General features: G+C 44.6%; 19 protein-coding genes across 19 annotated transcripts; 11 read left to right on the forward strand and 8 right to left on the reverse strand.

The window, feature by feature from the left end:
• Window positions 1–12,004: 12,004 nt before the first annotated feature.
• Window positions 12,005–34,242, reverse strand: LOC128719136 (transcription factor IIIB 90 kDa subunit). Its single transcript, XM_053812759.1, has 4 exons — window positions 33,804–34,242; window positions 33,625–33,729; window positions 12,248–13,582; window positions 12,005–12,138 (listed from the first exon to the last, which is right to left on the reverse strand). The coding sequence occupies exons 1-4, from the start codon at window positions 34,240–34,242 to the stop codon at window positions 12,005–12,007; spliced, it is 2,013 nt and encodes a 670-aa protein (XP_053668734.1).
• Window positions 23,408–31,295, forward strand: LOC128719134 (BTB/POZ domain-containing protein 6-B). The gene is made up of 5 exons (XM_053812756.1): window positions 23,408–23,846; window positions 26,573–26,947; window positions 27,100–27,247; window positions 27,324–27,540; window positions 30,069–31,295. Exons 1-5 carry the CDS (start codon window positions 23,408–23,410, stop codon window positions 31,293–31,295), a joined length of 2,406 nt encoding a protein of 801 aa, XP_053668731.1.
• A 710-nt stretch (window positions 34,243–34,952) lies between the features above and the next one.
• Window positions 34,953–37,131, reverse strand: LOC128719137 (probable elongation factor 1-delta). Its single transcript, XM_053812760.1, has 4 exons — window positions 37,039–37,131; window positions 36,307–36,858; window positions 35,690–35,770; window positions 34,953–35,603 (listed from the first exon to the last, which is right to left on the reverse strand). The coding sequence occupies exons 1-4, from the start codon at window positions 37,129–37,131 to the stop codon at window positions 34,962–34,964; spliced, it is 1,368 nt and encodes a 455-aa protein (XP_053668735.1). The 3' UTR covers window positions 34,953–34,961.
• Window positions 37,132–38,533: 1,402 nt separating this feature from the next.
• On the forward strand, window positions 38,534–39,619 carry LOC128719138 (beta-lactamase-like protein 2 homolog). The gene is made up of 4 exons (XM_053812761.1): window positions 38,534–38,652; window positions 38,719–38,885; window positions 38,948–39,264; window positions 39,347–39,619. Exons 1-4 carry the CDS (start codon window positions 38,534–38,536, stop codon window positions 39,617–39,619), a joined length of 876 nt encoding a protein of 291 aa, XP_053668736.1.
• A 466-nt stretch (window positions 39,620–40,085) lies between these two features.
• LOC128719135 (girdin) lies at window positions 40,086–43,815 on the reverse strand. Its single transcript, XM_053812758.1, has 2 exons — window positions 42,010–43,815; window positions 40,086–40,289 (listed from the first exon to the last, which is right to left on the reverse strand). Exons 1-2 carry the CDS (start codon window positions 43,813–43,815, stop codon window positions 40,086–40,088), a joined length of 2,010 nt encoding a protein of 669 aa, XP_053668733.1.
• A 3,660-nt stretch (window positions 43,816–47,475) lies between these two features.
• LOC128719779 (T-complex protein 1 subunit alpha) lies at window positions 47,476–49,645 on the reverse strand. The gene is made up of 2 exons (XM_053813409.1): window positions 49,573–49,645; window positions 47,476–49,076 (listed from the first exon to the last, which is right to left on the reverse strand). The coding sequence occupies exons 1-2, from the start codon at window positions 49,643–49,645 to the stop codon at window positions 47,476–47,478; spliced, it is 1,674 nt and encodes a 557-aa protein (XP_053669384.1).
• A 1,340-nt stretch (window positions 49,646–50,985) lies between these two features.
• Window positions 50,986–53,443, forward strand: LOC128719425 (serine/threonine-protein kinase polo). Its single transcript, XM_053813050.1, has 6 exons — window positions 50,986–51,090; window positions 51,278–51,502; window positions 51,618–52,251; window positions 52,544–52,871; window positions 52,936–53,182; window positions 53,252–53,443. Exons 1-6 carry the CDS (start codon window positions 50,986–50,988, stop codon window positions 53,441–53,443), a joined length of 1,731 nt encoding a protein of 576 aa, XP_053669025.1.
• Window positions 53,444–54,722: 1,279 nt separating this feature from the next.
• LOC128707557 (cyclin-C) lies at window positions 54,723–55,624 on the reverse strand. Its single transcript, XM_053802514.1, has 2 exons — window positions 55,037–55,624; window positions 54,723–54,935 (listed from the first exon to the last, which is right to left on the reverse strand). Exons 1-2 carry the CDS (start codon window positions 55,622–55,624, stop codon window positions 54,723–54,725), a joined length of 801 nt encoding a protein of 266 aa, XP_053658489.1.
• Window positions 55,625–56,492: 868 nt separating this feature from the next.
• LOC128708696 (GPALPP motifs-containing protein 1) lies at window positions 56,493–57,883 on the reverse strand. Its single transcript, XM_053803675.1, has 2 exons — window positions 56,720–57,883; window positions 56,493–56,651 (listed from the first exon to the last, which is right to left on the reverse strand). Exons 1-2 carry the CDS (start codon window positions 57,881–57,883, stop codon window positions 56,493–56,495), a joined length of 1,323 nt encoding a protein of 440 aa, XP_053659650.1.
• A 195-nt stretch (window positions 57,884–58,078) lies between these two features.
• LOC128707855 (phosphatidate cytidylyltransferase, mitochondrial) lies at window positions 58,079–59,086 on the reverse strand. Its single transcript, XM_053802814.1, has one exon. It carries the CDS (start codon window positions 59,084–59,086, stop codon window positions 58,079–58,081), a length of 1,008 nt encoding a protein of 335 aa, XP_053658789.1.
• An 842-nt stretch (window positions 59,087–59,928) lies between these two features.
• LOC128708630 (uncharacterized) lies at window positions 59,929–62,147 on the forward strand. The gene is made up of 4 exons (XM_053803609.1): window positions 59,929–60,092; window positions 60,156–61,476; window positions 61,555–61,927; window positions 62,002–62,147. Exons 1-4 carry the CDS (start codon window positions 59,929–59,931, stop codon window positions 62,145–62,147), a joined length of 2,004 nt encoding a protein of 667 aa, XP_053659584.1.
• Window positions 62,148–77,078: 14,931 nt separating this feature from the next.
• Window positions 77,079–184,163, forward strand: LOC128709022 (protein TANC2). Its single transcript, XM_053804005.1, has 10 exons — window positions 77,079–78,210; window positions 158,275–158,514; window positions 165,848–166,002; window positions 177,340–177,664; window positions 178,143–178,496; window positions 180,039–180,371; window positions 180,443–182,926; window positions 182,997–183,348; window positions 183,430–183,724; window positions 183,804–184,163. The coding sequence occupies exons 1-10, from the start codon at window positions 77,079–77,081 to the stop codon at window positions 184,161–184,163; spliced, it is 6,030 nt and encodes a 2,009-aa protein (XP_053659980.1).
• A 1,528-nt stretch (window positions 184,164–185,691) lies between these two features.
• LOC128708387 (ubiquitin-like protein 7) lies at window positions 185,692–187,105 on the forward strand. The gene is made up of 2 exons (XM_053803364.1): window positions 185,692–185,839; window positions 185,931–187,105. Exons 1-2 carry the CDS (start codon window positions 185,692–185,694, stop codon window positions 187,103–187,105), a joined length of 1,323 nt encoding a protein of 440 aa, XP_053659339.1.
• Window positions 187,106–198,768: 11,663 nt separating this feature from the next.
• On the reverse strand, window positions 198,769–234,454 carry LOC128708464 (tyrosine-protein phosphatase 10D). Its single transcript, XM_053803443.1, has 13 exons — window positions 234,242–234,454; window positions 208,495–209,020; window positions 207,184–207,228; window positions 205,513–206,613; window positions 204,991–205,422; window positions 203,484–204,914; window positions 203,338–203,355; window positions 202,608–202,842; window positions 202,360–202,546; window positions 202,021–202,278; window positions 201,684–201,942; window positions 201,487–201,606; window positions 198,769–199,644 (listed from the first exon to the last, which is right to left on the reverse strand). Exons 1-13 carry the CDS (start codon window positions 234,452–234,454, stop codon window positions 198,890–198,892), a joined length of 5,580 nt encoding a protein of 1,859 aa, XP_053659418.1. The 3' UTR covers window positions 198,769–198,889.
• A 25,233-nt stretch (window positions 234,455–259,687) lies between these two features.
• Window positions 259,688–263,611, forward strand: LOC128716228 (basic-leucine zipper transcription factor A-like). Its single transcript, XM_053811152.1, has 4 exons — window positions 259,688–259,736; window positions 260,128–260,432; window positions 261,884–262,181; window positions 262,254–263,611. The coding sequence occupies exons 1-4, from the start codon at window positions 259,688–259,690 to the stop codon at window positions 263,609–263,611; spliced, it is 2,010 nt and encodes a 669-aa protein (XP_053667127.1).
• Window positions 263,612–265,502: 1,891 nt separating this feature from the next.
• On the forward strand, window positions 265,503–266,489 carry LOC128719289 (uncharacterized). Its single transcript, XM_053812914.1, has 3 exons — window positions 265,503–265,693; window positions 265,796–265,917; window positions 266,293–266,489. Exons 1-3 carry the CDS (start codon window positions 265,507–265,509, stop codon window positions 266,485–266,487), a joined length of 504 nt encoding a protein of 167 aa, XP_053668889.1. The 5' UTR covers window positions 265,503–265,506; the 3' UTR covers window positions 266,488–266,489.
• Window positions 266,490–267,958: 1,469 nt separating this feature from the next.
• LOC128707985 (glutathione peroxidase-like) lies at window positions 267,959–269,371 on the forward strand. Its single transcript, XM_053802941.1, has 3 exons — window positions 267,959–268,157; window positions 268,339–268,460; window positions 269,183–269,371. Exons 1-3 carry the CDS (start codon window positions 267,959–267,961, stop codon window positions 269,369–269,371), a joined length of 510 nt encoding a protein of 169 aa, XP_053658916.1.
• Window positions 269,372–272,120: 2,749 nt separating this feature from the next.
• Window positions 272,121–274,583, forward strand: LOC128709061 (mucin-5AC-like). Its single transcript, XM_053804047.1, has one exon. It carries the CDS (start codon window positions 272,121–272,123, stop codon window positions 274,581–274,583), a length of 2,463 nt encoding a protein of 820 aa, XP_053660022.1.
• A 7,023-nt stretch (window positions 274,584–281,606) lies between these two features.
• Window positions 281,607–282,101, forward strand: LOC128707783 (uncharacterized). The gene is made up of 2 exons (XM_053802740.1): window positions 281,607–281,717; window positions 281,874–282,101. The coding sequence occupies exons 1-2, from the start codon at window positions 281,607–281,609 to the stop codon at window positions 282,099–282,101; spliced, it is 339 nt and encodes a 112-aa protein (XP_053658715.1).
• Window positions 282,102–288,358: the final 6,257 nt, after the last annotated feature.

Raw genomic sequence — 288,358 nt, forward strand, 5'->3', positions numbered from 1 at the left:
CGGAAATATTCACAGAGGGATAGCACCTATCACAAGAAAGAGTCCTACAATTTCTAAAATTCTCGCTGTCCATCCACTAGTTTAAGAGTAATGTCGACTTTTCTCCTTAGTTCCTTACATCTTGTTACAATATTTTTAGCGAACATGTAGGTTAAATGTGTAATTCCATCATATCTAACTCACTAACGGTCCCGCCGCTCCTCTCGCACACGGATCGATACGTTCAGCAGCCCAATTCAACTGTCAAAAGGCCAACCTCAAGCTGTTGGACACCTCTGACGTTCCGTATAACAACACGGCGATACCATCGATCGATAATGATTGTGTTTTGGCTGCCCGATGGCCCGTACCCGGGGACAGCTAGACCTCAGCAGAATTGTCGGACCATCGATTGAACTTGACAAAAGTGAGGCATCAGCACCACCACTACACACACACACACACACGGTTGGCCTCATTTTTCACTGACCACACAGCGCACACAAGGGAACACACGCGCGTGTAGATTCGTTGGCAACAGTGCCCCAGCAGCTGCCCGGTTCAGCTGACGAAGCCATCATCAGAGGCAAGGTTTTGCTATATTTATTGGTGGCTCGTCGATAAAAGGGTCAGGCGCAGGGGGTTTTTTTTTTGCGAACGAAAGCAATTTTTTCTTATATCGCAAAAAGCTGCAAGACGCAACGCAACGTTGACGCTTGAAATTTCATTTCCAACTCCTTGGCGGAGTTTCCGTTTTGCCGGTGGAGTTCGCTTTAAACATGCGGCTCGGTCGCCCAGCAAAAGTAAATGAAATGCACTGCCAGCCATCGTCACCGGGCCAGATGACGATATTTATGCTACGCTTCAGAGCGCACACCCGGATCGAACCCCCGGTAAGCTGTTGGTAATGCAGCCCAGCCGTCGGGTTGCAGCAGAACCCCACAGCTGGCAGCTGGCATTTCTTGCGGTTTGTCTCTCACCCGGCCACTAACCAGCCGCATTGCAAATTAAGCATTTGAGCGGCCTCCTAAAATAACAGAAAAAAAACCCGAATCGGTACGGTACCCCAGCGCCTTCCGGAGCTGGAGAGTGCGGTGGTGTGGCCAACACGAAGGGAGTGGTGGTACTGATGTAAAAAATGATCGTTGGATAAGAGGAAGAAAATAAAAGTTCGTCATCTGCTGTGCAAAAATGAGGAGAATGCGCCACACTTGGCTTGGCATTTTGTTTTGTCGATGCTGTCCATGGGAAATGAAACCCGCAAAGACACAACAACAGCTGACAGCACTTGCGCACGCATGGTGCATGGGAAAGGTTGGCAACAAATGGCTGCCGGTGCGGCAAAGCAGCTGGTAAATGTCTCCCGGTTGCTGAACGGAGCAGGTGTTGAGCTGTAAAATCGCCAAACCGATAATTAGTCGCATATATTGACTGATGATCGCAATTAAGCTTTACAACGCAAAGCAACAAAAAAAAACATTTCCACTCAAAATAAAGGAAAAATGATCCAATTGATTCCTTTTTTTGTGTGTGTGTGAATGAACTAAAAAAAAACTAGTAAAACAATTGGACAATGTTCGGTTCTGTGAAGTCATTCGCACACCAGGTAGACATTTTGTTGCGGCGAATTATTGGTCAATAATTAAAACTAATTTTAGATACCGATCATCATCATCATCCTCTTCCACCGCCGAGCGAACGTTTATTGCCGAACGGAGTTCAATCTTTCAAACGTCGATAAATTAATTGCTTGTTTATAAAGAGAAGCAGTAAAATTTAACACACCGTCGAACAAAGGAGCGACCGCTGTGTGTGTGTGTGTTACTTAGTGCCTTACCTATATTATTCTCCCCAGACGTGCTGGTGCTGGTTGTATATGGGAGATGATTGACATGATGTCATTGATGGTAAAATAAATCACGATTGATGCAATACTTTAGCTCAAGGTTCCTCAAATTTCTTAGCACATTCCAAGCCTGCCAAAGACCGCTAATTGCAACCCTGCGCGACAACTGTTGTCTTGTGGTCGTAGTGTAATGTTCTTCCGCGAACAATTTATTAGCAAATGTTAGGGATTTCCCGTTCGGGTGTACCATTTACCAACGGTCCAAGCAAGTTTTTTGTTCCGCACCGTTATCATCTGTGCTTTAACCCTGCAATGATGCAATCGTTATGCAGGCCCCGCCGCCGTGTGTGGCGCGCTAGAAAAATGGCTTGGGCCCGGTACAGTGTGCACCCGTTTCAGAAATGTTTCAGAAAAATCGTGTCAAACTCGTGCACCATCAGAGGTCAGGTGATGCATTTCTTCCTCACTTTCGACCTCGGTTGCGTGTTTGGGTACACTTTTACAGTTCGGTTTTTTTATTTCCAACCCGACCTATACGGCCTGAGTCATTCTCGCCGCGTACCGAAGCCATAATACGTCATCTTCCGTGCCGTTGGGGGCTGGGTTCGTCAGGCGAGCGAAATCTGAACCCCTCGCTGCATGAAATCGCTGCTGCCAATCTGTGTAATTCCCGTCGGGAACCGTAAACCAAAAAAAAATACTACTAAATGTTCGTCTTACATTCCTTCTGCCAATATTCTGTTATAGTAGTTAAATTTAACGAACGCGAGCTGCTCGGCATAAGTACTCGTGGTCGTTATTGGCTCCCACCAGGCATCATCGACTGTCCTTGAGAAACCAATTGCGAGAGTGTGTGCGATGCACGAGCCATGCTTTGGAGTCATAACCTCCACGACCGTTGCGTTCTAATGCCATAAGGAAGTGTTCTGCATCAAAACCGAACGCTTCCACACCGAGCTCACGCAGTGGCCAAGGTTTGTCTTGGAAAACATTCCGTGCAAGCTTGCCTTTCAATCACAAACAATCGACCAATCGATGGGTTTCCGGTGGATGCAAAATAATGGGCACGTCATAAATACATTACGAAGGTCCATGCGTTGACCAACAACGCATGCACGGGCAGATAAGCGCAGCCACGTACTACCCCCCCATGGAGAGCTTCAGTTTCAGGCTATCGAGCGGATTTACACGGTTGAAAACTGGGCCATTTTTGTCGATAAGAGAATCATTACGTTGTGCGGGTTTTCCAAGATCCATTTCGGCCACAAAGGCCACTGTCTTTATCAACGTTCAGAATGCTCCACAAGAATTCCATCTTATCGATTCTAACCCCCTTTTCCTATCGCATACGTTTCATTTATGGATGGGGAACCAACCGACGAGGACGAATCCATTTGCTTTCCACCGATGGGTTTCTTGCAGACTTTCACCGCATCTTTCCTGGTCGATTGATTCATCATGAATGCTATAATCATCATCATGTGTGTCTCTACCCACACACGTCCTGGACGAGCATATTTCACCTTTTTGGACCATGGAAGAAAACCTTCCCATTGCCGGAACGCATGAGTAAAAATCCATCCTGCGCATTGTTGTTACATCTCCAAATGTGGATGTGCGCCTTTTATTGCACGAAAGGCATTCCCCTCCCCCCTTTTTTCCGATTGTATCAGAACCGATATTGCTTTCGTTATTAATTACAGCTGCTGGTTTGCCATTTATCCCGTCCCGAATTGCTGTGCACACGCATAGTCTGGGCTGGGTGATAAATTGAGTCAATTATAAGACTGCCATAATCACGTACCAACGTATCCTTTCTCTAGGTTTATAGTGGAGCTAAAGCATCTACCAAGATTGATACGACTAAAATCGCGAATTTCCTCCATATTTTATCTAAGCTTCTTAGTAAAACCTTAAGACTTAAGATAAAACTTAAAAATTAGTCTAACTAAATGTCCTGAATATTCAACAAAAACTAATACTCTTTCTTACCATTCCGATGTTTGGCAGTTAGAAATATTAGAAAAAAGACCCACTAGGTATTTTTACAACAGTTGTATTAGGAATACTAATGTGTTTCATGAAGTTTTCATATCAAGTGCCGCCACAAGTAACCATTCAGAATATTGATGACTAAAAGAGATCAAGCTGTGTGTATTTGGTAGGACTAGTTAAGGGAGAGCCGCTACTATTATGTCACAGGGAAGTATCTTGGGAACCTGTAGTAGCAGTAACAGATCGATATTCGGAACAGGATTCTCGATCGATTAGAAACGCCATAGCGTTATTTAAACTCTGAATTGATCAATTGATGTATGAACTTATTTTAACGTAGATTTGTAGGGAAAACAAATGTACCCATAAATGTTCAATTATTTTAAAACAAACTGTTGGCATAAAATGATATGTTAAACATTAATTCCAGCTGTAACTAGACTTCAAAATTCAATCCAATAGTTACCAACACTGGTCAAACAGTAGATGCTCGCGAACGTCTCCCCTTGGTACGTTCTTATCCAAACTTCCACAAACAAATTACGCCCCCAGTAGACACCCATACATGGTCTATTCTTTCACATATTACGCCCTCCCCCGACATGGCGGCATATCCGTTCGGGCTTGAGATTGTTTGCACGTGGGCCACATTGCCATTTCCCTGGAACTCCCGCTTTCTATTAAATTGATTCCAGCTTGAAACATCATCGAAACCATTAGCATCGGTCGTCGGTTCGTCGATGTTGTGGAGGACGGGCAAGACATGCAAATCTCTAGTGAGATTATGCAAACGGGGACCTAAAAAAATGCCGGGGGGGGGGGGGGGGGGGGGTGAAAGACCGCAACCCAGCACCAGTATCAATTGGAAGGGATGCAGAACAAAATCGCAGCACAATGTGCGGTAGGGTTGGTGGACCGTTTGCCGATTGGCAAAATAAACGACCATCAATTGATTTGTAATTTGCTGTAACGTTGCTCGCACTGGCTGTTCTTGGTTTTGTAGCACACCTGCAAATCTAGTGCGCTAGTGTCTGATGCACTGTTTCCTGTGTCAAATCTTCGGTGCTGATCGTGCCAGCAAGGGAACAAACTCGCTTAGAATGAATACGCCCAGAATAATTATATTCAATGAAACCAAAATCAAATCAAATCAAGTAGTGAATTGAAACTACAACACAATCTGTTATCAAAACCTGGTGAGAAATTCAAATTCCTAATTACGACACTTTGTGCCTTTTCCGTCTTTAACATAAGCCGCAGTTCATAGGCATTACAACGAGTTCAGCCTTCACGAAACTATCGAATAGTTGTTTTCTTATCAAAACACTTGTGAGTTATATACCTAACCCTTAGGTACTGTTCAACATCAACATCAAATCTTCCTATTGGCGACACATGTCCAATGAAGAAACAACGGAAGGAATGGAAAATTGCGTACGAATCTAATCTGCCCCGCAAGCATTAACCCATCCAACTATTCATCAATTTACCAAACGATTTGATAATGCTCCATCGAGCAGAAGTTTGCCTGAAATAGTTGTTACCATGAAGACACCGACAGAAACGTGAAATGCGTGGCGTCTATGTCCTACTTTTAGCAAGATGTAGCAGTTCAATCTCATCTGACGCTGTTCTAGAAGTGTTCACCTCAAATCACCTACCAATCGATCGGCAATCGCTTAGCAAAAGTTCACTGCTTAAACATCCGTAACGTATTACTTTCACACACAATCTTCCCCCATCAACAGGGGGCGGAGCAGTTGCATTGGGAGCTTCAAGGATTGCGCTCTTGACGCAGACACAAAAAAGGGTTGTTGCCATTGCTGCTACCCCTTTGTCGGTCACTGGCCAACTGCGCTATCAAGGAGAGCGCGAGATCCAATGTTTCGCTAATGAACGCATCATTATCGCACCGCTCGTATTTCCTGGCGCGACGAAACGGCGCACCATTGACATCATCTGCCGCATTAAGTATTTATGGTGCACGCTTTACATAAGACACCCGGGGGCCCGGACAGTAGCGAAAGGAAGTGGGGTTTCAAAGGACGGAACAGTTGTCGCTGCACTACGTGGAGCAGTAGCAGTAGGAAGAAATGGAGAAAAAGAGCGCCTCAATTCTAATGGCAAGCGCACAGCTGTTTGCCACAATCGTTGGCAATTAGCTTGCCTTTTGAAGAATGTTCATTCAAAACACGCTAGAATAAAGGGAAGAATATTACATATGTTCAAATACGAGTGCTAAAGGCTCTTTAGTTACGTTTTAAAATATAAGATCACAAAACAGGTAACACCAACGATCCTGGCCTGATAAGCATGATTTCTTTTCTATTCTAAACTAAATCACTTGAGATCCCTCGGGATCGCTAGAGATGGAATCATTTGTCCTATCGAACGTAATACTGCTTCGAACGAACAAACATTTCGACTTGTATGTCACCCACCGTACACACACGCCGCATAGATTATAATTAACGAACAAAAGGTAAATTATTCACATGCAAAACAGCTTCAACCTTGACCACACGCGACACCGGGACACGGCACCTAGCGTCATTTTCCCGCTCCGACACAATCAATAATCAATGCAATCGTTAACCCTTCTTCCCGGGGGCACTTAAAGGGCTAACTATTTAGAACTTGCCGTCTATAAAACATCGCCATTAAATGGAAATGCGTTTCTGTGTCGGAAACGCTTCGAGTGAACAGCGGCTGTGACGATTATGACATACGCCATAGCCTTAATTGCAGCCCCAATGCTGTAACAGGACTATAACATAGTTTAATTTAACTATCAATAATAGCTCTGCGCTACTACCACAAATCGCGTGTGGTTGGGTGGTGAAAGACTAATTGGGGTCGACACTGAAAGATGCACTTGGTATTGTTATTGAGTTGGTTTTTGTTTATCATAAAAAAACACAAACAATTGTTACATAAAATGGTAAACGAAGGTGGTAAACAGAATTAACTTTATTACGAATTAAAGAAGTAGTGCACTCTGTTAGTGATTAAAGGCTCCATGTGAGTGTCTCCTCTATCGTGAACTTTATCCAAAACTCCAGAAAGTAGTGCCGCTGCGCTCACAGCCCATAAGGTTCGTTTATTGTTATGGCTTTCCGCATCCGAAAAATCAGATTTTCCTTGTTTAATATGTTGTCAACTTAATTATAAAAAAAAAACGTCCATTTTTTACTAACCACATAATGCCTACCCCTATCATCAAGTTACTGTCAGTTGCAATACTTAATGTGACCGGCGAAAAAAATGCTGAATTGACAGCACAATAAACATCTGTATTCCTTTTTTTATCAACCATGTATTCGGTTATCATTATGGCAAATTCTGAAAATTGCCTCTTTGCCATATCACCATAGTGTACTACCCCCATAACGGTCGGAAACCTCATTGATACGTAGGATTTAATCTACTAAAAACAAAGAATTATATCCAAATGTGCCATATTGTTTTAATTCCGAATGGTTTCGAAAGGAATACGATTTTAATGCTACCTGTTCACCGTTTTTTTTTCCTTCCCTCCTCAATAACTTCCAAATCCAAACTCCCTTCTCCAAGAACCTTCTTCTAATGATCGAACGTACCCCGGGCTTCGTGGGCAGGTATTTTCAATCCCAATTCCAACCCAAAAAGGCTCATTTTCCGGTGTCATGCCTCTCTTTCTCTCTTTCGCTGAAGGACCTTCTCGTTCTCTGCGGGTCACAGCAAAGGAACGATAGAGAAAAAGGCTTCGATTACAGTGAAGGCTCCTCCAAACAAAAGCGTATCGGAGTGGTTTGTCCCGAGTTCTGTCCCGTGTTATTTCTGCCTTCTGTGATGCCTATTTGGTCCGTACTTTCACACTCAATACATCTTTTCCGTTTCGAAAGTGGAACACCATGGAAGAGAATAAAAAATAAATTAAGGTTTCACAGGAGGCGGTACCCGGACCGGACAAGGCACAACACAATCCAGGGCCGTGTATCGGATTTCTTCCATTCCTTTTTTTTCGCTTTTGCGACAACTGTTTGATGTGATGTGATGGCTTTAATGGTAAAGCAGAAGCACCGACGAAAACACACAGAGGAAAAGAATGAATTCCTGTTTCTTTTTCACATTAAAAAAAGACCAGGTAATAGAATCCAGTGTGTGGCCGGGAGAGAATTATACATCTAATAAATTCCAACAATCCTTACCGTTTCACCATGCTTTCGACGACGTTTGTTCCGTTGGTCTCCGTAATGCCGACGACGATGCTTTCTTCCTCGACCGAGCCTATTGTGTACGGGATGCAGTTCGTTCCGCACTCACCGGGAATGGTGGCGCGCGCGGAATCGCACTTAGTAATGACCAAAAAAACAAAAGAAAAACACAGGAAAACCCCCCGGTATGAATAAACGATCGAACGGCTGGGCCGGGGTTGGTAAACGCGCGCGCGTGTATGTGTGTGTTCGGTAGCAATAAACAAATGAACGCAAACCGAATGGAAAACCAAATTCCGGGAATGAAATGATCACTTTCGGTGTTTAGAGATGCGAATACTGGCGGAACTGCTTTTTCCACTTTTGCACGAACTTATGTCGAATCAATTCAACCAAACGAAAGATTTGCTGATAATGAACACGATCACCTTTAATATGTTTTGCTCACAAAATATAACTTTGCATCGTTCACTTGTTTTCATTTAGCCGAAAAGAAAGAGAGAGAAACAAACTGCACCAGCCGCATAACGCATTCACACAGGACACAGCAGTGAAGCACACTCACACCACTACAAATTGGACGAGCATCGATACTGCGCACACTGGACCGTACACCATCCACACATACACAACAGCTGCTCACAAAATTTCCTTTCTCGCGAAGCCACTACACACCAAAACCAAAACAAAGCAGGCAGGAAAACTGCTCACAATACACCCCAGAGTAGGCTTTTCCTTTCGCTGCGAAACTTGGGTTATGTGTTTTGCTTTGTTGATAAGAAACGAATCCTTTAATGCACAACGCACAACTACACACGCAATACAAATTGCTCAACGCACACGCACACTTGTAGCACACAAAGCCCCACAGAAAGGATTGCTTTCGTGTGCAGTTGGAAATGCAATGAGGATATTCCTTTTTACTTTTCCTTTTTTTATACACCCCTACGTTTCGAACACTTTTGCAGGATATGTGCCGTCGCCACCAATGGCTTTACAGTGAGATACCAAAACAAACACAACACAGAACGGTGCGGCAACAAACACGCACACACACTCTCGCACACTTAGCACAGCATACTGGGATTACAAACGGAAAACGGAATGGAGAAAAAACACTTGCTGGTTTAAGCACTGCTGTTGCTACTGTTGTTGCTGCTGCTGCTGCTGTTGCTTGCCTGTTTGCCTTCCTTTTTTTCTCGCTACTATTCACTTACTTTCTATCTCCTTCGCTCAACGGCACAGGAAACACCGATGCGAGATGGATTGCGACCGATGCAAAACCTCCGTAACGAAATGCACTCTTTCGCAGCACTATAAATAGCATGCCCACTTTTGCTACCGCTGAAGCACACTTGGAACTGCTGCTGCTTGTGGTGACTGCGACGATGCCGGGGGACGAAACCGACGAAAAAAGAGAAATGGAAGGGATTATGAGCCTGGCTGAATTGTACGAAAAATGGAGCGTGTCCACAAACGCGGAAATACTGGCAAAACAATGGTGTCGCAGATGGATCGTAAATGACATATATATATTTTTTATAATGAATTTACTGCAAAATTGCAGACAATTTTCTCACCCCGAAAGTGTCGCGTTGGGTGTCTGTGTATGTTAAGCTGAAAAATTAAATAGAAAGAAAAATCTCTTTCCTACGCCATTCACAGTGCAGTGGTATTGGTAGGGTAATGGCACTGGGCAGAACTAAATTTCTTATTACTGTTATGGGTTTTCATTGCAATTGGAAAATTCTTCATTCTCCTCCTAGCATGGAGAAAATCGATGATCCGGATACCAAAACAATAATCTTCTGTACAACGCATCACAGTACATCTTGTTTCGCAAAACACGCACACAAGTGCACTTGTTACATTCGCTTTTCATTGAAAAATTATATTACATTCCGTCTAAAACCACATGCATGTAGAGAAAATATTTTATTCTACAATATTTACGACGGCATATTGAAAAGAAAGGAATAGGTAGGACGGAAGCATCAGAACTAACACCAATTTCCACAGGGCTCTCGGAGCATGCAGTGATGTGTATGTGTGTTTGTGTGGTGTTTATATTATCTTCACCGTTTATGCTACGATGAAAAGAGGCTGGAATTATGCTTCGGTCTCTGACGCATCAACATTTAACACTGGCAATATGATTGCGAAAAACGTGCATCTGCACTATTACGAATCTCACATTTACACTTTTTCATACAACCACTGCACCACGCTTGGGAAAATGCACCCCAATTGCCTTTTTGAAAACTCCTACACAACTTATTTCGAAAGTACTTACCTCGCTGGAGAGGAAAGCGACCGTACTGAACAAAAGGTTCTTACCTTTTCTTCACAGAAACGCACACAAATTGCTTTTGTTTGCTTCGATCCGTTTCATTGACAAACCACAGTCCCGAAGAATTAAACACGCGCATAAACGCAACTGTGCCCGACCGTTGCCGAAGTTTGACAGTGTTTTTCGAACAAGCACATTCGAAACGTCGTTTTTGAATGCATTTTCGAAATTTACCGATGACGGTTAAACGATTCAAGCGTTTTTTTTTGTGGTACATCTGTAGCTGTATTAGATTCATACATACCAAAATCCAAAAATCTCTCTGATCATCTTTTTTTTAAATGGGTTAAGAGGATCTCGAGGCTAAGGAGGTGCTAAGAGGTCTCCTCAGACTTTAGAATGAGCGGTTGACGGCCCTAGAGGCCATATCTCGGCAACAACCTTATTGTCGGGAAAAAAACTTTACCCAAAATAAGTAAAATTTTGCACAACTTCGAAAACGCGATTCGCTATCTACCAGGATAAGAAAAACTTTATAAACGATGGACTCCGAAATTTTCATCTTCTAGGTGCGGATGACCCTATCTAGTACTTGGTTTAAGAGATGACAAACTATCCCATCTCCTTTGCGTAGACCCTCGGTAGCAGCAATAGGCGCTGAGAGTTTTCCATTTATCATCACCTGCCATGTGACATTGGTCATTGCCAATGGTACTAGTCTGGTTTGTCGTCCCTGTGGTCCCACACGACAGGACAAGAAGACCCTTCCGAAACGTTCCCTGTATCGGCTACGGAATAAAATAAGTCTAGTTAACTCTAATTGGCATGACCCAGTAGATCATAACGCCAAGAAGAAGATTAAGACTAGTAAGTCTTAACTAATCTTAATGGTAAGTCTTAAATTAACGATTAAGTTAAGTATCTTCCAGATAAGAACGAGTGTCGTTAAGTTTTACTCTGACCATCCTGTGCGTATGCGGCCTAGAAGTCAATGAACAGATGGAAGTGGAGCTGTTAATTCGTATTTTAGATCTAAGATCTGCCGTTTGGTTTAGATCGAATTTCAATGCTAACAACAATGTATTGCAAAAACATAAATGTAGAACAAGTTGTGAACATAACATAACAAACATAACAAAACAGCTCACAGTTTGCAACTCATACCTTGTGAATAGTTTAATCGTTTCTTTACGATTTCTTCGTATTGTAAATTTTCGTGATGCAAAATACAGAAAATCAAATAAATTTTATTCATCAGCTATTGTGCCGCGTGGGTAGCTACTTCATGTGTCGACTTATGCTATTTTTAGTTCTTTACTAGCGTTGTTTGCTGATGCTAGTATTATAAAACGGAATTATTATACAGATTTATATTATAGCCCTAAAGTTGCTTAACGAATGCTTACAATTACTGATTTCTACGTGAGAAATGGTAATGTATCAATCTAAACCCCTAGATTGTTCGAATGACCCCGTTGTGCTGAGAAGGGGATTTATTTTCAATTATGAAGCCTGGATGATCTAATTATAAACATACTGAAAACGATCGTAGATTCAACTTTTTTTTTTCATATCATGCACTACTTTTATACATACACCTGAATGCTTATACCACTAATATAACCTGTCATGAAGTAAAAAAAAAACTATAAACAAAATGTACATCACTGGGCCCTTATTATTCCATATGATCTCGCTTTAGTAATCGTCGTCGTAACCGTAATAATCATCATCCTCCCCAGTGTTAAGCATATCCGCAAGCGATTTGTGCTCCGGTTCCGGTTCTGGTTCCGGTTCGCCATCGGCCTCATCATCATAATCATCGATGTTGTCTGTAAATGAGAAAACAGCTAGCGTTAAAACCAAATCTCCTAAACGCTCGTCAAACCAAAGCGCATCTGCATGTAACCAATGTCAATGCTAGCGATATCACACGTTTACCTTGAGCCGCTTTAGTCGTTCCATCTTCCGCGTCTTTCGTCGGTTCGTCGTCCACGCCCGCCGGCACAACGGGCAGTGTTGCCTGTGCCGTATGCTTCCTTCTCGAGGAGGCACCAAAGTTGGGAGTTGGCTTCAAACTGCCACGATTGGCAGCGACCCCATCAGCGGTAGATGTGGCTGGCACCATTTTTTCTTGCTTTCCTCGCACGGGTGATTGTGCGCTGGCAATCTCTGAATCTCCCTTTATCTCAATGCTAGTCTCCAGACTGTGTACGGGTGCGGCCATCGTTGCAATGGCACCGGGACCACCTTCACCATCCGTTAGCGTCTTCAGTATGTCGTAGTTGATTTTGCTCGATATTTTCTTCTCCTGCAGTATCATTTCGATGGCCTCGCGAGCCGATGACGATGGCCCAAGCATTTTTTTCTTTACCGTGCGACGCTTCTTCTTCTCGGGCTTGCCCTCCTCGCGCTCCTTGGCCAGCCGTTCCTCTTTCAGCTTCTGCTCCTTCAGATACTCTTCGTTCAACTTTTCCCACTGTACGTTTTTGGTGCGTGCTTCCTCCTCCGTCATAATATACCCATTAATCTCATCGTCATCCAAATCTTCGGTAAGAAGTTCCCCATTCCCAGGATCATCTTCCTGTGTCACGGCGTCTTCCGCACCGTGCCGCTCGGCGTCATTATTCGAACAGATCGCTCGCAGATCCGGTCGCATACCTTCCGGAATGATGGGTTTGCTTTTATCCGCGACCACACTAACTGTCGTTTCCTCGATCAGACACTCCTGTATCACATCCATCGTGGACTCCTCGATGAATTGACCCGTTTCCTGCTGTTCGTCAAAGTCCGTTTTCTTCAGTTTGCGCTTCTTCCCGGCACGCGCGATCATTTCGCGATCGAGCGCAGCATCGATTTCTGCCTGCAGCTGATTGAATTCGGTCGTCTGTTCTTCCAGCTTCTGCAGGCGCTCTTTGTCCCTTTTGCGAGCCGCTTTAAACGCCGGCGGATCCTGTTCGGCTTCCAGATCGACCGCCATAAACTCGTCCACCGTTAGGGCGCTGCTGGGTGTTTCACCGAACTCGAACAACCTTTTGCGCAGGGTAGATTCGTGTATCTTTACGATGCGTACGATATCGTTGGGTGTACGGCTGAAATCATGCATGCGGGCGGCTAGCAGCAATGCGGCACCACACAATCCCGAAGGGCGTCTGCCGGAGTGTATGGAATCCTTTTTCATCCTCTGCACTAACCGTTGCGCCGTCATCGAGACTTCGTGCGTTTTCTCCTTAAACTCGAGCTTGTTTGCGTACCGCATGATGTAGATGCAGGGATCTAAGGGTAAGAAACAATTTAAAGGAAACGGCTAATTAATTGTAGGAACAATCAAACGACAAGGTTAAGATATACCATACGAACAAGCCTATGTTAAAGGAAACGATTTACATCACCAGAAAAGAAGAAACATCAAAATTCCACCATCATAAATCACCTCAAAATTGCAGCTCGTACATTATTATTACCACCCTCTTTTACAGCGCTATTGAAGGAAGTTGTTCGATATTTTATATAGCACTAGCACTAGTACCGATTAAACTGGTCAATAAAAGTCATAAACCATGTGATCAAGAAATATCTTTTGTACAATGGATGTACCGTGTACAATTTGTCCGGTTCACACTTCCATAACCCTGACAAATTAGAAGTTTGTATAATAGTGGACATTTGCAGGTATTTCAGTTCGAGAGCTCGACAAGACGCTCGACATTGTGAACAAAAGTGTCGTAGCAGATCTATATCTATCGATTCGTCGCCGTTACGACCAATGAGGATCTTTACCGCACCATGCTTACTAATTTTTATTGGCTTAATAATATTTACGATATTGACCCCGGTCCGAGGAGATGTTTCAAAAACATCAACCTTTGGCGATAAGCTGATTTCGAAAGACGGACGAGCCCGTTCGGTCTCCAAGATCGTGCGATATCAGGCGAAGATCGCGAAGCGGTTGTAGCGCCGGATAAGTAAGTAAGTAGAATTATTCGATGTTCGGTAATACTAAAGGATTTGTTTGAATAAGCTCGGTACCCTTGATCAGCTGTTATGCTTAATTCTTAATTTGAAGTAGTTTTTTGAAGAAAATTAATTAAAAATAAATGCAATTTTTCTTTTTTGGTTTTACTAATAATATCATAATTTTTATTAAATCATTTCTGCATTTCTGAGAACATTAGAGCCAAACCAACAAGAAGAATACTTTTTTTTAGACATTTGTATAACATCTGATCAATTTTTTTTTTATTGAGAAAACAATGTTACCTTAAATTGCTAGGATAACTTTTCCGGCCAATTTGTACGTAAAAATAACAGCTGAAAAGCGTTTTAATGTCAAAACGCATATAGAATAAAACTAAATAAAGCTACGATCGAATCCAGTGCTGAAAAATATTGAATGAGCAAGACGCACTTCGCCAAGAACAGTCTGCAACAATATAACCGAACATGTACATGAATGTAATGTCGTGAATTGAATAAAAAATATGCGCTGATAACAGTCGTGAATTATTCGCACTATACTTTACACTTTCAAGTTCTTTAGGGAAACCCTTTAAAAACACAGCAGACGGAAACGATACCTTTTGCGCTAACCAAGGCAAGAACAGTGAGAAAGAAAGAGAAACCCTGGCTTCTTCAAACACTAAACCTCACCTGAAACGGGTTGCACGAGAAAAGTAAAAGTGCAAGTGTGTGGCTGGCAAAGAAAATCCGCACACGAAACATTATAACATTCCCATGGAACCACGGCGGTGGTGCACAACTAGTTCTCATGCAATGATGCAGTGGATGCCGGGCTCAGGTAGTTCCTGCTTTCGGTTCCGGTCCCTGGTGTAGTTGAAACAGGAAATTAATGTTGCATAATAAAGAAGCTTTTATGCTAAATTGCAAGCTTAGTTAGCTTTTACTTTTACACACATACACCCATTGGCAATTGAGAGTTGAGCAACGTTTGTTTTTCTTTTTGGTGGTGGGTGATCGATCAACCATAAAGCGTCACACATTTTTAAACAGTTTGCCAAACGTATTCTCTGCTCGCCTCGATCGTCCAGAGATTGTCAGTGACAGTTTGTTGAAAATAACAAATGGAAAAAGCTAAAGACTATAATTATAAATGTTGCGAAAACTATCCTTCGATACTCCACCGCCGACACCGGGGGGACCGTCGATAGCGAACCGAGATGTTTACACTCGCTCTAAGGTCAGGCTAAATTTATTTCAAATTAAATCAACCATCTATCCGCTCAACCAAATTCAGCCACCGGAGATGGGGCAAAACAAAAAAGGAGAAATACGAAAGGAAATGATGAGTGTCGCGCGGTCCGGCACCGGACGAAGCGACGCACGAATGAAAGCGCCCGGGCGTGACAAACATCCGTGCACGATCGCGAGAGCGCTTTTCATGATCGTGAACTGTGGGGTGTAGTTCTGAGAAGAAAAAAAAACACACATGCAACCTTCGGGTAGCACACACACACACACACATTATGCAGAGAGCGAGAGAAATCCTATGCAATTGCATGCAATCATGTTGCAACAGTGTTTGCAAATGCATCGCCATCCCTCAACCTGCCAAATCGAGATGATCGGCCAACCGTACCGTAATATCGAGGCGGAAAATCACGAACTTCTTGGCCGAGACGATCGGGCCACATATCGCCCTCAAACATCTTCAAAAACATAACGACGCGTTCTCTCTCGGCGGGAGCGAAGCGTGGCCGCGCGGTTTTTCACAGCCACCAACACCACAGGCTTGTGTGAGCGTGCTGTGTTGCGCCGTTTGTTTTGGGGTAGGGGATGCAAAAAATACCCACGGACACTGCGCGCCGGCAATGGCTGTTGCTGTGTTGCTAATCATTGGCCACAGCAGCAGCAGCAGCAACAACATCGCAACCGCATACTCAGTGTCGTTTCAGTGTCGAAGAGGAACGAACGTACGGGATGGTGATGTGCTACAGTGCTGAGAAGTGAGTAAAGATCATGGGTTTTGCAAACAAACTAGATCGAGCAGAGCGAGTGAGAGTTTTACGGAAATGTGGGGATCACTATTTGCGGAAAATTTGGCGCATTTAGCGTTAATAAGCTGGAGGAGAGAAGCAAAACAAAAAAAGGAAGCTGTGTTTGCGAATGATCCCCTAGCCACACCCGGGGGGGAGGGTGTGAAGTGAGTCAAGTTCAATCCGCAACCAGTGTATCCACCCCTATTAGCGCCTGGTTGTGAAATGATCATGAGACATACGCAACGAGCTACAGAACTTTCGATGCGAACTTTGCTTTGAGTACGCTTCAATTAAAACGGAAGAAGTCATACGGCCATACGGCAAGCGTCACGAACACCAGACCAAACCAACCTTGCCGGAGTCGGTGTGTGGGTATCCGAAAGACCTTCAAAACAATGCGACGCAACCGTGCGGTGTGCGCTGGCAAATGGTGGGCCAGCAAGATCTAAAGCCACAGCCTACGAAAAACACAACCAGCTGACCGTGAAATGCGACGACATTGCCAAAACAACCGCAAGCTTTCTTGCCCGCAAACGGCCGAGCAAGCAAAAAAAAAAACGCGCCCGAAACCGGCAACGACAACAAAGAAAAACGGTTCAGAATTCGAGTTTGATCAACATATGGTAATCGTGTGGTAGCGTGTGAAGCAACCGGTTCTTTTTTTCTTAATGTGCAAGCAAACTACCACCAATTTGAAGGTGGAGTATGTGTTTAGCTAAAACAATTTTATTAAGGGATTTTTTTTTCTAAAAAAAAAAGGTGCAGGTGTCTGTTTGGTGAACGGTAATACAAAGGTGATAAACAGTCGCACACCAAACACGGATTCTTCTACGAGAAGCCACTAGACACTGCAGACCAAAGTTTGGTCTGCAACAGAGCGTTTGTGGTGTTCGCTACGCCACGATGCTCAACGTTGGCTGGTGTCACCATTTAACCGCGAATTGCGTTCTGAAACGCTTGCCAAAGCGGGGTGGCAATTATGCCGGCCAAAACGAGGACATTCTTCGAGATGATTCTATCCGGGGGGGGCAAGGCGCGGAACCGGGGTCTATTAAAACAAGTTCTATAGCACACCACCCCAGCATCACCCCGCGGACAAGCACGTTGACCCCGTGCTTGTTTGCTAGGTCGAATCGAAAGGAATCGTTACTGGGACACGCACGCTGATTAATCCACGATTGGAACGGTGGCTTTACCATTCCTTCGATATACGGCGCAAAAGCAGGCAGTCCCCGCACACGCTCGTGATCGTGTACAGTTCACCCCCACACGTTAGCAGAACCCTGTTTTTAATTGTGTGTCACAGTTTAGCTTTACCAAGTGCAACCCCGAGCGGAAAAACACATCAGCCACACACGCTCTCGTGTATGGCTCTCGTCTGCAATCGCCTGCAAACAAAGAACTTCAACAAGCGACGAACCCCCCCGTTTTAAGCGCGCACAAGCACAACTGTCACGGCGCCAAAACTGGTGCACGAAACAGTGGCACAACGGCAGTGTTTGCTCCGTGCTGGGTCAGAATTTAATGCCATTCTTTAATTCGTCAACACGACGCGTGGCGTGGCTTGGCAACGAGGTGTGTTAAGGGCGTGTTAAGCGATACACATCCAAAAAGTGCTTCGCATGGCATCATCTGCCCTAGTCTGGGCTATGTGTGCTCTGATGCAGGTATGACGTTTTACCTCCTTCGGTCTAGCGCCAGACATTCAGTCGAACGCAGTCAAAAAAAACCCGACGCAAGATCGTGTCCTTCAGACGGCAGCAAGCAATTTTGTAAATGTCTCTCTCTCTCTCTATCTCTCTCTTTCGTCTCTCTTTCATCCTACCGATTTTTCTTTCGTTGGTTCGTTAAACTTTTTTTCTGTTAAATAAGATAATTTTCAGCTCGAATGCTGCCGGTGGTGTGTATCGGTGTGTCTGTGGACGGCCTTGGAAGATCGGAATGTTGGAGCTGATCGTGTTTGGTTGGCCCGACCAACCTAACCTTGCCACGAGCCAGTAGCCATGTCAAAGTCAAACGGCAGGGTAAAGATAAAGGTCAGCACCGGTAGCACTGCAAAACGGGACCATTCACATCTACGAAAAACCCCTTTTGGCCGGCCCCAAAAGTGTACAGCCATACAGCAATCACTCGCAGCTGATCGGTAATAGACGCCCGCCCGGTGAGGTTGTTGACTGGACAGATACTTATCCCGTGTGTCAGTAGAAGAGGAAAAAAAAGCCCCCCAAAAATCAGAAAAAAAACACGGCGCACGATTGATTGATGGTAAGCGATTCGGCATTGGCTGAAGTGGGTCTGCATTCGTGACAGGCCGCACCAAAGCACGTGTGCTGGGAATGTTTATTTCACCAGCAAGAGAAGGTGAAAAGAAACAGAAAAAACGCCATTACAACATAGTTAAATTTGGCCAGCAAGGTGCTTGCGGTACAGAAGAGGACTTCAGACGGTGGATGTTTCCTCACAAGCTCTTATTTGACGCCATTTCCTAACGTCGTATCGTACGGGTAGAATGCAACATGCAGCCTGCTCAAACGCAACCAGCAACTAAATCCCCGCATTCGTCACAATCGAATGCCGGCAAAAAGTAAAATTCCTCCCAAATTCTACCAGCAAAACAAACCGAGGCTGTCTTCGCATTGACGCATCGGCCCGGCCACTACATAAAAGCAAAGCCCAACCCATTGCGATTGCACCCTTACGCAATCGATTTCCGCGCCAGTGCAAGTCAATTACAACCACACGCAGGTTGCACGCAGCCGAGTGCACGCTCACGATCCCGATCGGTGCGGTACGTGCGGTGTAGCCCATATGCGTGCCACCTTCCCGCATTACACATTGCAGATGCGTACGCAAAGCACATATTTTCATAACGTTTTTTTTTTTTTTAACCCGATGCGGTACGTGCTCCGGTGGCAACATTGCGTGACGCGACCAGGCGACATCAACTCGTGATCGTGATCGGTCGGGGTTCTTCTGCCTGGCAAAGCAAACACCTCGGCCGTGTTGCATACTGGGGCGCGATCGCACGTGTGGGAATGGGACACTTTTCCGAGCGCAGCATCAATGGCGGAGGTCAATTTGTTTCGAAGCACATCCCAAACTGTCCCAAAACACTCTCACGTATCACGCACATCGCGCTCTTGCGGCATCTGTGGTTAGTGAGTCTTTTGTGGGGACACCGCAAAAAAAAAGGGTTTATCGCATCATAAAACCCGATTTCGTTGCTCATTCAAACCATACGTACATTAGGCACAGGAACATTAGAAACCATTGCGCAATGCGCTTGCACATTAACGGGTAGGAGGAGGAGGGTTACAATTGTCGCCCGTCTGGAAAGCGGGTTGCATAATGGCGGGCAGGCTGGTTGCAGGTTTTGTAGGGAGTGAGCATGTAAACGAATGTCTTTTTCGTTGCGGTGCCGTTACTATCGAACCACCGTCGCCTTAGTACGGCACACTATCGCTTTAAATCGATCGACGTAAACGAACCGCCATTAATCTCTTGCCACACACACACACACACACTGTGGCCGGGTCTGGTTGCAATGCATTGGTTTTTACTACCGCAATATACGAGAGGACCGGTTTACCATTTGCAGCGGTGTACGGTTTGCAGTACCTTCTGGAAGGTACCACTGCCGTCTGGCTGTTGTTGCGTTTCCGGAAGCAGGAAGGCAATCGTACAATGTGTGCTGCCATTCTGACGCTATATGTACTTAGCTGCACGCCTGAACGTCCGTGAACTGGTGTGAAGATGGCCGCTACACAAATACTGTATCTCGCATCTATTGCATCTTTGGATTGTGGAGGAGCTGGTGTTTGTACGATTGTGACATACGGAAACTTGTCGTCTGTGAGTTACAAGCTTTTTATTGAGTATGGGCAACTTGTTCAAACCTGGTACACAAAAGACATCGTAATGAATGCCCTTTGAACTTGACGTCGTGGTGACATGACCAGGTCGCCAATCCGCTTCCAATAAACTTTTTTTTCCATCCTTGGATTGGCAGCATTTTTCCATCCTTGGCTGGACCTGATCCAGTTATTGAACTCGCAGTGTTCCTCTAGGTAGGGCATGCGTCCGGTATCCACAGCACGTGCCCCATCTATTGTATCCTTCCAGCTTTGACTGCCGTCAGGATATACACTCCGCCTAACAGTTCAACGAGCTCGTGGTTCCTTCTCCTTCTCCACACTCAAGGTAGTCCTTAACTTAGCGTCTTCCGTCAGCATAGTCCAAGACTCGTACCCGTAGAGAACTACGGGTCGTATCAGTGTGCGATAATTCGTGTGCTGCTGGAGTCTTCTGGATCGCAGGAGTTTGTGGAGCTCTTAGTTTCGATTTCCCAAAACAAATCTTAACAATTCGGCACCACCACGCCTCGTAATTCCACGTAGAGAACTTAAAAAACACTTTACGGCATGTATTGTCCGGTGTCATTCTAATAACATGACTACAGGAAATAAGCAAGTATTAATCGTTTATAGACGATAATACATTCATAGAGCATTTGCCACTCCAAAGCTAAGTTGACTGACGAAAACCTCAGTTTTGGACAAAGTGCTTGTCTCAGAGACGTGTGTTAGTACTGGAACTATATAGATTCCGTACGGTTCTAGTTTCAGTGGTTGCCTCCCCCTAAGTCTCCTCAGACTTTAGAATAATCGATTGGACGGCCCTAGTGGTCGTATCTCGCCATATCTCGGTGAGGCCCTTTCGCAGAACATAGGTGACATCTTAGACGACTTTGAATGTGAAATTACCTGTCTGTACATCGGAAGTTGCTGGCTGATGGTACCACCATCCTTTTGATTATTGTCACAATAATATCTCACCCAAGGATTTTAAGGGGCCACTTGATCGTTTGATAATAATCCGCTACGTAGGAGAACCGTAAACCTCAGGTTTGTCTATATCACCAGAGCATGCCAAGATCTGCATCGGTATATGGAAGAACGTTCCAAAAGGTTCTTCCCAAGCCTCGGGTGGACTTCTCTCGCATTACGTTGAAGAGTGGAAAGTAGAGTAGAACATCTGGAATAATGTCGATGATTAAACGTTAAACTAAACAAATACGTGATGATGGTAATGGTACAAGCAGCACAATCACTCCCCCAGTTGCTTATAAAATGTAGCCCGGTTAACGATAAGCGATAAGATTGGTGTTCAGATTTGCGTTGCTGCAATCTCTCTGGGAAGAATGGTCAACACCGCTAGCACTACGAAGCAGCCAGTAAGTGCGCCTCGACAAACCATATCTGCTTATCTCCTGCGCCTCAAACATAATAGCCGACTGTCGTCCGTTTTCGCGTCGGAATAATGCGCACCCATATCAATCGGACAGAGGTCAACTTATCAAGGGTGGCTCCCCCTCCCCCACTCGAGCCGGTGGGAAGGCAAACAAGCTAACGGGCGGTTCGGTATGCATCCCTACTCCCCTTAAGCCCCACCGCTGCGTTGGCCCCCCCTATCTCGTTTGCAAGACATTCGTAGCGGTTTCTACTAATGGCCGTGTTCCACAGTGCTAAAGTTACGCGCCTTTTAACGACACTAAACTACCGAGAGCCGTGGATTGAATTATCGTGAACGTCCGTCGGCCTCGTGCTAGCTCGCGCGTATGTGTGTTTCAGTTTGTGTGACGGAACTCCTTTTACCAACCACAACAAAAAAAAGCAAAACAAAAAAATGCCACAAATACCTCACCATAATCAGCCGGGGTCTTGAACACCAATTGATTATAGGCAATCGTTTAGCGGTGACTTTTCCCTACAACTTCAGTCCAACCGCCAGGCAAACGGCAAACCAACAGGGCAGGACACCACGGTACGCACCCTTTTTTTTGCCGGCCGCCGACAACAAATAACCAGGTCAAATTGAGCTCCATTAGCCCGCGCCAGCTACACAATTGTTCGCCCAGCTGTGTGTTTGAGCGCGCGCGCGCGCGTGTGTGTGTGCGCCCCACCGGCCATTACTTATTCATTGTCAGCTTGCAAATTTAGCTTTGGTTCTGATGATTCTGGAAGTGGCAAGTGGCTTGGATGGGCGAAATGGGAACACTCACACACACACACACAGACCCGGGTCGAGAACGATTTGGACGCAACGAGTAGTGCAGTGGCAAGCAGTAGTCGTCGGGCCGGAACGACACGTAGAGCACACACTGCTGGTAGCTGGCCAGAGGACGCGAAGGATAAACAGAGAAAGCGACGTCCAAACCTTCATATTTCAAACAGCATTTTGTTATTGTTTTGCTGGTTTGATTAAGTTAAGTGCCGTCTGTGACTGGGAGAGGGAGCAGGTTGTTTTGGCCCACCTGTTGGTTACCGTTGTGAAGGACCAGTGGACACACACACACACATCGCAATAAGTGAGCGTTAGTGTGATCGTGCGCAATACGATCATGCCGGATATCGAAACCAGATAACAATGTCCAATAACTGATAATTTCTGACAATAACTCCAATAATTGACAAACTTCAATCGTTTGTTTTACATTTCAGTTTGCCCAACAACGTTGACTGACACTTTCTGTAAAGGAATGCCTTCGTGGTAACCGGGATCAGCTCACCTCAAAAGGGACCTCCTGTCAGGGGCATACACATTGGAGCGGATCGGTCCACATGAGACAGGCGTGACGAGTGCATCGCAAGATTCGCAAGGCGATTATTCTAACGCATGTTCGTGTGCCTTGACGGCGTGAAGGTGATAAGCGCATTCATCCAGCTGAACCGTGCCCTACCACTGCGGGAGTGTTTTGATTGGTGAGGACACACTGCCGCACAGTACGCTGCATACACTGTGTACGGCTTTGGAGTGAATGAAGCGGTGAAGTGAACTCAGCTAAACGTCCCGGTGCAGTGTTTTCAGTCCTTCGGGGTTTTGTAAAACTTTCAATTATCTATTCTACAAACGTACCACGAGAGCACGAGACGCAGGCCTGCATGCGGAATCGCGTGTAATGCACACAGCCAGGCGAGATTTGCCGGCTCAACTCAACTGCCCGGTTCGCGCCACTGTAGATGTGTGTTGTGTGTAGCAGTCGCGAGTAGCCCGCGCGGGGGTTTTGTTGTGTTGTGTTGTAGCGGACGTACGGGTGGACACAGCCATGGTGGACGTGGTAGGGATGGTAGTGCCGCAGGACGAATCACTAGTCGATCACTTCGGTCGGCAGGTGCTGCATTGGATCGTCGGCTACTCGACCGCCTGGTACGCAACGCTCAGCCATTGCGATTTGGTCGATAACTTCAAGAAGGTGGACACCGGTGCGAAGATATTGCTGCAGGGTCTCGGCGTTAAGACGGGCCACCACGGCGAAGACGACGACGACGACGAGGACGACGAGGAGTGCGAGGAAGGGGAAGAACCGACCCGGGAAGGGAACGGACAACCGGACCGGGCGGGTGTACGGCAACGGCGCCGTTTACGGCGGGCAGCTGCCCGCGGATTCGTCAATCGATATCATCCGCTGGTCGAGTACGGTGAGCGGAACTTTGAGAACCTAATGCTGGCCGACCTGATGGAAAACTGCGAACGTGGAATACCAAGTAAGTGTACCGTGGGGGAGGGCGGGGTGATTCCGGGACGTTTGGTTTGTCCCTGTTGTGAGCCGTCTGTATGTGCACGTGTGTATTGAGTGAAATGTTGTCTAATGATGCGCGGGGTGGTGGAGATAATTTACCGCATCGATCGCGTTATAGGTCATCGTCATTGGTCCCGTAATTTCGCCAGCAGTGGCATCATTTTTCTAACATGCATCATTAGCAGTGTCAGGATTTTCAAAGTTATGAGCGTCATAGTTCCGATGGTAAATCGAGCAGCACAATACTTCGACGTTGTCCACGCCTGTTTTCAATAGCAGTTCCATTATTTTCTTAAAGTTCTTGTTTTACTCTAATTGTCAATCCATTCGAGCTGAGCGTTAATAGCAATTTCAAAATTTTGTAAGCGCTTCTTCTTCAAGAAAATTCCACCGAGTTTGAAGTAATATTTCCCTTCTTGTAACATTCCGGTTAGTTCTCGCGTAGGAAGTGGTTCTGCAATGTTTATGTTGTTTACACAATCAAATGCAATACAACAAACTGCTTTGTTTTAAATGCATTGATTAATACATTGTTTTAAGCCGATCCTGATCACCAGAAGCACGTGTGTGGACCAGTTCACCCGGTGCATATTTTATCGCCACGCGACATTGAACGGACCCGGGCACCCATACATTATTCAACCGTGTGCGAACTGGTGCCGCCTCGCGTACCAAAGACACAACAAAAGGTCAAGGTTGTGTTCCAGTTTTTAGTTTCGTTTTTTCTCAAAACTATTTTATCACAACGTGCTATCGTAAAGTCACTGAGCAAGTTTTGATTTGATAGTGCCCGCCGGGCATAACACACGTTTGGCGGTCAAACACAACACAATGTTGGGCGCATTTTAAATGCATTAGACATAAAACGAGCCAATTTCAGCCAAGCAAGATGGAAAGTGAAAGATTAACCATCGAAAAAAAAGGTCGTGTTCCTTTCCCTTGATAATGTTTGAAAATTTAGGGGGGAAAATTAACAAAAACAAGTTGAAAACAGGTCCGGGGCACGAAAAAGAAACCCAAAAATCACATCACGCAAAACCAAACGCACTTTACACCGATACGAAAGATAATCAAAACAAAACACAAAAACACCCAACATTCCACATACACACACGCCCATCTGTCCGCTTTGATGACTTTTTTCTCTTTCTGGACGTGTGACATGGCGATAAGCATGTGTTGGTGCCATAGCTTGTTGCGAGCGACGCAGAGAGTTTCAACGTGCACCAACACTACTGCAATTAACGTTCTGTTTACACGGTTGGCTTTTTACCCGAGTATCGAAGATGCTTTTGTAAGCCAAAGTAGTGGACAAAAAAGTGACATACTTTCGCTACACTAGTTGCAAATTGTTGTAATTAAAGCATGGCGTTTAACACACTAACGTGCACCGGTAAAACATTACAAAACATGGACAATTGTAAACAATTCTTTCCGAGACACAAAAAACTCACGCACACTATCTCTCATGCCAATGAGCGTTTGTTTCGTTCGCTCTTAATTTTGCGCGTGCTCTCTCTTTCTCTCTCTTCATCGTAACCGTTGACGCGCAGCAGTCTTCTCGGTTGCTGGGTGAGTGTGTTGACTGCTTCATATCGCCCAGAGCAAACGGAAAAACTAAGATGGCTGTCTGTGCTGTGCTGAAGTGCGTTTCTTGGCCCCAGTGAGAAAATGGAGCTGTGTGTTTGATAGCAATTTAGCAAACCCAATTCCTATCCCATCGAACCGATTCTGCCCTACCGAACAGTGTGGAAGAACGACAGTTATACCCGGTAGTCGAAAGGGTGTGGTGTTCGACACAACACACACGGGGAATCGCAGTTAATTGTGTGGTTTAATCTGCCAAAACAAGAATTCTAGCTGCGTACGTAAGCAGCATTTTCGAAACGGAAGCGCGGAACGCAACGGAAGGACAGAAATACAATTCCTTCCCACAAACGGACGAAACGGCTTCACTAGATTACGGATTTCCTGTGTACTATGTCCAATCTGTACGCCAAAATATCGCAACGCCCAATGAAGAGAAATGAGGAGCAAATTTTTTCCGTCTTTCCGTACCACAACAGTAAGCAAGCTTTTTCTTTACTTTTTCCTTGATACTTGATGTGTTTGCGTGTTGTCTAAAGTTTATGGAATGGGGCGAAGATTGAAAAATCAATTTTTGTGTTTCCGAGTTTGAGATCCACAAAACGCTATTCCACGGGGGAAGATTTACAAGAGGCTTGAGTGGGACGGGTACATCGAATAATGTCTTTTGCTCCATTCCTTTCCAACCCATTTGACAGCTACGTTTGTATAATGTGTGTATATATGTGTATCTGTTCTATTTGCCGAAGTGTGTATTTTCCATTCTACTGGGGAGTTTTTTTTTTGCTAATCGCAGCAAGCGTTGCATTGTGACGTCATCGTCATCGCCTGCCCATAGCATGATAATGTACTAGAATGCGCAAAAAATGGCCAATGCATGGAATCGTGCTAGTCATTCTTCACCCCTTGCCGAGAGACGACACAGACAAAACACCCTGTGCCCTCTCCAGTGCATCGTTCGCCTTCCTCCTCCCACCCCGTACCGGTGCATTGGTGCCCTTTTCCATTCTTCGTACTTCGCGCAAGCAGCAAAAAAAAAACTTTGTGTTGTGGATGGGTTTGGTACTAAATGATGTGGTTGCTTCACGTTTCGCCTCGTTGCAGTTGAGATGTTCAATGTGTTGGCCCCGTTCCATCAGAACAGTGCTGCCGCTGGTGCCGGTGTTGCTGCCACCAGTGCGGGTGGCCAAAACGTGCGGCTAGAGAACATGCAGGTGACGCAACCCTGCAGTGGACCGTCCTCGCCAACCATCGCATCACCCGGTGCCCTCAGCTCCACCTCGTTCTGTCTGACCGGTGGTGGTGGGATTGGGACCGGAGTTCACGGCACCATCGGATGCAGCGTCATCTCGAGCACAACAGCTGCCGATACGGCCGACCCAAACTGGCAGGCGAACAAATCGACCGTACGCGAACGGAATGCCGCCATGTTCAACAATGATCTGATGGCTGACATCCGGTTCATCGTCGGTTCTGACGGTAAGTTCTTTTTTTTTCGTTTTGGCCACAGGATCTGCGTTTAGATTGCATAATCAATATCCGCGCCACCTTGCCCATCTGTGCGTCTATGTGTGTTGACATTTTATACATCACTTATCAAATTTATGTTCGTTCTCTTCACCCCATCCCAGAACAAGTGCAAACGATTCCAGCCCACAAGTATGTACTAGCGACGGGAAGTTCCGTTTTCTACGCCATGTTCTATGGTGGGTTGGCCGAAAATAAGCAGGAGATCAAGGTACCGGATGTGGAACCGGGGGCGTTCCTAACGATGCTGAAGTAAGTAGTGCTGAGTCACACACCGATTTGACCCAATCTGCTCACGTTCCGTCATCATTCGTTTGACCCGTGTTAGGTATCTGTACTGTGATGAGATTCAGCTTGAAGCGGACAACGTGCTGGCGACGCTGTACGTCGCAAAGAAGTACATCGTACCGCATCTGGCACGGGCGTGCGTCAACTATCTGGAAACTAGTCTTACGGCGAAAAACGCTTGCCTGCTGTTGAGTCAGTCGCGCTTGTTCGAAGAGCCGGAGCTGATGCAGCGCTGCTGGGAGGTGATCGATGCGCAGGTATGTTGTGATACTACTATCACCACCAACAACACCACCACCACTATCGCCATCAGTAGCAATAGAACCCGTAGCAATAGTACTAGCAGTAGTAGCTTATTGCGTCCTGTAGATAGGAGCAGTGTGGCAACGCTGAAAGTTATCCTCGGTAACTATAGTAGCATTAGTATGCCCTCGTCGCCTACTACTAACAACCATGAGGTGGATGGATATCCACGCCCGCCGGTCGTGGTAACGCCGGAGGAAGATGAAAGTTCGGGTTGTTCGTCTGCCTCGACGGCCATGTCTAGTGCTAGCATTAATAGTGCCGCTGGTTGTGAACCAATTGAGTCCGGAAACTCGCTACCAGCACTGTGCGGAGAATCTGTATTGTAAAACAACAGCGAAAATAGCTGGTGCTGCAACCGTTGCATGTCCAAAAAATATCAAGCAGCCATCGCGTCTCTTAGATAGCCGAAGCTCCTATAAAAACTATCCATTTTCTCCATGGCAACATGGGTGCTAACTGTACTACTACTACTACTACCAGCACCTTTCAATCCCTCGAAGGGGGTAGGTGTATTGTAGCGTTCTGAATGCTCATGTCTACTTTAATCCTTTGCTGTTTTGATGTGTAGTTGTGTAACCTATTCTTTATTATTCTCGCCAGAGAGTTGCTACAAACGATTCTTAATCTGTTAACTAGTGTTGTGCGCTTAATGAATCTTTTAAGAAGATTCAATCGTATAAATCTAAACTGAAAAATCATTCAGATCAAGAGTCAGCTCGCAAAAGATTCAGGAATCCTCATAGATTCATTAAATCTATTAGATTAACGAATCTCATCTGAGGATTCGTGTATCTTCAGAAGAAAGCTGCAAACTCATTTAAACAAATTCAAAGCGTCACGAATCTGAAAAAGATTCTCCCAATGCTAGTTGTAACTGCTCGCGATATTAACGCTTCCTTTCGTTCTTCTTTGTCTTTCTACTTTTATTAAGTTTCTTGTGATGAAACTGCTCATGCCCTTCAAAGGCAATTCGAAACCAATCTGACTAATACGGTATTTTCACCGATAGTTCTAAGTGCTAAGCTTCTTGAACCAGCCATGTCTAGCAAGCGTAATTACGAACGGAAAATCAAGTACAACTTTATACCGTTTTTTAGTAAAAGAAAAACCATTGAAAGTTTCATAAAATGAAGCTCAATTTTTTACGGAACGTACAACTGTAGCAAATAACGAAAGTAGCTTTAATTGTATACCTCGAGACGAAATTCTTAACGAATTCGCTTAATTTGCTCAACCCCTCCCCAAGTAATACTCCGGATTGCCCATATCCTTTAGATGTTATTAAACACCCAATACCCATGCATGCTTCAGGTGCTTTTAATTAGAACGAGCTCATTAGCAACACATGGGAAATGAAAACTGCAATATTTTTAGTTGTTAGATTTAGCTATTACACTTTCGTTTCTCGTCTGCAATGTAGCAAAAGAATAGTTAGACAGGACAGGGCTTAATCTCTCGGTCCTTTTTTTTTACTCTCGGACAGAGTTAATATTACGCTTTTGATGGAAATCGCGGATGTATTTGGCGGAATATGGGACCTTACGTTTAGTTTTCTTTTGTTTATTCTATATCTCAATGTGTCTATGGTTGTGAACCTTTTTTTGGTTTGTTTTCTTTTTTACTGTGGTCTGTATGTGTGTATGTGGTGTGTGTGAAACAGTATCTCAGTGTACGTATATGCGCGTAACGAACATTAACGTTTATCGAACAAACAAAAAAAACTCCATCTGTGTAACATATCAAATTAAAACTAAGAACCAATAGCAAACTAGGCCGATCAGGAGTGGGTTAGGATTTTTTTTAGCAGACGAACAGACTAGATAGCAGAAATAGGCATAAGATGATATTAGGATCAGGGGTGGATCGTAGTACGATCACACTAGCCAACACACAATAATCGAATTCGAATTTATCAATGTGTACTAACCCCTCATGTTGTTTCCCTAGCCTACTAGATATTTGTGAAAAAAGTCAATCGAAATACTCAGTGACAAAACGCACAGGTTCATCAGGGCAGAACGTTTGTGTAATCAGATTTTATCTTAGGTTTTCTTTATTTGATAACGGAAGAATGAAATGAAACGATTGTGAAAAAAACAACCAAAAATATTGCAGTTTCAATTACCCTATGTTTAGTCGTTCGGTGGGCGAGTATCTTTAGTTCCGTAGCTTGTTGGAAGCAATCCGACAGAAGTCGATCGTAGTAGTGATCGTTGCACAATGGTTTTGTGTGGTACAATTTGCTTTTCAATCTCTACCGGTCTCTTCAACGATCACTAGCAAAAAATGGACGTAAAGCACTTTACTTTTATAAACCGTACTGTCTATGTACCGGTCACCATTATCAAAATATTTGTACAAAAACCATAAATGCTTTCTCTTCATCACCTTCAAGTATTCCTCCAAGCCAGACCTTTGGTTCCATCACATCACACACACTTTCCCTCCATCTTTTATTCTCCATTCTCTCACTCCGTAGGCGGAAATGGCCATCAAATCAGACGGTTTTGTCGACATCGATCTGAAAACGTTCGAAACGATCCTAGCGCGGGAAACGCTCAACTGCAAGGAGATACATCTGTTCGAGGCGGCACTCAGCTGGGCACACGCGGCCTGTACCAAAATGGACATCGAACCGACCTCGTCCAACAAGCGGCAACTGCTCGGCCAAGCCCTGTACCTGATACGCATCCCGACGATGACGCTCGAAGAGTTTGCCAACCGGGTGGCGCAGCTTGGCATACTCACCAACCAGGAGACAATCGACATTTTTCTTAACTTTACCGCCAAGAACAAGCCGAAGCTTACGTTCCCGGTGAAGGCACGGGCCGGCTTAAAGACGCAGGTGTGCCATCGGTTCGCGTCCTGTGCGTACCGTAGCAACCAGTGGCGCTATCGGGGCCGGTGCGATTCGATACAGTTTTCCGTCGATAAGCGCATATTTATAGTGGGCTTCGGACTGTACGGTTCGTCAACCGGGGCAGCTGATTACGATGTAAAGATCGAACTGAAGCGGCTCGGTCGCGTGTTGGCGGAGAACAGTACGAAATTCTTTTCGGACGGTTCGAGCAATACGTTCCAGGTGTTTTTCGAAACGCCGATACAGATCGAACCGGAGTGTTTCTACACTGCCTCGGTCGTGCTGGACGGGACGGAGCTTAGCTTCTTCGGTCAGGAGGGTATGAGCGAGGTGAGCGTCGGTACGGTTACGTTCCAGTTTCAATGCTCGTCCGAGAGTACAAATGGAACTGGCGTCCAGGGTGGCCAGATACCGGAGCTGATCTTTTACGGACCGATGGGTGTTAGTCAGCAGCACAGCATCTTATCTGCCAGTGCCAGTAACAACACGATCAACAATAATCACACGAGTTCGAGTGGCCATTCGCCCGGTAAGGATAGTTTGATCGGCAAGCAGGCTAGTAACAATGCCGGAGGTGGCAATAGCGTTCCATCGACAACGACATCGTCCTCTTCCACTTCTGCCCATGGTGGAGGAAGCGGACTACTGTTGATGGGTGCAGGTAGTAGCAGCTCACCACCAGCCAATGCGAATGGTGACCGATCAAACGTCACTCCGTATGGGAATGGGGGCGATAATGATGGTGCGACAGCAGCCAATCATGGTGTAGTCTTGCCAAACTGGCTGCAACCATCGGTTGGTGCGGTGCAACAGTTACTGGCCAACAATGGTGAATCAGCTGAATGAATTCTGAGCGTACAGCTTTCGCTTACGGGATGTGGGAGAGACATTTTGCTTTGCCACAATCGAGGCAGAATGTTAGAAAACACACATAAACACAAACGATGGAACTAAATCGCCATTGATGTTGAATCCTCACAAAAGCACCGAGCACCAAAACACAAGCATTTACAATTCATTTCTTCATGTATATGCTTTTGCTCTTTGGGTGAGACGATATTGGACAACTAATCATTACAATTCATTCGACAGTAGAACGAAAAACTCTATTATCCTTTTTTGCTCTGTGTTGTGTGGTATTGATTAGTCAAGCATGGATTTTTACAGGAAATGGAAATGGTGCAGCGCACAATCCTGCATCGGTTCTGCTAGAGCTTTTTTTCTTAGGTCTTCCGAATTTATTATCGTTTTTAACGTTATCTTTGGCATGTTTCTAAACTTTTCTAAATATTCTGCTTTGTAGATGAAATTTATTAGCATTAATATAGAAGTTGTAAGAAGGGATTAGAGCCCTCACAGCCTCTTTCAATATTGCGCGTGAGACGCTTTCTTTATTTATGACTGAGTTTCTGTTAAGTTAGTGAGCATCTGTCAGCTATTCTGGACGAAATTTTATCCCTGCTTTCCTTTACACATTATTCTGAGGCGATGAGTAGAGTCCAGATAATTAGGATAAGGATAATAGTATAGTCTGAACACAAGTATCGGTAGCACTTACTTTCCGGAATAGCGGATTTACAACACAAAGATGTAGTGTAGGTTCATAAGCGGAACGGCTTGTGGCAGATCAGTAGGGAAGGGTGGATAGAGACGAAAGGACACATGGCGTGTGAACAAAGAAAACGGTTTCCTTTTTAGCATGTAAGTGATACAACAACGCAGCGATAGGACTAAGGTATGACAGAGAAAAGTACACACAGGAAAGAGCATTATACAGTACCGTCTCAACAAACAGAGCACACATAATCTCGTGCAAAGTGCACTTCATTTGATATGTGTTAAAAGCGGTTAAAGATTGTCCGGGGAATCAGATGAAAAAACGATATTTTCGTAACGTGATCACGTACACCGCGCACACATTGCAAGCTCCTAAAGCGAACACAAACTTTACTATACATATAAGCGTAGAAAACTCCTCGTAGACGGACATACAGTATAGTTTCCATTTTATGTGAAGTTATCAGTTTGTTTTTCGTTCTGCACAAGGCAAAGCCGCAAGATACGAACAAACATTAAGGCATACATATTAGATAAATTGGTTAGATTTGCCCGCTGTGTTCGATCGTTCCGTTTTTTGTGTTATCAGAATCAAAATTATATTAGAACAGCATTTTGTTTGAATGGTTATAAAATTTAAAATCAAACCATCCTTTCAGCGAGAAATCAGCAGATGTGCGTAAGTGGATCGCAGTCCATGTTACTACGTGTATGCCTAGTGTCCTTAACTGACGGAGTGTAGTACAGTGGAAGAGGGAAAGAAACAACTACGAACATATACCATTATGGTACTGTCGCAGACGATATTACTGAAATGCGCGATATATATACCTATATTTAAAATTTGAACCCGAAAGACGAATAAATTATAGTAGATGCATACTGAAAAAAGATTCTTTGTGTATTGGTGAGTTACAATATTTGTATAGTGGTGGAACTGGCCAATACTCCAACGATTGCAATTCATTCGTAGTAGAACGCATTTGTGCATTACAAAAATTAACTGATTTTAGCGTTTTTTCCTTGTCACTTCATGGAGATCGCAGCATTGCATCCTCCTTTGTAGCTATTCTACTGTGTACATTTTAATGGCCACTATAAAAACAATGAGGCAAGTACTTTTGAAGTTTTCTTTGCACGGCATGTGTTATATCGAAGCAAAGAAGTTTAACATGGTACTGCACTTCACATCCGTCAGATATAGCGAATCTAGCAGTTATAATAAGTTTTCCATTCTGGTCTTTCCCGATATAGAAAGACTATATCGTCAAACAGGTGTACTCTGCTGGTCATCCGACAACAGACGTCACCGTAATGTGGAACAGAATCTAAAAAGTGATCATTACGTTCTTCCTACACATTGATCCCGTCGGCCAGACAGTGAAGAAGTATCTGGACAAAACGGACTTTGTTATGAGAAAGTGTCGGTGAGACCATTCCCTAAAAATAGCAATAAACGGACTGGTGATATGCCCCTTTTTGAAGGGCTTAGGGAAACGTTTTACTTAAGATAACCAACCCTCCCAATGGACAATGCGAAGAACAAGAAAGGAGCAATTAAACCTTTCTCCACGTACTTATGATAATCAAATATAAAGAGTAAGTTTCCACTACTCACCGATTGATGGAATATTGAGACAAAGCGACTGTGAAAGCTTCAGGTAAGTTCTTCCAAGTTCATAGCAACAAATCTGCAGCACATCACTGATGTCGATTAGTAAATCTAAGAATACAGACAAATAACAATCATGCTAAGCATTGTTTTAAACAAACCCGACCCTTAAATCCATCACTTACGAGACGTTCCCTCTGTGCGGCACGTGATGTAAACGCAGGCCGCATAAATGTGTGAATTTCGCCGACCACGGGTCAGGTTGCGCATTAGGGCCATCTTGAAGAAGTTGCAGGCCGTTTCAATGCAATGGTTGTTCAACCGCAGCTGACTACACAGCAGGGTAATGCCTTGGCGAGCTTTCCGTAGCGTAACCTCGCGAGATTCCGTTCCAGTACCGACGTGAAACTTTCCGTACGCCGTAGCTCCACCACGCGAATCGGACGCAACGAACTGACCGACGGCGCTGGCCGCTCCATGTGCATTCTCCTCGAACTGGATCTCCGATACGATGATGTTGTCTTCCAGCACCGATCCACAGTTCGTACACACGGCATCGCCCCGTGCATTGTCGACCTCGATATCGGCACTTCCACAGTTGTTGCACTTACGTCCGGAAGACATTTTATCGGCGCTTCTCAAGCGACCGTAAAGTCTGCCTTCACTATGCCGATGGTATTGCTGTTCACTTAAGATTCGTTGTACTTTGCAAGCAGAGGGCCTCCTTTTCGGGTTTTCCAGCGATTACCGTGAAAATGCTACCATACTGCTGTCATTTGTTAGCAAACGACAGAGCGAGACAGCAGGATTGTAAACACAGTGATCTCGTAAACAAACCGCTGTCAGTGGGATAATTTTGAATTAACCGTTATTTGCAGTTCCTGACTTACATCATGTGTTATACTACTGCAGTTTATTTTGTTTGAACGGTATGTTATCGATACTCCTTTTCGTACCGTATCTACATCGGTCAACGAAACTGTATTCCAAGGAATTTGCTTATTTTAATTGAACTATTCTTATTTCGCATGTACTCATTCATTAATCACTCAGATGCAACCGGTTAGATGTGGAAAATGTTGTCTTTACTTGATCAACCCGGATGTACACAGATGTAATAAGATATAATATTCCATTTAATGTGCTTTCAATTTGAAAGAAGCAACCGTCACTAGGATAGAAAGATGGCGACCAGCGTTCTTCGTTTCACGGCCTTTCTTCTTCCCCTCCCCATCTACTGTCGTGGTGGCGCGTGTCTTGAGTTATTTATGTAGTAAAATCGATTAAAAATATTTTACGGGATGATCTCCAAATGTTGCTGCTGTCAGGTCGAAAGTACCACATTAAATCTTATTGAATGCAGCGATATCCACGCTCTGCACGTAATCCTCAATCTTCTCGATCTCTTCCTGCAGCCAGTCGACGGAAATCTTATCATCCTCAATCACGCACGACATCTGCAGCTTATGTATGCCGTACGCCAACGGTACCAGCTTGGCCGCACCGAGCAACAGTCCATCGGCATTGATTTTTCGCACCTCCTGCTCCATCACCTTCATGTCGGTCTCATCATCCCACGGCTTGATGTCGAGGATCACGTTCGATTTCGCAATCAGGGCCGGTTTCTTCGACTTTTTCGCCGCATACTCGGCCAGACGCTTTTCGCGCAGCTCGGCCGCTGCCTTATCCTCATCTTCGTCCTCCGAACCGAACAGATCGACATCATCATCATCGTCTTCGGCTTCGACCTTCTTGGCAGGAGCGGCGGCAGGCTTGGGCGCAGCAGTGACAGCTGATTTGGCACCAGCAGCAGCCGGTTTGCCGCTGCCTGATTCAAGCGTTCGAACACGCTCGTGCAAATCAATGACAAGGTTGTTCAGTCCGTCAATAATCGAGCGAAGCTTCTCGTTTTCCTTCTCCACCGAGGACAAACGATCCAGCAACTCAGCTCCGGGGCTAGCTGCCAACGCAGCAATACCATCCATCTGAAGAAAAGAAAAAGGAATCATTTCATTACCGAATTAATGACTAAATGCAGCACACAACGGTACACTCGTAAAGCAAAACTTACCCGCTCGAGGGAATTTTTGATGTGTTGCCTGGCTTTCGATATTTCCGAAGCCAAAGTGCACTGAGATGGAACGGAGTTGATCTGCAAAGCAATAAGATAATCGCAATGAGTACGAAGAAGCGTCAGGTGAGTACTGGCAAAAAGAACCAAGCGTGAAAATAAAACAATCGGTGCTGAAAAACAAACCATTTTAGTGCTAGCTATATACTAAAAAAAAAACAAACTTTCCACAACGATTGATCGACAAACGGGGTGAACTAAGGCGAAAATGGTTTTAATTATCCGATTTTACTAAGTCTGTGTATTTCTGTATTAAGTAATACAGACACACACCCGCAAGACCGGAATATTAAAAGCTATCCGTAGCCTATCTCCGACACGAAGGATTATGTATCACGCCAAGAAAAGTAATATTTACATAGAAAAAAAGCTGAAATTCTACTACAGGACCAAAGTAAGATAACAGAAAGACCGGAATGGAAACAAGCATAATAGAACCAAAGCTCAACTGGTCAGCCAAACCAAAAAAAAAACGCAACCAGCACAAAACTCGGCAAGACTCAGAATGACCGATAGAAGAAAAAACAAAATCAATAACGTCCACACGCCAGAACCACCTTGCTCAGTTCCTCCGTTATGTTATCGCACAGCTTGTGTGCCAAATTTTCCTTCTCCTTCAGATTTTTGGCATTCTGCTGCTGCACATTCTCTTGATACTTATTATCGTTATCCTGCTGCACGATCGATGCATCATCCTGTCCCTTGGATTTCTTTGATTTTTTCGACTTTTTCTTGGCTGGTTCCTTCTGTACCTCGACATGTTCAACGACCGTGGGCTGTGGTTTGGGCTCCGGTGCATCATCTACCAAGGTCGTCGCCATGTTACCACTATTAATCGATTTTTCGGAAGACTCAGTATCAGTCGGGGTACTATCTTTCTTGCCTTTGTTCCGCTTCTTCTTGTCTTTCTTCGATTTCGGCCCTTCCACCACCGGGGGTGGTGAAGATTCGATTGATGCGGCATCCACTTTTCTTGACTGGCCTTGCTGGTGCTGCTGCTGTTGAGACGCTGAATGCTGAGAAGTGACAGCGTTTCCTTTTTTTGGCTGTTCTATTTTCGGTCCGGTCGCCACTCCATCGTGCGACTCCATCTTCCCCGCAACGGAAAGCTTGCATACAATTTGGGGGTGGTGGGTTAGTGTAAAATATTAAACAAGAAACGTATAAGGTCGCGCCTCGTAACGGCCACGACGTTTGTAACCGAGCGCAATCGGGTACGAAATCTTCAACACTTAGCACGTTATCACAACAGCAGAAATGGTACACTCTATCGTTGCGGGTTTACCTACCTTGGCCATGTACTCGTAGTACGTCTTTTCAGCCGCGTTCATCGTGGATTTGTCCGACCACGGTTTCTCGTGTGCCATTGCTGCAGCAGCCATTTTGCGCTTTTATTAATAGTCTCTGTAGATGGAAAAGCCACAATTTACAATGGTTACTACGCTGGGTGCATCAGAAGCAGCTGGTCTGCGTAGAAACAGTTTCTCATCCCTTCCCTCATTTCCTCGGTGGCCTTTCTGACCTCTAGCTGGCCACCGTGGTAACAACGTGTGCGATGATTTGTGCAGCAATTCCTTGCGGTTTGCCGCTTTCTAACCACACATTCGCCCCCACACACGCAATATTGCAGAACGCAATGCCGCACAGTGTCGTTCACTTACCTGTGTACGGAGCGACGAAGAAAATCTTATTCACAATCGAACAAGAATCGCTGCAACGACTAGAGTGCGAAGCGCAAAATAGGGAAAAATCAATAAGTTCCACACCGAAGGCGAGTGCTGGACCTCGACTTTTTTTCTGAATTTCGACACGCGTTATTTTTCGCTGACAGAACCGCGGGACATCTGTCACGGTGACATTGGTTCGATGCAGGGAAGATTTTCGATTATCCGTGCCATTCTGTTCTGTTGTTTATTTGCTTTTGGTGCTATTGGTCCAAAAAAGCGAATTTCTCTGCTGTAAACAAGTTCAATTCATTTCCAAATTACATTTATGAACCTGTAATCGTTGTGTGGAAAAGAAGTAAGAAATTTCCTCAGAAAAAGTGCAGTAAAATTAATTTCAACACTACAATCGCTACATTCCTGGCAACACTGCACGTGGCTCACGTTGTCAAACTCAAATCCAAACAGCTGGTTTGTTTTCTTCCAAAAAGCGACCGATAAAAAGATCGGAAAGACGCGGCCAAAACCATCATGTTCAACGCATTGAAAGACCAAGCGCTGCAAATTGATACGAAGATCAAAACATTGCGCAAACAGTGCACCACGTTCGCGATCGGTTACGTCGAAAAGGACGAATCGAAGCAGTATCCGGTGCGGGAAGCGATAACAACCGCCAAAAACGAGTTGCGCGATTGTGCGGCCGACTGTGACAGTTTGGTAACACAAACAGAGACACTGTTCTCGCTGTTGACAGTGGCCGATAAAGCGGCCGACGAAATATACGACGCTGTTATCAAGCTGTACCACGAGCGAGGTGTAAAGGTGCCCCCGATCGAGCTCGAGACTATCCCGGTAGGGTTTCCCGTCCATTTGCTGCCTGTACCAGAACCAGAAACCGCAAGCGAAACGCCAGAAGCGAAAGAGACCACGCAAGAGCACGAAGCCAATGAAAGCGATTGTGATTCCGAAGGGTTCGTTTCGGAAATCTTCATCACCAGACCACCCGGCGAGGAGGGGCTAGAACCGGAGACGCCGATGATAAAGAGTAGAAAAAGGTTATTTTAATTGTCACGCAACAGCTGAGAGGTATAGTAGGCGATCAGATTATCGTGCTTTTATCATGGCGACCATACCGGCAGTGACTAGAATATCTTCGCGCCTGATTCGAATTCTGGGATGTAATCCCAGCCCGATGACGCTGCAAGGCACGAACACGTATCTCATCGGTAGTGGAAAAAGGTAATTGCGCTGTATACGTTGTATGCTGCATGCAACATTCTTATCTTAGCAAATTGGTCTTTGCAGGCGAATACTTTTAGACACGGGAGACGCGAACGTTAAAGAGTACATTGGACATTTGCGAAAGGTGTTGATCGATGAAAGGGTGCTCATCAACGATATTATTATTTCCCATTGGCATCATGATCACGTCGGAGGAGTAGATGATATACTGGAAGTAATCGACAACAAAGGTACTGAAGGTGGCTTACCGCATGAAGATTTCTTTCTAAAATGGTACACTTAACTGTTGTAGATACATGTAATGTGTGGAAATTTCCTCGCACTGATGCCCCAGAGCCGGAAGTACGCAACGCAACACTGAAGGAACTAAAGGATGGACAAATATTTACCACCGAAGGTGCCACGCTGAAGGTGATCCATACGCCGGGACACACGACGGATCATGTGGTGCTGGTGCTGCAGGAAGATAATTCACTGTTCAGTGCCGACTGCATTCTTGGCGAGGGTACAACCGTGTTCGAAGATCTGTACCGGTACATGAAAAGTTTGGAAACAATTTTGAATGCTAAACCTACGATTATCTATCCCGGACATGGTAATATCATCGATGTAAGTAATCAGTATCTTGACTCAGAATTTGCAGAAGTTCCGGTGTGATATACGTTAACATTTTTTCACCCCATTTTTTTAGGACCCTACTGAACGAGTAACGGAATACATAAATCATAGAAATCATCGCGAGAAACAAATCTTTGCCGTGTTCGAGGAGAACCCGGACAAGCAGTACAACGAGATGGACGTCGTGCGCACGGTGTACAAGGAAACACCGGAGCAACTTTGGGCAGCCGCAGCATATAATGTGAACCATCACCTGAAAAAGCTAACGGTTGAAGGCAAACTGCTCGAATGCGTTGATAGTGAGGGAGGCAACAGCTGGAAGTATGTGCAACCGGCTTCACTGTAACCTGGTTTCTATCGTTTGCCATTAGGCGATTGTTGTGTGGGAAATAAACTAGTTGCTGGTAGCGAATTTCTGTTGGCATCAGTTAAAACTTACACTATTTACGCATCGGTTCAATGCATACGTGTGAAAGGTATAAAAGTTATTTCTCTTTATTTCCTTTATTTCCATAATATAGTAAGTTAACTTAACTCTTGCCTAACGTTGGGGGATATCGTGCAAAGTACAGCTCTGCAGTAAATACAGCATATCAGTAGCAGGTGGAGAAAACAGGATGAAATCTGGAGCAAGAAGCTCAGCACACAACGCTCAGCAAGAAGTGGAGTGGACCGGTGGGGGTATGTTTTTTTTTTGTTGATGAACGGTTATTGCTGCAGCAATTGCAAACGACTTCACAGTAATAGAGCCGCGGTTCTTTTCGAAAACACAGCGAACCCCGATTGGAAACCAAACGGGGTAGACGGGGTTGTTATTGCACAGTGCAGCAGCAGGATCGCCCTTCCAGCTCACTCCGTAGATGATCTTCCACCGTGACGGTCGGCAACTGTTGATCCTGCCGGTAAGATGGTTCAATTTTTGGCACCATTCCGGACGGATTCGATTTCCTCCTTGATGAGTTCGATCTTTTCGGCGTAGGTTTTTTGGATTTCCTGCAATTTGACGAAGAAGAATCCTTTGAATGAAAGTTTGTTCAGAAGATGGACATTAGAAAACCGTGTGATCGATGAAAAATGGAAAGGATAATGGAAGGCACGTAAAGCAACACATAAATACATTACACACACACACACGCACATACGGGAACGCATGGATACATTTTTACAACGAGGACAATTGTGTACAGTACTGTGGTGTGTTTTAAAATCGGGTTCGTGATCTTTACAACGGTTTCGAACACACGTGGCATTCGTGAAGGATGATCGTGTGGTTGGTGTTTGCATACGGAACGCAACAGCACATTGAGAAGGATATTAATGATAGGAGACGATGGGTATTGTGGTGAACCGGATGCAGAACTGGTGAAGGCGCATTTGAACAGCACATTACCTCACTCTTCATTTTTTTTTGTTTCGTATGTGGAGTGTTGTTGTTATATCGTAAGATGTAAAAGAACGTGACACTAAGAACTTAAGCGAATAGTGGTGCATAAGAATGATTTAGTAGCGCACAGTAGTAGTAATAGTAGTAGTGGTGGTGAGACAGAGTGGATAGCGAGTCAGACTCCGTTGACACCGTATGGGTCAGATTTTTTTTGGTTGTAAATCATTTCTTTGTATGTGCAGTTTTTTTCAAGCATGGAAAATCAATCCCAGCTCGATCCGCCGTTTTCTGAAAGTGTGAGAAAAGATAGAAAAGATATTACATTGAGAGCACGCAAAAAAACCGGAAACTTAACCACCCCGCGCGAACGATGATCTAGAAGAAGCGGTTTTTCTGATTCTGTGTTTTGTAATAGTGTCACTGGATCTGGTATTTTCGTAGTTTCTCCGGGGGAAAAGAAACTTCAACTGGCAGATGGAGGTGCTACAGGTAAAATTGTTGTGTAAGCAATTTATATTTTTGAACAAAAAGTAGGACAAATGTTTGCTTCTCTACCACATGGTTCGGTGAGAGACCACATGTTAGCGCTATTTGTCATGTTTGCAGGAACAGTTTTTGATCCTATTAGTGGAAATTAATATACTGCTTGGACAGGCGCTTTACGGCAATGGAACACAATGATGAATGTTAATAACTTTTCGAAAAACAAACATCTTTTTTTGGAAATAATGTAAAAGGAAGGGTAAAACTACGCAGGAATGAGCTGAATCCTTTTGGAAAAGTTTAGGTTATTTGAACAAATATTTTTACACATACTTCTTATAACGGCTGTACAATTAATTTTACCGATGATTTTTTTTTGTTCGAATCCGAACGGTGAAAATGGTTCGTTAGTTAAAAATGAAGGCTGACGCAGTTTTCCGGCAAGGTGCCAGAATATTGACCCCGAATATTCTACCGCAATATGGTGAGATACACACTAGAAACGCATTTCACATCTGCAGTGCATTAAAACGGAATTTCCTCATATACAACAACGCAAGGCGCACGCGTAGGTACATGAAACGGTTGCTGTGCAGTCAGTTGGTCAGAAATGGTAGTGCAGGCAGTAGTAGTAGTAGTAGTAGTAGTAGTAGTAGTAGTAGTAGTAGTAATGGTAATTGAGTAATAGTGCATTGCGTGGCGTGAAGGGAAGAAAGGTAAACCTGCCAGAAGAAGAAAAACAAAACGGCAGGCCTGCAGCGTTACAATTATGATTCAGCCGCTCCCTCCCCAAAAGAAAAGCACCTACTGTGTGTGCGCAACTACAGCGACGGTAGAAAGATCACCTCCTATCGGCAAGCCGAACTAACCTTGAACAGCTCGAGCTGCGTCGTGTACTCATCCCGCAGATCGTTGTACATCTTTTGCGAGACGACCAGCTTCTTCTCGAGCAGCGTCTGCCGCTCCCGTTCCGCCTTCATCTTGCTGTCGATGTTTTCGAACCGCGTCTGCAACTGTTCGTGCTCCATGTTCCGGATGTTCAGCATGTCCTTCGTTACCGCCACGACCTCCTTGATGTTTTCGATCTGGTTCTGCAGTGCCTTTATCTGCATGTCCTGCGTCTTCACCGTCTTCGTCCGCTCGAACAGCAGCTCCTTCGCCTTGCCCATCACCTCCTCGTGCTTTTCCTTCAGCTTCTTGATCTCGTTCGGGTCCGCCTTGCTGGTGCCCGTGTGCGCAATCAGTTCACCCTCGAGCTGGCTCACCTTCGACTTCAGGATGTCGTTCTCGAGCATCTTCTTCTTCAGCTCACTTTCCAGATCCTCTATCCGCTCGTTCGAGTTCTTGGTCGGGGACAGCTCACACTCCAGCTGGATCGCCTTCGCGCGCAGTATATCGCTCTCGATCGTACGCTTCTTTAGCTCATTTTCCAGCTCGCTGATGCGGTCGGTCGATTCCTGCGTTGTCGCCGGTTCGTCCTCGGCCTGGTTTAGCTTCGATTTGAGAATATCATTCTGGATCTTCAGATTGCGGATCTCCTTCTGCAGCTCCTCGATCTTGTCATTCGCAGGACTATCGGCCAACGGTACACGCTCCAGCTGTTCCACCTTCGATCGCAGAATATCGTTCTCGATGTTCTTTTTCTTCAGCTCCTGCTCGAGTGTTTCGATCTTGTAGCTGCTAGCGCCACTGTGCACCTGTTTGCTCTCCAGCTCGGTCAGCTTCGATCGCAGTATTTGGCTCTCGGTGGTGCTTTTCTTCAACCCCTTGCGTAGCTCCTCGATCTGCTCGCTGTTCGAGTCCTGCGTTGCGGTCGATTCCTTCTCAAACATTTGCATCTTCGCCCGCAACATGTTACCCTCGGTGGTGCTTTTCTTCAGGCCCTTCTCCAACTCCTCGATGCGTTCGGTCGATTCTTCGTCTACGCGCGTCGCTGCATCACTCTCCAGCTGGCTCACCTTCGCGCGCAGAATGTCCGCCTCGATCTGGTACTTCCGGACCTGCTTCTCCAGATCACGCATCCGCTCGTTCGCCTCCTGTGCGTTCGAGGGCGTGTTTTCGAACTGCTTCAACTTCGACCGCAGTATATCACTCTCGATGTTCTTCTTCTTGAGCTCGCGCTCCAGCTCACCGTTCCGTTCGGACGCTTCCGAATCACCCTCCAGCTCCTTAACCTTCTCCCGCAGCACCACACTCTCGGTGCGCTGAAGGCCCCGCACCAACTCGTCGATCTTTTCCTGCGCCTCCGGTGTCTGTGGTTCACTTTCAACCTCGGTCAGCTTACCCCGCAGTATACCGTTCTCAATGATGCGCTTCTTCAACTCCTTCTCAAGCTGCTTTACACGCTCAGTTAGATCCTGGGAGGCTTGCGGATTCGTTTCGGCCTGCGAAAGCTTCGAGCGCAGTATGTCCAGCTCCATCGTCTTGCGCTTCAGCTCCTTTTCCAGGTTTTCGATCTTTTCATTGGAGGCCGCATTGTTCGACGGTACCTGTTCGAGTTTTCCGACCTTCGCCCGCAGTATGTCACACTCGATCGTTTTCTTCTTAAGATCCTTGTCGAGATTGCTTTTCTTGTCCTTCAAATCCTCCACCTCCGTCTCGAGCCGGTTGATTTTGCTCAGAAAGTCCTTCTCCAGCCACGCATCAAAGTTGCTCATATCGTCCAGGTCGGACATTTTGTCTGCCTTCGGTTCGGAACCGCAACTGCGCTGGGGACACACGGTTCAACCGGCGTTTCGGCTGTCGGCGATCGCTTCAAAACGCCTACACACTTGTTGTTCGCGGCGTACGCGCCACTCGTGTACCGCCGGCCGGAACCCGATGCGACACGAAAGCACTAGAATTAACGCAGCGCTCAAGAATTTCGAACCGCTACGATTAATTATACCACGCTCGAAAACCGTTCCGTCAACCCGGTCCACCAGCTTTGCCGAGGGAGCAGCGGCGTGGCGTAGCGAAATTCCTTTGCAACCACTCACCACACACTCACACACAGGCGCACACACACACTGCCAACGCAATCAGATCGACGAGAATCCTCCGAGATCGAGAAATTCCTTCCTGATGTGTACGGCTCTCACACTTCGGTTACGATCGAGACATGCAAGAGGTCTGAGGATCTTGATTTTCCTCGTTATGGATGATATTCTGCTTTCTTTTGTGTACTTTTGGTAAACTAGCACGATTGCCCTGGTAGGATCTTTTGCAACTTCAACCAAACACCAAAGAGATATGCTTTTTCACCTTTAACCTCAATTCACAGAACCCACGACAGACGCTACGTTGCCTCGGAACGTCCAACTAAACCGACAAACATCCGCCAACTGATTCGTACTCCGAGAATCTCACCAAACTCATCCCAGCACTACAAACCAAACGGTCGGATGCGCCTGCGTATCTGCCACCTGCGTACCCCATAGCGATCATTTCGCACCGGCCTGATCGCGTGTAGATCGGGGACCGTCTGGCCCACCAAAGTTTTACAGCGGGTGGTGGTTACGCTTTCCAAACGGTGCAGAATGCGGGTGTAGTCCAACGAAGGGAAGCAAAAACACCACCGAGAGCCCCCACACCCCCTCAGAACTAACCAACCGATTGAGAAACGTACGCTGAGAATGCTCAATAAATGTGCTCCCCGAAATGAAAATCTATTTTTGCCGACCGGCCGACATCATGCCGTTGACTTGGTGGCAGTTCGACAATTTGCCGGTGAGTTCACGGCACACCTTTCCGGGACAGCATCCATCTGCCCGGCTTCGGTAGTAGCAGATCTTACAACCGATACGGATTGCGTTTTCTCACCGTACGCACACATCCGGTGCAGAGATCGTGAGGATCACCCGATTATTGCCATAATGGTATGCTTCCTTGTTTCAGAGATTTCAACGATTCTGACGTTCGAGCTGTTAGCGGTTAAATCGTTCGAACTGCACTCAACCCGTTTCCAGCAGTACGTGCTGAAACAAACCTTTCAACGCGCTGCATTTAGCTGCATCCCCCTGGCAATGAATTGCTTATTTTAGTACACTCCTCCATTCTTCGGGATACTCGTGGAACCTGGTCGGGTCTCGGGAGCACCTGTGGATGCGGAGCGATCGCCCAAGCGGTAGGTGGGTTTCTTGGGTGCATGAAAACGAATTGCACCACCAAAGCATTGATGCGTTTTCTAACCCGAATCTCAGCAATCCAATGTTCCGATTCGGGAGTTTTGTGGCTTTACCGCGACAATACCATGCACGCGTTTCGGCGCAGTTTCCCCGCTACTGGGTATTGTACTGCAAAACCTCACCGCTTTGAGTACCGCTGGCGCACGGTTATTTATAGGAAACGCACCATCCACCTTCTGCGGGGTTTTTTGGATGAATCGCTCCTGTTGGACGTGGTCGTGTCGTAAGCGAAACAAACATGAAATCCGGAGCAACCGTGTCCGCGTGCACCAGGATTTCTACCAACCATTCACCAACCGCAACCAACCACGAGCTTCTCGCGTACGGGAGGGGTCGCTTTCGTCGCGTTCGAGTAGCTGCACAGCGTGCCTTTTCATTTCATTAACAGGAAAAGAACGGAAAAGGTTTTAAAAGCATATGCGAGAGTGTGTCCTTCACCGTGTTGCGTTTATGAACGTGTTGGCGCACCCGCTATCACGTGTTTTTAGCTGTAATGACGGCAATGGTTAATTTCAGCATTTCTGCATTCCCTTCGAGGGCTTGTTTCGAAGGGGCACATAATATTGGATATTAAACAGGATCGTTAAATCGGTACAGCAGGGCAACGCTTATATGATGAACTAATCCTAATCCGCGCATACTGGAATGCGGCATCTTCATTAGCCATCCATCATGAAGAAGATGCCGCACTAATCCAGCGGCAAACGCTTGTAAACAATCGATCATCGAAGCTCAGTTTCTAACGATCGCGTGCACTGGTTGTAACGTACGGCCGCTATATCCTACGCTCATCGTCGTTGCTTAACCCCTATTGATCACGGAGTTGTGTCGTTTCCGGGTCAAGAATCTTGTGCATGAGCAAACAAATCCTACACGAGAGCGCTCATCCTGCACTGTACACGGGCGAGACAGTTTTAGTGGTCGTTCAAAGGGCATGTCTCCGTTACGACGCACGGATATATGTTAAATAGGGCAGTGGTGCAGTAGGTAAAAATAACATCGATTGTAGGTGGACCGGTGCCGATCATCAGTACGGCTATAAACAACTTCAACAGCGTGCAGACTGCATTTTTTGAGGGAACATTTTTTTTCCAAAACATACGAGAGTTTGGTGGTTTAAGTCACTTACGTTTCGGCTTCCTCCAGCGTTGGTGCAGAGAATGGTTATGGCAGTTAATATTGTCCCGTTCATCCTGTTGTAATGAGAACATATGAAGGAATGTATTATGTTAGCTCTGCATGTCGGCACCGTTTCGAGTTCGATTACTAAAACACACGCTAGCGTCGAGGTTAACTTAAGCGTAAACGAAGAGCAAATGCTTAAGGTTAATCATCACTTCTGGTAGAAACAACCAGCTTTACGTAAAAAAAAAGCCATTAATAAACAACATATTAGGAGCAGGTGTTTGTGGCGCGAAAGGTATTACTTTTTCTGATCTCTTAATATCGCAAAAGCAGCAGAATGAGTAGTTTCACTTCATGTCATTGCTACAATTAGTTATAAGATTACGAACATAGTTTGTTTTACATCCTCAAAGTAATTTTGTGACTTCAAAATTACGTCGATTTAGATGGAAAAATGCATATAAATCTTCACCCAAACTAGATTCATGAAGCACGTAGTTCTTTGCAATTGAAAGCTAGCATTGCTTGTGATATTTCATTTGTAAAAATAGTTCGATTACAGAAGCTTAAAAAACGCGAAAAATCTTAATTAATTACAGATTCATGGTACTGCACAAAGTTTCATGAATCTTCTGAATGACTAGCATGATAAAAAAAAAACATTTTGTATCTGCTAAACGCGAGATAGAGCACCTCCTCAGTATTGATCAACATGAAACAAATTGGTTTTAAGTTACTGTTTTATTTCGGTACTGTTTCACAAGGAAAGAAAAATGCGCACATGTGAAACTCATTAAAGGTATGTAAGTGTAAAATGAGTCCGTTCGATGCCGGTGTGGTGCGATCAGTGTGAATAATGATGTAAACGAGAGGTGTTAGCGAAATAATCGAACAAACAAAAAAGGTGTAATAATATTGCTTCGCTCGCGATGAAACGGCAGATGATAGAATAAAAAGCTTAAAGTACGTAGCAAATGCTGCTGAAGGCGAGACGCACGTTGATCGATCGGCAAAATCGGCATGCCTTCCGTTTGCTCAACTCCTCTAACCATCCAGCTCTCCAGCCGCACAAGCATCACCGTAGTTCTTGCCTCCCTTTTCTTCCGGATTCAGCGTAATCATATCGTCAATTCGGAGGATCGTGATTGCCGCTTCCGTCGCGAATTTGAGTGATTTGATTTTCGACATGGCCGGTTCGAGCACACCTGCCTTCTTGTTGTCCTTCACCACACCCTCGATCAGATCGAGCCCATACCACTTCAGCTGTGCATGATCGACGACGGTCTGGCTGGAGTTGTGATACGCGCGCAGCTTCGCCACCAAATCCGTCGCATCCTTGGCCGCATTTACGGCCAGCGTTTTCGGTATGACCAGCAGCGATTTGGCGAACTCGGCGATTGCCAGCTGCTCGCGGGAACTCAGCGAGGTGGCAAAGTTTTCCAGATAGATCGATAGGGCCGCTTCCACGCAACCACCACCTGCAACGACCTTTTTGCCCTCCATGACTCGTTTCGCTACGCACAGTGCATCGTGAATGGAACGTTCCATCTCATCGCAGTAGAAATCGTTGGGACCGCGCAGAATGATCGACGCAGCGGTACGAGCCTTCGGCCCACGGATCAGAATCAGCTCATCGTCACAGATGAACTCTTGTACGATTTCTGCCGCTTCGCCCACATAACTGGCCTCAAAGCTTTCCTCTCCCTCCATGTTCGTGAGCGACGTAAGATAGGCAGCACCGGTTGCTTTGGCGATACGCTTCAAATCCGCTTTCTTCACACGCCTCACAGCCATTGCACCGGCCTCGACGAAATACTTCAAGCAGAGATCGTCAATACCACCACTGCACAGCACCACATTCACGCCCGTCGCCAAAATCTTTTCGATCTTCTCCTTCGTGATGTCCAGCTCGCGGGCACGGATGCCTTCCAGCTTTTCCGGGTCCGTGATTAGCACCTGTACACCCAGCTTCATCTTTGTTTTCTGCAGCGAAAAGTCCAAGCATGCAATCTTCGCATTCACGATCTTTTTAGGCATCTGCTGCGAAGCGATCGTACAGTTTAGCGCGTAACCCTGAACCAAAATACTTTCGCGAGCCGATTTACCATGCGCCTTCAGCACATTGACTGCCTTGATCGGGTATGCCGGGTTGCCCTTTGGATCGAGAATCTTCACCGCTTGTGCTGCATCAACCACCATTGAAGCGAAAAAGTCCGCATCGGCACCGATGATCTTTGAGCTCATCGATGTTTTCGCCACATTGACCAACGTTTCACGTCCCAGATCGTCGACCGGTGCGGTCAAATGCTCGGAAATGTATTTGCAAGCTTCCTTACACGCCAAACGGTACCCGGCGATGATGGAAGTTGGATGGATCTTCTGTTTCACCAGCTCGTCCGCATTTTTGAGCAGCTCAGCCGCAATAATGACGACCGAGGTGGTACCATCGCCCACCTCTTCGTCCTGCAACTGTGCCAGCTCGCACAACACCTTGGCAGCTGGATGTTCAACTTCAAGCAGTTTCAAAATCGTTGCTCCATCGTTGGTGACCGTCACATCGCCGATGTCGTCCACCAGCATCTTGTCCAGCCCGACGGGTCCGAGCGATGATTTCACTATGTTTGCGATTGAGCTTGCGGCCATCACTGCAATAAAGGACAAAAAATAGCAAACATCTTAATAAAAAGCACCGAGAAAAGAACTGTTGTCGTACGACATAACCTCACAAAAAGGAATGACTCATGCTATGCGACATAGGAACCCCAATAAAAATACAAATCGATAAATAAGTTTACCAAAAATGTAGTGCAGAGACTTTCTTGTGTTTTTTCGTGAAAACCCAATTGTAACAGGAGCAAATAGTTGCTTTACTTTTGCTTGCTACATATTTACAAGCAGACACATAAAAAAAACTTCTAGCCGGCATTAAGAATGGAAGAAAATGTAATAAAAAAACAAAATTGGATATATCTTTTGCAATAATGCAGTTTATCGCATACTTGCAACAGTGGCACATAATTCCATTAGATTTCCATTCATATTTCCATTGAATTATCCAAAAATGTAGCATGTGATGCGGAACACCCACGGTCTTCAAAGGGGCCCCAATGAGCCTCTTGCAAGAACCAAGATTTTACATACCATTTTGTGTGCGAACGGGAGCTCCGGACGACCGGTTACCGGCCAAAGACAGTGCGCTTGCTACCGTGGACATTGTTGGTCAATCTGTAAATAAGGCGTAATATTCCGAATTCCGATGGAAATTGTTTCCGTTACTTTCACGAAAAACACACACGGCTTATTCGGAAAAGCGTTTTCTGCAGCACACTTTTTTTGGGGCACAACTTGACGGCTGCCCATCAAATCGGTTGACAATTGTGACATTTCGAGAAGTTGTCTTTTCGTCGAACAGCTTCGAGCAATGGAGATGCGGACTGTAGACGCAGAAATAATGTTGCTGAATAAAAATCAGACTGATCGTCGAAGGATGTACAGGAATGATAGTGGAATCTGCTACATAGAATAATACAAGAAATTTACAGAAATGTACACAACAAACCATATACAACAAATAAAACATCCCAAACATCTATCGCAATACTGGCTTTCTCACTTGCCCAGTTTAAACACTGCTAAATCTGTTCTCACATCTCACTTTTGTCGATTTGTGCTCCTAAAATTTCTTCTCACTCGAGTCGATCTTTCTCACTTGCGAGCACCGCTGGGAATTCCAACAAATATGTCAAAATTTTTTGACCATATTTTTTAGGTGTGTCTGTGCATCGGGATTTAAATTCGATCGTCATAACTGTTTTAAACTGTTCCGTGGAAAGAAGTGTGGATTGCAAAAAGGATTAAACAAAACTTTCTTCCAGCCAAACGTCTGCCAACATCGTATTGTGTTATTAGTGGCAATTGATTGGATTCTAGTTGAGAAGAACCAACTGTCGATCGGAAAGCGTTTGGCATGTTCCTATCCACGCCATTCGAAAAGTAACGGCTGTGTGTCAACGTCTCGACCGGGCGCGAAACTTGTTGTCGGTCTCTCCCTCCTCTATGTGTGTGCGCTGAAGGCGTCCTGCTGCGCGTTTGTTGCTTATGGCTTCGAAGGTTTGAAACATAACTTCACACGAATACAATCGATTTATCATAGGAAGCATCGATTTCGCATATCCATATCCTCGCCGTGTTTCATCAATTCGGTACAGTTCAAGCACGTACAACGACCGTGCGTGCATGTGTATTGGTGACCAAAAACCGACCAAAAAGGATCGAAAAGAACGCAAGATAACGGCAAAGAAGAGGATCGCAAAAAAGAGCGTTAACGAGTTCTTGAAGGTACGCATCGAGCTGGAACCGCCGAAGTTAATAGTGTGAAGTAAAAAAATAACAAGTCCCCAACCATTAAAAAAGCGTCATTCTTCGTTGCCAACTTCATTCGGTAACTCCCATTGACGCGTAGCGTGCGTGGTCATTTTGTTTGTAGTGATTATTAAGTGGAGTTTGTTAAAACGGTAAGCGTTAGCCATAGTCGAATCAACGGCCCGAGCCAACATGGGTAGTGTCACCAAGCCAGATGATAAAGCGGTAGACATTCCGGAAAAGCTGTACGATGCTGGCACTAAGCGGACGTACCGGAGAAACCGATTCTTCGGAAAGGTAAGATCTATCGCGATTATGGTTCTCATTGCCGCATCCTTCCCAAGCGATCCCTTTTCCCTTCTCCACGACGCATCGCCCTGCTGTTTCCGTAATATAACCTCCAATTGTGATGCGGTTTCGCGCTGGTACGCGGTTTGTTGTTTACCAAATGGATTGACCTTCGCTGTATCCGTCCCTCTTTCAGGGTGGCTTCGCCAAGTGCTATGAGATAGTGGACGTAGCCACGAACGAGGTGTTTGCCGGCAAGATCGTCTCAAAGAAGCTGATGATGAAGCACAACCAGAAGGAGAAAATGACGCAAGAAATTACGATCCATCGTTCGCTGGGGCACAAAAACATTGTCGCCTTTCACAGCTTCTTTGACGATCCGCTCAATATTTACATCGTCCTGGAGCTCTGCAAGAAGCGGGTAAGCTGGGACAGACGAATTGCCCCGTTTTTCAGGAGTTAGTGTACCAAGAATCTAATGTTGCGAATGTTTCATTTGTTTGCCTTTTCCTCTTCGTGCTGCTGGACCCCGACAGTCAATGATGGAGCTGCACAAGCGCCGAAAGTCTATCACCGACTACGAATGCAAGTACTACATGCATCAGGTGATGACCGGGGTGAAATATCTGCACGACAAGCACATCATCCACCGGGATCTGAAACTGGGAAATCTGTTTCTGAACGACGAGCTGCACGTCAAGATCGGGGACTTTGGACTCGCCACCAAGATCGAGTTCGAGGGCGAGCGGAAAAAGACGCTTTGCGGGACACCGAACTACATTGCACCGGAAATTCTGAACAAGAAGGGCCACAGTTACGAGGTGGACATCTGGTCGATCGGATGCGTCATGTACACGCTGCTCGTCGGTCAGCCACCGTTCGAGACAAAGAGCCTGAAGGATACGTACAATCGGATTCGCAAATGTGACTATCGGTTGCCGCCGACGCTGCGCAACAATGCGGCCGAAATGATCTGTGCTATGCTGCAGTCGGATCCGTTGAAGCGACCCAGCATACACAAGCTGTTCGAGTTCGACTTTCTGGCGGGTGGTTACATCCCGAATTCGCTGCCAATCTCTTGCCTCACGATGGCACCCCGTGCGGATCAGTTGGAGCAGGCGGAGCGTATGAACAGGAAGCCACTGTCTGAAATGAATGGTGGTGGAGGAGGTAAGAAGGATTCCGGGGATACAATGTTGAATATGCAATAGTTTCTTTTTCTTTATTGGCAACAACAACCTCAAGAGCCTGCCATTTCTAGCTTTCTGTGACTTTATTTACCCGTAGCCGGATAGTCAGTCCTGCGTACGGGGGGGACGCGGTCCGAATGGTATTTTGGTCCGGTCCGTTCGTGTGAAGACCGGCGCCGCTACCATCATGCCACCGGGCCGCCCCGATACAATAGTTTACCGACGATTAAACATTTTTTCGTTCGATTTTTATTATTTACTTTATCTTTTAGATGATACCCGGTGCGAATCATCCTTCCTGAAGAATAATCTACATGATGCGATCACTGCCAGTGGTATGATGTCGCGTCACAACGATACGTACCGTGCGGACATCGAAACATTGCACAAGGAGCTAACGAAGCTTTTCCTGGCCAAACCACCCCGGCTGGCAAGTAATCTGGATGATGAAAACACGGATCCGGCCGTCCAGCCTTTGTTCTGGGTATCGAAATGGGTCGACTACAGTGACAAGTACGGTTTCGGCTACCAGCTCAGCGATGAAGGCATGGGTGTGATGTTCAACGACACCACCAAATTAATTATGCTTGCCAATGGACTGTAAGTGTACTGTGTAAAGTTTCCACAGAACATTCTTTCACACAAAATTTCTCTCTCTCTTTAGCAATGTTCACTTTATCGATAAAGAGGGCCAAGAATCCTACTGGGACGTGAACAATTTCCCACCGCATCTGGAGAAAAAGATGAAGCTGCTTACCTACTTCAAGCGTTACATGATGGAGCACCTGGTGAAGGCCGGTGCAGGCGTAATGAATATTGAAAGCGATCAATTATCACGTATACCGCATATGCACACCTGGTTCCGCACGATGTGCGCGGTCGTCATGCATCTAACAAATGGCACTGTGCAAGTAAGCAATTGCCAACGTGAGTTCTGTGGATAGCATTTTCAACCCTTTTGCTTGTTCTCTATGTTTCAGCTCAACTTCTCCGATCATCAAAAGATTATACTCTGTCCACGAATGCGTGCCGTGACGTTGATGGATAACAACAAAAACTTCCGCACGTACCGCTTCCAGACGATCATAGAGCATGGCTGCTCGAACGATCTGTACACCAAGATTCGGTACGCTCACGAAAAGATAAAGAAACTGCTGGAAAAGCTGTCCTAATTGGATCGTACACGCGTAGGCATGGGCTATACGAAAGGAACGAATGATGCCGGTTAGGGACAAAAATAGAGTGTGAGGTCCTGCTAGCATAATGGCCCTTTATCTGAGAAGCATTTACAAGGAAACTACAGTCCAGCATAGGGGAGAATGAAACATTATCGTGTATGTATTAGACATGGTTAAGGTGGTTAGCACACATTTAATCCGCCAAACAGCAATGATCTGAACTTGTGGATTACGAGCTATTCAGGAAGGGTTTATTTGGTGTGTTTTGTTAATGTTAAATGTCTTCATGTCCGTTTGCTGTTGATGTTTATTTTTCTATACATCTTTTTTGTGTTTTTAAACCGTATAGCTCCATTATTACGCCAATTGTATACAGGAAGACACTTACGCGTTCACTATCTTTATTTTGTTCGACTTTGTCTTTAAACTAGCGAGGATGTATAGTAAATAAGCAATGATCATATGTCAGTTCAAACGTGCTTATTTTAATCTCAACTTTTTTCCCGGTCCATTACTCCCTGCGGCTGCTTGTGTTTGAAGGCGATTCGTTCCGTTGTCTGCGAAAAGAGTTTCGTGAGGTGGTGTAGTTATAAAGTACGGTTCAAAGTATTAATATTAAGCTGCATTATTGCTTAGGGTAGCGTCTACTACTGAAAAAAAATAATTGCGCGTTCACAATCAATTCCAAACGTAAATATAAATGCATCTACAATAGCAGAAAACATGTTCACGATAGTAACATGCGTCCAAACCCAATGTTTCGTCCAAGTCCTCCGTTTTGGAGAAAACAAGAAGAACATTCCTTTGTAAGATGCAACCCATTTTGTGCTCATCAGAAGGTGCTCTGTCGAATTCATTGCAACATAAATTCCTGTGCCTTTTTGTGCTCCTCCAAAATACTTATCGATTGAATGCTACCGAATCGAACTGGACAATAGAATAATCTTCGGATATTAAAACAAATCTGAGTTTGCATCTGAATATGGAAAGAACACAATTCGCGTGGATAAGTGGAATAAATTATTATTCATTTTGAAGAGTATAATGGTGATACATGCGTGTTGTGTCGCCCTCGAAGTCTCGGAATCACAAGGTTCGTTACAAGCTACCCGGTTACAAGTACGGAATTCAGTTCTGCTCTGGCTAACGAGGGGGCTCGAGATGCGTGCATATGGTATGAAAACGATAAACTGTAACACTCGCAAATGGATAACGCGATGACGCGATCCAATGCCAGGCCCTTGCCCAGATCGTTACGGCTCTGGTGGACGAATCACCGCTGCGGGTGCGGTTTCGGTTTCGGCATCTTTTCCAACAGTGCCTGTATTTCCTTCTTCTCGTCATATCCCTTCCAAAGCTCGAACAGGTTCACTATAGCACGTGCGATCTCTTGCACTTTGTCCATGTCGACGTTCAGCTCGGCAAACCAGGATTTAAGCTCCTTCTGCAAAATGACGCACGCTATCTGCAGACATCCGATGGCGATCTGTTTTGTAGGACAAGAAAGAGCCATCGATTTTGTGTGTAAGTAATTTGGGCGTACGGGAAAAAGAGAAACAAATAGGATATGTGTGCTACTTTCATTACCTGATACGGTGGATACAAAAGGCTTACATCCGTACGTAGGGAATCATTGATGAGCCGCCAGGTAAGGGTAAGCAATTGTTCCTCCTGGCCGATGTCCTGCATAAGCTGTAACAGCGGGCGGTACGGTTGGTACACAATCAAACAACAGTCGAGATTTTCCAACAGGTAAAACTCGCACTCCAGTATGTGGTTGGTGCGATAGGGGAATTCCTGCTGGTAGGCATAGCTGAACTTATTCTTGATCACCGTCTGGCACGTGGTGATAAGACGTGAGTTGGAAATCACACCAAACTCTTCAACCTTCGATGATAGCAGTATGCAGGTCGGTGCCAGCAGCAGCGGATCGATACACTTTAGCGAGTTGCGCGCGTAGAATCGCTTGAAGTACACGGTCGCCGTAGCGATAACCTGCTGGCGCAGTTTCAGCTGCTCACCCAGCACCTGTATGATGTTGGCGAAGAACATAAAGATCTTCTGATACTCCTCCTCGGAGAGCGTTTTCAAATCATGCTGACGCTCCCGTATCAGATCCTGCTTGTCCAGAATCCATTGTTGGTGGTGCGAACTTTGCCAGAAGTTTCCTGCCATCTTAAGGGAAACCTCTTAACAGGTTAATACGTAACAGCTTTTAATTGGGGTTGGTGGTGTGTAGTACAATTTGTTAAAAATTCATTCGAGAATCGGAAAACCACCCTCTCTCAACAAAAATGGCTGTTTGTAAACAGCTGCTGTGACAGTTTGTGTTTGGAAGGGTTGGAATCGGTTGAACCGGTTCACAACTGTCATTTTTAAATCGCATGCCAAATCGGATCGGATAAAACGTGAATGCATTGATTGATTTATTAATTTTATGAAAGAAAATGTTATCTGTAGCATATTTTGTTCTAGAATATAGCTGTTGGAAGGTATACTTCGTCTTTTTCTTGATCCGTTCACAATTGAGCACCGCCAACGAGCTCGCTGTACTCCTGCATGACTCGTGCGGAACGGGTCGCTGGGAGCACATCTTCTTACTAGACGGAATGGGTCCATCATTTTAATCACATGCCTTAACCACGTATCCTTCCGCCTAACCATTCTAGCCATCGTTAGCATGTCTGAATAGAACTCCTCTACAACCTCAAGATCGTTATCATCAACTGGCACTCTGCTGCTGAAGCGGACAACACGGTCTATCACTCTATCACGGCCCGCAAGCGTTCTTCGCACTGATCCACAATTCAATTCTTACAGCTTTACGTTTCAATCAGGTGTACGAAAGAAACCATTTAAGGAAAAGTTACGACACAATGTCCACCGAAACACAGGCCATAGTTTCGAAGTCATAGATCACTATATTTATTGAACCTAAAACAATGTTCATTGTGTACGGGTAATGTAAAACGTACAAAATATTTCCCACGTGTTCACAGTCTGTGACACTATCACTACTCATCAGCAAATCCGCGACAAGCTTTTACAAATATTTCGAACTTCCGCTGGAAAATCGTGAATTGAGGAGCTGGGCTTTCTTCATAATGGCTTTCTTTTGGGCATCGTCGAAGCGGTTTGCATGCAGATCCAAATTTCGATCGAACGGTCTTCTTGTCGGTTCGGTACTATCACTCGCTGCTTGCTACAACATTAATAAAAGGGAAACGTGTTATTTTTATATTCCTTCACGAAAATTTGTAGTCTCCTTACCTTATCCTTCTTGAGTTTGGTTTGATGTATTTCCAGCAATGTTTTGTCGCGCTTGTGTTTCTTTTTGTGTTGCTTTACCATCTTTTCTTGCTCCTTGTCTCGCTTGGCAATAAGCGATCGTTCACGTTCACGATCCCGTTCCGTTGTGGCATCACTAGGCTTAGAGGATCGTTCCGAACCGGAAGACTTCTTTTTACGCTCCCGATCGGCCGGCGTATCAGTCCAAATGGAGCGATCGCCAATTTCGGGCTTTTCGCGTGTGCGGAACTGTCTCGCTCCGAGTCCCATATCGCTGATCTTGCGAATATCGGGTAGTTCCAGCATCCAGTCTTCGCGTGCTTTCGGTAGGGTGGATGATCCACTCCCATTAGCGCTGGCAGTTGCTTCTTCCATTTGCCGTATCTTTAATTCCAGTGCACGCTGCTCTAGTTCCACGTTAACGCGTGAGCTAGACGTACCCGGCAATGGTCCAATAAAATCGTCCATATCATGTTCGTCATCTTCTTCCGGTTCAGAAAATGGAGAAAGTTCCGACTCGGACGAAATGTGCTCGTTATCGGATGATTGCGAAGCTATGAACCCAGGCGGGAGTGCCGGACCAATGCTACGCGGTTCCGGATCGAAAGGATCATCCTTTGCCTTTGATTCAGTGTTCCGTAGATGGGGCGGCAATGCTGGTCCAATCAGCTCACTGTTTTCGACAACAGTTTTACACTCTCTGTCGGAAGTTTTTGACAAAGACGATGGCAATGTCGGTCCAAAACATTCGTTCGGCTGATTGTTTGTGGTACAACTCTGATGTTCCGGTTGCTCATCTTGCGAAGAAACGGAAGACACGGAAATATCAAGCACCTTTTCAGCGGGTGCATCTTTTGTGGGAGATTTATCATTTTTTGCCGAACGCGATGTGTGATGTTTCGACCGTGAATCGATCGAGCGAGATCTTCGGCGGTGATGCCGACGGTCGGGGCTTTTGCTGCGACTTCTACGATGTCGGCGTCGATCGGAGTGACGGGATGAGCTGTGACGTTCCTCACGGTACGATGATCGCTCCGCATGATTTCTGGAGGATGATGATCCAACCGATGATGAGTGTTTGTGTCTCGTGGTGGTTGTTTTGTAACGTACACCACAATCAGAATCAGTTGTATCTGAGTCAGACATCTGTAATAATCCAAAACGAAATAGAGTTACACCGGATATGATTTGCCCTAGCTATAAACAAAAGATGATGAGCCAAAGGAAAATTAAAGCTATTAACACGACGAGGTTGTTTTGTAACGCATTGTCAACATTTTTATTGAACACATTTGGACTAGTGTTTAGATCTCTGCAGCTGTAGCGAACACGTACATACTATTAGCTAAATGTTTTCAACGCTTTTGCCCAGCTGTAGCGCATCGATTTGCCCAGACCAGCGGTGGGAATATTTTTTATCGATTGCCAAACACTGCTCGACCATACTATTGATCGCAGACAGGAAGCTACAATGGACTGGTAGTTTGTGGAACGCGAAACACCTATTAAAATGTCCTCCGTGTCTTGCCGGTACCGTCCGCTTGTTTGACGTTCCACAATCAAACGTATTGGCCACTTGGGAAGCCCATTCAGATGGGCCAGAATCGTTGTCTCGGAGAGATCCTGCGTACAAATTTGGTTATCACTGCCGCTGATCGGTAGCTCTAGGCAGTGATGGAAATCCGCGAACGTGGCTGAGTATAGGTTGCGAAAGTTTTCCAGCTGCGGACGCACGATATTGTTGACTTTATCCTTGTTTTCGCCAAATATCATTCGAAAGTCCCCACTATAGCTAAGGTTTGATATTGCGCGGTACAGCTCGAACTCGGTAAACTTCTCCGGAAGTAGCAATAGAGCTGCGTGTACCGCTGAGCGAAGATTTTGCTCGACCGCGTTCTGTATTTTCGAACTGGAAGCGTTCCGTATGATTTCCACCGGTTTGTGAAGCCGTCCGGCTAGATAAATGCATCGCCAGTCTGTTAGATCCTCCAGCAAATCCTTAGTGGAAACGACCCCGTACTTAATGATGACATCTTCGTCGGGTATTTGCACGAGCGTGTTGAAGTAAACGCGTGCCCCAAGCGTTTCCTGGTACCGGGCGATCAGTCCTCCGCCCAGTAACCGCATGTTGGAATAGTGCTCGAAGTTTTGATCGAGGTTAGCCGTGTGCCACCGGTGTGCATTGTCCACGACGTAGATGAGGTCAATCATGTTGCGCTTAGAGCGAATAGATTCGTATCCGAGCTGCTGCTTTACGCCGGAGCCATAAGCAAAGCAGAAGGAAAAGCTTTGCGGAAACTTGGATAGTATCCGGAAGAACATCGGTGCGGTGTTGCCACGGGTCAGCATTGTTGTGGTTTGTTGCGTTCTCCCTGTTTGGCCGGTGAAGGTTTAGGGCTGTATCGCACTTTTGTATTCGCTAACAGTACATGGTACTGCCTTGGTCGATTTAAGTATCACTTTCTGTTATTACTTAACACATTTCGCGCGCAGTCCAGTCCACTCGCTTATCGATCGCCGACAAGCCGTAAACGCGGTCACAAAGCGACAAATGTCAAAATCACCTCACAAAAAGGGCATGTATTTTGGTACACAACGCGCATCGTTCAATGCTGATGGTGGTTCGGACGCACGTTGCGAAGGTTGACCGTACTTAATCGATACTTACATTGCTCTTTTATTGTTGGGTTGTGCTACGCAGCTACTATACGCAATTTTGTCAGCAAAATTTATTTGGCGAATGATTTAAAATGGGTGAGAAAATCGTACGTCCGGCATTCAAAACATAGCTAGATTTGTTATGACGTTTCGGTTTGATGTCCCTGTGAAAATATCTTTTCAATCCCTATTTCGGTACGTGCTGCCAAACACGTCGACGTAAATCGAATAATTATCTAATTTTATTGCAATAGCTACAATTTCTGAGACATCGTATGGTTTATTTCACTTAAGCACACATTAAAACGATTTTATTAGAATTGTGCTTGATAAACATTCTATTATCTAGCTGCAAAAATCACAAAAAACGAATAAAATGGACAAAGTAGTTGCCGCGCGATCACCCTGAACCAAACGTCAAATTCGTATTATCCGGCATAACACAACCAACGGAGCACCGTGCTATTATCGTTATTTAGTTCTCAGTATTGGAAGAATCAGCACGTGCTACGGCTTGAGCAAAGGCTTACAAAATGGCTACTCCGAAATTTTCTCCTGTATTTGCAATTCCCCCGGTAGAATGTGCTCGGTGTAAAGTTCTGGGAGCTACATTTGTGTGTGCCACTTGTGGTACATTTTACTGCAATGTACCATGCCAAATCGAGCACTGGCCAATTCATAAAGATGTTTGTATGCCGTGAGTATTACTTCGAAATTTCTTGGTTCGATATTGAATGCTGGATCTTATTCTTTATTTTAGTCGGCTAGTGATGGCAACTCCGCTGATGGGAACGGCTCTTCGTCTAGAGGAATGTATATCGCAGGTGTATCCGATTACGCCCAACACGGTGAACGAAAAGGTGAGTCCCACAAGCATGGGACCGTCTCCAAGTAGCGTGGTACCAATTATTCCGTCGAGCACTGGAAAATCCGTCTTGCAACAGACGGTTTTGGAAAATGGAACCACTACGTGTAAATCACCATCGAATGAGGAAAAGGCGCAACAACAGAAAACGAAGCCTGTCATCGAAAGTGCCAACGATATGGCTCCCAAAAGTTCCGCCGTCGTCGCGGAGCATAAGGTGGAAAAGAATGGCCACAAAGTCTTAGCTTCTGCCATGGAAAAAGCGAATCAACAGAAGCCAGAGCTCATTCCCAAGAATGTGGGCGACACTAGTGTCAAAAGTGCTACTGTCGTTCCTGAACAAACGGTACAAAACAATAGCCAAAAAGCTGTTGATTCTGGTTCGGCCAAACCATCATTGAATGTGGAAAAGCTACAACAACAGAAGGAGATACTAAAGAATTTGAACAGTACAAACGCCAAAATATCTAAAACCGACGCCGGGATGCGCAAAGCTAATACCGAAAATTGTGATCCAAAGCCAGATCGTACCTACAATGACGAGCTTCTGCAGCAGGGACCTTTCCCCGAGCCTGGCAGTAATGTTAAGATTTCATACGTCGCGGACGACAAGATATACATATATGAAACAGGACCTGGGCCCAACGGTGAACGAAACGGCGTTGAATTGCTGATAACACGTTCGTTGGAGTGTGCTCGCAGCGTAAAGCAGACTCTTTCCGCTCCACCGATTGTGGGTGACATCGTATTTGCGGCTTTCGATGGTGATTACTATCGAGCCGTGATAAAATCGGTGAAAAATGATAGCGCCGAAGTGTTCTACCCGGATTTCGGCAACTCCCAAACGGTACAGTGGAACACACTGAAGGAAATACCGGATCCGAAGTTAAAGTATGCCAACTGTTTGACTCATGGCGTCTGGCTCGAAAATATCGCCGCCTTTACACCGTCCATCAAAGAGTTTCTGACACAGTTAGAGAATATTGCAGACTTTAAGCTGATCTCAGTGATCGAGGTTCAAAATGCGGCCGGTATTAAAATGGTAGAAATGTACAATTGCAGCGAAAGGTATAATTTAAGTTTGAAGCTGCAGGAACTTCAGGCGACGCAATCGATCAAGAAGAAGCCGCTGCCAGCGCAGCTGAAATCAACGGGAAAAATATCCAAGTTTGTTGTTACCAACCCGAACACTTACAAACCGGTACAAATTCATGAGGTGTGTACCATTGACATGATTGGTAATTGGTCTTTATCTATCTATTTGTTGCAAATTGTGTTTTTTTTTTTATTACAGCTGGTTGATGCTGGTAGCATCCAAGGCACGGAAATCGAATTGGTGATAGCCAATGCTTCGAGCGTATTCACTGACAACCAATTCTCCGTGATGACTAAATCGAATTTTGAACTGTATAAAACAATGATGCAGGAATGTGAGATGTATGGACGTATCGACCCGAACCCTTACGTGCCCAAGGCCAACGAACTCTGCCTGGTGCACAATAACGGAATTTGGTATCGGGCCGCGACGATCGAGCCAGACACCGGAGGCTCCAATTTGCTGTATCTTGTGGACGATTTATGCTTTGCCGAGGATAAAGATATGAAAATCCGGCGTTATCCACCCGGTCTGACGCGACATCAATTCGTTGTTGAGTGTGTGTTGGAAAGTAAGGCACCAGTGAGCAGAACATTGCAGCCAATCGAGTATTTCATACCAAACTTTCCTTTTTTTCTCTTGCAGACACTGATATCTTGCTGGGTGTAATAGACGGAAAAGAGGATGTTGATGCGTTGTGCGGTAAATTGATAAAAGCAAACGTCCATCTCTTGAAAGATGAAGAAATGTATGAAACAACCCATGTAACTATTGTGAACATTACTAAGTAAGAAGTGCGTATAAGGTGAGCATCACTCATGTTTACATTACGCTTTCTTAAGACTGTCTCAATAGTTTGCTTATGAATTTTGCAACTTTCTGTTGTTTTCGATACATGCATTTACACTTATCGATTTCGATCGATTTTACCTTATACTGTTATTATTTTGTAAGAAGCTAAACTATGTTCCTACTTTGATTTGATAAGCAGCTGAGAATTTGGTTCTAATGGAATGAAAATCGATACTATTAGTAAATGGAGAAAACAGACGAATCTTACAATTCATGAATGAGATGCTCAAGCAAGAGGTCACTCAGAAGAAGCTAAAAGACAGGAATGAGATAGTAAGGAGTTTGTTCATCAATTTGCTTAACTATTTTTCTTTAGAAACGAAAAGTTATCTTCATATACCTTACCTTAAAAAGGAAATAGGATCTACTATATAATCTCCATAAATTTTCATATCTTGTAGTAAAACACATTTTTTGAAATTTGATGAAACTTTGACGAACATATGAAAAGGAAGCGCACAGAGCAAGTTTAATATGACTGTTAATAGAACAATAACTTGGACATGTTGACATGTTAACTATAGCTATCCTTTAAATCGTTTATATTAAGAAGAAGGAAAGTCTAAATGCTGTTATTTAGTCCGAATTTTTAACATTAGTTTGTTTTTTTTTTTTTGTTATTAGTTAACAGTTTCGCATATATTTTGTTACTTACTGCAGGATGCTTATTATGCCGCATTTGTTTTGCATGCATAAATATCATATCGTAATTTAAAGCTTAATTGAAATGTGACAATCTAAAAAACGTTACCACCATCTTATCTTGTTATCCACGTAAATTGATGACGGAACCATCAGAGGTCCTGCTAACATGCCCTGACTTACGCTGGCATGGCGTACAGATCGGTCACCTATCTCCTTGAAAGTCAAAATGTCACCCAAATTGGATCAAAACTCAACACCGATAACACCATTTTTGTTCAGATCGCGATAGAGTGCAGGTTGCAACCAGTTTTTCTACTGTGAGAGAAAACTTTCCTACTTAAAATATCTGTCCCAACGAACGAAACTGGAAATATATTAGACCTATTGACTATAACTTGACTTGATACTATAACTATAACTTGATCTACCCATTATCATATGTGAATCCACTATCATCGCCCTGTGGAGTCCCAAGTCCATTTTGGTTGGCACCTGAAAGGACGGGATATTGGATTCGCAGTTGATGGCTCTCGACCGTGGATGGTTTAGAAGATTGCTAAAGCATGCCAAACTCCGGATAAATAAGTAAAAAATATATTTTTTTAACAAGACTTCACAAACTCTTTGTAAGAAACAAAAAAGCATTAGGCATGCGATAAATAATTTATTTAAAGTTTTAATCAAAACATACCGAATCCTCATTCTCCTTCCTTGCCCATTTGAATACTTCTCATGCAAGAGAAAGCAGGGCAGCAAGAGCTAGTGATGTTTCAATTTCTTGCACGTGGGAAAAGCGATTTTCAACGCATTTCCTGCTCACCCTCAGGAAGAGCAACCGACCGCTATAATGTGCTCTTTGTCATTCTCAACACCATCGATTCGCCTGTCCACGTTTTCTCGCTCCGTCGCGAGCGTTCGTTCCTGCGACTTCGGTGAAAAACAACTCGCATCGTTGCTGTGTCGTTGATCCTTTTGCTTTCTAGACGATCGTATCTGTCTGTTTGTGCCCGTTCTGGTGCATCGCAATGTTTTGACATCCTTTTCGTGTGTGTTTTCTGTTTTTCCTCGTTTTGTATGTCTACAGTATGTCGTGTGTGTTTTGGTACATAGCGATTGATCAAACTATGGATAAAATTATAAAATCAAACTGATGGAGGAGAATAATCGGTTTGTGTGATAACTAACGTTGTGGTTTTGGCGATCTGTAGAAAGATCTATTTTAATTACATTTACTTTTCAATTTCATTCTGTCCCATTCAATCCATCCCTCACTGTACGCGCTGATCGTGGCTGTGCGTGCCGATGGAAAAACCATGTCTACGAACGCACGATCGGTAACAGTAGCAGCAAAATCCCAGCTAAACGATCCCGCCGTACCGATTGGGGGAAACGGTTTTTCACGCGCATCAGTTTCCATTTTTCCGCCGCAGGCGTCGGACGGCTTGCGCGAGAACGCGCTTCCGACACCAAAAAAAAAACTTGTCCTAGACAAGCGTCTCCACCGGGATGTGGGCCGTGTTAGCGTGTAGAAACCATCACTATTTATTTATCTATTTATTTATTTTATTTATAACAACGCACGAGTGAACTACCCTATTTATTGAACCCCCCCAAATGTGCGCAACGAAACGCGATCGTGATCGATTCTTATTTTCGGCTGCAAGTAATAGCGTGCAATCAATTAAATGCACTGTGAACTCGACCGCCCGGGATTAATTGGCAATCGTTTGGATGCGTCTAGTGACGGTGTAGAGGTGCGTCCGTTTGGTGATCGTTTTATAAGTGACTTTCTCGTGCTTGCACACATAAATCCTTACCCGTTGCCTTATACGAACGTGTCGAAGTGAAAGCAAATGAAACGAGAAGATAGAGTGAGCAAACAAATGTTCCGATGAAGCAACAAAGTTTAAAAAAAAAGAAGGTTTCCCAAAAGTGTGCAAGAGAGTGAAAAAAGGTGATCGGGCCCAGGGTTCGACCAGGATTCGGAAGGATAAATCACTTCAACGGTCAATTAATTGCTCGTGGGGGTCTCCCATCGACGGAAGCCGGCTACCGACGGCCCGGGGTCCGGTTTTACTGCCCGCGGTTTGCAGTTTAGCAAAACTTTGACCGCCCGCGAAACACGCGGTGTTTGCCACAATTTACCTGCGTGCCCTAGTGCCAGCGAGCGACAAAAGGTAAATGGTTATAATGTTTAGCCAAAAATTAATTTTAATTAATTTAACTACCGCCGTACCCACATAAAAACGGAGCCCCGTTCTGTTGTGCTTCAGCCCACCGTGGGCCATCTAGTACCTCTGGATAGCTGGTGTGCACACACACATTGCATCCAAGATCATCGGAATCGAGATCATCAGCTCTGGAAGGAAGGAGCTGAATTGGCAAAAAGCCAAATAATAATAAGTGCACACCAAACAAAAAACCTACAACATAATGGTACATGATGGTGGTGAATATGTTTTACGCTTCGTCCATGGGACGTATCGTTCGGATTGAAAGGCTCCAAGGACCCGGAGCGCTTTATCTTGCGCTGGCGATCGAGGACGATCCTTTCCGCCGGCAATTATGCGTAGCACCTTGTAAATGAGCAATGTACACGAGAGAGGTTAAGGGGGGAAAAAGGTGATTTACTTGAGCACCGTTCAGCACCGTTCACCTTTTGTGTCAGGTTTTCTGTTTCTTTCTTTTCTTTCCTGCTGTGGTCTTATCTCATCAACGGGACCCGAAGTATCGCGACCTGGGGACGGAGGTGTGGAGATGAATGTAGCAGAGTGGGCCCCGGTTTTGTTGGAGTTTATTTGGTTTTTTTTTTCTTGTGGACCACCTCTCCAGAGTTACTTACGCGTGGTGCCCTTTTGATACTGCACCATACCTTGAAGCATTTTTCACGACTGCATTGTAAATGGCTCAATTTATGAAGCGATCGTTGATAATTCATCCTGCGCGAACATGTGTGTGTGAGGGGCTTAAAACTAGCATAAACGCTTAATTGATTATGTTTTTGTATGTCAAGAGTTTTGCTCTTGCATTTCTGATGAATGCACCTTTGCATCCACTGTGGTGCTGCTCTTGCTCTAATTGCCCGTAAACTTACCGCACTTACCGCGAATTCGATACAGGATGAATATTACTGTCCTGTGTCGTATTGCTCGATGCACAATCTCCTACAGAAGCTATAATTAAAACTCTTTGTTGCAGTTCCAGTTAATATTTCATCTTAATGTGGAGCCGCACGATAAATGATCACTGTCTGCTTCGGTTTCTATGCCATTTCCGGTAGAGAAAAACACGTGTTCTTTCGACTAAATGTAGCGAATTTGTCAAATCCATCGTTTTGCAGCGGAAAATGGCACCTCCTAGCCGGACTCTACCACCTACCTCCGCTATTACCGTGCTGACTATCCATTTCCGTTGCATGCCCCAGAACCGACGACCCCCGGCTTATGCGTACCGGATCCGAAACGGAAGAATGTCAAATGGAAGGTGACGAAATGATGACTCTTTCCCGGTGTGGTGAATGGTACCCAGCAACAGCTAGGGATTCCGTTTCGTCATTTTCCATCATCGATTACTTCCCTGTTCGTTCTACGACTATTGGGTACAACTACTGCTGCCCGCAGTGTGTTGCGTTCCCCTTCGCACCAGATGCGCTACAGTTAGTCCGGTGGTGGAAGCTTTCCGGTACACGGCCCTGCATCGTCACCAAAGGTCTAAAAACGTACACCATTTGTTACGTTTTTCCCCGGGCGCGATCTTCGTCATTCTTTGGTCCCGGGGTGTGTTCACGGGGTTTTCGTCGCAGGGCGCGCGACTAAATGAGGTTGGAAAACTGAGAAGGAGCTCGGGAGGCAGCGTATCGACGCGATGTTAATGATAATTTATAGGAAAATAATCATCTCTTCCCGTACCATCGGCATTTGGGGTTCGCATGGCGCTTGATAATCGTTTCAGTCAATTCCGACCGATCGGGAACCAAGGACAAGACACACCAAATATCCGGGTTAAACTATGGGTTCCGTCGGAGCACTCGCAATGTGTTTGATCCGCTTCAGAACAACCGTGTCGACAATCGTTTGGCAGTACGGTGAAAAGGGGCAGTACCGCTGGAAAAAGGGACACCCAATGGGCTGGAAAATATTGTTGCTTTCGTTGCGATTTATTATACTGTTCGTACCTTTTCGGTACCTTTTTTCCCTCCTACCTAAAGGCCCTGGTTGGCCACGCGGTTTCGCTTTTCCGTGTGATAGAGTTGTCGAACGGTCTTGGATCATCTGTCAACTCATTAGGGGTGAAATGTTACGACAAACAGTAGCATGTTTATTGCACGATCATTACACTTTGTTTAGTGCGGACGATGGTTGATTGGAGTAAACCGATGTGCTAGTGTATGTTGAACTTTCATAGTCTTATTTACATAGTACGGGCAGTGACGACACACCAAGCCACAGTTAAAGCTGTTAACGTATTTCAAATCTTACAAAAAGGGTTCAAAAATTTTACTAAAGATTAAAATGACTTTGTACAAATCTCAGTTTAAAGAAATAATATAATTTCTATCATGTAATTCTAATAAGTCTAGACACAATGCAGGCCACAGTCTATTTGACAGCTTGTGCTCGAGGGGGTGATAACGGCAACTGTTGCTCATTAGCCGGTAGCTTGGTAATTGTAAAATCTGTCCGTGAAACAGTCCTCTCCTTCCTACCAAGGGCACGGTTTCTGTTTATACACGTACGCAAACGATGATAAATGATGTACCCCGTGTTGACGGATGTAGTTGCCGCCTAGCAGCACTTATGTTCCGTTCAATTTTTCTCCCCAAACTTGGCAACGCAACACTGCTGCCGTTAGGACGCAAAGCTGTCCCAATAAAAATAGGTCCAAACGGAAGTGCCTAGCAATCGGTCTCAAGTAGCTAAAGGGGAACGCACCGGTCGTATCCTTTGAATGTGGCTGTGCAGGGCCGCAATGGCACGTTTCGATCCCTGACCCATGGTGGAGGCTTGCAATATTTTGAAGAATTTTACTACCTTCCATTAAAAATATATAACACCACCGTACGTTAACGACCTGCCAGATGATGCTGTACCGGCACGTGATGCCTCTCTACAGTGTTGGAAGGCAGCGTTTCCGAAGTATCGATTCATGACAAATGGCTACGGTAACCCTCGGCTAGGTCGTAAAGCTGCGCTTCGATCTTATATCCTAAAAATCCCACCAACACTTCAAAGATCACGCGTCAGAAGTGGCTCGGATGATAACCCGTTTCGAAGGTTTTGAAGAACGTGCGTTCACGTGTTCGCGCAGGATCTTCACCGACAAGGTACCGGGTCGTTGAACTGTCTCAAGTTATCCCGCGTTTTCCGGTTTGTTGCTTATGTTTTTTTTCGTCTACGTTCAAACGAACGTTGCAAGAGTCGCACGGAAAACTTGAGACGCTTACTTCCGTGGAAAAACGACACTAAAACTTCAACTAGTTTACGTACATACGGCTCTACCTCTCTCTTTTGTTCTATCTCTCTCTCTCTCTCTCTCTCTCTCTCTCTCTCTCTCTCTCTCTTCCATTTGGAAAATGGAACGTATTGATGCAGGGCCCTGTCTAGGGCTTATTTTTCTTACTCTTGTTTATGTATCGACCCTTCCCCGGGATCAACAAACGAAGGATCCATCCCTCACCGTGCCGCGTACGACGTTTCCGACTCCGAGTTCAAAGATCTTTTCTCTTCCTGATCTTGCAGATGTATGGTAGGGATGTTTGTGTCAAGAACACGTGTTATCACACCTCATCTTAACTTTAACCGTTTGCCTTAACGCTTTCTCTATCTTTCATCCTTATCATTTGGACGGTATGTCTGCATCTTACGGGGTTAGCACTGTCTGGGAGAAGATGCTCTCGGTAAACAACGAGCGGGGTTTTTCCTTCCCGAACAAAACACGTACGGAGTAGGTGTGTGATGTTGAAGGTCTTTGGCCTGGTAGATGCTGGTTCGCATTAGGGTAGGTACCCTACCGACCCGCGGTGTCCGAATGCACTCACCCAGAGACACGGTACAGGACGTCTTCAAATTTGTTTGCCATGTTGTCTACGGAATCTTGCAATGGGCACTGCCCGATCTCGCACACATCTTAGCTTCCGTCGCTTGGATCTTTAGTTTTTCCTCAGCATCCATTCGGTACAATAGACCATACGCGGTTGGCGTGTGTTGAATGAAATGTTAAAACAACCTTGCGTTTGTTTTTACAACATGCTGCAGGGTTTTACGTACGTTTGTCTAGCTCTAATCCATTTCCGACTCGCTGGAGCCTGGAGGGGTTTCTGTGTGTCTTTTTTTTATCAGTCTTTTTTCACTTCTTTATCAGTACATCACAACCATGTTTCATCTTCGGTTCCACCATCAACGGTGTAGGATTGTGTTATGCTATCGGTATCGGAGCGTACAATGTCGTAAGTATTTTCTTGGTACAGTTAACTCAAAGAGGTTGCCCCCTTTTCGGCAGCCCTTGGATTTTGAGTTATCGTCCGTAGATTTAGGGCGATAGTGAGAATGACCGTACTATGTGAAGAATACACCTAAAAAACCCCTAACAAGAAGCTTGGGAGGCTTAAGATAGTGTAAGTAGGAGAGGACACAAAAAAACAGTAACGTGCCCCCGAAAAGCAACATAAAACATTAACAGCCACTGGAAATTTGTCACGCTCTTGACACCTTTGGCTGAAAATGGAGAGAACGATGGAGAAAACGTCGGTTAGTGGGGGAAGGATCATAAAAATTTCCTCCGAAAACCCTCGCGGTTGAATTTCCGGCCGGTGCTGGCGTGTTGTTATCTTACACCGGGGCGTGATGCTGCAGTTCCATACTAGATCATGGAGATTTTTTGTTTCTTTCGTCCAATTTCGACTAGAGTTGGTTGTTGGTAGTCCCGGGACTAAACCGTGGACCCCCAGCAAACTCATAAAATGTTCAAGACGCAACAAATAGACGAGAACCAATTTCTCGGAAGATAAGATACCACATTAACGATCACGGAAGGTTTTGTTGTGGATGTGTCGGCAGGAATAGGGAAATGTTTATTTAAGTTGTTGGTGTCCTGCACGAAATGAAAAACGCCACGACACGGGGTACACGAGAATAAGTAAGAGGTGTTTAGCTGCTCACAAAAAGGTTGGTAGTTTTTGTAGCATCGTTGAAGGTTAGAAGCACTGTTCTGTTTAAGAATGGACTACGAGAAATATTCTAATTACTTGTAAGTTCGTTAATAAGAACTTTGTGGTCAAATGATCCAGATATTAAATTTTCACGAGCAATCAATTATCCCAACCATTTCTTGTGGGTGTACTCGACTGGTAAAGCTGTTATCTAAACCTTTATAATTGTATACCACCAAATAAGCCTTCTTTGTTGGCCTTTTAAGTAGTTAACAGTAAATTTTTTTAAGGTAACTTTTAAACCCAGACTTTGACAAACAACCTTCCATCTTCAAGGCTATTCTTATACGTTATTAAAATAAAAAAAAAAACAAAACCAGCCAAAGAAACAAAACAACACCCAAAGTGGCTCGTGATCTTCTATTTCGCAATGCGTAACGCACAAAGTGTAAAAGACTAAACAAAACTTTCCCCCTAATCGTCGACGCCGCCATAGGATATGCATAACATGAGGGTCCTATTTTTAAGTTCACATTCACTAAACCATCACCGTGGGCATTGCTTTTTTACTAACTTTCTCCGCCCGACCGGGAGCTCCTTGCGCAGCGCGAGAAGCGAACGACCAAGACTCGCCAGTTGCGCATCCCGGGGACAAAATATTCGCCTCGTATTATTTCCATCGGTGTGGGGTGCAGCAACACGCCGATTCCAGAAATGTACATGTCTAGACTAAGGGGTCGAGGTATGGAAGCGAACTGGCAAAAATAAAAGCAATATACACCATTTGATGCAAGCAAATGGGGAGGAAAAATCGCATCCAGCGATCGAATGGAAGATGCCGATTGCGATGTGGCAGGAAAAGGCGGTTTTTCCGCTCATTTTCCTCGTTTGTCGGACGGGATGGATTTCGTTTCGGCAAAAAAGTGCATTCAACTTGAAGTTTTCTTCCGTTCTGAGGGTACGATCCGGAATCGGTCCCCGTTTGAGTTCAAACTCATACTGGCGTCTAGGCGACTAGAGGTGCTGTGGCGCATGGTTTCAACAACCCGTCGTTCGTTGCATACCAGCGAACGCTGCAGTTCATCGCCGTATGCAATCTCCGAACGGTGCGTAGCCGAAAGTGTGAAAGGCATCTCGAATGAAGTCAGCTGTTTTTCGGGGTCGGAACGCTTACGAACCGTGCCCAGCACTCTAGACAGTCGGTCAACAGTGATTTGGACACGGGACATGCACGCGCACGTATGTGCAGCATGCTGGGGACGAGGCAGAAATCGCCCGGCTAGAACAAACCCTCCCTTGCGGTATGCGACGACGAAATTGGACGAGTTATTTTTAAGGCCACCGATCGAAGTGGCGCACACATTTGCCGGCTGAAAATAATTTCAAGAGACACTTCGTCGGTTATTGTTGCTGCTACTGCACATTCCTGGTCGTCTGCGTACGGGAGCAAAGACTTTTAGCTAGGAGCCTGCTCTGCGCCGATAGGGCGGACGCTAGGTTTGCGCAGTGTGGATCTTGGGGATCGCTACCGATCGTTGGGTACGAGTTTTGGGGTGAGACTACTCCCAGGCGTATTTGGAGGTTGCGTATGCTCCCTACGCAATAAACGGTAACGAGACGGACAATTGCGTAGTCTAATAGATTTACGGTTCGACGTTGCTATGGTAAAGATTGGGGTGTAGTAGCACCTCGTGGCGTGAATACGGAAACATGCTTGAAAATAGATAATACCATCGAACGATATGAAAATATCATTAAATTCTAGCATGTTCTACGCCCTGTTTTATCAAAAATTGACCAGATATATTCCCATACTTTAATCTTGAAACCTACCAGCCGAGTACACACGGGATAAGAAACCCTTTCCTGGCCGTTTTTCATGAATATAAAAAATCTTCGAAGCTAGAACTTTTTTGGTAATTGAGTCATGTAACATTGTATTACATATAAGTTATAGCTTATTATGCGATGTGTTTCTTTCGATGGTTGAAGCAAAAGGGAACGAACCCAGGTGACGTCGATCAGTCTCTGCTTTCGCTGGCGAGATTGACCGAGTGAAAATTCTCTAGCGTATAAACTGGTATTGTATTTTCTAGTAATACTATACACTGGAGCGTCTCAGTGGTGTATTGGTAGCGATGCGAATCTTCACACGACAGGACCGGCCCAAAATCCCATCCGGACCACTCCTCCGTACGGAGGACAGACTATCCAGCTAAAGGTAAATAAAGTCAAAGAAAGCCAGAACTGGCAGGTCTTAGACCTCTTTGGATACTCTTAGACCTCTTGGATAAAAAAGAAGAATACTATATCAGATATAACTTACATTGTGTACAGAATTCACTATATTAGAAGCTGCAAAAATGTTTAACAGCTCAGATAAAAGACCTCTTCCTTGAGAATGTTACAAATTTCTATTATTTGGGTATGTATTGAAGTATCGTCTGCAGCTCCTTTTTTCCTCTACAGCACATCTAGAATTTTATGATTCATATCAGACACCGTCTATAATGGAAATGATATTATCTGGTGTGGATAAAAAAACAAACGTGAACAGGACACACCGTTTCACAATGGTAGGTGTTTTGGCTCTGGTCTGTAGGAGCGTATCATAACCATCCGCTCATCACATTCCAAAACACACCGCATCGTCCGCAACTGGAAAGAACTGCGAACGAGATGGATGAGATGGATGCTAAATGCAGTGGTGACCAAAAATAGATTCCCGCCCTGCTTTCCAAGCCTAAGGGACACATGGTAGGGGGTTTTCAAGAGCATCGCGAAAGTAGATGTCCATCCGGTCGGTTCAATTTGCGGTGACATTCTGCAGCCGGACTGTTGTTTGGCAAACACAGCCATTAAAACCAGATGCCAGGCTACATAGTATGAAGTTCGCGTGAAGGACATGATAATGATGTGTGCAAATCTTGTGGTATTTTGTGCATCCTTCCGGTCCATCATGTACTGTTGGGGGGGATCGTGTTAACAAGCCTAGGGCTAATTTTGAATGTCTCAAGGTACGGCTGAGGCCATTGGCATCATTCTATCGATCCCAGATGCCATCAGTTCGATCGTCGCCATTGTCTGCCTGTGAAAGGAAGCACTCATTAATCACGCACGCGATCGGTTCTCCATGTGCAACAGTGCATTGGTTGAACCACATCCAAAACGGCACGAAACCGGAAGAAGTCGTCATATATTCTCCCTCATCTTGTTGTTTCCGACTTGCAGCTAGCGCTTGGCTGCCCTGTCGCTACAAGAACCCATCGTAACAGTACAGTACAGAGCATCTTAGACAATATTGTTTTAGCTTTTGTTTTCAGGCTAGACATAAAGTGGCAGACAACAAATTCAACATGCTGTAGAAAATAAAGGCACACACTTCCTCTTCGTGCGGGGCAGGGTCGAAAGCGGACCATGCGGATCGGGAAGATGAATGTTTTAAAATCCCGTGCAAAATTTCGCTAAAATTAGCTACTTCAAACGTTGCTCCTACGCACCCCACATCCCGTCACTGGCTTTGTGGGGATCTAGCGGTCTACGGTGGTGTGTCTGCGTCGGCGGGTACGTGCACATACGTTCCGCGGTGCAGTTATGGCGGCGGATGCAATTTCGCTAGCCACAACCGAAGACTCTCCTCCCCAACCCATCAACATGGATGAGTGTATGTGAGCTGCACGAGGTTGTGGGTGATATGTTCACGCGGTACGATAGTACCGGGTCAGCTGTTTATGGTATGGCCGCACCGCAATCAGATGAATCACGCTGTGTGCCGCACATCCGCCGCGCTTCGTTTCATGTTTTACTTTGATCGAGGAAAACTGGAGAAACAGGGCTGCGTTTCGGTCGCAGCGTGAAGGATTTACCGTCTAGCTTCTATGTCAATGTCAGGGGATGGGGAAATTAATTATAAATCATGCATTGGTTAGTAACGTTATTGCTGCGTTTGAAGGTTACATTTTGTTTGTGTAATAGTTGGCAAAAATTTAATTTTTGGACACAAAATTTGACATATGTAATGATACCTATTACAAACACGATGCGGACATCTTGCGGTGGAGATCACGAGAGCTAAGCACCCGTGATCCATGCCGTAAATCGAGCGTGCAGTATTAGCACCATGCGCTGATGATTTTATGCTTTTCATGCATAACAAATGGTGCATTTTAGTAACGATGCGTTTCATGCGCAGTTGTAGACCACAGGAGGGTTTGAATGGTTGATATTTTAATTTCAACTAGTAGCATAATAATTTCGCTTTCCAATTATCGGTGCAGCTTTTGTTGCAACTGTCTTGCATGATTGACGGAAAATTATAAAATGCAGTAGAAAATAACAAACGCGCTGCATCGTATGATTATTATCATTTTAAATTTTTGAAGTCCGGATCGACCATTAATGCTCAGGCCCAAGATATTCAAATTTTAAGGAAAAACCCTGTAATAATACAGGGTAAAAACACAATATCATATGTAATGTTTCGTTGAACCCGTGTAATTATTTCAAAGTTCGTTCACCGCAGTTCTGCGATTGCGTAATGCATAATAGTCCCGTGGATGGATGAGTTTTCCTGGGGAAATCCAATGCCTTACATTACCGCAAACCTAAAACAGCATTAAAAGAAAAGCTAAAACACGAGAGAACAAAATTGTCACCCAAAACATGATGTCGGTCGGTGATATTTTCAGATGTCGCGTATGTTTTTAGCCCGTGACACATAACTCTCACCCAGCCCTACATTGGGTAATCTCGGTAGAAGGTTACGATACCATGTTGGGATCGCTAACCGGAGGGTCTTTAAATTTTTCGCATTTTGCATTTTCAGCGTCGGCTTATTTGCTTACATTTTTCAGCAAATCCTGCATTGGATGCTGTACGGCATACATAAGGCCGGCCAGGATGGAACAGGCCAACTGTCAGCCGCATGAAAGATGATCATCGGTTTGATCCCTTGCGCAAATGAAGGGAGGGGTGGGAGAACTCCTGCGCATATACAAGGGGCAACTAAGCAAATTTGGTTTCGTTTTTCCGAGCGCGAAGAAAACTTGAAGGCCGGAAAAGTGCACGGAAAGTGCCCGCGCTCAACACGCACGCAACGCACCGGTAATGCGCGTGCTGTCGTCCGTCGACGCAGTCATACGTCGCGTCATGTCAATCGCCGACCAGGGTGCGCGTGAGTGCAGCCGGTTGTCTCGTAGCTCCGTGCCAGGCGAGGGAGAATGCGTCGTGTAGAGCAATCTGAAAAAAATTGTCCCCTTGCGCGTCTGCGAACACGCCGCGGCTTGTCGGGCGGCGCGGAAGAAATAAATGCACGCCTCGCTGTCGATCGTGTGAAGGCGCGCATGGGAAAACGGGACGGACGATGAGGGTGAGGGCGCTATTCCTAGACGTTAATGAACGGAAGCAAACTGTGGTGGAGGGAGAAGGATGAGGGGGAGGGTTAGGGAACGGGTAGGGATGTTTAAACACTGTTGCGCAGGGGCATATAACCCCCAGCAAAGATTTTTCATCTTGTGCACGGTCGGGTATGTACGTGGCACGGCTGCATCTACAGGGTGGTACGTTTATCTTCCAGCGCTTTCCACGTGGTGTCGAGGGCGGAATGGGTAAAGCAAGCAGCGTAGACAAACGAAGGCACGCGATCGTATGTGATGCACGCGGTTGCACCGAGACAGACGGCGTGCGACGATCGTTAGTGTGGTCTAGGTCTGCTAGGCTGTGCGCCACCATTGGAAGGTGTTGTATGATGTGGGTATTTATTTCCCTTTTTTCCGCTCTTTCTCTCTCTCTCTCCCTCTCGTTTGTATCTCCTTGGGGCAAATTGTCCGCAATCGGACAAAGTACACCCGGGACGATGGAAAACGGTTCGCTACGAAGGAAAATGCAACAGAATGTGCATCCCTTCGGAAGATGCTCGACATTCACATTGTTTCCCAGCGATCAGTTCCGTTTTTCCTGCTTATCGAAAGATTGCTGCCTTTAGTTGTTTCGTAGTAAAGGTAGGAAAATTGTTCCATCTTCGAATGTTAGTCGAAGGAAATGTTCCAAGAATGTCACGCGTGTGGTACCGAAAATGATTTGCCTAGCATTGAATAAGGGTGACGATTGCTGGAAATGTGGTTTTAATTGTTGACTGATCAGTTCTACCGGAAATGGTTAGTAAGGTAACATGCCGTAGAGTTAACAATCTTGAATTCATGCAAGAGTTCTTTGTAACAGCATGTTTTGAGATATTGCGTTTGTGGCTTTAATTGAAATTAATCTTTATTTCTGATGCAATTTCATCATGGTAGTTGTGTGATGAGAGTTATAATAATTTTATTGTAATTATTACAATTATTGTAATTATTATAATTTTATTTAAATGATATTTTAAACTACCTCAGTACCAGCAGAATCTTTACAAAAAAGGGCCTTGTAGAGGTAATCTTTAAATTTTCTTTGCAATGATCTTGCATCCAATAATAATTCAAGAAGTAAATAGAATAATAATTTAATCTTTATAATAAACAAATCTTAAACCACAGCAGTAGAACCGCAACACATTGGCCCTTATGTTTGCAAAACATGTAATTCTAGCAATAAGAACAGAGGATAACAGTGCTAAAATAATTCTGCGTTTCTGCGGCTGTACTTTCTTTATTCACATCCACATTTGCATTGTTCATTGCTTTGGGTTTCGTTTCTTCACCAATCCAGAATGCCGGCATCCTACCGCTGATGGTTCCTTCCGATAGGGAATTCCAATTTTATCCATTTCCCCTAGGCATTTTCTGCGGGAGCGCTTAAATCTGGCCGTCTGTGATCTGTGGTTTGGGGATGCCGAGATGCTTACACTAGCGGTCGTTGAACGCTGAGTCAGTGGCACAGGAATTTGGTTGCCAATTTCAGTTTAAGGTTGCATTGCCGGCAGGAAATTGCTGGGATGCTTGCACTTTATCCCGAGCATGTTCGGTTATTTTGTGTTGCATATTGATTGTGGAATTGTCTTTCTTTCTTTTGTTCACAGGCAGAGCATGAACTGGTCTGGTTTCGAATCTATTCAATTAATGACTTCTTCCGTTGTGAGCTGGTAACGATGGATCAATCGAAGGAAAAACTGCTGAACGAATCGATCCTTTCGGATGCCTCGAATGGCGATAGGATGATGGATGGGTTCGTGAGAATTCCAGCCGATGATGGAGAGGAAGCTCGTGACACCGTAGATTACGCTGTTGGTGGTGTGATGAACATGTCGTACTTTCCATCAACTACGGAAAATTCCGAAGATGTGACCATATTTAAACCGGATCAACTGGTACCGGATTTCATCCTCGGGCTTCCGCACCATTGCTCGACGCCGAAGAAAAACGGACGGCCCGTGTCGATGTACGAACCGTGGACGCAATCGAAACCATTTCGATCGCTTCCTGCGGAAGTGCTTCGCCAGACGACCAAACTAATCGACATAGAATTTGAAACGGAACAGGCAGCCGTCGTTGCAGCTGCGTCTAGATCCTGCTGGGAGGCTGAAGATGCGGACGAATTTATAACCACGCTGGATGAATCCGCCATCCTGGACATTGAATCGTACGAGGACTTAAATCACATCTACACCCAACCAGGCGTGAATTACAACAATAACAACAATAACAACGACAAACACAATCATCAAAAGTTGATAGTAGCTGCCGACGTACATCATCAGCAGCAGCAGCAACCGCGATACCAACCATTACCGCACATCTTTGAATATCCCGCACATGAGCAAAAGTACGAAGAGATCGAAATTTATGCGACAGTGAAGAAAAAGCCCCGCGAACGAACGCCTCAGTCCGCGATCGATCGTACGACCGCGATAGACACGCAGGCGCTTTTGCTCGCCTCCGGTGGGGCACCGGTGCAAAAGTTTCCCAAAATCATGACCACCTCCTGCTATGGGGAACTGCACAGCTACGGTGTCGCAGCACCGATCGTTACCGGCGGGTGGAACGAACCGGGTGCGATTGTGAAGAGCAACGAGAATCTGCTCGACGCGGGCAAACCGCTGTCGATGAACAGTTCGTTCATTGACGAGTTCCAATCCGGTAACAGCTCCCTCTATGAACCGAATTCGATGAATTCGTCGATCGACTTTGCACGGTACACGGCAGGCGAGAAGACGCGCGTACGCTGGTGGGATGACTTTACGGAGGAAACGGAAGCAGAGCTGCAGGATATCGCGGAAAAAGGTTAGTGTAGTAGTTATTTCATCAACAGTTTTTAGTAACAATCGTTTCTTTACATGTTGTAAATTTATATAACTCATTCTATACAGCTAGTTTAACTGTCAAGATCTTTCTACAGATCCCTCGAACTTACTGGATCTTATCTTATTCATCTTGACTCTCGCTTTCGGTTGTCAATCGATGAAGCCTTCTGTAACATCAATACATTCCAGAAAGTGCGAAGGATTCCAGAGCTCTCTCGGCTTCAGCTTTGCTAGACAAAATTGAACAAAATATTGAAAGATATCTGAGACTCTAAAGTTGGAGTCAATTCTGGACATTCTGGTACCTTTTTTTGACATGATCCAAAAAATGCGAGAGTTCCAGATCTATCTTGTCACATTCTAGACAAACTCTAACAGTACCCAGAAATAGCTCCGAGTTGAAGGTTTAACCAGCAAATCCCAGTAATACTTTCCTGTTTAATTTAAGGCTGGTTTAGAAAAGGAGTAATAACGTATTTCACGAATCGATCCGCTTCAAAGACTCTACCTACTGCTACGGGTAGCCAAACGTATACAGTTTTCTATTTTATCAGGGAATGCTAGCATGCAATTTCCCGTACTCGATAACCGAGGGCCATAAAATATCGTCCGCACGTACGTCTCGGTACACATTTGCCCATTAATCAGTTCGTTTGCACCGACCGGCGCCTGAAGCACACACTGTGTATACTGCAGACGATGTATGATATCAGCGAAGCGCCGAGAGATACTGTTGCTGCAAATAAAATGATTTCGTTGTAAATTTATCGACGCCATAGAATGATGCCGGGGCTGCGATTGGTTTTGTGGCGTAAAACAAAATCAAGGCTGGTACGGCAATAGAAGTTTTATCACCCTGCACACAAATGTTTCCCCGTCGGTGCATTTGATCTGTTGGATGTGGTTAGCGCAAATTCAAACGATTCAACTGTCTGCCAAACCCGTCAAATGGTCATCAGTTTGTGTGTGTGTGTGTGTGTTTTATTGGGGCACACGGACACTGTGTAACGTAATAAGTATCGAAATGTCATGAAACAAGAACAAAACTAAAACCACCAAATTGTGGAGCTAGTCAACTTTGTTTTTAAGCTTATCTTAATCGGTTTCCAACAGATCATCGTCGGGTTTGGAATCTGCCCGCAAATGAGTAACACAAGCACACAGTAACGCCACCTAACGTCGTAACGCTTCACCGATCCTCAATGTGAACATGTATGGATATTAGCCTAAGCTCTAAGCTCGAGCTCTGGGTACCAGGCCGAGTTGACATCATGGTGGCAATGGTAGAAAATGGCAATATTAACCAATACGTGCGTGGGTTCCTCTTCCGTGGCAAGTGTGAACCCCGGTACGTCATAAAGCTAAAAATGTAAATTTATCGACTCGAACGAACACGATCGTACGTGCGGTTCGCGTGTGAAACCATTCCCCGAAATGGGCAGCGCACGCTGGTCAGCAGTAACCGTGGGTTGCAAAATGGTCGCAAAATCGAACTCATCGATGGTTTTTGGGGACCGTTTCGTATGCAAAAAATGGCCATCTTGAGGTGTTTGCTGGACACAAGTTACCGATGCCTTTGTTGTTGTTTTGCTTCAGGGGTTTAGAATTTGGAATGTAATCCTCCGCGGAAGACACTCTTGGTCAAAGAGCAGGCGGCTATATAAACAAACAAATAAAGATAGCTATGGAAATGCAACTCCAGGCGCAGAAGAAACATGTGGGATTTGAACTGGTTATTTTTTTCGCAATACTGGGACCGTAACAAAACCACAACAGTTTAGCCACTATTTAAGTTTGCAGGACTTTTGGATAAATTTATCATAAGTGTCCGAAAAAACGGAACAAATTTGTCACCGTGAAAGGATGATTGAAATTAAAAGCTTTACTCCCACGTCGCCAAATCTGGAAGCGTTTAAATTATGAGAGCGAAGTTTTGTAGTGCTAATGAATATTCGTTTAGCTGCTGGCCTTAAGGTATGGAAAAGTGCTTTTTTTGTCATTTGAACAATAAAAACAAGATTGACTGCCATTCTGAAGTGTTCGATATTGAAATGCTTTCATACTACAATGCGGACAAATAGTACAAATAGGACAAATAATTAATGCATAGTGAAATACAACCAAGTGTTACAGGGTTTTCTGGTTCCTGGTCAAGTTTCAAAAGCTGGCAAAGTTGGAACCATGTCTGGTTTCTGCTCAAGTCGATTACAAACTGCATTACAGATTAAACTGTAATGTGTCGAGGTATACCCTTATTTTACTTCGAATTGGTGAGTCCAAATGTCTGATCGAAAAAAGTTGTGAGCAGAATTAATTTTAGATAACAATAGCTTTAGCACGTAAGTCTAGGTCAAGTTCTACCAGGACACATACCAGTTTAACTTGAACAGAATCCAGTTAAGGTTACAATGTTAGCAGTTGAAATTGAAAACACTGTAAAAGACATTTTCTATAATCGCATTTTTCTTAAAACACAAAAAGTTCTGGGAACAGCTGTTTCGTGTGCACACTGTACACACTGCACAGGTGTGTACGTCTGCGTCGGTATAAATAATCCACACGCACATAAACGCTATAATGCTCGGCCGACGCCACCTAGCTCAGCAAAAATTGATAACCGAATGGAGCTTTTTTTTTGCAATCCAGCATTATCACTGAATGTTTCCAAGGCGCCCAACATTTTTTGTGCGAATCGCTATGTCTTATCATGCACAATACCAAAACAAATGCCAAAGCGCACTGCGAAGGTATGCGTGTGTAAGACACAGGCGCAGCTTACGGAACTGCTACGACCTGCACTAGAGTGAAGAGAAGCGTGTAGCCCATTTGTGTGTAGGCTAGAGGTGTTGTGTGGATGGGTTTGCAAAAATAGAAACAAACTGCACAATACACCACTCCACGTTAAAGCGTGCATGAACGTGTGCGTTAGCATCAAGCCATACACCCGCGCGTGAGAAGTAGGCGCCGGTTTACGTGTGGATCGAACATCATCATCGAACACAGGCTAGCAAGTTTGTAGCGTGATCGTGGTGGTAGAGTCTTCGTCATCTCGCACGCTTACGTCGCCTGTTTGACAGGTGCTGATGAGTGTTTAGTATTTTGCCAGCGCGTTCTCGAGGCTGTCCGTTCCAAAGTTTGCTCGTCGGTTGGCGCCTCTCGGGTGACCGTACAGTGGGGCTTTCGCGTAGTGATCGTGCCGTTTCGAGCAATTGAAGCTGGAGTTGATCAACGAAACGGGCAACGTGGTTTGAAGCACGAATTGTCACAATTGCGAGCCACATGTTGTTGCGACCGGCGTGATTGGAACGTGCTCATTACCCGTTCCTAGCCATGAACGGTGTCTAATGTAGCGTGAAATTTTGTTATCCTTACGGTGGCATAAAATTAAGTTCCCTGGAGTGTGTGTGGTCAAGAGTTATCGTTCTTATTACTTGATCAGTGTATTGAATAGTGTCTAAAGTCTTGTGGTGAAAAAAAAAATGAAAGGTTCTACCGAATCGATGTGCTCGGTTCAAAGTGATTCATACGCTTAAGTGCCCATTCGTGTGAAATTGCATTTTGAAATTATTCCCCTTACTAGTGTCGAGATAATAGCGTTACCCGGCGTATTACATTGGGTACGATAGCGATAACGTTACTACACGCGCGGATCGGAAATTCAGCTGATGCAGCAACAATGTTTCGAAAGTCGCGCCGGATAAGGATGGGAACGCGCTTGGGAGCAGGTGGCGGAATGGATTACGATGGCGGCACGAGATCGGTATTCGGTAAATATGCCATCACTAGTTTGTAAACCCCTTCGCACACCATGCGATGACATACACGCGATGTCCACCGGCCATCGTTGCGGCTTATCAATTGATGAATGCGGAACTGTTTGGTCTGCTAAGATGCGTATGTTTGAGGCAGGCAGTACGTGGTGTTGTGTGTGAATACAAGGAAACAAACACAACTGGAAGCAGAGAATGGTGAGAAAAGTACATTGAGCTTATTCTGGTCTTGAGATGAATGGGAACGTGCGTCGTTAATGAATGAATTATGTGTCCTCGTGCACTTATCATGGCTAGAATTATTGTGCCCGATTGGAAGCTTCCTATTGATTCCGGTTCGTTTTAGCGATTATATTATCGGTGGCGTGTAACGTGCCAGTGGCACAGAAATACGGTCGCCCTGTATAAGCAGCATTATGTTAATTGTGTGTTTTAAGTTTGCTAGTTGAAAGTAAATGATAATTAGTAGTCCAGTTGTTCTGTTAATTATTTCACGAAATTTTAATGATATTTTAATTGAAGCTTAAATTTTCACTTTCACATCCCATGTCCATCACACACGACAAAATACACAAGAATTTAAATTTATAATAAACTTTAGATTATTCACTCTTCAAGTGGGTTAACCTTGCTGGTAGATTTATGGTGTAATATGTTGTTTAAACATCGTTAACATTCTTCCTTACAGTCAAGCGCTGAATTCAGATATCTACTGTCAACAAATGATCCATTAAAAGCCATTACTTGAATCTTTTGTCAATATTTTAACACTTCTTGATATATACATTATGAAACTAACTATTTCTCTTTCCCCAATGTAATATTCAACGCGCCGGTAGTTTATTGGTAGCGGCACCAGCCTTCACACGGCAGGACCGCTCTTAAATCTCATATGAACCGACCTCCCGTACGCAGGAATGACTATCCAGCTACGGGTAAATGAAGTCAGAAATGGCAGGCCTTAGACCTCTTGGGGTTGTTGTGCCGATGAGGAAGAATAATATGCGACACAGGTGTTATGATAACTGTAATTATCAAGGAAATTCTTAAATACCTTCCTTTAAATAGTATTGTAAATTTTCTTCATTGTATAATTCCATACAAGAAATTTAGTACGAAGCACTCAAGGACCATATCAGCATCCCTTTTTGCTGTATGGTTCTTTTTTACAAGTTCTGCTTAATGCAACAATGGCAAGAAGAAAAAAAAGCACATCAGACCGATCCATAGAAAACCCATCGTTCGTCCATGCGTCCTTGAAAAAGGCATGGGATTCACTTTCACTTACACTCAACTCGGTTTGCACACAGCTTGCAACAAGCCATGCAGTGGCGGGTTAATTTTTTTGTATCATCATTATCTCCGTTATCGTCATCATCATCGCCAACATAATCATTATTATCATTCCATTAAGACACAAGACGCTCCGTTCCGGGGTTCCACAGGAAAAGTGTGCTCCATGATTTCGCTATTTATATTTTGTTGTGAAAATTAGGTTGATCTTTTTTGCCACTTTTACCACATTACCACGCAGGGTGCACGGTTTTGCTTTGCTTTCATTATTTGTACAAAATAAAACAGCGGTAAAAATGGTCAGCAGCAGCGGGTATGAAAGGTACGTTCGTCATCGGGAGCCGTGCGATGGTGATGGGTTGCATCGAATCATCAAGGGCTTTTGTTGTACGATACCGGAGGCAGTGAGAAAATTGAATTTTTCAAACCATCCGACTGACGCGGGCAGGATGCAGTTGGTGCAAGGTATCGCGGCTGCAGTCGCAATCTTGCCATGAGAGCAAAAAATGTTTAATAATATAAGTAAGCAAAATAAAAATGAACAAAAAAAACGCACACAACAGCATGCCACTTATAATGAACCTGCGTTTCTGGGAGATAATCATCGGTGGAGAAGGAGCAGCCGCAATGTGTGTGTGCAGCTTGATGATGATGGCAGTGAACATAATTAGAGCTGCCATACGTTTTTCGTGCCATTTGTCCCTGCTGTGGCTGCTGCTGCACTAGGATTCTTTCATTGTCATTGAATCTCGAATGGTGGGCTTTTGTGTGCTAGGAATGTAAGCCCCGAGTGTGTCCTTTCGGAGAATATTATCCTCTTGCCTGAGCCTGTCCTAGAAGCTTCTGGAGCGCATAAGTGGCTCACGGAGATTGGCAATTTCGGTTGACGCCTTGGCGTAATCAAGGCTCTTGCTTAACCTTTCCCGATGCCCCTTACGATATCGAAAGATTGGCTTTGTGATACTTGATGCATGCGCATGATAGGCATTGAGAAGGAGGAACGTTAATGGACCGACGGCTTTGGAACGAAGGCTTTGAATGGAGCTGCCTGCACTAGCCCATGATGTAATATTGTATCGAAGCCTAGGGTACTGCTAGACACGATGGCTGCTGGATTTGTCATTTAGCCAATTGATCTTTATGACAATGATGATGATACTGGTGGCTGTCAATTATGAAGGACGGATAATAATAGCGAAATAGCAGTGTAAACCCCCGAGGGGGCCACATAATTCATTTTGAATTTGCGATTGCATTACAGCGTTCGAGGCAAAAGCGGGATGACATGCTGACAAGCGTAAGGAAATAATTAATTCGATCGGTTAAAGGCGAAAATTGGTTTGTGGTGCGGTTAATTTTGTTTTAAGAAGGTTGGTCGAATGTAAAATTTAATTAATGTAACAATTTACCGTACAATAAGTTACTCTGCTGTAAACAATGCGTGAACGGATAATGAGTTGCACGCAGGTGCGTATCGGTGTCGGTGTGGAGGACGTTTTAAGGTATGATTTATTTCTTTTTTTAACTGCAATTTAAGTTGCTCGTCCATCATTGTTGGGTAAACAGAATGAATGCATAAGAAATTTCAATTAATTTTTCATAACCTAAGGATGACTTTTCATTTCCTGCGCAAATATGTTTGCACAGCTTGGTTGATCAATTTTTCAACACACTAATCTTTATCACATTGCTTTGTGCAACGCTTGGACTCTCTTCACACTGCAGCGGTATTGGCTGCCTTCACGTAAGGTTTCTTCCTGTGGTTGCATAAACTGGCTTTCACCTGCAAGTTCCCGCAGGCTGGTCGTTGAGTGGCAAACAGTAGCCAATACATGATTTACGATAATTAAAGGAAAGTTATAGTTCCGTTTACTACCCCACCGTGGAAAATAGAATGTAATTGAAAAGGGGATTGTAACGTACCAGCACTTATAAATAGCACTGCAATGTGAATATTGCTCTGGAAGGCATGGTGAATGCCTTTTTTTAGGCGCAATTTGCAGCATATACAAACATATTGAAAGCATTTTAAATACACCCCCTGTTCAATACTCGTATGATCAATTTCAATTTTTTGTTACAACCATGTCTCCCCGAACTGTTTATAATTCACATTTTGCCACTAGGGACGGTTTATTTCCCTTTTCGTTACCACTGCACTACGTTAATCTCTCTATCCACACTTCCATGTCTCTACATTCGTGACTGTGGGTTCAGTTTGCGGCGAATGCGGAGTATACGGAACAAGCAATGTCTTCATGGTTTACGCATACGGTAAGGGTTTATGTTTGGCTTATTTAAAAAAAAAACAATATCCGAATCAATGCTTTAATGCCATCTGCTCTGTTCGCCTTCTTGGTGTAGCAGGAGTAACTGCACGGTTCAATTTGATCCATTTGCAATGTTCAATCTAGCAAAAATTGATAACTTGAAACTTGATAATTGTTATTGAATGTAGTCTTCCCTTCTGATATTTGATCGAAAATATTACAACATTGTTTAAAAACTACTTATCTTTTTTCTGTTTTGTTATGTAAAAAATAACGATCTCACATCGATCCCACAAGCTAATTTCCCTGAACAAAAAAAAAGCGAAAAAAAAAACAAAAAAACCTTGCATAATAGTTGCTTCAGATGATAAAGATCTTTACAGTTGCAAGGACATGGTTGAAGAAGGCTGTAACTGGATTGCTCATTTATTTTAATTATTGGCAGTACGTACCGCAGGATGGCAAACGTATGCTTGTCAGATGGAGCGTTCCGTTTCCTTGAAAATTCACTTTTCGACAGCTCCACTGGGTGTGCTTTTACGTTTGCGTGGTACACACCGTTTGCTGCAGCTTTGTGATTGCAATCGAACTGACAGCTTAAAAATAAATGATAAGTGAAAAACTGGGCAACAAAACTATTTTGCTCCACATTCCGCCAAGGACGGTGGGCGTTTACAGCGGCGGCTGTAATAGTTTGACGCTGAAAACGCCGGAGCAACTGACGATCACCGTTGGAGGATAATTGATGTTTGGGTTGGTGTACGGACGATGTTTCCTGCGCTGATGGTAAGTAGCGTATCGTTTCTTCAATAGATTTTTTGAAACATTCCTTTCGCGGTTCGCCTGGTTGCTTATCTGGCCCCATCAAGGGCAGCCATGTTAGCTCGCACAATTGCACAGGTAGGGGGGGAGGTTTGAAATTGAAACCCCCGATGGAGGACCTGGGAAAAGACCTTGCAAAGCTTACGTTTTTAACCTATTTGTGTTCGTGGTGCAACGTCCAGCACTTGCTGGAGCGTGAGTATCACCAGCTACAAGCGTTTTGGATGACCGTGAATTTATCGATTGCCGTGCATTACTATCCCCTGCACACACGGACGACCCATTTCATTTTGTACCTGCATACACGTGTGCAACCGCGATGGAAGCGCGATGGTTTGCAATTACGCGACAACAAGCACGCGGTAAATGCCGCTGCCGGTGGTTCAAGGGGACGATGTTAATTTCTACCACTACCACATGCACCGCGCGCGAAATTATGCGAAGTGGAAAGAGCAATAATGGGACTCGAGAAGTGAAAGAATGAAAAAAACGAGAATTAAACAATACTAGCACAAAAACAAAACAATCAACAAGCAAACGAAAAACCACACTTTTGCTGACTCCACCTTTTTGGATGGTAGATCTTAAAAGTTCACCTAAGTCCAACGCGTAATCCAGACAGTTTATCAAGCACTATCAGCATTTGGTAATAAAAATGGAAAACCGAGTGAAAACAAAACGAAAATTCGTAATCATTTCGCAATCGCAAACGAGATTTTAATTGAACTGGCCCGATTCGTACGGTCTAAGTTAATCGAGCAGGAATGAAGTAACGTAACATAACAAAAAAAGTTTACCGATGGAACTACGGGATAAAGGTCGGAGACATCAGTGAATAAGCAATGAAAAGTAAAAATAAGAACTTATCGAATCCTATTATCACGTGACGATCAACGTGTAAAGGGAAGAGAACATCTCATAAGAGTGTGTAAGAATTGTTTATCGGTTTTGTTTTCCAATTGATGTGAACAATCGTGTGTAACCGCAGGATTCAACGGCTCCTCGATAGCTCAAGTGCATTTTCTCATTGTTTGTTTTATTGTTTATGGGTCCATATTATGTTAATTAAGCAAAAAGCTAATGGAATTTAGTTTGTTGTGTTTTATAAATGATTTATTTTGTAAACAGGGACCATTAATTTTGAACCTAGTGCTAATTTAGTTACTATGACAAGTAAGGAATACAGCGAAGCTCCGATTATCCGTGCTTATCGGGACTCGGATAATAGATACATCTGCTTTTTATGATAAAATTACCGTATACTGTTTCATTTAGGCGGTGTTAGTGTAAAATTTATCAATCCCGTGTATTTTATTGTAGCAAGAGAAACTGTAGTTGTTTTTATTAAAAAATTTGGTCTTTTATTTTACCATTAAAGAAGTGACCCGGAATAAGTCAAATTGTCTTTTGAACCATCATTTCCAAGCTACGTGGATAATCAGACACCCGGTTAAATGGCATGATTTAATTTGAAGTATTATTGAGAGGAGTTAATAGATAACATTTAAAATGGCAAGTGTAAACTGCATTTTAGATGGTTTGAAAATGAATTGTAGTAAATGAACTCTAAGGATGATTAAAGTGAAAGGAAGATCGATAAAAGCTTTCTTAAGTCATCAAAAGGCACAAATTTTGCCTTTCCACGTTCATTGAAATATTTAGCAATGTAAGAATAAAGTAAACAGACATGTAAATAGCTTCGTTATTGCATTATACAATAAAAAAAACAATGCACATGAACAAGCGTTTGCAACGCTAAAATGATTAATGGTTGCATTCGAACTTTCTCAAAATTCACGGTCACCAAAATAAGCGTTCAAGCAACAATCTTCCCGATGGCCAACATTTGGGCTTGGATGGATGCATCGGGCCTAAGAGGGCGGTCTTCGCTCTGTAGCCGCAGGAAGGCGATCGATGGTAAGGACACACGATTGATGATGTACGCCCCGGTGGTTGGCGCAGAAATCAAAACAAAAAAAAAATCTTCCCAATGGTGAGGCTCCATTGGTTTCAGTGTGGTCACTCGCTTGCCCGTTTGTTGCATCGGTTTTGTTTGTGCTTAACCGGTTTGTTGTGTCCGGGGATAGACTGTTTTGTTTCGTAATAAGTAGAACTGAAGGAAGATGGTTTGGAGCGGCCTATATGGCTGTAGTCTGATGCAAATTTCCCCAGTTTCACCCCCGGCACCGGTCGGTGGGTTCTGCCGCAGACACCCAGCCCACTGACAACTGGGAAGACGGATGTGTTTTTGTGAAATTTTGAGCACCAACCATGTCACAACACGGCACTGATGCATAACAAATGATGCTGTACGCCAAACGGCACAACAAAGCGATCAATAATAAATCGTTTTTGTGTACGAATTTGAAACGGCGCGATAATGCTCCGGCACACCGGCTACCGAACTGTAGTAAAAGTGTTTCCCTTTGATGCTAACTATGTTTTGCATATTGTTTCGCTAGTTCTGGCAGCTTTGATAATTGCATGCGGTGGGGAGATTTTGTTTTTGCAGGTCTTTTTTTTGCTCAGGATGGAAGATTTATGTAAAACATGTTTGTCTCTCCTTTTGTGTTCGTGTCAGTAACGGTGAGCAGAGGCAACCGGGTATGCCCATTCCATTCGGTGTGGTATCGTTATCGTACTTCATGTTGATGTAAAGAATTAATTTTGCATGCCTCGTTTATCACCACAGGCTTGTAATAAATGTTTTTTTTTCTCTTGTCCTTAATTACGGCGCGTGTGGAATTTTGTGTGTCGAAGAAATTTTTGTGTTAACCATTGAAAATAACCGCTTATCATAATGATAATGTGCTTGTGAAGGGAAAATTATTTCCCTTGCGGATATTGAAGATTTGAGCGTTCTCTTATTGTTTAATATGCTTTCCATTTTCTTGAGCCGCATTCGGCAGGAAGCATTTTTTTTTAATTTCAGATCACTTCCAAACCCGACTTGCGTTGCAGTTGGTGCGTGGTTTTTAACCCCTAAAATAAGTTACCCTGAGGGCTGTGCGACTGGTGCCAATATATCTACTTCAAATTAGCCAACCATCGAATCGATAAAGACATGACACTCTGACAGCTTGTCGATCGGCATCTGTCTTGTTCCCGGGCCTTCGCTCCAACGATCGCGCTCTTATCAGCCCAAAAGGGAAGGACAAAATCGCTCGGCCACGGTCTCTACCGTGTGGTGTGGTGTGGTTCACGCATGCGTTGGACTGCCTCAGCGAAGGGAGTGTTGGTGCCTTGTTTGCGAATTGTTAAATTATCGTTGCAGTGACAACAAAAATGCCCAACGCCGGGTCGGCAGGAGGTTTGTCCAAAGGTGTAATAAATCATTACTGGCGGCGTTCGCAGCCGATTGCCGACCCGGTGACAATCGTAATCCTGTCACCAAATCGACTCGACACCAAACGCGTTGCAACATTGACGGCTGTTGCTTGTCGCGGAGATCGATCGTGTACGTAAAGGTTTTGGAACTGGCCATTCATGTTGGGCAGGGTGTTGAGTATTAGTATTGGGTTGGGGAAAATAGATCATCAGCTATTTAGGGATGAAGTGCTCGCTTTTGTGCGCTCCCTCGACAAAACAAAACACGCTCCTGGTGTCCGAATGTCTGGGGCATTCCTATAACGTGATCAAAGTCAACATTTCATCTCGCCTGCACGGTTCGTGCCAATAATTACCCGCGTCTCGAATTGCACGCTGAGTTTGGCCTGTCGTCAAGATGTCTGAAGTGGTCCGCAAACAGTGAACCGGTTCGGCGGCGTATTGCGAATTCTAGAACAAAACTTCATTCAGCTGCATTACTGGTGCGGTGCGTTTTGTCGTGCTTCATTGATGGAGGCGTACTGCTCCTGGTGGAATGCAACGTCGCCAGAACTGAGGAAGCGAAGCGAACAGTAGTAAAAAATGCGAAGCAAAGAAAGAGAAAAAAACATTTTAAAGCTGGCTTAGCTACGTTTCGTACAGCTGGACGATTGAAATCGAACGTTCTGCCCACGCTAGGCACTTTTGCTTTTCCAAGCAAGTTGTTCTCATCTGCAGGGGTTCGAACCGTCAGAACGGTTACCAGTCATCGGGTGATTATTATCATAACAACTACTGCAACCAACGTGCCTTTTAAAGACGCGTAAGGAAACACGCGCTGGAGGGTTATATTGGGAACGTGTGGTAAGTTAGTACATAAATTGTGTGGTGCAACTTCTATTGCATCCGATCATCGATAGGTAGATTGCATAATTAATTTATATTGCAAAGCGAAGGTGCAACTAAAGGTGGCCTGAGGCCATGATGGTAGCGGCGTCGGTTTTCACACGAACGGACCGGACCAAAATCGCATTCGGACCAATCTCCCGTAGCAAGGACTGACTATCTCTAATGAACAAAAAAGGTGCAACTATTTCTCAACTATAATACGAGCAAACTGGAATTCGTTTGCCACTTGTTTGTTATTGTTAAAATTTTTTTTGAGATTTTTCAGTTTATTATTTGCTTTCTATCTTTATCGCTTTTTTCTAATCTTTGAATTTAATACAATTATCCGGCGCCAAAACCATTAAAGCATGCTCTTTTGAACTGTTATTGGAATATCCCTGAAGATAAGCTATCAAATTGTTTATTGCGCGTGTAGTACAAACAGTACTTCATATCTGGTGATAAGAACTTCCACAGGAAGCAATATTGTTAGAAGGTGAAGAAACATAAATCAACTTTATTTATATCCATTGATAACATTTTTTTTAACGATTTTAGTGTAGATATGAAATATGAAATATGAATTTCAACACTTATTTTGCTAGTTTTCTAAGCTAGTTTTGATTCTTTGGGATGAAATTTCGGTATCTCTCACTGCTCGGGAACGACAGGTAATGTTGGTTTATGCCTCTTTGCATGTTTTTGCGTCGCTCTTTATGCTGCAAGCTGCGCACTCTCAACGGGTTTTGCGGAAAGTATGTTCGCTCTCGTGAGTCATTCCATTCGCTCTCCAACACCTAGGCCCCCCCTCTAAGGTCCACGCAATAGGTAGAGGAGCCCGTAAGGTGCGTTTAGTTGCTCGAAAAGCTTCACGCTCTCGTGCAGGGATGTTTAAAGTACTGTGGGACTGCAACATTCGATTCTGCCTCCAACTGACCCTTGATCAAGTGGATAAAGAAATAAACTCGCTGGGAGCATTCAACCACCACTACTGGAGAACGCCACAGCTCTCCCCGGTACGAATTCTCGCCGCTTCTCCTTCGGCCCATTCGGTATGTTTGCGGGCTTTCTCTTCGCTGCTCGCGTTTGTAGCGCGGGCCCGGCTAATGGTATGCGTCGGTCGGCGTCGCTAGTTTTAACTCGACCATCGTACGCTGCGGATGGAGCGGTTTCGTGCGTGCGTGCATCGAGCGCCATCCGTAACGGGTTGTGAGACTATCGCGTCACTGGTGAAGACTTGCATTTATGTTCCACACATTTGACCGGCTTTTTCTGTGTATTTGGTAAACATTCGTTGGTTAGCTGCGTAGCTGCACTACGTTTGTGGTTTATGTTTTAATCGTCAAGGTAAAAAAATCATCCAGTGATAGTGCTTCGATCGGGTGGTTCTTGGTGAGTTGTGAAATTGGTTGATAAGAAATCAACATATGGTGCATTAGTGCGTTTGCGCGTGATCGTTCCCGCAGTTACGCGTTGTTGCATGGAAGTTTCAACGCGTATGTGCTTCCATTAAAACCAATCAAAACTAATCGAAGTCTGAAGTCGTCGCTGATAAGAAATAAATATAATTAACGACGCTCGGTACCGGGACCGGAGGATCGGTTTACAGAAACAGGAACAGCAAGAAAGAGTTGCACAGCGCACTTTCAAAGGCACCAAGCATGAATTCCCGCAAAGAGAGGCAGTTAACAGATGTATTTCCATAATGGATGCGAGTGCCACAAATCAGAATCGTGTTAGAACGTTTGCGAAGGGATGGTTTTTAATTCGGTTGCCTTGCTGAGCTAAAGCTGCGATCTAAAGGTACCTTCGTCCAGTGTGTCGTAGCTGTTCAACGGTAGAATCGTTGTACAAAATCGTTATCGAATTGGTTGAACGTTACGAAGCGAGGAAGTGTAATTAATTTGAGGCGGTTGCGCGATGTTGATGCAGATAGCTGTGAAGCTCGTGTTCTTAGAGCCCTGAAAAAAAGTGAGAACAACGCGTTGAAAGAGTGATGTGGAAAGGAAGTTTATCAGATATGCTGCAGAGTTCGGCACGGGTAGGAACGCGAGCTTTGTTTTTCAACCACCGGGGAACATATTCCCATTCTCGAGCATTGAGAATTGAATGCGCTCGGCAAGCACCGCGGTAAAAGAATTAAAGAGCTAAAGCTACGAACGGTCGGAGGATGAGCGATTGCACAAGAGGCAAACCTGAAGTTGTTCCAGTGGCGTCCTATGTGAGCGTGAGCTTGGCGAAGTGATCCCGAACGAGTGTGGATCTCTTCCACGCATCATCCGCAAGCAAGAGGAACCCTTTCACATACGGAAAGCAACCGCAATACGTTCTAGCCTGTTACCCATACGTTATCATCGCCATCTTCGTATCCATCAACCACCATCGAACAGGAAACCAGAAGACGCACCAGACACGACGCGATGCTCTGTGAAGATCGCAAGCTTCTTACATCGGAGCGTGAGATTGTGCTTTCGTTCTAATGTTTCCAGACATGTATGCTTGTAGTGGATGCGGTGTAAGATGTGTGCGTGTAAGGCAATGATCGTTGATTAATTGATGTTCGGTACGATCGTTTAGATATCGCTCTAGAACACATAGCAACCGCTGGTGTGTACTTGCGGGTAACGGGGTGGGTTGAAACCCAACACCCTTGTCCTATTTGTGATAGTGAAGTAGGCTACGGAATCGAGTGTCTTATGTGTTTGGAAGCTACAAATTGAATCATTCAAAGGCTTTAGTTAACGAACAGCGTACAGGCAACATCGGCCCTAGCCTATCAGACCGGAAGAGATTAATTCCTGAAACGGATTTTTCGAATCGTTAGATGGCTTCTCGCCACGAGACAAAGGAAGCTTTAGCAGTTGATAATGCTAAATAGTTTTGCGGGGCCCATGCGTATCGCTGCGAGACTGAGGCCGAATTTCATTTGTTAGCGATGCGTGGAGTGTTGTTGATGGCGTCATTTTTGTTTTTCGTTCTTATATTCTTTTCCACCTTTTTAGCTACGTGATTAACCGAATAAAATAGTGTTCAGTTTTGTTTGGCCTGTTAGCTAATGGGATCCGGTTTGCTGCCGGAAGTGTAGTGTCTGTGTCTGTGTGTAATCTGGAAAGAATGTGAATATATCAGCAAAAAAAAGAAATAATAAATCAGTGTTCATCGGCTCATGCTTGTGGTGAGGATCGTTGGAGCATGTGTTTTATGTATTAAGCACGTGCGCAGGCTCATTTGTAACACGAGTATCAACAACTAAAAATTGTGTACCATCGTGTGTGTGTGGGTGTGTTTTCGTGTACAATGTGTTATAGTGAGTAATACTTTGCACATTAATTCGGCAGCTTCAATGAGTTGATTCGCATTGGTGATTTATTCGGAATTCAGCTCCCCGATCGTTTTGTCAGTTTGAGAAGATAAATCAATATCGTAGCAACAAAACAAAAAAACTAACGCTCCCATGCGCGTCCACATGTGGCAACAATGCCCATAAATATGACAACGGCAAGCGCTCCACCGGATGGCGCCAACGGCAACACGCTCCCCGTTGGTGACGTTGGTGATGCGACGGTGGGCTTGCGGAAATCCCTCACTGCGGCTGGATCCGCCGGATACGCTGGTTCATCCGCCAGCCCCAACGCCATTCGCAGTGGACGTCCCGGCAGCGGCCTCAGCCTTAGTGTGTTAGGTAATATCCATACGTACATCGTCGTCTGCGTCCATAGTCTATTCCGGTTTTTTTTTTGGGCGGTAACATGCGGTAACATTTACATAATTACATTCTCGTTGAACATGTTTCGGTACATGTGAAATAGATATTATTAATGATGTTTATCAAGGTGTACATTGTTTCCGATCTGGTCGTTGAACTGTCTAGGGGATTTCGCCATTTTACTGTCACTTGCCTAACTATGGGGAGTTAAGGTTTTTTCGAATTAATCAAACAAACCACTGGACCAATATTTTGCTAACTTAAATGCTGTGATTATGTGCGAACTAATTTTATGCTTATTTCAATAAACTGGAGTAGACGAAATGGAAAGGAAAAGTACCTTTTAAATGGTATTCATTTGGACAAATGATGCACTCATAGCTTCGGAATTGCTATATACATAAACCAAAAATTTGTAACCCAAAGAAAAAAAAACAGACGAATCAATGTACAACAAATCTCACCAACGAATGGGAAAGCTTTCGGGTTCAGTCATGATTGATTCGGGGAAAAGTATAATGTTGGTTGCAAAATTTCGATTCCCATTGCCTTCCCCGCAAGCAAACCGTTTAAATGATGGTAATTTGCGCGAAGATTATTCTTTTCCGTCCTTTCCATTTTTTTTTGGTTAATTTCGCATCCAACTCGCGTCGCTTGAAGCTTTTGGATTGGACGGTGTGTGTGTGTATTTTTTTTTTCTTGCCACCAAGAGTCACATTCGCTTGGGTAGACATTGACCACACTGCAGAATTCAAATGGCACGATCGCAAAAATTATGAGCTCCAAACCATCAGTTGAGCTGATCGAAGAGAAAGAATGATCCAATCTCATTTTTCTCATCCTGTCCCCTGCGAATATCATCGCTTTAATCGCTTTATTCAGCTAACGCCCGGGCAGGGTGCCCGTGTTAAACGTTGGAAAGTAAGACCCGAGTAGAGATGCATGGGAATGGTTGTAGCAGCGCTTTGTTCAATCATATCTTACTACCTTTATGATACATCCTCACTCTGGATCAAATCTACCGTTAAGTTTTGTGCTGAAAATAAGCGAGACACTACCTTTCCGGATCAGCTTATTGGGGGGTTTTCTTTATTCAAAAATTTAAATTTCCAGCAGGTGCATCACGTAGTGAATGTGGTGCAAATTCAGTTCGAATACCTTCATTATATGGACACAATTTCCGGTGGCGATTCTTCGTACGTAAGACATCTTTTAAAGGGCTGTGAGGAACGAAACACACACATAAATTGCATTCGCGTCTGATCCCATGTAAACCATTCGTACAGCCCTTAAAGGATAATACAAATACAATAAAAAGAAAACTATAAGTCAATGGGAGAGGAGGTAGCACTCTAGCGTATTGAGCATGGGCGCCCTACGATTTCCATTTCGTTACGATGGCGGCCAACTTTTGGGTTTCTTTTCGCCCATACTCTCAACACACAAACCCAAACCGGTTAGCTTTAACCTGCAAAGCCTCAAAAAAGCGTGAAAAATTGCTAATTTTTGAATGCTGTCTCACTGTCCAAGCGATTGCGTTAAAGGCAGCCTCACGGTTTTACCTACATCTTCGCCGTACGGGGACTATTCGGGTGAGGTATAGTTTTAAATTAGTCATCGAGGCGCTGGCAGTAATGGATGGAGATGTTGTGCTGTAGTCTTTAGCTTCTTGTCGTTGCGTGTGCTGTTTTTGGGGTTTTGTGTTGTCGTTGCCGTTGTTGTGTGCCGGTGGAAAGTAAAACTCGTTCGGATGGCGAGGACAAAACATCGAAACCTGCAACACTGAATGGCCCTCATAAAGTGAACTGCTGTTTAATGAGGCATTAAGTTCGCTTTATAGTGACCAGTTTGGACGAAATGCCATGTTGATTGCTTTAATGGTTTACATTATGCAGTTGAGCTTATTTAGGCTTCGTAGACGATACAGAAATAGATTAGCAAAAACGTTACATTAATGGTAGAACTCTTCTGAAAATTAGTGTCTTTTTTCATTAGCAATTCTTTATTTGATGGTTTCAAACGAAGCACGGTAATGAAACTGTTCGTGAGCAAGAGATGGTGAGCATTAGGAGCTTCTCTAGTTAGAAATTTTTCCCGCCACCCATCAGGCAGGTCAACGAACATACGGAACAGTGGGTTTAGGGCTTTCTACATACGTCGTCTTCAATGCCATCTCTTGTCATATTGCAAAAGGTGTTAAACATGATAGACAACTGTATCGTTCATGGCGCGTTCGTACGATTCTTTCTTGCGGACGTCGAAACCGTCTGGCTGAAACGTTCTTCGTCTGCGCGATGAGAACGAACCCGTACAAGTTCGTCTGATCCCGGTGCGACCCTTTACCGCGATGGTTCGACGGTTTTTGTTTGTTAAAACATTTACAAAGCGAATGGTTGGTCAATATTGACTGTGGCTGCTTCTGAGCTTCTAACACGATCGTCGGGCTGTATTGATCGGGAGCAGTAAAAGTGCACACGGCCCCGAAGTAGATGATGGTGCACAAAGCGAGATGGAGAGTTTCAAAGGCAAACTCCCGTGCCCCCGGGATGTGGATGGAAGTAGAAGTTTTTGCGCGCATACTGTGTGCGCGTTCTATGCGGTTCACATCTGGCTTTGGAAAGGTTAGTATTGAGTCAACAACTGGCGGGACTCTGCTAACGCAACTTGTCTTCCAAACTGTCTGGGATTGGTGTGTTGTGTGTCTGGAGTTTTGTTTAGTCTTTCATCAATCATCGGCGGGTCGGTGCCGTCGTCGGTAGACTTAGGCTTTGGCTATGGTTTACGATGTTTTTTGTTGTTGTGTTAAAATTTCATGATTTCGCCGGTCAGCCTGCATTGATGTTTATACGAAGTGGATTTGGTATGGTAGCTTTTTTGTTGTTGCTTAGTTACACCATTGATTTCGTAGCGATGCTTTATTTCTCTGCCGTGTGTAGCGTAGCGGTAGATTTGGTTTCTTTTCCATCTGACGATTTTCCATCACATTTCGTTTCCCGCGAGTGGCAGAAGAATGTAATTAACCCTTTACGCATGTCAAATTCCGTTACCGGTACCCAAAGTGTACGAACATGACACGGATGGTATTTTTTCCCCGCTGTGGAGCTGTGCTTCCCTTCCCGTGCACTCCATCTTCCGTCAGCTTTAGGGCTGCTGCGCCCGTGACAGGACCGATCATCATCCGTTTGGTTGGTGAACTTTCTTTTGGGAATGTCGGTTCCGCAGCGAGTAATTCTCTTCATTACATGGCCGAAAAACCACTCGGTGCGGAAGAAAGCACCAAACCCCCCTTTTGTTCAACACCCTTTCCCTAAATTCCGTTTACTTATCATCGGGTCCGGACGGTAGAAATTGGTAGGTTGTCGCACGGGAGACGGGCCACAAGAACGATGTCTGAGCCGCAGCAGCCGGTGTCGGTTTATGTCGGATGAAACGACTTAAATCCGATTTTCTGTGGCCAGCTGTGGCCTGGTTGCAGGTATTGGGGCTGGACTGGGAATGCGTTTCGATGCGCATGGAAGAGCTGAAATGTTTTCGTGAGACGAATCGGTAGCTGGCACTTTGGTGCTTTGAATAATAATACAAAAATGATGCGATTTGTGCCCCTAATCGTGTGTTTAGTGCACAAGGGATATATTGAGGAATAACGAATGCTTAAATCGACCAAACCAATTTCCTTTTTCTGTCTTGGAATACTTACGGCGGGTTGTTTGAATACCATAAAATAGTTTAGTGTCAGGTTTCATTAGGTACAACATCGTTTCGAAGCTTAAAATCTAATTGAATTCAATTTCAGATATTTCAATATTTTAAAGCATTCAACAGTGGGTTTTGTGTATATATTTTTTGTTTTCTCGCGTAAATAATGTATCACATTGGATATTATTTCAGTGTTTGGATCAGTGACCAATATTTCATGTTTGCATCGCCTCTTTTTCACATCGTTCTATGAACCACACACGGGTTGCCCTTCCCTCCAACACATTTCCCCGTGCATTGTCACGATGATGAACGAAGTGTGATTATTGCTGCCTGTGGAGCTTCCGTTTCGGTTTTGCATACACCAAAGCACTTAAAAATAAACAATTTCATGGGGCGAAATAGTTTATTTTGCTTCCATTTACCATTTGTAATGCCCCCCCATCGATGCATCGCGTACGGAAGTGCGATCGTTACGGTTCGCTAGGTGTGTCCAGGCGCAGCTCCCATGCGGAGCTTGCAGAACCGTTCACCTTATGTTTCTGGAACGATACAACGTGGAAACCTTCTGGAAATCTACACCCACGTTTTACCACTAGCCACCAGAGCTATTCATTATCCAAATCACTTCCTAATGAGTAATCCGATCTGGATCCCCGTGAACATGTCCAATTACTGCCGGACCTTTCGCGGGCGTGACTCCGTGGATACCTGTACCGTCCGGGGTTGGTTACGCATGAACAGTGGTTGTTGGCGCCAACTCCGACGCCTGGACATGTGCTGGAATTCCAAGTTTGAGGCAAGTAGCAAGACTTATATGAGATAGTGCTTCCACCGTTCCACGGCTACGGGTAAGCGGATCGTGATCAGATCGGAATAAATTCGTAACAGAAAAGTCGATCTGTCACAAATCAAGACGCCACATGGCGCGCTACAGGATTTATCAAATCCATCTTGAATATCTATAAAGCTGTTGGGTTCGTCACTTAATGTCGCTTGCAAGTCGTTCGTTCCCGGAGACTCTTCGCTTGCGCTGTGCCATACTGTGCAGTTATTTGATCCAGTGTTGTTTATTTCTTCGTTGAGTTTTTGTTTTCGGTGTTCGGAGTTCGGTGCGTCAATGCCGTCCTTCCTTTCTACTCTCATTTCTGTCTAGCTGCAATTAGGAAGCACTGCCAACCGTTTGGGGGTTTTTGTTTCATGCTCCTCGGCGAACGTAGAACGTTTCATAAACGCACCAGGAGGGAATGGATATAACTTCGGTCGTTGTTTTGTGTGCTTTCGGTTGTAGCATGTATGCAGGCCGCAGGCAAGAGGGCGACCGGAACGGTGGGCAAAAGGAATTATGCAAATGAAGACATTGTAGTGCGATGTTCCTGGAATCGGTTCAAATAAAGCGAAGGTTTACAAATATTTTCCCCGCACGAGTTTTGTTGCTTCGTGGTCGCGTTCAGCATACCGTAGTATGTCACCAAAGGTTTTGGTCCGCCCTGTCCCAAGCCCTTGAAATGGTTTCAACATTGGTATTGAAATGGGCCAGCCGGCCTGCCGCATTTTTGGATGATTTCTCCCGCCCGGTAACACCGGGTAAGGGATGGCCGGGAAGAATGGAATATATAATATTTGAAATTTCCCACCCCGGTCGTAGGTTTGGCTGTGGCCGTGCTGTCTGACCACTTGACCAGTTGGAAATATGACCCAAGAAAGCCGTGAAACTTGCTCGAGTACACGAACACGTTCGCGGTGCTGCGGTTGCTTAACCTTGACTTTATGATTTGTGCGATTGTCGGTGCTGGGAATGTGTTTATGCTTTCCGATCCCGATCCGACCGACTGGCAGGAAAACACAATGAGAAACAAAACAAAGCTAGCTCTCATTTTCATAACTTAGAGTCGGGGTGAGCGGCTCGCAACACTTTGAACGCTGAATGGTTGATAGCAGGGATACGCTAGCCCACCGGCAGATAATTTTTATTAGGAAGTCAATTTGCCGCGTCTAACGTTCGGCGTTATTTTATTGGTTTGAACCTGCTGTTTTTATTAGTTTGTTAATTGAATAGACACCCTTCGGGTTTACCTCGTCGCTAATGTAGCAATAATTTATGTAAATGATTGTGCAAACGTTCTTCACTCAATGGAAGCATATGGGTAGATTCATGGAATGATTTCGACAATTCGGATAGCTGCTAAAATATTCCTACCGATTTATTTGCTGCGGTGTGCCGAACTTTAGAAGGCTGGGTTTTTTTTTATTTTACCAAACCTTACACGACACTCCTCGTGAAAGAAGAAAAGACTCCCGAGCTGCCCTTTTCTTGGCACAATAAACGATAACGGGTCTCGCGTGGTGAGATAACCAAATCTGTGGTGTCTGTTTGACGAGTCTATTGACTTTGGCGGGGCATTGATCGGTGTAGCAGTCGGTCGAAGTTTGTGGAGCCATGAAGAACATCATGCCGAGGCCTCCAAATTTGCATGAAAAATCATGATAAATCTCCAACCGAAACTTCAACAAGAGGCTGCTTGTGTTTCTCGTACAATGTTTCCGTGCCAGAAAATGGAGGAAACGTAAAAAGACAGATGAGCAAGCATGCCCTATCGGCCGGTGCTCTGGCAAATTTGTGTGTTTTTTTTTATCCCAACCGTTAAAAGAACTCTTCATTTCAAGGCTCATCTCTAGTATTGCTTCTTCACCCGTAAGCTAATGGTTTCTTGCTTACCAGAACGCACTTCATTCCCCACAGTACTTACCTGGCCGACTGGTCGGTTAGTTGCGCACAGTCATTCGCGTTGAATTCATCTAAATTTATTAAAATATCATTAACCCATTCATCGACGAAAGATTGGCGCTTGGTAGTGCGGGCCGGCTCTGGCTTGGGTTCAATCGCCCGAAAGTCACGGGATGGAAAGGCAATAGTTTTTCGGCATCGGGGGAAAAGAAGCTCGGTGCTCCGTTCCGAAACTGTTGGGCATCTTCTCCTGTCAAACCTGAGCATACGCCCCTGCTTAGGTCAGCACACAGCGCTTTCGGGTTGCTAGCTGGCCCGCGTACCTGGTTGCTGAGTCAATGTCTTGTCCCGTCGTCTCGTCTTCCAGGTTGGAATGCTTGGGTATTGTAGACGCCATAAAAACCCCCCACACATTACCTTTGGGGCCAGGCGGTATTTTCGCTCAACGGTTGAATGATTTTGAAGGCAAAGAAAAGAAGACCTCAGTCGAACCCTAACCCATCAGTACGGGGTAATCAACTTTCGAACTTTAGTGACTTCGGATGCCAACGCCTCAGTGATCTCGTGCGAGCGGGTGCAATGTTTGTCTATTCGTACGCTTTTTCCCCCCTACTTTTCACTAGGCGTACATTGCAACTCGCTTTGGAGCTAGCTTCCGAAATATTCAATCAATGTCCCATTGGTTTGGAGCGAAAGACTCCAATGTGAAGGGAGCAGTTGTGACATGACCGAAGACCCTACGATGAGGAAACCTTGAAAATGCATTCGATTTGTTCGACAAGCCCTACACATTCATCAAGCAGGGTGAGAGGGGTTGGGCTGAGCGTTAGTTCTATCGAATGTCCGGCAGGTATGATAGGTTTTCTTCCGCCACATCGAACCGGAACGAACGGTTGATTACGAGTAGCCTCAGGAGGGTTCGAGTGATGCATGGAGATGCGTTCGATGGCATGTACAGAAGAGTCACGGTACGGTGGTTAACACAGAAGGTGTCTAGTAGGTATGATTTTTTCTCACCGCTGCCGGCGGAAAGGAATGAACCGAGAGGAATGGAAGCTAATGGCTGTACCTAGCCGATCAGTATCAGGTGCCGATTTGAGTAAGAGGTTTAGAAAGTTTCATGCCATGAGAGATTGGAAATAAAAGTCCAAAAATTTTGTAAATCGGCTAAGTGAAGTCACTTCATGGTCACCGTGAAAACGTTATCCAGCAAGCAGCCAGAAAATCTCATTTTTCACTAGCAAAAGAAACGTCTACTAGATTACTCTTCCACTCTGTCATCGCGGTTGGATGAGACCCCGGGATGGCAAATCGTGATTCATTGCATTGCAGTAATGGCAACGAAAGGCTGCGATTGCAATGGCGGCTTGAATGTCGTCGAGTTGCGCTTATCAAAATTTCATCTGGCAACGGCAGTTTTGTTCGAACGGGACACTAAACTTTCTCCACTGTGTGGCGGTGGTGATGCATTTGCTGCTCTTCCCTTTGAACGGGCTGTCCTGGCTACGATGAGCCTTTCCGCAGTGCTGGTGCATCTGTTACCGTTGATGTTTCCCGGAGCCTAAAAGCCATGCTTCTCCCGTTGAGCGAACCGGTTGTTGCTTTAGTTTGCCATTTTTAGACAGAACAACAACTCTGGCCCTGGTGGTGGTGATGGTGGGGACCTACCAGCAGCACCAGACATCAGAAGGACCTGCCATGGCGAATCGCAGGGTGGGGGAAACATGAAGTAATAACAGCAGCCAGTTCATGTCCATTCGCGGACTTGTCTCGACGACTGACTCAGAGTGCAACGCCAACTGGCTTGTGAAGCTGTCGTCTTGTCTTGGAAACGTTGGCACGGCTGGTGCTGGAAAGCCTGCGGGAGGTAAGGTACAAGGTAATGGGGGAACGCACAGGGAAGCAAGAACGTGTGCGCTGAAGTTGTTTGTGCAGGTCGCAGTGTGGCGCGAAGCAAGAAGCTAAACTTAACGGACACAGCTGAGGTAAGCCAAGCGTGTGCAGCTCCACGAGTGGCTGGGAAAAAATAAACCGAAAGGGTCTAAAAGTCAAAGAACATGAGGCAAACATGGTTCTGAGCGGTGTATCGACCGGTCGGACCGAATGGAGACTAGGCGTAAAATTGCTATGAAATTAAAACCTAAATCACTGCGCTATCATCGCCATTTCGTCTCCACCGTTCTGGCTGGAGTTGCATCGAGGCAATGCGATGCCATCGTAGGCAGAAAAGAGAAGGTCTTTATGTCTGGTGAGAATCCAGGATGGCAGGACCGTACTCCCGTACTCCCTGGTTTGGTTGGCGAACGAACGCAAAGTTTTGCGGAGGCATAAAAATGAAATCGTGAAGTAAATTAAAGTTGCATGTGCACATGGGAAGATAATGATCCTATTTCCTTCTGGTGCTGCGGATTTCAGGTTCTCGGACCAACCGTACGCTGGGCTAAAACCGCAGTGTCTGCCTCCACACTTTGAACATTTTGGCAAGACAAAGAAAAATGCGTCGCTTCATTCTCCATTCTGATCCTCAGACAAAGAGAGCCCAACTGTGGTGTGGTTCAAATTTCAACCCGCCAGTCGTTACCTTTTTGACTTTTTTGGCTGTTGGAGTTTTTGGGAGGTCGGTAGTAGAAAGGCTTCTCCTAAGAATACAGGCTTTTGCACTTTTGTTTGGCTGATATGTTTGGTAGCGTTCGTGTGAAGAAAGGGCAGTACGCCCGTGTCCGTACGTCCGTATGTGTTTGGCACGCAGAAACTGTGAAGGTATCGCCGTTCCTTCTGGGCAACATTGTCGGGTTGGGTTGGGAAATGATTTATTTACCTACCGGGCGAATGATTGACGCGAGTGATAGTTAGGAAGATGCTGATAATATGTCCGTGTTCGTGTATCTTTGAGCAACTTATCACGATGCGCGGAATGAAATGTTGTTCGAGTGATGGAAACACGTTCCAAGCTTAACCGGGAATCGAAACTGTTCGCACAGTGACTGGTGTATCGCTTACAAGCTGTCTGATCGTAGACCGTTAGGATCGTAAGTGAGACGTCATTCTAGCGTTTGGAGTGATGTTCGCATGCTGGTTCTTTGCCAAATGCTTAACGATAAAAGGAAAGCCAGTATTGTTCACTAAGCATGGTGTAGGGGCGATTGATAGATGTCGGCTCCGTGAAATAATTAAATAGGTGCGGTGAAGTCATGTTCTATTGTACACGTGTCATGATGCGGGAAATTTGGCCAGGTTTCGTTGGTATAGTTTTCGAACGTTCTAAAACCGACTGTTTCATGTGTTTCGATACGTTTTGCACGTAAATTATTTTTGTGTAACGAAGAGCTAGGAGATGGCGTGGTAATGTTCCGCGGCATGACAATTGAATAGGCCACAAACAGTACTTTGAAAGGATTTTCTACTGTCGCCGTAAGTCTTTTAGACGAGGCACAAACCTATGAATACCCACCCGGAAGAGTGTAAGCTGACTTGATTTATGGTACGCTCAATAATGCGCTGTGGCGCCCAACATGGCAGAGGTAACTGAACTGAAGGAAAGTAAGCTCAGCGGGTGCGGCAGAATACAGCTTCCATTGACAATTGCAGCCGCGCAGTGGACGCGTAGCCAATTTGCGACTCGAACCAGTCCTCAATGAGCATCCCACGCTGAGAAGATTATTGCCTGTCGAGAGTATCATCGACGTAAAGCCACTTCATAGGGAAGTCAAAGTGGTGGTCCTAGGTTAGTTTGAGTGGTTTAAATGTGTCGTCTAATGACCTTTACTGGAGTTGGTCAAACATGCTTAAGTTATAAGATTTTAGACAATGCTTCCCGAGAGCAATGGCTCAACAAATCTGAAAAATATTCCTGATTCCTTGATTCCTGAATTGGAATGAATTGGAATTTCAGAATTGATTTCTGATTTAAATGAATCCTCTCTGAAGATGTATGTAAATAACTCTTCTCTAAAGCTTCATTAAGCACAACACCAATTTATTTCAAACAGGCGAGTCTCAAACATTAACTCCAAACTCGCTTCATTATGGCAAGTATCAACAAAAGAATTTGTGTTTTCTTGAAATAACGTGAAACATAGTGCAGCTCTTTCCATTAATAAACAGATCGTCCATCAGCTCGTTTACTTTTGAACCATTTTTATAGCATCTTCCTTACCTTCGGCCAGTACATCCCACCCATAATGGATTCGTTGTTTTGGCAGGGTGTTTGTACAACGGCGGAATGATGGTGATTTATGAGTAAAATCGAACGGTCATGTATGAAACCGTACCGTGCTCATGTGATTTCGAACCAAACCGAACCCGCTCCCGGTCCGGAGTAATCTGAAACCGAACGATGTCCATTAATCTTGGGCCCATGTTTGGCGACCGCCGTACACCTTCGGGTAGCACTTTCCGATTGTTCGACGTGTCAGGTGCTGCCGGATCGATCGAGGCCATCCTTCTGCGTTCGGTCATTCGTGGTGTGGTACAGGTTAATTTCTCGCTATCTCGAAATGGATTGGAAGTGTCATCGATTTAATTGGCTTTCGAGAGCGATCGCTCGATACGGGGGATGCCTTCTCGTAGCGGAGCTCGTTGACACCTACTTCCAGTGATCTAGCGCATGATTTAGTGGCAGTAGGTTGACCGTTCGGCTGTGGGCCGCATTGTGTGTGAAGTGGTAGCTTAACGTTCAAACAGAGGAAGCAAGAATGGCTTTCTAGCAGTATAGCTAGAAAAGGCGTTGGGAATTGGAAATTGGATTGGCAAATATTTAGCTAAATGCCAAACAGACGCTACCGACCCCCATTAACAACCTGCTGTTTCACATATACTGTACGGTGTTACCAGGCACAGCAGTGGTGGTCAGGTCTCTCGTACGAATCTCGTTTGCACTACCCTGGCTAGTACACTGAGCTGGCCGAAAAAAACAGCATATATCTGGGTGTCTTCTGGTCTTTGGCCTGTTTGAGGTAGGTGCTGGTGTGTTCCACCAGCAACGGTAGGTGCCCAACTATCGCCCACAAATTTCCGTTTTAATTGGCCCTCCCAAAAAAAAAAAAAAAACACAAACAAACATAACCGACCAACGGTTGCCGTTTCTACGGCCACATGTTTGTTTGTCTGCAACGTGCCGGGCACACTCAGCGTGGTGGAGGGTTTTTGCAGACCCGAACCGACACCGGCGAGGGTTTCAGATGGTGTTCATTGAGTAAATCAATATACCAAGAGCCGTCTGCACACACATGAACATGGGCGCACGCTGGGGCTGTGCCAGTTCTCAATTTCAAACGAGGGTTTGTTTGGGTGCACTGTTTGCCTGAAGAGTCCCCACGGGTTTTATCGTGTACAAACCAGCACACAACGCGTCAGCAGCGATCTTCGAGCGATCGTAACAAACTGACACAACCGACCGAGTGGTACTGGATCTAACTGTTTGCAGTCCATCCACGCAATACTTCCTCCGGACAACATCGTATCGCCGAACCATCGGTTGTATCATACCTTGTACGTGTGCGCGTGCAGATCTAGCGTGGAATGGTGAACCGTGTTCTTTGCGCAGGAAGTTGCCAAGACGGATAGGGTGTTTCCGTTCCGTTTATGTGCGTTTTGCGTATCGGTTTTCCTACGTCGCGTTCGCGGTGCCCGGTTGGAACGCAGGTCGGAGCAGAACCGATCGTTTGCGTGGTCCATTCAGTTCATCGATACTGTCGCACCCAGAGACTTTGGGGGTCGATTTTGTGTAGTACAGCGCAACTTTCATTCATAAAACTTTACTACCGACCGAGTTGGCGGCAGTAGTGTACAGTGCGAACGATCCTGCTGGGCTCTCTCCATACGGCGACCGCACGGGGTACGGAACATCGAACGGGTCTTACGCGAACGTCGCCCGCGCATGGCCTCGAATTCGGAAATCAAATAAACGGACTGAACGATCGGCACGAGTGGACAGTTGGTGCGGTTTTGCGGTTTGGGATAAGCGATTTCGTGGGCTCAAAACTCGAACCCCATATCGTTAGCCGCACCACATGCCGCGTGCAGAAGCGTGCCGGTGCAAAATCGCGCAATTTATGCATCCGATCCGATGGTCCCGCGATCGCCAATTGGGCAGAAACAAATATTCCCGCTTGCTGCTGCGCTTCGCCTGACAAGCCGGCCAATGCCATTGAAGAGGCGTCATGTGTGTGCCGAGGAACTCGCTTCGTGACGAATACCCCTGTAGGTGGGTGGGCCCCGATCCGTGGCGATGTACGATTTTGCGGTGTTCCAGTGTTTTTTTTTTGGAGCTGTTCAAGTTTGCCTGATGCCCACTAATCGCAAGGGAAAGGTATACTGGGCCGATGAAGCACTGCATGCTCCTAGACGGGCAGAAAGAGCTTACCGATGACGCGCAAGTTGGCCTCGATCGCGTCACCGTGCTCTGTGGCAGATCGGTTTTTGCGTATCGGATGACGCATCGCAAGAAAGTGCGGAGATTGTGCAATCCGGATGGAGATTTGCGTGGTGCACACGCTATCCCACTTCGTTCCATGTACGTTTTGTGTTGTCTCGGACCGGATGTCGTTGGTCTGGGTCCTCGGTGTCTGCCAGATGGGTCGGTTTATTGCTGGATCAATCTTTATGACCAGATTTGGCGATGCTTAGTGATGCTGTTAAGGATCGCTGATTGACAATATGATCGCGTTTGATTAATGAACTTCTCATGCGGTCCTTTTTGCCGGCACGCATCGGTGCATGTAAGAAGATGCGTATAAATGAAGATTTATGCTCATTACTTGTGTTTCTTGCTGCTTGCATCCAGTCGTGACGGTGACGGTGTACTTGCTAATAGCGAACATTATTCCATCTTCGTACGCTAGGTAGCATTGCCCCGTACCAGCCTTGCGTTAAGACAGAAATATACAACTTCAGCATCGTGTTGCGCCTAATAGCATCCAGCACATGTTAGCAAACCGTGGGGAATGGCAACAATATTAAGTTTATGTTTGTATTAATGGTCTTAGCGAATCGACAATCTGGAACCGGCTATGGGAGGATGCATTTGTTTCGTGTGAAATGATGTACACGTTTTAAACGATCGTTACATTAAGATAACCACTGTTAAGGAAACGTAAAAAAGCTTCATTTAATGAAGCTATCGGTAAAAACTTTACCCATTTGCAATGAAATTACTTTCCGGTTGAAGGAGACTATGACTGCTGTGCTGCTGCTGCTGAGACTGCTGTGTAGTTTACTCACGACTGCTCTACCAGTACTACAACGACAAAAAAAAAAACTACTGCACTGTTGCGTTCCTCTTCTCCTTGTCGATCGCCTAGGTGGGTTTACCATTTTATGTCTTAATCGGTGCACGGTTGCTAAATAAAATATCACAATTAAAAACGAACCATCGTCCGGTTTTGGTTGGTGTTTATGGGCCGCTGCATTAACTGTGGCATACGACAGCCACCCCGCTTCTAAGATGTGCCTTTGCCTTGTATCTGGCAGCTTTAACTTCGCAAAGAGTGGAGTGGTTAAGCATTTTATGGCTCTCGCCCACGCTGCCAGCTCCAGTGGTTCGTGAATTTATTATGGGTAGCGTGTTTATGGCACTTTTCACCAAAGGAAATCCTCGCAAGGATGTTGGCCTTGGGAAATGATTTTTTGTTGTTGTTGAATCGGAATAATGATCCTATGCTGGAGTAAGTTGCAGGATTGGAGGGAATAAGTAAAGTAAGACGCGGATCAATCGACAGCAACTTCGGGAAGGTTAAAGTTATTTGCTTCCTACAAATATGCATGAATGCATTCGTGCAAAAGTTGCATTTTTATTGGCGGTGTTCTCGAAATGTTTAGTCATCGTAACCGTCTATCGGTCCTTGACAATAAAAACATTTGTTCAAAGTTGGAGAGGGTTTTTGTAGGCAATTTTGGACGAAAAATTAGGAAACAAAAATAAACAAACGATAAATTTCCGTCATACAAGTAGCGATTGTAGGGGTGCGCTGGTAACATCGTGCAATTTAACTTAAATTAATGTAATTGGCTTCCACTTTAAAGGCCATGTAAGTGTTATGCAACTTGACTCTTGAACACTTCTTCATCAAAAAATATTGTTAATTATGAATGACTTCCTGTTATTCCGTAAACTATGTTTGGAGCAATGCGTTATAAAAACATCCGTGCTAGTGCTTCGTACCGCAGAACCCTTCTCGTTGACCTATTGTCGATCAGCGTAGATCAGCTAGTTCATCGCGCCTATGCTAAAGCTGAAAATGGTTGATGATGATGTGACGGTGTACCGATAGTCCAACATCTACAGCGCCAATGCCTTTGGGGCATCCGTCTCATCGGTCGGCTGTACGTCGAGAACGGTCAAAGATCAATCACGTCACTCTGTCTGCGCGCTGCAATCATGGCGCTGTTGAAAGAGTCCTTAACGACACAGGTACCCAAACAACCCCAATTCAACCTGCTCGCCCGTCCAGGAACCTTACGTGCGATACATTCGCCTCGTTGCACTTGGTGCTGTTGCTGCTGCAGGAGGTCACGTTCGCTTTTTTTAACAATTCAGTAACGGGGGCCTAACCGGCCAAAGCAGCGATCGTGTAATCTATCAATCGCGAACTCGTTTGGAAGCAAGGAGTAGCAGTGGAAGAGCTCAACCCGATCGCACCGCAGCAAACTTAGCTACCATTAAGGTTAATTAGAAAATAAACACATCGGCAAAACGATCGATTTTGCTTGTGGTTTTTGGTCCGCAGACTGTTGCTCGCTTGTGTGCGCTGTTGTTAGACTACTCATTCAACTCGGAGGGTTGCAACTTTTATAAACTAATTTCCGTTCCAAAACTCATTCCAAGGAGATTGTCTCAGCGAGGAGGTTAGACATAATTTCCCGGCAGCAACAGATCGGTTCGCTCGGTATGGTAGCATTTTTCTTCGTACAGCTACCGCACCTTACTGTGACAGGTTGAAAATTAACTGCATCTCTTACGTAAACCATCACGATCTGCACGAGACACGGGTGGTACGGGACTTTGCGCTGCCAGGGCGTCTGGCAAGTGCTGCGTCCGCCATGCCAGAGCATTAGTTGTGCCGGTAGCTATGAATTAATTAAACTTCCTCCCCTTTTTATAATCCGACCGCAGGGACACGGCGCTGTGTGGGGTGGCTCGTCACATAGCAGAATGTTGATCTGCTCACTTATCGCTGTTATTTGAAGCGGGAAAATTAGTTGCGTTTTGCGTGACACACGTCGGCTAAGCGATAAGCAACGGAACAGCGGTACTTCCGATGTTTGAAAAAATGACAACAAAAATTCAACAAACATACACAGCACGGCACTCCAATTTTGACCGCGCCACTGTTTGAATTCCGCCAAAGGTTATCTGATGACTTTTTTTTTCTGGCCATTTGTTTTGTATTATTTGTACACTGACATTTTTGCCGCCCGTTTTGAGTCAAATTAAAATTTTTGTCCAAAGTACGCCAACGTCTGGTGGTGAGGTTGGATTGTGGAAGAGATTTTTTTTTGTTCGTCAAAAGACCCTGGAAACTCTTACCGGACTGTCCATCAACCGGGGTGTAATGTGATGTTGAACTTTCCGGCAGGTCATGCGTTTAGCAGTGAAGTAAGCTTTCAAAGTAGCCGGCAAAGTTAACAACAAATCATAAAAATAAATAGAAACGCTCCCGACAGTCCAACCTTGATGGTTGTCATTGAGAGTACCAACACTTACCAAATAAGAGCTACGGGTTTGCATTATCAAAAGTACGATGATTTGTGGAACTTGGAAAGGCAAAATGATATTAGGGAACCATCGACCAGTATTAGTTGGATGCTGGTGGTCAACATGATTTCAAGCCACTCTAAACAAAAGCAGTCTTTTTGGAATGTTTTTGCATGTATTGATAACAGCTCTTGATAACTACTTTCAATAATGGGTACTTAATAGTATGGAATTCAGTACAATTTACATTGCAACACGCTGACACTTAATGTTTCAATCAAACGAGCTTCCTAAACTGTTTCCAGTTGTGGCGATTAAGCAATTTCAAGGAAAGTCTTCAAGCATAAGGTGCAAGTTAAAGGTTTCTTTCATATTACGGCTTCAGTGCCTCCGGGGAAGCTCTTAAGTCGTTCGTGAATGCGTGTATGTTAACAGATCTCTTGTGTTGTCTTTTATCTACTTCCAATCCATTGTTTCGTGCTATTCTATGACGATCTTCCTGTTGCATTGTTTCACATAATCTGATGAAATGAAGACATTATAACGTTAATCCGTTGCATCCTACTCAGCCAAACAGCTCCGTTACACGCCTGGAGGATGGAAGTATGTATTGTTTTTTGTGCTTATACCGTTTTTCTTGTAGTAGAAGGCGAATTATGCAATTCACGGCGTATTCTACAGGACGACTGTACGTGATACATTTTCTTCCCGATGACAGATTGCTGAAGAACACATGCTGAAATTATAGTTAACCTTTGCGATGTATCTAACCATGATCCAGCGTGTCGTAACTTGTTCCGGGAAACGTGTCTAGCCTGGTTTGCGATTGGTTCCCAAACAAATTCCGAAAGTTGTTCGGTGCTTTCAGTGCAGTAATTCGACCATATCTGCCCGGTACGAATTCCTGGTGCTGGATGTTCTCGTTACATTTGCCATTGGTATGCTGTCCACAAATGTTTTTTTTTTGTTTACGCCAATTCATGTCTGGTAACTGCTGAGAAACTGTTTCACAAACTACGAAACAAAAAAAAAAACCATCGTTGCCCGGGTGGCCATTGACAGCAAAACATGTGTTTTGCAAATGTCTCCTAGCGAACGAAGCACAAAAATGCAACACGCGGAATAAAACGCTCAGCGAGTTGGAGACAAACGATGAAACAAAACAGAGACAATCTAGAAATAAATTCCCTGCTTCCCGATGTTGGATGATTCATTGGTATGGGCCGGTTTCCAAACCATGGGGGACTGCTACTGGTTTTAATCGTTTGCTATTTATCATCAGTTCGCGTTCGTTTATTCGGTTCAAAGGCATGCTAAAAATAGCGCCATCGTTTGATCGATTTCGGGCAGCGGAAGTTTCACAAGACAGCTCCAAATCAACCGTATCAACTGTATTCTACCCCCCAAAAAACTGTCCAGCCATGCAATCCCTTTGAAGTGACCGGGGCAATAGGTATGCAAGGTTCCACGGAAGCCACACATGATCGTTGCACGATCGTTAACTTCATCGAACGACGCGCCATCTCAGCTGTGATTGCTGTGGTGCATCTGCTACCCAAACCAAGCGAATTTTTCGGTAGAAGCAAAGCGGCACAATAGAGTTTGCTGAAGGCTAAGAATCGCCACATTCCATCGGCGGTTCTCGGCATTCTCGTTTTTAATGATCCTGGCTCGATCGCATTCTCGTCGATTTTGCTGCAGGTTTTTCGCTTCAGCCAATCCGACCGATCCGTTGCACGATGCGGAAATTCACGATTTGGCGAACGGAACGGAAAGAGAGAGAGTGTGTGCAATGTTTTGGGACGATTTCTTTTATTCCCACGATCCATAAAATTTCGCCGTTCACTATGCCGAAAACAAAATAAAAAAAAGCGACCAAAGTTAAAACACATGAAATCCGTTCACGATGCAACGCAGAAAACGAAAACCCCATGTTGTAGTGCGAGCAAGGAAGATTGCGCCCTACGTGTGTTGTGCAGTTGCTGCTTCCATCGCATTAAGAGATTTCAGGCGTTCAGGGTTTTTTTGTTAAAACTTTAATGTCGTTGTTTTATGTGCCTGTAATGGTTGGTTCGCCCGGCCCTTTCAGCCTGCACACGGCGTTCTTGGCCGGTTGAATTTAAATTCTTAGCTACGTTTCGTGGTCTTCATTGCGGCTGCACCGAAAGGGCTCCTACAGTAGTTGTTGCTTTCCACCGGACATTAAGTGTGAGACGACTCCCGATGTTGTTTTTCAAAAGATTTTCTACTCCTTTATTGCTTGTCCGTTTCATGGTTTGTGTTCCTGCGGCAAAAGCGCATCCATATGTTTGGCGTGCGCTTTTTGCATGCCAGTGGCCTTTATCCTTGGGCCCTCTTCCTCGATCGGACGGTTTCTTATTACCATGCGATCGATCGATTCTAACTGCGTCAGTGTCGATTTATTGCAAAACGGTGATGCATGTTGTGACGGTTCGTAGATGTGTAAGTTTTAATGGACGCAGTTTTTTTTCCTCCCCATCTTGCGGGATTTCTTCGAGGGGTTCGTCGCTTAATACCATCGGAACTGTCGGCCGTTGTGTATCGGGATCGTGGAACAGAACTCAGGCTAAACAATGTGAGGTGCGTCGTTAAGATGGGTGTTCATCCCAACGAGCAACGAATGAATTTTGATGGACGGAGTCAAGTTTGCCAGTGAGTGCACTGTCGAAGGTTTGTCGAATGTGGGATTGGAGAAAAGTAAAAGTGGTCTTTCGGAAGAGACACAGGGTACCGCGCCGCGGGGGAGAGGAAATCATTATGTGATGGGAATAAAAGGATTGTGAAGCATTACACTAACGCTTGTTTTTTTTTGTCTGTTTTCTTTCGTTTTAGGTAAGTGTCTTTCATGCGACGTGATAATGTATGATATTCAAGTGGACATAGCTTCAATACGATGGTGGCGGATAGGTGGTGGTAATGGTGAGTCTTCAAATTCTTCGACCCTTTATTTTAGCTGCCGTTTGTACCCTCCTGTTGGCCGATTTATATCATTATGCTATTGTGGTGCGGCATCTTTATTGCTGTAAGTGGGGCTTAATTGCGCGGTTGAAGCATTAAAGTAATTATAAACCACCTTAGTGGCTCACCCATGTTTGTTAGATGACACGACAAATCTTTCAATGCTCTGCCAGTGTGCACATTCGAGGCTCTGCCATCCGACGCACATTGTTGTTTGTTTTGGGGAAGGAATTGGCCGGACTGCTTCTGTACTGCTGGACCGATACCAAGAGATTGCGATCGTGATGAACTGGTAACGATTGTGTATGATCATCGCCCGGGGATGGGATTTTCTTTCCAATTACTGTACAATTGTACCATTTACGACCAGGTATAGCATAAATGCAGTAGCCAAAAGGTTTAATAGATAGAGCGTTATCAGTGCTTTCGAGGTAGATAATGGTCCGGTCCGGATAGGAGAGCCGGATAATCCGGCTCGTTTTTGTGTGTGTACTGATTGTTCATCGCTTCGGGCAAAACATGAAATCAATTTTGTACACATTGCCATTATGCGGCATTACCATCCCAGCACGGATAGTGTTTGCGGGCACAGAACTCTAGCATAGAAATATTCTTCCATCTGCATAATAAATCCCTGGCTCCTCGGGGCTTCTGACCATAGCGAACGTTTAATATCTACGCGCTGGCTCTTGGCGGCTGTGTTGTTAAGAGGAGCAAACAACAGCACAGCCAACCGACGGCATGCTAGTAGAACACTTTGCTAGCAAAATAATGGCCACAAGGAGGGGTTCGCCTCGTTGGCCTGACGACGGGGTACGATGATTAGCAAAGAAAACATAAGAACATGCTCGGTTCTGTCGGGGATAAATGGTCGGTGTTCGGTGATTGCGCCCGGCTGGGCCATTCGCATTCGGGCGTTAGCCGCTCAAACGATGCAATCCTTGGGAACGCAGAGTCTGGCAGGGTTCGGCAGGACCAAACGGAGGTTTGGAAAACATAAAACACAAACGACTTAACCTAACCATTAGCGTTACAGGGCAGAAGCAGGGTCAGTGAGTTGGAGACAGTGAAACCGCACCAAACCGTGCCGTATATGGTAACCGTGTACAGGGCCAGTAGTAGGTTTTGTGACCGGACTTGGAATGGAAAACAAGTCGGGTGGAATGGATAGACGAAACGAAGTGAAAAAAAAAATGGGAACATAACTTCATGAATACCTCCGGTATCTGCAACTCGCACCGCATGTAAACGAGGAGGTAAATAAAGTGGATAGGATTTATATCGTTCGAGATTAGAGATAATACGTTTATATTTCAGCGGCACCGCGGTCACTTTGGTCTATTGCTTTGGCACAACGATCCCGTTTCCGTTGGACTGGAGTTTGAGTGTGAGAGAGCCACAAAAAAGATTGTTTCGTTCTCAGCTAGAACTATCAGCATCTCGAGAACTGCCTTTGCATCCTTTCCCACAAGGGTTGAACGGGTGTTGTTGATAGTGCACCGAGGGTATCATGTGATTTGTTCATTTCGTTTTTCTTCTTCATCATCCCTCGAGGCTATGGTTCTAACGCGTTGATATGGTGCTTTAGTTATTAAAACATTATTTATTTGTTTTTAAAATAGCAAGAAAAATGGAGGTGAAGCGTTCCTGACTGAGCAGTGAAACGGGGCTGCTTGAAGCGTTAGCTTATCTGGATGGTGCGTAATGGTGAGCCCGATCTTGATAGAAGATGCAACATTATAGTGTTGATGAAACTGGGCAATGAATGGTTGAAGGGGGTTTCGCTTCGTGTTTGCATCTCGTCACGAACGTAGATGCGCTGCAAACGAAGATTGCATAGAACGATGTACAATAAAATTTACGATGTGTCAAAAGGTTGTATTGTTTTGCTGTAGTAAATCAACCCTGGATGATGCTTACGTACGTTGGGGGTTTCTATTTTCTTTGGCTATCAATGCGTTTGCCGTAATGCGCATGAGCTTTAATTGTGGTCCAAGTAATCTTTTTTTTTTCATTTGTTTGAATTTCAATGTTGGAATATTTAGTTAAATTATGACAGACAAATTTTACTGTTCATTCGTCTACTTTGATCAGACATTTCCAGAATCGGAATCAGAAATTCTCAAACAAAAAGTAGACAATCTGTTAATCGTAACTTGTATCGTTTTCCACACCAGACCACGGACACAGGTTGATACCTCAAGACGGCATTCTAGCCTGAGGCAAAGAGAGTTATTCACTCGGAAGGTAGATAAAGGAAGCGATGAAGTAGCACGATTAGAGAGAAATTATTACAGAACCCAATTCCGCGGTGCCTTACCACACACCGGTTTACCGGATCCCTCTACCTGCTGTTTGGGACTAACGAAGGGTGTTATTTCTACTAGCGAAGAAGATGACAGCGCTCTCAGACAGGTATTATAGCGGAGTAGCAAAGTTGCGCCGACACGGGTTAGTTGCTACAATTCCGTGTGACACCTGGTTGCCGCCACACAAACATTCGAGACAGATATGAACAATCACAAGCATTCTGTGGGGAAACTCTATCTGCCGGATGCTCGCCCTGGTACACCGACACGTAACCTGTCCGTCGTATGGTACATGGCATGTTGGTTAGTTTATGTGTTTTTTTTTGTACCGACCTGACCCTGAGCGACGATGCGCGTTTCCAGTTTAGATAAGAACCGGGCCGGTTAATGTGTTGGAGCTCATGGAAACAGAAATGGTTTCCTGATAAGATTGAACACCGTTTGGATTTTGTTTTTCTATGTCATCGTACAAGAAGTGGGTGAAATTCAGTGCAAGGAAATGGGGATTTTTTTTAATTGTCTTCTCTGTTATGTTTTATTTCGTGCATTGTAATAAATTGAATAGGTAATGAAACATTTGCTACCATTTTACGGTGGATAACATTTTTTAAATATAAAAATAATTTATTTTCATCTGGTTTCATCAAGGTAGTCTCTTTTTTTAAACGACTGACTCCTAAACGTATTAAAAAAAACTTCATTTATATCATTTAACATATCTCAAGAAACTAATGTTCCGTAAACAAAAGATATGCTGTTTTAGGAATGTGAAACACTGCAAACTGTTGTTTTGATAGCGTCCAATATTTCCGCACAACTCTAACGGAGTGCATGTTGACCACAAAATGCATAAATATTGTTTCTTATCTAACAACCAATCCATAAGCTTTTTCACTACAGCAACTAGAGCAGAGAGAAAAAAAACAGCAAAGGAGTGTTAGGTACAAATTAGGAAACTTGTACCACGCCATCGGTTGTTTATTTTACGGTTTACAATCGGCTACGTTCAGCGGATCGCAAAAGCGAAGACTAGTTTCGTATCGATAAGTTGCGATATGTGTATATTTTGCGCTGTCTATTTCTACAGCAAAGGACACATTATCATTTTTTACAACTTGTTCATAGTGCGACCGTAATAGTGGGAAAAAGCAGCACATTTAACGCCTATTAAAAATATGAATGGTATTAGGAGGGAAGAGACAATTTTACCTTGGCGAAATATCAACCCACCGATATATCCACGGCTACCCTTGGCAGGATCAATCAAAAGCCCGCCTCTTTATGCACCATTAAACGTTGGATTCTACGGGCAAACTCAGAAGTGAGTTTGGGTAAATCTTTGCATAAAACGAAAGCCGATAAGTGTACGATCCCGTGCCCGTTGTGCGTCCTTCGGGGGTTTAAAATGTCAAAATCGTTTAACGAAGGGGCGCTTCACAAGTTCGCAAATGTTGTCCGCACCGCAGGCCGCTGCAATCGGCAGCGCCTCTTGAATCTTTGCGATCTCATCTTCATTACTTTACCAAATTTAACCGACCACGGGCTCCAGCTACTCGATCAACGTCCAACGTCAGTGTGGCCTGATGTTGGATGGTGAGTTTTTTTTTTTTTGCTGATCACCATCTTTCACTCCGTCGGGCAGATGGCTCAATATCTCGCAGGAACTGACGCACGTATGAACGGTATAAGCGCAGAATCTAGCGTAGAGGTGAGTTCTGCTAGTGTGCGGCATGTTTGCACCAAGGAAACATTTGTTTGCGTTTGCGAAATCGAGAATTGGCGCGAGATGTTCGCGATAGCAATCAGGTATGTTGCGATGGTTATCGTGCCCGATGGTGACACAAGTCTTGTGGGGTGCGAGGCCACATCGGATTATGCGAATCTTGAGCGGAGTATGTATGCTCACGGGCGAACCGGGGTATTGCACAACCGGGGCCACTGGTTTCGTGTTCGCACGCCTGTACCAAGGTAAGATGAGGTCAAAAAGATATTACGAACAGCGCTACTCTGGAGACCAGCAAAATAGTAAACTTTCGCACGAAACCAAACACACCACGGGTGTGTATGCATTGGGCACTGGACTGGTGCCTATCGTTTGATAAACGCACGAAGGACATTGAGTGTGACAATCGGACCGATTCAATCGTTGCCGGTACTGGTGTTGTTGATCTTCGTATGGAATATCTACAATGTTTGGCTTGTAGTTAATTTTTTTTGGCACCTATATTTTTCTTGCTCCTTTACTACGCCGTTCGTTTTGCGTTGGAAAGGCATGGAATTCAAAAACCTTCCTCCAAATGCGAAGATGCTAGATGGCGTGAACTGACGGTTCATTGTTAGCTACCGTCAGCGGGTGGTATATGTGTGTGTGTTTTTTTTTTATAGTTTCACAACTGGAATTCGTCAACGGGAGTTGCGGTAGATAACGGATCACCCGTCCCCATGCAAGCAACACCACAAACATGACAAACATCACCCAGCGATGTCCAAACGTTACGATTGATCTGCAGATAAATTTGCACGAATAGATTGTGGCGTTGGGCTCGCGATCTTTGATGGAAATCGTTGTACTCGGATGAGAGGTTGTGGCCTTAGCCAGCGAGATGCTGTGCGGAATGATAAATACACCAGCCGGAATGGTTGGTTCTTCGAAGTGGTATTAAGATATTGTTCATTGAAGCAGCTTCCATTAACATTTGACACAAGCTACCACAGGTTATGCGGCAACCCTCACACTCTAAACCTTATTTGTGAGAATAGGCTTTGCCATCTTGTCTTTACGTGGCATGGCTTCTATCGTCGACGTTGGGCATGCAAATCTAATGCATCCTGACGCCTTGAAGCATGCTACTAAATTAAACTTAATTGCAGTCTGTGAGCACTGCTTTACCCATTCTCATCTGGTGGAACACTCAAGACACCTTCTCCAATGTCCAACCGGTCATCGTTGATCTGATGAATCATTCTCATCGAGTGCGCTGAGTACCATACAGCACCGTTAATATGAACCCTTGCTAAGTAGATTTCATTCTGCACCTTAAGTTTCTTCAGCCACCGTGGAGCCCTGCATGTCCAGATGTGGTTCACGAGCACCGTCACACGTTTCTAATGGGTTTTGCATCAGCTTATTGTGCCGGTCCTGGCAGGAGGATTATGCTAATTATTCGGCAGGTCGGTGAGGTGTTTTTGCGTGCCGTTTGACATAAATTGTCGATTGGGCCGCTGTAGCCGTACACAGGGTTTGCGCGTACATTTGGCAAAGCTCCGGCTGCGCGAGTTCGAAAGGTTCACGGTCCCCAAAAGCTTGTCCGTCTAGTCGAGCCTGCGTCTCTCGTATTGCTCTCGGTGGCTCTAGACCATTTATGGTCATGGTCCGTCGTTTCAAGCGCTCCCTTCCACACTGCTTGTCTCCTTGGCTGACTGGTCGGCGGGTGATGAACAGAAGGATGAAGTATAGCAACGGTGGCAAAGGTGGCGGATGTCATTGCATACGGTTTCTGTGCGCGATGTGGTGCTGCAGATGTAGATTGTGACCGTGCGTAGCACTTAATTTATAGCCATAATGCGCCCTTTTTCTTCTTTGATAAATCATGTGGTGGGCAAAACGAACGAATGGTTTGCGATTAGAGTGCGATTGTGGACGCGATCTTGCGCTATCGGTGCGAAATGCTGGTTTACGATTCGTGTCGCTAATCTGATCAAATGACACCACTGAATCGGGATGTCCTTGGCGCGATTTTCTGTGAAGCAATTCGTTGCGGTCAATGTGGTTCAGTCGCGTTCAAAAGAATTTGGCAGTTGTAGTTGGGTTGCAAAAGGTTGCTGTACATATTCCAGCGCCGTTTGTTGCGCACGACCCAGAGGTTGTTACTTAACGCAAAGGGTCCATTTCTATCGTCTGAGGAAAACCGTAAACACTCGGCCAGGTAGGAAATGTATGCCATTTCGTGCACAATAGATCAACGATTTACATTTCGTTAGTGGTTGGCTTACAACTTTTACTTCGATTGTACTTGCTTGCGACCCAAACGGGCACGCTTACACAGCCATACCGTGGTGACAAATCCCTGTCGACAAGTAGAGAAATATTGTACATGAAAACAGGTAGGATTATTCATTCCCTTCGACACAAAGCTGCCCCATACCGCGTAGCGGACTAATCGTTTGAGTAATGTTTTGACTGCCGTCCATCAGTGCCGCTAATGGTTTGATAGATTTCTTCACTGCAGCCAACCGTTTGGCGTTTGGGTGCCTAAGCTCTGCTTTGTCTGGTATTTCACATCATTTCACTATAAATCCTTCAAAGCGTTAAAATCCTCATTAATAGAGGCGCATTATGCCACAGGTAGCGCGCGTTACGTATTTGATCCTTTAAGCCTAACCTCCCGCTCCCCGCGGTTGATACCTGTTGAGTCTTCCCCATCAAGTGAGCACTGGTTCGTGGCGAATTCTTCCCACCTCATTCGATATCCGTTTCGAATGAGAGCAAATGCTGAAGCAAAACGTTGTGCACGTGCCGCGCCGGGAGCATATTAGCTTTAATTGGATTGGAATGACGATTATTAGGCAGCAGTGCAGTATCGGTCCTGCAAATGGTACCGCTTGCAAGCGAGCGGGACTTGTCCCCATCGGTAAGCAACACTGGAGCAAAGTTCGCTGGAGGCAAAGTGGTTGTCTGAGGGATTCCGTCGGTCACACGAGAAAAGAGTATGCAAAACACAGCCCGAACAACAACAAGGACCCGGGAGGGTTGGGAAACTTGTTTTACACTGATTACTGAACAATCCGGTGGTTTGAATGAAAGCTAACTCGACACAAGCAGCAAACGGTCGACTGCGTTGTGTGAGCGCACGCGTAAGCTGCGGTTGGATAGTTAGTTTGGCATGGACGCGCCCCGGGTATCGCTAGTGCGCGGTGTAGAAATAGATGACAACATATATATAGGTAAAAAACATGTTAATTATATACGGCTACCGTCACATGGCGGTCGTGAAGTAGATTGACGTACACTTAAACCCGCGTATGATAAGTTCCTTCCACGCTATCCTTGGTACGACAGGCTGGGCGATATGCAAAGCGAGTAGCAAAGATCCGTGGAGTAACAGCGATATGTAAAATTTATGCTAGCATAGGGCAGGGCCTCTCTGCTACCTGGTTACCAAGGAAACACTTACCTACCGAATGTCCAAATGGCCGACAGCGAGGTAGCAGTCGATGCAAACGGGTCTCCACGAAGCATAGTTGATGCTTTGAGTGAAGTTTATGCGCTCCTGCCGTGCCGGATGACGGGTCGATTGGAGGTCGCCCCGACGCGGTGATAGATACTAGATTATCCGGTAGACAGACAATTGAAAACCTTAACGGCAGCCCGGTAGCTACGAGCGAATGTTTGACGAGAGCATCTGACCAAATAATAATAACATTAAAATGAGCTTGTCATGAATATTTGATTGTTAATTTATGCTGCCCTCATGGACGATTGCGAGTGGTTAGGCTAATGGTGTGTTTTATTGTAAATTGAAAGGGCTCGATCTTTCCGATAGCAGTGAAACCTCGTCGTCTTGATGTTCGCTAACAATACTTTGGATATAAGAATCAGAAAGAGACAGCGACGAGAAGTGTGTTCTTCAAGATTTAAAATAGATGTTATGTGATGTTTATGCTGATATTTTGGGTAGTTCACTCTTAGGATAGTCCAGAACAACCAAAAATAAAATAGTTTAAAATAGTTTCTTCCGGCTATATGGCTCATCAAACATTTTTGACTCTTGACTAATCTCAGTTGAGAGCTCCGATGAGATTTAACAGTTGTGATTTTAACCTATATCGAACGTTATTTATTCTTACAATTTATAATAGCGACCTGTTTCCAGCTGTGATTTTTTAATCTACAAAAAGCTACAAGAAAATAACAATTATTATGTGCAGTATTATCAGTGCCAAACCGTCGGTATGGTATTGACTGTACAACACAAATATATTGCAACCTTAGCGCAAACAGTACGATTCCTGCCTCAGCAAAGTGCTAAAACATGTCGATAACGTTGATGGCGGCGTCTACACCACCTGCTGCAAGTATACATAACAGTCTGGTGCAGATAGTGAATGTTTATGTTATGGAAGATACCCAATCTTGAAGCCAAAGCTTTTACTTCAAAACCTAAAGTGATTCACTTTTGAGACTTTGTGCCACTTTCGCTCGTTGTGAGTTGGGTGCAGAAATAGTCTCCCACGTTCAAATTAGATAATTTTACATCCGAAAACTACGCGTTGACCATTCGCTGTGTACCACAAGTTTGAAACCTTCCACGATCGATCGTTGGTACGAACTCAATCGGCCATAAAAGCAAATATTGCTCAATTATGTCCAGCGCAAGATCCGCTGTGATGGCGGATGATGTTGGCAATTCGGGAGTCGAAGCAAAATTTTCGAATACAATCCGGTAATTTAATGGCACTCGAGGGTAAGTAAATTCTGCATCCGAAATGGAGCAGTGGCGAATGAAATTCCCTACTTTATAGTGACTATTAGCCGGATCGATTGGTTGCGATCGAGTGGTGTGTTCGAACGAACCATGGCGCGGTACACATTGTTTACCCAGCCGACTCCATAACCTCTGAGGCATGGACACTAAGCGCTGCGTACTTTTAGCTCATTTTTGACCCGATCGCCAAAGTGCTGCCACTTCCAAGCCCATTTCAATTTGATGGTCAATTTACCCGCGGTATTTATTTATTGTACCCATTACCCGCCAAATATGCACGATCGCGTCCCAGTTCGTACGTTCCCGAAATGGATTTGGTTCACTCTGTCGGTACTGGGTAAAACTCGGCAATCGGTTTTATTATATCCGAGAATATGGCCGCATTGACATTGGATTGTGCGGCAAGCGTCACTAGTGACGTCTTTGTCAGCGTTGCATGCGAAATTCTGTTACAGTGTAGCGTTTATTTTAAATCTTGGCTGAGCTTTCAGTGCATCGGATTAGTTGGTGAAAGGTGGCCACCTTGGGTGATGTTCTGCTATCGTGAATCTGTGTCCGGAGTCTACTGTGGAAACTTGTTACATACTGTTTAATAATAGTAACACACATTGTGTAAATATCTGAGGAGAACATTGAATGCACCTTGTTCGGATGCCACCTGCGATTGAGCTTGAGCCTCTTAATTATGCACAGAAATGGTTGACAATCTAGAAATAGATACAGTCTCTTTCGCCTCAAAGTGAAAGTTATCGAATGCGTTATCGGTGAAAAAAAACGTTATTTTAAATGTAGAGTAAAATGAGACATTAAGATTTATCATGTTTAAAAATGCTTCAGTATGAAAATTCGTGTTTATATATATAAAGTTAAGATACTATCGTCAGTTAGTGATAATTAACAAACTCTGATGCGTATACGGCACGACGCATCAGCAAAGTTAGAAGGCAAGTGGATGTGTTGTAAAATGTCATCAACAAACTCAAAGCCAAACGACTCATTACCTCCATTATTACCACACGACTTTAGTTGACATAGGCCTATCCCAACCAATATTTATTTGGGTAAGCCTATCTGTGTGTCTCGAGTATGGTGAGCATGAGCTAAGCTAGTTTATACACATGTTACTTGAAAGCAAAAAAAAAAATCCCTGTATTGCACAGACCTAGGACGAAATTATTAACATATTGATAATTGCTACCGATGTAGTTACACTAAACGATTGTTAGTTCTTTAAATGGTCTATTGATGCGGAAGGTTTGAAATTCTTTTCATTTGTATGGCAATTGTACCGTTTCAATAAGCCTCTTAAATCCAACGCATTGTACCGTGCGCTTAAGTCCCAAAGCAAGTTCTATTTGAATGGATTCGGTTGTTTGACCAGTTTGTTGTATCGAATTGCTAAAGCACTCCGCTGCACGGCGCAGGTGACATTACTCACTATGCTCACAGGTTGCTTTTTGCCGTTCTGATCGAAACAGGTCGAACCTCAATGATGGTGTTTGTTGGCAGTATATGCGATTGTCTGTTAAACGATACCCTGTTTGTAGGAACTATTTGCATGCGGCTGAACTGAAACTGATGATGTAACGCTTGGTTGCTTTAGTTGCCACGGTGCAGACCGTTTAGGTTGATGTCAATGCAGCACAAAGTAGGCTGTGGTTGTGGAGATATTGGACGTTCAAGAAAGCACTCTACTCGCACTGGTTCGGTATTGTTGTAGATCACTGATTCGGAACATAGAACCGATGTCGGCGGGAATTTACCTGACCAAGATTTTGTTGTATATGTATATGTGGTAGTTTGACAAGTCTCGGTGCGATGAAATATAATGCCAAAGCTCATCGAAACATAGTATAAATCTTTCTTTACAGCTTTCGGTAAGAGTCTCGCTAGACCGTAGGTTTTTTTACTTCTATCTGATTGCCATCGGTAGTCTTGGTCAGCGGGATGTACAGTTTGCTAGGAAGTGCTGAGTTTGTCTTTGATCTGTCTCAGTTCCGTGTTAAAGGAACGGTAGTCTCCTCGCACACCTGGATCACATGAAAGGCTGACCGCATCGGTCGGATGGCGTACCGTTTTCGCTGGGTTCGCGCTACTTGATCATTCATCAGCATCGCTGGCTCATAAATCATGTTGTTCGTTTGCAAAATAAAAAAAAAATGCTTGCAAAAGCAACCGACCAACGGTTTTGCTAACACGGAGGCTACTAAACGTGGTCGAGGTTCGGGCTGTCTTCCATGACGGGTGATGATCCCCGGTAAGTGTTAGCGTTGTTGATGATGATGGGTTCATGGGTAGCTTATGGATGGTAGCTCCCCTTTTTTTAGCTACGTGTAGGATGCATTTCGCTCCGCGGAATCCAGGCCGAAAAGTGTTGTCCTGTGGTTGAACCAATGGTCTAGTGAAATGTGTCCGTGGTCCATTCCCCGGTGTAGTACTTTGTATTTTCCAGTAAATTTATTGCGAAAATTTAAAGTCACTCCATTACACAAACCACACTTTCCATTTTGGATGTAATTATGCAGCACCGTTTAGAAAGTGGAAGCAAAATGGAAGGTGTTAAGCGCAATTTGGGTACGGTGAGCTGCTTTGATAAATAGTAACGTAAGGTGAGATTTTATTTCCATGCACCTTTAAGCGGTTTAATTTACTTGCATATTAATTTGAAACGATACGTGTGTGATTGAAACAAAAGCATGCAAGTGCCAGCAGCAGTAAATGTTTTGCGTTTACCGTTTTTTTGTTGTCCTGCCGCTTATAACATTGTTGTGTGACATTTGAGGCTTGGGAGGAACGTTTTGGAACATTTGCTTACAATCAAGGTACGGTTCCACGAGCAGTGGGTTAATGCCACACGGCATCTTGGGCGAATTTGGATCACATGCAAATAAGCCTTAACCTTGCCGTGTTTTGCATGATTCCGGACAGGTTTCATTTCTGGACGGGGATTCGGTGTGCATGATCGAGTTTTTTTATGTTTATTTCTTTGCAACGGTACACTAATTACTCTTAAAAAGGCCTCCCCCCCCCTGGTGCGGTAAGATTGCAAACATTTTAGCACCAAGTGTTTGAAGTGCTGCTAGAAATAGCCAATGCACTGTCATAAAATAGTTTATTTCACCGTTTAAGTAACCGCGGGGTAAGACGTTGACCATGGAAGTTCGCATCGGAACGGCGTTTGGGAACGTCGTATAGTGCGGAACGGTATCGTTGCGTGTACACGCGGCAGCTCAATGTAGAGCGCAACCGTTGGTAGAATAACACACGGCCAGGGAACGAGACACGAGCCCATAAGGTGCCATATATCTCTCGCCAGCGTCCATTTCTTACCGTATGCATCCCGAACCGGGCATGCTGCTGAACATGCCTGAAATGCTGGAGAAGTAATAAGAGACAGCACACGCTGTGAAGGAACCTTTGCCTAACCACGCTGGTGGATAATTTGCCGATTGACCGGACCCGGCAATTATTGCACAGGTGCGCCCGTCGGGTTGTGTGCATTCGCGGAGTTGTTGAAGTCACCTCGCAGTGTGCATGCAGTTTTGTCGCACTGCAATGAGGTTTTCTCACGAAAGCTTGCACAGTGCCCTGGTGCACAGCGAATCGGCGTGCTGGAACGTGCTCTTTAATGTTTTCATTTTTCGATCCCGGGCGACCCATGATTTTCTCGATGGGGTAAGCATCACGGCATCACGACGAGTTGAGGAGAAGCTTTCAAACGGTTGCAGCCCGGGTTAACCGAGCGCCAAAACGAAGCTGCGTTTCACCAGGCACCAGGTGTACGGGTGCAGGGCAGCTGCATTTCACTGCTCGGCATCCAGTCGAAGCAATTATGCTAGGTCTGACTCGAAATGAAGCTGGAGAAGGTTTGATGTGTACGGGTTGTACTTGAAATGCGAACAGAAACAAAAAGAATGTCAAAGTTGATCGGCCTGTAATCAAATTAATTGCATCGTTCAATTGGTGAGTTCGGTTGGGCTAGAGCCTGCGGTTGCGGTTACGCTCCGGTCGTTTGTCACTTTCGCCTCCATGCCGTTGCGATCCTTTAGATGTACGTCATAAGGCAGAGTAACGATGCCACGGCAATGCGCGTAAAGGAAAGCATCAAATGGACACCGCTTGGTCTCAGGCTCTCAATGTTTGGTGACATTTTAATGGAAGGAATCATTTGAAGGTTGTAAATCAATAAGATAAAGAACACCAGTGCTGAGTATATTTGCTAAAAACGTGAGTATTTTCGTCAATTCAAATGGTGCATCATTGAAATTGAGTGGAAATAATAATATTTTGTATAACGATTGTGTTGTACTTTTTTCACCATTTTAGATGAATTAAGATACTCTCAATCGTTTGCAGAAAAAAGCTCGAAGTGCACAAATGTTCAAGACGGCTGTAGTTAAATCGATGTCAATTAACTACTGATCGAAACAATCGTTGTGGTGCTCTCATCGGGTTGGTGGGACACAATTGTTGGTCGCAAATTGTACATGCTCCCGTTACGCGTTGGGGAGCATACGAATGCAAATTGGTATAATGAACTCGTGCCATCGCCGATATGATGTTCGTGACGCCATGCAACTGCCATTGCACACTTGCTGAACTTTGCTCGGGAACACAGTTTGGCTTTATTGTGTGCGAACTTAATTAGGCTTCCGGGTTGTACAGAAGTAACTGCACAGTGTTCACGGTTTTGTAAGCACCAATTCCCCGCAGCTTGTTTACATACGCCACTGTCTGACTGGCTGGATGGATGTGAATCTTTGAGTTCACTCACTGTGCCATCCTTTCTGGGTGCTTGTGTTGCGGTAACATACTTTGAATACATTGTGAGACAATGCATCAAAGTGGAAATGTTTGCTTAACTAACCAGAAAGACATTGGACGTGAGGTTTGGAAGCCACAAATTAAAAGCAACCTAAAGCGTCTGGTAGACAAGCTCCCGAAAAGGGAGACGACGTTGATGACATCTGACCAAGTAGCTGATGCGTAGCAGATCTGCTACTGCAGCATGTTATCAATTGTGGTTTAGTTGACATAATTTGTCGATAAAAGCTGTGTGTAATGAAACATGGGCTTTGAAGCGAAGCTGGAAATGGATATCGTTTTCATTTACATCGATGTTCTAAAAGCATTCAAGTAGTAAGAATAACATAAAAGAAGAACAACTTTTTATATGTGACAGTTTTACCAACTGACTCATTGTTATCCATACCATCGCATCTTTTAGTTTCAAATGTTGGCTGTGGGACCCGTTTGACATATTGAAATTCAAACCTACGCAAAATCAAATAAACTAACAACATTCCATCCACGATCCACTTTTTGTGATAAAACGAAACACAAATGCTGCCACTGACGACTCCGGCTGGAACTGAGGCACGATCCACGAACGAAGATTGAAAATGAAATCCCGGGAATCCATACAAGCAGCCAACGGTGACGAAAGATGAGTAAAAGACTGGCTAGAAAGTGCTGACATTATACAGCGTCAAGTAATCAAGTTTCACCGGGGAAACTTTCAACTACAAGTCGGTCCTTCAGTCTCGGGCGATAAGACACTTGCTCATGCGGAGATATCTCTGGCGTTGTCTCGGGTTCAGTCATATATGTTTGTGAGTCGACTAGCTAAGGTATGCGGAGGGACAACAATTTTTCCAGCACATATCTGGTGACGACTATGTACCCTTTGGTGTGCAGATTCGTCAGGTCTACAGTTTCTACGCCGCCGAGGACTAGTTGAACAAATGAATTACATGCAAACATGCCAACCCCCCCGACCAGCTAGAAGCAAATGAGCGGAGGCTGATTTAGCATGACGGAAGGAGGAGCTCGCCAAAAGATCGCTATCGCAGACGGCTAGATGGTGTTGTAATTCTTCAGTGCTTCGTTTTGTTGGGTTGCATTCGTACGGCGTCGGGGAAATGCAAGAGCAGATCAGATCGTTTTTCACGGTGTATGAGCTAGAAATGCCATATTTCGTTGGATGAATGGTTTGTAGTAAATGTCACGTGTATGGTTGGGTAGATCGCACAGGATAGAATGGATGGAGCGCATGATCGCAAACCAACTGGGAAGGCGTTAGGTTAAGCGAGTTCGTGACGTTCGAATGGAACCGAGCCCCGTGCGATGGGAAGCGTGGGTAATTTATTTGAGGAAGATGAGAGGATGAATGTACACCACTGCGCTGATCAGGCAACTCCGCTAACAAGTTGTAATTGGACCGAATGAAACGTCGGGGGCCTCTGGATTTCTTGCAGTTCTAACTATTTCCTTATGTTATGCATGCAGTAGTGCATTGTTCATGCAAGGTGTGACTTTGAATTGAACGAGCTGTATAGCAACCGAAGAGTGGCCACAACTTTAAGTGCCGCATCTTCAATTCTTAATTTTGTCTCAGGAATTCTTCATACTTCACATATCACTATTTGGATTTAAGCTACGACGATGCGATTGTATGCCTACCATCGGCGCAAGAAAGTAATGCTGCATTTCCCTGCTACATTCACTTTCATCTGAACTTGTTAATAGATTGCGTACGCTGGTGGCAACACCAAATAAAAACGACTCGCTATCGACCATGCGAAATCTATTCCAATTAAATCGAACTTCAATCTTACTGCGGGGCAGGAAAGAGCACCAGGATCTCCTTTCACTGAGCCGGCAGCATGATGGTAAAGGTTTACCGTTTTTCTAGGAACTCGCAGCATCATCGGGGTGTTTGACTTCAGAGGAACGGATCGGATAGACGCAATCTGCGATAGGCGGTGACAAGTGGTGGATTGCTTCTAGCGGGCAATTGAAGCAATACAGAAAAAAAACCCTGCGTCTCGCTAGTTTACAGCAGAGGGCAGGTCGACAAATCCATATCACCAGTTTCACACTGTCCTCTGCCCCAGCTGTACGACACTTTCACAGTGGGCGATTACTTGCTTGCCCTCCGCAGCTACACCATTATTGAGTGGCTCGATCAAGATGGCCAACAGGATTCGCGTCAGGCAGTAGCACAACACTTTTTCCTTCGGTGCTACCAATCACCGTAGTAGTGCGATTATAGATTTTTTTCACCCCACACGCTTCAAATGAAAGAGAGTTTTGCATTACATGATCGTAGGGAAGGTTCACTTTCTGCGATTCAAGAGATCGGAGACGTGCCTATCTGTTTTTTTTTCATTGCTTGGAAGGAAAATGAGTCTATTCCCGCTCAATCCGTTTTCTGCCCCAGCGTAAAGATAATGAGGGAAAAGACGAGAAACAATCTCTGCTACGTACGATGAAGCTCCAACTAGAGAGTCGTATGTGTTGCGGCAATCGATCAACTTGCACCGATAACCAATCATTAATATTACACGGCCATCGGTGGTGACAGTTTTTGAAGAATTCAAGCCTGTTCCTGTTTTCTCTCACCATAATGATGCGTGATAGTGGCGGACAGAAGCAATATCGTGTTTAAAGGGGCATGCAATTACGACGAACGGAATGCAATTAACTATCTAATAAGTTTCATGGCATTGCTCCCGCCCGCATTACCTGCACAGTAAGAAACACCTCACCGATATCGCTTCAAATCATCTATTCACTGGGATTTCCGATCAAAATGTCCACCAAATGATTACTTCTTTCATTTTTACTTGGACGACATATTGTTACTTTATTGGATCACTTTTGACGTTGCCACATTCACATCCTGTTTTAAACTGAGGCAATGAATTTTGTAAGTCGCAACCCTTTGCCTCACTTCGGCCAGTGATTAATGGTTCACCATCGTGTGTGTCAGCTGCTTTATGTTCTGCGTTCATATCTTGATTTGATTTTCCAGTCCATCCTTTTTTTTGCTCATGCATGCAATGAAGCACAAACGTGTGGGTCGTTTTCCAGCTCGCTGTTTGTCGTTTGATAACTTTGTTGTGTTTTAAAAATGTTAACCAGAGTTATCTTACTGAAAACAATATTGATGATTTTTGTTGTCAATTTATTTGTTATCAGTTGAAGGAAATTAAACGATCTTTGAAGGAAGCTTTATTTTGCCTGTAAATAAGTAAATAATACTTAGTGTGACAAATGGTCTTCATATAAGTATTTTTAGCGAAAGTAATGCATTTGTAATTGGTCATTCAATAAATGCTCTTCATTAGGAAGATTATATAGCTGGTAATTGGTCATCATCTTCATCATTCGCATCACTTTATAAGACCAATTCCCAAGGATTGGTGTATCTGATCATATTTTATTTGTATCTACACTTTCTTTGTTGGTACAACTAAATCTCTCGAGGTGAGATTGAGCGATTGTCGAAAATGAAAGAAACAAGATTCCAAACAGAATACCCGCTGGCACGAAGGTATCCGACCGTTTGTTTAACTTTGTCGTGTGAAGAGCATCTTCATTCAATTCTACGGATGCCGAACAGTGAAAGTGGCGAAAGCGTTTCTGACACAACAACAACAACAACAACAGCAACAGCAAAAATTGATTAACCACTTCGATCTGACCAGTGACCGTAGGTATATAACAGGGTAACAACATCATCATCAGAGGCGCGCCAGCTCGCTCCGCAATCCACGATGATTGACAGGCAACATCGGAAACATTTCAATCATTTCGAAACGCGAGAAGGCAGCCACGATTAAAGGGCAGCCCTGTTGTTTGCCCTCCGTTACGCCATGACCGCCGTTTACATCCGATTCTTGTTGCTGATGACCCGGGCTGGGGCCAAACCCAGCTTCACTTTCGTTTTTGGGCTCAAGGAAAAGATGGCTCCGCACGGAGAGGGCGATTACGGGAGGGTGGAATTTTGCTGTATTTCCTGGATCGATGTCTCGCACGGGTTCGAATATCGGCGGCCGGATGCCGCGGCAACGGTGTTGTTTGTATTGGACCTTAATTAGATTAAATTGATTTTTTGAAGCGCCGCAGTGCCAGGCTAAGGTAGAGTCGGGTACATGATTTCGAGTTTGGTGGTGGCGTTTTGGACCCGCGTAGCTGAGATTGAGTACATAATTGATTGTACGCCTAATGGGTTAATCTTGATCTTAATTTATTCCATCACGAACGGGACGGTGCTGGATGAAGACTGCTAAACGGAGCGTGTTTGCGTCCGTGTCCGAGTGGTCGATCACGCCGATAGTGAGAAAGGCACCCATGTGTTGGGTACTTGTTGTCCCTTCGCAACGATTCATTGCAAATCTAAAAAAAAACCCGTGCAGCGAGCAGATGCGCTTCCCGATCGCTCTCGACCATGAGATGTGGGGCGGTAGGTTGAGCACGAATGCCATATTTATGGCGAGCAAAAGTAATAATGATAACTTCGTTTACGGTTTACGGTGATTACACATTTCTGTCAGTCGGTAGAAAGTATAGGCATTGCGAAGCGATGGCGCCTTAAATAAATCTCATTAAAAATATGCATTGAAATGTTTGTGTAGGAACTTGGTTTTTCGTTCACCTATTTTGGTAGCTTTGTTTGATAACATTGAATTTGAAAAAAAAAAACTTTTCTTGATAGACACAATTGTCACGTTTTTTTGTAAATCAAAGAAATGAATAATGTGCAATGCACAAACATATCTGACATTTGACGTAGAAGCAATACAAGGCACAATGTATCAATAGACATTCAACACAATGAACGTACGCTTTCAAAGTAGTAAGATTAGCAACATTGTACGCATGTGCATTGTACTGCACAGGAAGGAAAGTGAGATACTCGTACTGCAGCGATTTATTTTCATTCCCTTCTCCAAGGCTATTCACAGCATGGCGCAGCATTAACGGCAGCTTCAGGTTCACCGGATTATCATTCCAAGTGTTGGTATGAGCGATGGTGATACTAGGAAGAGGCCTTGAGAATTAATTTTATCATCCTTAACCCATTTGATGTGTTGCACTCGTGCCTGATGTGAAATGATTCCTGCCTGATGTGAAATGATGTTTTTGTTTCTCTTGGTTTTAATCAAAGAAACTGACAAAGAAGTGAGGCTGATAGTCGAAAGGTAGTCGTTTTTACGATGGCATTAGGGCGCAGCTTCATTAAATGCTCCATCAGATAAACCAAAGGTGATCAGCGTCTTAACGTTAGAGGTGCTTGTTTTCTCAACTTATTGTTCTGTGTTTGTGCTTATGGGGTGTTTATGAGTTAACTAAATGAATCTTTTCTAGCTTAAGAGATACCTTATAGCAAAGGAGCTATTTGAATGTTTTCATTGAGCAGTAACTATGCATGCAATAAAAGTTTATTACTTTGTAGAAGATGCGTTTGACGTGCAATGTACAATCGCAGTGAAGAACGATGAGAAAGGTTTTATAAATACCATTCAAGAGGTAATGGATATTGAAAGTCTTTCTCGAAGAATACCATTACAGCGCTTGGGATTTATAGCACTAGTTTCTACTTCTTGTGTACCAATAACTTTCTTCCGCCACAATTGACAGGCACAGCGCACGAAAAATATATTTAACGCAAACAAAATTTATGTAAGGTTCCAATTCTGCCCGTACTCATTTTTCGTGAGAAGTTCATCAACTCCCACCACGCACTGCACGTGATTGTGATTTGCTAACGGATAAATGACACTCTGGACCGGAATGGAATCCATCCTTATCCAATGCAGGAACCGGTCCGAAATAGGCCCCAACACAGGAGTTTCCTCCCGGGAATGGCTCTCTGGCCAGACGTGCCGGTGAACATGTTAAGCCATTATGCATGCCGTTCATCGACGGATAGGTCATTTGCGATTGATACCATCACGGTCAGGGCACAGGGCACCAGGACGCCAGGCCGGCCGGAATGGCTCATAATTATAGTGCACGGGTGCGCGCGCGCGATACACGACGGCAACGGTCTGCAACGGACGCATCGGGCCTTCTTTCTCGCAAGCTCACTCTGGGTCGCGTTGTTTCGCAAACGAGGACAGGAAAATAAATTAAGAAATGCATATCTCTTGCTGCGGTCCCGAACCGGCCGGGTGGACTCCTCGGTCTGGGTGAAAGCATTAAGGCGCGCGAATACTGGAGTGTCGAGGATCGGCCGAACTGCTGGACCGCGGGACTACAAATTGAAATCAAAAGAGACGTGAAATTTGCTTGCCGCAGAGGAGGACACAGTTCTCCGCTGCGAACTGGAGAGATTCATTCGCCGGGCGCGATCGAGGATCGTGGTTCGGGCATGACAGCAAGGGGAAAGAATAAATAAAAGCTGAGCATCGAAAGTGCAGGAAAAGCACAAACAAACCCCTTCACAGCATGCTGCAGTACACACTCGAAAATCAAACAGTGCTCGTGTGGGTACCGATTATGCTGAGATCCATGTTTGAAACATGGAGAAATGGAAGCAGCGGGCTAGATCGAAAACGGCTGGTGAGGATCGCTGGTAAGCTTACAGGGCATTACTGATCGTCTTGAAATATCTCAGCTAAACATGACGACGAAATTTTCGAAATAACACTCCACACGGACTTAATGGCAAGGAGCAGACCCTTACGCATGGTTTCTTGAGCGTGCAGCGCTGGAAGTTGCGGTGGTGGTTTTGCGATCGTTTCGAGTCGTATATTGAAGAGGTAGGGGTTCTCAGAATCGCTTTCGCCAGCAATTTTGTCTTCTTCTGCAAACGTTGTTTGTGCTGTTTTACATGGACCGAATTTTCAGGGAAATGTTTCCAACGCTTGGGCGGAAATTGACCGATGCTGGACCAATTTGCCGTCAATATGGTGAGAGCGAGGTGGTTTCAGCTCATTCTTCACTGTGGTGCCTTTGTTTCAAAGGGCCATTCTTTGCAATTCTTTTTGGTGCTAGCCAAAACGGTAAATGCTGGAATGTGTGTCATAGGGTCAGATGGACGTACAATAGTGGATCGGTGATAAAGAAGGAGTTGATTAAATTTTAATAACGTAGAAATTTATTTTAGTATCTTGTTTAACATTTGATAATACGTAGTGTTTATCATCGCAACTGAAAACGTGTTTATCAACCTTTAAGGCTGATTGATTATATATAATAATCAATCTGTAAACAATGTAAAAAAACAGTGCAGTACACACGCCAGATTTATTTTCACTTTTCCATTTCCTTCCATTTACGTGGCGTATTTTGCACTCTTAGTCAACGTAGCAACGGAAGAAGCTGCTAAAGTTTGAGTAGGGCACTTTTCTGAAGTGTTTCGAAGATGAACCTCCCTTCGCAACCGATAATAACCGTGTGCGTGTGAAAGTTTCAGTGATCTGTTGCTTTAGCTCGCACAGATTCACAGTTTTGGCAGAAACTTTAATGTGCATAAGCTAGGACCATTCATTGAGGCGTACCTGAAACACTTACGCCAAGGGGGTAATCGAGCAACTTTGTCTTGATCGTTGCTGAAGCATTACACGGCAGAAAAAGTGATGATGCTTCAATGTAGCTGGTAAATTGTTGAAGTACGCGTTATTTGTAATGGAAAGCAGTAGTGGATAAAGAAACCCACGGGAAGATCGGCAGAGATAGAGCGAAGTAAAGAGAGAAGGTTTCGAATTTTAGCTTATAATTGTCAAAATGAAGTCTGCGAATTCGTTATCATCTGTTTAAGTTCTCAGTTTAAATCAGTTAAACTGTTTAAATCATACATGGTTCAGTTTAGACAATATGCTTTGTGGGTTGTCAATTATCCTTTTAATTCTTATCCAATCCTATATAATTTGCCTGTTTTCTGATGAGCTGAATTCCGTTTAGCTGCATCACATAAAGAGAGAACTAGATTTATCGAGTTAACAACAATTTCTCGGTTGGTGGTTCTGTTTGATAGACCGTGTTTCATGATGATGATGGGGGCTTCTTTCTCCCATGAGTTATACCGTTTATGATCGCTAATTACACCCATCAGCGCCTGTAAAGCGCACAGTTGCATCTGTTTTACGATTCGGAAGGCATCAAAGTGTTCTTAATACTAGCAAGTTGGTGATGATGTAAACTTCTCCATTGGTAGACATCGCTATTAACGAGTCAAGGAACAACTGTTTTATTATGTACTGGTTGTGCTGATGCTTGCAGAATGTTTGACGTTTGGTGTATGAGTGTTGGTTCCAGACACGATCATGTTGTGAGTGTAATGCTGAATGTGAGATCAATTAACATAAACACTGCCATGCGGATTGGTTCAGTTTTTCCGTTTGTGTATGGTTATGCAAAGCTGAAGTATGGACATAACTCCGTAGCTTTTAAATAATGTTGTATGGTTGTATGAGTTGTATGGGTTGTATGAGTACGGATATAGTTTGTTCATAATTTGAGATGAATTCAAATATGGCTATATTTATTTTTCTTTAAGCGCTTCAAAAATAATTAGCTTATCATGTGCATATTGTATTCATAACTTTATCAATTTCATCCGTTCGCTATAAAAAAACTGAACATCTTTCAATGTTTTATCTTTTGCTATCTACATTGTTGATATGTGGTCCGCATTTGTATCATGAATCGTGCACTTCAAGTTGTTCTGACGTTGACTTACACCTGCCCTTGAACCAAATTACCATGTTACACCAGCACTTCACTGACCGGTATCGATTCGGTAGCATTGAAAGAGCGGTCAGGTGCGAAACGGATTGGCTGATAGTTGATTGGAATTTAGCCTTTTCTGTGTCTCAATAGTGCAATACGTACACTCGACCGTCCGGTACACTTCGTGTCGATGGGCAAATGAACGAACATGCAATAGATCAAAGTGCATCAGTGTTGGCACATTGCTCCGCCGTTTACCGATCGGTGGTTTCCCTACAGATCCATCAAACGACACGAATCAACATCCATTAGCGTCCTGGACAGCGATGCCAGCGAATGACAAGTGTATGGTTGTGGTATTTTATTTCCGTCCAAGCTAGACAGTCACGATTAGAGACCCTGTGGAACGTGGCTTACAATGGGGCACGGATGCGGAAACCTGAAGTAGCATGCGGTTTAAGGGTGAAGCAAATATCTTTCCGCCTTTGTCCGACATTTAGCGATCTTGGCCGGTTGATTAATCGATAAAAGTCTAATGAAATGTTTCATTTTATCTTTTCTTTCAGGTGAGTTTGTGCGCGTTTTCGATGGCGCAAACGCCAACCGACAAATGGCTGGTCGAGGACGTTGTACCTGTTCCGCTGGTGGTTCTCCGATGGTGCCAACTTATTCCGGACCATGGTCAGAATGTTTTATGTGCGTGCGCGTTGCTACGATGCTGTGAGCCATCGGTGAATGGCAAGTGATGATAATTTAATGAGCCTTTATCTAGGGTCTACGCTGGTGGTGCGGACGCTGTGCAGCTAATGTGAGCCAGGATATTGTCCCTGAGGTGAACCGGGCTGGCAATGTCGCAAGCTAATGAAGACGCCAGAACATTAAACGATCATAATTAATTAACGTTTTACGTGCAATGTTCACGATTCTAAGGGTGTCAGAAAGATTTTACCGCTTGCATCACAGCGACACGTTGTCTATTATGGAAGCATCGCATTAGTAACACCATCAGCAAAGTATGTTTTAATCGATAAGGATCGTATACTGTCGTTGCCTTACTTGTGCTGATGGATTCATTTTAAAGTTGCTGGTAAGAATCTTTCAAGTGCGGCAACATCATCAGAAAGTGTCACATCACCCAACGGGACAAGCTACACGGAAGATGTCGTGTTTGTCTCAGGGCGGAACGTTACCACCGTCTGACAAAAGCCGACTGTATCGGCTACTATCATCTCCGCGTGGTGGCGCTTCTAATGCGCAAATTCGCTGTATCTCAGCAGAACGGGGGGGAGGAAGCGAACATACTTCCCTACAGATGTGCAGGTGGTACGTTCACCTTTCTAGCTGATGCTATCAGACAAGATGCAAATCTATGACGCTGTAACGGCTAGCGTTTCGCATGCTGCCATCATCAAGCGGCGCAACAGCAACCCTACCATCATGGAATGCCATCACCCGTGGAGTTGGCAGTGCCATTGGCACCGACGTTCCGGAACGTAGAAAGGGCTAAAATATTAGAATGCAGAAAATTCATCAGCATCCATCTTGGCGTACTTTGCACGTACAGCAGTATTTTTTATACCTGCTTAAGTGACGCTATAACCTCCGGTTTTGCTTTCTTGTCCGGTTCGCTCGCAACCTTCGTTTCCATTAAGTGCGCTCCGGACGGCGCCGTCCAGGCCGAGTCCAGACGTACGTAGCCGTACATTGGCATCGGCCGCATCGTCGCCGGGGCCGCGTGGCAGGTAGTTAATTAAAGGGAAATTTATATGCAAATTTTCAATATCTTCACCATTTGAATGAGCACTATCTTGTGGTTGATATCGCGCAATGATGCTCGGTGCTGATGGGTTGCGCTTGTTCTCTTGCTCTGGTGTGCAAAGGCACCAACCCCGCGTTCGTCGCGCAATTGACGCACAAATGGTGTGAATGGGCCCGTTAACCGAATCGAATTAGAAACGTCAAGTTGGGTGTGTATGTTTTTTTTTCTTAAATTCACATTGCTTCTTTGCTTTTTCTTTCCGTTAGCGAGAGAGATAGAGAAAGAGTTGGGGCTCAGGGCCGAAAGTTAGCGGTGCGCGATGATGTCGGATATACCAAATTGGTCACCTTAGCTTATCTTATCTTTACCGCACGCATGTACAGTTTCCACCAGGGTAAATAATAATTTCCTACAACATCATCAGTGTAGCGGACAAGGTGCAAGGCACGAATGTTAAATTAAACATGGTACTCAAATATCTACTTGGCCCAAAATGTCTCACTCCTAGTATGTGGCCTTGCAGATTTACTTCACACACATTAAATGTTAATTAATGTTGTGATAAGACCAAAGTGTCGGGAGAGTTTGTAGAGGCTGCATTTAGCAGTAGCTGACGCATCGTTTTACCTTTGGCTTCCTGTTTGCTACTATTATGCAGCGCATAATTTTCATATCGCTTCAATGTGGTGCTTTTAATAGCGTCCAATTGGTGTAAATTGTATCAGTAGATGCTGTTGTTGTCTTTGCAAAGTATGCACATTAAACGTTTCGACCTACAAACTCGTCACTGAAAAACCTGTCCAGTCCGATTTGCCAAGCCCGCTATCAACGCGGAGCCGCCGTGTTGATGCTGACTTTATGGTACTAATAAAACCAAATCGCAACCGTGCCACCGTGCGGACGCGAGAAATTAACGCACCGGTGCCCATTATTGCCAGCAATTTCGCAGAATGCAAAAGTGCCACGTGACAAGTGGCATTTCAAAACGTGGTGCAAAAGGTGCTTATTTGATGGCCGTCCGGACGTTGGATTGGCACTGGATGGCAAAATGGTCGATGTGAGGTGCAAGATAAGCCGCGGCTATTAACCCGATCGCGATCGCACCCGTATCAAACGGGTTCGGAACCGTTTGGTGGCTTCTTCTTGCCACGCACGAGTGCGCAACCGAAGTAATCAAATAAACGTAAACGTGTACGCACAAAATGTAGAACGGAGGAAAAAAAAAGAAATCGCGCTTGATGTTCACATCAACTCACCCCGAGCGCTTGAACGATCGGGCATTTAATGTGGTGACACAATGTTTTACAATTTAATTTGCCTCGACGCCAGGTCGATGTTTGCGGTGCCGACGATAACGGCATGTGACAAGCCTGGCAAGCCCGGTTGGATAAGGATCACCCGAAATGGAAATGCCTTCACCATCTGCGGAACAGCTGATCTGCCCCGAAGGCGCATGTAAAAGCGTCGGATCAAAGATCAACAGGCACGATAAGGCTATATCGCATCCGTGTCTATCGGTCGGTTTGTACAATCCCGGAAGAGAACTATTCACCCTTTTGCAGATCCTTCATGGTGGGCAAAAAGGGGTGCTTATCGGGTTTCTTTTCTTCTCGTAGCTTGATTTCTTAAAAAAAAAAACAACCGATCGAAGGCAATCGAACGATAGTGAAGGCAAACTTTTGCGAGTAATCGGTATCCCGGTTTGTCATGTTCGCATTCGAGGGCTTAAATCATTGTGTCACGAAAAGGAAATTGATCCTAATTTTGCGATAGTTTCGCCCGGTACATTGTTTAGTCGGTTGGTGTCTCATTAAACGAGTTGCAGGCGTGGTAAGGCATCGCAGCACAGGAACAACAGCAACAGAACCACTCGCTGAGCACTTCATATTTTGCCCGATACTGTCGGGTTCCACTACCGCGCCACTATTCATCCAGCCCGGTGGTTTTTCCTTTTTTTTCCCCTGCAACCGATCGAGCACGATCAACGATCGTGAAGGGTGTTTCACATAAAAGGGGGCAGTTAGCGACACTGTCGTGCCGTAATCAGGGCCCAATAATCAACTAATTATCTACAGCAGTAGCTGCGTTAGGGGTCTGTTTTTATTAATCGTTCAATTGGAAAATTTTATGTTCGAATCTGTTGGTGGCCCTAAACGTTCGGGGGTGTGCGATAGCCGGACGCGGATACCGGAGGGATGGAGAAGCGAGCGTACCTGCAGTTTAAACGGTGAGTACTTGCGGTACTTGCTTGTACTGGTCGTGACAACCTTTCAGCTGTCCGCTCAGGTAACTGGAAACAGTGTTCTGTTTTTTTTATTGTAAACTGCAATTAGTGCTTAGTGCGCTAGTTATCGTGATTTTGTTATTTGTCTACATTTATGGTACTTTTTGTATTGTTTCTCATGATTTTAGTTGCTACACATAAAGTTTGTCATTGTTGCGAAGCCGCTCGTACACAATAGAAATGATCCACTGACCTAATTTGGTGTTAGTTAATTCTAAAGCAATCGTTATAGGGATTTGAACGTTTATATTAGTTAGAACAATTTTACATTGAATGATTAGTTAGTTTTGCATGCACTGTGCTAGAATACTATTATAATTATAATATTACTCTTCTATTGGGCTAAATTCCTGTAAAATACGGAGAGTTCTCGATACACCATTAACGACGCCGAGATTCGATTATTTCATAATTATGCGTATCTTGGATTCAGATGCAATTTAGTTTATAGTTTGCAGTAACAGAGTTGATTTCGTCGTATTTGGTAGTAATATATTTAGCAGTTAGGGCGATATTTTATAAAAGAAAATGATCAATTGTATATATTTTAGTTAAATCTACATTTTTTACATACATTAACGAACATTTTTTAACATCAAAATCCGTTAATCTGGAAATCCGCGCGTATCGAAGGTATAGTCCCTGTATCTTGGTGACTACCTGTATAAGTTATAAAACAAATTGAAAAACATGACCACTAACCTTTTGGTTTAGGCAGCATTCAACATCTTATCTAAGTACACAAATGTGTGTGAGTTATTTCTTCTGTTTACCCTCGCCATTGAACACCCGTAACATATCGGACGGCATTTAAATCCCCCCAAACCAACCAAGTTACCAACAGCACAGCCTCACAACGAAAGCAAAATCACTTTCCAATTTGATGACATTTTGTTTGTCCCTGTACTTTGGCTGGTTTTCACATTCATTCGAACGTAAAGCACGTTCCAGAGTTCCCGGCCCTGTTGACAGATGGCAAATAGTAAAATTGAGTTATCGCTCAATAAATTTGTTTATGTGCGCCATTTACCCCGCCTGATAGTGGCCGGTGCGTGGAAGACCGTGGTTTATTTTCGGACCGGTAGTGCCATTGAAAGGCGAATCGGTCGGAAGCATCGGGCAGTTTCACTTTTTTGCTGCTGTCATATTTTATTTGAACATCCCACGGACCGTCACAAGTTGCCTCACCGCTGCTGTTTAGTGAGACATGTTTAAATACTTCCAAACATGTCAACGGCGGATGAGATAGCACTTGTTGATTCGGTGTTAATTTTAAGAGTTTCTTCCGGTGTGTGACAGTGCGCTAAGCAGATAAAAAGAGTTTTTTAAACATTTCATTCATGAAATCATTGCGTTGAATGTGGAAAGCGAAGATTGCGTGCAGTGCGATGCAAATGGAAATGCATTTAAAAGGTTGGTAGAGTGCCGAATGTTATTGCAACCAGTCGGAGACACTCAAACTCCCTGCCTAGCATCCGTTAGCTTAACGCCCGTTCAATTACGACGATTATGACGTTGCCGTAGGACGAAAACATCGTGCAGATATTCTTGTTGTGTTGACTGATTTTTTCCCCCTTTATCGAATTCATCCGCCTTGCGCCTGATGCAAAGATCGCGAAGGGGACGCGGCAACATCCTTCGCAAAACATTCCGGTTTACTATCTTCCTACAGTGCACAGTGCGTCTTCGCTCACAGTTAAGTGGGTTCGTTTGGAGGCAATGGAAACCAGCAATGGCAAAGGGCTTCTAGCGGCGTGTCCAGGCTGCACTCTGAGATTGAGGTTGCCTCCTCATGCTGCAACGGCTGGTGCAAATTCAATTTGCTGCCGCTGCCATGCCAATACAGCCACACAGCCGTGGGCGTAGGCATGTTTTACTCCGTCGCTTCTGCAGCCAAAGTCCCCCTCCCCTTTGCTTGGTCCTTCCATTCCCGACGGTGCATTTTATGCACTCATGCAGTGCACTGTTTGGCGCAGAGCTTATTATGATTCCACAACCCACACTCTCTCTCTCTCTGTACCTCTTTCATTCACCAGTCACATAAAAAGGAAGGAAAATGTCTCCACAGCAAGTTACAGGCATGTTGCAGGCGAGTTGCAGACGAGTTACAGGCGAGATGCGAGAATTGCAGTTTAAAACACGCTATACCATTTCTGTAGCAGTTGGTCTTTAATTTTTACTAGCTTCTTCCGCTCGCCTTTTCCGATCGAATGATGATGACGACGGCACCATGGTGTGATTTTAACCACAGGGCTAGGATTTACGCTAGCGATAGGCGTACGTGCACGCGATTGCGTAGGCGATTCGCGAATGGCTCTCGTCGTAGTGGTGGACGCTCATGACAACTTCCTTCCTGCGCTGATACGAAATACGCTAGTGGCGGGTACACTCTTGTTTGGTCCGGATGGGTCAGATAGAGATGACCCTCTTTAGTGATCTTGGAACTGGATTTGCTCGGTCGGATTTCCTTGGTAATTGTCCAGCACTTGGTGCGATTATTCGACGTGTCATAAAGTGTTGATTGGAATGGCAACTATCAGGCATAGCGTAACGGTTTCCTTAGCAATTCTGCAACGGAAGCGGGAGTTTTAAGCAGGGAAAAAGTTAAATGTAAAAGCAAAACAACGCTCTGGCATATACCAACAGTGATCAATAGCCGTACAATCACGATATGATCAATTCATTTCTCCTTTCATAAAATCATTGACGCAATTTTTCAGGATTATTGTTTGCGTGTTGGTGACAGAAGTTCGGGAATGTATAGAAAAAGCTTAACAATTTGTGCTATGTTTTGTTGGAATTCAGCAAAATAATAAATAAAATCTTTAACAAATTGGTTCCACCGTCTGGCGAAAAATGCGAATTAAATTGATCCACGTACAGACCCTTTTTGTACACTAAATGTCGCATAATTTCTTGCTTTTGGATATGACACGGTACAGTTAAACTGAGCCAATAATGTCTGCACGTAGCACACGTTCGCTACGGATGCTTGTTCTGTAGGAGGTGGACAAATTTCCCTTGGACAACCCGAAACCATTAAATCTGTACGGCGCACCAATGTGTGCGTGCGCGTGCGGGGGTGGTTAAGCGCCCACACTGTGCTTATGTCAATTGCGCAACGTACAATAATAAATTGCAATACTTACTGGTTATTAGCAGGCGTTATCTTCCTTTTCCACCCTCGGGTCTGGACATCGGTCACCAGCGGTAAATGGGGATCAACGAAAATAGAAGAAGAAGAAGAAGAAGTAAATATAAAAATTATCATTCAACAACCCGGCTGGTTACCTTTTCCTGGCACTTCCTGCAGTTTCAAAACCCTCCCGCATCCATCCATGTGTGCATGTGGATGCAGGACAAGTCTTTCAAGTCTTCGTCATCGTCATCGTAAAAGTCTACCCACACGCTTGTGGGTCGGACAAAACAGCAAACTGTTTTGCGAACCAATCGTGTCTACCCCAGCTCGTCTACGCAACGCCAATCCATTGACAAATATAAGCTCATTTTTTACGATTTCTTCGTAGCAATGGTTTTCATTCATAAAATTGTGTACTCGGTCAACGTGGTACGAGTGTTGATGTAGGTATTCTAGGTTTTTTTTTACGCGAAATAGTGTACATGAGTAATTGGCAGGTAGAAAGCAGGAAGTACGATCTGACCCCTATTCGATATATTTTGAAACCACTGGTGGATCACTTAACACCTCGGGGTTTTATAGTAAATTCATTCACAAGTTGCCCCGCACATGAGCATCCAAGTTGCGTAACGTTTCCTTTGGTTGTTGCGTACGAAATGGCTGATGCTTTGTTAGGAGACCTGAATTTTGCACCATTGCCGCCTATTTATCACCCTCTGTGAAATATTTTCCATCCCAGCAACATCGGTTAATATGATCACGATCACGATAGAAACCTAATTTTCACACTGCATCCAAACCCCGGGAACCGCGTTGCAAATGGCAGCTCAATTTTTGCAATTTAACTGCAGTCAGGATCGTTTGACGGATGCAGCTTCGGCGTTGGTTGGAACGTTTATCACAAGTCGCCCCCCTCCTACGCCATCGCCAACAACGATCGACCGATTGATCTAGCGCGCTGGTTTACATCGGTCCCGGTTTGTACGTTTGCTGTTACATCATTCTCGCTCTTTCGTGCACCGCTGCGGCCAGTCACCATGTTTTGCGATCACGTTTTCTTGCAAACTCAGCACAAAACAAAAAAAAATGCAACCCTCTCACTTTCCTCCATTCGTGCTGAGGTACGGTTTGAGCGCAAGTTTTGGTGAATGAACACTTCCCTGCGTAATACGTACCAACTATTTTTCCCGGGCTGGCGGGCGCTAGGTAGTTATGCCATTAGCAGGCTATCAATGAATCTCGACTTGCATTACGCGGGGTGTCTGAATTTCTCAAGCCGATTCGTTCGCAGGACAACCCAGCCAGTGGAGCTAGGTTCGTGTCTCAGCATTGCCAGTGAATTTTGACATGATTAAATGCGTGTTAAGCTCGTTTTGGACCACAAATGATGCATTTCAAACGCCAGCACACGCACCGGCACAAAATAAAAACCGTCACCCGCGTTCGACTGGCAAGAAAGTTAGTTATTTACGTGACAAGCACACTGAGTACCTTCGCTTATTGGCTTGTGACGAGCTTTGCCAATGACCAATAAATATGTACATGGGAAAAGGTTATAACTGGCATGGCCATGTGCACTTCTAGTGCTTCTAGCGTTAGCAAGAGAGATTTGAAATTGCAATGTATTTTGTGTTTTTTTTTCATTTGCGATGATCGATGAGCGCGATGGCTGGTACACGAAAACCCTGGCTAACAAAATGGGGTAACAGAAGTCGCAACCTCTTCGACTACATTCAAGACACCCGATACCGGGGTTCCATTCTACCCTGTGTCACAAATTGGACACGCTAGCGTACGAAACAAGCTTACCGCCAGAAAGGAGCACGATTCTCACCTCGACACTGTCTATATGCCCTGCTCGCCCTACCCAACTCCTAGTAGGTGCATTGAAAAGAAGTTTAAATCTTCTGGGAGATCATTGTGTACTCGATGGTCTTTAAGCAAGGGCAACACTCCTAGCAGGGGAGTTGAGTGTTCCGAGCCGGCCCGTGTATTACGGAACTCTCCAATGGCCTTCTGTTAGTAGATCAATTGAACGACTCAACTGCCAACATGTCTGGGCCTGTTGCGAAGCAGTCGGATCGTGGCCACTGTCACTACGCGATCCTGTTAGCGATCGCCACACCAATACTGCCGCGGTATGTTCTTGTATCGCGATCTGCAATCTATTCTGCCAACGGTGGCAACCTTCGAGTCGGGGGCGATACAACACCACCAGCCTAGGATCTAGCCGGTGGCACCTTGACGTCGATGTACGTTAGGGTTGAGCCCGTGCATGGGGCTAGTGATCCAAAATGGTATACCAGGCCAGTGATTGAAAAGCTTGTGTGCACTGTTGGTGAGTCGATTAGCAAATGTTAATGTCTGTTTCATTAGTGGTTTGTTTGTCAGCTCGGTTTCTAATTTACCCATTTCTCGATCGTTACTTGCAGTCGGTGAGAATTGTTTTTAACAGAAAATATACTTTGCAGCATATAGGCATAAAAGAGATCTCCGTATCTAAGAGCCTTGATTCTTAATTCTACATTTTGTTGTCTCCACAGGCTATAGCATACTCTTTATTCATTTGCGCGTAATCATAGTTCCGCAGCCCTCTGTTCTACGTAGTACATTTCTATGCGGTACATTAGGTTCGCCTTCATTCATAACTGCTTCAGGTGTGTGACGTTTATGCGCTTATGCTTTTGCATGCCATTTACAGTGATTTATAACTTGGTGTGTAAATTATGGCTGTAATGAAAAATATACAGCAACGTGAAGTTCGTTACGGAGCTGAGGTTTATGGCGCTCTCATCAACCATCGCTGTACCTGCCTACACCGAGAACCTCCGAGCGTATTTACGGCCCCCTAATGCCCGGTGCAAGGTGCGTCGTAAAGCATCGCAAATGAACGAACCATGTTTTTGCTTCGAAGCAAACCGATCCTATAGGCGATCGGTGACGTATAGTATTCAAATCTTCGAAAGCTTATTATTTGAGGTCCCATTGGCAGCTGGCTGTTGGATGTAGGTCAACCATTTCACGACAAACTGCAAGGGCCCGGGTGAATGCCTTTTCCCAGTTGCCGTATCGATTAGGGGTATTGGACAATAAAAAAAACTCTTTTATACCCTGTCCTTAGGAATTGGTGGGTTGGTTGCGCTGTTCGTAAGATTAAAATTAGTTTCAGCGACTTATCTACCACCCGCTACGAAAGTGTGATCGTTGGTGGGTGACCGTTTCTCAGCTAACCGTGTGGCTTTGGGTGTGGTGCGTAAGGCGCGGCCAAAATGAGTGCCATTTCGGGTAACGATCGGTAGCCTTCGGATGACGTTTTGCGGAAACACTGTACCCAGCCATTGTGGCGGTTAGACAAAGGGCGCCAAAAGAAGGGTTCCCATGGAGGCAAACTAATGATAAATAGCGCCGGTCAGTGAATGGACACTTTACAAACTCCCGCAATTTAATAGGCATCGTGATCGTATGGTTTGCCCGTTTGAAATCTATTACCTAAACCGGCCGAATGTTAGGTGCTGTGGCGAAGAAATCACTTTTCCCTCCACATCCGCACCGGCTGTCCAACGTTCGGAGACGGATGGATGCATCGGCATTCCCAAGCCGATCCCAAGGCAAGGGGCGCAGGATTGATTTATGACCGAAACTGGCCAGCAATGATGACGGTGGCGGTAGCAGAGCCATCGGCAGCTTGCAAACATATTTCTTATGCTCGAACGGGGACTTCACCAACACGGAGACCACACCGACGGATCCGCGGAGGCGCCCATCAACCCCTTTAACGGTGGGAAGTTCGGGCCGGGAGCAGTAGCAAGGGGTGCGTGCTTTATTTAAATTATGATAAACGGTTCGGTTGTTTACAATTTCCATTTTTCTCCCGAATACCCTCGTACACAATCGTCACGCCGCTGAGGTTGATTTGGTTGTTGCTCGACATTTTTTTCCCCCTGAAGTTCCACCCCATGTCGATTTGTTGAAGGGAAACACACAAAATATTTACTTTCAATTTCTTTATGAAGAATGCTGCGCACATATTTTATGCATCTCTCTGCGTGTTTTTTTTTGTCGTAGAGCTCAGATGTAGATGTGTTGTTTTGTATTTAAAGGTTTCAAGATGAAGAATTGATAACGCCGCGTCGGAATTATTGCTGCATTGTCTTTGGGGAGTGATTTGTTGCGCTTGCGGTTTGATGCACGGTGTCTCCAGGGTGTAAGATGTGTTTATGAAGCCTTGACACTCGGTGTTATGTTGATGCTTGGTGTAAGATACGACGTGAAAACAAAACTAGCCCAGTATGAAGTTTTCTGAAGAAAGTGGTACCAATTTTTCTTCAAAGACTTATATTGCCAGAAACTCTTTTTTGAATGGTGAGGTTGTCAGACGTTTAAGGGCTAGCACGTTAAGTAATCGGCATGATTAAGAAATCTCTCCCAACTTTCCACTTTTTCCAGCCATTTCGCACGGTTCGCATGGCCGATGGTAGTTCATTCTTTCGTCACTTTCTTTCGCGCTAACACTCAGGCGCCCTGACAAATTGCTTCGTACGGAACCCATTTAACAATTTTGCCGCGCTTCGGGTTTGATCCACATTTCACTTTCTGTTCGTGTGACTTTTGCTCGAATCGTGCAGAATGCCGCCGACACTGTCGGGGACATTTCCTGCAGCCACTTTGGCGGCTGTTTTGTTTTGAAGGCAGCCGCTACTTATCGTAAGTAATTATCAGACAGTTGCTACGTTTGAGCTATGAGGTGATTGCGGTGTGCTTTGATTCCACTAATAGAACAGTAATTAGGGTTGAAAAAATGAAGGCGACAATAGATGCAATCGAAAAATGCAAATTGCTAGTGAAGTTTTAATTGGAATCATTTTAATGCTTTGCTAGTTCGGTTATCTTATGCCGGATTCGCATAACTCGTAGCAAATAGAAAATTATGAGTGAAATTGCACCATCAGCCCATCATTTGACGACTATGATTACACAAGAACTAAAAGGCCCTTTTTATGACTTTATTTTTCCCTTCGCTACGGGGAATCCAAAAGGCAACAGCCATCCGTTCGATTGCCCTTTCTTGATAAGTGCAATGCTGGTAAAGCCCACCATTAGATTGGCCAACAGCGAAGCTTGACCGACCGAAAATCGCTTAGTGAATAGTGATAGATGCAACCAGTTACAAGCCCCGTTTAGATCGAACCAGCGTTCGGTGTTCCTAACCACAATCAATCGCTGTGGCGATTAATGGCTCCACTGGCACATCCACTGAAACGATGTGCCTAATCGAGATCGAGAAGTTTTCTCATAACATTTAACCCTTTGCAGACGCCTGGACTGGATGGTGAGGTCGGCTCCGATGATATCGGCGGCTGCCTCATTCGCTGCTGCATCGTATTGCACATAGCTGCTGTCAGTCGCGGGGAGATTCGCCACTCACGCGCTATGAAACATTTTATTCGAAACACATCAGATGCATCAGTGGGAAGGAGCCAAACAAAACGGGTGAAATATAAAAAGGGTATTGGGTATTAAGACGGCAGGATGACTTCTTTTCACAAGACGTTTGCATTTGGTCTGGCGTTCGGTGTGGTTGATTAAAGGTAATGCTTACCGCGCGACTGCACCAGAACCCTGGGACTGGGATCGTTGGTTTCGGTTGCAATGGTTTCCAAATTGGCAAAAGCAACATGCGCCGGTCCTCAAAGCGTTCCAGATATTGTAACGGTTAGCCGCATGGTGAAACAACCCGGAAAAAGGGGTTTCCATTCAATTTCTCCGTATCGGGTTGGGTTAATCTTGTGTTAAAAAAAAACCTCCCCTACCAAGGTCCGTGGGTTGTTGCTGTTGCAATATGCGCAAAAATGGGCAGAAAGCGAAAAGGCATCGTTACCTTTTCTGCTGCGCTAGGTCGAAATGAATCGATGCTTTCGCGGTTATGCTTTTGATAAAAATTCATTTTCTTCATCCCGTACTGAAATTGGCCCGTTGGTTCTTCTACCACTGTGGTGATCGTTGCGCTTTGTGGGTTTCGGTGGCATTCGCAACGGGTCTTGCTCCGCATCTTATCGTCAGCCGATGGAATTCATTTTCACGCTTCGAAAAACACGAATCATTGTTTCAACGGGTCGACACACCGTGTTCGTTTGGGCGAGAAGGAAGCAAGGGGATTTGGTTAAAATGTTAGTTTGTAAATCTTATGTAGATTTGCAGCTGGGAGCTCCGACGGCAGAGGCTCTTGTTGTTGTTGTTGTTGTTGAATGCAGCAAATTCCTTCCACTTCTGCGACGCAATATTTGTCGTTGAATCTAGGGGCCAGCCGAGCAAAACAGTGAACATGCCAACTGTTAAGGAATGATGGTTTTACGTTACTAAAATAAAAAAACACGCATTCCAGGTTTTCCGCACAGTATGAAGCCCACAGGAGACGTTTGGTAATAGCAGCGGCAGTGGCACGTCGATCGAATGAATTGGTTTCGGAAAGTTTTTACATCTCCCCCGTTTGTCTGCTACCCGGAACTGTGAAGCTTGTGCTGCATAATTTAGCCACGGATGCTTCCCGAAAGTTGTGCCGATTTTTTTTTGGGCCAACATTTTGCTGTTTGTTGTACTGTCCCTAAGTGATAATCTTTCGTCCTCCTTTACTGCCTGCCTGCGTACTCCATTTGGGGTGTGAATTATGGAACACTTCAACCGCTTCCATCACCTGGCGTCGAAAACGAAAACCCATTGCGCTCGTAAATGCCACGATGCGGTAAGTAAAATTAATAACCACAAAGAGCGAGAGAGCAAGTAAAAACATAAAAGCATCCTAACGCTAAAGCGACACCAAACGTGCTAAGAAGTTGGTGGAAAAGCTTTCGTTCGTTCGTGTACCGTTCAATCGATTTGGCCCAACATCACAAACCATGCAAGCCGGAGTAGGAAACAAGAAACGATGCCTGAATCATAACCAGAACGATGTACAGGAAAGTTTGTACGTTTCTTTGTAGCTTCACGATCGACAATCAACAGCCCCGGGTTGTTTTTTCTTTCTCAATCCCGTATGGAACGGTCGAAAGGAAGCGAAAAGTGAACGTTTTGTCGAAGCATCGCCAAACGGTTTGGAAAAATTGGCCAAACCCGAAACAAACGAAAGTTTATGCGGTACTGTCAAATAAATCTTGGTAATTTATTAGCCACAAAGCACCATTCTACAGCCCTTGACTTTGGTTCGTATCTCGTTAGAGTTGAGAGTGTGTTTCATGCGTTTAGACGAGCAGTGCAGTGAAGGTTTAGATGTGTGCATCAGCTCATGTGCTTTCTTTTGGACTTCTTCGTTTAGTTTCAGCTAGGTTTTTTTTTTAAATTAATTTCAATTTTTTCACGGAAGATCTTTGGCTTCCGTATAACCGTGCAATCATAATAACAAAACATTTCATTTTCCACTAGACGTTATTTATGTGTATAATAACATAAGCTAAGGTACGCTTCAGTTTAATCAATGCTGAAGTGTACTGTTGGATGTTGCAATTACTTTTCGATAAAAGAAAAACGCGAACAAACAAAATGCGTACAAGCGTGGGAATTGTACATTATTTCCTTTCGTAACCTTCAGTCGAAGGGTTTCTCGCTTCACTTTGCATTAAGCTTAGCTGTCCGTGCGCATATTCGGCATACCATAATTTAACGTATTTGTGGTTCCCGTGTATCCTTCCGTGCAGTACAATAAAATTTTATCATCAATCAGCCTATTTATCAATCAACTTCCTCCGGCTCGTCCACGGAACGAATGGGGACTTCCAGTTCTGTGAGCGGCTTTCGCTCACTCGTCACATTTTCTTACGCCGAAAGAGTGGAATTGGAGGTCAGTGCGTGCTAGCCCGTTTGCATACCGATGTGTCCTTGCTAATTGATTGTTTTAAATTTGTTTATAGAGCTTGAGAGTTTTGTTTGTTTTGCGCTCGCGTCGTATGAAAACCGTGGGATCGGAGTCGATTACGAGTGCGCCCGGGCATGATAGATGACGGTTACGGATATGATAATAATTTCAACTTCTTCCCCACACCAGAGACACACTCCACCGGTGCACGATCGAGGCTGGTGGCCTTGGTGTTGGCTAGATTGACTTTGGCGCTTTGGTGCTTGCGGCTATGCGAGCGGTGCGTGCCTGATCGGTTCGAAATCGGGTCGGGATGGTGGCTGCAGGTTTTTCGAAAGAATGTTTTCCTACCGGTGCGATGGTTAAGTAATATCTTGACATTGACTGCCGTCATCGAATTACACGCCGCAGCCATCTGCACGCGTTCCGATCGCGCGGGTACGTGTGAATTGCATCGAAAACTGACCTTTTCCGCTGTGAGCGCTTTCCTGAATGGGGCCGCAATGGGTGTGCAATCGATCGAGCGGTATCGTTGGGAGTCAATCGAAGGGCTTTTCATGTCGATCAAAACTTCTCGGGTGGCCGTTGGTCAATTTGGAGTGTAGTGGCCCGCGGGTATTTGTGTTTTTGCTTTTGGTATATTGTAAAGAAAAGTCATTGTAAATTTAGTCTGGAGCGTATTAGTATAACATCAACTGCATTGTATAGTTGCGTACAAACGTCGAACATTTTGTTTGCCTATTTGCCACGTAAATGTGGATAATTTATCTGTCAAGCGACAACTGTCATTTCTCTTTCACTTTTTCTGCACAAACGGGCTAAAGAGGAATTGTTTTAGCCACACGTGACCGCTTCCGGCGTGTGTGTGGAAATATTTACTATCACCCGTCCACACCATGGTTGAGAGTGCTTTCGCCGATATTTGCCGTCAGTTGGAGCAACTATGTAATTTGATTTGTTTGTTAATCTTTGTGGCTGTAAGCAAAAGGTGTATACTTTTCACACAACGTTCGCCAGCAAGAGCGGGTTCTATTTGTCAGGTGATTTGTTTCGGCACAGGCGTAATATTTGTTGCCTTACATCCGTGCTTGGAGACGGTCAGCAAGCTTAGCTAAACTAATGATCGCGCGTGCTAAGTTTTCACACTATTGCCGAGGAAATTTGATTGATTGCTGTTTGTTAGCCTAGGGCGTGTATAAATCTTTAACACCACAGGGAACCCCACGTTTCTTGAATCAACAGACTAACGGAAGCGATGAAAGTTTGGCACACAGCTTATTTAGTTTAAACCGCTGCGAATGCAATGACACTCGCGCTAGAGCGCTGCTTCTTACGTAGGTTACTCTATAAAACCATGTTTTACGCATGCTTATGTCACAAACTTTAATAAGACTAAGACAGAAATAGACGCACCTATCAACCATCGGCAATCGTGTGCCAATAAAAATGATCATCAAATTTTCATTTTCCTCTCGTGAATTTTTAGCTGCGGGCATCGTCGTTACTGTAAATTTGAAACGAATTGCAGGGAGAAAGGTAACAGCTTCCGGCACGACCAGTGTGGTCAAGCCGCAATGGCGGGAGTGTGCCGAAACCGGGCGACTTAAGAAGTAGAAAAATAGCATAAATCTGCCCGCTGGTGTTGGTTTGATGGATGAATTAAGATTAGCGTCAACGGGCCGGGAACTGGGCATTTCTTTTCCCGCGTGTCGAATGAAACTTTGGAAGCGATTGTTTAGTCATTGCGATTTTGTCGCGACCAACAACCTGACACCAAACGGCTCGTGACATGGCCGTGCGGAAAGTGTTGAAAGCAAAGACCAAAATTGAACATTAACAAAATCGAAAAAGAGCTGCTGTGCAACAACGGATGCTCTGAAAATGTGCTTCAGAGCCAACAGGTAGATTGGTAGATGGCCGTTTGTAGATAGCCTACATAACGTAAAAATTAAAGATGAACTACACACAAACAAAAAAAAATGTGAACAAAAACAGCCCCTGTTGTGATCAACGCTGGCTTTAATGTCTGATGTTGTGGTTCTGCGGTGCAGATTTTTGCTTAATTAAATTAAACACCAGCTAACCGGTAAAGGGGGACATCTCGCACATCTTCCACCAGTTGGCGTTCCTTCGATTTGAAGTCTCATTTTTCCAGGAATTGTTATCGTCCATTTCTAGCCACCGTTGGAACCGCAGTCAGGCAGATGGTTAATCCGTAATCTTTTCCCATTTGCTGTTCGCCAATGCTATTATAGTGCTGAAAATTGTGATTTAAGATGAAACCTGAGACGTGATAAAACAATGAATCTCTCGACAAGTGGTAGGCATTTACTCTACGGGGTTTGCTTACTTGTCAACTCACGGCAAGGGGTAGACTAATCGTTTTTATTTGGGGTAGTTTCTTCGTGTCGCTTTTCACCAGTATGCTATACCATTCGTTTACGCTGGGACGATCAGACATCTAAGTTTTGAATTTAAGAAACATTTTATTCCTCTCTCTAAACCAGGGACCAAACAAGAAAAACACAGCATACTAATACTTGGCACGATTATGCTAGAGGTGAAAAGGGGATAAGCAAGGGCAAGAAAGCAATAGACAAGTGGTGTTTGGCAACGAACTTCCTGGAGCAATGGGCAGCACCATAGTCGGCCACCATGAGTTGGACATGACACAAAGGAAAGGGGAGTGAAAATGTAACCATGCGACCCACGATGCGGGAGGTTAAAAAATATGTGAGAAATTTTAATTGGACAATCGCGCACAACCCGAACACGAAGACGCGATGTTCAACGATGATACTTTGCAGGTGGATTAGAATTTCAGATTTTTATCTAATGGTTGCAGAGGCTGGCGGTGCTGAACACTGCTGTAGCTGATTGAAATGTTAATGGTAGTCGTGCAAATGTTATCAAGGTAATAACAGAAACAACATGCTGGAGATGTCCGGTGAATGAATTAGGGACTAATGTTTCAAATTATGATGAAGTAGCAATTGAAGCATGATGTTTTTTTATGGGGGAACAAATATATGATTTTGTGGTTGTTGACATCAAAGCGAAATATGTATTCATAAAAAGTAATGCTCTATATAGCGTTTTATCAGAAGCGTGTCATACTAGATTATTATATCATACAAAAGTCAGTAATTTGCAAGTCAGTAATTTGTAGGTCAGTAATCGGGATCTATTTGGAAAGTAGTGAATAATAAACGCTTCATTCGATTGAAGATCAACATTTTAATTCGAGGTAACCGTAAATAGACTCGATAGGTTCTTGGCTTAATGTGTTTAGACGAGAATTCATTTTGGTGTTCAAATTACAATTTCGAAAAACGTTGAGAAAACCTTGAAGTAGGTCATGGAAATTCCTTTGAATAAAACTGTGTAAACAATTTTCACAAGAAAGGTTGAAATGTCGCGAAAAATACACTGGTGATTTCGTGGATCATCTAGAAACTTAAGTCAAGAAACCGTTTTTTTAATTAGATTTATTGGTACAAGAAGAAAGATTTTTACTAATCAGCCGTTTTTATCGTAAAATTTATCAAACCCTTTGCTTTATCGCGAAATTTCCACACACATTAAGCATCCCTAATGATGCTAAATAAAAAAAACGATAAAGCTCAAATCCGGCTCACAGTTGTCTTGTTAAAAGATATCGATCAGAATAAAAATGATAGCTATCATTCACAATGTTTCACTAAATCGCAGTAGGGTATGTGTGTGTTTTTTACAACGTTCCTCTTCCTGGAAGCAGTGGGGATCATAAATTTGGCATCATTCGTTCCCACACCATAGCGGCGGACTCCTTTTGGTTAGGTTGGTGGTCCTGTTAGGGGTGAAAGATTGAAGCACAACATTAAACAAAATGTTCCTTAACATATCGCAGCATCAATCAATGCCCAAAAAACCCTTTGCAAATATGACCCCCGTCCCGATCCGTACGAAGCGCTTCGTCCGTGTATTGGGATGAGCCTTACCAGGAGTCTAACGGTCCGCTTGTGATCGGTCCCATCTCACTATGGTTGTTGTTTTTTTTTGTTTTTGGTTTTACGACTAGACCAATCCAATTTTCGCCATCACAGTTTATGCGGTCACTGCCGTTTTGTGTATCTCCATCCATCCCGCCCATCCCGTGAAGTTCATTCCCACCCCTGGGGAGGAAAAGCGCTATAATTAATTGGGTGATCGAACGAAAATGATCTATCGTAAAATATCGTACGGCTACGGCTGTGGTACGCGGTACAACGGAAAAAAGAACGGCTGTGTGTTTGCCGCTGTGATGTGCGGCAACCTGCACGTAACGCCGTTACACTGGTGGCAATGGGAAACTAATTCATTTTGTTTTATTTTCATTTGACTAATTTTATGGCCGCCTAGGCAAGCCGACTTTCACCACCCTAATCAAATTAGCCAAATCGGCTTTTGGTCCGGTCGGGTTTGGTGGCCCGAACATTGGCAAGGCTCGTTAAGGTGAAAGGATTGCTCCTGACCGACATTGTGCCATCCACCGGGTGTGCGGGGAACGATCGCTAGCGCTAGCGGTGCCAATTTATTATTTCGATCTTATCTGCGACAATCATAAATTATGTAGAAAGCCCAAACAAACGGTTCCGATAAGTTGTTTGCGGATGAAAGCGGTAAAGCTTTCGGCGGTTGTGTGCGTATGTGGGAAAATAAGCCGAAACAGTACAGCATGTAGTTTCGGCAAGTATGTTCTGCTGGCAAAGCTATCCAGCGGCAAATTTAGCATCAGTTTCGACAGATGATAACATAGACACACTGGCGTAACGTTCCATACGCATTCCAAGACCAAGTTAGTACTCATGTTCACAGACATTTTTCGTGCGGTGCGATGACGGACCGCAAGTCAATTTCTTGGCCAACTGCTTCGGCCCCCACAGTCGATGACAGGCTGAATGTGGAAAAACAGGCGATCAACTCCCGGAGCTGGAATTAACTTGCCCATCTCGCCATAACTCAACTCTCCCCCCGGGAACACGCTTCACTGTCACGATATTAGCGAAAACTATGTTCAGTATGTTTTGCACGTCCGTCGTTTCGTCCCGATACCGTGCCGTGATCCGAAGAATGGAACCGGATTGGAGAAAAGTTCTTTCACCGGCACATACCGAAACGATGCCATCAGCGAATAGCGAATGTTACGTACCATTGGTTTATTAGATTGTTGGTAAGTTGGAACGCGATCTAATCCGTTTGAACTATTTCAAGGATCACGAAGTGCTGCATCGGTGGATGTGCGATTCTTCACCGAATGCAGTGCACAGATGGTGCACATTGTGCATTTTGCACGTTCACTGTCGGTGTGGGAAGAGTTATGGTATGGCATCTGGCAGTCGCGTACCGTGATCGTGTTAGCGCATAGATATCGTTGCATTATATCGTTATTAACCGGGCGTTGTGGTCCGTATCTTGGCTAAACGTGACCGAAATTAATCTCCCGCTAATTGAAATCTAATTCCACTTTACCGGACAACCCGTCTGCATGGTCTAGTCTGGGAAGGGTTCGGTAGAGCTAGGAATACCCTCGTGCTCAGGACCGTCATCCGTCAGTCTGGAGTAGATGTTTGATGGTTACATTAGTACCTCTACGAGTGATTGATTTGATTCCAAGATGTTGGTTATCGTATGAAACGAAGTACCGAAGTTTTCTTGGGAGACTTTATAGTTTAAGATGATAGCGCTTACTACACATTAATTTACGAATTCAGCTCAACATTTTGCTCAATCACAAAGAGTATCCTCTCGGTTCTCATCTGACAGCACCTTTTTGCTGAGAAAAAATCTTCAGCCAAACTTCTCCAGCACTGCATAGTCAGGTGAGAATTCGAGTAGAAATGAATCGACCGCGCAGAACCTGTCACGGAAGAAAAACTAATAAAACAACGCGCTTGGTACGAATCGTTCCATGTTCGAACGCGGCTTTGGTTTTCCACCCTTACGGTTCCGAAAAGGTCAACAGCGCGACGATCAATAACCCTCGATGCGGGGCATCAAGGCATCCCGGTATCCCCTTTCTGGAGCTGCTTCTCCGGATTCGCAGCGTTCGAGTTTTTGGTCTTTGTTTGTTTCGTCCTGTGCGCCGTTGCAACCAACTCCAGGTACATGCCCGCCGTACTGACCCACTTCCAGACATTGGCCCGGACCGTTATTGTTGAGCAGAGGTTGAGCCGACCGATCGATCTCCCAGGGCACGGAAAGTTGTTTACATTCAAAACTGACAAAATATTCGCGGAAGAAATCGTGCACCCGAGGCATGCCGGTCTCTCACCGGAGCAAAATCTCGACCGTTTAATCTCGCTACGTTGCGCTGAGGTCACGGTTGTGGACTAGGTTGGAAGAAGCTGATGATTTATTGTGTTGCAGGTACGGATCGAAGTTTGGAGAACGCAAAGCGCGTGTGTGTGTGCAAATTTGAGCAATTCTACATGCTATTGATCTCGATAAGTATGGTTGATATTTAAAATTAGCAGCAGGCCATAGATCCGATCGGACCTGGCACTTGACACAACCAATGTACCTTCATTTCCGATTGGGTTTGTACTGGTTGGCATACATTGTCACATGTTTCCATCATGACAAACATTGTTGCAAATGGTGTACAACCGAACAAAAGCTAGCAAAACACTACTCCCTTCAGGGCCTTTTTAGTTGCATTGACTCCAAAGTTCAATCGGTGGGTGAATGTACCGGAGAGTCGTACCTGTCAAATCGTCTTTTCCGGCCATTCTACTGCCCCCCCCCCCCCCCCTCTCCACCATCAGTCCCGGTCGGGGCGGTCGGGACCTCCCGCTGGATCAAACACGGCAACACACACAGCAGGTGCTCCACCCAAACCGGGTGCCACGGAGGAGTTTTGCAGCGACAGGGAAGTTCAGCTATTGACCGCGGGACATTGGTTATTAATATTTGCAAATTTGAAAAATCGATTGTTCTCGTTGGTGTGCTGCGTGCACTAGAGCACCGTACAACCGCAAGCTAGAAATGTGGTGATCGGGTACGTTGAGTGATGTTTGCGATCGAAATTCAACGTGAGCAGGACGGTGTTGGGCTTTCGCCAGCATCGATGTCCGGGATTCGAAATTCCACCGTTTCCACCAGTTAAAGTGCACATAGACAGCACGGTGTTTGTCAGGGACGTAATAAAGCTAGTCTAGTTTCAATCAGGTTCCCCGGGTGGAATTTACGAGCAGTGGAACCTGCCAAAGGGCTTACACAGGACTGCAAGAGGTCATGCCTTGGCCGGCCTCCTATTTTAGTCCAACAGTCTAACGCCCAATGTTGTGACTTTCGTTTCCGCCTCTAATGCATCTGGCCATTTCGACCGCTCGTGCTGGGCGGTGGTAAATGAGGCGTCATTAATTTATTGACCTTTTTTCCCCTTGGCGGTCTTAAGAAAATTGAGAGCCCTTTAATTGTCTAGCGTCTAGTGTCGCTGGAATCGTTCCAGTGTCTTTTAGGTTCGGTGGAGAACTTTGTTAATGAAGACCCGACAAAAAACCTTTGATTCCTTCGCTTCGATACGGTGCAGTTTTGTGAACCTGAGCTAAAATAACCCCACCCTATTGCTTTCGTGTACTTTCAGATTTGGCAGCGATCCGTAAGATACTGGAAAACGAAACCGGAGGCGCCCTCTGTCCGAGCTGTCAGATGCCGTTCGATAAGGGCAAGAAAAGGAAGTTGATCGACGCCTGCGGTCACGAACGGTGCTACTCGTGCATGTTCCGGAACGAAGCTTGCCCCCACTGCCAGGCACAGAAGGAGTCCGGTCAACCGCACCCGGTACACCATCCGGCATCTCGCATGCAAGCGGATATGGACAACGGTAAGTGTGTGGCATAGATAAGGAATTTTTAATGATTTCCTACCATTTTATCCCATGGTGGCGATCCGTCCCGTAAGCGATCGATTCGGGGTGGTAATTTTAAATTAATTTTCTACCGCAATCTTGTTCGCTTCCTTTTCGGTGGTTTGTTCCGTTGTCTGACGGAAGGCGATTGTTGGAGATGGAACGCATATCATCAACACTGTGTTGACACAAGGTGTGGACCGTATGTGACTTGTCACCTTACGATAATCATTGTTCTCTTTTGATGAGAATAACAAGTGAATCAAATCGGAGTGAGTGAGTTATGGTAATGATTTAGTTCTTTAGATCTTTAGTATAACAGTTGAAAAACGAGAGTGAGCTACTACACACGGAGAGTTGATGCTCAGTGTTACTCACTCACTCTTATTTAAATCACTCGTGAACTACACAACGTAACTGAAAATGAATCATAAAAACGCCTTGCGGAGAATCAAATTAAATGATTCAACTAGTAAGCAAGAAATCCTCTAAAACCATCCGGAGGAAATCATCTGCAAATGATTCAAATATAGGAACGCACTCACTCTGGATCATGATGATATTTGGCGATGCATGTGATGTACTATCAACGTAACGCCTTCTACGTCCAAAACCACAAACCCAACAGTGTAAAACTGTCGTATATTAGCATTTTTTATGCCTTTTGATTGTGGTTTTTATTGGTACGTGTGAACCAAGTGAATGCTCGCCCGTGATTAAAACGAACGATATCTTTATTACTTCACTTTCCGATCCGATTGGTTCGGTTGCTCCTTTTAACACCTCTCGATCAACCTGTCAAGGAATGGCGGTTGGTCCACACGCTTCCCCGTCGCGCGTATATTTCGGAAGGATTTCCACCCGGTCCGGGAGTTTTGGGCTGGAAATGGTTTTTGCAAAAATGCCCATTACAGGATCCGTGCAAATCCCGTCCAACGGAACCGATCCGCGTGTTGCGGCACAGCCGCTTTGAACTTCTGCCCGCCAATCAAAACGCGTCTGGTTGTTGTCTTCCTCTTCGTCTGTCGTCATTGCAATTGGGTCGTCACTGACCTTGTGTCAATTCTGTTGCCGTTGCATAAAACGGGTCTGACCGTCCATTTCGGTGACTGATGAACTTTTCTCAAGCCATCCGTTTCCACCGTACGCGAGTGGCGCGAGAGATACTTGATCCTTCGATTGGCTCACCGCTCTAGTGGGGCTACGGCGGTTGGATTAGTATCGGTTAATTACGATCGAAATCGGGACCGCTGTGTGGCCGTACGGTGGATGAAGGGTGCGAACATTGGGTTGGTTTATGTCTCGCGCTTTTTTTTTATCCCTTTTCCTGGCTCTGCTCCCGCACGATCCTCCCGGTACGGTCCATTTTTAATCTTCACGATATGCATTTTCAGCGCCTTTTACCATTCCACAAGCCAAACAAGCGGAGGAAAATTAATTTCGCGTTTTATTTCCTTATGCTCAATGTTGACGAGATCGTATCAGACCTGTGCCGGGCATGGAACGTGTGCGTGTGTGTGTGTGTGTGGAGACGCACTTTTTATTGCACTGGATGCATTTACTTTGCGCAATCATTCGCAGCCATTAATGTTTGACCTACTCCCAAACGGATCCGGGGATTCGCCATTGTATGCCGGCATGAGTGTTTACACTGACGGAAAGGTTGTGTCGTATTGGATTCGAACGATCGTTTGTTGGTCAAGTGTCAACGCATGATACCGATACCCCCGGACTACTGCAGAACTGCAGTGTGCGGTCGTTTTGTTTGTGTATCTTCTTGTACGTACCGCTGGTTGCTTTCGCAACCTCCGGTGGCCTAAGCATTGCAGGGTGCGAAACATGGTCAGTTATCATGGCAGAACCTCACCTCCAACGATGCTTGTCGTTTTATGATGCATAAAAATTTAATTTGCCCAACCATTACGATCGGCTGACATTGAGGGCAGACAGTTGCACAGACAACTGGTAGCACAGAAAGGACTGTTGGGTAGTGTATTTATTTTTTTGATACATTGGTCATTTTTTATTGGTAAGGTCAGCTAATGGTGGAAATAAACCTAGAATTACCACGTCCCGTGCGCTTTTGCAAAGGATGCGAGTTGCCACCTTTTGCTACATTGATGCTCGAACAGAGCAATTTGTCTTATGCTTGCTTTTTTTTAGTGTAACACATTTTATTGCCAAAGGTAAAACAAAACGGAGGTCTCCATCTTAAATGTCATCTTTTCCTTGGGAAGGGCACAATTTACAACATTCGCAAAATTCAACTCTTCTTTGCTATTTTCCAGACACCATTTATGCACCCTGAACGAAGCAAAAAGATTTGAAATGTAATACGCGTGTTCGACACCTAATAAATAATTTTTTGTGCAAAATACATAAATTTCCTAACCTCATAACGTAAGATTACAATTGGTTGTGAAGCATTCAATTTACGATGCAGATAAATATGCAGATTTGTCGCACGAAATTAATCGTGTGGGAAACAGATGTGTATATCGGACCATCCAACAATGCTAACCTTGTTAGCCATATTTTACTCCAGAACGCTGGTCATGCCTGCGATGCGACGACCGGCGCGTTGGTGGGTCTTATTTAGCGAATTAACAACAACAACAACCTTCCGTTTTAATTCAATCGCGCCAAGCTTCGTCACGCGAATTGGCATACATGACATTCATGGGAGGAAAGCATTGAAAAAGCAACCTTTTTGATTGTTTCTCTCCCGTTTTTCACCCTATTAGACATGTGCCTCTCGTGTCGTGACGGTAAATGATGAAGCATCGTTGGGTCGCACGGGGAAAGACTTCGATAGGAAGGCAAGCGATGAACCTGACACGATACGAGTTGGTGGATTAGCAAAACTTGGCACCGTGGTTTTGTCGTCCAGTTTTGCTTGCAGCCGATCGTAAATAGTGAGATTGTGAGAAATTTATTAATCCACACGTCACGTGAGCGTGTGTAATACCGGGAGCCGGTTTCCTTATCCTGCCCACCCTGTCACCCATCGAGGTGGGGCGATTGGTCGAAAAACTGAAATACACTCGAAATGGGAACGATTTGCAAACGAGTGGTGTTTTTTTGCCCGAAACTGAACAGTCACAAGATAATCTTTTCCTTTAATAAAATCCTTATAAAACCATACTCTTTGCTTGTATATCAAATATGAAAGCAAAATAAATACAACCGAAAGGATTTGGCTTACGAATTGTAACGAAATGTACCGCGCAAAGCGCTTTAAAACCTTATTTTTGACCCATTTGCATTACAAAACTACCGTTACATCGTGTGCGTTTGGTGTGCTGCTGTCTTTCAATTTGGCTGTAAAATTGTTCCAATTCGTTCCGGTTTCGTTCCGTTCACCGGGGTCTTAAACAAAATATTCCGTGCGGCATCGATCGGTTTGCGTTGGAAACATTTCCATTTGACATTAAGGCTTCATACAGTCGAACAGCCACCTCGGCAAATCGGCTGTGGCAAAGTTGTGCCCCGCAGAAGAATGAAAGTAAACGATGCCATTCAGTCGTGAAGAACGATTTTTTCACTGATTTACGCACCACGCTGTCGGGGGTTTGATGCTGAACGCGCACCATTCGGGATCCGTTACGAATGGAAAGACAGTTTGGCATTCGCGCAGTACGCGACGGTAAGTGCTGACATGTTGAATCATTTTGTGGTTGATTTAACAGCGTTTTTTTGTTGGTTTGTTTTGTTTTGCCGCGGTCCATTACGTTTGCATGGACGATTAAATGCGGAATCATTTGCGCGAAAGCGGTGGTGGTTTACAGCATAACCTCATGATCGGGAGTGCAACAATCATCGTCGATTTTTGAGGGAGGAAATGTTATGTTTGAGTTTTCAATTTTGCGTGTTTGTGTGTGTTATGTGACGCATGAAATGACACGCAATTTAAATGCCTTATTGGAAAAGAATGGTTGGAGCGCTTTTTTTTGTTGGTGCTACACTGTGCCTGCGTAATGCTTTAGGTGATTTTTTATGCAAACATATGTTTGCAAGTGTTCTCGTCCGATGATCACACTTTCTTTGAACGTTCGCGCAGTTTGCATCTCGCAATCATGAATTAAAATACAGCTCGGATAAAATCGCATTGTGCGCACCCAACACTGGCCCGAAGGTAATTTGCATACGGCCGTACGATTGTTGTGCAAAGTGGTGGTAGTGGATTTTATGTAGTTATTCTTTCTTATCTGCACATCTTAGCCGGAAGAATGAATGCTCGTCGCAAGCGAACCTTCACATAGCATAACTGAACAGTTCAATTTACATTACAATTCCACCCCGAGAACCGGCGATTGTATCGATGGAATGCGGAGTTCGTGTATTCGTATTGTGTTCATGTGTTTTTTTTTTCGAGAGATGGTTCCAATTGAATGGAATCGACTCCAAATTTTTGACTTTGGATTAAATTCGACTTCGAGTTCGAGTCCAAATTCGACTTTGAATTCGTCTGCAGATTCTAAATTTGTATCAAGATTCAACTCAGAATTAGAGATCCGATTCGACTCCGAACTCGACTCTGGAGGGGGCACAACTAAACAGTAGTCAGTAGAAGCACCAAATTCAATTACGGATTGTTTTTGATGTCGAAGTCAGGTCGGAGATCGGTGTGAATGCGTGAATCCACTACAGATTTTACATCGCTAGTTATTACGCTTGAAGGTGGAGATCACTTTGAGCTCCCTGAAGTCTAGCGGTTTTATTTTAGAATCATCACTAACTATCAAGTGAATTACAAAATATCCTTTTATAAATGGTCGCCAATATGTATTTAAAATACAGAAACTTTCTTAAAATACAAAAAAAATCACAACAACCGAAGCCTTGAGGTTTTACATAACGTAATCTTTCAGTGATTCAAAGGCAACCATAGCCAACCCGTTTCCTGATGCTGTCACAGCATTGTCTGTGGACCATTTCCTCTGCGTTCAAGAACATTCGCACCCCGGTAATGGTAGATGTCGTGATTTGCAAGAATATTATGCAAAGTGTTATCCTACTCAGCCAGTACCTTCGCTTGCACCGCAGATGGTCGTACGCTACCGGCTACCGGAATAGGACCAGGAGGACGTTCGCTGAGAACAAGATCGTGCCCTTTTTTTACCTACCATCTCGGGCCGAGTTATGTTGCGCCTTGCGGCGTCATGCGGCAACGATTTGATGCTGTTGGTCCACGAACGATGCACGCAACAAATGGCCATTGTGTTATTAGGCTGATGTTTGGAGGGCAAAACGGCATACACTAGCAAGTAAGGACACGCTTTAAGTTTCCATCGCGCGCGCGTGTGTGTGTGTGTACCCTTTGCGCTTGGCCAACATCATTCGAGAGCACTTGTATGCTGAACTATGCTGCTATTATACTGGCCGCTCGATCGAACGTTCTCCGATCTCCATAAATGGTGAAGGGTTGATACGTGTTATTTGTTGTTGCTTCGCTTCGACCAAATCTGTCACGATTGAAGTTGTTTGCTGCGAGCTGAATGTGATACGGGCCGCAGTTGTTTGAAGTCGAGTGTGGTGCGACCTTCGTCCACTAATCATATCACCGCTGCCGGTGTTACCCGGATTGATTAATCATAGCGTTATTTAACCGGCGCTGTTTTTGGTACATAACACGTAACGCAATCTCAACGCTCGTTACATACGAGCGAAGAAACATCATCTCCTTTTTAGTGGTTCAATTTCGCCCAGCACCATCTACATCGCCTTGCTTGTGCAACCCTTTTAACGCGCAAAACCCTGTCCGATCGCAAGTTCGAACACGATCGACAAATCCGCTCACTTTCTTTTCCTGTACAGGAAACAGTCTTTCTTTGGTCGTTTGGTAACATTTTTTTTTTGGCTGAACCTTTTGTTGTGGGGCCCAAATGCCGCGCCCCGATAGTTGTTGCGTTCCGATCATCGCATTGTTAGGAGCAATTTTCTTTCGGCACTCATTAGGCGTGAAAATTCCCGTGGTCCATTGAAAGGTGTAAGTACCGAACGGTACGGTGGGATGCTGGGGTTTTCTGTTGGTTTACGATATTCGGTTCGGGCACATTGGACCAACACGGTGGATGCACCGTACGGCATCTTGATGGTCTCGCGTGAGCAAGTCCACTGTTCAATTTTGAATGTTTCAATTTAACGCACGCTCTGACGTGCGCATTTTGCATCTTCCGGTTGGGTCTGTAATCCACGAGAAGTACAAAAAACAACTTACACTTCATTCAGACTCTTTCCCTGTTTGCGGCGCGGCAAGCCCTTCAGCGTGCGCTAACAGTGGCTCGGCGGAAACGAAACGCAGACTCTCTCTTCACTTGCCGCCTGCATGAAGCATAATGAGTTTGGGTGGTAAAATTCAGCACCTCGAGGCACCACGGATCGATTTTCGTTAATTATGGCCCGTTCGCCAGTGGGGCAACGGGGTTTTTAAAAATGAATGGCCGCTATTATTTCTACCTCCAGAACGGGAGTTTTGCAAGAATTTGTGCAAGACACACGAAGGAAGATATTTACACTGCGCAGTGCCATGATGGCACAAACATCACCATCCATACCGACATACGCAACAACGGGGTCGATGCGTGTCAATGGTGTCTTTAGCACGAAGTCACCGTGAGTGTACCGGCGGTAAAATTGCTGACATATCGTTCGTTCTGCCAATTATATGCAAATGCCAGCGCCATTCCATCGTCCCGGACGGTCAGGTCATTATTATCATTATTATCATTATGACATTTTGTTTGTATTCGACCCGGCCCGGTCTGGCAAAACAGTTGCATTCCAGTTCGGTTTGTCTGCCGTCTGCCAAAAATTACCGTCCACGAATACGGCACACACGGCACCAGCGTTCGAATTTTACGGTGCGTGCACGATCATGCGTCTCTTCAGCCGCACCGGTTGCAGTGTGCAAATGGGGTGGTTGCCTTTCCCGGCTGCTGCTCCCCATTCCCCCATCTCCTTACCATCATCAAACTTCACTCAACCTGACAGGACAACGTGTGCAATTTGACACCTTCGTCTCCGTTACGGCGCACAACCATCCGGCACAATCGTACGGCGTTGTATTCGGTTCATTACGATTGTTGCGTTTCGTCCGCTCCGATGCGTTGCCACGGCTGGGACCGAATTGGGAAACGAATCGGTCGAACCTCCGGATCGGTCACTTTCGGGCCAATTGATCGTACGATATCTGCAGCGGTTACATTTAATTAGCAACGATCAAAACCGATCGATCGATGTCGATCGTGGTGGTTCAGGTGACGATCAAACGCTGTTATTCATAGTGGCTCCATTCCCTTTCTTACAGATATTCTCTCATCGAATGGTGCTATCTACCAACCGCTCAGCCGCAAGATGCACAGTTACGGCAGCAGCAACCATCTGATGTCGCCGTTGGGATCGCCACAGCCACAAAACCGTTCCCAGATGCGAACGAACGGACACTTTTCGTCGATCTATCAGGTAGGTGTATCATGGTGAAACAATGTTAAACTGCCACATTATCACACACTTTGCATACGCATACGGTTCGGTAAACGGTTTCGCGCATATTAACAATACACACAACAGGCGAAACTGGATTGTTAGGGTGAGATGTACAGTTCGTATGTTTGGGGAAATTCGAATATTTTGCATAACATTTTCTAGAAGCTCCAAGGCTCATAAATATCTATTTTAAATATAACATCAATATATTATAATATAACAATATATAACAACCAAGAGAAAGGAAATTGTGTTGAGAAAACGGCAATTCTGTTAAGATTTGTTTTGAAAATCGGTACTAAGAATTTCTCAAAACCCGGTCAAAAAATTAAGTTGGCATTTTAATAATATTTATACGCCCTTTTCTAACACTCGATGAAAGCTTTGGTGAATTGAATAGGATAGAAAATCTTTTCCCATAACATTTTAAACTGTTTGAATTTGATGAATTTTTGACGAAATGTCAGCGAAGATTCATTCGTCTTACAGCGCCCTGAATAAATGTTGAATTCTTTAACATTTTGATTTTATCTTTCATAAAATTACTATAATATCGAATAATTGATGGAGCTGTCCTATTAAAACATTCCACAACACGCTAGTTTTGGAGCTTCTTATTGCATAGCTCCGTTAAATTAAATTAGTAATTTTTTACACATTAGTATCTAATTATTTAAAATAATCTTAAATTTAGCATATTTTGTAATAAGTTATCAACTTGGGCACATGAATTATTTTATGAAATGCTTCAATACACCATTCCACATTCCTGCCTGTTCAACAATGCTAATGCAATTCATGGTCGTGCAGAGTTAATGAAATTCATTTAATAAAAACCATAGTTCAAGGCATGATTGACATCGAGTCAGTTGTCTCGGTAGCTGGTGACATGGGACAATTTTCCGACCCTGCCAATTGAAGACAATTCTCTGTCAAGCCGCAAACACACACTCATACATGGACAAACACTTACCGTTGCGAATTCCATTAATATCGAACCGCAGTCCCGCGTCGAATCGATCTGGAGCAAAGGTTTTGCACACCGAGAGAAAAAAACAGCTAACGATTTCGGTGTCGCGTGACCGATCCACCCGTTCAAGGTACGCACCCTCCTGTGTGCTACTGTCGGCCGACTAATTAAGCTAGAGGTCATCACTGGACCGGTGGGGACACAGTCGGTGAAGAACAAATTTCCCCCGGGCTCCCTTTCCACCTCCATCTATCCGTGGATGTGGCGTCTTGATTGATATATTTATTACACGCCAAAAGGTTTGAGTGTGCCGTTGTCTTTTCATCATTATCCATCTTGGTAGGCTCTTGCTACCAGGGCTCAGAGTGATCAACACACAGAGCGACTCCCCCCCCCCCTGCTGATCATAATCGAAGGGCAACACGGAACGAGAAATGTCAGTGATTGCGGTGGTGCACTGTTCTACGTTACACCGATCGTAACGTTCACGTAATGAACGTTATTGGGTGGTATCTAGCCCGGTTTCCTTTCGTACCGTGGCTTGAAGTTCAGATCCTACGCAGCGTAAGGTTTTTATCAATTGGACGTGGTTCCGTGGTCAGTGCTTCAAAACTATGCTACATCCCTGACCTAACGTTACACGAAGCTAATACCATGAATCTGCAAACAGATGAGCTTTTATGTTGCGCGTTAAGCCATTAGTGTTTTCTTTTATGGTGTCCATGTTTGTGTGCTTGTGTGCGGGGAGTTTGTGGTTTTTTTTTCTACACACCGCCGAGGTCAATTAAGTCTTTTTGGAGGCTCGGTTGTTTTGACCGTGCGTGTAGCGATGGGCGAATGGGGTAGGGAACACGTTGATTAGGTTAGACAGCAGCCTGTCCGTGTGGGGGCCGTGATGTCGATGCCGAAGACATGACCTAGACACGGTTTTCGCGACGGAGCACCCGGGTTCTGTAACAACACGATTTGTAGCTCATTCGGCTCAAGGTTAAGTTTTGGGCAAAAATCATCCGAATCGAGCATAGCTGTCCGAAGATTAGATACAGGCGATGGGTGAACTTTTTTGATCGACAGCTGATCGTACAATCCTACTGGTTGATTGATTTTTGTTTTAATTTCTCATTTATTGAATCCCCCTTACAGCGAATCGTTTGAATATTTATAATGTTATCACCCCGTGCGAGGTGTTAATTCCGTAAAGCTATTCGTCTGATATATTCTACCACACCAATATACATCTCATTCAGTCGGCGAATTATTTAACTTTTATCCTACTTTTCTTGTGACACAGCAAGGCACAAGCATTCGCATCGCACAACAATCAAACCACAAATTACAGCGCCCATTACCGAATGTTGGCGATGGCGTCGTAAAGGAGCGCGTTTGCCCTATCGCGAAAAAAAAAACAGCACCACTCGTTGCACAATTTGGCGCACAATCAGAATCACTCGTCACACGGACAGGCATCATGCAGCATATGATTGCGATTTATCGCCGACATAAAGCCCGCGGTCCCCCTGCCTTTTACCAAACTGTCACCGAAATCGTCGCCGATAAATGATTGACTGCCATTGCCACAAGGGCAATGCTGAAATAATTCAGCAAAATGGCCACAGGCAGCGTGTGTTGGCGGGGGGATGCTTTTTTATATGGGAACGATCATCATCATCATCATCCGGGGGGGGGGGATTTTAATTGAGCACGTCAGTGCACGCGTGGACCATCATAAATGGACGGATGTGGACGGATATTTTCAATAAACTTCCAATGCTCCCTCCGAGCGAACCTACATCGGCTATATGGTGGCGTTTAATTCCTGCGCTTCGGGATTCCTTCATCAAGGGAATGGTGCAATCATAAGATACACATTGTGAGGCTTTCCCTTCTCGCTACAAATCTTTTTTTAACGGTTGGTGTGTGTTGGTTTTTTCGTGCCTTTTGTTATGTGGTGCAGAAACTGGCCAAAGAGAGATATCCCGCCAAACCAATGTCACTCGCAACTGGACAGGATAAGGATGGAACGTTATTTATGTGGGCTCTGTAGTTCAAGGTGGCGCATCATGTGCGGCACCGCAGTACTTTTCGCACTCAAGTGCGTCCCAATTTGTACGATTCGTAAGTGTCGGTAAAACACTGTTCGACACTTCGGTGACAAAGCGGCAAGGGAATAAATCCTCGGCACGACATGGCCGTTCGGCTTGGCGGATCCCTGCGGCCGCCGGAAGGGTTCCTTTCCACCTCCATTCATCTCGCCACTGCTCAAGCTGACTGTGAAATTATGTGCTTTAAAAAGGTGATCTCGAACAAAATGTGCGACTGGGCAAACCTTGGTGGCCTAGAGGTGGGGTATGATGTTTTATTGATATATTACGCGCTATTCATGATTGTCGCAATCAGCCTTGAAGACCGACGAAATGCGTGTGATTGCAAGTGTCCAAAGAGGTCCAAAAAAGCCAGATTGAAGTGGGGAATCAAGTTGATCAACTCTGCTACATATCGCTGGAACAAAATAAAACAAATCACAATCGAAAGCTAATTGAAACGTAAAGCCACCCCGCGGTTCGAACAAAACCCTTACGGAGGTGCATGCTGCAGGACGCGGTGCATTTGTATCGCTGTATGTTTTTCGTTTGTGAAGTCCTACCAGCTGGACTTCGAACCGCCAGCCACCGTCGAGGTCATGTTCGATTGCATGTTCAGTTTGTGCCGCTACACACACGGTGCGCCCGATCGCGCAGAGTGAAATGAAAATTGAAGGGAATTTCAGGTGCTTAATTGATTTTTCGCACGACATTGATAAACGTGAGAATATATGCACTTGCACCGTGATCTTGCCACACGAGCGTTCTTTAACGCGACAACACGATGGTGTCGCGTAAGGAAAGGAACAACCAACCAAGCCAGCACCAGCACATGCAAACGAAGTGCATTTGCTAAACGTGAACCAATGCATCACACCCCGGTGCCAGTGCGGGCGCGTTGGTATCGTATCGATCGGGACGGCGATTGGTGAGATTTATTATGTTTACCTTATGCTTTCGCGTGGCTGCATCGGCATCGTCTGCCCTCGGATGATAATTTAAAGGTAATAAATTAATTATGAACGGCAGTTTAGGCCGTGGTGGGTGCTTCGTGTACCGGTGATCTATTGGTAAGACGACTCTTCCGAAGCCATTCCCCCAGCTGGCCATTGGTTTTATATTGCTTCGAGCGTGTGAAACAAAATCGACAACCTTTTTTTTACCGCTCGGGTTGAATCAATATTGTTAGAAATTAATATTTATATGTCAATTCGTTGGACACCGGCACAACCTTACCCTTATACAGCACAAGTGAGGATTTCATTTACCATAAAAATTAAATGGCTTGCACGTGTCCTAAAATCAGATAAAGGTAACTATCGATTTGTGACGCTTCACGCCAAACCTTCTTATAATGCAATTCCCTAGTCTGCTCTTTACTAGCTGTTCCAATCTCTTTTTTTTTCCTCATCAATGAGACATTCACTTCATGCTCGTATGTGAAAACGCATTAGATTTGCGTTCGAAATGTGCACGAAATGCAGCGTGTCCCTGCTTTGTTTGATCCCTGCCGTCTCAAGTGACACACTATTCGTTGTCTTTTCGCAACAAATTGACTATTCTAGACACATCCATGCGCTGGATAGCATCGATCGGCCATGCGTTCACGCAGCGGTTCGCTAAGTGCGCACGAGCGTGAGAGGACAACGATTTGGGCAAACTTGCGTGTCGAACAGAGCAGTTTATGAAGTGCATAGTGGCTGTCAGATGGGAATGTAATGCCGTTCAAACAATGCGACACACGAAGTGTGATTGCAAGCAATCTGTTGGTTTGATCTTGTTGGTTGGTTGAGGATGCTTAAGAATTCAAATCACACCGTGTAAAAAGTACCTTTCACACGTGTTAAGGTAAGAAATCTATCAATGTTGTGCTTGTGGAATCTTTGGGGAAGAGTGATTTACATCTTTTGGGAAGAACCATTCGAAACTTTTCGAAAAAGTTATTCGAAGATTTGTTCAGGTTCATGAACCTACATCAGGTTTACTTCACATCAATCCCAATATGTAGCTAATATTATGCGGAAATTTAAATATATTACATATATTAAACATATATATTCTGTACTTTTCATTTTTTGTGTAGAATAGTTAACGCCCCAAAAAGCTGAAGCATCAAACCAGTAACAAACCCGATCCCACCGTTCGGCAACTAGTGATTTAATTTTACTGCGTCATTCATTTGAATCCAATTAAGCCAATTTCGGTGTCACTTTCGTTGCCACTGCGTTGGAAAGTGAAAGATCAAAGGATCTAATAAAAAAAGCGCACCACCGCGCACGCATCTGTTCGTTACACAAATCAGCATAACTCTTGTATAAGTTAGTTGTTTTGCTGTTGATTAAGGTACTGTGGCGAATGATTTCGTTAAAGTTGATTTTCTTGCCGAACAACTGAGAAGCACTGGAGGTTAAAATGTGAGGACAGCGGGGCGAAAGAGCGTTGCGTGGTAGGGACAGGTCATGAAACAGTAGTTTGTTGGTGGGTGGGCACACTAGTTGAACATAATCCCTCTCCGCAGTCCGTCTCGCTCCTGCCCCATCTTGCATGAATGGAAACCCCATGTTGTGTGAGTATAATTGAATGAGCTTAATTCGAGTTGAGCGCAGGCCAACAGCAGGCGAACCGTGCCGCGGCAACATACATGTGCTGCAAATGCTGTTCAACATTGGGTCAGATCGTTCGATCGTTAGCAAGCCAATCGACAGCTCCCGGGTTTTGCTGTGAGGCTACCGGCTCAAACGTCGGCCATCGTCATCAATCTGTGGCAAACACCGGGCACCGGGAGCGCACCCCGTGCGCAATGCGGGGCAAGGCTCGTTAGTTTGGTTTTGCACTGATCTGCCACGGCGCGATCGCGATCAGGTCGAAATCATCGAACGCGTCACCTGCAGGTGAATGCAGGGGAAGGTTGGAAATGGAGGACGGCTGGTTGCCAGTACCCCTGTTTATGGCTCTGCACGAGCGTCACCGCTGCGAGACGGTGAGCCAGCGCAAATTGGAGGCCACATGGTACACATTAGAGCGCACACGCTGTTTGTCTCATAATTATGCTACCGTACATATGTAAGTGTGTGTGTGTGTGAACGATGCACAAACTCGATGGCTCAGGAATTATGATCCATTACATCAATCAGCGCATCGCAATGAAGCCTTTTTTAGTCGAGGTGTTGAAAATGAATGTTCCTCCCCTGCAAACCGGATCATCCGAATCAGACGGCAGCAAATGCGTCAACTCATGGCTCGTATCTTGCGGACCAACGTGAGTGGATACATGTGTGGTGCAAATCCTCGCGATGGTGATGTGGCTGCGAGAGCGACGATTGCAAATTATGCAAAGTCTTACTCTGCCCGGGCGATTGCGCCTTGGTGTATTACTGCAGCCGGAAATCAAAGGCAATCGATTTTCAAATGCATCCCCGGTACGGTCATGGCGATGTTGCAGTTTTGTAATAAACGCAGACCGGTGTGCTGCACTAGGAACTAATGCAGCTTCGCATGCGTAATGAAGGGTCCAGTTTGTTTTTTTATTAATGATCGCAACGTGCGTTGCATATTTTTGCCAACAGTCTAGCCTATAGCCGCCACCATTCTGGCCGGGTCGTTCCGAAACCGAAACACGATGGCGCCATTTCACGATTCGGGCAAATAGTAATAAAAGTACAGCAATAACCACACAGAGCGGCATGAAGGAAAACGTTCGCCTTCCTGTGGCCACCATCTCGATATTGATGGGCAGAATGATTGATGAAAGATGTGCTGCATTGGGTGGCGGTTGTGTAGAAGGATGCAGAAGGATGCAAATTGAAAACCGTTCCATCAAACTGGATGTCACTGGTGCAGCAAGCCGCACGTTGGAGATAGACAACCAGTCCCTGGGTAATGTGGTTTTGTGTCACAAATTATCACGACGATTTCCCATTCCCACCCCATATCTGGGACATTAAAAGGCACCCTTGGGAATGGGTACACGTCCAGGACGTGCCTTACCGTCAAGGTAAATTACAACATTAAAGCTATGCAGTACGTGCAGTTGTTTGTGCTTTGGACAACCAATAACAATATTCTAATCGATAATTCTAAAAAATGAAAGTATACCACCAAGAATAAAACAGTCTCGCGCAAACCATTAATCTAAATCATACGCCAAACCGTTGCTTAATGCGCGTGATCGTTTAAGATCATTACTCACGGCACATCGCAGGGATGCAGTTGCTTCTTTTGGTTGTTGGGTTGTGGTGTACTACGATGCAACAGAAATCGATTTCCCCATTGCATAACGATCGTGCTCTCCGTGCGATCAAAAAGGAACAAAGATCGAGTTCTTCCCTCAATCACCATGCGATCGCATTTGTATTGGATGGAGGGAAATAAATAAAAAAAACAGAATGTACTTTCCTGCAAATTGTAACTGCATTTTGCGATCGATTCTGCGTCTCTCGCTGTGTGGGTAACTGTTGAAGATGTTCCCTTTTTGCTCAGTTCCTTCACAAACACCGGACCCTGTCGTTCTGCCGGAAGAGGTTACGATAGGTGGTGAATTTGACAGACTCGCGGACAAGCGATGCTGTTTATGGGCCCCCGATTGCATCTTGTACACTGTCGTCGCATTCGCATGATGATTCATCATCATCGATCACTGTACGAAGCGAAGGAAAAATATCCCGAACGGAGAGACATTCGCTGTAGCAGCCGGACTGGAACAGACAGTTCCTTGGGATGGCTGGGGATTGGGTTCGATATAAACTGTATGTTGCCCTCCTGGATGCGGCGCAACACTCTTTACGTCTTGTCTTTGTACACACACACACACACACAAGATCGCCACAATCCCAGGATGCCCTTTTCCGATGGTGGTTGTTGATGTGGAGCCGTGTTTGTGCCATGGTTTTTTTTTTATCTCACCCGATTCCTTCTCATTTTCTCTCACTTTCTGGGTCTGTCCTTATCGGAACGTCGAACTCCAACTGCCATTGGTGAAGCAAATGCCATTTTTGGTAACGACAAACCGGTAGCAGCTTTGCTCGATGCTCGCAGTAGGGTTCTGTAATTCCGGTTCTGTGGGCACACGTCCGACACCGCCGCGATGTTGTTTATCTGCGTCCCCCTCCCCTCCCAGTTTTGCCCTTGCGGAGCAAATTTTTGACCAAAGTCAGATTTGTTTGGCTCATTTTGTGCGTGATTAGTGTGGCCGATTATGGTGTCCCGTACGCGTGCGATCGCAGCACAGCCCGTGTGTGAGTGAGTGTCGGTGAAGAGAAATACCCAACACCCTTCGCCAAAACAACATGAACGCCCTTCTTTCGGGCGATCGCGATACACCTAGCCTCGAAAGATGTTCTTTTTTACTGAGCTGGCATAATACCCCTATGGTTGGTTCTTTTCTTTCATTTTTGCTGCGGCCAGCCAGCTTAGCCCTTTCGCTGCAACCGGAATTACCGTAGCTGGCGCATTGCGGTCCAAAGCGGGTCTACGGCGGGAAAAAGTAGGTGAACAACAGTGACCGCGCGACCCTTTGCCGAGATGAAGATCTATAATTGGACACGAGTCGAGTCGATCGATCGGTTAAGATCGGGACAACAGCTTTAATTGTCTCTGACCGTACCTGGTGGAAAGATGGCCAAACAGGGAGCGAGAGTGTGTTGTTGTGGTGGAATCACCGGAAGCATCCGGTCAACAGCAACCGATGCAACGGAACAGCACAGTAGTTTTTGTGCCTGTCATTACGTGACAATGATGCTGCCCCTGTCGAAAAGGCTGATAATGAGCGGTAATTTTTTTTTTGGGGAAGCTTCCTTTTTTCCCCCAATTTTCCACTTTTCACATAACTTTTGCCCGTTTTTATTGACAGCGGGAGAAAACTTTAATTATCTCCTCCGATCTTGCACTCGGGGAGACATCGGATCGGACAGTCACTCAAACTCTTCCCCTGCGGGTGGTGTACACATTTCACCTATGTTTTACAGTAATTTCTCGTAATTGGTGTAGTGTTCGAGGGAAAGAGGCAAGCTGGGGGACATTTTTTTTGTGAAGTTTCAATCTGAAATTGGTTCGGTTTATTTTATCGGCTTAAGTGTCGCCAGCAACGAGGGCAACGGTGTAAGCGTGCAAGGGAGCTCTGTCCCTTTCATGTCCGAACACACAGTCGTGTGTAAAATTTCGGTCGAAACTTCAATCTGGACTACACTTGTTGTTGAGTTTTGCATTACCAACTCTGCTATATTCACCAAACTCTTTACTGAGACCTGTCCCAGAATAACTTTAGTTCTCAGTGCTTGAACGCAGTGTCCTCTACGGTCTGCAACGATGCATGATTTAAAACTTCCCTGACGATGATTTAAATCATCTCTTAAAATCCCAGTTCTCATGCTCAGTAAACTAAAGAGAAAAATAATCTCCAATTCTTCGCCAAGTTACAGGAAAAGCGCTGGAGCACGTGGTTGCAAAATTCTCTGCCAACATCCGACACCCACCGATGAGTCAGCTACGATTCGTGGTGTATTATTGTCGCACCCCTCAAAACCCCGCGGTTTGGTGTTACCATTCCGTTTGAGGATTCGGCACAGATCAACACGTGCGGCCATTCCGTTCGGTCCACTATCGGATGGTGGGCTTGCATGTTTGCCGTCCCAGACTGTCGAAGATCATTAGATAATTGTGAACGGTCGCGGGTTAGACCAGCTCAGTTGGCCTACCTACGTGTGAGTGAGGGCTCCAGCAGCATAGCAAACAGTTCGTTTTTTTCAAACGGCAACTGCAAAAAAATCTGGCAAAAACCCAAATGACCCACTGGCCAGAGTCTATCGGGCGTGATTGTGTTTGAAGGTTTTAGATTTCAGCTTCGGGTGGGAATGGACTGAGCAGGATGAAGGAACACAGGGCACCGGGAGGTTTTGTTACGGCATTTTTTGCTTTGCAAACGATGAGGAAGAATGCAGAATGGGGGTGAAGTGGACGAGTGGAGGGTTTTTTTTTAGCAAATTATACTCCAGTGCCCATGTTGAGCATTAGTGCACACTGTGGCGTATAATAAAATCCTTGTTGTAGGAACGTTCCCTGAGTACCGTGGGCAAGATGGCACCAGAGATGCTTTGTTTTGGGGAGTAGAAAGAAAATCGATTGCGCAATCATATACCATACCGTCATAAAGTCTTCCCGAAAAGAAGATGAATGCCGAATGGAAATCGCACCGTGAATAGTAACATTCACAGCAGTGTAACAGTTAATGGCCATAGTTCCTAGCCTTGTATCGTAAATGCTACGTCTTGCATATTCTATTGATTTGTATTCAACAAACAATAAGGCAAGCAGCTCGGTGGCATGGTGGTAGCGGCACCGATCTTTACACGACACGACCGGTTCAAAATCCCAACCGGACCAATCTTCCGCACGCAAGGCTGACTATCCTGCTACGGGTAAATCAAGTCAAAGACAGAAATGGCAGACCTCTTTAGGTTGGTTGTTGTGCCGATTAAGAAGAAGAGAGGTTAAGCAAATAATTCATATTAAATACATAAGAAATAATTGTTTAATTAATGAATAACTTGTTCTGTTTGTGCACCGTTCCATTATTTTGTATAACGCAGGTAACGGTGGAATATTGTTGTTTATTTATAAATTCAAGTCTGTCTTTAAACAGCTTACCAAGCCGTAAGTTGCAAATGACAAGTTCAAAGTTGTTAAATACCCACAACATAGCGAAGATGGAATCACTGAATCTCTGTAGTATGTGTTTTAATTTAATGTATGGTGCTTGTCTTTATCTTGACAATAGTCGATAGATAGGGCATTAATACTACACCAAAGATTGAGGATCAAATCTCATCTGAAACGTAGAACTAAAGATATACTTCTTTTATCTGATTCGTAGTAAAGAGCAACTCATTCGGATATAATTTCGATATGTGTAGAAAATGAAAATTTGAAAATCTTACCAGAAGATTTTACCAAAATTTTTGAAGCAGATATTTTACTTTAAGCTTCGAGTGCTGTATTTTTTCCCTTAATAGAAGAGAGGAGAATAATAATGTCAAAATTTCCATTTACGTTAGACCAATCTTTTTTTTTTTTATTTAGTTAAGTTCCTACCATTGTAGTTTGTACTAGTGTTAAACTTTTTGGTTACTAACTCGTATCGTAGTAAGCGCACCGCAAACGCTCTTCACATTGCCATTAAGCTCACTGCTGAATGGAACTACTGGCCTGTTGCTAAACTACATCATTTAACCTTTCCACCCTTTCCTCCGCCATTCTCCCCAACGACAGAGTCCCTCCGACATACTCGGTTCAACGGAGCGCTACAAGCTGAAGGATCGTCCACCAAAGTGTCCCGCGGGCAGCAAAGTGGAATCGCACTATGCCAGCATCGGCAGCACCACCGGTATCGTCGGTGGGACGCATCAACCGTCCGGCTACGGTCTGATGAAGGCCCTCCAGCAGCGTTCGGCACTGAACAGCAGCAGCGAGATCACGTCCAGCACTTGTGCGACACCACCCCAGAACCGCCGGCGCCTGTTCAGCCCGAAGAATCTGCGCAGCCCGTTCGGCTACCGGCGCAGCAATGGAACCGCGGACAACTCCACACTGTCGGGTAAGTTGTTGGCACGGCGATCGTGATTGAGCAATCTCGCGTCTCGTGGGTGTATCGTCAGCCACGGACATGTGTGTTGGTGGGTAAATGTCCGAATCGTCCGTTCGTGGTCATCGTTTGAGACCTTTAGGCGATCAGTTCGTGGATGCATCTTTCGCTGTATCGATGCATTAATTATAGATCGCGATCGCATCTCATATCGGAGCATGTATGATAGCTCGGGTCATGTAATTACATACACACACACACACACACACACACACAAACTCTCGCACTTTTGTCCGTTTGATCATCATCATCATCGTTCTTTCTCATCCGTTCTATTTCTCACCCTTAATCTGGATTGCATCCTTCGGCACCAATCGATCGTCGCTAATCGGTTGCGCATCGTTCATCAACATCTCGGCACTGCGTTCGCATTCGCTTGCGTTTATGTTCATTTCCGGGAAAATTCTTTCGATGCATCGCGCACGCATAGGTTTGGCCTCGCTGCTCAACCCAGCAACGTTTCATCGGGCTACGACGGCGGCCGCTAGCAAAATTAGCCGATCGATGGCTCGCACCAGCGGTGCGTCCGGACCGATGGCAAGAGATGGCCCTGCTGGGGGCGGTGGTGGTGGAGCTGCAGGCAGTGTCGGAGGTGGTGGGTTCAATCTGCTGCCCTCCCATGGGCCACCGAACGGGATTAGCAAGCGCCAGCGGAACGCTAATGATGGCCATAAATTTCATCGACTCAGTCTCGGTTCGTCCGCGTCGATGGTTTTCGGCAAAATTAAATCTCTCTGGTCGGCCCAGGCGACGACGGTCAACGCGGGATTGAATCAATTAGCAGGCATGGGCACTCTTCTACTTCCCAGACCGATCGGACGTTCTAATGTTGTTAACGTGTTGTCTTTTTTTTTTTTCGTTGTGTTTTTGGTTCCTCTTTTAGTCGTTTTGTTTTCGCTGTTTTGTGGTTTGAGTTTCTGTTTTTTCGTTTCGGTTGTGTTTCTTTTTTTTTGCTAAGTCTGAGTTTTGTTTTACACTTTTCTGTTCACTTTTATTATTTACTCAATGTTTTCATGCTTGTTACGCTAACGTTTTGTAATTTCGAATTTATAACCTATTCTTGCTATTTCATTTTCATTTGCTAGCAACATGAAACTTTAGAATGAAAATAATATTTAAACATTGTAGCCCTGATTACAACGTCTTTTTCTTTTATTGTTATGGTTTGATTTATTTTAGAAAAACGTCTAATACTCAATTGGCCCCGCCAGAATCGGAAAAAATGATTTACGCTTCTTTTTGCGTGGTTTTGATCTGCGTCCCACCGAAAGAAGAGAAGCGAGCGGGAAGAATTAAGCAATTTGCTTAAGCTTAATTTAAATTATAACGGTTGGAGATGAATCACATAAAGAATGTTTTGCGACAGCTAGCGCACAACAAACATTTGGCGGAGCAGGCTTATGTGTGTTCTGCGCGACATAAAGCCCATTTAAAAGCTTTATAATCCTCTGCGCGGTGTTTTTTTTCTGCTTCCATACGTGTTTTTTTTCGTGATAGGAATGAAAGCCGAAATAAAAAAAAAAAAACACCCAATCACGAATTTACGATCGATAGTCTTGTTGGTCAGTGAACCGTTTGGCGAAGAACAAAAACAGGCCAATAAAACTGAAGGGGAATGAATTCCCGCTGATGGTTGCTATTTTTTTTACTGTGTTTGAAGGCATCGTTTTATAATATTATGCTTAATTATACAAGATTTTTTCAAACCTGTCTAATTCTTGTAAAAAGTTCGATCGTTATCATTTTTCGACAAGATTTAATGTAAGCTGGAAACGATTCCTGGGGCAATTCCTATCCCTTTTGATGCATTTAAAATGCAAATCTGTTGCATTCGGTGAATAACGAACCGTGCTATGCGCCCGAGGACAAACCTTTCTCGAGTGATCAATACGGTTAATATCTTCCTTGAGGATAGCTCCAAACAAAGGATTCTTCAGATCTTTTTTTTTGCAAACTAATAATAATATTTAAGATTATTATAATAGATAAGTGTTAAAGCGTATTCCATTGAAGGTGTTTTTCGTAGAAGAGCAGTTTCATCTCCTCATACTCGTGAGTTTGAATTTAAAAAAAACTAACGTCCTCTTACTCGTGAGTCAGAGTTAAGCAAAAAAACACCTGTGGAGTCTATGTGCATGAATTAGATGCTTGCATGTTTGAAGCTGCTCTTGATGTTATAGGCATGAATACTTACTATTCTTCAATTCTCATTTATAAGTGTGTTCCAATGTACCCTGTTGTCTTATGCATGCTCGGGGAAACCATTGATTACCTTAACCCTAATGCTAACAGTTGCTTTATTTTGTTCGCTGTTCGCTCTTCACAGACGACGAAGGAGGAAACGTGAAGCCGTTGGTGATGAACGGGAAGTCGAAATCCTCGCAGGATGAGCTGCAGGTGCGGCTTGGGTTCTTCCTCGAGAACAACTCACGGCGCAATCTGGGCGCACCGAACCAATCGTGCAGTTCGCTTACCTCGGCCAACACGAGCCCCGTATCGACGCTGACCGGTTCGTCCGAGGCGGATGTGTCGCGTGTGTTGCAGCTACAGGAACCGAACCCGTACCACACTGGCTGTGAATCGATCGGTTCCATGATGTCGATTTCCGAGCAGAGCAATGCATCGTCGAGCCCCGTCAGCCGACGGCACTCGGTGACGAGTAAGTGTATTTGAATGCCGCTCCATGTAGGGCTACGCTTGGTAACCCATCCCGTCTTACTTTCTTTGCAGCATCGCAGAGCGGAAGTAACGTGGACGAGCTATTGGCGTTCAAGAGTCGCCGTACGACCGTGCGACGATCGGCCCGGTCCGGCCAGATCAAGGGACCGATTGATCCGAAGATCCGCTTCGCCCAGTACCGCCAGCAGCACCAGCAGCAACAGCAGCAGCAGCTTACGCTGAAGCCACTGTTCTTCGAGGTGCCTACGCACGAACCGAACCCACTGTTCGTTGGTCGGCATTGGTTGGTGCGCGAGCTGGCCACCGCCATCCAGTCGACCGATTCGCCCGGTGTGCTGCTGAGCGGGAACCTTGGCACCGGTAAAACGGCCCTGCTGCTACAGCTGGTCGAATACTCCTGCTTTGGACGGCGCAAAGAGCTCCCGATCCAGGAGAACGATGGCATCTACTGTCAGATCAACGTGGCCCACGATCGGCTGCGCAGTCTCGCCTCGCACGTGGTGGCGTACCACTTCTGCCAGGCGGACAATAACTCCACCTGCCTCATACCGGACTTTGTCCATTCGGTCGCGGCACAGCTCTGCCAAGCGCCACAGCTAGCCGCGTATCACGAGTTCCTGCTCGGTGAGCACGCGCTCCAGCATGCGCTCAGCGTGAAGGAATGCATCGCCAATCCGGAGCGAGCGATGACGATGGGCATACTGGAACCGTTGGCAGCGCTGCGCCGTACGGGCAAGATCCCGGCAAAGAACTGCGTCATCTTGGTCGATGCACTGTGCGAGGCGGAGTATCATCGACCGGATCATGGCGATACGGTTGCCTCCTTCCTGCAGCGCATGAGTGAACATTTCCCATCCTGGCTGAAGGTGATCGCCACCATTCGCACGCAGATGCTCGAATTCTGCAAAGGTTTGCCGTACACGAAGATGAGCCTCGATAGCTGGGCGACGAACGAGCTGCTGCAGAAGGACATCCTCGAGTACATCACGTACCGGATCAACCAGAGCCAGAGCATACAGCACAATGTGGCCGGCGGGAAGGAGATCGTCAACACCAGTACCCACTTCAAGTTTGCCCAGCATCTGCTCGCCCTGTCGAAGGGTTCGTTTCTGTTCGCGAAGCTTACGCTCGATCTGATCGAACGCGGCAATCTGGTGATCAAGTCGAGCAGCTTCAAGGTGCTACCGGTATCGTTGGCACAAATCTTCCTACTGAACTTTAACCTGCGCTTCCCGACCGCAACCGCGTACGATCGCATCTCGAACATACTGGCCGTCTGTCTCGCCGCTCTCTATCCGCTCACACTGACCGAGATCTTCTACTCGCTGAATGCGCTCATTGCGAGCGAAACACCGTCGGAACCGGAACCGGGACCATCGAGCGCACCCGAACCGGAACCGGGTATGATCGATTGGGATGAGTTCCTGTGTCGGTTCAAGACGCTAACGGGGTTCCTGGTGAAACGGCTCGACGACACGTACATGTTCTTCCATCCCTCGTTCAGGGAGTGGCTGATACGGCGCGAAGATGGCGAAAGTACCAAGTTCCTGTGTGATCTACGCAACGGCCATGCAGGTATTGCGTTGCGTTTGTCCCGCCTGCAGGCACCGCTCGATCCGGAGCAGGCGCTCGAGCTGGGCCATCACATTCTCAAGGCGCACCTTTACCGGAATGCTCCCTCGCATCAATCGCCCCGCGATCTGCAGGCGTACTGGGTTGCCTCCGTTACCGGGTGCGTATCGTCCGCTCTGACCACGCTGCGCAACGTGTACAGTCCAAATGTGAAAGTTTCCCGCCTGTTGCTACTGGCCGGAGCATCCCCGGATCATGTGACACCGTTCCTGGGCAGTGCGCCAATCCTGTGCATTGTCGCCCATGAAGGCATTTTACCGATGGTCAATCTGCTGCTAGAATTCGGTGCCAGTGTGGAGCAAACGAACAGCCAAGGCTGTACCTCGCTTATTCTAGCGTCCGCCCGGGGTCATTGCGATGTCGTTCGTCAGCTGGTAGCTGCCGGGTCGTTCCTTGGCCAAACGGACACTTCACAGCGGTGCGCATTGGTGCATGCGGCCATTGCCGGCCGGCTGCAGGTGGTAAAGTATCTGGTGGCCTGCGATTGGATACCGCGACCGGCGAGTAATGATGTGACGTTAGAGCAAGCGGCCCAGCAAGCGCTTACGGCGGCGGCCGGTCAGGGCAATACGGACATTGTGGAGGATCTGCTCGATATGGGTGAGGTGCAGGTGAACCGGTTGGATGTAATCACCGGCGAAACGGCCCTCACCACAGCTTGCACCAATGGGCATACGGAAACGATCGCCACGCTGCTGAACCGGGGTGCATCACCCGAGGTGCGCAATCGCAAGGAGATGGCACCGTTGCTGATAGCGGTAAAGGAGGGCCATTGGGCGATCGTCGAACGATTGCTACAACATCCGGCCGACTGTGAGCAGACGGAAGCGAACAGCAAAACGGCACTGATGATCGCGGCCGAGGAAGGACACGTGGGAGTTATAGAGTTGCTGCTAAGTCGAGGTAAGCATGGGACGTTCTCAGGCTGTGAGCTCTGGTTCGCTTTACTAAACTCTCCTCCATTTTGCTGCAGGTGCATCACTAACGGCGCAGGATAAGGACGGTTTGACAGCACTGAGTTGGGCGTGCTTGCGTGGCAAACAGCAGGCGGCCAAATGTCTGCTGGAACGTGGCGCTGACAAGCAGCATGCGGATGGTACCGGGCGTACACCGCTGGATCTGGCCGCGTACCAGGGCTCGGCTTCGCTCGTACAGATGCTGCTCGATCACGGGGCGCAGATCGAACACGTCGACATTAATGGGATGCGTCCGCTCGATCGTGCCATCGCCTGCCGGAATGTGCAGGTTGTGCAGGTGTTCCTGAAGCGTGGTGCCAAGCTCGGCCCCGCTACATGGGCCATGGCAAACGGGAAGCCAGAGATAATGTACGCTTCGTTCGGTTTCGGGCAGCCATTCAAACTGGTCGAGGAGAGCATTGTTTTAATGGTGGTTTTGTTTGCTTACAGGTTAATACTGTTGAACAAGCTGCTGGAGGATGGTAACACGCTGTACCGAAAGAACCGGCTGCAGGAAGCATCGCATCGGTATCAGTATGCGCTGAAGAAGATCCCCACCGTACCGGGCCCTGGTGGTGATGTGAATGGCAATGGAGGGTGTACGATGGTTACCGACCCGTTAACTGGCAGTTCCGTTCCCGATAGCAACAACAACAACAGCCACACGAGCAACAATGTGGCCACTTTCCAACAGTTGCGGTTTAATTTCTTGCTCAATCTGTCTCGCTGCAAGCGAAAAATGAACGTAAGTATACGAAGATCTGCTTCATCGGGCGTGTGATCAGTTGGTGTAATTGTTGCCGATTTCTTCCCCCATCCCCCAGGATGTAGCAGATGCGATCGAGCTGGCGCGGCAAGCGATCGAGATTAAACCGAGCGCGTACGACGGTTACTATGCCCGATCGAAGGCACTGATGGAGCAGGGCAGCTACAGCGAGGCACTGCGTGACGCATCCGCTGCGCTTGCTCGGGCCCAACCGACGACGGCCGAAATTCGTGAAACGCTCACACGTCTGCACGGTGATCTGCAGAAGCGCCAGATGCAGGTGATAGCGGATACGGCCAATTCGGCCCTTGCCAGTGTCGGTTTGTCGGCGGCGGTCGAGAGCGCTAGTACACGTTCCAGCTCCGTTCACAGTGGTCGCTCGTTTGCCGAATCGATGGACATTATTACGGATCTGTGAGCGGTCGCTGTCTCCTGTCCATCCCATTCCGGATTGTTGGTTTATTTGCAGGCGTGTATTTTTGAGTGACGATTGTTCGTTCAATTGGAAGCGTGCCGTTTAGTAGTAATAGTTTATTTAATAACGAATTGAGCGGCTCTCACGAGTTCGAAGTGTTGTATACGATGATTTGGGAAGACAAAATTATTGGACGAACTGATTGCTTCACTAATATTCTTCTAAAGATATCAGTAAGCAATCATTAACATTTTACATATAGACTCAAACACATCAGGAAAACGAAACGAAAATGAGGGATACATTCTTTGGCGACGCGATAATCGAAATCTTAGCGAGCACACGACCGCTTAAACGAAGCAGTGTGACGAATCTTATGTTTATGTTTAATTTATCGAAAACATTTCCACATTACTTTCCAGAAGACAATGCCCAACAATACAGGCAGCCCATCATGCATCCATCCTGTCTTGCCAAATATGGTTGGAATGGTGCCTGAATTCCTTACGTTGTTGAACCACACAACAGCGCTGTGTAGTTGTTCTTGTTTATAATTCTTTTTCATACAGTATAGTTTACAGAATGTGCAGGCTAGAACAGACAGAGTGGCGATTAGCGCCACTAATATATATATATAAATGTATTTATATGCGTAATTTAAATGCAGGTTTAGATGCCTCGCCTGTCGCGTCTTTTGGAAGCGAAGGCACGCCAAAAAAGGATCTTTTAGCTCACATACCCACACCACCACTCACACAACGGCAATGTAAGCGAGAGAGTGTTACTTACCTCCGTACCCAATTAAACTATGATTTATTGGTAGGACTTTAACAGAATCCTGGACAAACTTGTTGGATAGAACGTGACATACTAATCGAAGCTAACAGTCTAGGAGCTGCTGCCGGTGTGTTTGTTGCGTGTGCCAGTGTGTGGCCTGTGCTTTTATTCTTTTATTAATTAACGCATCGCATCTTAATTATTTATAGTTGTGCTAGAATAATTGAACGTTAGGGAACGTTTTTGTGCATACAGGAAGCTCAAAGTGAAGCGTACAGGAAAGGCAGAAACGATAGAGGAAGATGAAGGTAAATTTGTAGCTTTTAAGGCAACAGTAGTGTGTAAGAAACAATATGAATTGAAACAATAAATGAAATTATCACAACTTTTGAAAACCCTACAGTTGTAAATATTATTTGTTCTTTTTTACATTCGGTTACTTATAACCTTTATGGCCTTTAGCTAACGGTACAAATTTTTATCGAAACGAATTTATAGCATTGCCTACATTTAGGCGCATAAATGAGTTTAAATTTGTGCGACGAGCCCTGCCCGTCTGGCAGCACTGTCAAACGAATTTGACAGTTGTCGCGATTGGTTCAAAACTGTGTTGTCATTACATTGCTGCTTTGTTGTTATTCTTTCTGCACCGAAAACTCCGTGTTCTCCAAACTTTTGGCTATTTCGTTTGTTAAAGTACGTGCTTTGCATTACCACTGCTACGCAAACGGTTCGTTTGCAACAAACCGAAGTAATGCCGTCCGTTTATCTGGGTGTGCATTTGCCGTTCAAGCCGTATCACAAGCTAAAGGTGGAAAATGTCGATCTGGGTGGTCGAACAGAAACGCTACGTTCGGAGGCGGCCAAACTAATTAAGGACGATGTTGCGGCGGATGATTTCGGTATGCTCTCTTAAAGGAGGAAAGGTTCCAAGTTTTATGTGTTTTTTGCGACTCTTTTTCTCGCTCTCTCTACATTTTGCATGGGGTACAGAATTGGTGTACTGTGGCAGTCTGCTGAAAACCGACGACATACTGCAGAACAAAGGCATCAGCGATGGTTCAATGATACACGTCATACAGAAACGTCGCGAACAGGACGTTCCTCCCAGTGAACAGAAGCCGCAAGAGGATCGGGAGATTACGGAAGCAGAAGTACAGGCCGTACTGTCGATATGGCGCACGGTAGATTCATCTAACTTCCAGAAGGTACGGCAGCCCGAGTTCATGAAGAACGTGCTCGATGCGTACCCGGCGATACGGCGCAATCTGTTCGTGCTCACGCTGCTGAAAGACCCGATACTGCTCTCCTCCATGCAGCAACCGGAAACGATACGCCGGGTCGCACCGAAACATCCGGTGCTGCTCGAAGCATCACGCACGATCGTACAACTACTCAACTCCAAGATGATCTCCAAGGTGGCCAACTGTCATCTGTCCGCACCGCTCGACAGTGCGCTCGATGATCCGCTGTCCGATTCGTCCTCGAGCGACGACAACACCGTCTCACCGACTACTTCGGCAGCGCCACCCAACACAATCCGCCGCATTACGGCCGACAATCTTGCGTCCGCGCTGGCATTTGCTGGTTCGCGCGGTTCGTACAATTCACTGTCGAACATTTCGCAGCGCGATGCGGACAGTCGTGCCAATCAGCAGGACCTGGCAGCCGATGGGTCAACCGTTGCCGGGACCGACACCAATCTACCTTCTACTTCATCGGCCACCAGTAGCCAACCTACCTCCTCCAATAATGCTGCCACCGGACGGATCACATCCAGCATGCTACTGGATGCAATCTCGCTGATGTTCGAACAGCAACGGGGCGAACAAGCTGCCGGGTCCGGGTCTGCAGGGGGAAACGCAGTCGCTACCAACCAGCAAGGAACGACGCTGACCGGGTCTGCTCCAACGGTTGAACCGATGGACACGAGTCCAGCCACAGCTAGCACAGTCAGAGCACCAGAACCAATGGGCAACGATCTGGGAGCACAAACACTGTCCCAGCATTCGACACTGGCGGCCAGCATCGGACAGTACCGGCGGGAGCTGGATACGATGCGCGAGATGGGCCTAACCGACACGGAAACGAACCTGCAGGCGCTGATCGTATGCAACGGGAATGTTGAATCGGCCATCAATCTCGTCTTCGGTGGCATGAGCAATTGAACCGGTGGCGGTTTATATGGCTATAAGTAGGTACGGTGTGTATTTAAAACTGTAACTCACGCCGAGGAATTAAAGGTAAACACAAATCACCAGCAGAAACCTGGTGCTGTGCTTTATGCATGCTTGTAAATTAAAGAAAACGAACAAGAATGAAGAAAATATAATAATTTGGAAGTAAAAATAAAAACTCTTCATTTCTGTTATCAAACACTGGAAAGTGATCGCTAGTGTAAGTGAGATAGATGAAATGGAACGTATCCTTCATCTCTCTCTCTCTCTCTAACACTCCCCGACGGCGGATGCGAAATTCCATACAAACGAGCCGTTTCCCGATTTCTGATACCAGGAGCGCATCCACATCAAGAGGTATCAATCATTCCCCTCCAGCGTGCATATGGCTGTTCCGCTCTCGCATGTTATCATTGAACGTGATAGTAGATCTACTAACACATTGGCTATCACGATCGCATACTACCAAACTCTCGTGAGAACGATCGCTAGTGTAAGTGAGATGAATGAATCGGAGAGTGTCCTTCATCTCTCTCTCTCTTTCTCATACTCCCCGACGGCAGATGCGAAATTCCATACAAGCGAGCCGTTTCCCGATTTCTGATACCAGGAGAGCATCCACATCAAGAGGTAACAATCATTCCCCTCCAGCGTGCATATGGCTGATCCGCTCTTGCATGTTATCATTGAGCGTGATAGTAGATCTTCTAACACATTGGCTATCACGATCGCATACTACCAAACTCTCGTGAAAACGATCGGTAGTGTAAGTGAGATAGATGAAATGAAAAGTGTCCTTCATCTCTCTCTCTCTCTCTCACACTCCCCGACGGCAGATGCGAAATTCCATACAAGCGAGCCGTTTCCCGATTTCTGATACCAGGAGCGCATGCACATCAAGAGGTAACAATCATTCCCCTCCAGCGTGCATATAGCTGATCCGCTCTCGCATGTTATCATTGAGCGTGATAGTAGATCTTCTAACACATTGGCTATCACGATCGCATACTATCAAACTCTCGTGAGAACGATCGCTAGTGTAAGTGAGATGCATGAAATGGAACGTATCCTTCATCTCTCTCTCTCTCTCACACTTCCCGACGGCGGATGCGAAATTTCATACAAGCGAGCCGTTTCCCGATTTCTGATACCAGGAGCGCATGCACATCAAGAGGTAACAATCATTCCTCTCCAACGTGAATATAACTGATCCGCTCTCGCATGTTATCATTGAGCGTGATAGTAGATCTACTAACACATTGGCTATCACGATCGCATACTATCAAACTCTCGTGAGAACGATCGGTAATGTAAGTGAGATAGATGAAATGAAAAGTGTCCTTCATCTCTCTCTCTCTCTCTAACACTCCCCGACGGCGGATGCGAAATTCCATACAAGCGAGCCGTTTCCCGTTTTCTGATACCAGGAGCGCATCCACATCAAGAGGTATCAATCATTCCCCTCCAGCGTGAATATAACTGATCCGCTCTCGCATGTTATCATTGAGCGTGATAGTAGATCTTCTAACACATTGGCTATCACGATCGCATACTATCAAACTCTCGTGAGAACGATCGTTAGTGCAAGTGAGATGCATGAAATGGAACGTGTCCTTCATCTCTCTCTCTCTCTCACACTTCCCGACGGCGGATGCGAAATTTCATACAAACGAGCCGTTTCCCGTTTTCTGATACCAGGAGCGCATCCACATCAAGAGGTATCAATCATTCCCCTCCAGCGTGCATATAGCTGATCCGCTCTCGCATGTTATCATTGAGCGTGATAGTAGATCTTCTAACACATTGGCTATCACGATCGCATACTATCAAACTCTCGTGAGAACGATCGGTAGTGCAAGTGAGATGCATGAAATGGAACGTGTCCTTCATCTCTCTCTCTCTCTCACACTTCCCGACGGCGGATGCGAAATTTCATACAAACGAGCCGTTTCCCGTTTTCTGATACCAGGAGCGCATCCACATCAAGAGGTATCAATCATTCCCCTCCAGCGTGCATATGGCTGTTCCGCTCTCGCATGTTATCATTGAGCGTGATAGTAGATCTTCTAACACATTGGCTATCACGATCGCATACTATCAAACTCTCGTGAGAACGATCGCTAGTGTAAGTGAGATGCATGAAATGGAACGTATCCTTCATCTCTCTCTCTCTCACTCCCCGACGGCAGATGCGAAATTCCATACAAACGAGCCGTTTCCCGTTTTCTGATACCAGGAGAGCATCCACATCAAGAGGTATCAATCATTCCCCTCCAGCGTGCATATAGCTGATCCGCTCTCGCATGTTATCATTGAGCGTGATAGTAGATCTTCTAACACATTGGCTATCACGATCGCATACTATCAAACTCTCGTGAGAACGATCGGTAGTGCAAGTGAGATGCATGAAATGGAACGTGTCCTTCATCTCTCTCTCTCTCTCACACTTCCCGACGGCGGATGCGAAATTTCATACAAACGAGCCGTTTCCCGTTTTCTGATACCAGGAGCGCATCCACATCAAGAGGTATCAATCATTCCCCTCCAGCGTGAATATAACTGATCCGCTCTCGCATGTTATCATTGAGTGTGATAGTAGATCTTCTAACACATTGGCTATCACGATCGCATACTATCAAACTCTCGTGAGAACGATCGTTAGTGCAAGTGAGATGCATGAAATGGAACGTGTCCTTCATCTCTCTCTCTCTCTCACACTTCCCGACGGCGGATGCGAAATTTCATACAAGCGAGCCGTTTCCCGATTTCTGATACCAGGAGCGCATGCACATCAAGAGGTAACAATCATTCCTCTCCAACGTGAATATAACTGATCCGCTCTCGCATGTTATCATTGAGCGTGATAGTAGATCTACTAACACATTGGCTATCACGATCGCATACTATCAAACTCTCGTGAGAACGATCGGTAATGTAAGTGAGATAGATGAAATGAAAAGTGTCCTTCATCTCTCTCTCTCTCTCTAACACTCCCCGACGGCGGATGCGAAATTCCATACAAGCGAGCCGTTTCCCGTTTTCTGATACCAGGAGCGCATCCACATCAAGAGGTATCAATCATTCCCCTCCAGCGTGAATATAACTGATCCGCTCTCGCATGTTATCATTGAGTGTGATAGTAGATCTTCTAACACATTGGCTATCACGATCGCATACTATCAAACTCTCGTGAGAACGATCGGTAGTGCAAGTGAGATGCATGAAATGGAACGTATCCTTCATCTCTCTCTCTCTCTCACTCACCGACGGCAGATGCGAAATTCCATACAAACGAGCCGTTTCCCGTTTTCTGATACCAGGAGAGCATCCACATCAAGAGGTATCAATCATTCCCCTCCAGCGTGAATATAACTGATCCGCTCTCGCATGTTATCATTGAGCGTGATAGTAGATCTTCTAACACATTGGCTATCACGATCGCATACTATCAAACTCTCGTGAGAACGATCGTTAGTGCAAGTGAGATGCATGAAATGGAACGTGTCCTTCATCTCTCTCTCTCTCTCACACTTCCCGACGGCGGATGCGAAATTTCATACAAACGAGCCGTTTCCCGTTTTCTGATACCAGGAGCGCATCCACATCAAGAGGTATCAATCATTCCCCTCCAGCGTGCATATAGCTGATCCGCTCTCGCATGTTATCATTGAGCGTGATAGTAGATCTTCTAACACATTGGCTATCACGATCGCATACTATCAAACTCTCGTGAGAACGATCGGTAGTGCAAGTGAGATGCATGAAATGGAACGTGTCCTTCATCTCTCTCTCTCTCTCACACTTCCCGACGGCGGATGCGAAATTTCATACAAACGAGCCGTTTCCCGTTTTCTGATACCAGGAGCGCATCCACATCAAGAGGTATCAATCATTCCCCTCCAGCGTGCATATGGCTGTTCCGCTCTCGCATGTTATCATTGAGCGTGATAGTAGATCTTCTAACACATTGGCTATCACGATCGCATACTATCAAACTCTCGTGAGAACGATCGCTAGTGTAAGTGAGATGCATGAAATGGAACGTATCCTTCATCTCTCTCTCTCTCACTCCCCGACGGCAGATGCGAAATTCCATACAAACGAGCCGTTTCCCGTTTTCTGATACCAGGAGAGCATCCACATCAAGAGGTATCAATCATTCCCCTCCAGCGTGAATATAACTGATCCGCTCTCGCATGTTATCATTGAGCGTGATAGTAGATCTTCTAACACATTGGCTATCACGATCGCATACTATCAAACTCTTGTGAGAACGATCGTTAGTGCAAGTGAGATGCATGAAATGGAACGTGTCCTTCATCTCTCTCTCTCTCTCACACTTCCCGACGGCGGATGCGAAATTTCATACAAACGAGCCGTTTCCCGTTTTCTGATACCAGGAGAGCATCACATCAAGAGGTAACAATCATTCCCCTCCAGCGTGAATATAACTGATCCGCTCTCGCATGTTATCATTGAGCGTGATAGTAGATCTTCTAACACATTGGCTATCACGATCGCATACTATCAAACTCTCGTGAGAACGATCGCTAGTGTAAGTGAGATGCATGAAATGGAACGTATCCTTCATCTCTCTCTCTCTCTCACTCCCCGACGGCAGATGCGAAATTCCATACAAACGAGCCGTTTCCCGTTTTCTGATACCAGGAGAGCATCCACATCAAGAGGTATCAATCATTCCCCTCCAGCGTGAATATAACTGATCCGCTCTCGCATGTTATCATTGAGCGTGATAGTAGATCTTCTAACACATTGGCTATCACGATCGCATACTATCAAACTCTCGTGAGAACGATCGCTAGTGTAAGTGAGATGCATGAAATGGAACGTATCCTTCATCTCTCTCTCTCTCTCTCTCTAACACTCCCCGACGGCGGATGCGAAATTCCATACAAGCGAGCCGTTTCCCGATTTCTGATACCAGGAGCGCATGCACATCAAGAGGTAACAATCATTCCTCTCCAACGTGAATATAGCTCTTTCGCTCTAGCATGTTATCATTGAGCGTGATAGTAGATCTTCTAACACATTGGCTATCACGATCGCATACTATCAAACTCTCGTGAGAACGATCGGTAATGTAAGTGAGATAGATGAAATGGAACGTATCCTTCATCTCTCTCTCTCTCTCTCACTCCCCGACGGCGGATGCGAAATTCCATACAAGCGAGCCGTTTCCCGATTTCTGATACCAGGAGCGCATGCACATCAAGAGGTAACAATCATTCCTCTCCAACGTGAATATAGCTCTTTCGCTCTAGCATGTTATCATTGAGCGTGATAGTAGATCTTCTAACACATTGGCTATCACGATCGCATACTATCAAACTCTCGTGAGAACGATCGGTAATGTAAGTGAGATAGATGAAATGGAACGTATCCTTCATCTCTCTCTCTCTCTCTAACACTCCCCGACGGCGGATGCGAAATTCCATACAAGCGAGCCGTTTCCCGATTTCTGATACCAGGAGCGCATGCACATCAAGAGGTAACAATCATTCCTCTCCAACGTGAATATAACTGATCCGCTCTCGCATGTTATCATTGAGCGTGATAGTAGATCTTCTAACACATTGGCTATCACGATCGCATACTATCAAACTCTCGTGAGAACGATCGGTAATGTAAGTGAGATAGATGAAATGGAACGTATCCTTTATCTCTCTCTCTCACACTTCCCGACGGCAGATACGAAATTCCATACAAACGAGCCGTTTCCCGTTTTCTGATACCAGGAGAGCATCCACATCAAGAGGTATCAATCATTCCCCTCCAGCGTGCATATGGCTGTTCCGCCCTCGCATGTTATCATTGAGCGTGATAGTAGATCTTCTAACACATTGGCTATCACGATCGCATACTATCAAACTCTCGTGAGAACGATCGGTAATGTAAGTGAGATAGATGAAATGGAACGTATCCTTCATCTCTCTCTCTCACACTTCCCGACGGCGGATACGAAATTCCATACAAACGAGCCGTTTCCCGTTTTCTGATACCAGGAAAGCATCCACATCAAGAGGTATCAATCATTCCCCTCCAGCGTGCATATGGCTGTTCCGCTCTCGCATGTTATCATTGAGCATGATAGTAGATCTTCTAACACATTGGCTATCACGATCGCATACTATCAAACTCTCGTGAGAACGATCGCTAGTGTAAGTGAGATGCATGAAATGGAACGTATCCTTCATCTCTCTCTCTCTCTCACTCACCGACGGCAGATGCGAAATTCCATACAAACGAGCCGTTTCCCGTTTTCTGATACCAGGAGAGCATCCACATCAAGAGGTATCAATCATTCCCCTCCAGCGTGAATATAACTGATCCGCCCTCGCTTGTTATCATTGAGCATGATAGTAGATCTTCTAACACATTGGCTATCACGATCGCATACTATCAAACTCTCGTGAGAACGATCGCTAGTGTAAGTGAGATGCATGAAATGGAACGTATCCTTCATCTCTCTCTCTCTCTCACTCACCGACGGCAGATGCGAAATTCCATACAAACGAGCCGTTTCCCGTTTTCTGATACCAGGAGAGCATCCACATCAAGAGGTATCAATCATTCCCCTCCAGCGTGAATATAACTGATCCGCCCTCGCATGTTATCATTGAGCGTGATAGTAGATCTTCTAACACATTGGCTATCACGATCGCATACTATCAAACTCTCGTGAGAACGATCGGTAATGTAAGTGAGATAGATGAAATGGAACGTATCCTTCATCTCTCTCTCTCACACTTCCCGACGGCGGATACGAAATTCCATACAAACGAGCCGTTTCCCGTTTTCTGATACCAGGAAAGCATCCACATCAAGAGGTATCAATCATTCCCCTCCAGCGTGCATATGGCTGTTCCGCTCGAGCATGTTATCATTGAGCGTGATAGTAGATCTTCCAACACATTGGCTATCACGATCGCATACTATCAAACTCTCGTGAGAACGATCGTTAGTGCAAGTGAGATGCATGAAATGGAACGTATCCTTTATCTCTCTCTCTCACACTCTCCGACGGCAGATGCGAAATTCCATACAAACGAGCCGTTTCCCGTTTTCTGATACCAGGAGAGCATCACATCAAGAGGTAACAATCATTCCCCTCCAGCGTGAATATAACTGATCCGCTCTCGCATGTTATCATTGAGCGTGATAGTAGATCTTCTAACACATTGGCTATCACGATCGCATACTATCAAACTCTCGTGAGAACGATCGCTAGTGTAAGTGAGATAGATGAAATGGAACGTATCCTTCATCTCTCTCTCTCTCACACTTCCCGACGGCGGATACGAAATTCCATACAAACGAGCCGTTTCCCGTTTTCTGATACCAGGAAAGCATCCACATCAAGAGGTATCAATCATTCCCCTCCAGCGTGCATATGGCTGTTCCGCTCGAGCATGTTATCATTGAGCGTGATAGTAGATCTTCCAACACATTGGCTATCACGATCGCATACTACCAAACTCTCGTGAGAACGATCGCTAGTGTAAGTGAGATGAATGAATCGGAGAGTGTCCTTCATCTCTCTCTCTCTCTCTCACACTCCCCGACGGCGGATACGAAATTCCATACAAACGAGCCGTTTCCCGATTTCTGATACCAGGAGCGCATGCACATCAAGAGGTAACAATCATTCCTCTCCAGCGTACGTATAGCTCTTTCGCTCTTGCATGTTATCAGTAGAGTAGAGCGTGATAGTAGATCTTCGTTTAGTTGCCAATGGTAATGGGTAAAATTACAAAACAAAAAACCATTCAAATACTACAAAAAGTTCCCATTTACCCATTACAAATACATTTACCACATCGGGATCGTCGCTTTTTTCGAATCAAATAAATAAGATAATACACAAAACACATCCTTTTCCTTCTTTGATTGGTTCATGTTGTTCGTGTTTTCTTCTTCATTATCATCATCATCATTTTGCTTGGAGTAATTGATATGACGTTTTCTGCTGCTGCCTATTTTCTTTTATCATTGTTTGCCGGCCGCTGCCATTTAAAAATTGTAAAACGTACCAGGAGGAAGCATCGCTGAATAATGTTCGGGTTGTATTTGTAATATTATTGCCTGATTATCGGTGTTCGTATGCACGCTGCGATGCATTATTAATAATATCTCGGTAGGTTGAATTACGCACTCTACACACTCGCAGGCAATTTCGTTCGGTGTGTTTGTGTGTTTTTTACAGTGTGTTATGGGGCTGTGTGTAAGTACTGTTTTGTTTTTTGAAAAAAAAATCTCACTGCCACTTTTAACTAACGTCCCAACGTGTAAAGAGGGCTGTGTGTGAACGACTTAAAAATCGTGTATTTTATAAAATTGATTTTCCTTCAAAGGGCCTTAGCGGGGCCTTCTAAAAATGGCAGTGTTTGTATCAAAAATAAAACGGATCAGCAAAAAACTTTATAGTGATCTTCACGGTGGTGGTCCTCGGTGTCATTCGCTAGAGCAAAACTGTTTCTACCTTTATGTAAACGTTATGTTGAGGTGTTTGTATGTGTGTACCGGTACAGGGGTGGTGGTGGTTGGTTGGTGGTTGGTGCGGTAAGGAATCAAACTATGTATCTGTCTCCTGTCGTTGCATCTGAATACGTAATTCAACCCGTAATGTCCGACTGTTATACACAAACGAATGGGGTTGTACACCCTTCCACATGGTGCACGGTACGGAATTCTTGGCTACCATTGTTATGGTATGCGCATCTCGCCTTCTATTGTGTCCCAAGCCCATCCTTCAATCTAACCATAGCTAGTACCTAATTTCACGTAATAAAAAAAATGTTTGTGATGAATTGTTTGATCCTACCATGATCTTACTAATATGTACACAACGGGAATTGATTAAAATTGTGGAAACAAATAGCACAAAAAAAAACATATAAAAAGAAAACAATACCTTGTACCGTAGCGCGTACCTCCATCCGTTCTGTTTTTTTTTTTCACGTAAATAAGTGCAGATTGGTCAACTGCTGTTTCCAACCCTATTAAGCAGTAACCCCCGCTCGTCCTCGATAATCCGTTTCGTCCCCTACAGGACCCTACCACTATTATGTCTCGCGTCACGTTACTCGTTACTCGCTACATTAAATACTTTCACCCGTTGGCCATTGTGTTTTGCGTTCCTACACGGTTATTATAATATACTACAATTGTTTTGACACGTGATGTTTTTTTTTTTTTCAAATGGATTTTTAGCATTTCGCGTTTCTGGTTTTTTCTTTTTTGCAATTCAGTACATATACATACACATACATATATAGCGATTTGCCTGCTTTTACGAAATGAATCTTCAAACTTTCTTACAATCGGACCCGATCTTGCTTAAGATTTTTACGCCTTGTCTCCTCCCACTCTTCCCTCTATTCTGCTGTCTTCTCCTTTAACCGCTAAGTATAATTTTGTATGGTTTTGATTATGGAGTATGATTTTATCGCTTCTCGTCAAGCATTGTTTGTGTTTACGTTTCGTGTTACTTTTTCGCACATTTAATGTTTTAACCTTTTAGCTTTGCTTTTTGTTTTGTTTTACGTTTGCTGCATTGCTTTTTTTTGTTAAATTTGTCCGATCCTTTGGAAAATGTCAATGTAATGCCGATACTGTTCGATATGATATTGCGTCTGCTAGCGACTACTGCCACATTTTGTCCACTGGGTCCGGCACGCGGGAATAACTAACTACATGTTATATGTCACTCGAACTCGACAGTAGTATTTAACGCGGGAGATTGATACGATTTTGCTTTGCGCAGCCCTTCCCCAAATCGTCTAACGGAATAATACGAGCTGATAGTATTCGATTGGAAAAAGATTGATATTCGGAACGTTTCGATTATACAATTTTTGAGGATTCACTATGCGTTTTTTTTTTTCATTTACGACTGTTATGCGCCAATTAACAGATCATTCTAGTGCTTTTGTTTTTAAAAATGGCCAATTTACTATACAGTTACGGGGTATCGTTAGCGGCAGCACACACTAGCACCGGATGCCGATGGCGCTTATGGCCACCATTTCGTCATCAGTTTGTATATTCGAAGCGTGTTTAGCTACCCGACGATCTACACTAAAACATTGAGATTGCGCGTTGCCCTGTGTTCCTTTTGCGTGCAAGCGCACACATTTGCACCGTAACGGAATATTTGTGATGTGAAGCTGCCATTGATGACATTAAACTAGAGATTTAAGCTATCGAGCAGAAACGTTTTAACGTTTTGATTCTTTATCCCATGTCGCCGACAGCTAGCCGACGGGCGTTTGGGAAGGTTAAGTAATAATTACACATTGTTTTATCCGCGCAAACGCTTCGCTTAGCTGCGCCTGCCTGCGTGTTCGATGGCCATTTTGGATGCGTTTGGGGATTGTTTGGGGAGGTTCGAGGAAATACATGGCGGCCGGCTGGGTTGAACAGTTTTCGATCCCAGGCTTACATTCCGGATTCAGCGATTCCTTCGTCGTCTGCGTATGGAGCATGTCGAATGGAAGCATATTCGTTTCAATCCATGTGGTAGTTTACATTCGAGGCAGGAAGTGAAAGAAAAAAATCAATTAGTGTATGCTAGAAAAAACATCCTGTCGGAAAACATAAATATTGACAAAAAAAAACAGTACAGAAAAAGGTACGTTGCATGCATTCGCATTCAACGTGACCAAACCGGAACGGAAACAAAAAAAAGGGAACATTTCACAAAACAAACTTTCATGCTGGGTCTGTTTAAATTGCATGAAAAAGGGTGGAAATTTTGCGATATTTGCTTGATGAGTTTTTTGTTTGTTTTACAAATTTCAATAAGCGTAATACAGTAATGTTGGCCAATTTATAAAAGAAATAGAATTGGTATGATGTATAGACTATGTGAATAGTGTGATACAAAATTACCGAAAGTTTGAAAACTAAAGCAAATACAGTAAATTAGTAGCGCAAAAGAAAGCGTAAACGAATGTACTAAAAGTAGTATTAGTGAGAAAAATCACCATGAGTTGAACAAACACGACGAAAACGAATAAACAACACATCAAATATGAAATAAGTTTAGAAGCTTTGAAAAAGCGAAGAAGAATCATTAAAGTACTACCAACCCATTTCTCTCAGTTTTAGATACAGCTCATCGCTAATGCCATTACTACCGTCACCACCACCGCCAACTATACCCATGTTGCCAGCACCACCACCTTGGCCACCGCCGCCCTCCGTGACACCGGTGTTGTCCTCGTCGACGATCACGATGATGTCGTCGTCCTGTTCGTCCTCCTCCACCTCGACGTAGCTGTGATGTTTATAGCGGCCAACGCCACAACCGGCACCGACGGTAACGCCCACAATCGCCGTGCCGTTACCGGTTACGGCACCAGCAACCATGGCGGCCGCAACGGCTCGCACGTTACGCTCGTTACGCCGATGTAGCAGCAGTTCACGCTGCTCGTGCGTTTGTTCATCGTCCTCATCTTCCTCCTCTTCGTCCTCGTCCCTCGCAAGATTCCGCACACCCTTCTCATCACGACCACCGCCGCCACCGTCCTCTACCCCGTTCAGATCATCATCACCCTCGTCCGAACCGTCGATACCGTCGTCGATTTCCGTTTCGTCGTCTTTTGTGGCCATCGTGCGATCATCATCGTCACCGTCCGCTCGCAGTATGACCACATTCGAGGCGTTACTATTTACATGGCTGTCGTTGTCGTTGATAGCGATCACGATGCTGCTACGGCCGCTGCTTCGATTGTCGCTATCGTTCTCCAACTGTCATCTTTCTTCCTTCCACAGCTTCCCACCACCGACCGTTGGCTGATGGGCATGATGTTGCTGCTGCTGTGATGGTGGAAGAATTTGCTGTTGCTGTTGGGGCTGTGGTCCACCTGCGTGATGCTGCTGCTGCAACGGATCCCCATTCGATGGATCCACTTTGGTAATGATTTCTCCTCCACCGGTGGAGAAGCTTAGCGATCGTCGATCGTGTACACGTTCTTGACTGATTGCCGGCATCGAACGGCGTTTGTGAGGGCTGGATTCATACCCACTGTTGGCACTGTTATTGCTGTTTGTTCCACTGCTACTAATAGACCGTTCGTCGTGGCCGGATGAGGGCGGATCGCGATCGTTATTGCTACAAGAGTTGCTAGTGTGGAGCTGTTGCTGGTGCTGCTGATGTTGTTGTCCATCAACGATATTGTTGACCACGGTGGAACTAGCATGGGACGGTTTTCTCGACACAACCATCAACCCATCAACCGTCACCTCAACTTCTTCCTCGTCGTCCAGCAGTTCCTCTTCAGTCGTTTCTCCCGTGGTAAAATTGGGCTGCTCTATCATGGCTAGCTCATTGTCGATTATCTCAACAGTTCCACTTCTTCGGCGATCGAGCTCATGATGCTCCACAGCACCTGGAGTACCATTCGCCTGATGTTGTTCATGATCCGCCATCTCATCCAGATCGTCGTCTGAACGGTTTTCTATCAGCAGCTGCTCTTCCGATTGCTGATCATCGTCATCTCGGGGCTCTGAGGTGTCCGGTGCATCAAAGTTGTTAAGGAATGTGCAGGCAGTAGGCAAATGTAGCATGGTCCACATTATGTGCAGCAAAGTGTGTGCGAATGTGTATATTTATATTTCACGGTTAATACATCCATTCCAAGCACCAGTATACCACCAATATCGTAAGCCCATGATTAAATAGAGAGAGAGTCCACGCGTGTGAGTATAAAACAATTTCGTTGTAGTGCACGACGTGACGCGAAGATTACAGGTGTTTGTGTATACGACGATTGATTATAGTTTTTTTTATACAACAAGCACAATTTACACAGTTGGAATATATTTGGCGATGAAGAAAAGGAAGGGGATAGAGAAAGAGAAACATAATCAATAGCAAACAAACAATATATTCTAGCACAGCTCGAGTTTCTTGGGGGATTTTTTTTTATTGCACCGTACCACCGGCGCAGTTAAGGAACAAAAGTGTTCTTTACGGTACAGAGTAAGAATACACCATACATATTCGTCCTTCATACAATCCTTCACAGGCAGCACACTAATGTACCACGGGCAGATCGGTTTGTGGTAGGAGGTATTGTGCCACATCTGCCGGCTGCCGGTAAATAACAATCAGTAGTAGGTTGACCTCTTCAAACACTAGTTAACCGGACTTGGGAATCGCTTAGGTGACCATAAATCGTTTGGTTTAATATACTTTCATCTGTTGTTTTGATTTGATTTGTGTTTGATTGATACGGACCGATCGATAGAAGTCGATTCGACGGACGAGAAATGAAAATAGAAATAATAAAACGCAATTTTAAATCATTCGTAATCTAACCGCCCTTGAATGCAAATAATACTGACTAGAATGAATGATAGAGCATGGATTATATCTGAAATTAATCTTTTAAAATCAAACAACATTAAACGGCAGTAATGCAATACACACATGAGAAATTAATTCGGTTTCCATGCCATAAAATGCTTTGCGTTAAAAATGATCTTGAAGCGATTGTTTCGTTTTTATGTGATACCTTTGTTCTAAGTGTGTTTAAAGGATGTCTATTATTAGCATGCCAAATTGAAAATCAATTCGGAAAACACACTATAAAAGGATTTAAGTTAAGATCTAAAAATTGTTTAAGTTAGTTTACAATCAATCAATTTTTGTTAGGAAATAATAAATCCATTTCGACGTTTAACAGAATGTACCCAAAACGAGTCTTACTAAGTTAAATTATTAGAAACCGTTAGAAGAAATTCCAAATATACGTTTGCAATCATTAGCCATGCAAACACATTACGCAGGTTAGTAATTCGGGTTAATTAAAAAGATTTTTAGTAGAGTTTGATCACCAACTACGAAAACACACACACCGGATAGAAAACAACCGATGAAAATCTACTAAACCAAACCATCCGGGGGAAGCAAAAGTTGATATTTTTGTTTTAGTAACTATAGTGGCAAAAAGTAATTAATCCTTTTTAATAATAGCCGATAGAAAGCGGCACTAGCTGATGAATTTGATCGAACATCCTGAATTATAATGTGCAAGGAAATAGTACACCAAGCTGGCATCAGTGTAATATGAAGTTCATCTTTAGTTAGAGTAGCGACGATATTAACAATGAGTGATCATAGAGGAATCATGTACGCGTGTGTATGAAGGCGAATCCTATCGCTTGGTTTGGAGAGGAACAAAGTTGCGTCACGTGCAAACCACAGTGGACTCGCTTGGGTTTATCAACAGCCAACAAATGCTATTTTTGTTTGTTGTTTTAAATGATGCAAGCTCTGCTCTGCGCAACTCGGAATACTGTCAATATCCCTTTGGCCCATGTGATTCTTAATAACAAATACGTACCTTCGTAGCCCTGGTTGTCGTGAATTTCACGCTCCGTGCCCTCCTTACCCTCCAGCACGACCAGCAAACACTGGTGAATACATATATATTGCTGCTCCGTTTGTACCATCCAGACACGTTCTACAAAAAGCAAGGAGTCAGATTATCTCAGCATAGCACAATATGCAGAATTTAAAGAAGAATGTGAACTCAATTACCTTTTCGCATTGCCCAGACGATGCCGAAGATGTCAACATAATCGGACACCTGTATTTGCTGCAATATTCTGTCCAGCGTGATAAAGGTGCCTGATCGACCGACGCCGGCACTGCAGTGCACCACGATGGGCCGTTGATCGGGCCCGACACGTTCACGGAATGCTCGCACGAATCGTGCAAGCGTTTGAGGAGGATTTGGCACACCAAAATCGGGCCACGTCGTGAAGTGGAAATGGCGTATGATACGCTGTTGCTCACCCTGAAATAATAAAATCGTAACCAAATTAGTACTTGATTTAGGAACGGTTTCGACGTGATTTAAAGTATCCTTTCTTACTCTTGTCATCATAAACTCTGTGATGACCCAATCGGGATAATGACTGTCGTTAAGTAGCGTCACTTTAATGTCACCGTAATATACTGGTACGGTATCGTGCGGCCAGTAGTGATCGCACTTCTCGCGACCTTTCTCAAAGGTGCGCGTCAGCATCACAATTGCACGTGAATTACTCTCCCAGCACATACGCCAGAAATCGTCCCGCGTCGAATGTAGCGGGCCTTGCGTCACAATAAATTCTCTCGGAGAGTTATGACCCTACAAGAAAGCATTAGCGGAATTTAAAATAGTATTATAAAAAACGCGTGGAAAAAGGTTTTGCTGTTGCTATAATCATACCGGCACATAGTTTGCATTGATATAGTCCGAGCCTTCCTCATCGTCTACGGGTTGTAGTTTAAATCGGGAATGGTCATATGGTAAAATGTTGGTAAATCGATTCTTAGGCCTATTGCACGGCAGATCCGCGAATGTACATGGTTGGTCACGGCCGACATGTTTAAGTTCTTCGAACTCTTCACTAAATCTGTAAGCAGGGAAATAAAAATGTATCCATTTTTCCTAACTTTGCTTTAACTTCCCCATACCTAAAATCGGAATCAGCTGACATCATGCGATAGTGTTCGGCAAAATTCTTCACCAACACTGGACGACTCGTCTCGATGGTACTGTCCGGCAGGGACATATTGTCATTGGTTCGTTGTTCGGTGGTTTTTCGACTGGTGTGTCGTCGTCGTCGGAGGAACAGTACCAAACCAACCAGCATTGCAATGATCAATAATGGCACTGTGATGGAGACGATGAGCGACGTATTGTCTTGTGCTGTTTATACAGAAGAACAATAAATAAAGCGTTAAATCATTTTGTATAGATAAATAACTTCAGTCAACAACACGGCTTTAACAGCATATCAAGCATATCACTATAAAGGCTATACAACAACAATTAACAAAACAGCGAGAATGACAGTAAAAAAAAATTAAAAAAATACAATGAACAAGTAAGTTTCATCATGTCGATAGGTATAGACAAAATGAATCTACTGAAATGATAGAAATGCAATCATTTTAGGTTTTATAGATGATTACAGATTGAATTACAGTTTTTAATTCATTTCAAATTTCTGTTGGTTATTATTATGTGGATAAAAAAAGACATGACAATACGACAAAAAAAACATCAATTTAGAATAAATAAACAAAAAAAGAACTCATGCATCAAATGAAAATGTAAATCTTTCCAACTCATGCTGACATAGTCACATGCACCAACAAAACTGACTGTTGAATGCAAAATAAAATAAGAGATAAATCTTACCATCCACCGAAAGAAGAGCTGTTTTAGTTGCCAGCGCAGAGGTGAAAAAAGATATATTGATAAGTGTCCCATGAACAGAATATTCATACAACCCGCAAAATAACTAGATACTTTTCAAGGAAGCTAATTATATTGCGATAACTTACCTGTACGTATGGAATAACTATAGGCCGTATCGGTGAACTTATCCGGTGCCGTAAAAGCACGCACCTTCACCTTGTACGTGGTGCCTGATTTCAGCGGACCATTGCAGTATCCCGTCTTCTTCGCATCACAGTTCTCCGTACCGATGGTGAAATCCTCAACAGAACTGTTCTTGAACGGATAGTACGGTTCAATAACCTGATACGGTGGCCACACACTGTAAGATTGCACATCGCGCCAGCTAGGCATCTCCAACCCGGACGCATTCTTCGAATCATCTTCGGCAATTATGATCGTGTACGTAGTCACGACTCCATTCTGGTCGCTGAAATAATGCTTGCGGAAACGTATTTCAATCGTCGTGGCACTACTGCCGACTTCCGTCGGAACGACTTGCGTTTCCGGTTTTGGTGGTGCCAGAATTGGCATCTTCTGCTTCCAGATGTGCTCCGGCCCATATCCTATGGCCGTTTTGGCCTGAATGCGGAACACGTACGATTTGCCTGGCTGCAATCCCTTGATCGAACCACGCAGCTCATTCGGTCGGAAGTCCTTCACCTGCGTATGCTGCGAACCGTCCAGCCCATACGTGATGGTAAACTGACGTATTATACCATTTTGTTCGTTCGGTGGTAATGACCACTCGAAGGTAATTTCACTCGGTTGAATGTCAATCGGTGCGAATTTATCCATCCTGCCCGGTAGTGCTTCCTTGGTTTGGAAGTTTGCCGAAATAGGCAAACTGACACGCAGCACACTTGATTCCGTGCCGGATCGAACTACAACCGTTATGGTGTAGTTCCGGTGGGGTTTTAGATCAGTAATGGCAATGTGATTGTTGACCGTGTAGTTCTGCACATAGTGGGAATCGTTCATCAGATACTGCACCTCGAACGATGTGTACTCTCCCTTCGGAATGTCCCATTTCAGCGCAATCCAAGTGTCATTGATGCTTGTTGCCTCAAGCATCGTAATGGGATCGGGGAACATACGGTCCTGTCGCTGGATCGGTTGGCTCGATACTTTTCCACTCACAGTCCAGACAGTAATATTATACAGCCGACCTGGAGTGAGTCCGGTGAACGTCACCTTCCGGTCAGTATCGTTCGCTAACTTTTCCTTATCTGGAATGCTCGGATCTCCCAACGAGAAGCGGTACAGATCGAACTTTGACGACTGTTGCGGCGTAGGAGTATAGCTGAGTGTAACCGTGTCACGCGTGTGCATATTGTTGACGATCACCACTTCCGATTGAATCAACGGCATCGTTCGTGTCTGCAGCTTTGTGAGGTCGCTTGTCAAACCGTACGATATGGTTTGAATTTTGAAATTGTACATCACACCGGAAATCAGATCTCCGATAAGCAATCGCACGAGCGGAGGTTCCTCCACAACTTTCTCATCTTCATTAAGTGTTCCTGGATATGGTAATACTAAAACGGAAAATAATATTAAAATAGAACAATACAGTTGATCGTGCAAAAAGCTAACAACCACTCCGATTCTTACTTGTGCTAGTTTCGGTGAAGTTCTTCATTGATACTTGCTCCGGTTGCTCTGTCGGCCACCAGTGTATGATGTAAGTTTCAACCCGGCCCTCGGGTCGCGGGAACTCCAGAGTGATATTGTTGGAGTCCACCAGCGGAGCAATATTGGACACTGGATTCGGTCGTACCGTTTGATTCACCTGCTGAGGGTTGGGACTTTCCACACCGTAGCTTACAGTATTCACCTGAATGGTGTATTTTTCACCCGGCGTCATATCGGTAACGTCCGCTTCGGTAGCTTTCACAGATGGTAACCGAATCCATTGCTTTTCACTTTCCGTTCGGTATCGTATTGAGTATTCGGTGAACTCCGAACGCTCCGGTGGTTTCCAATGTACGAGCACGGAATTGCTCGTTACCTTCTCGATCGTCATATTTCTCGGTGGGTTTGGATCTGAAAATGAAGCAAATGATTGTTTTCGTTAGAATTGTTGCGAATGAAATGTGATTGAAAACAATATTGGCAGGGACGCGCTATACTTACAAACAGCCTGGAAGTAGGAATGTGGTTCGCTGCGCAATCCATGACTCACAGCAAATACCTTCACCTCATAACCGGCGCCCGGATAGAGATTCGTAAACACCAGCCGGCTTTCCGTCGTCAGCACCGTCTTCCCGTCGTTGGTATCGTTCCGTGTATAGGTCACCTCGTACTTGTCCTGCTTCGAGTTCACGTCGCTCTTCCAGCTAATGTTCAGCCCCTCTCGGATAGATTTCAGATCCTCGATGATGGGTGACGAGGGTCGCGTGACAACGAAGATCACCGTTTCGTTGGATTCCATCTTGCGCGACAGTGCCTGCACGGTGACGGAATAGTTCCGCCCCGGAAGCAGCGTTTCCAACGCAAACGAGGTTTGATTGGTGCTCATCGTGCTCGAATCGCCATTATTCGTTTCCAGCTCGTGATAGCTAATGCGGTACTCGTCCTGTGTGCTCAGCTCATCCGGCTTCCAGGAGATGGTAATAATGCCCGTCTTGCCATCGGTCGAAGATTGCAATTGCTTCACGGGGAGCGGTTTCAGCGTAACGTCACCGCTGGCGGGCCATGACGTTACCTTCCCCGAAACGGTTTTCACCACCACCTGGTACGTTTTGCCCGGATCGAGATTTTCCTTGAACTCTAGCCACGCCATATTTTCATTGTCATTGCGCAGCACGGCCTGCTGCCGCCGGGATGTGGACAGCGAGACCTGATATTTGTCGAACTCGCTGGTGCCCTTTGGCGCTTCCCACATCACTTTGAACGAGTTTTCTGTGATGGACTTTTTGTCGAACGTTACATTCATCGGACGCAACGGCACGGTACGGTACTGTGCGGTGGTGGGTAGCGATATTTCATCTTCCGACATTGTTTGCACGGAAATGTTGTAGGCTCGGCCCGGTACGAGTCCTTTGAAGGCAGCTTGCGCTGGACCGGGCGGTTCGCCTTCCTTCTGCACGTACAGCACACTGCCGAGTGCATCCGGTGGTTCGATCGATACCTTGTAGTGGGTGTATATTCCGGCCGGATAGGGCGGTTGCCATAGTACCAGCAGCGTTGTTTCATTACGGAACCACACGATAAACTTCCCCGGTGTATTAGGCTCTGAACGGGCCGGGTGCGAAAAGCGGGAAGAGAGATGGATTAATAAAAGTTTCAAATGAATATCAATGTCTTGCAGTATTAATGCCATGCCAATTGACTACAACCACAACGCTTAAGTTTAAGAAGCACATGCTTAATAAGGGCAACTGTTATGTTGTTATGTCTTCGCATAAATACTATCGATTTAAAGTGATCCTTACTTCTAAAGGGAATGAGTTCTGAATCTTATTCTAAATTTTCAATAAAATCACTACTTCATTGACGACACTTGCCCCCCTAAACACTGCCTATCGAACATTCCATAATTAAATGATAATTACTGCCTGTTCAGTTTCTTTACTCTAATCTAATTTGCATAACCATCTACAGCAGATTTACTGCTATTCTCAAAATCCTATCCAATGTCCGGACATGTACGGACCGCCGGGAATGTTCGATGCCCATGCTTGAATCTTCGTGGAATGCATAACAAAATGGTTGAACTTAAAAGAAAACAGAAAACCGTCCAAGAAACATGGATCTGAAAATGGGCCACCATGCTAAAGACAAAGAGTGGGATGTTAGAATTACCTCGCAGAATCTTAATGTCCAGCAGATCTTTGTGCCGATAGCGCTCTGCGCGAATACCACCCAGCACCATTATTGACATCGTCGTAGAATGTTAGTGTGGTTAGCGAGTGGGAGAGACCGAGAGCGTGAATGTGTGTGCAGCGGGAGTTAATGTTGGTTTTTTAATGTTTTTGCACGTTCGTACGTTTCGTTGCCCAAGTTATCGAAACGGTGTGTATACGGGGATTGGGTTAGTGACATTCAGGCGAACGACGATCATCGTTAATGTTGGCCGGTACCATGCCGGAATGCGTTGCAGCCCAACAGCAACAGAGTGTTCGATGGTTTGTGTGTGTTTTCAGGTCCACCAGGAAATGTGTTTCGTACGGCCGAGGACACAGTAGTGCAGCGGTTGTTTGTTTGTTGTACATATAGTTTTTCGCAAACATTTACCAACCGATTTGTATTTACGCGGGATGGTGTTTTGCGTGTGCGTTGTTTGGAAATGAACGTTAACGTGTACGTGAGTAGTGTGACAAATTGCAACCCGACAAAAGACAACACGTCCCGGTGGGGGGGCATCACCAACACCAACGGCATCATCATCGTCGACGTCATCCGCCGTGTTGTCCATCATCCGGCAAAAGGGTTAGTTTGTTAGCGAATGTCGTTGGTCGGAACAGCACAGAGAGCGAATGAAAGCAGTAAGGAAGGAGAAGGAAACAAACGGTAGAAAGAGTGTGGTGAGCAAAGTGAATTTGTTAAGCGTTATCCAGTTAATGCGGTGGCACATGTAGCAGAGTAGGAAACAAAAGCATAACCATATGCTATTCAATTGAAACATCCGTTTAGCTATCGGAGCTGATGATGTCTGTTTCGTTGGCCCAATCGCAAACATTTCTATTCCCGCTGCAAATCCGACCGCGAGTTGCTGATCATCGGTGTCTCGACCCTGATATCGCGTCGTTACTGTGGACTTGAATTGTATGTGACGGCCTGAAAACAGCTAACACACCGGTTCACCTTGAAAGTATACGCTAAAAACTACGGACATCCCAGTACCGCCTTTACCGATAGCGACCGATCCCTTCTACCCGGTTGTTGTTAGTGGTTTGTGTATGAATCATTGCTGGTCTTCTTCAGCAGTGCCATCGGTTAAGAAATAAACTGCAATGAAATGATGGTTTATGAGCAGCGGCTAAAGCTAGCTGTTCGTTACATTCGTTCTCCTAAGGAAGAACACAAATACGCTCAATCGTTAGTACATTACACCGGGACCACAACACACTAAAACACACGCTAATGGACCCATATCCCGAAGCAATCACTTACTTGTAGTGAAGTTGCGGCTGGTATACGCCACCGATTCTTTGCCATCGTAGAGCGTGTATGCCTGCACCTGGTACGTGGCGCCGGGCGTTAGATCCCGCACCATATACTGAAACTGATTATCCTCGATCGCGACCGTCTGGTTCGTGGCGAAGTTGTCCGAAAGGCCGAGAATCTTCAGCTTAAACGACGAATAGTTGCCCTGTGTCGGGGGACTCCAGTTGATGATGACATTTTTGCCACTGCGCGGTATCACGGTGAGGTTGGCCGGCGGGTCCGGTGCCGTCGTGATCGATACCGTCCACGTCAGCCAATCCTTATGGGTGGAGTTTGTGTAGTACAGCCAGAAGTTGTACCGTGTGCCGGGTAGCCCGTTGGTGAACTGTATCTCATCACCAACGTCCCGCGACGGTATCGTTGCGTTCGATGCCGGATTGCCGATCGGTGGGTAGTAGTCAAGCCGGTAAAACGAATCATCCAGACCCTGATTGCCCGGGATTTCTATTACTAGATCCGCACCGTTACATTGCTGTTGGGGATGAGAGAAAGAGAGAGAGAGAGAGAGAGGAAAAGAAACGAGATAAGATGGAGCTGTAGGTGAAGTCACTTCGTCACATTGTACGTGGTTGAAGGATGATCGAGTTGATTGGTGATACACGATCATGCTGCATGATCGATAATAACCACAAAGAGGAAGAGATAAATGGTAAGCAATGCGAACAACGATAAGTGATACTACACCGGAAGCGGAAGCGACAATTTTCCTGTTACCGAGCAACGGATCGGAGATGAAGCTAAGAAGGCAAATAGAGCGATGGTATAATGAAGGACATTTTGTTGCTGTTATTGATCCACCAGTTGAAGATAGCTTGATGGTGGACAACTTGATAGCTTGAATCTTTGATTGGTCATTCCTGAGGCCTGTACGAATGAAGTATGGCAGACATAAATATTTACCTTTTGCTGTGCTTATGGGTGGTAAACAATTTTATATTGAGCAATACAGATAAACACACAATTGTTCCCAAAATACTGCCACATCATGTAATATTCAAACATTGCTAATTAGTCATGCCCATGTTGTTTTATTTCAGGCCGCTGAATTTCGCTACGCTTCCCAGATTTAAAACCGTAACAAATACAACCCGCTAGAACCATGTCACGTTTCCACGGTGCCACACAGAAGCGAGGAGGTGTTGGAGGATTGAATGTTTATTAGAGAGCTAATCACGCCGTACCCGTACCGGAACAAGTGGAACAAATGATTTCAGAACCATAACATCAGTGTTCAAGCAAACGATGATTTACGGAAACAAATGTAAACCGCCCACTCTTGCCTTTTCGGTACCGTGGAGCATGAGCAGCCAAGGGAAAAATACGGCTCAAGGGGGACTTGTGAATGCGTTAAAGCATAAGGAAAAACAACGAACCGAACTACAATTACGCACCGAACACATACATCACAGATCGCCTCGTTCAGATGCGCTGGAAGAGCTGAGAAGCAGCAAAAACATGGAAACGGCTACTGCTATGCTATGCACGAAAGTGGCGCGAAAGGGAAAAGTGGCCCAGCTCTAGTAAAAGTGAACATGAGTGAAAATCTAACACACCGGCACCGGGAGCTAAACAAAAAAAACAAAGATCAACTGCATCGGCAAACAAACGCATCACTTGGGGAAGTCAAGCAGAAGTGAAACAGATGAAAGCCTTCCACTACTATCATCCGAGTGGGTGGAAAACAAAACAGTAGAAAAATTGCACTCACAAATAAAAAAAAACAACACAACACAACTGCATGCCGTACGTTATGTACCGTTGCCCTGCGGGGGTTGGAAAACACCATCGAAGCGAAATGCAAAACTTTCACTTCAATCGATTGAACACATCATTTTGGATCGATTTTCATAGATTTTTAGTTTTTGTTGCAAACACGACGATGATGCTGCATAGGGCCGGGAGAAAAAGAGAGGGATGCAATGTGAGTTAAAACGTTCACAGGAATATTGCATCCCCATCACGCAGTTCGACTGGAGGATATAAAACATCGCAGAAGCCCTCAAGAACATTTAGTCACTAGACAAACAGTTATCGGCGATATTTGGCCGGAATGAAAAAGCAACATTTCCCAAATCGATCATCCGTTTAGTCGGGGTTTAGTTTGTGGTACCGTGGTAGTTACTGGTTGACCACAGCGTCTAATCCAGGTGTGGTTAATGGCCGTACTTTAGTAGACAATTTGAGTGCAGCACTTATCCGCAGCTTATCCCACCAAGAGGACACACCTTTCACACCCCCACACCGTTTCTCCGGAGGTACACCTAGATGGCATCCATTTTGAATTTACTATCGCACCACGTTACGCTTCTCTGTATTCGTCCGGCCGTGCGGTTGTGGTATGTGCAGCTCAACACACTGTGTTCGCTTTCGATGAAACGCAGAGCTGATCCGGTGATTGCTTCACCGGCAAATTCCGAGCAAAAGAGACCCCGTGTAAATAAAAAAAAAACCAGCCCCATCTCACCGAAGGATCAACGGCCAATGCAAATGTTTGCATAAATAAATTCCATCCAGCGAGAAATTGATTCCGATTTAGAAATAAATTGCACATAAAATACCCACGATAAAGACAGAAGTGAAATGAAGTGCAATATGCTGGAGCAGGGAAATGGAGCCTTTGCGGTAATCAAAAGTAACCGTGCGAAATTTACAGACCAAACAAAAAAAAAACAAATCAATCATTCACGAGAGGGAAATGGCAATTGATGAATGGTACGATGGGGCAAAAAGGTAAAATAGCCAAAAACAAAAGGGTAGAAAATTTTTCCATCCGATGGTACGTGAGTCAAGATAGACCAATTTGCGATTTTCTCAATAATTCATGGAAATCATCACTTGTTTCTTTTGCTCAATTTGGAGCCGGATATTGTCCAGACCGTGCACACATGGGTATAGTTCCTCAAATGGCACACTGCTGGTCGTTTGCATGATAAAGAGAGCCGGGGTTCGGACGGATCGATACAAATCGGCACCGTCGGTCGCACATAGTTTTGGTAGAATTTTCTCCCCCCATTTATGGTGGTCAAAAGTGCTGCTCTTAAACCACCTATTAATTAAACATACGAAATGTGAATAATAAACTAAAGATATTTATAATGCTTGGCGTTCATTTATTGTTTTTTTAAATTTAATTTAATTTTTTTGGGTGGTAGAAAACAAGAATTTTAAATGCAACTAGAATTTGTTTATCTCTGCTTTTCGTTTTGTTTCTCAACTATCGAATTGCAAACACAAAACATTACCAAAAACGTGACTCACAGCAAAACGTGTTCATTGACAGTTGGCATGAAAACGCTCTCGCCGGTGGCATGCATTCCATTTTGCCGGCCGCACTTAATCTACAGCAACCGATTAGCACGTGCGCTAGGGGGACGCATTGTTTGTCAATCTGCTGATAAGCGAAGAAGACTAATTTACGGTTCCTGTTACATTTCGATGCCGCCGAACGCTGGGAAATGTTTTCCATGTTTGGTAGAGCGTCTCATTATTCGTTGCCTGCTTCTGCCTCTCCCAGCTCAATGTATGTAACCTTACCTGTCAACCCCTGACAGCTGTAATGGATTTTGCATTTTCCTAGTATACGCTGCTGTCAGTCGTATCATCATGGCGGCATTATGCCTTCTAAAGGATTTTCTTAATTATACTAATTGATCTGAGCTTAACGAATGTTTTAACAAGACGCGAAGTTTAAACATTTCGCTGATAGTCGCGAAGCTTTTATTGAGGAAAAAACTAAGCTAGCTAGTTAAATTAATATTAATTTATGATTTAAATACACACGATGTTCAATAAGTAGGAATACAAATTTTTATCATGAGGTAGGTATGATGGCTTCTACAGAAATATGGACACGTATTCCAACAGGAAAGTCAGCTCGACTTTATAAAATGATGTCAAACGAATACAAGTTCAGCACAGTGGACCGTGGAATTCTGAATATATAGATAAACAGATTCTCGATAATCAAAAAGACTTTTAGACTATCATCGTCTATCATAGGACATTAAGATACATAAAAAAATAATTACTATTGGCAATATTTTTATAACTTTGAACAAGAGAAAAAAACCTTAACGGCTTATGCATGTTGCTCTTGATAAACGGCTCATACGGATCTAGTATTGAACAATCACTCCTCAACCTTGCCAGTGATCCTCGGTTCGGCCCGATTCGCATTTTCTACCATTTCTCGATTTTCACATATCGCACAATTATTACCGTGCGTGTGGCGCAAGCTCTGCACCTTTCGCCGAGGTCGGCTGCAAAATTCACCAAAAAACGCAACGCGTCTGACAACCCGCCCGGTTTGCTTTGGCGCTTTCTTGCGTGGCGTTGGCACGCGGTACAATCGAAAGTGCTGATCAGGCACCTAAATCCATACCCACATAGACTCGCCGGCCGCAGCAACCACTGGCCATCCAAAAACCCACAACGCTACACACCCAAGCCGGATCACCTAATGGTCTCCAATCAATGAGGTAGATCATCCCAAAAGTTAGAAAGCTTAAGCTTAAGCCGGTATGTGTCAAATAATCGAGCAGATTTCGAGCGGCGAATCGGTAACGGGTTGCATCAATCACATATGGACATAGATTTTTGACATAAAGAATGACATTAGGTATTCTGTACCGAGATTTTCAGGATATTTATTTTTTTATTTTAGTTTAAAATTGTACATAGACATAGATACTTATAATAATTAACCTTATTTATATCTCAGTCAATTGAGCCGTCTCAACAAGAAAAGCCGGTTCAAAAACCTTTATGAGCATATTAATCCTACTCGGTATTTACATGTCTTTCAAAAGATTGGTTCAAGCATGTTCAAACCGTTTTTTATACTCATACTTATGGGAATACGTAAATACAAGCTAAGAAATTTCCTCAAGTATCGTGAGTCAAAAACAATTTTATGTGATTTATAAAGGATGAAATTCCTTTATTTCAACATTAAAAAAAACATTCAACTAAAAAAATTATCAATTGTTGAGTCGAGCGAAGAACTCAAGAATTCAATCCGATGCTGACAACTAACCCGTCACCCGTCACGCCACATGTTAAAAAAAATCAAAGGATTATATCTCATTCGCTCTTTCGTTCTCATTCGTTTAAATACTGTGATTAAAGAAACATCCTTTTTGTGATCCTAGCGACAACATGTAAGTAAAAGCAATTAGGTTGTTAATGTATTGTTAAACACGTTGGTAGCCATGGCTATTATGTTTGATAGCCAAAAGTATATAAGTTATATGTAAATCAAATGACTGATTTTCAAGAAAATACCCGGCAACTAACGTGTTAAGCATAGATTTGAAATTTTCGATAATTGATACATTACATAGCATAGCATAACATAGCATTGATACATAGCACTCTCAAGCATCCCATTTTCCAAAACTGACATTTCAAATGGTGCAGGTAATTAAGATCTCTGTTTATTCTTAACAGCACATGCTTAATTTTAAAGCAGTCGGTGAATCTCGAATCTAACAGAATGCCAGGGTCTTTTATATAAAATTCCATGTACAACGGTAAACCGCAACGGGTTTAATTAAAGTAAAGGCCTACAAAATGTTAGTTACTCTAGATCGCTTAGTTTGGGTTCCGTGTTGTTGAAGTTTGACATCAAACGCTAAAAATGTATAAATGCACGAAACAGTTCCATGAAGTAGAAAGTAATACATCACCATATTTTTTAAAAGGATAGAAGCTACGAGGGTGAGCTAAATTAAATGAGCTTGCGCATCACAACGCAACAACAAACGGTATGTTCATCTGTATGCTATTATAATCGAGAGAAATCAGTTCAGTTTTAAAGCATAATTTATGTTTCGTGTTATTTTCAAGGCAATATTTAAGTGATGTTTAGACTTTATAAACTGTGAACTGGAAAACTGCAAGTAAATTGAAATAATAATTTACCTTTTTTGATAAATTTTTTTTTAACTGATTTTTTAATAAAAATTATTATTGTTAAACACCAGAACACCAGAAATTTAAAAAAACTTATTAATTATGCGTATTTATGTATTTTTTTTTTCCTTTTTTAACATCCTGAGCCTATGGGAAATATGGCCTAACCTAGTTTAAACCTGCTAGAAAAATGCTTTGTTTTGATATTTGTCGAGCAGCTGTCGAGCACTTTCATAAGCAAAACAATCTAACCATCGATTCCCAGGCTTATCTGGCTTGGCAGTTTGTATGGGGAGCTGTAAGCTTATAAGCCTGGAAACGTCAAAACGCATACAAAAAACTGGCTTATCCCGTGATCTACCCCAATGTTGTGGCGGAGGTTTTGTGTTGTTTTTTTTTCTTCTTTAAAGTGAACTCAGTTTGTGATCGGACTTGGCAAATGTCCAACACCCAGCCAAGGGTGTGTTACGGTCGAGTTAAGAAATATCATTGCGTAAAGTCCAACTCGTTAGCCGGGTGGGACCGCGCAGCGCCACGAGGACGGAGGTGGTGCGGCAGCCGGAAAATTGCCGGTGGAAAATGAGAAAAAGCGATGGTGGGGAAAAAGTGCTCTTTATACCGAGCGGACACAGCAAACCACGATTTTACTGTGTGACCCAGTGTGGATTTAGTTGAGGTTAATTTCTGTTGAATTGCGATCGACTGATTGAGATAGACGCGGACGTTAATTGCAGCTGCTACTGGTGCTGCCAGCAGTGACCGACGAATGCAACTGCAACCGACGCGAACACATTGCTGCTTGCTGCCACACATAGCTTACGAGCTGAACTCGTTTCTGACCGACTAATCGTCCCTTCCTCCGCTTGCAGGCAGCCGAGAATTTCCTACGGTGTGTCGCCACATGCGCTGCCATTTCAAATAATGACTACGTCAAGTTTGCCAGCTCGTGTTCGTTGGTTCGCACAACGCACAATGTAGCAGACGTGAGCCGGCTTTACTTTTGCCAGCCGACCATTGGTGTTTTAGTAAGAATAAATTTCACCAGCGGCTTTCAAGGCTGTTCGTCGATTGGTGTGCTGTACTTATTATTAAAAACATATTTGATATTAAGAGCCGTACGCTCGGGACTGCCAAACTTTTCCACAGATGGCTCATAATACATAAAATTTGCAGATAAGCAGATCAGATACCTTGAACAATACCTCATGAATTTGAACATGTAAGTTTTTGCTGGGATCCAAACCTTCATAGCTCAAAAATTATCTAGTTTTGATAAATTGGGTAAAAGCAGCAAATATAATACCATGAACATAGAAATTACTAAGTCCCAATATGAGTTAAATGACATTTTTCTTGATTGAACTGCAGTTAACATCATGCCACAAACAAAAATAAAATTATGCAACTTGATTCCAGCCTAAATGGTACCATCACAACGTCATTCATCAAAGCGCTTAAATGATGAAACTTACTATACTTAAATATGTTTTGGATTTACATCGAAAAGAGATGCAACTGCAGACAAAATATAATATGAAAATGTTCAAAAACGATTTTATTTTTCGACATTAAAAGTAAAACCTTTAAAGAAGGAATTATTTTGACAGAAAACACTATTTCTTTTTTGAGACCCTTAACATCAACTACGCTGTGTATATTGAGCCATCGCTCCGGCACAGGTTAATTAGGTATTCTTCCTTTCATTAGCTGGGCAGCAATCAACTGGCAGTATTTGACACACGGTAATCGTTACCAAACTGTTGCACTGATAGCCGGTTTCTAATGTCAATTATACAAATAATAAAAAAAACAAAACAAACAAACGAATAAACCAACCCAGACGCTGATAAAGTTTGTTGATAGTGTAATGTAAAACATATCACAGTGATAAGATGAAAAGGTTTAACATGATTCACCAACAAAACAACAGCCATTTTTGTTATAAGCCATTACGTAAAATACACTTTTTTAAACATTTGGTGAAGTTTTACTGAGCGTTAAAGAAATAGTTGAAGTTTGATTACGGTCTGAAGTTGATGTTAAACGCTTCTCCCTGTTTTGTTTACACAAAAACAACATACGTGCATCAATTGCTATTAAATTATACAATCGGTATCGATTGATATACAAATGGAGCCGTTGCAAGCAATTGAATTTTAAATGTTAGTAATACAGCGGGGCGTAGTTTTTACACCTGCACAAACACTATTGTGTCAGGAATGTGAACGGATGCCAAAAAACGACGCAGTATCATACCGTGTGTTCCGTGGCAGCAATCGTTTTTAACCGCTTTCAACGCCGCAGATTAAATATTAGCCATCAATTTGCAGGTGGTTGCAAATGTGCAAAAATTGTAGACCTGGAAAGTATTCTGTGGTAGTATGAAAACTGCTATAATGGATATAACAAAGTGATTATTTTATATTCAAGCGAGGGTAGAATACAAACAAACTTAAATAAAAGTAGCAAAGTACTGCTAAACGTGAGCTGTAATGGAAGGAAGATAGTTTCTAGTTTATTGCCACAGAAAAAAGAAAAACGACACGGAACTCGAACAAACTTCTTGCACATTCATACTCTTTAGCGTGTTGGAACGAAATGTGTCGTATATACAGAAATGCTTTGAGCGGTAAGCCTTTGGAAACAGAAAGTTTATTTCGTTCTGCTACTGACGGGAGGACTGACACTGGTGATTGCATATCACCGAGTGAAAAGTTTTTCCTTTTGCACCGATCTTAACTGCCGTAAATCGGTGTACAGTGTCAGCAGCTCGGATGAGGCGGTTTTATAAAAGTCTTTCGATGTGACTTTAATAACTGCCTTCACTGCGCGAGTTGCATTTCGTGCAGTAAAAGAAGCGTTAAGTAAAGAAAATGTATTTTACTATTTGACACAACTCACGCACGATGGTAGGAAAATTCCATTTCCCTGAAAAACGTAACGCCAGCTGAATAATTGTGAGAGATTTAGCGCCATTTTTTTGTTGTTGTATCAATCCCATTCCGACAAAACCGGGATGCTCGATGATGCTGATGAGATCATAATTCATCGTCATTTTCATCGCGCATTAGCAGTGCCCTCTCCTGTAACCTCCGCGGCCCGGGCTTATCTTTTCAGCTCATCATTGACTCATAACGTTACGTTGTGAATGACGTTCTGCTAATCTACGAAGCAACAAAAAGATGGGGAGGGAAAAAAGAAAAACAACGTTAGCAGCACACAGCACGTGGGATGTAAAATCATTGTTTTCCTTCGATTCCCAGCCCACAACCTTCAGCTCGCTAGCTCCACTCTGCCCGTATTTCGTTGCCCTGTTTTTGCTTCCCCGCCGAAACAACTGACTGTCGAGATGCCGGTGGATCTTCTCGCCCCGTTTTTGGACGCAGTAGACGTAAAGTGCCCCTTTCGGTACAGAGAAGCAGACGCGACTGCTGCTGGTTATCTCTGTACAGAGCCGAGGGGTGAGCGAAAAAGAATTAATAAGTACATGGGACGCAGAGGATAAGATTTTCTACAGCAAAGATAAAACAATCTTTCAACGACTTAGCCTGGTCTCCCGAGCGTGCTCCTTTCATTTGCTCCGTTACCTAACACGAGACGAGACAAACCGTCTGGAACCGTTTACGTTCACATAATTAAGTAATTCCTACAGCAAAAAAAGCGCACCAAAACCACCACGTTTTTGCTTCTGTATCTTCTACCTTCTGTGCACTGATGTTCTGCATGCTACCAACGCGGTTAGTAAAACTCTTCACCCAAAGAACAAAGTGCAGCGGTGTTCACCTTCCATCAGCGTACGGTTAGCTCCCAGCCAGCAACATACCAACAGCACAGTCACGTGCAGTTCCCCCCAAACAGTGTATGTCGCTCTGATATTACGACCTCCCGCAACGGTACAGTACTATCGCCACTCGTACAGATGCGGCGTCCCATTGTCTCATGCGCACATAAATACCATCCCTAGCTGTGAGGCGTCATCCGCTGTGTCGATTTGTTACCTTGGGCTGTATGCATGGGAATGCAAGTGAACGGCATGAGACATTGCGCCGGATATGATTATAATGATGAGCTCAGACAGTCGGCGACAGTCGTGCTTCCTACTCCGCCTGATACAAAACTGGGCACCATCGTTGCCGGCTTGATGATCATGACAAATTTCGTTCCTTCTCGAGTGGCAAAACGGTGTAAAGCGGAGGGCAAATAGTCGCTGCCGAAGAGCGGTGAGTTCTGCAAGATGCTCCCCACTCTGCGTTCCTTCACATCTACTACTATGCACCCGGTTATGCAGATTCTACAGTTTGTCCCACCGGCAGTTTGTAAGCTGTACTGTGTTCCGTTCCGGACATCTTCAAAGTTCAAGGACCCGCCAACCCGGACCCGTCGCGGGATCTTCAGGGTGCTCCGGAGCAATTTTACTTGCAGCACACGTGGTATGAAAATGCCGCACCCGACTGACGTTGTGTGATGGATGAGTGTATCGGTGCTGCAGATCGATGTGCCGCCCTTGAGTGTTGACATCGTTACGTTTAGAAGAATGGCACAGCATTGCAATGACAATGGCACAACAGCTAGGCATTGGCAAAACCATCCAACAAACCAACCCGGACCCGGATGTTGGAGAGGAAATATCCCGAAAGGGTGGACCGTACCGCGACCGTACCATTCACGAACGAGCATTCTTCAGCAGACGGTAGAACGGTGGAATTAGTACCGCACGGTACAATGCATGGAGACTCGTTAAAGCTGTACATAGTAACAAAAGCACATCAGCTTCAGCCTTCGAAAGGAAGCAGACAGAATCCTTATTTTTGGGTCAATGTTGCACCATTTTGGCGGTGGCTTCTGATCATAAAATTCATAATGACACATCAAACTATCGCCCCCGTACCAGCAACGCATACACAAACTGCCGTTGGTACACCCTCGGCTAAAAATAAATACGAACGATGGATCCGAGACGCCAACAAAAGCTGATGAAATATTCGGCCAAATACCACGGTTCCTTTTCATGGCAGATTGGCTATTTTGTTACGTTAATAACACTCGTTCCAACCCGCTGAACTGGAAAGCAAGTACTATAGAGATGGGAATAATACAATCCATCGATCGTCACAAATTAATACCACGCAAAGGCTACTAAGAGAGCTGTCAAGAATAATTGCTGTCAGTTCGAACTGTAACTCTTTGTGGGTGGTGAACATCTTTATGATTCGACTGTCGTCCAAAGATGACATTCTAATGACTGTGGATAATGTGATCATGAAATACAAACAAATCAAAATTCTTTAAAGGCCACTGCGAACAACTCACTTTGGCATTAATATTCATAATGGTCTGCGCGTTGATGACACGGATGTTAGAATTACAGCACTAACTCGTGAACAAATTGATATTACCCGGTTCGCATTTTCATGTTCGTCCCACCGTACGCGCAAATACTTCCTGCAAAAGCATGAATATCGTGCAACAATCCGTGCTCCTACCAGCGAACGGGGTAATTATTTTACACATGCACATGCAAATGAGCACGATTACAGTTTTTGATTTGCAGACCATCGGCGGGTTCGTCTAATACCGCCACCCGAACCTCGACTCCTCGACACTGGACCATAAATCAAAGATTAGAGTGCCTTATCGCAAATGGTGGAAGGTTCGCGGGACCGGATCGACCTTTACCGCACAAACCGCCCAAGACGATTGGAGCGAGCGTTGGAAGCCGACCTTCGGACGACGGGAACCATATGGAGCTTTTCGGAAGGGGCAAAATGGATGTGTGCAACACCGTGCGCCGGTCGCGGAACATCATCGGGTCAGCTAATTGATATTCTGCCACTGCGAAATGGCAACCCATGGTCGGTGCGCCATGGAACTGCTAACTAACCGAGGTAGACGCGATGAAACGGGATGATTTATCATCCTTTCAGCAGATCGTCCCGGAACGCCTGCACCGGGGTTAGTCATCGACGTCGTTTGAAAGGGAAAAGGTTGCATTGCAAAGTTATGATAATCCGGGTACGTGGCGAAAAGACATCAATTTGTGCACAATCTTGCACCCGCACTGTTCCCGTACCGGTCCGCACGGGTAGGGTATGAGAGTCACCTCTACCATGCCACACCCGGAAGCGGATATCTAGCTGCTGAGCGTAGGAAATTACGTACGGCAATGTTACGAGTTACTGTCGGAAATATTCTGGAACAGATTTTGTTCGGAGACAGTCTCAAAAGGGGTGAAAGAAACACGAAAACATACCACACATCCAAACCGACGAGGCATTATCAGACAGGTCAGCTCCTCGTTCAGGTGGTCGGCTATCGTTCGGTGCCAGGCATCGGGTAAACCTTTGTTTCCACGACTTCGGCCTGTCTGCACCGTGTGTATTATTAACGTTCGTACGAAACAAACGCTTGACAAGGATTTGTGGGCATTGGGACGTGGGCACAGTGGTAGGATTCGTTACCTTGGCAGCGATTCAACTTTTCCGACGCTTCTTCATGGCACAGCCACACACATCTGCTATATCTCATGTATCGGCCTTCCAAAGGGAGTCTCGTCACCGAGGTGCTGGAGCTGTTGAGGGTTGTATGCTCGCAAAACGTACAATAGCAGTATAACTGAACGTACCGAAGTTGGGAAGATAGTCTCTGAATGCAAACCCCCCCCCCCCCCCAAAAAAAAAGCCGTCCTCATCATCCTTTTGCAGACAACGTGCAAGTCCAAGTACGTTGTAGCATCATCAGCAAAGTGTCCTCTTCATCGCCGTCTAGCGAGCAGGAAACGCCCGTGAAGGCGTCATCATCGGCGTACGAGGCATGAGTCCACCATCCACAATTCGGAGCTTATATTTGCCCGCCCGTTGTCGCGTCTAGCGTGAGTGGCCACGAACCGTTTGGCGAACTTTTGCCAAAACGAAACTGAAAGTGCGCTCGTACCCACCGCCATTCGTCTGGCAAAAACCGGGATAATTCTATTTGCGGTGCTGCTGGTTACGGTGTTGGCCATCGGCCCAAAGCATGGGGCGGCACACAGCGATGTATTTTCATTTCTCGTATATATGTGTATTGTTTTAATTTATTGCACATTTTTTTTTTTTTGCACTACGCCACTCGTCCGACACACTGCAGTTCAATAAAACATGTTGTATAAGGTGTTATGTGCGTTTGGGATGAGGTTTTTTTTTTGGTTTTTGAGTACAGCGCACAAAAACAGATCTGACCCTCTGAGGTACCGGGGCCCGATCATTGTTTTATGCATTCGGTTTGAGAGGTTTTCGCGCCTTTCCTGCAGCCTGATATCAGTGGCGGAAGTTTTACGTAATTCCTCTAAGCAGTCACTCGTGAGCCGTGTGGAGGTACCGCGCGCCAGCATACTCCCACCGGTTTCTGCGTGCGAGACATCAACGAGAGCAGTAATTATAATGAACATGTAAAGCTTTGTGCTCAGCTCAACAGCCAGCTCAGCAGCAAAAACCACCGATGAATGGAAATTCATCAATTGCACAATAAAACTGAGACTCGAGGGGGAATTTGTACAAACGTCCGTTGCACTTTCTGTGGCGCTTCGGGGAAGTTTTGTTTATTATTGTTAAGCATCACTCGTGTGTGTTTAGTTTAAAGTTTCCCCACTTGATAGACAAAATCCGATGGTATCTTCACCTCGAACTCAATCTTTATAGTTTTTACCCCAAAAAAAAAATCCCCTTCCATCTCGAAATCGCACCTTGACTCCGTCATCATTCGCAACTAGACAAGCAAAAGATCGTAACACAAAAACTGGCCGGACTGGTTTCGGTGTACTTTCCAACACATGGAAGCGAACGCGCGCACACGGGATCACCCCGGCATGACACGGTGAAGCACTGAAGTTACGCTCGGTTCCCTGCTGCGATCGGAATCGGTGTGTTGATGCATAGCACACCTCGGTAGTGGTGACGGTGGACTTTAATTCTCGAGCCATCCATTCGTGCCTGTTTTTCGCCATGGCGCGGCACCACAGTTTGGCGCTTCGAGCGAAGGTTCGTCTCCGAAAAGCTGCCACCAAGAAAGCTGCAGCACACGGTGTCGTACTAGTGGGATTCCCAAGACGATGGCAAATTGTGGGTAAAAGCATAGTTAGGCATAGAGTGATGGAGTGATGGAGAATATTTAAATGCAAATTGGTTCTGGAAGAACGTTCTAAAGATAGTGGCGGACTGGCCCTGGCTTTTTTGCCCATCATGGTGTGCGCAATGTGGTATGGACGGTGGAAGAAAATATAAATGTCACTAATACGGAAAAAAGAAAATCTCAAAACGCTTGCTCAACATTTTGGCCACCTCGGTTGAGCTTCAAACTATGCTATGAAAGTTTCCAACTTCATAAGCTTGTTCTGGCGGACAAAGAACAATTTAGCAATCAGTAGAAGAGATCTGTGGACCGTGACAGTAAAATTTTTTTATGGGTATATTAGTATCTACATTTTACTGACTGTGATGTTGCAAAATTTTAAAAAAGTAAGGCCCTGCACTATAACAGTAACGGGGGGTACAGTTGTTTCCATATAGTTTGGAAGAACTGTCAACTTTTATTTCCTGAACTTATGCAGCTATGCACCAATAAAACAGTTTAATTATATTCGTTTCGCGAGCTTTTTTAAACAAGATGTTTATTTTATTCAGCAATTTGAAGAGGAAAATCTTTGAGAAGGGGTGTTTTATTCAAGAAGAACGGCCAGACCGTATTGCTTATCTTTTCCCCATTGCTATGCAGACCGTATTGCTTATCCAGGCCGTAGGTTACTTAAAATAAGATACAATTCACATACGTTGGAAGACATATCCTTCTTCAAACAGTGAAAGGTCACCTTACCCCGGGTGTCACTCAGCCGTGTTGCTGCGTAATATTCCGTCATTCTGAGTGGTCCTTTTTCTTGCGAGGGTTTAGATCGTGATTTGGGTTTTTCTCGTCTTGCTTCAGATTTTGGCAAGTCGTTCCGGTGTTTCTACAGCGATCGACTTGCTTTATCGTACCCACAACTTATACGCATCAAACTCATTCATACTTCCATTCCTTATAAACACCCATACATCATTTAGATACATACAAGTGAGATGCAACATACAGCACATTGATAAGCATAAGAAAGACGAAGGAAGACGACAAACCATCAGTTCGGCAAAATTCTAAAATCACCCTGAGGTAATCTACAAAACAAGCGGTAACAAACTTTATTTTTAGAGCACTTAAAATTTCCTGTCGATTTCTTCACTGTTTCGCTGCAACGGCATGAACAAATTGAAGATATAAAAAAAAGTGCATCAAACAACGATTCGTTGCCCCAAACGGCCATCAACTCTGGAGGTGCGTTTCATTTTTAATCGATCAGACTTGCAAATTCACTTCGATCTGAAAAAACCACGAAACCCGTTGCGCATGGAACCACCAATACCGCAATGCACTGCACGGCTACGTGCACCGTGAAAACAAGCCGTGGAAGTCCCCGATGCAAGCGTTTGCCTTGCACTTTGCAACCAAACGCGGAGGACGTGTTGTGCCCCCCCCTCCCCTTTCCGGGTGATGGTTATTTTGCAATGTGGCGATAGATCGCGCACCGACCTTCACCACGGTTCACCGGATTCGTGCATGGCATTGCACGGAACGGCACAATAGATCTGGAACTGGAGTAGCACAACGGCAACAGCAAAACCCTTCTGCATAGCTTTTGAACGTACGCCCGTCCGTTACTCATACGCCACCGGGTTGTCTTTGTAATTGTGTACTGTTTGCTCGGTTTAACCACACGGACAACCAACACTTTTGCGGACTTTACCATTGCGTTGCAGCAACAACAAAAAAAAAACAAACCAGGAACTAAAAAGTGTCACATTTCCACCACCATCGGGCAGCAGCAGGTTTTTGTGCATACGAATCAGAAATTAAAAATGTGTGCAATGTTACACACTTGGAGTGTGCAGTTCCGTCCCCAAAGAAGAAAGTGACACTGGCTTCTCTTTTGTTGCACCCCACCGGAACAGGGTGTTATGTTATGATACCTACACCGGAACAAAACAAAACCGGGAGTTTTAGTTGTGTTTTGAGAGAAATTGATTTTTAGTTTCTAACGATCGAAAGTGATCGAATATCAACACCACGCACACGCAGCCCATGACTGTGTGCACACAAAACCAACACACGTATAACTGGATCTCCGGTTTATGCTGCGTGCGATATCGTAGCGCCCAACACTTCCGGGCTTGGATATCGAACAAAAGCATTCCACCCGTTCGACGGGTGGACTTCCTGTTTTCCAGCATCGAATTGTTGCTCGCTGGCTGGATCGTGGATGAGCAGGCACAATTACCGTCGCTGTTAGAATGGCAGGTAGGTAAACAAACAAACAAACGAACGCAAACAAAAAAGACCTAGAACGCTCCACTATGCCACTGCAACGTAACGAACGACCGGAAATCACCGGTCCATGGTGGTGGACTGCGTATCAACATGTATCGATTAATTACAGTTCCACGCCTTTGATTTGTTTGAGCATTGCTCTACCTCCGTGTGGTTAAAGCGAACGAAAGCTAAACCCCAGACAGACCGGCTAATGCCGCTATTGCTGTGGCAGAAAAATAATCTAAACTTTTACGAGAGCCCAGAACCAGAAGACACGCTCAGGAAACACACAGAAACGAAGCAAAAATAAACAGGCCTGGAGTAAACGGTGGAGCAAAAAAAAAAAAAACCCGGATGATTCTGACAGGTGTATTAGCGAAAAACGTGCCGTTCCATTCGCGTATTAACCACCTCCGTAAATCAATCTGAAAACATCTGAATGGAACACGGAACGGCAATAAAAAGAAAAAAAAAACGAAAGTCATGAGAGATGCCACCCACCCGGCCCACAGTTCGAAGCAATTTTCTCAATCAGCGCCATTGAATCCGGTCGGGCAGTGGCAGTATCGAGCCTCGGGGGAAGGATTATTTTTTGCAGGCTTTTCTTTTCCAAGAAACCTTCTTCTTTCCCCTTCTTGGTGGTGATTTTCCAGGCTCGTAGGCAACCGTGCAACTCGACAGCCCCGAGCTTAGACCAGCTTTCCACGTATGTATGGAAAATGAATGAAACGAGCCATTTTCGTTACCGTTGCCTGCCGACGTTCTCCGGGCAGCCTCAGAGAGCAGGAAAAACAACCCACACACTTATCGCTTGAGTTTCCCCAATTCGCGCCAGGAGTAACCTCCTCCACCAGCCAAACATCGTATGCCGGAATGCGTCGTTTTGGAAGCATCGGCCCCCGGCGCGTGTGGTGCTTTGTGCGGCAGACAACGACACCACACACATGGAACAGCGCCCAACTTTGCCGGCGATGGTCGCGCGCACATGCGTAGAATGCGCACGTGCTCCGGATGGTGGGTGGATGAGGTGAGTTTTTCCGGTTCCAAACACAAACGGCTACCGTGGAGCGGTGTCCTTCCGACAAGACCATCGTCGTTTCCATGGCAGCACGAACCCGGTGTGCTAACCGATAACCGAAACAGCCGAGATGGTGCCAACTGTGACGAATGATGCCGGTGTGTGGATGACGAGCGCGTGTGTTGGTAAAGGGACCAATACCATACATACCATCGACCATGCATCGAACGGACCGAAGTGATCGGAAAAATGGATGGCAAAAGCCATCGGTACCGTGTCCCTGGGGTGGCATCAGAAGTGGTTGAAGTGCTTTCGTCACAGGAAACCTCTCAAGGGATATTGGACCGAACGCAATACAAGAACCAGGTTACAGACCCGGTGCGTTTTTGTGTCTTGATGCATGGCACAGATGTGGTGCCTCTTTCGCAGGCGGAAAATCGGGTAGAAATGAACCTCTCCATTCGATGCTGTTGCTGCTGCTGCACCCGTCGGCCATGTAATCGGTAAGGTTCGGCAGCATTAAGCAGATTAAGGACTGTGTGCTTGATACTCCATTAGTGATAATGTAACACCACCCGGTCAGTTGGTCAACGGGCTGCCTATTTTGCCCTTAATTTCTTCCCCTTGAGGCAAATCCTTCCCTTACAAACGCGTCTAAGAACTGGCTAATATGAATGGTATTTACCAATTTATATGCGCATACATGCTGTGTATTATTAACAAGCACAAAAGGAATAACAGCAGGATTATTTTATACAATGAAATGGACAACGGTGTGAAGAAGAATATCCTAATGGAATAAAATATATGTTTTGGGAAGTTGTCCATATTGTTTTCCTGTCGTATCTTCCATCAAAATGCATAAAAGTAATTTATTTTTTCTTCATTATCAGACCATTAGACAGATTGTGCTCTAATTCCCTAAAAACGCTCAATTGTAGCAGAGATTTACAGGAGAAGTCCTAACGACTGGTACAAAGAAAAAGTAGCAAAGTAAGAAGCAATCTCTACTGACAGAGCATAATTAATCAAGCTGGCACAAATGCTGAAATGATTTATTTATGAGAAGCCAACGCCAAGCGATGCGACACGGTGGAATAATAGCTTCCACGCGCTAGTCGTCGTCTTGGGTAGAAGTGCATTATTTCGTCATTTCATCGTCGCAATGTGTAATTGAAAGCTTGTTGTAACAGTTACACAATTGTAGCAACGATTACCCAAATAATAATTGTGTAGAAGGAAACAAACCTTACGCTTATGATGGAGAGAAAAAGAGTTGATTATTAGGAATTTAAAAAAGAGAATTTAATGCGTAAGTATTTTCATCAGAAAAAAAATATGTAAACAAGAGTATGTAAACAATTAGGTAATGTAAAAAAACACACAAATTAACATTTTCATAAACTTTTCTTGGGAAGGTTCTAAATAAAACCTTGACAAATTCGACGACAGCTCCCTGGCATTGCAATTAAAAAACCAACGGAATTACGAAGTCAAGTTAGGTTATGGCCAAACGACGCACGTGTATCACAACTTGTCAGAATTCTGAGAATTGAAATTTCTCATTGCTGATATGGAACGTAAAGAATTTGATTTATCGAGTACCAATGAATTGTATATACTTTCTTCTGATGAAACTTCTGGATAGTCAGTCCTGCGTGAAGACCGGCGTCGCTACCATCATGCCACCGGGCCGCCCCCTACCCTTAACTTAGATCAATGCATTATTTAGCTTCATTCACTTGCGGTATTAAAGTAATTTTATTTCAGATATTGAACAAAACACTCTGAATCCCTCCACTATAAAAACATTGAATGCTGTCATACGGTTTGCGGGCAAAGGAAAGAATCAGGACGAAATGGAAGCAAGATCTGACAGGACATTTGCTCCCCTTGGGCGTTCACAGGGAATGTTAGGCACCTGCAATACTTCCCACGTACCACGGTTATGCGTTCGGTAAACATTTAACGTTGTTTCGAGAGGGAAACACTGATCAAAACAAAACCCCCCGTACATGATGCAACACTAGCAAGTGCGTGTCTGTTGCAGTGGGGAGATGAAACAATGATGTTTTTTTAGAAGCTAATAATTTTAATAGAACCCGAACCATTCCTCTAACAGAGTGAATCTCTTTGATCCCAAACAGATGATTAGATTGAAACGTTCCATGTGTATCAAATGTTGAAGTTCTGAAGACTATAAAACTTTTCAAGTGTTAAGTGATTTACTGCACCTAGTTAAACCCCTTTTCGATATTCACATAACAGCTCTTTACTGTGTTCATTCCAGCCTTAGTAAGAGCAGCGACAAAATATCCTAAGCGATCGCATAGTATTTGTGAGAGCCTGTTATGCGTAGCAGACGCAGAGAGCATAGCCGTCTACATAATAGCGCATAATATGGCACACGATGGTTTGATGAGAAGTAATCGATCGTAAGCGAGCGCCAAGCGGGTTTTCTTTAACCGTCAATTTAACCACTCAAAACTTATGAATTGTTTTGTTAGGCAAATCAATTTAATCAATTGAAAGTTATCGATAACTAATGAAAAACTTTGCACTACGCCACGCATACCATCAGCTAGCGAACTTACTACTACCAATAGTTGATCCCACCAGACTTGGCCAACTTGGCAAAACATTCGCTCATGCACCTCAACAAAGTGGGGTTCGGCAGTACAGATTTATCTCTCGCACATGATCGAAACGCTACGATCGACGAATCGCCGACGAACATGCGTGGCAGTTCGCAACCATTTTTTTTTCTTGCCGATGCTAATACTTTTATTTTACTCTCGCTCTTTTTTCTTTTTGTTTTACTATTCGAAATTTCTGACGCAGCTAGGCCCGGACTTAAAGTTAACGTCATCGGGCCAACACAACTTTCGCCAGCTGGAACGTGCAGTGGCCACCAAGGTGTTGGAAAGCATACGGTGAAGCTTTCGTGCGTGGTAAACAAATCACAGGCCGAAATATAATTGCGAGGTCTAAATTTTTGTAAAGTAAGTTCGGATTACTAAAAAAATTCTACTTGAAGGAACATACTTAGACGGATGATATTTGATGTCCAATATTTTTTTCCATGGCCATATTTCATCCCATCTGTGACATACATGTACGAAATTTGAAAAAAAAAAAAGATAATAAAACATCACGCATCATCATGTGCCACACAGTCGTCAAAGCGTTGTCCCGTGGAATTGTCGTGAGTGTGGGAATTGAACAGGCAGAAGGTAAGGGGGGAAAAAACAACAACGGATAAACCGGTCCCTCGCGGCACTATTCGGCGATGTGGCTGTGGTTGACCTTCGCAAAGAGAAAACAGTGTCGACCATGCTTGTGTGTGCCCGTGTATGTGTGTCCATGCAAGCACACCACATCACCATAGGGATGATAATTCCTACATTAAGCCCGTTGGCCGCTTGGCTCTGGGGTTGATTAAAATAGCCGAGCGTAGGAAAGAGAAAGCTGCACGTCGAAAAAGGAAGAGCTGCTTTTATGCTCCGGTGAGGGCTGCGAGCCAACCGGTGGTGCTGTGCGTGCGGCAAAAGTCTCCTCGGAGGTAGAAAAAAAAAAACAACCAACAACAGCCACGAGCAACAATGAAACATACATTCCACTTAGTCGCAATGTAAAATGTAACAAAACCAACCACTGCTGCTAGTTTTTAGACCAAAATGGTCCAATACTTTCGCAAGCGAACGGAGGCTACTCGGTAACTTGTTGCACTGCGTTACGAGCTGCAGTGTTGCACTCGGAACGTTCGAAAGTGCCGAAAATAAATCAGGCGTACACACGGTGGTTGCATGGAAAATGACCGAAATGTAGCTTTCTTGGCCGTGCCATTTTACTGGCAGGGTGGTCGTTATGCTTTTTTATGACACTCGCCAGCACTGACGACCGGTGCACGGTGGACTAGTTTTGATTTATTTTAGGGTATGAACTAAGTGCTAACGCGATTCAATGCATCTTCCAAACACGGTACGTCGGTGGCAGTAGACACACCCGTTTGTATTCCAGCACACCCTGCCGGTTCTTTGGGGCACACCTTTTCCGATCATGTCCATGGTAATGCGATGCCATCATGTAACCCATGCCATCAGTAAGGATGGTGTTGGTTAAATTGATTGGACCAAATTTTCTAACCAAAAATGTTTGGAAAATCACCCATACTGGAGTGTTAAGTTTGAAGAGCAAAGGTTTACAGAAGGCACCTTGCAAATAATCAAGTAAATATCAAATGAGAACTGTTACCAGTTTGTACAACAAAAGTCCAAAAGCATTTGTCATACCTTCAAGGTATACGCTTAAGGATTTAGAATAGGTAAATGAGCTCTTATAAGTTGTTCTTTGTCGATGAGGTTTGGCGATAATGTTGTACAAAATGAAAAAAATACGAGGAGAATGTGAGAAATTGGAGTGAACTGATAAGATACTTGTTCAATTAAGTTAAATAGTGTGTCAGATATATAAATAAGTTAGCGACAATTTCAAAACACGACCCAATAATTGTACACAATTCAACAATGAAAAATCTAAATTCCCTGCGCTTGGTGGGAATGAATTTAAATAAGTATATTTGCTCGATGAGTATCTAATGAGAGATCTAAAGGGATATAAAACCTCCTATTTCCTAAGACCCCTCAAACTAAAAAAAACAGTATCTCGTGAATAGTGTCGAGGATCTTGCAACTCATACCGTAAAACAAGAGATCAAACAAAATGTTGAATCAAACTGTTCGACCTGCTCGAAAGAGCAGCAAAAAAACCGGGTTGGCTACTGCAATTCTAACTGTGGAACTAATGGAACTTTGCAGCACCACAACCATCACTCACACGCTCGCATAGATCGTTAAACGAGACAAGGCCACACGGTTCGGTACGGTCAATTCCATGGCGCTACCCATCCGCACGTTTAGAAGGGGCAGCCCGGTGCGTTTCGATGGCTCTGAACGTGTTACAACCCAACCGTGCTCGACAAACACCGCGAGTGCGAACGAACGAAACGCTTGCCAAAAGCCCCTAGAGGCCGTACGCAGACAAGTCTACTCAATGGTTAACGGCCAATTGTTGCACAGTGGTTGCTGCTGCTACTAGCTAGCAGCTACTACTACTGTTGCTACGAACGAAAAAATCGTGCTAGTGGGTACGCGAGCTAGTTGATGGCACGTTAGAGCGACGTTGATCTACAGGGCAACGTGGTGGAAACGTTTGTATGATACGAACAATCAGCACTGGCTGTGGTGGCCACCCTTCATACAGCGGAACACACCTAGCCATTGAGGGGTTTGTTTTCTTTTTGTTCATTCCGCCCCCGCAGTGGACAACAATACGAATCAAAGCACAACGGTGGTTTCGTCCTGTCTGGACGGCGGTGCGGAATGTTTTCAATTTGTTGGTGTTTTAGGTGCTGTTACATTCCGGCGTTACATTGAAATAACACGGCGGTAACGCGCGGTTAGAAAATAAAAGGGGAAACAGAAGCAGAAGAGTTAGTTACCGGTTCAGTTTCGAGATACGGAGGTGGAAGGCAAATCGTCAACCTGCTGGAAGGGAATTTTCATCATCAAATATTTAGCCACCATTTTCTCGAATGCCGTGTAACTTACACTCTGTAAGGTCTTGTTTTTACACTATATATGTTCTTGCGATACATTTTAACGTGTCAAATAAATGCAGCAATTATGAACAAGCGCGGAGATTTAAGAAAAAAATGGTTAAATACTCAAATTTTGATTATTGCAGCTTAAAAATTACGAAATCGTAGAGCAGCGCCATTTTCTACACCCAATAGTCTCTGGATCAGAAAGAGACGCTCTTGTAGCAGACTAATATAGCTTTAAGCAAGATGGAAGTGGTAAATGGAATAAAAGCTCAAAATGTTGAATATTTAGCAACCGGAACGGTACAACACACATCAGTGCCATGCCATTCACTTTTCTTTATTCAAAAGCACACGTAACGTACGTTTTTCCTGAATTTCTGGGGGATGTTTGTGTAAATAAAATAATCATCTTAAGCAATGCGGTTCGGACTTCGTGAATAAACAAAACAAAACGCTGATAAATCACGCTAGAATGTTTAAAATGATGAAGCTGCACGAATGAATGATTTTAGAATGGGACAATATTTTTTCTCCAAAATTTTAAGCATTATTGTGAAAAATTACTACATTTTTTAAGTTTAAAGGATTGTCCATCAGACAACAACGGCAACTTATTTCCAACTTGTGTGGAAAAAGATGGATTCCAGAACGAATATAAAGCAACAAACTAGTCTTTGGAGAACAAAAAAGAATCGAGTTGCTAGTTGATTAGTTGACTAAAAAAGCATATTTCACTAAGAACGTGCTGCATCGATCGAAAGAAGTGGTAATCGAGTAATGTCAAGTCTTAACTGAACAAGTCAGAACCATCCTGTCTCTTTCAGTTGGTCTGCTCACTTCCCATCCTCAATTCTCCAAATAGTTATTAACTGAAGTAGCTCGTACTACTAAATTACGTACTCGAATTCGTACTACATGACATCTTTCAGATCCCATTACATATAAAACATGTTCCATCTGAGGAAATATTTCGATTTGTTGCAGATTTGTCGATTACCCAAAAATCTAGATTGAGATTTGTTTGCGATTATCGTAAATTCTACCAATTAGCTTTCCATGAGTAAACAACAAACCTCAGATGGGGTTTTATTCATAATTAAGAATAGAAGTTTCGATTCAGTAAGTTGACTAAAAAAACTTGAGTACTTGCCATGAATTTCTAGCAATACGATTAACAGATTTGCAAACAATAAATATGACACATGAAACAATAAGACCAGGAAGTTCCTCATTAAAAACAAAACTATGGCACATGAGTTCCTGAGATTCCTGTGCGCAATGTGCCAATTTTGCGGAATTTTTTATCGAAACCATCATATAAAACCGAATAGACAAATATCACTAAACATCAAGTGACACCGAATTGATAAATTCGACCACCATAACCGACAAAAAAGGCCCATTGAATCGTCTGTATTTGTCCCCTTCGGGGCAGGTTGATTGAATTTCAATTTATATGGTTTGCCAACAATATCGATACACCGACAGGCAGAGCACCCGGGCATTGGAAAGCTGTACAGCGATAACAGAGAGCAGTGCCGGAATTGGACCAAGTCCAGCATCATCATCATCGTGGGGCCAGTCTGTGGCATGAAGTTGCCAACAGTTGGTCGCCCGATTGGAGACGCTTCTCGCATCCTTATCAACTCGGGACAGGGATTAGTATAATCTCTCGATGCCACAAGTTCACACGAACATATGCAAACGAAAGGCGAGCGGGAACATAAACTAATAAAGTTGGGTGTCGTGTGCCCGTCCCCGGTTTGCAGTGCTCAATAGTTTATCTAACCATCTGTAGCGATTTAATCAGGGATGAAATGAAGCCATGGTCACCATTGATCAATTTCAATAGAAGCACATATCAATGGAACTTGATAAGCTGCAACGATTGATTGCGATTGGTTCGGCATATCGGTTCCTCCACGGAAGTTGGATGATTGGAGGGACCGTTTCTGCCAATTGCTGGGTTCCATTTACGCTATCTACATGATGGACTAATTGGTGGATTTAATGGCTTTAACGAAAGAAAGCTCTGTAGAAACAAGCAATATGTAATTGATTCTTTAATAATTAAAAATACTGTTCACCAAATCAAATATTCAATACATACGACACTACACGTTCCAGCAGTTTGAATAGAAACAGTATTATTTTTTCTTATTAAAGGGAAGAAAACATCCTTCTGCTAGAATTGTTAATGGATATTCGAAGGGCGAGTTCCACGAAAACACAAAATCGACCATCATTTAGAGAAATTGAACGAACAAGAATCATCTTGCAACTGGTGCAATGTGAGATAATATCGTTGTATGTTGTTTGTCTTTCTCCAGCGACTCTATGAAACTAAAACCATCCAACAAACAACACTACTTTCCCTAGATTTATGATCACTTTCGGTATCTTTGGCGTCCCGAGTCGCGGGCTTGATGTGCTGTGGCACGCGCCAACACTAACTGCACCTAGAGCGTCATATATCAAAAACTCGATACAATTTATGATACCAATGTCACGCAAAGATAAGCGTCGAGGGAAACTGAAGTGAATTACACTTTTACTTGCGCCTTGCACTTAATCCGAAACTGTTGCCAGTGGAACGAAGCGGAGGGGTTCTGGTAATCTCACTCCAGCTCTCATATTTTATTGGACACGAACCGTTGGCTTATTTTATTTAGACGTTAACTCACGCGGCCCCAGGAACACCAGATAAACATAGACATGAATGAATGAATTAAGGGCGTCTTAAACTTCCCCAGTCCACTGGTAAATGCATTCCGAGCTTCTGTTCTTACCTGTGCTAGTAGCAGCATGGCCAGACAAGCCGCAAGGAACAGCTCACGCGCCCCGAAGGCGGAAGTCAATATCATGTTGCCTGGAGTTTTCCGCCGTCCGGAGCGCCTTTGTTCCACGCTTTTCCTGCCCGGTCCGGTACGCTCCCGTTGTTTATGGTTATGCTGCGTCGGCGGTTGCATCTTTTTTCTCCTTTCGCGCGTTGTTGATTGCATCGTGTTTACATAGAAACCCACACCAACCCACACATACGCACAGCACACATAAACACGCGGGTGGCAGGAGGGCTTGGTGGCTGGTGGCGGTGGTGGCTGCCGATGCGGTAAAGATGTTGTCTAATATTCCGTGTATGTATGTGTGTGTGTCTTCACGGGTGTGATTTCCCCGGGGCGCAGCCCGGTTGAAAATGGAGTGCAGATGGAAAATTAATTCGTGTGTGGTTGACGTTTTGTTTCCTTCGGTTTGAAATTTATTTTTAGCACTTCCGCACCCAAACAGCTTTGCTTCGGGCCGGCGGCACTGTGTTGCAGCAGGCAATGATTTTCGGCGTCGAGAAATGCTCATACATAAATAACACACACATAGAGAGATAGAGATACACACAGGCACCCTCTCAAGCACACAACGCCAGATGAAACACCGAGCGCAATTTCTTCGCAGGACAACAAATCACATTTGCACTTGACGGACGGTCCCTTCGGAGGGAAAATGCAAAGAGAACGGCAGTGCAAACGGATGCACAACACGCGGGACGAACGAGGGTCGTCGCCTTTACGCACACAGCATAATCATATATCACGGCAATGCTGACTTTGATTGCAAATAGATTTAGACAGGGTTTTTTGGATCCAAAACAAAAAAAAAACCAACAACAACAAAAATTACACAAATTTAATACAATTTTTACTTCTACACACACTTTTTGGAGGAAATATTGGCTTCCTTTGTTTACACCATCACGATTTCGCACAGGCACACAATCACTCTCTTGGCTTCCGAGGAACCCAATTTACAACTGACGCACACGTTGTTGTAAAAACACTTCTTAAGAAACATTATTAGCACGGTACGCAGTAAAGCAGCATTTTACGCATTTTCCCGTCAACTTTCCGTCGGAAGGGAACCACTCACACATACAATAGGGCACGTACATACGCACACACACACAAACACACACTGGAAAACTCACTCACTCGCAGGTATGCAGGGGGAATTTGGTATGAATGCGTCTCGCAGCCACGGCAGATCAGGCCCGTTTGCTTGCCTTCGACCCCCGATAGACCCGATTTCTTACGTTACACTAATGTGGGTCATTTGTGGCATTGTGTGGCTAAGAGTGCGGGCGCCACCTGAGCACCAAAGGAGAGAACCCTGCAAACAAAAAAGGCGCACCATAAAGTAAAGGCAAATATCCTCCCTAAGGTCGAGAGACTACATGGACACGAAACGGATACAGCGGTGAGCGAGCAAGAGGAGGCGAGTTTAATGAATGAAACCGTAAAGAAAATTCATGCTTTTCTTCGTGAATGACGAACGAAAATAACAAAAAAGCATAAATATGAGTTAATTAATATTGTACGAAAGAAAAACCCTCGCATAGTAATCTCACAGAGTGATTTTTCAAAAATGTTCTTTGTTTTCCATAACCTCCCCGAAAAAAAAACGCAGAGCGAATGTGTCGTGCACTTCCGGGTTTTGTACGGTACCACCAATTTTCCCGAGCATGGCTACGAGGATTTTCAGGATTCAATGCGTTCTCTTTTCCGCTTCACTAAACCCGCAATCCCATGACGGTAGGACGGCACTCTCTCTGTGTGTATGCTCACTGCTTGATTTTTTTTTCTTCGCGCACACTTTCACACCCCCCGTCACTGCTCGTCGCTGTGCGTTTTGCAGACTCTCTTGCAACCCTCTTCAACCGTGTTTTTTTTGCTTCTATTTTCCTTTCGCTTTCCTTCATCACTTCAAAATATTACTACCACAACCGGCCAGATTTTTATTTCTGTTTTCGCCCTTTCCACACGCAACACTAAATACAATCGCCTGAAACGACACATCGACGAGCGCCTAAACTGGCTGCCCTGGCTGCGTTGCTACTGGCAACAACAATGGAATGCTGTTTTACATTTGGCTGGAGCAGAAACAAGGTTGCGCTCCTCCGCCGTGTCCCGCACATTACACAGCATCCCACGATTTATCACACGCACGAGTGGAATTTCGGCAGGAAAAAAATCACGCAACATTTAATTAAACACTTAATATTTCGTCGTTATAAGGGTAATAGGCACTTTATACAACGAAAAAAAAATATATTAAAAACGCACCGTCGTATGTCAGCAGCACAGCAGCGACACGAAATTCACCTCTCGCGATTGGAAGGGAATCGAAAAATGCTGATGTTGACGCGAACGCGAGCGACTCCTCCGCTGTCACCTACAACAATAACAAACAAAAGCACCAGCTCGGGTGGTTAAACACATGGTGCGTCCATAGTGCGTTTCCTTTCCAATGGATTGACAGATCGGTTTGACAGCTGGAAGCAACAGAAAATAATTTTATTGACGATACGTCATGTGCAGGCACGAACTGTGGAAGATTTCAAACGTAAAATCACAATTTTTTACAAATTGTTGTTTACAGGTTGTTTACTAATTTTTACTTCGTCATTTTGTCGGAAACTAATACAATTTTAACATTAAACATTTAAATTTTGGCAAGAGCTGGGATTCATTTTACACAAATTTTCATACTATCTTAATATGGGCATAGGAACAGAAAGTTGAAATGTATGCATGCTATTTTTTCAACATAGTTTCATCAATTCTCCAGTTTGATAAATTGCTGATAGTAACCATTCCATCGATAGGCAAATCTGTTCCTGATCGTAACCTTCAACAAGTGTAATTACACTTGTTGTTTCGCATTGTCAAATCAAGTAGAATGAATGCACCTGTGCAATTCCGGAACTGTGGTCGTGCTCGCGGACATCCAACTGACTTTCAACCGAAACAATAGTTGCCGCATCTTGTTTAGCATTGAATTTTTATTTTATTTGCATCGAAATAGGTCTAAAACTGTTTTTATTTAGATCCGAGAAGGGACAAAATAAAATCGAACAAATTTAACTTCTATTTTGACGCAATAAACAAGAGCCAAATCTGACGAATCTTTTTCACAACAGCAAATGGTTTTTAGATTGTGCCGAGACACATGGCACTAATTATTTTTGATAAATGAATTAATTTTCATGTTGTTTACCGTTATTTTCATAACTACAACTCGCATATGGTTCCAAAAAAGGAGATTTTGTCTATTAGATAACATTACATTAAGCATATTTTTTTCTGAATTACAACCAATGTTATCCGTGCCCCGATTCCTCTAATTTGTAAGAGACCATATCCCATTAAACAAGATAATACGTCACGGCATCACATGTTCACTTGTATTGTTTTTCAGCTTGTTTTCCATAGTTTTCAGAGTCTCCACATTAGTTTCAAAAACATCTCACAACCACCTTTCGTTAGGGGTGCTATTGTTAATTGGAATGCACGAAAATCTCATTAAATTGCATATCTGTTTTTATAAGGCTAATTATAATTTAAACAAGTTAATCTAATCTTCAACTGAATCTTAACCCATGTTTGAATTACAGGATGGTTACATTGTTACATAACTTAGAATAATGGTAGCACAAACTTATTCACATTTGAATGTTTTTTTATTTACCGTGCCAAACTTTAGTAAATACTTGAAGTAGTAAAAATCAATATTTTCGAGATCGTTAGCTGTACTTCGCCATTTAAAAATGGAAAGTGTTTTGCAACCACCTGCTCCAATTGCTTCACACTCCCTAGCCCCACTGAAAACCATTACACCGTTAGCATTTCCCGACATGTCATCTGCCAATGATCTCCGGGTACGAGTATAATATGTCCCGGGCGCTGGAAGTACAATTCAACCCACCGAACCGAACCCGGGCAGGATACCGGCCGTGCACTTCAATTTCACACTCGTACAGTGCCGTTTATCATTGTTTGCTTCATCGCAGTACCGGAAGTAGACGTTCAATGTGTCCGGCGCCCAGCTTCAATTACACCCGCCCGGCAAAGGGCGTTCAAATTTCTTTGCATTTCAGCTTCGATTTCGTCGCAGTGGTCATTGATTTGGCGAACAAACAAATCTCTCCGGTGCAACACTCAATGCCATTGTGTGTATGACGATTGGTATGACCGATCATAAGCGGATGGTGGTGCAGGGTGATCGTTGACCGGTGCCCGGGCAGGGAATGTAATGCAGCGAATATCAAACCTTTCACGCTCGTTGGATGGTAATTGCGGGTAAGGAAATGAATTATAGCCAGGCACAATGAGCATGTCATGTGGGGATCGGTACAAGATCTTTCATGTTCAAAAAATGGAAAGAATTGAATGAATTATTTTTGCTCATGATCATAAGCAAGTATGTTTCAAGGGAGCATTGTTCTAAAGCACATTAGAAAAGTATCTTTTTTAACCGGTAATTGCTTTCGTTTTCCTTCCCTGTATGACATCTATTCGGCGCTCTGTTTGGTAAAGAGTAGGAGCAGCACATTTGACGAAATATTACAGCTTTTCCAGCACAATTAAGCCACTTTTGTCGCAACATACGGCACAACGTGTCATTCGAACGCAAACAATAATCACACGATGCAATCTTTATTGAGCGTTCGATCGTGAGCCATCTTTCCATATGCGGCGGGGTGTGATGGTTGAAAGCAGCCACCTTCCCAATGGCCATCTTCATACCAACTGCTCTGGTGCACTGTCGTTAACTGTGTTGCGGGAAAATCCCCCCACAGCCAACTGGACACTGCAACATGATCGAAAGCGCAATAATCGCAACGCTTCCTTCATACGCTGGAAACGTTGGACGCAACACAAAACGTTTAAGTTACGATTTCGAATGCATTGCTTGCTCTTTTGCAAATCAACCCGTCCACCCGGTCCCGTAAGGGTGGGCCGGGATGTGATGTGTCCGTGCGTCCGTCGATCGATAGTTGGTAAACAAACTCGATAACGTGATGTAAGTAAGCTATTGGCGATCATGCTAAAGGGAAGTATAAAAATTGCACCAATTTCTTACGTTTGACAGATTTATCGATCGTTTTTGTTTACGCTTCGAATGGAACAAACCTGTGGCAATCGTTTAGATGGGCCATTTGTTGGTAAAAACGCTGCCAGCATGCGTGATCGAGCGATCATCATGCGACTGATAGGATTATGTGGGGATCAGCAAGTTAGACATGTAAGACGCAAAGATTAAATGGATGCAAGGTACGAATTGTTAACATTTTATTACAAATATTGTTGATTATTAACACTAATTTTATATTATTTCCTTTCTAAACAAACATAAACTAATCTTTAAACGAAAATGTAATTTTGGATAACTAAAAAAATTAAACTTATTTAAAAGATCCCAATAAATACTAATCAACTATTTTTGTTTAAACAATTAATAGCAGAAGTAAATTAATTAATTACGCACTCATTTGATATTATGTATACGCCTCTAAGGTATGGAAACGGAATTCATTTGGTTTATCAAAGTAACCAATGATGCGATTTACGTATTTATTATCAAAAAAATGATCGTTGCCTTCAAAATTCAATGGAAACAAAAATCCCTCATTCGAACAGGTGTTGTGGACTTGACGATACAAGGCTAGGGTGTGAGTGTGATGACTGAACATCAATTAAATATTATTATTAGCGGTTACATTTGTCTCTAACCCAAATTGGAAGCATTGAATGAATTTTCCGAATCATTAGCAGTCGCACTGGACCCGATCTTTTGTTTCAAACTGTTATTCAAACCCCATCAATAGCTTTATTAGTTTATGGAGGATCTCACAGTCTTACAACGGTTTGAAATTGATTACTTTACTGGCCACCGCCATGACGAACCACCCTCAAACCACCAGAGTGGGAAACAGTTTGGATGATTTCATATCCCCTTGGCCAGTACAAATAAAAATAATTCCTCGCATCCACAGCCGACAACCAAACTCCTTCACCATCCGTGGCCTGTGTTTGACACGTAATTATATCGCCCCAAATTTCGGCATTTTTTGTTTGTTACTACGGCGTGTTATGCAGCCGTAGTGCAGTGCGCCTTAGATGCGATTTTCTTCCCGACCCCGGGCACGTTACCGCACAGGGGGGAGGACCGTTTAGTGCCGGCCCTTGTAAAAAAAAAAACGGCACCCCGGACTGTTGTTAGAAAATAACGCACGAAACCGATGTGGGGGCCGTTTCCACGCAAAATTGTTTGTGCATCATCCCCTTCGATCACACACGTAAAACCGCAACCCCATCCCCGGCACCTCGTGCGGGTGCTCTCGATTGCAAAACTGGAGACCAGTTGGGTTTGCACCCAGTTGGCACATCATCTGGCCACTGATTTAAACCTCCGTACGAGCACGTGTGTTATGTGTTGGTGGTTTTGTGTGCATGCGTGTGCGCTTTTTTTTTGTCTTCTTGTGGTAATGCCGATGGCCCGATGCTCTCGACAAGACAAAACATCGAAACGATTTACCAAACGGTTGCGCCGGCAGCGAACCAAACGACAGAAGACTGCAACGCGGCGACAAGCAACGAACGCAACACGGTGTAACTTAAGCTCCCGTTTTGCTTCTTGCGTGTCGGTTGGAACGGGAAGGGGACAAGGTTTGTTTTATTGCTGTTTCTTCTTAGTTTTGTCGCTGTACTTCTCGAATCCTGGCCCTGTTCGTAGGTGGATACAGACTGGCCGAAGAGCGGGTTGGAAGATGGACACGGTCGAACTCGTGTACTGCAACACTGTGGCGCCTTGTGAAGGAAAGTAAACTTTCGTTTTCATTCGTATCGGTTGCCGTCTGCAGGTGTAGGGGAGGGACGAAATTAGTGCAAGGAATGCTAATAAAAAGCAACCAATTGGTAGATGTCCAGTAGGCGAGCAAAGGACCGGGAGCATGGGTCCGATTATTTGTACTGTGAGGTGAAGCACCATCAGGTGAATGGTGCTTTTTAACGTTCGTAAAAGACAGCAAAATGCAGATAAGCTCGGAAGTTGATAACTACATTGGCAGAGCGCACTGTCGTGCCGTGTCGTACGGATGTGTGAAGCACAATGTTTCGTTCCCTCAAAACCCTGGCCACCATTGGTAGAGTACACCCCCCGAACGGGCGAGCGGCTGGAGCGTGGACCCGTTGTGGGCGCGCAAAAGGTGGAATTGAAACCAAAATCGAAAGCTCACCAAAGGGGCAATTGTATCCGTCCGGCACTGAGCGGCCGTGGGTATGTAACGTGACGTGGAAGTGACGGCATCCCCGGGTTGCACGCGCTCGTTTGGCTGTTTGGTGGTAAGCATTAAAATGTCACGCCGAAGGTCGATCCAGTTCCTTTTCTCCTTGTGGATCCAGGTGGTTGCGCGTTAATTCGTTCGCTTCCTTGCCAACGGAACACACAGAAGCGGAAACGTAATGAGCTAGGTCCGGTTGTGCGATCGGAGTAATTGGATGAAATTTTGCACGAGAATACTACCGCGGCACGACGCGTTGCACGGTGGTGTTGTGGGCCATGGTCGGGTCAAGAGCAATCGCGTCAACGAGAGGGTGTTGTTTTGGGGAAACGTTCTTAGCGTTCGGTTTATGAGTATATTGGAACCGGAGATTGGGCCTAATTTTGCATTATATTATTAACGATCTTCATAGGCTAGTCACCTAATGTCATTTCATAAAGGGTCTACATGTAGCGTGAGCACGTGTTGGCTTTATATATTGATCGTTTGCAAACTATTTATGTCATGTTATGTAAATTGTTTTCATTTATCTGGTCGGGATTTTCCAAACCTGTTCGAACCGAAGGCGAACTTTAAAACTAAAAACTTAAACTTAAAACAAGGCATACTTTAATAAAATTAACATCCATGATCACAAAATGGCATAGATGAGTAAATAAAAATAATTCTAAATTAATCTCACTCAATCAATCAAACAATAAACGTCACCTTTTGGACCAGCTCTAAGTGGCTTTAGCGTCTTTATTAGCGGCACATCAACCTTGAGAGTTGTAGGCCTACAATGACTAGTTTTCTTGGATTTTATTTACCCGTTAGCCGATAGCTGGATAGCCCAAACCTGCGTACGGGAGATGGATCCGGATAGGATTTTGGATAGGGGATAGGGCTGCTCCCACATCTTACGTTATGGTCACAAAACTATTGGAGTAGAGCCTGCATTTAAGGTTAGGTAAAAGTTCTGACGACTGGTTCTAAGACCCATAAGGAGGGTTGGTGAAAAGTGTACCACTAAACAGCCCATTTGATCCAGCAATTTCTTGGTTACCAGGTCACTGTGAAAGTTGACAAATTCTTTCGTAATTACTGATACTAATTGATGATAGCAACAATTTTGGAAAGACACTTTAAGACCCTGTCCCAATTGACCACAACTTTACTAAGAACTTTAGTATTTTTTATAAGTTTGTTAACTAAGGAGCTTCTTCGGGAACATGTAGTATGAGTCGCCAATGCTTATCTTCTTGTTCGATGACGTAAAGTACACGACTCCCACACCTGTTTTGGCCATTCAGCATCAAGTAGGTCCCATCATCCATCAAATCCCTGACGTCTCGAATGTTGTAGGAAAGAAAATGCACCCCCACAGCTTTAACCGTTCATTCTAGACGATTGCCTCTCAGATACGGATGGCCTCGACTAAAGACTTTCGCATAAAAATGTCTCTCTGGTTCAACTAGTTTCTTCACCGTTTGGCCGATTACTTCGACGTCTCGGGGATAGCGATGAAGTCAGTTTGAGTCGACCTTCGTCTCTATAATCTGTAGCTGTGCTTTACGATCATAGACAGTGTGAGGCTGGAACATTTAACGCTTCTTCTGCGCATCATCATCAATAAGTCTGTAATTTATGAGTTACTTAAAATGTTCCAAATGCTCCAAACTTCAATATTTTTTATCGTATGTATCTTCGTTATCCATGGTTCCAGCTGATGATTACCTTTGGAAGTAGCAATGTTCGCCCTTTCTCGTATGGTCCTCTTATTTCAGCCTTTAATAAGCACATTCTCGCATACACTCGAGTGTTCACTACTTCATACACACTCTTTCGGGTGACAAAACACATTTTTTCTATACCATACCCAGAGCGTGAGTTCAAAATCATCCCTTGTCATCAGGCGTACTGCAGATAAAGTGCAAACTAGCTGTGCCGTGTCGCAGATACTCGGGGTGGGTTGGTGTTTCTAAAAAAAAACACACACACACAAGAAACAAAAAAAACTAAAGTCAAACAAAACGCCCCTTTTATCCTGCTTCCCCTAAGCACACATTCCCCCTTCACCCAAAATCAACACCCAGTCGAGCATAGTGAGCAAATGCACTCAATTCACGCCACGGTGGGCCACACGATCGCGCCCGTTGGGAGTGCACCATTTGAATTGAACAATGGAAGTGTGCGCTTGTTTGTTGCAAAATTAATGCATATCACAGCCCCACGGAGGTCATGTGAACGAATTGCAAGCTACCGGCGGAGCAGTTGTCGGTGCACGGTCAGAATGGTGACTTAATTCGACAGCGCTTGAGTGTTTCCAGCACGGAAAACACCAAAACCGTGTTGTGCCATATCACCCGGAGGAGAAGGAGGTTACTCACCGTCCGGGCCTTATGATTTTTTGTGGCTCGAGCGGAAAACTCACTCACAGCCAGCAAACCTCGGCCACTAAATGGTACAATCATTTTTATGCTATGTACTACGAAGCCGGCAAGAGCGCTCTCCACCGTTGTCAAGATGCCACTGTGTAAGGACAGTTTGACCCTTTATTTGGAGCACCGGGCGGATTAATGGCGCACAAGGCGGCGGTCGTGGTTGCCCAATATTTGCCCTTCACCGGTGCTGATTTACGGTGGTGATAGTGGCGATCTGTTGTGCGCTGTTTTGTCTAGCGCTGGTCTCAAAGCACCTTCGTGAACTACCGAAAAATGGAAAACCCCAAAGGGCAGTAACGAGTTTCGGGCAGTGCGAATCTTAAACCTGGTGCACTTTAAAATTTATCAATCCATCGGCCATTTTATTTGAATGCTGCGGGTTACATTTGCATGTTGGCGTGTGGTCTAGGGGTGGGGTTTGGATTTTCCACTCCACTCACCAAACTCACCGGTACCGTACGGAAAGTTTAGCTAAATTCTTAACCGTCTGCACTTAGGCGGGCACTGTGTAAGTGTTTATGAGGCAATCAGTGGAGGGAGGGAATCGTTGCGATATATTGTTTAATGCATTTGAACTGCATTGCTTGCCGGTCGTCCAAAACAATGGGTCAAATGGAGTTTAGGGCCAAACAAACAAACATGCCAGTCACGTGATGATTGGAGTGATTGTGCACCGTGTGCAATCTCTGTCAAAATTTTCCTTCATCTAGAGAAGTGATCGCGGTGAATGCAGTGAGCACCCTTGACGGTGTTTTGTTTATCGGTGGACAGTATAACGATCAAATTGTTGAATCTAGAACAAGATTGATATTTTTTCCCCTGTGGACCGGTCCAAAGTTGTCCCATTCGGATCAATTGCCCGTACGCATGGCTGACCCAGCTGACTCGGCAACGGGTAAATAAAGTAAAAAAAAAATCCATGTTTAAATAATGTTGTAACGTTGTTGTGCGGATAAAGAAGAAGCGAAAAAATGATAATTAGAACAATGTTTTGGAAATAAGAACTTAGGTTTATTGTAACGAAAACTTAGTTTAAAGTTGACAAATTGTTTTTGAATTCAGATGTTTACTACCGTTGAAAACATGGTTTGCGATATGATCATGTTTGACATGGGCCGTTTTGGCATAAGCCGTATATATTTAACGGACACTGGACTGAACACTGGAGTGACAAGCGACGCTGCTTCGTTTTACGACCTGTAGTTATGAAATATGCAATGTTTAAGTGTATAAATATCATATGAAGTTTGGAAGATGTTGAAAGTACGCGTAAACCCGTTGGAGGAAATTGGAGGAGTACTTTATACAAACCACTCTCCATATTCAACAAATAATTTATGCGTTGGTACCAATTTTAGTAACTTGATTCTTTTTTAAAATTAATTCATTGTTGTGAGATTTTGTGATAATTTGTTCTTCATATCGATTCTTCTAGTCTGAGTATCGCTGATCTAGAGCACAGCTACAGTACTCATTTATATCTGAAATTGCTAGGAAAGGATGATACCTAACGTGGAAAACCATCGTCATATACACAGTTCCGGCATAGGTTTTTTATAGATTAAATCGGGCACAATTTTCCTAACCACGAGGAATGGTAAAATTCCACTTACTTACCAGCAGTGGAGCGCTCCAGCGTAAGCGTTTGGAAGCAGCAGTTTAATCTCATTATTAGTTAATTAAAAAAGACACGATATTCAACCGCTCCATTTTCCTGATGGGAAGACGCAAGCCACGGACAGGGAAAGCAATATAACCACCGTCAGTCTTGTGCCGACGAAGGCGTCGTAATAGAAAATAAAATCATTACCCGTTAAGCAAACAGTACCGAATAATGAAGGCAACGTTTTTCGAGCCGTTCGACCAGTTTGGACAGTTTTCCTCCGATTTTTTTTTTCGTAGGAAGAAAGTAATGAAAACTCCGTACCACCTTCTTTCCGTCAAACGGTGGTTTCTTCATTAGTAGTATGCAAAATACGACCGATCGTCACTAACGTAAGCATTAAAAGATATAAGTTTGGATGTAAAAAAAAAAAAAAACAGATCTTTTATATTCATGTCTCAACTGGTCGAGTTTTGGTGTGGTATCCTTTTCGGGAGTAAAGTCCTAAAAGTCCAGACATCTTTATATTGCACCTCCGCCATGTTGACCATCTCTTGGCAAACGAAAAAAGGAAGAAGCTAGTTTACACGCATTCTGGCCATGGTTTAATTAATTTTGGGCCACTACTGCGAATCACTGTTGCGTCATCGTACAACAAAAAAAAAACACACAAGCCTTTCATAATTTCACCCCATTTGGGTGAAATTCGACCGGATCTGAGACCAGGTAAAGAAAGTCAGTTTTCGAAGAAAACGTAGCAAAAGTAAATCGTCCGTCAAACGTATGCCTGTGTTTTGATGATGCCTAATGCCGAAAGCGCAAACTGCGTGTGATACAATGGGATTTCACGTACCTTATGTTTAGTACCCGTCCGGCGGACCGGTGGTTAGGAACGCTAATGTGGCCACCAAACGGCCGGTCCGCGAATGGTGCTAATGAAGGCGCTTATGCAAAGTTATGAGGCTTTTATTGTTACACTTACCCACATCACTTGCCGGATTTGGGGTGGAATGGCTTCCCGAGGCCCGGTTGTCTTACGCGCAACGTCGAAAGTCGCAAAACGATTACACTATTTTTCGTGGGATCTCATGACTACCCAAAAATCCTGCAAGAAGCCGATACAATTTACCAAATACTCTCATCTCTCATTTCGAGCTACTGCAGTTTTTCAATTAAATTACAATTAGTAAATAATGCAATAATATGTTAAAAAAAATTAATGAACATCACCTGAAAAATAAAACATCGACAACCACTCATAGAAATAAAAATGTGAAAGCATTTAATTAAATTAAGAGCAAGAATCACGACTCAACTTTTAGGGAAATCCCCTGCAAAATCGACTGCTACTGCACTGTTCCACGCGCAAATATGTAGCCACCAAACCGCACCAAACCGAACGAATCTCCAAAACCATTTCCACATTCCGTTCCTTGCTCTAGGGCAGGGATTGGCAAAGTTTGTGGTACCCCTTTGGTGTTGCAATTCAATAAGACACTTTGTCATATTACAAGTTTGCAAACATATTATAAAATCTAAAAACACTTCAAACCCATTACTCGTTGATAGAAACAGTATGAGAGTTCTTCAAACATGTACTCTGCAGTCCACTATAAGTTTTTTTACCAAGAGTTTAAATGAAAGTTTAAGTTGCAAGTTTGATCAGTTTGTGTATTAAAAAGGCATATTCTCTCGTATAAGTTAAACATGTGTTGATTTTTATAATCTTTGATAAGCATGGCAATGATAGTCAAACAAAATTGTTTAAATTTTTTATTTCAAACTGCTAAAATGATAGCTGTTAAGTAATTTTACAAATATGAAACAAATTAGTTAAAAAGTACAATTGATAAAATAATGTGTGATCTCCTCTGGATCAACTCTTAATGCTTCATGATTTAGTGTCGATTTCCCCAATAAAGAGGATTTAAAACAGTGCAATTCATGCATGCATATTTGATGCGTATTTGCTCTGAAAAGCTTGCCGACCACTGCCCCGGTAGGGGGATGGGGGCGGACTTTTCCAAGTTGCGATTTTAAAATAAAAAACAAAATCGATCGATCAAAATATTTCACCTTCCCATTACTATTCTTCATGGTTGTGGTACTATGGTTGTGGTACGAAAATTGGCAACATTCCAGGTAGATGATTTAATCATCATGGCGTTAGGCCAATGACAACGGTAATTAACACTCGACCAAAACTATCACCAATCTACCAATCCATTTTTTTTCCACACCACACACTCTTTCCGATCTTCGGTATCCTGATCGGTATGCGATATGCGACCGGTATGCAGGTGTCATTTATCAGCGTGTTTCCTGTGCCCAAGTTTCCATGTTGAACCGAACGCGATATGAAATGTGCTGTACCGCATACCGTGTATTTGCTTTAATCCTGCTCCGGTGTAGACGTACCACAACAATCCCCACCCACCCCAGACGGTGACAGAAATAAAAACCCCACAATGCAACCACATCTGATTAATTAGCCAATTTGAACGCTTTTGAGGTTCTATTTGTTTATCTCGCCACCAGTTTCGAACCCGGTGCTCCGAAGTTGCCACGGGGAAATGAAATTAACTCGCTTTTCATAAGATGCCGGTTGACAGATTGTAACGCTGCTTGGACGACACAAAACAACAAGGAAACGGTATTCGATGGGTTGCCCGCGGATGAAACGTTATTTCACTTTAATTATGATGCTAATAATGTAAACGCAATCTGCTTTAGGATCGATATTACGCACAGCGAGATTGTGGTAGGAGCATTAATTATCGACTAGTAGTTCAGAAGTATAAAAAAATTAAAAAAAAAGATTTATGATGATTGAAACAAAAACCTTAACTTTTGTTTAAAACAATTAAATTTTAAATAATATAGACAAAGGATAGTTTACGTCCACATAAAAAGGTCTAAAAGTGTTCAAGTAAAATCAGTTAACTTGAACGATTTAACTGAATATTTTTATCAAAATCGTTAAATTTGTTAAAATATTTTGACTAGAAGATATGTGACAAAAATATTTTTTTTTAACTTAAGGTTTATTTATGGGATCTTTTCGATCAGCTTCAATCAATGGCGGTTATATTTTATATATTCTTTTAGTTCAATGATAACTCAAAACTTATTACAAACAACAACTTCCGCTGGTTGATTATTCTACATTCGCTATTTTTACAGTACTTTTTTTCCTCGTTTATACTACTGTTTAACTTTAAACACGTTCAATCATAGTGACATTCTTCCTGCCCTGCCGTAATTCAAACTGGCGCCCGTGTTTCGTCGCAGCTACCAGATCGCATCGCAACCCAACCATAAAACAAACCCCTGCATACGACTTTTCCTTTCGCCTCGGGAACGGACGCCAAAAAGGCACTTGGCACATGCTTCGGCAGCCCCAAGCCCAACCGAAGCCATCCGGAACTGAGCGACGAAGCCGAAGCCAACCGACGTTGGACTCCCACCAACGTGTATCCCCCCAACCATCACGGCTGCGAAAGGGAGGCCCCCGTTGCGTTTTGGCGACGTCGGTTCGGTTGGTTTTGGATTCGGTTTTTATAAATGCCCGGTGCAGATGCAATATTTGCCTAATCTGTGCATCGGTTCGAACCAGCACGGATCAAAAAGCAGCAGCAGCAGTGGTGTGCTCCAGCAACACGTCTTCCCGAGCGGTGTTACAGTGGTTAGTGCGCGTTGTCGGTACCATCGTGATCGGTGCGGAGAGTTTCGAGCACGATCCATTCAAACCGTGTCCAACCGTCGTGTTGGACTGACGCAGTTTGAAGCGCACGTCCGGCCGAGTGAAGAATCAGTGTGCATAGTTTACGGGTGTTTCCGCGTTGCAAGTTTGTGAACGATCCCGACTAGTGAGCAGCGTTGGTAGTTTAGAAGACGATCGCGATCACTCATCCAAGTCGCGAAAAGTGCCTTTAAAGAACGAAACGCTCAAATAAAAACGATCACAAGAACGAACACGGATTGGCAACATGTGGTCCAAAATATTCCTAGGTGAGTGTGCGAGACGGTGATTTGTTTTTTTTTTCCTTTGGATAATGGTAATACCACGGCGCGAGCAAATGTCAGTACACGTCAGGGTTAGGATGAAACTTAAAAAGCAACCGAACCGTTGTTCTGGTTAAGGGCATCATGAAGTAGACAACGAACAAAAAAAAAACGTGTCCGCACGCCTGAAGTGACCTTTTTGTGTGATGAGGATCTTGCGCCACACAAACAAGCGACATCAGGAGATGGTATGGCTACCGGAACGGTACATACACGGATGGATGTTCAACATATTCTAGTAGCTGATGGAAGTTTACCGTCCTACGAGCTACGATTCGTCCCGTTCGAGTAATTACCACGGCAATTTTGTGGCAACAGCCAGTGGCAAGAACATTCGCACCTAATCTTGTGCAACTAATTATTTGTAGCGCAACCGGTAGCGGAACAGCAAAAGGTTCTTGGTGGTTTGCGCCGATGGAAAATTGGCACGATTGGGTGTGTTTTATCTGGTGACGTGGTTGCGGCACCATTTTGCTAGGTGCCAACAACTGTTTGACGGTTGTTTTTTTTTTTTTTAACCGGATGATTGTCTGTAAGGGCGGTAGTTTGCATAGACACCGGATCGGGTGTGTTTCGCTGCAAACGGGTGGACCAGAATTCTATGCCAAGGTTTGCATAATGTTGGTCGCTTCATTTGAATAGGATCGATGGGAACGGGGTAGAGCAATGGCTTGTTTAACTTTTGCCTGGAATTTCCATGTTGGGACTTCTAAACGTTAACTAAACCAAGCCGAATATCTCGTGTTTGAAGTGTCAAAACGCCTTATTTATTTAATAGCACTTTTATTATCATATTTTACTGTCTGTGCTATCGCAAAGATTGCATTATTATCTTCTGCGCAATAAATTTCCCTCCAAACCGACTCGCGCGTGTGAATAAACACGCAATTGAGAGATGAAGTAACAAATCACATAAACCCGACATTTATGAGACAATGCTAAAGAATGGCTTTCTTCGTCACGTTCCCCCTTGATCTCGCCTTGATCACGGCGAACCCAGCTCAGAGACAAAAGAAATGGTGAAAACAAACGGGTTGCACCGTTTGCTAATATGACAGCATTTTCAAACCATCATATTTCAATCACACTCTTCCTGCTGCACACGCTTTCGTGCATGCATTCGCTGGAGCCGGCCAGAGATGACACGGGGGGGCCCACCACCACCGCAATCCAGCGCAAAACATGCTCAGGAAACGTGCGCACAACAGACCAAAAAAACAAACCACTCTTCCAACACGTTGTGCTGGGGGGAGCCTCGTCTGTACGATCATACAAGTCTTTGGGTGCTCCAAATTGAGGCTCATTGCGCATGGGAAACGACCACCTGTTCCCGGATGGTGTAAGCCACAGCAAAGGTACCCCCGTTTCGGTGGCTTCATCTTTTGCTGGCGGGCGAACAAGGCTAGCAACGCTGGCCAAGGAAAAACAAACTGCAGCATCCGGTTTTTTTTTGCAACTTTTAGAAAGCATCCCGTGTCGTTTGCTAACCACGGGATTTTTTTTTTTCTACTCCGCCATTTTGGGAATGGGTAGGAGGTGAACGCGAACACTGACGACGAGACGCAGAGTGGGATGCATCGGTGTCTCGCAGCTGGAGTCACATTGGCCACGTTTATGCTATGGAAAACTACTTCATAATAATAACATGTCATCAGGCCGGTCGAGTGGCATCTTCTGTGGTCGCTTGTTCACTTCTATCGGATGTGTGTGTGTGTGTCCCTCTGGCGACGGGTTTCGGTTACGTAATTGAAACGTCTCACCGGCAATGATCCAGCACGACGATCGAAGGCGAAGAGAATGGTACCTCCGGGAAAACATAGACAAAGAAGCCTTTCTTTTTCCACCCCGGCATCCCGCCGCGGACCGATTGGACATCGATGATCAGGTGCATTGGAGAGCATTTTGCATTTGCATTTCCATGTGCATCGTTTGCTCCCGTTGCGTCCTTTTCCCGCGCCACAAAAGTCACAATGGATCGGGGGGGGGGCGGTGCATTGTGATGTTAATTATCGGATTACACTGTTTTCCGTCGAATCGAATGCAGGAAAGTGAATGCCGATCGGTCATTTTTCAATGCAAACCTCAAACATCCCCAGCAGCTGGTCAGTTTTTCACTTTCCATCGCCACGGGACTGTCTTCACGGATGGGTGTTGATGATTAGGAGGGGTGGCTTTTTTTCTTGTTTCGTCGTGCATCTTTCATTCTTTTGATACACGGTCCACGGTCATCGCCGTTTGGTTTGCAATGGAACTGGTGTAAAAAAAAATACAACCCCTCCCCCGTTCGAGCGTGAGAGCTCATCCTGTTGAAGGGCAAACATGAAAACAAAGACACGTTTGAACTGCAGCAGCTATTTCCCACCCAAGATAGGGTTGTAGCAAACCCCCTTGGCAAAAGGTTGACAAGGCGTGTAGCAAAGGTGATGTGAAATGGGTCATCTGCTTGTGGGCTGTCCGTTGGACTGAACCGATGCTGTAACCGAAATGTAACCGAGATGTGCGTGGTCGGTGACGTGGAAGTAGTGCGAATGGTAGAACGTAATGGGAATCGATATTACGTTAGGTTAGGTTAGTGTTAGTAGGAAAAACATAATATTTCTTATACAGTTTTCTTCAAACTTTGGATTCCTAGAATATCTTGTAAAAATTATCAATCACAACAGTTAACCGTTAAGGGAAGATGCAGCATGTCAGAAGAAGTTGAATATTTTTGTAAACATCTTCTTGAAGCTTGAAATTTCAGCAATATCTGTTAATATTTTTAAATTAATACATCGACATGCAAAACAGTAATAACCTAAAGACGAAGGACTACATATCCAATAATTGGTTGTATGGCCAGTTCCGAAACCAAGTAAGGATAGTTGAGCACTTTATGTACAAACCAGCGGAGTAACTAAGAAAGACCAAGGAAATTGGATTGCTGGAAGAAAATTCAATAATTGAGATACTTCTTCATATGGAGAAATATAGAAAATTGACTCATGGGTTTCAAAGATTCTGGCAGTATATCAAGCTTTATGGTACAAGCTCGTTATAGAAATAATTATTTATTTCATCCAATATGACGACTTTTGCCGTATTAGCAACATCATTGTTGAGATTAGTACAAATTATACAAAGCATTTCTTCCTTGCAAATTGCCTTATCCCGGGCAGGAATAAAAGTGTGTTTGCTTGTATAAATAAAAAAATATAGCAATAAATAAACTGCTGTTGCTTATGATCAATTCCATTATCTGAACCTTAACCTATACTGACGCAGTAAGATTTCGTTAATTTCGAACGTACACCTAGCTAGTATTCAAACTGAACTGTATTTTCTTTGTTTTCCCCGTACCTAATCGATGAAACACAGATACCTGACGCTATTCCGACTTTTAGCATAATTTTACATTTTCCGACGCGATTTTCGTTCCTTCCTTTTTCCAATGCTCACCACGGGCCAACACATTAATGGAAAAATATAAAAGTTGGCCCCCTCTCCGAACGAAAAGATGCCGGAGGCGGCTGAGGGAACCATCGGTACATGTGCAACATTTAGCACGCATGTAATCGCTACGATCGTTCCGCTGGCAAGTGAAACGTCGCCGGAAAAGCGCTCCCTAGCAGGCAGCGTATGTTGTGTTTTTCACGCATGTAAACATTTTCCTTCTAATCCCGCAAACATCGAACCCTTGCTTGGAAGGAAGATCACGATATATATGTACAGTTTTGCACCAAAGTTTGTGTGCTTTCGGTTTTCGCGCATTGTGCGGTAACGTTCAACGTGCACATCCCGTTTCCTTTCTGGATTGTAGCCCCCAAGCAATTGCGTAATAACGGTCGGGTTGCCGAAGAACTCGATCGAACGGCAAATCACCTGCCGAGGGAAGCGTAGAGATGCAACAGCAGATTGAATCAATTGTATGGGCTTTCTTTTGTGGTTGAGTTCGGTTACGTGCTTTTGGAGACAGATGCCGATCGCTTTCGGTAGATAAAACCCTCCCCAATGGTGCGATGATGATGATGATGAGCGGTTTCGATAGGTGCTGTTGGTTCTTACACATTTATATGGAGCATGTAATTAGCATTGTTTGCTGTTCGTGCAGTTATACCATCGAGCTAAACCGAGCTAGAAAAGGAAGGAAGAGGAAAGAAATTGTAAACATAGACACTCCACGGTCTACCACACCACAAGCTTCAGCTTTAGTTCTGTCAAAATACAGCGATCTCTTCTTCGCTTTCCCACGGACAAAAAAAACCCTCACGCCTGTAAATACCACTCATTTCCATTTTCAATCACACCTTACACATAATTATGACATAATTCTCCCGAAACCAACCCAACCCCTCAAAAGCTACAATAGCTTTCGTAAAATTGGCTCCCAATAACAGATCTTTTCGATCTCGAGCGTGTTTTTCGGCGCCAATTTCATCCCTCCCGGTGAATACTTCTTATCGAATCACGTTATGAACTAATTTCCACGCGGCAAACAAATTTCCCATAATGAGGAAACGAAATAAACGGCACGCGGCTACCGGTCTACCCTTGGAATGAACCTGGGGCGGGAGATACTTTCTCACACTTTCTAACGTGCGCGACACCCAGGTTGTTGTTGGTGGTGGTGATCGCGTAATCGCAACAAACCAATTTTTCTCATATTAAATTAAATTTTGTTAATGTACACTTCCTTCCCGTCCCGGTGTCGCTGGCCGGGCCGGTTTCCTGCGCGATCGCGATTTGCTGTCATCAGCGGAAAACTGTTTGGCAGCTGTTTGGTTCCTTCCTTTTGAACTTCCCTTGAACCTCGGGTACCAATCACTTCCGGGGCTGCAATGTGATGCAATTTGCATTGTGCCAGCAAGCAAGACCGGGCAATGTTTGTCGGTCAATTAATGGTTTCAGTATCAGATTATCCACAACACTTGTACCCGTAGTTGCATCATCGCAGCAAGTGTACCCTACTGCCCATTTCCACTCATTGTGCAGGAGAGAGGGTTTTGAAGAATGTCGCCTGCATCGCTCGGTGATTGAGAAGAGTGCAACAAATTAGAAAGTGAAAATTCGATGCACTTCGTTCCGGTAGGTGGTACAAGTGTACGGTTTGGGGTGGAGAAAACGGGAAAACGGCTACAGCCTGTGTGCTGCAGTTATCTACCATCCGTGAGAGGGTGGTACCGCAGAGTCTATATGCGCCAGACAAAAATTTCTTGAATATTTCTTATGTGCTACTCTTTAGTAAAGATCGTCGAAATCACGATAATAAGCTTCCGGACGTACCATAACGGAGGATTGTCGCGATAGTGTCAGCGGAAGGAAATCTCAACATTCCACGCACTCGCTGCATTTTACCCCCACTGTTCCCATCTGGCCAATGATTGACAGCTGATGGATTAATGGTGTCCAATCGTCCAAACGTGTACTTTCGCTGCTACACGGTGACACACAGACCGAACGCGACCGAAAGCGCACTTCACAAAACCTTTCTCGCGTGGACCTTCAAGCACAAAACCCTTTGGGAAGGCTAGAAGGTCGCTTTTTTCTATTAATACGTAATCCAGTCAACATAATAATTAAACAACTAATGAGCCCACCTTTCATCTCTCCACGTTCGTTTTGGAGTGTTTCTCACGTTCATCATCACCAAACGAGTTAACGTGTTATGAAGCTCCGACAGATATGCTACAAAAAAGGCATCCAAATTGGATGAATATTTTTACCAAATTGTTTCTTTTCTATTTTCTTTCATTACTCTTTCTAAGAGTTTTCAACCGCATATGCTTGAAATTGACCTTCTTTGGAGTTTGGAGTGCATCGCTTTGATGAGATCACGTTGTGCGTAATGGCTCCGCATCCGTAGCTGGGCGGCCGAAAGCACGCCTGGTAGCGCTTATTGAATCGATCATATGATGAAAGTGACGTGATTAAATGCTTAAACACTTTTGGTTCGTGTCATAATGCACCGATATGGTGGTTTAGGCATGACATTCAATTAGTTTCGCGCGCCGTTTATAACCAGATTAAAGAGCTGACGAATAATAGATGTAAAAGTGTTTAAATAGAAATTAAAACGTAAAATTATCATTCAGAATAAGAGTAAGGTTTTATAAGGAATTTGGCTTTAATATTGTAAACATACTATCTTATTCAACCTTAAATTTAAATTCTGATTGTTGCATTTTTTTTCAACATGAGGAGGTACTTCAAAGTGCTAGAAAAAATGTTTAGTTCTCGGAAGCAACAGGCTATTCGTTAAGCATTTTTAAGCATTAACCAAATAGCAAATACAGTAGGACATCGATTAACCGACGGACGGATTGTCCGTGAGTCAAAACATGACAGCTAGTACAATAGTTTTGAATTTTTAGCCGTTAAACCGGTCAGCGCAAGAGGAACTTGAGTGTTTTCTATAAAGAGTTTATATAGATAAACTCCCTGAAAAATGTTCCCTTTTTTAATAAATTACAGTTTCTAATATTAAAAAACAAAAATGTGTGAATACTTTTAACGTTGACCTGTCGTCTTCCTCTTCACTTATTGCATTTACAAAGTTGAGGGTTCCGTGGAAATCGATTATCCGACATGCGACCGTTCCACAGTTGCCCATAGAAATTTTGAAGCAGTTTGTCAATATTTTGCAATAAGAGATCAATTTATAAATAATAGGTTTAGTCAAGTAATAGTAATTTATGTAACGAATATTTTAGAAGATTTTCGGTTAATCGGTTTACAGAGTTTTATGAAATTGTAAGTCCTTGATCGCTACTTAATATCGCAAATTTGTTAGTTTTTTTTTAACTCATGTTAACTTTGATCATACACGAATTTATGGTTTAGGCTATATCTTCGTAATTTGCCAGTCCATTAATTGGAAATTTCTACCAGCTATACACGACAATGCAATAAAAAATATTTGATTTTTGTGAATCCCTAAAGCAACGTGATGTTTATCCTCCACCTCATATATTACACGTCGATTTCTCCCCGGCGCCTAAAGCCAAGTCCAGAGCCACTTAATTTCGTGACAAATTCCTAATGGACCTTAGACATGGCATTTCTCCGCATGATCGCACCTCATTCGCACGTGCGCATAAAACTGACCGCACTCAAACTTGAACTTGATTCCATCTTCAGCGCCAAAACTTCGCATAAACAAGATCCGTAGGACGGTTGCAAAAACTTTCACGCATCGATTACGATCGGGCACGCGCGTTCCGGATCGAACCACGCCAATTTATCGTAGCACCATTATAAAAAAGCATAAAAGTATGTGGTGGAGACAACAACGGCAAGAAAAAACAACAACCTGAGACAAACAAAACCTGCTCCGTCGATTTCCGTAATGCAACATTTAGGAGTGTTTTGGTGAAACGGGGAAATCTCCCGAAGGCGCCAAAATGTATACCGAAGAGGGATTTAACGCTGCACCAGAGATCCTAGGTGAGAAGTACGGAAGGTTGGCATCCCATTCGGCCATTACTTGCTAGGCTTGCGTTTGTTGGATAATATATATTAAAAAAAAAACGAAAGTTCCGTCCACTGCTCCCAAAACCATTTGCCTGTTTTTCGGTAGCAAAATCAATGTGAAATTGTTAATTTTCACTAAGCAGCTGCGCTTAACGTTGTACAGGGGACGGTTGCCCATACCGGTTAAACCACCGTAATCGAGCATAGGGTAGGAAATAAAAGAAACCATCTTTTAGACAGCTTTGCAGCAGTGTCTTTCCAGATCGTCACGGATAGGAAAAAGCACCGTTTACATATGGATTGCGATAATAGTTCACGGCGAGAAACAGGAAAACGACACAACGAACGTGCTTTAATCCTACCCTGTTGATCGCTGCTTAACACCAAACGTAGGTGAATACGGATGAATACAAATTAATTTACAGCACCTTCTGACCAGCGCCAGTCCAGGGGACCAGTTGGATCCATTCCACCGGAACTGGAGCTGGAAGTGACTCCGGGTGCTGGGTGCTGTGTGCACAGACTTTCCTGTCCAAGCTGTACAACACAAACACTGATCGCCGGGCAAGGGCAGCGATTACAGAAAGAAAGTTTCCTTTTATTACTTTGCATCGGTAATGGTACGTGTGCAGTGGCTGTGCGGTGGTGATTGAACTGCCATTTTGCCAAGATTAATGGTGATCATCATCTTTCCGCACGGTACACTACGTACCGTACCGATCGTATCTCGTGTGTGCAATTTTTTTTTTGTTTTTTGCACCATCATTATGCTCTCTAACGTAGTGCTAAAGTGTGCGGATCATCCGAGCGTATAATGGTTGGGCTTAATTTTGGTAAGAAAAAAGCATCAACCTTTCATCAACCTGACGTGTTTCGGATGAAAAAAAAAGGATCACGATCATCGTGGCAGTGTTGCCAACCCATCAGCAAGCGATGCGGTGTTTGATGACGTTTCGAGACGATCGGTAGCCCTTATTGCGCGTCGTACCATGATAAGAGTACGTCTCTAATGAGAAGTGCCGATCGTTGAATAAAGTATCGCCCGACGATTTCAATGGTGCTTGCGGCTTCAAGCTGCCTAAATCCTCCATGCTCCAGCCTAAAGAACTCCTCCATGGCTGGAGTGAGTTTGAGGTTCACGACAACACGGCACCGTAATTTTCACGTTTTAAATGCCTCGACAGCAAACCCCGTACAATTATCGCCTTCCGTGCGCGATTATGTTTCACTCCGTGGCATGAATGAAACTATCCGCCGACACTTTCTTATCCGACATTGCTACCCACGGTACGTTTTATGGTTTTTTGCTCACCCCATTCACTTATCATTTAAATCGTGTTTGCGCCGGCAGACACCATCCGCGCCACGAACGGGAGTTTAAAGTTTCCGCACACGGTGTGACGCTCATCTTACGTGACACCGCAGAACAGCTGATGTTTGTGAACGTTGTAGAGCGGGTGGGTAAATTAAACTCCCCAAAATGTGCCCTATCATGCATTCCACGGGGCTTTTCCGACCTAATTTCGAAAGCAAAACTCCAAAAACCCACTTCATCTGGGAATGTTGTGACCGGTGGCTGATTATTAACCCCCCGCGTTTGCAATCCATTTGTAAGCAGAGCAGCACCGGAGATAATGGAATTCCGATTCGTGTTTGCGTAAGCGCTCCGACCAGTGATGGGCACAATGGACAAAACAAAATCAACGCGAATTGCTTGGCAAATGTCACCAAGGTTGGGAAAAACATCGCTTTTATTTTTCAGATACCAATAAAACCTAGTCTTCGGAGACCTTCTCCACTCTGTTTTTGTTATTTGATGCTGCTTTGACCGGCAATAGAGCACCCTGTTGTCATTTACCTCTAATTAATTAACGATCGCAATCAGCGCAAGTTGCGTACATAGCTGCGTGATCAGTGCATTCAGTTGGTTCGTGAGTTACCGTGAGACAAAAATGTGTCTCCGCATATTAATTGCTAACCACAAGCCAAGGGTCTCGAAATTGGTACCATCGTTTGATATAGCAGTTTTACTATGAGACACTCACCAATGAAGCTCGGTTCTACTTACATTATCGGGGTAACATTTTCCCATCTTAACACACTTCGGTAGTTGGGGGCTATTGGTTGGACGTTGGTGTGACGACTATTAATAGGACGAGTAATTAAAAGCCATTCGATGTCACTGCTTGGGAAAGGTTAGCAGAGATATCTGGGAAATTCCAACTGCAATTCGATGGGAACTCTCTGTGCGCGACGAACGCAACGCTTTATTCAATCGAAGAACTCACCCCACCGGTGGAAGTTATGCTTATCTTCGGGAACAAACTCCCAGAAAATTGTTTCCTAACACTTCGTCTAAACGTTCACGATCATAAATGCGTACCATACGCATTACCATACACATTAGCTCTTCAACTCTCACGTTTAGCACTAGCAAGTTGCTACCAGCGGGAAAATACAGCTGCGTGTACTAATATGCTCGTGAGATGCAGCAACACTGCGCGCAACTTCTGAGATGCATTTTTTTTTTTGGAGGTTTTCAATTTCAACTTCATACGCTTGTCGTACGCACTTGGGTAGAACAATGGATGACAAAGGTGCACTGCGTGAGGCGACGGCGACGGCGACTTCTTGTTAGTTGCTTCGCTTGAAATTGTGTAGGCGTACCGTTGCATAATGCCACATCTCGTTTATGGTGGATTAGTCAACGCATTAGTAGGTAAAAGAGAGAGAAAAAAAACGATAGGTGTGATGAACACACATCGCTTTATTGTCATGTAATAGAATTACATAAAGCGCATGGTGCTTTATTGGGTGGGATATTCAATTATGGGAAGGCAGTTGGAAGCAATTATTAAGCTGCGTGCGTGTGTACTAATAGCTATTTAAAAGCCTGTTTTGAACAGTGTGCAAATCTGGATGTTTGGATGATAAATACTAGAGCAAGGAACCTATAGATTGTATTATTTACACCACTATCACAACCATTAACCTCATTTTTCATCACTTTCCATGCTTTTGCAGCAACATTCCTGCTAGGGTTGACGTTGGCAGAGAAGAAGAACGTCACCGAACAAACGGTCGAAACGCCAACCGCAGCAAAGGAAAAGCGCCAAACCGAGCATGAAACGCGTGCGGTCCCACTGTCGCTAATTGCCGCCCGTCGCCAGCAGGCTCTACATCACCAGCAACAGCAGGAGTACTATCAGAGCGAGGAAGGTTCGTTCTATGCCGCACAACCGGCCGCCGGTCAACCGCCGGTCGCTTACAAATCGTCCGGTGGTGCACACAAAACGGCCAACTCGCAGGAACAACCACAATACCAGGAGGTAGGTAACCTTTAGCGTCGTCGAAAGACAAATCTAACACGGGCGAAAGGTGTAGTGCCATTGGGAAGCCCGTGGCCAACACAGCCCCGCGCGGTTAACATTCACGTTTCGTGTGCACTATCGCGCATCTGCAATGTTTTGTGCCAGGTACGCGGTACAGCTACTTGTTGCATTTTAGTTTTGTCTGTTGGTACTTTTTTGTTTTGTTAAATCGTACAAATTTTCGAAACGTAACGGAACGAAGCGTCGTGATGCACGTTTACCATTTGGCGCACACCACACAAAACGATTGGCGCGAGTCGCGGTTATGTAACGGAAAGATCCCGACCTACGGCCGCTCCGCGGCTCAAGAATCTGTGAGGTACTCCTAGGGACGTACAGGGACCGTGGGGGAGAGAGGGAGACGATTCCATTCCCCGATGCCATGTGGCAATTGGATCTTCTTCGTCTGACCATATTGAAACTGTTGATGCACTGTGTCCATTGCTGCGATCGCAATATTCGCTGCCGGTGCATAACTACCATGGAGCAGAAGTTCAAGTTGCTTCGTAAATGTTCATTTTAGTGTCTAACGAAATGGAAATTAAAGGTTCAACCACACATCAAGGAAATGCTTTCGCAAGATCCCAAGCATCCCAAATCCATCCTTTCGGCCAAGATGTGCGCATTACTAACAAACGATCGGTCGTGATCGTGCTGCGGTGGCCTACCTGCACTGCAATGATTTAGATTGATCCGTTTGCAACGAGTGGGGTGTTTGTTGTTTTATGTTTGCTGCTATTTTCAACCTTCCCTGCACTAGCGTCAGTCCGACCTACGGTGACCTCTAATTATAGTTGCCAAAGAAAATGATGATGATGATGATGATATTCTATTGGCATTAAGCATAACATTTTTCGATCGTAAAAAAAACGGAAACAAAATCATAAATTCCACGGCACGATCAATGCACGTCACGATTCAAGCATCGCGAATGATCATTTAAGACTGGCGTGTAATGTAAGTAATGCAATGTAAGTAATTCTATTTTAACACTTGTTGTTAGTATTTACTATTTCCTTGAAAAGAAAATCGATAAATGCATTGCTGTGAAAAAAAAAACAGCTCTTGAACGGGCAAACATTTACGGCAAAAACCACATCCTGGTGCTCAAATTACTCGTGTGACCTTAACCGGACCCCGTGTGCCTCTAGGTTATCTCAAGCCATCATATTCAATTGGCTGCCTATGGCGACGGATAACGGCATTAGCCCGACGATCGTGAATTGCTTGTCGTTGTGTTTTGCTCTCAAGAACAACCGACTGCTTCGAGGAGTGGCATTAAAATCTCACACATTGCTCAGCAAACGATAAGCTTCGAATTGATTGTATCGATACTTTGATCGCTTCAAAAAGTTCAAAACGATGACGTCTTACATGTATTTTCTTTGCTCATCCATCCTTACTGCCAGCTACCTCCCGAGTACATCAGTCTGCTCCATCAACTTGCGGAACACCAGCCAAAGGCATCGGCATTGAAGCAAGGCAAGGCCGTCAGTCAGCAGTACGAGCCCCAGAGTCACGCTCAGCACACGAAACCGAACCAGGTCCAGTACATTACCGAGGAGGAGTATGCGCAGCTACTAAAGCAAGCCCAGCAACAGCAAGGTCCTGCTGCGGCTCATCATCAACATCACCACCAGCACCAGCAGCCACCGCAGGGCCTGCAGGCGTACGGACGACCGGCCGCCGCTCACGGTGCCCCCACAGGTATGTCCGTTGAGAAAGACGGCAAAGTGGCACGGTAAATGTTAATTGAAATTTTATCCCCTTCTACCGCAGCTGCTCACAAGTATCGGCCAGCAATTCAACTGCTAGAAACGGCCGAAGAACAGCCGGGATCGTATGGGCCCCAGGACGGTGAGCAGTACCGTATCCAGTACAAGAGCATCCAACAGGCCGGCACAGTGACGCCCGTCCAGAAGCCAGTTAGCTCTTTTTCCTTCGAAAATGAACTCGCTAAGCTGGTGGAGTCGAATCGCCCGCTAGCGTACCATCAGGTGCCGCACCATCCCGGACGCCAGCAGCACGACAGTCAGCACGATGCCCAACGGTATGGTCCCACGCCAAGTCCCCAGTCGCACGAGTACACGTACGTCCAGGCAGGTCCCGCACATGGTCGTGAACCGCAACCGCCAAAGCAATCGATCAAAGCGCAGTACATTGCACCGTTTGCACAGGGTTTGCAGCTGTCCGGTCCGAAGATAAGCCCGGCTCACCTGCAGGTTGGTCCGCAAAAGTTCGTCGACAGTGCTCCACCCGCACAGAAGTACCAGTTCATTGCCCAACCCGAGTCGGTTCCATCGAAGGCGCACCATCACCACCAACAGCAGCAACAGCAGCATCAGCACCATCATCATCAGGCACCGGCACACCAAGGCCAGCAGTACTTTGCTGAGGTATCGCCGAAGCAGCAGGCTGGAACACCGTCGCCAAAAATTCAGTACTACATACCGAAGGAGAAGAACGTGCAGATCTACTACCAGCAGGCCCAACAGCAGCAACAGTCCGTGATCGAGCAGCATTCGCCACAGCATCCAATGAAGATCGTCGAAGCACCGCAGCTGCAGAACGAGAAGCCTCAGAAAACCGTTCAATCGCTCCACCGTTCCAAGCCTGCCGAGCAGCAGCAAGTGCACCAGCATCGCTATGCTCCTCGCGAAAAGCAGCCGGAATCGGCCGCCGATCCACATGCACCGTCCCGTTCGGCCATCTTCGTTTCGCAATCCACCGGTGTTAACCAGGCAACGGCGGCAGCCACTCCGGCCCCATCGGCCCATCCGCACAAGATTCCACCGAAAATTGATCGACCACTAACCCAGGAAGAGTTCCAAGCACTGGTAGACGCAGGATATTCCGTAGTGCCCGTGCCGGTACCCGTTCCCGTGCCAATCTCTCAGTACCAGCAGCAAGCGGCGCATCATGCCGGACATGGCGGTGCGCCACATCCGGGACCGCGAGGTGGTCCACATCCCACACCGGCCGTCGTTGCCCGACAGGCTGCACAAGCATCCCGCTACCACCTTCATCAGCTAGCGACGGCAGAAAACAACCCGAATCAGGTTGTCACATACCTGCGCCCCTTACATCTGGATCCGTTTTCGGCCGGTGTTCGAGGACCGCATAAAGCTGCTCCCTGAAGAGGCAATCCGTCACAGCACGGATGGTGACACTAGACGTAACGACGCGGAACGGTCACACTGCTTGGCCGTAAAGCCAATGTTAGCCTACAGCCCAGTGGCGAACAGTGCGTCAGGTGTACTTAGCACGAAAGACGAACGCACAGCTGAATGATAGCGTAGCAGAACCAAATAGCACTTAGCCTTGATTAATTTATCGACATACAGTAGATATTTGCAAGAGAGTGGCGCAGAGAGATGTCAGTACCGGAGTGCAGCAGTATTTTATCATTATTTTATGTCATTTACCGACAAGTTCAGACATACTCAAGTTCATTAGGAGAGGTCGATATTGCGTAATACCTATTTTCACACAAGAAATAACGTATTCTTGTGCCACGACAATGACGGCAAGTTGGTCAGTTTTGAAGAGTATCAGTTCGTTCAGTGCGCTATTTTATTAGCATTTTGATTCTCTTTGCATGGAATTTGTAAAATATTTTGTATGTTTCATGAAATAAATACAGACAAATTTTTACTCACATTCTCTTATTTATCGACACAACATATGTCTAGGCCTGCCATTTCTGGCCCTCTTTGACTTTATTTACCTGTAGTCGGATAGTCAGTCCTGGATTTTACGAGAGATACGAGGGATTTTGACACTGTCGTGTGAAGACTGACGCTGCTACAAATACACCACCGCCCTTTTTTATACTCAAATAACTGTAACAATTAGCTACCCTTTTTGTTCATAACCACAACGTTCTAGAGCATGTTATGTCAATGCACTTAACGGTTTTTTGAAAATTTCAAATATGTTCAGTGGTGAGTATGATGCACAACGAGATTTAACCATTTTCACCACAAGCACAGTGTGTAGCCCTCATCATAATTAAAATTTTATAAAAATTAAAGTTTATATAATTTCTCTCTCAATTGCTTTTTGAAACTGTTTACAAAATTTAGAAATTAATTTTACCCAGTAAAACAAACTTAAGAGTAACTTTTTAATACTTGAACAATTGCCAAATTGTTGTCGAGCACTGTCTTCGCACCTCAACAAATTCACCATTTTTGTGTATTTTTTTTCTTTTTATCCGTACTGCTGCAAATCACCCAAAATGTGATGAAATTAGACGAAAACGAAGCACAATTATTACGAAACATTTTCGCCACACATTTTGTGCAGCTTATAGCAACGGACGGGTTCAATATAGTGGCCAAAATCCCAAAAAATACGCACCCAACAGTCTACACGCAGTGACCGGCCTTTCGAGTAAACAGTGAAAACTCCCGGTTCTTGTACGGCCAACATAAACAATCCATTTTGTTTTGTAATGTCGCATTTCACAACTTTCCGTACGCTAGCTGCATTCGGACGGAACATTCTCGGTCGGTCACAGTTTTGTGCGTTTCCAAATCAAGTAAGTAATCTTAATCAGCCAACTAACGTCGTTACGAATGATTTCGACGAAAAGTGTCCTTCTGTTCGTAGCGGGTGCATTAATAGCAGTAAGTATTTGGACTTTGCGCTATAGTTTTTTTCCGGTCTTGGGTTTCTGTGTGGTGTGGTTCTCGATGCGGATAGGGAGATGGAATAGGGGGGACCGGACTGCTCGGTCGGGAGATACGCTTGACTCATTTTCATGCCTTCGTTCGGGACATGCGATTACTGCAAGTCACCATGCGATACGATTTGTTTGTGGCACGATCGTTGAGTGTGGTGTATCCGGCGCGCGTGAGAAGCTTGGCCAATTGTACACGTTTTCTCATCATTCAATATTTACAGATAAGAGCATATCACGGCTGATGGCCCGAATGCTAACCAGTTATCATTCTCTTGGCCCATTCATTTATAGTACGGAGTAAATCGATTCTACAGTCAGTCAACGGCAACGCACCACGACGGCACGATGGAAGACTACAAGAACGCTAAATCGGTGTATGACTTCACGGTAAAGGACTCGCAAGGTGCCGATGTCAGCCTGGAAAAGTATCGCGGCAAGGTGCTGCTAATCGTCAACATTGCCTCGCAGTGTGGTCTAACGAAGGGCAATTATGCCGAGCTGACGGAGCTATCGCAAAAGTACGCGGACAAGGGTAAGTGCGTGACGGGAGTATGTCCCGCGAACAGTCCAGAACGTTCCCGAATGGTGCAACAGTATGACGCAATGTTTTTAATGTGTGATTATTTGCTTTCAGACTTCAAAATTCTGTCCTTCCCATGCAATCAGTTCGGTGGCCAAATGCCGGAAGGTGACGGTGAGGAAATGGTGTGCCATTTACGTTCGGCCAAGGCAGAAGTTGGAGACGTCTTCGCTAAGGTATGTTAATTTCGAGTGCATGCTAGTAAACATTACGTTCGTTACGCGCTAGTGTCCTTGACGTTTGATTGATAAAATCAGTATCGACAGAACGGAAGGTTATGCGTTACATTACTGAGTAGTTACATTTCAGTGTGTGCGTAATATGTAATTAATTCTTCCACAAACAACTAGCATAACACTAAATGGCTGAATTGTGCTGTTTTTTTTAATTACAATGTATTATACACTTCTAAACAATGCATGCCAGCGTGGTTTATCGTCCTTAACGCTTGTTCACTACTAGCAGTAGGAAATTGAAATAGTTTCCCGTCCAAAATTTAAAATAGCGCTGATCCATGGTCAATCTCCCGCATATGCATTTTATTCCACTAGATCGATGTAAACGGTGACGGCGCACATCCGCTCTACAAGTATCTGAAGCACAAACAGGGTGGCACTTTGGGTGATTCGATCAAGTGGAACTTTGCTAAATTTTTGGTCAACAAGGATGGTCAACCGGTGGATCGATATGCACCAACTACGTCGCCCAGTAGCATTGTTAAGGATATTGAAAAACTGCTAGGCTAGGCAAGAATGGAAAACCTGGAACAATTGTAGGGAGCTTGGCTGGGAGAAGTACTAGTCATAGGGGTTAAAATGGAAGCTAGCAAGGAATTCAATCAACTGCACGTAATCTGAATATGTCTGTTTATGAACCATAAATAGAAGTAAAAATCAATAAAATCGCTTTTATTATCGTTAGAACAATCGAGCTGGTACATTTGGTTTTGGGAAGCTTGGGAGTGAATAAATTTTTACTTTTGTACGGATAAGACAATTGGCGCATAAACTCCAATCCATTTCTATTAAGGTTGAACCTATAGCATATCTCTTATGTGCTAGAAAATACACCCTTTGTACACTTCTGTACTTTCCTTTCTACATTTTCAGATCAAAGTGAATGGGGACGATGCGGAACCCTTGTACAAGTATCTAAAGCACAAGCAGGGTGGTATTTTGGGCGATTCAATTAAATGGAATTTCTCCAAGTTTCTGGTCAACAAGGATGGTCAGCCGGTGGATCGCTATGCACCGACCACGTCACCGAAGGGTATCGTTAAGGATATCGACAAGCTGCTGGAAGCATAAGCGCACGTTACCAAGTATGGCCGAAACCAATCGGTGAACCAGCCGTTACACCATCACGCTTCGGACATTTGCATTTGTTTTCCTGTTCGCATGCCCCCCACACACACGGTGGTACACACGTGTTTGCGCGTTGTGTATGCTTCATTACGGGCTCTTCTTTCCTCTAACATGCGCGCCTGTGTTGTCTGACCGTAGTTTAAGAAATAAAACATTTGTTTAGTTGTTGTGTGGTTCCGTACGTAACGTTTGCCTTCTTCGTGTGTTGGTTTGCTGTTGTCGCAGAATGCACGGTTACAAGAAAGAAACCACAAGGAACATAGCCAAATGTATGGCACGATCAACATGACGTTAAACTGGCCGATTTACATTATTCATTGATCTAAACCCCGATAAGTTTATAAGGTTGTATAGGAAGATATCGTGAAATACCCTCAGGTTTGGTGATTTTTATTTAAACTGCCAATGCGCCCCGATCCATTTCCAGTACGACACGGGCACTTCTAACGGTTGGACGAGTTCATTGGAGCAGCAGTTAATTTAAATTCTTTCAATTAAAGTTTAACACAGGTAAGACTTTGAATAGCAAATTTTTGGCAAACTTTTTCCGGTGTTTGGTTTTGTGACGGAAGCTAGAATCAGTGGTGATACTTTCGAACAACGTGCAAACATTGTTTCCGCGTGTCATGGTGCTACCCTTTGACCTGCTAGCCGGTTCGTTAGTGATACAGTGGTTTACAGTGTTACCTGACGTACTATCCACAGCTGTAATGTAATTCTATCTTTCATGAGGTCAATCTGCACGTGCTCGTTCAAACATTTAACATTACCACACCAGTGTTTTGTTTAATTTGTAATGTTTATAACCTGTGGAAAAGTTTAACATTATACATCAATTGCAGAACAAACCATCATGCAATCGGCAACGGAAAAGGGAAAATCAATATTTGAATTTACCGCCACCGATCTGAACGGTAACGAGGTTTCGCTCGACCGCTACCAGGGATCAGTGTGCCTGATCGTGAACTTCTCCACCAAGGATGCTGCCTTCGAGAAGGTGTTGGGTCTTCTCACGCCACTGGTTCGAAAGTATCACACCGAAACTCGAAAAGGTACTGTTGAACATTTAGTACACCCAGCCCCGTCCGTTGCTGTAGCATGGGGTCTTCCAGGCCAATGTCAGCACCTTCCTAGGGCGGTACTTCACTTATAGCTCGATATCAAACTACTTTTTTGTCGTTTTCATTTCCATCCAAAAACGTGCACGGTGTATGCAACACTATCGTTGGACAGATTTGAACGTCCTCTTCTTCCCATGCTTCCAATTCGGCTCCAAAGAAACACCGGACGAAATCGTGCAGCGGTTCGAGAGCAGCAGCGGCGGCATGATTGGTGAGATTTTCACCGAGATTGAGGTAAGAACCGAGCGGCAGAACTATACCCACACCATCCAAATGCATCCGTACTTGGCATCCGAGAGGATAGTTGGACGCGTATCAAATAAGGAAGAGCTAACTGAAACGATGCATCGGTACACGTGAAGCGTTCTTGGAGTGGAGAGATTTTCTCACAGCGCTCGTTTCACGCATCGTTCTGGGCGTACTTTTTGCCATATTATCTTCAAGCTTGCGATCGAACGTCAACGATTATCGTCGCACGCGCTTTTCATCTTAATTGATCTGGGTCACATAGCATCATTTAAGGGCACCGGTGTCGCCATGCCCATCGCGCAAGTGCCAGATGATTAATTGCTGACCTTCGAGAGGGGTTTTTTCTCACTGTTATCTATCAAGTTCGGCACCATCCACTAGAACCTGGGGGGGATTTATTTGGACTATGTTAGTGTGTTTTTGTTTCATTCTCATGCTCCCACTAACCATTCGTCTTCACCGTTTATGCTGCGTCTGAGCGCTGATTGCCCTGTACAACCCTGCTGGGCAATGGTGCATGTATTAAATACATAATAAATAGATAGATTTGGTCATGGGACCATATCGGACATTAGCACTGCTGCTAGAATAAGCGAAGAATTTAATCACTTTCCTTATGCAAACCTACGATTCTCAGCGCCTGCGATACCACCATCAAGCTGCTTAATCTGTATCAGTAAAACGATGCTTTGTTTTTGGATCAACAGGTGAATGGCTCGAAAGCCCCCGGACTGTACAAGTATCTGAAGGCGAAAAAACCGGGCAACTGTGGCGGATTTATAAACAGCAACTTTACCATCTTTCTTACCGATCGTCATGGCGTACCGGTGGAAAGGTTGAACGCTGGAATTCATCCTTACACGCTCGAGGACATGGTCGAGAATTTGTTGCGATAAACGGCCACTGATGCTAGAAATAAAGTTGAGAAAACATCAAGCATGGCTGCAAGTTGTTTGTCTTTGGAATTTGTTATTAAAGGATTTACCGCACAATTGCATATTATTGTTAAAGTCAGTCAAGAAATATCGTCGAAAGGTGTTACCTATAATTAAGGTGTGTTTTATTGTGTATAATAACCAATTGCAACAACATATACATAAATAAAAAGATTTTGTAACACATTATATTAAATAAACACAGTAAATATACATAAACATACAATAATTGATTTATCTACTCAAATGTATTTGATTGTCAGAAACAAAATAAAAACATTTCCTTGAAACAAACATTCGAACACAAAGCATAAATGTCGAGGTTATTGCAGTGGTTATTGGCTACCAGAAAGATTAACAAATAACACCAACGTTGGTGCAAAACAGGTTCAATGTATCTAATGTGTTTTGTTCTACCTAAATTCCAAAAATCCATTTGTGATTGTCATTGTGATTAATTTGATTTTTATAGTCAATTTATGGTTGACAATAGGAATGCTACGTTTTGCTTTGTATTTGTATAAATTTCTTAGTAAATTTTTTTTTCATTCAATTTTAGTTAAACGTTGCTATGGTAAATCAACAATGGATTTATAGACCTACATAGAGAATTTTACTGATGCAAACAAAGTAAATAAAATTAGCAGTTTCATATCAAACAGTTATTACATCAAAATCAAATTTGTTTACTTTCTATCCGATTGCACAATTGAATTATTTATAAACAATAACTGGCATAAATCGTTCTCAAGTAAATAATTTCTAGTAAAACAAGCGAGTTTCTTTGAGCTTTGTGTATGAAAATACATAAATATGATAAATTAGCTGTCATTTTCCAGATAGCTCCAGTATAAATATGTTAGCAAAACAATTTCAAAAGATCATTAAAATATAGGACAAATACTGAAATACATCAACAAAATCTATATTTAAACCCTGGTTAAAATACCATGGCTAAACAAATCCATTCGTAATACAACCTGTCAAGCCGGGTTCAGCTTCCGGACAGGAAGCACGGATGCGATAATAGCCAGGCGTTTTAAAACCAGCCAGCTAATTGGTGCACTGGATCACTGTACCCAAGTGCACGGCCTTCAAACATCCCTAAACGGTTGTTGGTATCTATCGTCTCAGCTGTGGCGAAAAGTCGACAAAACCTCTTCCCGTTGTGATTCCTTTCGGAATGCGCGGATTATGACACTATCCTGCCACAAGGTATGGGAGAGGGGTACTGACGAGAGTGGGATACAAGACCTGTTGATGACCACCCGATGCGTTACGTTCCAAGTGCAAGTCCAAGTACAATGGTGAGGCAAAGCGTGGAAAAAACATCCCTCACACATACACCAAACGCAACGGCGACAAGTTGCACCGTGTTGCGCCTCCTTACAAGTCCGGTCTGAGGGCAGCCAGTGTTGAGAGCGTCTTCCCTTGCCGCCGCGCGCGACCCAAAGCCTCGGTAAGGATCGATGGTCGCGCGAAAGCTCTCGGAAAAAACGGAAGGAAGTCTATAAAAAGCAGATCACTCGATCGAGTTACTCAGTTCGGTTCGGTACTGCGCGTGAAGTAAGACACTTGGTCGGTTGGTCGGATTTGTATTTGGACTGCAGCAATTTGTACGTTGTACGGTCAGCAGTTATCAGTTGATGTAAGTTAAGTCACAAAGGATTATACGGAGCAGACAGTGCTTAAGTGAGTTTGAGTATATGTAATCGTTGATAAATATGGTGATATTTTGTTATAAAAAGTCAAAGAAAGTAAATAGTTATTGAAATATAATGTCAAGCAAAGTGTAGTTTTTATAACAAGTGATAAAAGTTTTTTCAAAAGTTCCATGGATATGTTTTATGTCATTTTAGAATTTTGATTAAATTTGTTCAACAAATAAATATGAAAAATAAAAAATTGTAAAATTTAATAACTCTAACACTAGGAAATTTAGACGTACACAACTTCAAACTGTGTTCAAAAACGAAGATAAAATATTAATCCTTAATCACGAGGCACTATTTGGATGTGTCGCCTGCATCGAAAACCAGCTAGAACCAAATAGCAACACGGTGTAAAGATCACGGTTAACCGTGGTCAGAAGTTTGTAATAGGTTCCCGTCTTGAAAACCAGTTCAGACACCATTTGGGAGATTGTTAATCTTCCTTAAATGCCACTGCCCCGTTCCCCCAAAAAAAAGCTAATGATCAAACAGTACCAGGCTGCCCAATTTAAATGTCATCTGCATTTGGCTCAGATAGTGCACAGCGTGGAGTGTATATGGCAAAAAAAATCTAATTTAATAGGACTAGCTAAAATCCCTTCTGGTAACTGGTTCCAGGCTGCATTTAAATTTAGATTCTTGAACTTTGATTGGTTAAGTAGTCGATTTGTTTTGTGTCTCCTGGTATTTTTATTGAGGGGTTTAGGTAAATCAAAAGACATAAGGAAGCTAACGCCCACCCGAAACAGGTCCCCTCCACTGCGCTAGGTTTTATAAATTCCATTCTGAGGATTGCTACCTTCGTCAATTCCAACCGTGCGTTCGTGAGTCGTGCCACACCACGTGGTTGCGTGGTTCAACTATTGTTTGATCGCATTTCATATGCGCCGATCGTGACGCCGGCGTACTTTATATAATCGAGTCTCCCTCGAGTCACTGGACACACTTTCGATTTCGTCAGACCGATATTACTTACCACTGCCCAATTTCTTCCCAGAATGCTCTTACAGGTGCTCGTGCCATGTCTGGCGCTGCTGAGGCTTAGTGCCGCGGGATACGTGACAGTTCCGCTGCATAGTCCGGCCGGTGTGACGTATGTGAACCCGCAGCAGCACGTCGGATTGTTGGCTGGTCCGGTACGGTACACTTCTGGCACACAAGCCGCAGCCGCAGTTCCGGCCACACTCGTTGAGGCACGCTCGGGAACAGTGTCGGTAACGCCAGCGCCGGCACCAACCTACTACTCCTACAACCTGCAACCCCAGCCCGTGTTCGGAAAGGCCAGTTACACTCCGGCGGTCCAGTACCACACCACGTACGGAAGTCCCTCGGTGCGTGTCTTCGAACCGAAATCATTCGTGTACGGCGTGCCGGGTGGTAGTGTTCCAACGACACACACCGTACAATCGGTGCCAGTTTCGGTATCTACTACCCAGTATCATCACACATCGGCTCCCATTCCCGTACCGGTGACACCCGTTCCGCATCACCATGTTCCGGTGGCGGTGCCCGTACCGACACCCGTCCCGGTGCATGTTCCCGTCCACGTTCCGGTCGCAGTGCCCGTAACGCCAACGTACACCAAAACAGTCACCACCGGTCCGACCTACATTCCGCCGCAGGAGAAGCAAATCCCGGTGGTGCGTTCGCGCAAGTTCAAGGTGCGCCGTCCAGCTATTCAGAACCAGTTCTACGACATCGAGGAACGTGTCATTATTCGGCCAGTTGGCTCAGCACTGGTGGAGCTGGAGCAACCAATCTCGCAAACGGAAACACAGACAAAGACGACCAAAACGACCACCACGTTCGTGGAGAAGCGACCGGTGTACAGTCCACCGGCGCCGGCACCAGAAGTTCACCTCACCGAGGAAGGCTACGGTACGCGTACCATCGCCAGACCGCAGGTAGTGACACAAACCACCACAGTGTACACGGAACGGCCCCCGCTAAAGGGTGGCTACGATCGGATCGAGGTAGCCGCACAGTCCAAGAAGCTAGCTGCTTCCACCAGCAAAGCGTCGGATGCTGAGTTTATCGATACGGAGCACGCCAACACCCCGACCGAGAGACCATTCTACACGCAGGGCCATGCCATCTACCATGGCCATCAGCAGACGGCATTTGTTAATCCCTACGCCACCCATCTAGCGCCCCATCCCTTCGTGTACCATCCTGCCAATGCTGGCCATCTGTTGCACCACGTAGCATACGTCGATCAGCACTCACCTGCGCTGGTAGCAACGCATCCAAGCGCCGCCCATCCTGGTACAGTGTTCCACATACCCTCCTCGACACCACTCTACCCTGTAACGCCCGCCGTTGTGGGAGATTGTGATCGCGACGGAAAAGCTCCCGAATATTTGCCACCCTCTGTTCAGACACCGGCCCCAACCACGCCTGCCCAGCCACCCGTAGCTACTACGACTCCCAAACCTCCGACCAGTGTCGCACCTGGATCCTACCCAGCGGATGACGTGGTAGAGGACGAGTACGATGATTCGATCGTGATCGATGCGCGCAGTGGTACGAACAACTACTCGGACTACTCGTCTACGGAATCGGATTACGCGGATGTTACGGTGACCGCCGCCACAACGACTGCCAGCACCCCACATGTCTACCATCACGACAAGTACCGTGGGGCCGAGCAGACAGAATCACGACTTGGCGGTACATCTTCGATCGAGGTAAGTTATGCCACACGTACTACCCCCGCCAGTGACATCGTCGCGTTCGATCCGTCCACCGCGTCGGGTGGATTTGACTTTGGACCGTCCTTCCGTGGATCGTTCCCCACGACAACTTTTTCGCCAAGCCCTACCACCCCCTCGCCTTCCACGACGATTGGTTCCTCCAGCTCCACGGCTAGCAGCACACCTCAGCGCTCCGTAACGATTATCTCCTCGACCACGCCACGCACCGTATCGGCACGGTTCAGTGCAACGGGAGCTGCTTCCGCTCTGACCACATCCGAACAGACGGAATACACGTCTCGCAGTGCTACCTCCGGCATTACCTCGCAATCGGTCGTTGTCGGACAGGGGCTGACCCAGGAGCAGATCCACACCAATCAGGAGCAATTCATCAAGCTGCTGTCCGAGCGGGACTCGATCGCGGAGGTTGGTTATGGACCGAAGGGAGACACGTCCGGTACGCTGATCGATGCGTACGTCCGTAGCCGTGTCCTATCGGCTACGCCTGCACCGCGCGATGCGAAGGAAACGTCACGCACCGTCAACATCCGGCGCATTGTCGTGTCACGTCCGGTCGAAACGGAACAGGAGGTTGAGGTGCGGGAACAGTCGTACGCGACCACCGTTGCGCCACCGTCGTATGACCATGAGCACAAGCGCGATGTAAGCGAAGTTACCCCGGCCGGCGGGGTTGATCGTCAGCCGCAGCAGCCCCCGGTTTACGTCAACGCTAAGCCCCCAGCGTTCGCCAATAATCGAGTTCAGTAGGTTAGGGAAATTCGTTTAATGCAGCAATCACGAGAGGCAAATACCATTTCACGCACGTAACGAAACAGACGGCCTTATGCTAACTATATGCCGCGTTTGTTATACTTGTTCAGTATGTTTTAAATAAATATTTATTTTTATTAAAAATATCAAGAATTATTGTTAAATTCGTTGTATTTTAAAGCAAAATCTAAGATATCACAATTGTTATTCGATACAGTTAGCATCGAACGTGAGAACATATTTTTGTTTAAATGTTTCTGTATTGAAGACTACAATGTAACTCAATTTATAAAGTACAGAAAAGGTCTTATGCAACATTTGTTAAATTTTTTAAAAATAGGTTTTCAGATAAATTTCCATAATGAATCTTAGTTTTGAAGCAAATAATAAATTACTTTCTTGAAGTTTAATCATACGTTTAGACGAACCCCAAAAATGAAACGAATTTTATGTAATTAATCCTTCTTTACTTAAACCTAGCAAAAATTATGTTTCTACCCACCCTTTAATTTTTCATATTTAAACGTTAATTAATGGCAATGTCCAAAAACTGGCATTATTTACAAATATTTGCTCCAGAACATTCTACGACAATACGCCGCAAACAATTCGCAAACGCTTCGAACGAAACGAAAGAATCAGGTCAAACGAATACTTCCGAAGATGCAGACGAAATGTCAAGTCGGACCAGTTCGGCCAGCGACAAAGATGTGACCGATTGGTAAACTAGATTGTTAAATGCGATCCACTCCGGGATGCAATGTACGGGATGAAGGATAAAAAAAAAGCAGCTGAATAAACCAGAGCAAAACATAACGAAATGCAAGCTGGAAGCGGAATCAGCGTCCTAGACCTTTTCGGAAGCGTGGCCCTTCCAGAACCGCGCGTCTGCATCGCTTAACGTGGTACATGCTCATTACACCACATGGTCGACGCCTCGAACGAGCGGAATGGCACACGTCATAAATGGCATCAGGGGTTGCAGTGATGCCAAAGGCGTAGTGACTTATACAATGCGTAACGAGAGCGATAAGTATGTACTTTAGCTTAACTGTTGCTCAAATTTTATCGACTTCTTCAACTAAGTTTCAAATCCCTTCCATACACCGGAACTTACGCTGAATGCACCACAGATAATCCTGCGAAACTATACAATGGGGCCAGGTTTTGTTTCACATTTCAAGGATGCGCGATGGATTTAAAGTTCACCCATCCCATTTTGGCAATGCATAGGGATGGGATCAGGGGGTACCTAGCCACGCCACACTGCCCGCAATCGATAAAATGCGATCACTTGCTGCTTTTTCTGCTGACTCCGTAATGCTCCATATAAAATGTCTTCTCTGCCCACCAAGGAAACGCGACCGAACGCACTGCCCCAGTGTCGGTCCGAGTCACGCGACTTGTTGTGCATCGTAAGCTTCCCCAGACAACCCACACTGGGAAAATACGGCCTGTGGATGACTCTAAGCTTGAGGAGCAAGTAACCTTTCGGGATTCTTCATCCGAAGGTCGTTTTGGGGCAGTTCCATGAGGTAAGACCTTAGCGGAGCTGAGGTGTCGAGTATTTGAACGTATTGTCCAGAGTGCAGTAGAGGGTATGGTGCAGTCCAGCCTGCATAGAAGATGCACGAGAAGCTGCAGATCATCTAGCCGTGCAAAGTGAAAGGCAACAAGGACGCCCGAAGAAGCGCGATTCCTCTTCCGGTTTTGTGTTGGCGCTAGCGCTTCTTGCTCCAGTAAATGCGCTCCAACAGGTTTCCCTGCCCAACAGAGCCGCCCGAAAGTGAAAGCTTGGCGTTATGCTTGCCAGTGTGGCATCAAAAACTTCCTGACATTGACCTTCAATTCGAGCGATACTCTTTCTTATTGTTTCGATAACATGGTGTTGTTGTAGATTATCCAAGATTTTGGTGAACTTAAAAATATGTGCAACGGCATGAATCATTAGGATTTTATATCAAAGCCAATTTAATCAACACTTTAAACACTTTAATAAACGGCACATACTTTCGATAAACATTGTAGGAAATTGTATTAAAGTTTTAGACATATTTTAACAACTAAAATATACAGCCTGGCTGATCTTGTGCCAGTAAAAAATTTAATCAAAAAAATATAAAAAAAAATAAAACACCACAACAATTTCCAATAGATTCTTGTCAAACAATTCTGACCCCACAATAAGCGCAGAAATAATCCAATTATAAAATGGATAAGTGAGTAAATGCAAAATATTTTACAATTATTTTAACTTAAACTTTAAATAAATTAAAAAAAATGTTTCACTTACCATCTTATTGCTTAAACCTTCGGACTGCAAAGCAGATTTGTTTAATAGACAATTAAGCGGCATCTGGCTACCTCTTTTCGTGAACAACCTATAAATAAATTGATATTGATATTTCAGTCAATAAAGATGATATTTCAATCAATTGCAAATATTTCAGTGATTACATGTTTTAAAGAATTGTTGATTGTTTTAAATAAAATGCTTCAGCTATGTTTTATCAAACGTCGTAAATCGTTAAAGCATTATAAACAAAGCTCGTTTTTCTGAAGCATTATAAAATATTGAAAATCCGTGTTTAACATGTTGGAACGCTTCTGTAAGATTGTAATTAAACAACTCTTCGGTAAATTGTATTTCTTAGCTCCTAATAATTTAATTAACTAACATATATACTGCACATTTTCCTTAAGTATTCCAACATCGAGAAGGTGCATCACTTTTGTGCACATTACTGTCGGTGAATTTTGCAAACCGAATGCACACCATGTCCGATGGTCATCCCGTTGTGGTGACGAACAGTTGCATAGTGGCTTAATTTTTGGGCTAATGGACAAAACTTCAATTGCAGTTTAATTTTAAATTTCTTTTAAATGAAAAATTTGTTATTATTGTAGTGTAAATCAAAATTTTTGCAGTTTGACATAATCTTAACTTAGAAGGCTTCTGTCTAAGAATCTCTACTAGAAAGCTAGCAGTCAAAGAGTGTTACAGCTTTGTTGCATGATGAAAGCAATGAAACATTTTACGCTTACGCTTTACAAAGGGTTCCTATTTAATAGTAACACATACAGCGACGATTCCACCAAAACGACACAAATCATTATTAAGTAGTAATATTGTGATATCGTTACTTTTTTGTGCATAACATTAACTGTGTTGATCCATTTCATTCGACATATTCAAACAGCATCAATTAGTTGAATCGTAACGAAAAAGAACATCATATAGAGCAATGCAAGGTTTCAACATTGATAAAACTAGAACGAGGCTAGGGCATTTCCTAATAGAGATATGATATGTACAATGTCTCGTATCAAATACGGCTTTGCTTAGTAAACAACAACACTGCTTATCTAGACAATAATCAAATCAGATTATGTTGCTTTACAACAGGGGTCACTGTCGCTAGAGGAAGAATATTAAAATGCATTTGCATCAGTTAAAGTTAAATAAAATTTTAATTTGTTGTTCCAAATACTAGAATATCGACAATTGAATAACATTTACGTTACTTTTCTGAAATAAGGTGACATGTCACCCACCACGCACTCCAAGCGCACGTGACGAAGTGAGTAATAACTGCTTTTTAACGGTAAATTTCGTGCAAACCCGTACGGCACTTCGTGTGGATTCGATTTTTTAACTCCCCTCCCACAATTAGGCACTGGGGTAATCGACATGTAAAACATCAGAAGCAACAACTGAAAAAAGTGAAAGGAACCGACAAGGAAGTAACCTGCCACCAGCTTGCTCCGCTTGATATGTGTGTTTGAAGCAGGGAGGGGAAGCAACGTACAATCCTCCCCACAATCGGTCAACGTTTTCGTGGGGTTTTTGTTTGCAACCGAATCAACGCGAACGTGCTCGTGCTCGCGATCTCGATCGTAGCACGAGTGCTGCGACCTGATCTCAACACAATTCGTCTGACCTCGGTAATGATCTTTAGTGCACGTTGACTGCGACTGCGAGGTGTTTGGGCGAAGGGAGGAAATCGCAGCATGATTAAGCGGAGTTCACTTTCAATTCACTCCTGCCGCATTGCCGATCTTGGTCTCGTGGATGCTGTGTGCTGAACCGGGCTGAAGTTGGTCGACCGACCCTGGTTTGATGCGGCGGAATTGCCCGAAGGCTTCCGAAGCCCTGTAAGGGTGACAGTTTGGTTAAGAGAGCGGAACGGAAGCCGGCAACCGTACGGTACAGCCATAAATACTGTTCTTCGGCCGCACGCCTAGGGTACGTTTGGTTGGCCGTTGTGCAAAGATGCTGCCCTTGGATGATGTTGCTGGATCGGTTGCGGTTTCCCATTGGTCGAGCCATTGGTTTGCTCTTGTTTTCACGATGCACGATACAATTTGCCGTTTGGGTCAATGATCTCAATACATTTCCCACATTCGGTGGCGGTAGTTTAGCATCGTCATGTGAATAACTCATAATTGCTTCCTAATACCAGAACAAAAGTTTGAATTTAGTGGGAAGAATTTATTTGAAAAGTATATAATACTTTTGAGATAGAATATAATGAAACAAAGATATAAAATGTAGGTTGATCAGGTTGATGTGGAATCCATTTTTTCTGATAATCTTGATTAAGTAATCATATTAAAAAATAAAAAAAAAACAGACAAAATTAAGTTTCCTCAGGTGTTCTAGATAGCCTTCAGACCGTGTTTACGTTAAAAAGATACATTGCATAGGTGAATTCTCAAAAATGTTTCATCAAAACGTGCCCTGCATAAAGTCGACTGACGTTGCCCAACACTACCTTCAATGTTGAATAGATATCTGCACGTTAGTGCCACGTAGTTGCTGCTCGCATCCTTGTAATGACGCAAACTCTCGATCGTGTTACTCGCTGCGCTTTAATTGAAAGCAATAAATTGATCGCCCCCAACCTAGCACTGCATGATACAAAATGCGCAAATACAGTAACATCTGTTTGATCCAACCCACTGCGACACCCATCTGCCGTGGCAATCAAAGGCAACATCATAATTACAGTCACGTTTAACACGTCGATCGTGGAGTAGCTTCACACTGGCCAGCCGCGAAACGGCCCCAAAACGCAACAGTGTCGACGAACGGCAACGTTCCGTTCGATTATACTTTCTTGCCAACCTACCCTTGTAACCTTGATCTTCAAATTGTGCCGCTGTCGGTAAACAACCTGCGGCTTCTCAAATGCTTCCGGTTTCGTTCGATTAGAGGTGGGACCAGCCGCACCGTCGGCCGTCTCCCAACATCTCAGCTTGGGTTGTTTAACAACAACGCCAACAACGTCTTCGACACCGGAAAGGTGACCCTTTCCACGACCTGGAGCACGATCGTAACAGACAAATTTTTATCGATTGTTCCTTGACTGAAAAAAGGAAGTTGGCGCGGCGATCGCGAACATGAACCGAAACCTACCTCACACGGCCCGGCGTGCCTGGCCTCGTCTCACGCGTGTCCGCCTAAGTGGCGCTTCGGTCGGGATCGCGACAGTCACGTGCCAGCACGCGGACCATATCCCTTCCATTCGGAGGATCGCAGGAGCGAGCGTTAGCGCATGCAGTGCACACAAACAAACATCGTCGTATCGAGGGCTCTCCTATCGGTCCTACAAACACTATACTCGGCAGTGCTCGCGCGAGTGCTCTTGCTCCCGCCTACAGCCCCGACACAGTCGTCGGCGATAGCCTTCTCTCCTTTGCGTCGCGCTGCTCGTTACGATACCGATAGTACGATCGAGAGCAACGGCTAGAGGAAGGACTGGTTGCCACCGCAACGGCCCACTGTTTACCAGCGGGGTTCAGCTATACATATATAAGAACCCGACCCGTTTCTAGCCGACAGTTTAGTGTGAGCTTCCAGTTACATTCGGTCAACCCAACACCGACAACGTTTGTGCTTTGTGCTAGAGCAAAACAAAACCAGGTAAGCAAAAGTGCACGGTGCCATTTGTGGATGCGTTCGGATGTGTGTGAAAAAGCTGCGGAAGGCATCGCTACGACACCGCGCTCATGATCGCTGGCATAGAACGAAAGACTTCAACGATGCGGCAAGTGAGAAACCGAACGAGACGAGAATGGTTTAACAGTGCTTAACAATTCACCATTTGTTTGCGATTGTGCTGTGTGCTTTTGTTGTTGAAGAACTCGTAGGAGGTGTCAGAACAAAACGAAACTGAAAGTTTCATTTACGGCTACGGGCGCTACGCTACGTTGCACTTGATCGAAAGGTGTTTTTTTTTTTATTTCCCATCGTTGTAAAAGTGACTTACTGAAACGTTAAGATCAACGTACAGAACTGGATCAAAGTGCTGTGAAGTGTTGGAATTCCATCCACCTTTGCACGGGTGGCCTTGACCACAGATGCAATTACAATAAACATTGTGTCGGAAAGGGCGCTCGGCGGGCCGGAAGGTGATCTACCAGAAGAATGCCCTGAAAAACGCATCGAGAAGGTTTTTATTGGTCCGCTTCACAGCCGTGGACAACAATCCGATACGGTAGCAATGGTAGTGCTTTCCTCACCGCGGTTACTTCAGCTTGTTTTACACATCGTTGACAACAAGTGATTGGGGTTGGGTTTTTGGATTGCGCAACCGTTGGTCCGTTGCATCGTGTGCCCACTGTCTAACTAAGGTTAAATGCTGCTGAGCGTTACATAAAACGAAGCATTTCCACAAACTGCAATTTCTACGCCTGGACTTCTGCTCAGGCCCAGGACTGGGCCATCGGTTTGGCATGCAGTTGCGTTTTCAAATCCCGATACATTGCAGCACCCTTGGCTGCAGTCGGCTAGACCGGGGTGGGGAATTACGTCACCGGGCTTCGAGACGGATCACGATAAGTCCGACCCGGCGCGCACGCACTCGGGGGAGATGGTCAATAAATTTCGTCGAAAGTGAAACTAATCTCAGCCGGTCTTGGTAGCAGGTTTTTTGTGCGTTTCGTTTAATGTTCTTTCGTTAACGTCTGCTCCCCATTTTCCGTCTCCCCGTTATCGTTCGGCAGCTAATATTCAACATGAACCGCATCATCATCGCCCTGGCTGCCGTCTTTGCGTGTGCTTCGGCCCAAGTCTTCCTGAACCAACCGATCCCGCTCGCGCTTCACCAACCGGCTCCGGTTCGAGAGGTAAGTACATGCCGGTTAGCCGTTACATCATCACGAACCGTGCCAACCGGGAGCATGCATATCAATAAGGGCATTTTTTTCTACCGCTTGTTTCATTTTTTTTTATTTCTCTCGCTCTGTACACACGCCTTACCCTACTGTTTATCTTCTGCACAGGCTTCGCTGGCCCATCCGGCGGTGGTGGAAAATGCACTGCACGAGGCCCAGTATCCGGATCAGTTCCGCAACAATTTCTACAAAAACCCTCACATCGCCGATGCGCTTGCCAAGCAGTCATGGTTCGGCGACAAGGAGATGCCCGTCTTTGAGCGTGAAGCCGACAAAATCCCGCGCGATCGCATTGTGAAGATCTTCAAGAACGCCGGATTTGTGCGACGGCGCTAAGCCGTGCGTGTGGTGTGACCCGTGTGACGCAACGACCGTGTGATCAGTTCAATGATCACATGCGGACGATCCTCCCATGTAGCGGACCCCCATCCCATTGATGAAACTTATATGCTCAACTTGCCACCCTATACCAATTGTTCACTTTCTGTGCATTCCGGGGAAATTTCTACGTTCCTTACGAATGCTTGTGATGTTCGTGTCTATGTTCATGTGTAAATAGTCGTTAATTTATTGTGCCAATAAATTATTTATTATGAGTTCAATCGAGTGGTGTCAATTAATTTGGACAGATTTGGGGATTTCATTTGGAAACTCGGGATGGTGTTAGCGATCAGAGCATTGGAACTACGTTGATTAAACTAAGTAATAGATATGTTTGTAGTTAATTATGCCAAGCTTTGATGATATTATTTGGATTGCATTGAGCTAGTAATTGACGACTCATTTTATATGGCGTAGTGCTCAGAAAATGGCTTGCTCAAACGCAGAAATCCTCAGGACAACTTTTTGGAGTGCATTATTGTTTAACCTAAGAACATATCCAATTTGAATTAAAATTTAGACTTGGCTGATATGAAAAATGATTAAACTGAATATCAAATAATAATAATATATAATACGAATAATATTCCAAAGAAATTCTTTCGACACAATCTTACAATGCACAAAATATTAGGATAACAAGAAGATATTTACGATTCTGTACGATAAACTATGTCCGATGATTCATTATGGAACACTAAGATATGAAAAGTTGATCATCCCAGAGTTATTAATAGTAACTATCGTTTACATTCTCATACAAAGTCCACACTTAGGTGATTTTACGGAATATATGGACGATGGTCGAATGACCGAAGATGGTCAATCTTAACCGTTTTGGTAAGTATCTAAACTTCAGTAGAAATTAATTAACTTAATAATGTTGTACATTACCGGAATTTATCTAATTGCTAGCATTACAACTTGGAAACAGTAAATTAAGTAATTTCCCAAAAGCAGCTCTAAGAACCTTGTTGTTCTAATTACTCAAAATCAAAATTGGGATATCAACAATCTTTATAAGACAATAAAAAGACTTAAACTACCAGAAAATATCGACCTAGCCTACTCATTTTCATGTTTCGTCATGTGGTGCCATACATGTTACGGGGGAGGTAAAATCTGTCACCTGGTCTCAAACTTCCGGACAACAATTCTGGCGGTGGAAAAGTTTCCACTCCTAGAACGATGTAAACAATCTTCGCCGGCATCTGCTATGAGCGGCCGCATCTATGCATACCAATAGCGCTTACAGACACGACGACAACACCACAACCGTTACACAGCCGACCGAGCTAATACCGCATTCAGCCCAAAGCTGAATATGTGTAACAGTGCCCCACCCGGTTGGTGCCGTTGACTTTCCTCCAGGAAAATAGTTTACTTCCCTTCCCCTGCCGCGTGGCCCACTAGCGAATGAAAGCATACCCAGCCCAATGCCAACTGCGCCATTTTCGATGACGTAAATCGAGCCCTCGGCTCGTGCAGCCCACGCAAACGGAAGGGAGTGGAGGGCCGCCCGGTAGCCGAATGTGGTGGTTATATGTTTTGTTGTTTCGCTTCTTACCACAATGTTATCCTGTCCCCATCGTCATTCACCAAATTTGTGTGCCTTTCTGTGCGAGTGTGTGTGTGTGTATGTGTGGGTGAGCCGTCTGTTGCGAACGAATGTCACCCGTGAACGCTCCATTCTTCGAGACTGCTGCTACTGACTGGTCCCGGCCGTTCTTGTTGGTGTTGGAGCGTTTACACGATTGACCGGGTTTTTTTTCCCGGTCATCCCCACCCCGTACCTGTTTCGTGTTCCGTTCCGTGTACCAGTGATGCAAGGGGAACGTAGTATTACGTACAAAGAAGGAAATACCTTTGCGCAGCTCATTCAAGTTCATGGCTGCAACCGTAGCGGATACTACACCCTCCTGGGGGTGGCGCTATTTGGGATCGGGATTTAACCGCTCTCTTGGCACGCTCTTATTGGCACCGCTGCTGGAGTATCTTGAATGCAACTTAGCTCACGTACGACGATGACGCTAGTGCATGGGCGCCTAGGATGCACTCTGTGTGTGGCCACAAGCTGAAGGACCTCTCAACCAGTCCGATGCATTGTGCTGTAGTGTGTAGGTGTTTATCCCTGTGAGTGCTGTTGTTTGCGAGCAATTCGTTAATCGTTAATAGTAATAGTATTATTATCTCCGTTACGTTATCCAGTGCCGGTTAATGATATCTAGCTGCGGTATATAGCATACATCTAAGAAAACAGGATTTTATTTTGAATTCCTACAAGTAAACAAATGAAAGGTAAAGTTTCTTCAATGTCATTCTTCATGTGTTTAAACGACACAATCGGAAGCAGCAAAGAATTCTCTCGATTTTAATTTCGAGTGCCTCAGGAGAAGACTCAGTAACATTATTGTGCAGCTATTAATGGTTTTAATTAAGAAACTGTACAACATCTTAGGCGAAATGTACGGTTCTTCAAAAGTTTGTTGATTTTCACCAATCAAACAACCAACGGTTGTACGATGAGAAAGATACGGTGTAAACGTGTGCCGCCTATTTGCATCATCTACGTACTGGTGAGTTGATAGCTAGACGGCGAAAGGGAACGCGGTCTATATTAACTACGATAAGGATTCATCTTCGGGAGCGGTACATTGATCGGGACGAAAGCGCGCATGTGCGGCACCTCTTCGAACTGACATCAATTGCATGTATACACACGCACGCACACACACATACAGCTCGATTGCAAGAAGAGTCAGGGTGTGGGAAGGTCCCATTCTCCCATACCTCCAACGTCCCGTCGAACGTAGCGAAGGATGAAGCTTCCGGTTGTGTCTTTCAATTTTTTTTCCCCATTTGGTTTGGTGTCACCCGACCCTACCATCATTCTGTTTGACCCGGGTGCGTCCAAGTGACGCAGTTGTAATACGAAGTCAACCGCATCGTGGCTGGAAGGTGGCCGGCAAACGGGTATCCGTATGTTGTATCGGTACACGCTACGGTGGGTTCGTTCGCCACTGCGGAGTAACCGGAAGGAACGAGCACATCGATAGTACGACGACGAAAATGGGTTTATCGTGACGATAAGAGCGGCACCGTTATCTAACCGTTTGGGCTTATGGTTTCGTTGGTGTATGGTGCGTCTATCAACCACGAACGATGCTGGTGTGCGTTAATGTTAATGTGTTATTACGGGTCGCCGGGGGTGTAGAACCTTGATTTGCCCGGACCAAACATTTTTCCACGACATCTGGCAAAACAATGTGTTCATGAAACAAAACACAAAATCTACCGTTTGTATAAAAAGTGTGGAACGCATTATGCTATGTTTTCACCAGTAAGCTAACTGTGAAATATTGTAAATCCTTATTCGAGCGATTTTAATTTTCTTTTCGGGAAATTCTAAAGCCAATGGAGACGCCAGGTGTTTCATGCAAACAAGGAACGCTTTTTGGGGGAGGAAAGCTATTCTAACCCAACTATAAAACAATTAGTAAACAAACTTATAATCGTATAACACGAACGAATTCATAGCACCTGCCACCGATCAATCAGGCCGCCCTCCAGCCGCGAACACTCGTAAGCCACCGTGAAGAGAGTGGGCTTTGCATCATGTTCATTTCATTCATCGTTTCACCCTTGAAGCGCGGAAGCTAATGAGCATCTGCTGTTCCAGAGCTGCTCCCAAAAAAAAAATATAAACCACCAAACAACAGCAAAGCAACAAAAAAACAGGCCATACTAAGCCCTTGCCCTAAGCACTTCATGAATAGAATGAATGTCTTGGAAAAGGAGAACATACCCCGCACGAAAAGCCCCAAGGTGAGAGAGTCCGGTGTGTGTGCTAAATCCCGTCCAGCGAGCGCCGTACAAACCACCGCGATATCCGACAATTCGTTCGAACGCGATTCATTCACAAAAACCGACACCACCCCGTTCGATTCGGCACCGGCGCCATTCCAACGCATGCGAATGCTGCTGGAAGTGTGTGGTCGGTTCCGGTTTCGGGATGAACTCGCTGGCGCTTGCTGGACGGGCTCTCCAGTATTCCAGCTTCGGTCGCGTTCGGTCAGAAGGTTTTTCGCATCCGATCGCGACGGCCGCCACATTCAGCTAGAGGAAACCCTTGGCCTGACGGGTGGCGTTTTATGTTTCTTTTTTGCTTTCTAAGCACCATCAGTGCACCACCACCACCACCAACAACCAGGCTGTGGACATTACGGATATTTGTGTTGGTGCGCGACCAGTGCAACGGGAACAGTCGGAAAGTTGCCCGTTTTCGGAATGTTTAAGAGCCGTGTGGCGTTACTAGGCGTCCTAGCAGTGCGTAGCAGCAGTCGTTCTGGGAGAAAAAGAAGTGAGTGTAAAACATATTATAACCGGGAGTTCAGCAGAAAATGTGCGATGTGAGAAAAAAACCTTACCTACCCCCCCAAAAAACGGGCAGGTGTGATTGCGTTCCCGCCTGTCAACAGTGTGCGTGAAAGGATGCGCGCGCGTTCAAGCATCCTACAAGGGAAAGCTTTTCAGCGTATGAGTGTGTAGTGGTCCGTTTGCTGTAGTATGCCCATCAGCACGACGAAACAAGAGACAATAAGCGACCCGTACCCACAGAGACACATATCTAATCGTACGAGTGCTATGCAAACCGTTCACTGCAACATAAGTGTTTGGCTCACTGTACAACGAGAACTATTGTTGCTAGTGGTTGGTGATGGCCGAGCAAAAAAAAGTGGCTTTCAAGCACAAAACTAACCAAAGCTTCCTTCTCAAAAGTGTAGCCTTCTCTTTCGCGCATCTGGATCATCATCATTATCTGGAGCTATTTTCTACCTCGACCTACTTCCAGGAAACCAATTCCACCATACAAACATCAGAAACGGAATGCGAATGTTGGTGGCCAGGATTGGGTTGTGTCTGTGTTTGTGAACTCCGCCAGCAGGATAAATAAGCTGAACAGGCAATACTGTGCGCTGATAGGATTTTTTTTTATCCCATCGCAATGACAAATTCTGAACGCAAATGCAAATAATGACATGTTAGTTGTTAGCGACTAACGGATTTGGTCACAGAACATTTCAAATGTGGTGTTTACTCGCCAATGGATTTTCCTTCGCAGTTTTCCTTTTTTGCAACTTTTTCACTCAATCCACAATAGATTACAATCATTATCATCACCCAAGTAACAGTTTTGCTCACACCTGAAATGCTGCGCTCAAATTAGACATGGGCATGTCCTGGTTTCGAACCAAAATTCTTCACTACAGCAAGTATAAGTAGGAAAAGCAAGATGCTTTTCCATTTCCCATTTACTTGCCCGTGTGTATGTGTGTGCCGCCGAGCCGAGTGGGAGAATACACGACTTTTGTGTATGGATCGCGAGTGGAGCACAGTTGCGTCGCGCTATTCGAACGTAAGCAATGTTTGAAAGTCGCAACACAAGGACCACTTTGTTGGCTGTCTCCATATTTCTATTCGCTTTGTTTATAATGGCGATCATGGCGTTGTGTCTTCCATCCACTTACCAAACTTCCATTTATTTATATTATTTTCTTCTGAGGTGGAAATAATGATGATTGATGCTTCGAAGCTGGAGGTAACTTTGGTCACTGTTTGTGGAGCTTGTGCCCGCAATTACATTAGTGTTTACGAACGTGTTTGTATTGGTGGTTGGTGGCGTTTCTACTCGTACTACACTGTGTACATCTCGAGCAGTGTGTTTGTATAGGTTTTGGTCAGAAGGTTCGGTAATAAAGGTACAGCAGCTGCCACCGTTTCGGTTAGCTGATAGTGAAGCAGTTCGTTGTTTCCTGAGTATTTTTCATACTTTAAAGTTTTTTATTTCTTATGCTGATATTTCTACACTCTATCTGATAGTGATAAGCATTGCTTTTGAGTTGCATGTGTGTGTATGTTCCATGGAAGGATAATAGAATATTCAGGGATTTATTTATAAAACTATTTGAGCAAGGAAAATTTGGTGGTAAACAATACGTAATAAATAAGCTAATAATGTATAGAAAACATAAAATTTATAATAATTTAGCATAAAACAATGTTTGATAGGGTTAAATTTTAAAGAAACCACCCCCTTAGCTAGGTCTGAACAAAAACTCAGCCATTGGGATTCACCTAATGGCTAAAGAGTTTACTACTGCCGTTTAGCAAAGCAAAAGAAAACAACAAAAAACTTCATCGTGTTTGTCGGA

Source organism: Anopheles marshallii, chromosome 2 (assembly GCF_943734725.1).
Source record: "Anopheles marshallii chromosome 2, idAnoMarsDA_429_01, whole genome shotgun sequence".
In the NCBI taxonomy this organism is placed as follows: domain Eukaryota; kingdom Metazoa; phylum Arthropoda; class Insecta; order Diptera; family Culicidae; genus Anopheles; species Anopheles marshallii.

Coding starts and splice junctions, on each gene's coding strand:
- LOC128719134 (XM_053812756.1), top strand. CDS start 23,408: ATGGTGGACGTGGTAGGGATGGTAGTGCCGCAGGACGAATCACTAGTC. Junction 26,948..27,099: donor GTTCATCGTCGGTTCTGACG/GTAAGTTCTTTT, acceptor ACCCCATCCCAG/AACAAGTGCAAACGATTCCA. Junction 27,248..27,323: donor GCGTTCCTAACGATGCTGAA/GTAAGTAGTGCT, acceptor GACCCGTGTTAG/GTATCTGTACTGTGATGAGA.
- LOC128719136 (XM_053812759.1), bottom strand. CDS start 34,242: ATGTCTTCCGGACGTAAGTGCAACAACTGTGGAAGTGCCGATATCGAG. Junction 33,730..33,803: donor CCGCACAGAGGGAACGTCTC/GTAAGTGATGGA, acceptor CTGTATTCTTAG/ATTTACTAATCGACATCAGT. Junction 13,583..33,624: donor TCTCAATATTCCATCAATCG/GTGAGTAGTGGA, acceptor TCTTACCCTTAG/ATCCCTGCATCTACATCATG.
- LOC128719137 (XM_053812760.1), bottom strand. CDS start 37,131: ATGGCTGCTGCAGCAATGGCACACGAGAAACCGTGGTCGGACAAATCC. Junction 35,771..36,306: donor TAACGGAGGAACTGAGCAAG/GTGGTTCTGGCG, acceptor ATTGCTTTGCAG/ATCAACTCCGTTCCATCTCA. Junction 35,604..35,689: donor TCAAAAATTCCCTCGAGCGG/GTAAGTTTTGCT, acceptor TCTTTTCTTCAG/ATGGATGGTATTGCTGCGTT.
- LOC128719138 (XM_053812761.1), top strand. CDS start 38,534: ATGGCGACCATACCGGCAGTGACTAGAATATCTTCGCGCCTGATTCGA. Junction 38,653..38,718: donor CTCATCGGTAGTGGAAAAAG/GTAATTGCGCTG, acceptor TGGTCTTTGCAG/GCGAATACTTTTAGACACGG. Junction 39,265..39,346: donor GACATGGTAATATCATCGAT/GTAAGTAATCAG, acceptor CCATTTTTTTAG/GACCCTACTGAACGAGTAAC.
- LOC128719135 (XM_053812758.1), bottom strand. CDS start 43,815: ATGTCCGACCTGGACGATATGAGCAACTTTGATGCGTGGCTGGAGAAG. Junction 40,290..42,009: donor CGCAGCTCGAGCTGTTCAAG/GTTAGTTCGGCT, acceptor TTTCATTCAAAG/GATTCTTCTTCGTCAAATTG.
- LOC128719779 (XM_053813409.1), bottom strand. CDS start 49,645: ATGTCCACGGTAGCAAGCGCACTGTCTTTGGCCGGTAACCGGTCGTCC. Junction 49,077..49,572: donor TCCCGTTCGCACACAAAATG/GTATGTAAAATC, acceptor CCTTTATTGCAG/TGATGGCCGCAAGCTCAATC.
- LOC128719425 (XM_053813050.1), top strand. CDS start 50,986: ATGGGTAGTGTCACCAAGCCAGATGATAAAGCGGTAGACATTCCGGAA. Junction 51,503..51,617: donor TGGAGCTCTGCAAGAAGCGG/GTAAGCTGGGAC, acceptor GGACCCCGACAG/TCAATGATGGAGCTGCACAA. Junction 52,252..52,543: donor AATGAATGGTGGTGGAGGAG/GTAAGAAGGATT, acceptor TTTATCTTTTAG/ATGATACCCGGTGCGAATCA.
- LOC128707557 (XM_053802514.1), bottom strand. CDS start 55,624: ATGGCAGGAAACTTCTGGCAAAGTTCGCACCACCAACAATGGATTCTG. Junction 54,936..55,036: donor TTTTGTATCCACCGTATCAG/GTAATGAAAGTA, acceptor CCTACAAAACAG/ATCGCCATCGGATGTCTGCA.
- LOC128708696 (XM_053803675.1), bottom strand. CDS start 57,883: ATGTCTGACTCAGATACAACTGATTCTGATTGTGGTGTACGTTACAAA. Junction 56,652..56,719: donor CCAAACTCAAGAAGGATAAG/GTAAGGAGACTA, acceptor TTAATGTTGTAG/CAAGCAGCGAGTGATAGTAC.
- LOC128707855 (XM_053802814.1), bottom strand. CDS start 59,086: ATGCTGACCCGTGGCAACACCGCACCGATGTTCTTCCGGATACTATCC.
- LOC128708630 (XM_053803609.1), top strand. CDS start 59,929: ATGGCTACTCCGAAATTTTCTCCTGTATTTGCAATTCCCCCGGTAGAA. Junction 60,093..60,155: donor CATAAAGATGTTTGTATGCC/GTGAGTATTACT, acceptor TCTTTATTTTAG/TCGGCTAGTGATGGCAACTC. Junction 61,477..61,554: donor AACCGGTACAAATTCATGAG/GTGTGTACCATT, acceptor TTTTTATTACAG/CTGGTTGATGCTGGTAGCAT.
- LOC128709022 (XM_053804005.1), top strand. CDS start 77,079: ATGGATCAATCGAAGGAAAAACTGCTGAACGAATCGATCCTTTCGGAT. Junction 178,497..180,038: donor GGGATTGAATCAATTAGCAG/GCATGGGCACTC, acceptor CGCTCTTCACAG/ACGACGAAGGAGGAAACGTG. Junction 183,725..183,803: donor GCTGCAAGCGAAAAATGAAC/GTAAGTATACGA, acceptor CCCATCCCCCAG/GATGTAGCAGATGCGATCGA.
- LOC128708387 (XM_053803364.1), top strand. CDS start 185,692: ATGCCGTCCGTTTATCTGGGTGTGCATTTGCCGTTCAAGCCGTATCAC. Junction 185,840..185,930: donor TGTTGCGGCGGATGATTTCG/GTATGCTCTCTT, acceptor CATGGGGTACAG/AATTGGTGTACTGTGGCAGT.
- LOC128708464 (XM_053803443.1), bottom strand. CDS start 234,454: ATGCAATCAACAACGCGCGAAAGGAGAAAAAAGATGCAACCGCCGACG. Junction 204,915..204,990: donor CTTCACCGAAACTAGCACAA/GTAAGAATCGGA, acceptor TTTCCGTTTTAG/TATTACCATATCCAGGAACA. Junction 201,607..201,683: donor CGTCTGGGCAATGCGAAAAG/GTAATTGAGTTC, acceptor TGCTTTTTGTAG/AACGTGTCTGGATGGTACAA.
- LOC128716228 (XM_053811152.1), top strand. CDS start 259,688: ATGGATGACAAAGGTGCACTGCGTGAGGCGACGGCGACGGCGACTTCT. Junction 259,737..260,127: donor GACGGCGACGGCGACTTCTT/GTTAGTTGCTTC, acceptor ATGCTTTTGCAG/CAACATTCCTGCTAGGGTTG. Junction 262,182..262,253: donor CGCTCACGGTGCCCCCACAG/GTATGTCCGTTG, acceptor CTTCTACCGCAG/CTGCTCACAAGTATCGGCCA.
- LOC128719289 (XM_053812914.1), top strand. CDS start 265,507: ATGGAAGACTACAAGAACGCTAAATCGGTGTATGACTTCACGGTAAAG. Junction 265,694..265,795: donor GCAAAAGTACGCGGACAAGG/GTAAGTGCGTGA, acceptor ATTTGCTTTCAG/ACTTCAAAATTCTGTCCTTC. Junction 265,918..266,292: donor TTGGAGACGTCTTCGCTAAG/GTATGTTAATTT, acceptor TTATTCCACTAG/ATCGATGTAAACGGTGACGG.
- LOC128707985 (XM_053802941.1), top strand. CDS start 267,959: ATGCAATCGGCAACGGAAAAGGGAAAATCAATATTTGAATTTACCGCC. Junction 268,158..268,338: donor TCACACCGAAACTCGAAAAG/GTACTGTTGAAC, acceptor ATCGTTGGACAG/ATTTGAACGTCCTCTTCTTC. Junction 268,461..269,182: donor AGATTTTCACCGAGATTGAG/GTAAGAACCGAG, acceptor TTGGATCAACAG/GTGAATGGCTCGAAAGCCCC.
- LOC128709061 (XM_053804047.1), top strand. CDS start 272,121: ATGCTCTTACAGGTGCTCGTGCCATGTCTGGCGCTGCTGAGGCTTAGT.
- LOC128707783 (XM_053802740.1), top strand. CDS start 281,607: ATGAACCGCATCATCATCGCCCTGGCTGCCGTCTTTGCGTGTGCTTCG. Junction 281,718..281,873: donor AACCGGCTCCGGTTCGAGAG/GTAAGTACATGC, acceptor TCTTCTGCACAG/GCTTCGCTGGCCCATCCGGC.